A 255,800-nucleotide genomic window follows, 5' to 3' on the forward strand; every position below is an offset into this window, starting at 1 on the left:
TCCTGCTCACAAGCTGCAGTTGCAGAGACGCAGGACACAACAATCCCAACCACTTGTTTGTCCCAGCCAAGCGTCCAGTTCTCTGTGCCCCAGATCTATGAAAGGAAGCGTAAATACCAACCCACGCAACCACAAGCACAAATACTAAACGCGCACATTGCCAAGTTGCTAGCCGTGGTGATGATGCCATTTAGGCTTGTGTGGACACAGTCTTTCTGTGATCTCTTGGCTGTGGCTGCCCCACAATATTCTGTTCCCAGCCGGCACTATTTTTCCCGGTGTGCCATCCCTGCGTTACACCAGCACGTGTTAAACAATCTAAAGCATGCTCTCACCAATGCCGTAACCGGGAAGGTCCACCTAACAACAGACAGGTGGACAAGTAGTAGTGGACAGGGACGATACATTTCTGTCACGGCACACTGGCTGAACCTGGTGGGACAAAGTCGCAAACTGAAACATCACATATCCTACCCATGCAACGTATAGCGGGCCCAACCTCAGTCATGGTTTCGCCTCATCATATACGTCAAGTCTCTCTTCTTCCTCCTCCTCCTCTACCTCATCATCCTATGCTGAATTACCCTTCACATCACTCCCAAGTTGGAAGCTGTGCAGCAGCGCATCGGCAAAGCGGCAACATGCTCTGCTGAAGCTGATCTGTTTAGGTCAAACACCACACAGTGTGGCAGAGCTGTGGCAAGAAATAAAACAGACCGATCAGTGGCTCTCCCCACTGCAACTAGAACCCGGTCTGGTTGTCAGCGATAATGGGCGTAACCTGGTGGCAGCACTAAAGCTTGGGAAGCTGGTACACGTGCCATGCACGGCTCACGTGCTGAACCTAGTGTTTCAGAAATTTATCAAAACATACCCTGACTTGCCGTACCTACTTGAGAAGGTGCGCCGTATTTGAGCCCATTTCCGCCATTCCTCTACCGCTGTTGCAGATCGTACAGCGCTTCAAAAGCAATTTCATTTGCCAAATCACTGACTCATTTGCGTCCTGACCACATGGTGGAACTCAACATATCATATGTTGGCAAGGATTAGTGAGTAGCAGAGGGCACTTTCTGAATACCAGCTTAAACATGCCTGTCAGACTGCGACTCAGTCAAAACACATAACAACTGTCGAGTGGGTGTGGATCGCTGACATTTGTGAGGTGCTTGATAAGTTTGAGTACTGCACCAAACTTGTGAGCTTTGATCAGGCTATTATCAGTGTGATGCCCCAGGGTCCTGGTTGTCACAGTCGCGTTGCTTTACTCACGGGGAGAGTGATGTCAGGCTTGGAAGAGATGGAGGATTCCTTTTGACAGGTAATCAGCACATACACCACCGTTCTGACTCCAGGCCAGAAGGGGGAGCTCTACACCCGACTTAAGGGGAGCTGCTCTCTCTGGTCGGAAGGAGGAGTTAATTACCACCACGCTAAAAGGAAGGCTTTTAACTCCACCTGGTTAAAGCTGGACTCTGAACTCACTTCCAAGCCAGCCGGACCCTGCCTGTACCTGTGATCTGGTGCCCTGGATGGTGGCTCCCTGCTACCATCAGTAAACCAGCTTAAAAGACTGCACAACTGCGTCCTTCATTCTTTACTGCACCAGTTACCATCTTCCATCTATTCACCGGGAGCCCTAGGGACCTACTACACCTGTGGGAAATTATACCATCTGGCTGCCATAACATCACCCCAGAGGTTCCCTTTAAGCAGCGTTGGTCATCCCTGACCGAATATCACAGGTAGCATCACAAACTTTATTTCAAAAACCCCTTTTAAAGACCTTTCCTTTAACATGGGCGCCCAGGGCCACGGACCGGGTCGCTGCCACTGTGACATGTCCCTTTAAGTACCAGATCCGGTACCGAGTACCCCCACTGCCCTGACGGGTGACTCAACAGCATTATCATCCCAATGCTATGTGCATTGAAAGAGTTGCTGCATAATCTAAACATTGAATATTTGAGTGCCCATCGGCAGGGTATGGAGCAAGATTTCACACTGGGTGATCCTACCCAGCCCAGCCAATATCATGATGAGGCAAGATTGGGTGATGAAAATGAGGAGGAAGATGAGGAGGGAGAGGACTTATTTTTATGTTGTACCGAGGGAACCCAATCCCAGCTTCAGGTCTGTCCAGCATGGGTTGGCTGGGGAGGAGGAGGTGAAGGAGGAGGAGGAGAGTCAGTGTGAGGAGAGAATGGGTATTGTTCCTCCTTCTGGGGCCACAGTACATTTGCCTCATTGCAGCTTGGCACACATGGCACAGTTCATGTCTAATTGTCTGTCCCAAGACCCTCGCGTGATCCACATTTTCAACAGCAACAGGGCCGTTGTTGATTATTGTTGTTATTGTTGATCATTTAATAACAACATCAGACTCAGACACCGCTGGTAGCAGAGGTACCAGCTCTTTGCAATAACATGCATTAATGGGGAGAGACAGGCCCAGCAGGTCCAAAAGAGGTGGGGGGAAAATATCCACCAACTGGGCCATCTTCAATAAACTGGCTCATCAGCAAGGGCTATCAGGACCGGTAACAATGTCAAGGAGGCAGAAGTTGAACAACATGCTCAACGAGTATCTAAGTGACCATACACAGTTGGCCAGACCTCTCCTTATATGCCTTGGAGGTTCTGGCCTGCCCTGCTAAAAGTGTGGTGTCAGAGTGTGTTTTCAGTGCGGCTGGGGCAATCATCACAGATACACGCACACGGCTGACTACAGAGAATGCAGACAGGCCGACTCTGGTAAAATTTAACAAGGACTAGATTTCGCCACAGTTTTCAAGCCCACCAGATTACATCATCCCAACCTAAAGTCATCCAAAACGTTCTTTTATGCTACTGGTGATCACGTCCATCCCTTCCCATACAAACCCCTTTCCTCCTTCTTACATGTGTATCGTGCTCCTGCCACATGTACCTCATGGTCAACAAGCTAGAAACAATGTTCCATTCATGAATATTTCCCTTCGGAGGCAATTGTGATGAGACCTCCTTCCTGCATCAACCATGGTATCATGCCCCTTGGGCTAATTGTTGGAAACACAATGTCTATGCCTGCTCATTGGGCACTGGAACTACCATGCTAGTAGTCTAGTTTTATAATTGTCTGGCACTTGAGGCCTCCTTCCTGCGTCAACCATGATACAGCCCCTTTGGCTAATTTTTTTAAGACACCATGCCTTCACATTGTGCAGTGGCTGTGGAACAACAAGGACAGTAGTCCAACCTTTAGAATTGTGAACCCCTTGTAATGATGATTTGTGGCTTCTTCCTGCATTAACCAACACACAGCTTTTTACCGCCTGCTTTTAAACAATCATGTACCCATTTCAGCCTTTACCTCAGGCCCCCAGACCGCTTTGTAAGGTCCAGCATAAAATTACTCGCATTTCCCATTGACTTGCATTGTACTCGATACTCGTCACAAATACCCGAGTATTAAGACCTACTCGTTACGAGTATAGCAAGTCCGAATATTTCACTACTCGCTCATCTCTACATAAAACTGTAAAATCCTTAATTCAGATTTGAAGAATATGCACTTACTATTAGATTAGAAACCAAATAATTTGTAGGTCAAAAAGAACCAATGAATTAAGCCGGCCTGCCTGTCATATAGCAGTGTGCCAATGATCTGTGAATGCGACTGAGATAGCGACATGATGAAACTCAAACCTAGAACAAATGAAGCTAAATTATTGCAAGGTTTCTCAGCTACTTATATAGATTTATACTGTGTGAAATACTGATAAAAACAAATTTATAAACTGTAGATCTTAAAGGGAATCTGTCAGTAGGATCAACCCTCCAAAGCCGTCTATTTGGGCATGTAGGTCATAGGAAGCTGCATAAAATGATACCTTTTGATCCAATGTCTTATTCCAGAGAAATCCACATTTTTCTTATTGTAAATATTCTGTTCCATGCTATGGGGACTGATCTGCAGAGTTTATTTTAAATAAAAGGGGCATTACCAATGTGATGTGTAATGTTTACCAGTGTTAACAGTGTGATGTGTAATGGACGTTCTCTGCTCTCCTGATCTCACTGCAGAACCGTGTGTGAATATAACTCACACATCTGCAGGTTTCTCTCAGCTTCAGATTCCATCTCACAAACAGTAAGTGTTGCAATACAGCAGAGCTGCAGCCAGTGGCGTAACTACAAAGTGAGGGGCCCCGATGCGAACTTTCAAATGGGGACCCCCCGCGCCAAAATATTTCCCACCGAAATTCACATTTTCCCTATTCATTTCGCACACTATAGTCGTGTTGCAATGTTGTGTAGTCTGACCTAATACTGCCCTGTACTCGCTGAGAAAAATGATTTTATAACTAACATGTCCCTATAGTAATATGTCCTCCCTCGCTCTAATTCCAAGCGCACTCCCGGCGTTTGAACTCTGTGTGCTGTTTCTTCCTGGTATGACGCTGCAGTGCGTCATTTCCAGACCTGTGCAGTGTGGGGGTGTATTGGGTGTACTGGTTGGCTCTGGAGCATACGCACTGCACATTCTGACACTGGCAAGTACACGCAATACTCCCCCACAGTGCACATGCTGGGCTCTGCCCACAGCCGTGTACAGCCCGTACACACACGGCTTCGCTCCGAGAACCCGTACACACACGGCTCCGCTCCGTACACCTTGTACACACACGGCTCCGCTCCGTACACCTTGTACACACACGGCTCCGCTCCGTACACCTTGTACACACACGGCTCCGCTCCGTACACCTTGCACACACGCGGCTCCGATCCCTACACCTTGTACACATGCGGCTGCGCTCTTTACACCTTGTACACACGCGGCTCTGCACCGTACACCTTGTACACACGCGGCTCCACTCCTTACACCTTGTACACACGCGGCTCCGATCCCTACACCTTGAACACACGGCTTCGCTCCGAGAACTCCGTACACCTTGTACACACGCGGCTCCGCTCCCTACACCTTGTACACACGCGGCTTCGCTCCCTACACCTTGTACACATGTGGCTCCGCTCCCTACACCTTGTACACACGCGGCTTCGCTCCCTACACCTTGTACACATGTGGCTCCGCTCCCTACACCTTGTACACACGCGGCTTCGCTCCCTACACCTTGTACACATGCGGCTGCGCTCTTTACACCTTGTACACACGCGGCTCTGCACCGTACACCTTGTACACACGCGGCTCCACTCCTTACACCTTGTACACACGCGGCTCCGCTCCATACACCTCTTACACACGCGGCTCCGCTCCATACACCTCTTACACACGCGGCTCCGCTCCATACACCTCTTACACACGCAGCACCACTCCATACACCCCATACATACACGAATCCGCTCACCTCTTTCACCCATGGCTCAGCTTTGTACACACCTGACTCCGCTCCGTACACCTTGCTCCACTACATACATACACGGCTCCGCTCTGTACACCTTGTACACACACGGCTCTGTTACATAAACATCCCCTCATTCAGCACCATGACAATCAAGCACAGCAGAGTCCTGCATAGTGCATACACTGAGGCCACTGATCATGTGACCCCTGACTCCTCCCCTCCTGTGACCTCATCACAGGTCCTGTGCGCATAGAACAGGTAGGTGTGTGTGTGTGTGTGTGTGTGTCAGGTGTAAGCAGCACATCACTCACCAGCTAATGCCTGCCATCTCTCCAGCTTCAGTCAGTGACACGCACAGCCCTTCTGCTAGGTCACATGTCCTTCACGGACACGCCCACTCGCCGCACACTGCTGAAAGTCTGGGGAAGCTGTGGGCGTGGCCAGCAGGATGCGTGCGTGACTTGTCTCCTTCCCCTGCTACTTGTTTGCTGGACTGGGCGGGCCCTGAAAACACTGTGGGCCCCGTCGCAGTCGTGACCCCTGCGACCGCAGTTGTTACGCCCCTGGCTGCAGCAAATATGTTTGTAAGGAGACAAAGTTCGGTTCTTCTGTGCTTTGTTAGTTCCATGTCTCACACTGGTAACTCCCCCTTTTATTAAATATTAGCTCTAGAGGCAGATTCTCATGCAGATCAGTGTCCGGACCATAGCCCTGAACAGCTAATTTACATACAGTTAGGTCCATATATATTTGGACAGAGACAACATTTTTCTAATTTTATTTATAGACATTACCACAATGAATTTTAAACAAAACAATTCAGATGCAGTTGAAGTTCAGACTTTCAGCTTTCATTTAAGGGTATCCACATTAAAATTGGATGAAGGGTTTAGGCGTTTCAGCTCCTTATCATGTGCCACCCTGTTTTTAAAGGGACCAAAAGTAATTGGACAGATTCAATAATTTTAAATAAAATGTTCATTTTTAGTACTTGGTTGAAAACCCTTTGCTGGCAATGACTGCCTGAAGTCTTGAACTCATGGACATCACCAGACGCCGTGTTTCCTCCTTTTTGATGCTCTGCCAGGCCTTCACTGCAGTGGTTTCAGTTGCTGTTTGTTTTGGGGCCTTTCTGTCTGAAGTTTAGTCTTTAACAAGTGAAATGCATGCTCAATTGGGTTGAGTTCAGGTGACTGACTTGGCCATTCAAGAATATTCCACTTCTTTGCTTTAATAAACTCCTGGGTTGCTTTGGCTTTATGTTTTGGGTCATTGTCCATCTGTAGTATGAAACGACGACCAATCAGTTTGGCTGCATTTGGCTGGATCTGAGCACACAGTATGTCTCTGAATACCTCAGAATTCATTCGGCTGCTTCTGCTCTGTGTCACATCATCAATAAACACTAGTGACCCTGTGCCACTGGCAGCCATGCATGACCAAGCCATCACACTGCCTCCGCCGTGTTTTACAGATGATGTGGTATGCTTTGGATCATGAGCTATACCACGCCTTGGCCATATTTTTCTCTTTCCATCATTCTGATAGAGGTTGATCTTGGTTTCATCTGTCCAAATAATGTTCTTCCAGAACTGTGCTGGCTTTTTTAGATTTTTTTTAGCAATGTCCAGTCTAGCCTTTTTATTCTTAATGCTTATGAGTGGCTTGCACCGTGCAGTGAACCCTCTGTATTTACTTTCATGCAGTCTTCTCTATATGGTACATTTGGATATTGATACGCCGACCTCCTGCAGAGTGTTGTTCACTTGGTTGGCTGTTGTGAAGGGGTTTCTCTTGACCATGGAGATTATTCTGCGATCATCCACCACTGTTGTCTTCCGTGGGCGCCCAGGTCTTTTTGCATTGATGAGTTCACCAGTGCTTTCTTTCTTTCTCAGGATGTACCAAATTGTAGATTTTGCCACTCCTAATATTGTAGCAATTTCTCGGATGGGTTTTTTCTGTTTTCGCAGCTTAAGGATGGCTTGTTTCACCTGCATGGAGAGCTCCTTTGACCGCATGTTTACTTCACAGCAAAATCTTCCAAATGCAAGCACCACACCTCAAATCAACTCCAGGCCTTTTATCTGCTTAATTGAGAATGACATAACGAAGTGATTGCCCACACCATTCCATGAAATAGCTTTGGATTCAATTGTCCAATTACTTTCGGTCCCTTTAAAAACAGGGTTGCACATGTTAAGGAGCTGAAACTCCTAAACCCTTCATCCAATTTTAATGTGGATACCCTCAAATGAAAGCTGAAAGTCTGAACTTCAACTGCATCTGAATTGTTTTGTTTAAAATTAATTGTGGTAATGTCTATAACCAAAATTAGAAAAATGTTGTCTCTGTCCAAATATATATGGACCTAACTGTATAAGAAAATGAGGATTTCTCTGGAATAAGACATCGGATCTCAGATATCAAGGTATCATTTTGTTCAGCTTCCTATAACCTACATTCTCACATAGTCGGCTTAGGAGGTTTGATCCTACCAACAGATTCCCATTCAATATGTACTGTTGGTCTTGCATCAGCAATTATTTAGAAATGAAGTACATACAGTTTTGCCAGCTTTTTCCCTATACTCAGATTCCATTTCTGCATTTCTTATTCTCTTTTTCATTCGCTTCCAAATCTCTTTTGTGAATCAGTCTAGTGAACTGTATGAAGTGTCTTTCTGAGTTAACATCTACTGAAATCTAGGTACACAGTAACTGAAATAATTTACGTTAGGAGACCAGTAGTTACTGTATAACCAATAGGAACACATTTCAGCCAGAAAAGTTTTGCTAAGTTGATGAATCAGTAATATACATCTTGAGAAATGAACACCTACACTGTTCTTGTGTATCATTCATGATGCTCAGCTTGATTGTGTTTTGGGGTGATGGGTTCCTTGATAAAGACTGATACAGCTGTGGGGGTTTCCTTTGTCTCACATACTCCACTTACCCCACAGCCTGCCATTTAACCCTTTCTTTACCTGTAACGCCTTCCCTTCTGGAGAATTGCAGATATTGGACATACTGGTCATGCTTTATAAATGATCATATATAAGTGGTTTACTGAAACGTGGCATAAAAATAAGAGTGGTATGCTGGAAAACACTCTGGTTTCATATTAAAAGGAATCTGTCATCAAGTTTTTGCTACCTAGTCTGACAGCAGCATAAGGTAGAGACTTGAGCCTCAATTCATTTTTGCCTTTGGTCCTTTTTTTGTCTAGTTTTGCGCTTTTTTTATATGCTCCCAATTGTTCTATTTGCGCCTTTTTAGGTCTGTTTTATAAGTTCTCGCCTGTTTTTGTTTTTTTCCTTTTACGGGCGGAGTCTAACAACTCCAGATTAGAGAATACACCAAAATGTTTGTACAATTCTTTGTGACTTTTGTCTCCTAAAGTCACAAAACCAAACGTGCACCAAACAGCCCAGTAAGGGATACATAGCTGGAATCAGGATCTTTCCCCCTACAACATGTTCCTCCCATGATGTAGGGGCAAAGACCCTGATTCCAGCACTGTATCACCTACTGGAGTGCTTGGTGACAGATTTCCTTTAAAAAGATAGGTCACATGGTGTTGAACCTGTACAGCTAAAACAACGATGCCACTAAATTAATTATTTTTCATAAAAATTAGGTTAATGAAAACGTAGTCAAACTAATTTTTACACTTTTTAACTCCAGCGGTGAAGGTGTTAATTACATATGCATCAGAATAACAGGTAGAGTGCATGTAATTTCATGATCATAATAACTAATAGGCTGCTTGATCAGAAGTACTAATTATGTTTATTCTTTGCTAACATTAAGGGTTATGATACAGTTCTGCAATGCAGTGAAATGAGTCAGTGCACAATTACACTTGTATTGAAAACAAATTAAACATAGATCCAAATATAATCAAAGGACTGAAAAGTAAAATCAGCTGACTAGAGAATAAAAACTGATGGCACGTATCAATGGAGGTCTTTTGAGAATTTACAAAACAAACTGAATGTATTGTTAAATGGAGTCTGTCATCCTAAATTTACACTTCAAACTAACCACATAGCCTTGTTGAAGATGACTCCTCCTTTATGTTTTTTTAAATCTGTTCCTCCTTTGCACCTTCCCAAAAAACGTTATTGTAATATGTAAATATAGGTGCTCAGTGCATGGCTAAATGCCTCAGTTCACAGCTCCACACACTTATTTAGATTGCTGCCACTCCTTTTCTGTTCATTGACCGAAGATAAAGGCAGGGTTCACATTGCATTAATGGCAATGCGCTGACGGCATCTGTTACACAGCGGCACTAACGCTATGTAACGGATGCGTTAGCGCATCCATTGACTGCCATTATGTAGCACATTGCTAACGCATGTCATAATCGGCATGCGTTAGCAATGTGCCGTCATTCTGTGATGGACCCTCGGGCGTGGTCTGCAGCGTTTCCGGGTCCGTCACCGATAGCGTAGGTGGAGCATCTGCGCTATCGCGATTGCATAACGCGATCTTTAAAAATCACTAGCGTTGGTGCAGTCCGTTTAATGCATGCGTTGAACGGACTGCACCAACGCAATGTGAACCCAGCCAAGCCTCTCTCCTGTCCCAGTGCAGGAAAGAGCACAAAAATCACACTCTCCTCCCTGCTGACAATGTTCTTCACCTCTGCTATCACAGCAGTGTAGGAGAGCACGCATAAATCACTCTCTTCTCGCTACTGACAATGCTCTTCACCTGTGCTATCACTGCAGTACAGGCGAAAGCACAAAAATCACTCTCTCCTCCCTGCTGACAATGTTCTTCACCTCTGCTATCACTGCAGTGTACGAGAGCGCACATAAATCACTCTCTTCTCGCTACTGACAATGCTCTTCACCTATGCTATCACTGCAGAGCAGGAGAAAGCACACAAATCACTTTTTCCTCACTTCTCACATTGCTCTTCACCTCTGCTATCACTGCAGTGCAGGAGAGTACACGTAAATCACTCTCACCTCACTTCTGATATTGCTCTTCAACTTTGTTGTCACTGCAGAGCAGGAGAGCGCACATAAATCACTCTCTCCTCGCTGCTGACAATGCTGTTCACCTATGCTATCACTGCAGTGCAGGAGAAAGCACAAAAGTCACTCTTTCCTCGCTTCTCACATTGCTCTGAACCTCTGCTATCACTGCAGTGCAGGAGAGCACATATAAATCACTATGACCTGGCTTCTGATATTGTTCTTCACCTCTTTTGTCACTGCAGTGTATGATAGCGCACATAAATCACTCTCTCCTCGCTTCTGACATTGCTCTTCACCTCTGCTATCACTGCAGTACAGGGAAGAGCACACAAATCACTCTCTTCTCACTTCTAATATTGCTCTTCACCTCTCCTATCACTGCAGTGCAGGAGAGCGCACCCAAATCACTCTCACCTGGAAGCTGACATTGCTGCACAGCTTTACCCTAGCGATGTAATCAGGAAGGAGTGATTTGTGTTTTCTCTACTGAACACGTTAGTGATCACATAACTACGGTTTATCTTCAGACTACTGGCTCTAGGTAAGCCAGAGCGGTCAGTCAACAAAAGGACTGGCAGCAGTCTAAAAAAGTGTGTGAAACAGTGGTGCACAGAGGCATTTAGCCACCTCAAGAGTGCACTGAGCACCCTCATTTGCATACTAGAATAAAGGTGTTTTGGGGGCAAAGGAGGAACAGATTTAAAAACAAAAAGAAAAATTTGTATTATACTGCATCTCCTAGAAGGCTATGTGGTTGCTTTGAAGTGTAAATTTGAGATGACAGACTCCCTTTTACTAGATTTCTTAGACCTCATGAGGCTGGTGTACGTAATTTGAAAAAACATGTCAAATTGCTATATAATATTTTTTTTTAAGTTTTCTCATGCTATATTAAAATGAGCGTTTTATGAGTCCACTTCGACTCAATTTAATATCAGGATTATGCAGCCACATGAATTTGCAGAGTTAAGTGTACTAGTCTCAATCAGGTCTAAGAGATCTATTTGCTGTGCCAATATTGAACCTGTTCTATATATCGCACATTTTACAAATGGTAGTTAAAAAATTAGTGATAGCATTAATGTAATAGCCTTGGGGCTTGACAGTTAATCCCAATATCGGATACGGTAATTCTTTGATAAGGGGTCTTACATTCAGATTCAGCTGGACTAGGAAACAACAATGACAGTAGATGACACATGAAGATAGCCATGTAGACTTTCAACAAACTGCCTCACATTATACCATAAAATGATATTCCCACTTATTGCTGATTATTTCACATCCATGGGGCCTAATTCCTAATCTGGTTCATATAGAACTAGTAGGTTATTGAGTCAAGTGACTTGAAGACTCACCCAATTGTAGCACTTCAGAAGAAAGACCTGCTAAGGCCACACTTTGCATTTTTACATGTATTTTTTTAACCAAAAGGAGGCTTACTTGGAATTCAAATGGTTAAGAAGAATATAGGAAAATATGCTCTCTGTTAATTATCTCACAGAAAACGTGATTATTTAGCTTAGCATTACTATATGCTATGTAAGTGTGGATACTATTTGCTTGTAGTAGACATTTTTGACATGTTATGCTTTCTTCTGTTTCAAACCTATAATGATCCCGCATGATCCACTAATTCCCTCATCATCTCTGTCCTCACTATAATTGCAAGTTGCAACTACAAAATGTATTAATCATAAATAGTTTGTTCACATTAGTGATTTATTGTGCAGTTCCAGCTTGCACTTTTCTAAGACAAAGAGGGAGCAGAAGTCATAGATACAAGGAACAGATAAAGACAGCGAAGGGCCCCTGTACAAGAACATATTATGGGCCCTTGCTCTGCATTAGCTCACCTCATGTCTCTAACAATTCACAGTAATGGTGAGCTATGAAATTCTTTAGTCCTGAACCTTGAATGCAGCAAATGCATAGTAATTATCTGATAGAGGACCCCTTAACTACGGAGCCCAATGCAGCTGCACAAGTTTTACATATATTATTCCCTAACTTTGGCCATGATTCATTTAAGAGGTTGTCCACTACTCAGACAACCTCCTCTCAATAACTATTTATCCTCATGTAAAACAAAAATCGCATGTACTGACCTCCGGCGTCGTAACATTACAGCGATGTCGGAGCCAGGGCTCGGGACACATTGCTATGTCACGAGAGCCCTGCAGTCATTCAGCAGCCACTTCACTCTTGCTTCCTTTGGTCATAACTGACAGGTGGAGGAAGTCAGAGTGCAGCAGCCGCTCTCAGTGTTTCCGAATGTCAGTTTGGTTTGAAGAAAGTGAGAGTGAAGTGGCCCATTAGGACCTGCTGACTGGCTGCAGGGTTCACATGACATAATGTCATGCAAGCTTCTGGAGATTCGGTGCCGACATCCCTGGAACGGTATCAGCAACAGAGGTGAGTACAGTCATCATTATTTTACTCAGGGGGAATATAGTAATTGTGAACGAGTTGTCCAAGTAGTGGACAACCCCTTTCAGACTGGCATTTGCACACCAGTCTTAATGCTAGGTGAGATGGAGTAAAAAGCACCAAATTCATTGTAAGGCACACACCTTTAAATTAATTTCGCACATCTTAAAACTGTTGTAGGCCTCAACCAGAAATATTACAGGGGCTGGCGTGCATTTCTGGTGTAATTTATGCCATTTTTGTGGTGCAAGTTAAGGTTAATTTGACTGACGAGCTTCACCACATCATCGGTCTCAGCTCTGCTGGTCAGGACTGGGATAGAAACTGCAAATTTTTGCCACACTTCAAAGCGTTTTACACCAGAAAATGGCCCCTTTAGTATCATCAGTATTTGCATGTCAAAACGAGGAGTGTCTCCAAAACACAAAGTTAGGTGTTAATCTTTCAAGTATAGTTTTTCTCTTCATGTTTCATTCCTGGTTTTGGCTTACAAACACTGCTGAAAAATCTCTGATGTCTGACTTAGCCCTTATACTTCTCCCGTGTCGTCTCACTTTTTCTTAGAAAATCGCAAGTAGAAATAGCCCTGTAAAATGCTAAAGTGAAGACGTTGTAATGGTTGCATCTGGGTGGGAGGGGGTTAATCCCTCACAGCTGTGTCTGTCTCTTGCTTGTACAGGGGGAAAGGATGCTGCAGATCAGAGAAGCGTTGAAGATTTTAGCAGAGAGAGTTTTAATATTGGAGACAATGATTGGCATTCACGGTGAGTATGTGAATTTGTGGGGAGAAAATAAAACTACTAGTAGGAAATCACAGAGGGCATGACAATGGAGGGGGAGCCACATTTATATGAGGGAGAACTCATGCAGATGACATATTTTTTCCATATTTATTCAGTTCTGGTTTTTTTTTTCAAAATTTTAAAAATGCCCCATTGCATAGGTTATCATGGAACTATGAAAAAATGGGCTAAATGATAAACAGAAACTGGTATAAAAACACATATATACAATTCATGTCTAAGACGTGCCTTATTTTGTATCAGTAAATTGCATTATTTCATATTCAATCGTATTTCAATATGGTCGTCTGAACGAGCCTTAAGGTGTAGACGCTATTAGGCCAAGTGTAAGGAAATTACTATGACAATTTAAGGAAATGTTATTGAGAGTTTTAGGGATCTGAATCACACGGATCCCAAATACATTGTTAATGCGTCTCAGTGTGACCACAGTATGGAAACATGGGGTTGTGTGCTGCAACGGAAGTTGCATATCGGACAAACCTTTCCTTTAGGCCTTATTCAGACATGGCATGCAAAAAAACACTCCAAGTTTCAGGAGTGTTTTGTGCGATTTTCATCAGTGTTTCCTCAGGGTTTCAGTTTTTATCATCAGAGTTTCATCAGTGATTTCCTGATAAAATTACAAAATGTCTCCTATTCATTGCATTGTTAATCACGGACAGCAGTGATTTTTAACGTATAAGAAATATATGGGTATTATATGGGTAATTTTGACTCATGGCTCACGTTAAAAAAAAAAAAAAATACACAGCACATGGGATTCCCAGGTTTCTGAATGAGGCTTTAAAAGCATTGATTTCACAGCTTTTAATTGAAACATTGTTCTGTGATGAGTTCTGTATGAATTGAGATGCACATGTTCATGTGTGTGAGGTCCTCAACAGGTTTCTTCATGTTTCTAATTAATGTAGAGTAGTAATACTTTTGAGAATACCAAGAAAAATGGTATTCATATTATTTTAAAGCACCAATAATCCCGGTTACTGTACCTGTAAAATGGGTTTAAATATAATCCCAATTGCAAAAAAAATTTGAGGCACTGTGTAGAATCTAAAGAAAACAAAATGCAATGATTTGTAAGATTTTTATAGACATATTATATCCACAGATCAGAAGTTGAAAGTTAGACATTTTTCCATTTAATTTGAAAAAAAAAAAATCACTCATCTAAAAATTGATGGCAGATACACATCTCAAGACGTTGGGATGTTGGGAGACAAGGTTAATTAAAGGCTGGAAAAGTAAGTGGTACTAATGAAAAACAGCTGCGGGGTCAATTTTCATCTAAGTCATGACTTTGTATAAAAAAAGCATGTTAGAGAGGTAGAGTCTCACCAATCTGTGAACAACTGCGTCTATACATCTGTGAACACAGTTCAACATGCAAGTTATAGATCTATCATGCAGGGAAGGAGCCATATACCAACACAATACAGAAGCGCTGCCGTCTTCTCTAGACAAAGTCTTATTTATAATGAACTTAGGCTAGATGGAAAACTGTTCTGTGGTGAGAAGAATCAAAATTTGCAATCTTTATGGAAATCAAAGACACAGCGCCCTGTGGACTCAAGAGGAGTGAAGGACCATCCAGCTTGTTATCAGTTGACAGTTCAAAAGCTGCATCTCTAATGGTATGAGGGTTGAGTTAGTGCTTAAGGCATGGGTAGCTTACACATCTTGAAAGACACTATTATTTCTGAGCGTTATATAGAGGTTTTAGAACAACATATTCTCCCATTCATATACCTATTTCAGGGAAGCTATTTCAGAAAGACAAAGCTAAACCACATATTGCATCCACCACAACACCATTGCTTCACAGAAGAATTTAGGAGATGTACTGGATGCATAAAGTCCAGACCTTTCATCAATAGAAAACATTTGGTACATTATGAAACAAAAAATTCGGCAGAGACCCAGGACTGTTGAGCAGCTGGAATCCTACATCAGCCGGGAATGGGATACCATTACTCTCCCAAAACTCCAGCAATTGTCTCCTCACTTTCTAGACGATTACAGATTGTTGTAAAAAGAAGAGGGGAAGCTACACAAGTGTAGACATTGTCTTATCCCAACTATTTCGAGAAGTGGTGCTGCAATCAATTTCTAAATTAGATATTTTTTCCATTGCATGTGAAAAAAAATTAACTTTTTTCATCTTCTGATCTGTGTTCTGTGTTCTGTTATGAATAAAATATGGCTATACTAGATTTAAAAATCATTGCATTTCTTACATTTCACACAGCATCCCAACCTTTTTGGAATTGATATTGTGCATAAAACTCAAAGCAAATACAATAAACACAAACTAATAGTGACAGACTGGTACAGAGGAAGAGATTAAAGGGAACCTGTCACCCCGTTTTTTCAGATTGAGCTATAAATACTGTTAAATAGGGCCTGCGCTGTGCGTTACTATAGTGTATGTAGTGTACCCTGATTCCCCATGTATGCTGAGAAATACATTACCAAAGTCGCCGTTTTCGCCTGTCAATCAGGCTGGTCTGGTCAGGTGGGCGTGTTCACAGCGCTCTTTTCTTCCCCAGCTTTCCGTTGGTGGCGTAGTGGTGTGCGCATGTCCAAGGTCCGAATTCCCTGCGCCCACGTGAAGACACAGCGCGCGATCTGCGCTGTAATCCCTTGCATCGGTGGAGGCGGCCATCTTCCTGGGGCCGCGCGTGCGCAGATGGAATGCTCTGCTGCACGGGGCTTCAGGAAAATGGCCGCGGGATGCCGCGCGTGCGCATTAGAGATCGCGGCGGCCATTTTCCCAAAGCCGAGATGCAAACTCGCGGCATCCCGCGGCCATTTTCCTTAAGCCCCGTGCAGCAGAGCATTCCATCTGCACACACGCGGCCCCAGGAAGATGGCCGCCCCCACCGTAATTTAATTAGTAGTTGTAGTTGTGACAAGCTTGACATTTTGCAAACCTTTACTTTTAGGTGGTTCACAACTTATTACACATATTAAAGAAGGTTTTTTTTTTAAAGTAAAATTTCCTATACTGCTGCTTCCCTGCTGTCACTCCACTGTGCCCCTCTTTGCTGACACGGCTGCAGCGGTACCGTACCGCCTACACCTTGTGATCACTGCAGTGGTCATTGGTCTCACAGATCTTGCTTTATCTATTCTGGCATCAACGCTGAGTGTCACCAAGGACCAGTGGAGGAGGAGAGTCAGCAGTCAGTAGGTAAATATATTTTTCATTTATGTATTTTTAATTAAGGCCAGCCTATAGACAATTAAACTGTAAAGGTTGAAAACCCTTTTAAGAACAGAACTCATCCTTCATTATGGTTTAATGTGCAATCGGACAGGATCCGGTGTTCCCTGAACAAGGAATGTGGCAGAATATAACAATCCTAATGGACTTACTGGAACCAGTGAATGTAATAATTCACTGTAACACCACAAAAACCCCACATGCCTTTTGACCCGATATCCAATCATACAATGATGTCCATCCCTTTTGGGTATGGTTCTGATAATGTCTACCATGCGTCACTATTGTACAAGCTGTAACTAGTGCAGTAAGGTGCTGCTGAATTGCTCCAACTCTCAAGGTCATGGATCAGCAACCTTTAACGCTACAGCTGTTGTGGAACCGCAAATCCCAACTTTCCCTGTCGGCCACAGTTTGTCAGGCAGCTGTTGAGGTATGTTGGGAGTTGTAGTTTCACCAAGGGGCGAAAATGGCGTAGCAATGCTTTAAGTAATCACTCAACATTCAGGGACCAGATAAAAAAAAAGTCTAACAGCAAAAGAAAACAGCATAATTTATGTAGTGTATATTACAAAATGCCTTTACTGTAATGTAAATGTGATGTCATAGGTTGTCAATGTGATGTCATGTTCACAAATGCAGCGACAGATGTAATCCCCCCAATTTGCAATGCCTAAACCTCATATAAGGATAAAGCAGATAAACTCTCCATGGGCTGCTGGTATACAGAAAAGTATCTACTTAGTTACAGCATGGAAATCTTGAGGAATACAATCTGCAAAAGCAGCCACTAGTTGTTTGCTAATAAGTGCTTATTTCATTTCTACATTTTGGCCCCGATTCATTATTGCTGTTTCTCCACTTTCCTGGAATAATTTACACCTTTTTTACTCCGACTTTATTATTTGTGCCTTATTCTTTATATGTTTTATGCCACTTTCTAAATTTTCTTTCTTTTTTTAAGTCTTTTTTTTTTATTTCTCTTTGACAACTTTATCCAGATGTCTTAGACTGATTCATGAAATTAGATTTTTATAAAATGTTGCAATATTTTTGTGCATCTCACTAAACACTCTACCTGGAATAAAGTTTCTGGAGAAGTTTTCAATTTGGCGCATTTTTGCAACCTTTCAAAAGACTTGCAACTTTTGATGCTAGAAAGCTGCAAAAACAGGTTACACACTAAAATAAAGAGCATTTTTGATTTTTCTGCCAAATTCATGTGGTACGAGAGAAATTTTGTAAGCATTTAGTGCAAAAAAACTTAAGCAAATACCACAAGACAAAAAAAGTGACTTCAGTGAATCGTGAATGATGATACCTACAGTGGCATGCAAAAGTTTGGGCACTCCCAGTCAAAATTACTGTTATTGTGAAAAGTTAAACAAGTTGAAGATGAAATGATCTTTATAAGTTAAAGATTACATATTTTCTTTGTATCTTAGGCAAACATAGAATTATACACTGCTGAAAAAATAAATGGAACAGTTAAACAACATAATGTAACTCCAAGTTAATCACACTTCTGTTAAATCAACCAGTCCAGTTCTATAGCAACACTGATTGTAAATCAATTTCTCCTGCTGTTGTGCAAATGGCACAGAGAACAACCCCTTCAAAGGAGCGGTTCTGCAGGGGGTGACCACAGCCCATTTCTCTGTTTTCATCCTTTTTGGCTGTTGTTTTGGTCACTTTTGCATTTTGTAATTGCTCTCACCCCTGGAGATACTGTAGCATGAGGCAGTGTCTACAACCCACACAAGTTGCTCAGGTAGTGCAGCCCATCCAGGATGCCATATCAACGTGAGCTGTGGCAGGAAGGGTAGCTGTGTCTGTCTGCACAGTGTCCAGAGCATTGTGCAAATACCAGGAGACAGACCAGTACACCAGGAGACATGGAGAGGGACATAGGAGGGCAACAACCCAGCAGCAGGACAGCTAAATTTTCCTTTGTGCAAGCAAAAAGGAGGAGCAGTGCTAGAATCCTGCAAAATGACCTACATCAGGCCACTAACAACCATGTGTCTACTCAAACTGTCAGAAAAAGACTCAATGAGGGTGGTATGAGGGCCCGATGTCCACAAATGGGTGTTGTACTTACAGCCCAACACTGTGCAGGATGATTGGCATTTGCCAGAGAACACCAAGATTGGCAGTTTCGACATTGGTGCCCTGTACTCATCATGGATGAGAGCATATTTACACTGAGCACATGTGACAGACATAATAGAGTTTGGAGACACCGTGGAGAAAGCTCTACTGCCTGGAACATCCTCCAAAATGATCGGTTTGGCAATGGCTCAGTAGTGGTCTGGGGCAGCATTTCTTTGGAGGGCCAGACAGCCCTCCATATGGTAGCCAGAGGTACTCTGACTGCCATTAGGTACCGAGATGAGATGCTTAGTCCCATTGTGAGACAATATGCAGGTGCAGTGGGCTCTGGGTTCCTTCTAATGCATGACAATCATAGGTCTCATGTGGCTGAAGTGTGTCAGCAGTTCCTGCATGATGAAGACATTGATGCTATGGACAGGCCTGCATGTACCCCAGACATGAATCCAACCTCAGACATCTTGTCTCATTACATCCACCAACACCACATTGCACCACAGACTGTCCAGGAGTTGACTGATGCTTTAATCCAAGTGTGGGTGGAGATAATAATAATAATTTTTATTTTTATATAGCGCTAACATATTCTGCAGCGCTTTACAGTTTGCACACATTATCATCGCTGTCCCCAATGGGGCTCATAATCTAAATTCCCTATCAGTAGGTCTTTTTGGAATGTGGGAGGAAAACAGAGTACCCGGAGGAAACCCACGCAAACACAGGGAGAACATGCAAACTCCTGTCAGATGATGTCCTTGATCCCTCAGGAGAACATCTGCCGCCTCATCAGGAGCATGCTCAGGTGTTGTAGGGTGGTCATACAGGCACATGGAGGCCACACACACTACTGAGCATCATTAGTTTGTCTTGAGGCATTTCCACTGAAGTTGGATCAGCCTGTAATTTGATTTTCCACTTTGATTTTGTATATCACTCCAAATCCAGACCTCCATGGGATATTAATTTTGATTTCCATTGATCATTTTTATTCTTTATTGTTCTAAACTCATTACACTATGTAAAGAATAAAAATCTGCAACTGGATAATTTCATTCGGTGATATCTAGGTTGTGGCTTTTCAGTGTTCCTTTTATTTTTCGAACAGTGTATATTTTCATCTTTTACATTTTAAAAATTACAAAAAGGAAAATGGGCCAATGCAAAAGTTTGTGCACCCTGCATGGTTAGTATCTAGTAGCACCTCCTTTTGAAAATATCACAGCTTGTAAGCACTTTTTGTAGCCAGACAAGAATCTTTAAATTTTTGTTTGAGGGATTTTCATCTATTCTTCCTTGGAAAATTCTTCCAGTTCTGTGATATTTCTGGGCCATCTTCCATGCACTGCTATTTGGAGGTCTAGCCACAGATTTTCTATGATGACCAGATCAGGGGACTGTGTTTTCAACTTGAACTTTTTTTTTTTTTTACAGATGATGATATGTTTGCATCAAGAATTTGTTGAAATTTCATTTAATCCATTCTTCCCTATACCCGTTGTTCTGCCTTCCTCCACGTATGGTGCTGTGTGGATTTCAGCATACAGCTAACCCTCATCCAATTCCCTGTAAACAGACTGTATGGATTCTTAAGTCTATATTTATTGAGATGACGAACAGTGGACAATAATGGGTAAAAACTACAAAGGGAATAAACCGTGTATTAGTTCTGGCAGATAACAGAGACAAAAGCATGATACAGAGTGCAATTATATCAGTAACTCACATTACAGAGGCTGCACAGTAACATTACAACACAGGAATGCAGTTATAATATCTATCTAAGGCAAATACATGCTGCAAACTGTTCTGCTCTATACAGAAATGCAATCTATCTGTAAGCAGTGAAAAGGCATTATAATAAAGTGCAGGATACATTGCACAATATACCTAACTACACAGTACATTGAATAAACAAAGTCACGACTTCAATCAGCATAACTACCAACTACAAAATTATTACTAAGGTAGAAATGAGAATAAATATCCGCTGAAAACAATACTGGATAGAGCATACAGACCGGTCACTAATAAACAAGGAGCAAAAAAGGAATGGGTCAACAAGAACCCCAAAGAACGACCATGAAGTCCACAAATAATAGTAAAATATAATTCATCTTTATTAAATATAGTATAGGAAACAGGTGAGGACACAGTGCCACTCTAAGCACAAAACACCGCACAATTGCATGACTGCACCAGGGGCGCACAGAGCCAGGGGACCATAGCTGCTTATACTTCAAAAAACCATTCCCTCCCCAATAAGGGGTTGTGGTAAAAATAGATAACATATTGTAGTAAGAAGTTATATCTGCACATACTGTATGTGGCGTACAAAATCTTAAGAAAATGTCAAATTAAGCAAAAATATGTATTACTTATAAGAAACCTAATGCCACCAAAGGCAGAAATTCTTGCCACAGGGGAATCAAAGTTATTACCTCTAATCGAATGCAGATGTCCAGATTCCCAGAGTCTGTGCTCCCACCCCTACACAGTACATTGCACGGTGGCTGCATATACATATTCTTACATAACACACACATGTAAGTACATTTGTGCCTCACCGGAATCAGCTTATCAAGAGTAATGATCTGAAGGAAGAGAGAGCCAGGAACACGTGTGTAAAACTCAAGGTCCGGGGGAAAATAACTACTCTTGCCCGGGAAACCAGGGGCGGTTCTAGTGAGAACACAGGGCTTAAAGCGAAATGCTCCTGAATACAGGAACAAGATAAATGTGTACCTAATGACCTCTAATGGTGACAACTGGCACTACATTGTGAATTAACTTGCTGCACATTAATGGGCAGAACACCAGTTAAATGTTCCCCATGGCATTGGCTGCAACACAACCCCAAAGCATGATTGATCCACCCCCATGCTTAATTTCTTAATGTTTGTTGAGACATTCTTTTTCTGAAATCCTGTGCCCTTTTTTCACCACACATAACTTTGATCATTGTGGCCAAAGAGTTCTTTTTTAACATCATCGGTCCACTGGACTTTTATCCAAAATGCATCAGGCTTGTTTAGATTTTTTTCGCATGCTTTGGACACTAAATTTAATGTTGAGGATGCAGGAGAGGTTTTCTTCTAATGACTCATCCAAGAATGCTATATTTGTGCAGGTGTCTCTGAACAGTAGAACAATGTACCACAACTCCAGAGTCTGCTAAATCTTTTTGAAGGTCTTTTGCAGTCAAGTGGGGTTTCTGATTTGCCTCTCTAGCATCTTGCAAGCAGCTCTCACTGAAAATTTGCTTGGTCTTCCAGACCTTATCTTGACCTCCACTGTTCCTGTTAACATTTCTTAATTACATTTTCAACTGAGGAAAGGGCAACCTGAAAACGCTTTGCTATCTTCTTATAACATTCTCTTGCTTTGTCGGCCTCCACCATTGTCATTTTCAGAAAGCTAACTGCTTAAAAGAACCTATGGCTGCTGTTTTCTGGCACAAGGTTAGAGGAGGCTAGGGTTTTATAAAGCTGGGACATTTACATCATAACCATAACCCTAACAAGTTAATTAGGGTCTGAAACCTTGGTCAAAGTTATCTAAGCACACAAATCTCTAAAGGTACCGTCACACTAGACGATATCGCTAGCGATCCGTGACGTTGCAGCGTCCTGGCTAGCGATATCGTCCAGTGTGACAGGCAGCAGCGATCAGGCCCCTGCTGTGCTGTCGCTGGTCGGGGAAGAAAGTCCAGAACTTTGTTTCGTCGCTGGACTCCCCGCAGACATCGCTGAATCGGCGTGTGTGACACCGATTCAGCGATGTCTTCGCTGGTAACCAGGGTAAACATCGGGTTACTAAGCGCAGGGCCGCGCTTAGTAACCCGATGTTTACCCTGGTTACCATCGTTAAAGTAAAAAAAACAACCACTACATACTTACCTACCGCTGTCTGTCCTCGGCGCTCTGCTTCTCTGCTCTGGCTGTGAGCACAGCGGCCGGAAAGCAGAGCGGTGACGTCACCGCTCTGCTTTCCGGCTGCCCGGCGCTCACAGCCAGAGCAGAGAAGCACAGCGCCGGGGACAGACAGCGGTAGGTAAGTATGTAGTGGTTGTTTTTTTTACTTTAACGATGGTAACCAGGGTAAACATCGGGTTACTAAGCGCGGCCCTGCGCTTAGTAACCCGATGTTTACCCTGATTACCGGGGACCTCGGGATCGTTGGTCGCTGGAGAGCTGTCTGTGTGACAGCTCTCCAGCGACCAAACAGCGATGCTGCAGTGATCCGGATCGTTGTCGGTATCGCTGCAGCGTCGCTTAGTGTGACAGTACCTTAAGGGTGCACGATTGGCCCATTTTCCTTACTGTAATTTTTAAAATGTAAAAAAAATGACCATATATTTTTTGGCCTAAAATACTAAGGAAATGTGTCAGCTTTAACTTTAGTCCTTTTAGAGATAATTTCAACTTCAGCTTGCTTAACTGATCGCAATAACAGTAATATTGACGAGGGGTGCCCAAACTTGTACAAGCCACTGCACCTTGGATTTCACATACAACGCATGCTTGTTTTCACTTGGATGAGACAGGCCATAGCCTTGAAGATCACTGCAGGTATCATTTAGGTGAAGTGAGACAGTGAATGAAAAGTGAAGCATTTGTAGAAGCCTTTAGCCTTTACCAAACATTTGAAAAATTAAAGTGCCATCCGCAAATATTTGTGCCAAGCATGCAGCGGTCCCACTGGATTGTCCACAGCATTAAAAAAGCACAACTATCAAAGTTTTTATCCTCCTATTATACGGCAGTCATCATATTATATGGCTATGTGTACTTACAATTGCTCATTTTTCCCTTCTACCCAGTTAATTCTTCTGTTTTCCATTAGGTCTATGACATCACATGACTAAAAACTGACTAGCTGATTCCTTCTAAGCTCGATGAAGAAAAGGAAGATAATTTTCTCAGCACAAGTCATGAGTCACTGCAAAAGTCTATGGCACTGGGGAGGAATGGAGTAGTTGGGTCAGAAGTTGAAGAGGGGAATGAGTCATGCAGGGACAAGAGACTTCCCGTTTCTACATAGAGCAGAGAAAAGAGAATTAACTGAGTAGAAAGGCAAAATGAGCAACTGTATTTGCACAGTGCTATATAATATGATGACTGCAATATATTAAGAGGATACAAACTTTGATGGGAGTACTTCTTTAAGTTCAATAATGGAATAACGCATTGGCCCAGAAGAGACACGTTGCTGATATTTTATTACATTACTCGTGTAGATTGCCCATCAATTCGCAAATGTTGAAAACTGCAATTCTAACAGCTAATGGCCAAGAGAGTATTGTGATTACTTTTAATGTGGAGCGTCAGTATCTATCCATTTGTGGGCACCAAAATCCAAAGACTGTCCATGCAGATTCCCTCTTATGAATTAGAGACTTATCAACCTATTGGTTAAATTAAGGCTCCTTTCACATATCAGTTTTTTGCCGTCAGTCACAATCCGTTGGCTCGACGGATCTGTCGCGGATTGTGAAAAACTGATGTGACGGATTTGTTTTTTGACGGATCCGACTAGCGGATCTGGCTAAATAATTGGAGCATGCTCAGTTAAGAAAACGGAATCCGCCAACGGATTCCATCATTTGACAGATCCGGCGCCCATAGGCTTCCATTCGAGCAAATAATGGACGGCGATGGATCTGTCGCTGTCCGTTTTTTCAACAGACACAAAAAACATTACTTTGTCTGTTGTCTCCGACCACCAGACAAACAATTTTGGACGGATCTGGCGAACATCAAATGAAACGTGAGGCCATCCGTCGCAATCCATCGCTAATACAAGTCTATGAGAAAAAAACGGATCCGGCGGCATCAGTCGCTGGATTCATTCTTTTCAAAATTCAACGGATTGTGACTGATGGCAAAAAACTGATGTGTGAAAGGGACCTAAGTGTGTGTTCTAATTTTATCTGGTGTTCTAATTTTATCTGTTTTTGGCTCATGTGCCCAATATTCTTTGTGCTTTTTCTTTTTACTATTTGCTATAAGGTCAGGGCTATAAAGTGGCTTTGGTCCTCCAACTCAAAAATTTGTCAGATTTTTCTGTGACTTGCTGTCATTAAACAATGTTAGACTTGCCATTTGGCCGTAAAATAAAATTGCTGCCTGATCACAGACAAGTCACAATCTGCTTACACTATGGTCTGTGTTCACAAAGTAATTTGCAGTTTGTTACCGAAAACCAAGCTGGTTTGGATTTTTGGCAACAGTCTCATTTAGTTTGTGGTATGTCATGTGCTGCAATATGACCACACTGACAATCATTCACGATACTGTGATCTTCATGTTGTGTGACCAAAACCACTGCGCAGCCTCAGCTAAGAAGCATCGTTTGAGCCTGCGGCTAAATATGAACTCTTAGTACACTTTATGGTAAGCGTATTGGCAACAAAAACGTCTTATAAGTCAGGATTGTCCAAATTTGAGGACCCACGTTAATGACTTGTTTTTGTAAACATTTGCCCTGTGTAATAGTCTATTTTTCATTTTTAATATACATATAGGTCATTTTAGTTATCATTTTTAATTGGAAATTCAGTCAGTACGATAGAATAGATGTTCAACCTGCTAGTTCACAACAATGCACTAAAAGAGTTTTCCACTTTCAGGAAAGTGAAGCCCAAAACACTGTAAAATAACAAACAGAGGTATTCACCATACCTGGATCTACGTCCCGAATAGGACACGGTGTTGGGGCTGTAGTGATGACATCATTGCTGTAGCGGTTACTTTACCGCTGTAGCCCTCACTTCACAGCTGCAGCCAATCACTGAGCTCAGCGGCAGAGCCGAGATAGTTGCTGAGCTCAGTGATGTGTTTCAGCGGTGATGCATGCTGTCGATGTGACATCACAGATGTAGCAAAACGCAGAGACTCGAGCAGCTTCGCGGAGCCAGCTCTGGCAAGTACCTGCTGTATTTGTTATTTTAGAACATTTTGGGGTACACTTTCTTCAAAGTGGGAAACTCCCTTAAAAGAAATTTCACCCCCAAACTATTTACATGCGCATGTAGCTCTTTCAAAGACAAGTCCAGCAATTACATGGCCGGTCTATCCCTCCATTACTGAGAAATCAGCGTTTGAATCGATATGCAAGTGGTAATGGTAGCTCTAAAGGCTCTGTCACTTTCGCGCTATTCCCCACCCAGCACCACCCCCTATTACTTGACTGACAACTCCTTTGCCTTAAGTCACACAGCATAGAGGCTTTCACTCAATCAGGAGGAGTCGGAGCTGGACAGGGAATAGAGCTGGAGTGATAGAGGCCTCAGATCTACAAATAGTTATTAAGCCTCATTTGCATGTCATTTCAAAGCCTGATTTCTCAGTAACAGAGGAACACACTGGTCATGTAAAGGTATTTCTGGACTTGTCTTTGGAAGATCTATATGCACATATAAATAGTTTGGGGTGTGGAAGTCTTCTGACAGATGTTCCCTTTAAGCTCAGATAATGTATTATCTTCAAAGGTTAGTTCTAGATAACTATATATTTTTTTTATACTGCCCTCTGGTGGACTACCTGTATGTTATAGTATATATTATATTGATATTCTATGACCGGTCTACTTTTTATAGATCATATTAACCCTTATATCAAACGTGGTCGTAATCCACACAGATTTATAATAATGTCGCCAATAAACAGTGCGTTCTTTATATCATTTGACTGTTTGCTTTTATTGTTCCTTCATATTCCTTTATTTTTCCATGCATTTTTCTACATTCTATGAATTCATTTATTTCAAATGTCCTTCACCAACCTTCACTCCCTATGTCTATGTTCCTACACAGCATCTTGCCATTGTATTCACACCCTCTCAGAATTCTCCTAACCTCCATCACCTTGGTCCATTGTCCCATTCTGTTTTCGGTCTGGCAGGTGGTCAGCTTAGCCTCCTTTCTCCAGCTTCAAGAACAGCTGGAGCTGCTGGTTAAAAGGGTCACTCTGCTTGAGTACATAATGTGGCCAGGTAACAATAGCCATGTACTGCTCCTTGCTGATGGAGTGCTTGCAAACATTCCCTGCTCACCCTTTGTATCCATGGGCTGGAAATGCAGCTGGTCGAAATACATCTTGTAATAATTGGGGCAATAAATAATATAAATTGTTTCAATATTTCTATGCAATTCATGTACTTTCTAGATTGTGACTTTTGATCTACAATTAGAGAAGACTGTTAGTAGAGACGTGTTGTTCTACCAACTATTGATAAGCGAACGGATAAGGTGTTATCTGAGCGCGCTCGGGTGCTAACCAAGTGACTTCGGCGTGCTCGAGAAATATGTTTGAGTCCCCGCACCTGCATGTCTCTGTTCGACAGCCACAACACATGCCGAGATTGTCTAACAAATGGGAAATCCTTGCATGTGTTATGGCTGTAGAACAACTGCGAGACATGCAGCCGCGGGGACTCGAACATATTTCTCGAGCTCACGGAAGACACTTGGTTAGCACCCGAGCGCGCTCAGATAACACCTTTTCTGAGCATGTTCGCTCATCATTACTACTCACGTATTCAATTATTCTCCCTGGTTTGGCACAAAAGGTGTATAGCTGACATTACAGCCCTTGTGATATAATTAGGTAGATCAATAAGTGTGCATGTTGACTGTGTAGTCTTGGTGCATGTGCTGTAACTATGCACGAGGCATGTGTGTAACGACAACTGCACGCTTCTGACCCCGACTTGTTTTGGAACTGATTTTCAACTATTCTCACAGATGAACTAGTACAATTTGTAGCACTGTCTGCAATTATGGAGAAATAATTTGTATGTATTTCATTAGCCCATAATTACAAGTGGATCACGTTTCTATTTTGTAGAGGGTAACTGTCAGCAGGTCCTTTGCGGCGTTGGATTGCCTTTTTATTCAGCACATTCTTTTTCGAGAAGAGCAAATTTGTTGCACAGATGCCACAGGCCACTACAGATCTTTACAGGAATAGGTCCATATAGAAATGCCTACCCAAACTTAGGAAGACCATGGCGGGAATGTAACAGATTTTCAATCCTGAGCAGATGTTTCATTACATGTATCTGTAGTGAGTAGTGGTCACTTTCCCATAAAATGAGAGGATGGGGTTCCCCTGGGATGCCAGTTTTTGCTTTTTAATCAAGCATGATGCTCTGCACAAAAGGCTTAATGCCCAAGACTGTATTATGGCTCTGTCCATAGGGCTATAATATTTTTTTGTTAGATTCATGCAGAATGGTATGTTTTATTGAGTATTGTAATAATGGTAGGTTTAAACGAGCATAAAAAAATCGTTCCGAATTTCAACCATAAAAATCTTTTTTTTTCTCACTTGTTATCCGTGTGCAGTCCATATGCTGTCCTATATTGTGGCTTCGTATAGCATCCGATTTTTTTTTTTACGGGATCTTTTTCAGGCGCAGATTGAGTTAGTGAAAAGAATCGCTTACAAACACTATCCCATTAAATAAGATTGGTCATAGTGATGTCCACTGTTTTCATGGACAGCACTTAGACCGATAATACAGCCATGTGAACAATTCCTGAGACTTCTCTCTTATATGCATTGCTTCTTTCATTAGAAGGAACCATACAGTGGTACGAAAGGGTCCATTGTAAAGATGTTCACTCATCTCTGCCATATTCAGGAGACCTAAAGCTTATTAGATATAAAAAGAGGTATACTGGACATAGTATACTGTACATTACTGTAAAAAAGTTTTAGGCAGGTGTGGAAAAAATGCTGCAAAGTAACAATGCTTTCAAAAATATAATTGTCAATTTATTTTTATCAATTAACAAAATACATAGAGAAACTTAAAGCAGATCAATATTTGGTGTGATCACACTTAGCCTTCAAAACAGCATCAATTCTTCTAGGTACCCTAACCTGCATAAAATTAGAGATTTTAAAGAGTTATAGTCAGGCGCATGGCTAACCAGTTGTACCAAACAGGTGATTATGATCATTTTCATGTGAGTTGAAACAAGAAGACAGCTGTGTAACAGGCTTAAAATTGGACGAGGAACAGCCGACATCTACTAGAAGGGTGAGTTTGTGGAAGACCGTGTCAAAGGTCATACACTCAGGCACACTGAGAACTACAACAAACACAAGGTAGTTATAAGGCATCAGCAAGATCATTCCCAGGCAAAGATTTCAAAGCAAAGACTGGAGTTCCAAAATGTACTATTCAAGCATTTTTGAAGAAACACTAAAAAAAGGGGGCAACTTTGAGGACTGTAGACGCTGTGGTCAGCCAAGGAAACAGTGCAGAAGATGAAAGACACACCATGCTTCAAAATCGTAAGATGTTCAGCAGTGCCATCAATTCAGAACTAGCAGCAATCAGTAGGAGCCAGTTAAACCCATCTACTGTTCAGAGAAGTATGTCCAAAAGTGGTCATGGAAGAATTGTGGCCAAAACCCCATACCTTCGACATGGAAACAAGACCAAGTAACTCCGTTATGCAAGAAAACATAAGATCTGTGGGGCTAAAAAAGTGTCAGCAGGAGCTCTGGACTGATTAATCAAATTTGGAGTAATTGGCTGTAACAGCAGCAAGTTGTTCTCCGGATGACTGGGGAGAGGTACAATAACGAGTTTCTGGAGGCAACAGTGAAGCAAGGGGGAGGTTCCTTGCAAGTGACTTCATTTCAGCAAATAGAGTTTAATATTTGGTCGGGGTTCATGGTGTCCCCACTGCTGAGAAATACCGACAGATACTTATCCATCATGGTATACCGTCAGGGAGGCATCTAGTTAGCTCCAAATTTATTGTGCAGCAGGGCAACAATCCTGAACATGCAGCCGGTGTCATTAAGAACTGTTTTCAGCATAAATAATGAGAAGTCCTGGAAGTGATGACATTGCTGCAACAGAGCCCTAATCTCAACATCAAGTCTGTCTGGGATAACATGAAAGCGACAGAAGGACTTTCTCAAGCCTACAACCACAGAAGATCTGTGGTTAGCTCTCCAATATGTTTGAAACAACCTTCCTGCCGAGTTTCAAAAACTATGTGCAAGTGTACATAGAAGAATTGATGTTGTTTTGAAGTTAAAGAATGTTCACACCTAATATTGATTTCATTTACAATTCTCTTTTGTTCGTTCAGTTTGCATCTTGTTAATTGATTAAAAATACTATTAGCACTTTCATTTTTTAAAGTACCGTATTCTTACTTTGCAGCATTTTTCCACACCTGCCTAAGACTTTTGCACAGTGCTGTATGTACAACTTGTAAAGCTGAACGATGGTGGGTAAGGGACCCGGCGTTTAAGCAGCTTCCGATTATCTATTAGATGCCATGAAAGAGAGCTAAATAATTTAATTGGTTGCAAATGCTTGAATACGAGATGATTTCAATGTTGGAAAGCAGTTGGCCCATTTACTGCTATTGCACAGGGACCTTCTGCTGTCTGCGTGGGACCTGCTGACAGACTCCGTTTATGTGTACCCTGGAGAAAATAAAATAGGACTGCATTCATGTAGAAGGAGATTGCTTCTATATATTTAATCACTGGATTCTGCTTCCTTTGAAAAAACATTGCAGCCTGATATCTCTGGGCGCACAATACACAGTGTGTAACAATATTTCTTTTATTTTGTGCACAGTGTTCTAAAGATTTCAAACAGTTTCTATATTGTTCACAGCACAGACTGTATCTTTTAAAGAAACGTTTCGTTTTCCCGACATAATCATAGGGACAGGAGAATTTAAATAAATAAATAACTCCTGTAGTATGGCAATATGTAAGTTATCTGCAATGCATTAGTAGATTTTGCATGTCGCTACACTCCTGTTGTTTACTTTTATATATTTGCAGAACAAGCATATGCTAAATCTAAAAGTTCCCTTCTCCCAGCTTTCTAGCCATGTCTGTGTTTTTTGGGTTGTGAATAGTTGTTATGGACCAATTGATCGACCTCTGCAACTTGATTGATAGAGAGCGGGGTAAGAGACCACATAAGTCAAGATCTGATTTAACCCCTTAACCCCCAAAGGTGGTTTGCACGATAATGACCCGGCCAAATTTTACAATTCTGACCACTGTCCCTTTATGAGGCTATAACTCTGGAACGATTCAACGGATCCTGATGATTTTGACATTGTTTTCTCGTGACATATTGTACTTCATAATAGTGGTAACATTTCTTTGATATTACCTGCGTTTATTTGTGAAAAAAATGGAAATTAGGTGAAAATTTAACATTTTGCAATTTTCCAACTTTGAATTTTTATGTCCTTAACCCCTTTCTGCCAATGGACGTACTATTCCGTCCATGTGGGGTGGGCCCTACTTCCCAAGGACGGAATAGTACGTCCAGCGCGATCGGCCGCGCTCATGGGGGGAGCGCGGACGATCGCGGCCGGGTGTCAGCTGCCTATCGCCTGCAGCGCTATAAGTCAGATCGGTGATCTGACAGAGTGCTGTGCAAACTGTGAGATCACCGATCTGTGATGTCCCCCCCTGGGACAAAGTAAAAAAAAAAATTTCCACACGTGTTAAAAAAAACAAAAAAAAAACTAAATAATGAAAAAAAAAATATATATTATTCCCATAAATTCATTTCTTTATCTAAATAAAAAAAAACAATAAAAGTACACATATTTAGTATCGCCGCGTCCGTAACGACCCCACTTATAAAACTATATCACTAGTTAACCCCTTCAGTAAACACCGTAAGAAAAAAAAAAAAAAAAAACGAGGCAAAAAACAACGCTTTTTTATCATACCGCCGAACAAAAAGTGGAATAACACGCGATCAAAAAGACAGATATAAATAACCATGGTACCGCTGAAAGCATAATCTTGTCCCGCAAAAAACGAGCTGCCATACAGCATCATCAGCAAAAAAATAAAAAAGTTATAGTCCTCAGAATAAAGCGATGCAAAAATAATTATTTTTTCTATAAAATAGTTTTTATCGTATAAAAGCGCCAAAACATAAAAAATGATATAAATGAGGTATCGCTGTAATCGTACTGACCTGAAGAAAAAAACTGCTTTATTCATTTTACCAAACGCGGAACGGTATAAACACCTCCCCCAAAAGAAATTCATGAATAGCTGGTTTTTGGTCATTCTGCCTCACAAAAATCGGAATAAAAAGCGATCAAAAAATGTCACGTGCCCGAAAATGTTACCAATAAAAACGTCAACTCGTCCCGCAAAAAACAAGACCTCACATGACTCTGTGGACCAAAATATGGAAAAATTATAGCTCTCAAAATGTGGTAACGCAAAAAATATTTTTTGCAATAAAAAGCATCTTTCAGTGTGTGACGGCTGCCAATCATAAAAATCCGCTAAAAAACCCGCTATAAAAGTAACTCAAACCCCCCTTCATCACCCCCTTAGTTAGGGAAAATTTAAAAAATTTTAAAAATGTATTTATTTCCATTCTCCCATTAGGGTTAGGGCTAGGGTTAGGGCTAGGGTTAGGGCTAGGGTTGGGGCTAGGGTTAAGGCTACAGTTAGGGTTGGGGCTAAAGTTAGGGTTAGGGTTGGGGCTAAAGTTAGGGTTAGGGTTTGGATTACATTTACGGTTGGCAATAGGGTTGGGATTAGGATTAGGGGTGTGTCTGGGTTAGAGGTGTGGTTAGGGTTACCATTGGGATTAGGGTTAGGGGTGTGTTTGGATTAGGGTTTCAGTTATAATTGGCGGGTTTCCACGGTTTAGGCACATCAGGGGCTCTCCAAACGCGACATGGCGTCCGATCGCAATTCCAGCCAATTCTGCGTTGAAAAACTAAAACAGTGCTCCTTCCCTTCCGAGCTCTCCCGTGTGCCCAAACAGGGGTTTACCCCAACATATGGGGTATCAGCGTACTCAGGACAAATTGGACAACAACTTTTTGGTCAAATTTCTCCTGTTACCCTTGGGAAAATAAAACAAATTGGAGCGGAAGTAAATTTTTTGTGAAATAAAGTTAAATGTTAATTTTATGAAAACATTCCAAAAATTCCTGTGAAACACCTGAAGGGTTAATAAACTTATTGAATGTGGTTTTGAGCACCTTGAAGGGTGCAGTTTTTAGAATGGCTAAAAAATCATTTTTGTGGTAAAAAAAATTTTGTTTTATTTTTACGGCTCTGCAGTATAAACTTCTGTGAAGCCCTTGACAGAAAATACCCAAGTGTGACACCATTCTAAAAACTGCACCACTCAAGGTGCTCAAAACCACATTCAAGAAGTTTATTAACCCTCCAGGTATTTCACAGGAATTTTTGGAATGTTTAAAAAAAATGAACATTTATCTTTTTTTCACAAAAAAATTAATTCAGCTCCAATTTGTTTTAATTTACCATGCTAACAGGAGAAATTGGACCCCAAACGTTGTTGTACAATTTGTTCTGAGTATGCTGATACCCTATATGTGGGGGTAAACCACTGTTTGGGCGCATGGCAGAGTTCGGAAGGGAAGGAGCGCCGTTTGACTTTTCAATGCAAAATTGACTGGAATTGAGATAGGACGCCATGTCGCGTTTGGAGAGCCCCTGATGTGTCTAAACATTTAAACTCCCCACAAGTGACACCAATTTGGAAAGTAGACCCCCTAAGGAACTTATCTAGATGTGTGGTGAGCACTTTAACCCACCAAGTGCTTCACAGAAGTTTATAATGTAGAGCCGTAAAAATAAAAATCATATTTTTTCACAAACATGATCTTTTTGCCCCCAAATTTTTTATTTTTCCAAGGGTAACAGAAGAAATTGGACCCCAAAGGTTGTTGTGCAATTTGTCCTGAGCGCGCTGATACCCCATATGTGGGGGTAAACCACTGTTTGGGTGCATGGCAGAGCTCGGAAGGGAAGGAGCGCTATTTGACTTTTCAATGCAAAATTGACTGGAATTGAGATAGAACACCATGTTGCGTTTGGAGAGCCCCTGATGTGCCTAAACATTGAAACTCCCCACAAGTGACACCATTTTGGAAAGTAGACCCCCTAGGGAACTTATCTAGATGTATTGTGAGAACTTTGAACCCTCAAGTGTTGCACTACAGTTTATAACGCAGAGCCATGAAAATAGAAATAATTTTTTAGCCCCCAGTTTTGAATTTTCCCAAGGGTAACAGGAGAAATTGGACCCCAAAAGTTGTTGAGCAATTTGTCCTGAGTACGCCGATACCCGATATGTGGGGGGAACCACCGTTTGGGCGCATGGCAGAGCTCAGAAGGGAAGGAGCGCCGTTTGGAATGCAGACTTAGATGGAATGGTCTGCAGGCGTCACATTGCGTTTGCAGAGCCCCTAATGTACCTAAACAGTAGAAACCCCCCACAAGTGACCCCCCACAAGTGAACTTTGAACCCCCAAGTGTTTCACTACAGCTTATAACGCAGAGCTGTGAAAATAAAAAATAATATTTTTCCCACAAAAATGATTTTTTAGCCCCCCAAATTTTTATTTTCCCAAGGGTAAAACCAGAGAAATTGGACCCTAAAAGTTGTTGTCCAATTTGTCCTGAGTACGGTGATACCCCATTCTTTGGAGTAAACCCCTGTTTTGGCGCATGGGAGAGCTCGTAAGGGAAGGAGCACTGTTTAACTTTTTCAACGCAGAATTGGCTGGAATTGAGATCGGACGCCATGTCGCGTTTGGGGAGCCCCTGATGTGCGTAAACAATGGAAACCCTCCAATTCTAACTGAAACCCTAACCCAAATACACCCCTAACCCTAACCATAACCCTAACCACACCCCTAACCTGAACATACCCCTAATCCCAACCCTAACCACACCCCTAACTCCAACACACCCCTAACCCTAATCCCAACCATAACCCTAACCACACCCCTAACCCTGACACACCCCTAACCCTAATCCCAACCGTAAATGTAATCCCAACCCTAACCCAAACATTATAGCGCCGACCCTAACTCTAACCCCAACCCTAACTGTAGCTCCAACCCTAACTCTAACCCCAACCCTAACCCTAACTTTAGCCCCAACCCCATCCCTAACTGTAGCCCTAACCCTAACTTTAGCTCCAAACCTAACTTTAGCCCCAACCCTAACGGGAAAATGGAAATACATTTTTTAGATTTATTATTTTTCCCTAACTAAGGGGGTGATGAAGGGGAGTTTGAGTTACTTTTATAGCGTGTTTTTTTAGTGGATTTTTATGATTGGCAGCTGTCACACACTAAGGCTATGTGCACACGTTCAGGATTTCTTGCAGAAAAGTCCTGAGAATTCCGGACATTTTCTGCAAGAAATCCGCAAGAAAATGCATGCGTTTTTGCTGCGATTTTGCAGCGGTTTTGACGCGTTGCCGCGGTTTTTTCCGGACACTTCCCAATGCATTTTGGAGTGGGAAATCCGCAAAAAAAACGGAAAATTATAGAACATGCTGCGTTTTTTGCCGCGATGCGTTTTTTTCGCGGAAAAAAACGCATCATGTGCACAAAACATGCGGAATGCATTCTAAATGATGGGATGCTTATTGTATGCGTTTTTTTGCGGTTTTATAGCGTTTTTATCGGGAAAAACTGCAAAAAAACACAACGTGTGAACACAGCCTAAAAGACGCTTTTTATTGCAAAAAAATCGTTTTTGCGTCTCCACATTTTGAGAGCTATAATTTTTCCACATTTTGGTCCACAGAGTCATGTGAGGTCTTGTTTTTTGCGGGACGAGTTGACATTTTTATTGGTACCATTTTTGGGCACGTGACTTTTTTTAAACGCTTTTTATTGCGATTTTTGTGAGGCAGAATGACTCGGGTCATTTTTGTGAGGCAGTTTTATTCCTCGGGTCAGTACAATTACAGCAATAACTCATTTATATCTTTTTTTTATGTTTTGGCGCTTTTATACGATAAAAACTATTTTAGATAAAAAAATAATTATTTTTGCATCACTTTATTCTGAGGACTATAACTTTTTTAATTTTTCGCTGATGATGCTGTGTGGCGGCTCGTTTTTTGCAGGACAAGATGATGTTTTCAGCGGTACCATGGTTATTTATATCTGTCTTTTTGATTGCGTGTTATTCCACTTTTTGTTCAGTGATATGATAATAAAGCATTTTTTGCCTCTTTTTTTTTACGGCGTTCACTGAAGGGGTTAACTAATGGGACAGTTTTATAGATCGGGTCGTTACGGACACGGTGATACTAAATATGTGTACTTTTATTGTTTTAAAAAAAATTTAGATAAAGAAATGCATTTATTGGAACAATATTTTTTTTTTTTCATTATTTCGGATTTTTTTTTTACACATTGCAAAGCACTGTGTCAGATCAGCGATCTGACAGGCAGTGCTCCAGGCTTGCCGGCGCTTGCTCTGAGCGGGCGCTTGCAAGCCACCTCCCTGCAGGACCCGGAAGGAGCCCCGCGGGCATTTTGGATCCGGGGCCTGCAGGGAGGAGACGCTCGGAACAAAGCAATCACATCGCGTTGTTTCGAGGGTCTCAGGGAAGCACGCAGGGAGCCCCCTCCCTGCGCGATGCTTCCCTATGCCGCTGGAACGCTGCGATCATGTTCGATCGCAGTGTTCCGGGGGTTAGTGTGACGGGAGCAGTCCGTGACTGCTCCTGGCACATAGTGCCGGATGTCAGCTGTAATAATCAGCTGACACCCGGTGGCGATCGGCCACGCTCCCCCCTGTGAGCGCGGCTGATCACCCATGACGTACTATCCCGTCCCTGGGAATTAAGTCCCAGGTCACCTCGACGAGATAGTACGTCATATGGGATTAAGGGGTTAAGAGTGGCCCAATGTTTGTTCAATATACACACGTGGTGACAGAAAAACCCACAATGGTCACACAACCATCTTGAATCTGACAAACGTAATAATCTATGAAAATGAACAAATGGAAGTCAGACATTGCTTTTCAACCAAAAAATAAAACTCATAAAATAGGCCTAGACTGAAATGATGGTATCCCTGAAAATATTGTGACAAAAGGGACACATTAAATCAAGGTGTGTCCACTAACTAGCATCACAAGTGTCTACAATCTTGGAATCAGTGAGTGGGCCTCAGTGGCGTAGGAAGGGGGATGCGGGGGGGTGGGTGGCAGGCCGCCCCGAGCGGCACAATGCGGGGGGCGGGCATCTAGCCCTGCTGGCACAAGCATCTTTTCAGTCAGGGCAGAGCCAGGCAGTGCAGGCACATAGGGGTTAAGAACGCAGCCAGCGTGACATTGTTTGTGGGCGGAGAGAGCACGTTCTCCTGCTCTGCTCTCCCACCCGCCCCTCGCTGGCTGCTGAACTTATCAGGACAGGCAGATTCCGGAGGAGCTCCTTGCCGCCCTGAGTGAGTGCGATGTATCGCTGTATTCTGACAGTCTGGGTGACCTGGGGCGGCCACAGCTGATATACTGTATATTATATACTTCAGCAGCCGCCCAGGCCACCAGCACCTGTCCTGTATATGTATATACTGTATCTGTACAGCCTGTATGACAGTATATATAATATATATACAGGACAGGTGCTGGGGGCCTGGGCTGGGTGGCTGTTGAAATATATACACTGCACAGTACCACTGCCCTGTATATATACACTGCACAGTACCACTGCCCTGTATATATACACTGCACAGTACCACTGCCCTGTATATATACACTGCACAGTACCACTGCCCTGTATATATACACTGCACAGTACCACTGCCCTGTATATATACACTGCACAGTACCACTGCCCTGTGTATATACACTGCACAGTACCACTCCTCCTGTATATATACACTGCACTGTACCACTGCCCTGTATATACACACTGCACTGTACCACTGCCCTGTATATACACACTGCACTGTACCACTGCCCTGTATATACACACTGCACTGTACCACTGCCCTGTATATACACACTGCACTGTACCACTGCCCTGTATATATACACTGCACTGTACCACTGCCCTGTATATATACACTGCACTGTACCACTGCCCTGTATATATACACTGCACTGTACCACTGCCCTGTATATATACACTGCACTGTACCACTGCCCTGTATATATACACTGCACTGAACCACTGCCCTGTATATATACACTGCACTGAACCACTGCCCTGTATATATACACTGCACAGTACCACTGCCCTGTATATATACACTGCACAGTACCATCACTCCCCTGTATATATACACTGCACAGTACCACTCCTCCTATCCTGTATATATACACTGTAGAATTTGCAATAGCTATCACTCATGTTAGAAGTGAAATCTGGCATTGTACTATACCTAGATTTCTCTGCCATATCTGGGCATCATGAATCGTGGTATGTGTTAAAGGGGGGACCCACTGAGACTCTTTTGCCCGGGGCCCTTAAAAACTTGGAGCCAGCCCTGGGGGTGGGTCACCGGGCCGCGGCCAGCGCTGCAGCTGTTTAACGCTATTGACGTGCGGGCCCGCGCCCGCACGTCAATAGTTAACAGCCGCCAGCCAATCTGAGGCTGGCAGCTGACGTCAGTCCCAGTGTGCATGTCGCCGGCATCTGACATCATTGTCAGTCGCCGGCGAGTGCACGTTTCAGCTGCGTGGAGAGAGCAGGAGCGCGGTCAGGTAAGCAGAACTTGTTTTTTTTTTGCAGTCCCGATCATGTGATGGTAACATTCACCGGCGAAGCAATTGAAGTTCTACATCTGAGGGCTTATTCCTGCTGGGGGGGGGGCTGGGTGCCAAGCTCGGGAACAGCCCCGGGCGGCAAAAGCTCTAGCTACGCCTCTGGTGGGCCTGTATATAGGGCTACAGACCCTCACTGTGCTGTTTGATGACATGGTGTATATCACATTCGGCATGGACCAGAGGAGGTGAAATAAAGAGTTGTATCAGGAGCTTAGAAAGAAAATTATAGACAAGCATGTTAAAGGAAATCTGTCACTTACTTTTTCGTATATAAGCTGCATCTACCGCCATCAGAGGCTTATCTACAGCATTCTGTAATGCTGTAGATAAGCACCCGATGTAACCTGAAATATAAGAAAAACAAGTTAGATTATACTCACCTGGGGTGGTCTGGTCAGATGGGCATCACGGTCCGGTGCCTCCCATCTTCATGCGATGACGTTCTCTTCCTGCTTCCTGTTGCAGCTTCTGCACTGGCGTACTTTATCTGCCTTTGTTGTTGTTCTGTTGAAGGCAGAGCAAAGTACTGCAGTGCGCAGGCACTGGGCTTCTCGGACCTTTCTCGACACCTGCGCACTGCAGTACTTTGCTCTACCCTTAACAGAACAACAACAAATTCAGAGCAACGGATAAACAGAGGACCAGGCAAGTCCAGAATGCTGTAGATAAGCCCCTGATGGCAGTGGCCGCAGCTTATGTACGAAAAAGTAGGTGACAGATAACCTTTAAAAGTTATAAGACCATCTTCAAGCAGCTTGATGTTCCTGTGACTACACATATTTTTCAGAAATTTAAGAGCCATGGGACTGTAGCCAACCTTTCTAGACGTGTCCGCAGGAGTAAAATTGATGACAAATCAAAGAGATGGATAACGTGAATGGTAACAAAAGAGCCCAGAAAAACTTCTAAACAGATTAAAGGTGAGCTTCAAGCTCAAGAAACATCACTGTCAGATTGCATCATCTGTCATTGTATGAGCCAAAGTGGACTTCATTGGAGACGACCAAGGAGGACACCATTGTTGAAAAAAAATCATAAAAAAGCAAGGCTGGAATTTGCCAAACTACATGTTGACCAGCCACAAAGCTTCTGGGAGAATGTCCTATGGACAGATGAGACAAAAATGAAACGTGAGCTAGGTTCACATTGTGTTAGGGCGATCCGTTTAATGGATCGGTTACTTAGCGGCACTAACGCAATATAACGGATCCATTAACATGCCCATAGACTTACATTATCGTAACGCATCCTAACGCATGTCAAAATTGGCATGCGTTAGCCATGATGCATCACTTTGCGACGCACCCTCGAACGCGGTTTACCGTGTTTTCGGGTATGTTGGGTCTAACGCAGCGCAGCACGGACATGTTCGCTGTGCATAGACCTCTATTGCTAACGCATGCGTTAGCACAATTGTAGCAAAAAAGCGATTTTGGGCATCAGCGTTAGCGCATCTGTTTAACAGAACCGTTAAATGGATGGCACTAACACGATGTGAACCTAGCCTTATTGGCACATCAGCTCTATGTTCACAGATGAAAAATGAAGCATATCAAAAAAATAACACTGTCCCTACTGTGAAACATGGAGGAGGCTCTGTTATGTTCTGGGGCTGCTTTGCTGCATCTGGCACAGGGTGGCTAGAATCTTTGCAGGGTACAATGAAATCTCAAGACTTTCAAGGGATTCTAGAGAGAAATGTGCTGCCCAGTGTCAGAAAGCTTGGTCTCAGTCGCAGGTCATGGGTCTTGCAACAGGATAATGACCCAAAACACACAGCTAAAAACATCCAAGAATGGTTAAGAGGAAAACATTGGACTATTCTGAAATGGCCTTCTATGAGCCCTGACCTAAATCCTGTTGAGCATCTTTGGAAAGAGCTGAAACATGCCACTTGGAAAAGGAAACCTTCAAACACGAGGCAACTGGAGCAGTTTGCTCTTGAGGTGTGGGCCAAAATACCTGTCGAGAGGTGCAGACGTCTCATTGACAGTTACAGGAATCATTTGTTTGCACTGATTGTTTCAAAACGTTGTGCAACAAAATATTAAGCTAAGGGTACCATCATTTCTGTCCAGGCCTATTTCATGAGTTTTATTTTTTAAAAATTCTGTGGAAACATGGTTGAAAAGCAATGTCTGACTTTCATTTGTTCTTTTTCATAGATCTTTTATTTATTATTACTTTTGCCAGATTCAAGTTATTTCTGTTACCATTGTGGGTTTTTCTATCATTAAATGAGGGGTACCAACAATTTTTACCACGTGTGTATCTCTAATTTCCTTTGCTCTGTCAAAAGAGCCAATAATTCTTAGGATGGAGTCAGCCTCGTCTTTTTTTTTTTAGGTCTTAACCCCTTCATGACCCAGCCTATTTTGACCTTAAAGACCTTGCCGTTTTTTGCAATTCTGACCAGTGTCCCTTTATGAGGTAATAACTCAGGAACGCTTCAACGGATCCTAGCGGTTCTGAGACTGTTTTTTCGTGACATATTGGGCTTCATGTTAGTGGTAAATTTAGGTCAATAAATTCTGCGTTTATTTGTGATAAAAACGGAAATTTGGCGAAAATTTTGAAAATTTCGCAATTTTCACATTTTTAATTTTTATTCTGTTAAACCAGAGAGTTATGTGACACAAAATAGTTAATAAATAACATTTCCCACATGTATACTTTACATCAGCACAATTTTGGAAACAAAATTTTTTTTTGTTAGGAAGTTATAAGGGTTAAAATTTGACCAGCGATTTGTCATTTTTACAACGAAATTTACAAAACCATTTTTTTAGGGACCACCTCACATTTGAAGTCAGTTTGAGGGGTCTATATGGCTTAAAATACCCAAAAGTGACACCATTCTAAAAACTGCACCCCTCAAGGTACTCAAAACCACATTCAAGAAGTTTATTAACCCTTCAGGTGCTTCACAGCAGCAGAAGCAACATGGAAGGAAAAAATGAACATTTAACTTTTTAGTCACAAAAATTATATTTAGCAACAATTTTTTTATTTTCCCAATGGTAAAAGGAGAAACTGAACCACAAAAGTTGTTGTCCAATTTGTCCTGAGTACGCTGATACCTCATATGTGGGGGTAAACCACTGTTTGGGCGCACGGCAGGGCTTGGAAGGGAAGGAGCGCCATTTGACTTTTTGAATCAAAAATTGGCTCCACTCTTTAGCGGACACCATGTCACGTTTGGAGAGCACCCGTGTGCCTAAAAATTGGAGCTCCCCCACAAGTGACCCCATTTTGGAAACTAGACGCCCCAAGGAACTTATCTAGATGCATAGTGAGCACTTTGAACCCCCAGGTGCTTCACAAATTGATCCGTAAAAATGAAAAAGTACTTTTTTTCACAAAAAAATTCTTTCAGCCTCAATTTTTTCATTTTCACATGGGCAACAGGATAAAATGGATCCTAAAATGTGTTGGGCAATTTCTCCTGAGTACACCAATACCTCACATGTGGGGGTAAACCACTGTTTGGGCACATGGTAAGGCTCGGAAGGGAAGGAGCGCCATTTGACTTTTTGAATGAAAAATTATTTCCATCGTTAGCGGACACCATGTCGCGTTTGGATAGCTCCTGTGTGCCTAAACATTGGTGCTCTCCCACAAGTGACCCCATTTTGGAAACTAGACCCCCCAAGGAACTTATTTAGATGCCTAGTGAGCACTTTAAACCCTCAGGTGCTTCACAAATTGATCTGTAAAAATGAAAAAGTACTTTTTTTTTCACAAAAAAATTCTTTTCGCCTCAATTTTTTCATTTTCACATGGGCAGTAGGATAAAATGGATCATAAAATTTGTTGGGCAATTTCTCCCGAGTACGCCGATACCTCATATGTGGGGGTAAACCACTGTTTGGGCACTCGGCAGGGCTCGGAAGGGAAGGCACGCCATTTGACTTTTTGAATGGAAAATTAGCTCCAATTGTTAGCGGACACCATGTCGCGTTTGGAGAGCCCCTGTGTGCCTAAACATTGGAGCTCCCCCACAAGTGACCCCATTTTGGAAACTAGACCCCCCAAGGAACTTATCTAGATGCATATTGAGCACTTTAAACCCCCAGGTGCTTCACAGAAGTTTATAACGCAGAGCCATGAAAATAAAAAATAATTTTTCTTTCCTCAAAAATGATTTTTTAGCCTGGAATTTCCTATTTTGCCAAGGATAATAGGAGAAATTGGACCCCAAATATTGTTGTCCAGTTTGTCCTGAGTACGCTGATACCCCATATGTGGGGGTAAACCACTGTTTGGGCGCACGGCAGGGCTCGGAAGGGATGGCACGCCATTTGGCTTTTTAAATGGAAAATTAGCTCCAATCATTAGCGGACACCATGTCACGTTTGGAGAGCCCCTGTGTGCCTAAACATTGGAGATCCCCCAGAAATGACCCCATTTTGGAAACTAGACCCCCAAAGGAACTAATCTAGATGTGTGGTGAGGACTTTGAACCCCCAAGTGCTTCACAGAAGTTTATAACGCCGAGCCATGAAAAAAAAAAAAAAAATTATTTTCTCAAAAATGATCTTTTAGCCTGCAATTTTTTGTTTTCCCAAGGGTAACAGGAGAAATTTGACCCCAAAAGTTTTTGTCCAGTTTCTCCTGAGTATGCTGATACCCCATATGTGGGGGTAAATCACTGTTTGGGCACATGCCGGGGCTCGGAAGTGAAGTAGTGACGTTTTGAAATGCAGACTTTGATGGAATGCTCTGTGGGCGTCACGTTGCGTTTGCAGAGCCCCTGATGTGGCTTAACAGTAAAAACCCCCCACAAGTGACCCCATTTTGGAAACTAGACCCCCAAAGGAACTTATCTAGATGTGTGGTGAGCACTTTGAACCCCCAAGTGCTTCATAGAAGTTTATAATGCAGAGCCGTGAAAATAATAAATACGTTTTCTTTCCTCAAAAATGATTATTTAGCCCAGAATTTTTTATTTTCCCAAGGGATACAGGAGAAATTGGACCCCATAAGTTGTTGTCCTGTTTCTCCTGAGTACGCTGATACCCCATGTGTGGGGGTAAACCACTTTTTGGGCACACGTCGGGGCTCAGAAAGGAAGTAGTGACTTTTGAAATGCAGACTTTGATGGAATGGTCTGCGGGCATCACGTTGCGTTTGCAGAGCCCCTGGTGTGCCTAAACAGTAGAAACCCCCCACAAGTGACCCCATTTTAGAAACTAGACCCCCCAAGGAACTTATCTAGATATGTGGTGAGCACTTTGAACCCCCAAGTGCTTCACAGACGTTTACAACGCAGAGCCGTGAAAATAAAAAATCATTTTTCTTTCCTCAAAAATGATGTTTTAGCAAGCATTTTTTTAGATTCACAAGGGTAACAGGAGAAATTGGACCCCAGTAATTGTTGCGCAGTTTATCCTGAGTACACTGATACCCCATATGTGGGGGTAAACCACTGTTTGGGCACACGTCAGGGCTCGGAAGTGAGGGAGCACCATTTGACTTTTTGAATACGAGATTGGCTGGAATCAATGGTGGCGCCATGTTGCGTTTGGAGACCCCTGATGTGTCTAAACAGTGGTAACCCCTCAATTCTACCTCCAACACTAACCCCAACACACCCCTAACCCTAATCCCAACTGTAGCCATAACCCTAATCACAACCCTAACCACAACCCTAATTCCAACCCTAACCCTAAGGCTATGTGCCCACGTTGCGGATTCGTGTGAGATATTTCTGCACCATTTTTGAAAAATCCGCGGGTAAAAGGCACTGCGTTTTACCTGCGGATTTTCCGCGGATTTCCAGTGTTTTTTGTGCGGATTTCACCTGCGGATTCCTATTGAGGAACAGGTGTAAAACGCCGCGGAATCCGCACAAAGAATTGACATGCTGCGGAAAATACAACGCAGCGTTTCCGCGCGGTATTTTCTGCACCATGGGCACAGCGGATTTGGTTTTTCATATGTTTACATGGTACTGTAAACCTGATGGAATACTGCTGCGAATCCGCAGCGGCCAATCCGCAGCCAAATCCGCACCGTGTGCACATAGCCTAATTCTAAAGGTATGTGCACACTGCGGAAAACGCTGCAGATCCGCAGCAGTTTCCCATGAGTTTACAGTTCAATGTAGACCTATGGGAAACAAAAATTGCTGTACACATGCTGCGGAAAAACTGCACGGAAACGCAGCGGTTTACATTCCGCAGCATGTCACTTCTTTGTGCGGATTCCGCAGCGGTTTTACAACTGCTCAAATAGAAAATCGCAATTGTAAAACCGCAGTGAAATGCGCAGAAAAAAACACGGTAAATCCGCCATAAATCCGCAGCGGTTTAGCACTGCGGATTTATCAAATCCGCAGCGGAAAAATCCGCAGAGGACCAGAATACGTGTGCACATACCGAAACACTAACCCTACCCCTAACCCTAGCCCTAACCCTAGCCCTAACCCTAACCCTATTCTAACATTAGTGGAAAAAAAAAATTTCTTAATTTTTTTATTGTCCCTACCTATGGGGGTGACAAAGGGGGGGGGGTCATTTATTATTTTTTTTATTTTGATCACTGAGATAGATTATATCTCAGTGATCAAAATGCACTTTGGAACGAATCTGCCGGCCGGCAGATTCGGCGGGCGCACTGCGCATGCGCCCGCCATTTTGGAAGATGGCGGCGCCCAGGGAGAAGACGGACGGGACCCCGGCAGGATCGGTAAGTATGATGGGGTGGGGGGATCGGAGCACGGGGGGGGGAATCAGAGTGCGGCAGGCGTGGAACGGAGCACGGGGGGCGTGGAACGGAGCACGGGGGGGCTGGAACGGAGCACGGGGGGGGTGGAACGGAGCACGGGGGGTGGATCGGAATGCAGGGGGGGTGATTGGAGCACGGGGGGGTGATTGGAGCACGGGGGGAGCGGACAAGAGCACGGGGGGGAGCGGAGCACTGGATGGAAGGGAGCCGGAGGAGGGGGTGAAGCCACCCCCCCTGGGCTAAACTACCACTCCCCCTGTCCCTGCAGATCGGGTGAAATGGGAGTTAACCCTTTCACCGGATCTGCAGGGACGCGATCTTTCCATGACGCCACATAGGCGTCATGGGTCGGATTGGCACCAACTTTCATGACGCCTACGTGGCGTCATGGGTCGGGAAGGGGTTAATATCTCTGACATGCAATTGCCATCTTGAAGGCCTCATTCAGAGCATTTGTTGGATAACTTTTTTCTTGAAACCTAGGGCGCAGATAACGAGTCTGATAAAGAAACTTAGAAAATGATGAGCAGTTCATTCTGACACAAAAGTACTGCCCTTTTGGTATCCCGCTTTTTAGGGCAGCGGAGTGATGGCTGTCCCATCTTAATAGGTCATTCATACTGTTAGGTTTATGGAATATTTCTGTCAATAGATGCCCTGTCTCATCTGTTCTTTTTTAAATGTCTAGAAAATTAATCGCATCTTGATTAATTTCAAAAGTGAGTCTTAAGCCAAAGGTGTTGTCGTTAAGTTCTCTAACAAAGCTACTGAACGACTCTACATCACCTGACCATAGGTTGAGAATGTCGTCTATGTAGCACCCCCAGAAAAGTATCCACCAAGACGCGACTCCCTCACCAAAAAATGATGGTGTCCTCTTACCAGCCCAGGAGCAAATTTAGATATGTAGGGGCTAATGGGTTACTCATTGCAGTGCCCTTGAGCAGGTGGTAGAACTTGCCATCAAAGGTGAAATAGTTCTGTCTAAGGGACTATCTTTTGGTTGAAAAGTTCAAGGGGGCCGAATACTTTTGCAAGGCACTGTATGTGGTCTCTTACCCTCCTCTCCATCAATCATCTATCGTAGAGGCAGACGAATTCAAGATTATTTGGTCCATACCAACTATTCATTGTGCAAAAAAATACCAACATGGCTAGAAAATAGAGAAAAAACAACTTTTAGATGTGGCAGATGCAAGTTCTGCAAATATATCAAAGTAACTAACACATTTAGGAGTGAAGCGACAAAGAAAATCTACCAATGCAGACAATTTCCAAACTGGCATACTACAGGAGTTATTTATTTAAATGCTCCTGTCCCTATAACAATGTCGGAAAAACAAAATTAGAGTTCAGGAGGAGGGTGGGGGATTTCAACGGTGATCTTTTGAAGAAAGTAGAATCCATGTATTAAATACATATAATGCATTAGTCACCAGTAACTTTGAAAAGGTATACATTTTCATACAATTTTCAATAAAGTACAACATTTACACAATAATAAGTAACAGTGTTGACTACTAGTGCTGAAAATGAAATACTAACATTATCTGGCGATTACATTTTTATGCCGCTGTCTGTGGTTAAATGTAGATGCCCAATAATTGCACCCAGTAGTTGTAGATATATTGATATAGAAAGTACTTACCTGCTGAAGAGTTTGCATTAATCTGGAATGTTTACTTGTGTTCCTTATGTATTCAGCATTAATTCGCTCTTTTGGAGGCATAAGATTAGTTGGTAAACTATGAAGCGCAAGGAATAATAATAAGGTTTTGGCATATCCTATTTTGAGTTTGTCTCTCATACATTATCACATTTTATTTCCCTCCATTTAGAAACAGACCCAGGGTCTGGTACAGAACCATCGCCAACCAGCGCCAGTGGATTCTACAGGGGAAGGCGTAATGGTCCGCCGTTTCACAAAAATCTACTACAATCACAAAACGATGAGGAAGAAGATGAGAACTATTGAATATTTCGTTTTGCCACCGACAACCTTACTAGGCTTTTATATCCACTGTGGCTCATATTTGTACACTGTTTTCTTACTCTTAAAGAGAGTCCAAGGGTTTGTGGTTTTCTGGAGACATGTTCAAGGTCCGGATTTAAAGATATTACTGCACGAATTCACATGACATATTCATGTTTGTGGTTCTTTCATACAGTATATATGCTCCGGCACGACAGCTATAAAAGTCTCGGCTCGTGTCCGTTCCTTGCATATGGGTTTGAAACCTTTTCAAGTTGTGAGCTACAACAAACAAAAAAGGATTCCAGTTTTGTTGCTTTTGCATAATACATTTTGTGTGAATATAATGGGAAAGAATGGAAGAGCGTGGGAATGGTACTTAAATTATTACCTTCAATAAAATTGAAGGTTTTACTGATAATTTCTACATGGGCACCAGCTGGTCAGATCGTCATTCAGCTACTACAGAAAGATTCTATAATGGCTGAATCAAAAATAACTATTTGCTTCAACTGTCTATATGGTAATACAAATGATATGCAGAAATCACGATTCACGACCAATGAGTTGCCTAGTAGATATTAAGTAGAATGAGAAAAGAAAACACCTTCCAGATTATTTACTACAGATCATAAGTAAGAAGACATTATTAATAATAATAATAAAGAGATTATCATGACGGCTGCAACCAATTCTGAAGATAAGTTTGGTGTAGTGCCACACTTTACATGAAAGAAAAGCGATAATCATAAAAAAATCAAGAGGTTAAAAAATTAGATTGGTGTGATTCTATTGATAAGAGGTTGTGTAATATTATTTCTTGTGTACACATGTATTATTTGAAATCCACAATAGGAAAAACAAGTTGTATAAAAAAATAAAACATTTTTTATTGAATGTTATTTGGCAAAGTTAATCATACACAACAATTATGATAAGATTTTTTCACTGTATTATTCTATTACCCTATTCTATCACACGTTCAGCATTTGGTCAGTATTTTACATCAGTATTTATAAGACAAAAGTGGGTGATAAATGCAGAAGTGGTGCAGATGTTTCTATTATACTTTTCCTCTTATTGTTCGTCTCCTGATTTTGTCTTACAAATACTGATGTCAAATACTGACCAAATACTGAACGTGTGAACGTGGCCAAAAAGGGATCAGTTGATTATTACCAAGGTGGTGATGAGATGTTAAGATCAGTGTCAGAGCAATGTCACTGGATGTTCTGGATTACATAGACGAGTATGTATTAGGCCAGGGGTGGGAAATTAATTTCCCCAAGGGGCCACATGAGAAACTGTGACTGTTGTGGAAGGCCAAACCAATAGGCTGAAATTAATTCTCATAATTATTACCATATTAATTATAATTATTTTATATTAATTGTATCACTTAATATTGAGCAGAATTAAGTATGCTGACATCTCCTCATATACCGTTTGAGCCCGCACACAGCCCCTTCTATATATCACGAGCGCACACACATCCCCATATACCATATATAAATATATACCATGTATATACCATTAGAGACCCCCCATAATCAGCATGAGAGCCCCATAGCCTCCTCTTCTCCAACATGACACCCCGATAGCCTCCTCTTATTCAGCATGACCCACACAGCCTCCCCATGTCCAACATGAGACCCACACAGCCTCCTCATGTCCAACATGAGACCCACATAGCCTCCCCATGACTACCCAAACATCTCATACACATGAAAAAAAAAACACCACATACTCATCTCGCTCCCATTCTGCTTCTACTCTCTCCGATGCAGACCCTCCGCAGCTAACATGATAAAATGAGGTCATCGCGTCATCTGTCTCACATGCTGATTGATGGAAGAAGGGGCTGTCGACCCCTCCTCCACCAATGCATTCACCGCTGCCTGCATCCCAAGGATGCAGATAGCGGTGACAGTGGGTGGCGGCAAACAGGCTGGGGAGGGCATGGTGCGGCACGTGGGTCAGAGCCACCGTGTTCAGCCTCTGGGCTGCCTCGGTCCGCAGTTCGGACGGGAATAGACAGAGGGTTGGATGTGGCCCACGGGCCGCACCTTGCCCAAGTCTGTATTAGCCTCACATCGCACCCACAGGAGTGCCAAGCAGGGCCGTATTTGCCACTAGGCACTTGAGGGCACGTGCCTAGGGCGGCGGGATGCGGGGGGGCGCCCTTGAGCTAGGTTTTTTCCTTTTTTTTTTTTTTTATTTTATAAAACTCCGGGGTCAAGTTTCCGCCCCCCCTCCTCCCTCCCCCCTTCCCGCCCCCCCCTCCTCCCTCCTTCCCGCCCCCTTCCCTCCCTCCCTGAAGACGTAATACTCACCTTCCTCCAGCGGTGGCTGCAACTGCGTCTCAGCGCCGTCCTGTCTTCAGCGGTCACATGGTACCGATCATTAAGGGTGATGAATATGCGCATATTCATCACCCTTAATTAGCGCTACCATGTGACCGCTGAAGACAGGAAGGAAGACGCTGAGATGCCAGGAAGTTCTGTGCTGCGCGCCGGTGAGAGGTAAGTATGACAGGGAAAAAAGTGGGGTGCCGTGCACACAGGGGAGGAGGATGGGGAGCCATGCATACAGGGGAGAAGGATGGGGAGCCGTGCATACAGGGGAGAAGGATGGGGAGTCGTGCATACAGGGGAGAAGGATGGGGAGCCGTGCACACAGGGGAGAAGGATGGGGAGCCGTGCATACAGGGGAGAAGGATGGGGAGCCGTGCATACAGGGGAGAAGGATGGGGAGTCGTGCATACAGGGGAGAAGGATGGGGAGCCGTGCACACAGGGGAGAAGGATGGGGAGCCATGTACACAGGGGAGAAGGATGGGGAGCCGTGCACACAGGGGAGAAGGATGGGGAGCCGTGCACACAGGGGAGAAGGATGGGGAGCCGTGCACACAGGGGAGAAGGATGGGGAGCCATGTACACAGGGGAGAAGGATGGGGAGCCGTGCATACAGGGGAGAAGGATGGGGAGCCGTGCACACAGGGGAGAAGGATGGGGAGCCGTGCACACAGGGGAGAAGGATGGGGAGCCGTGCACACAGGGGAGAAGGATGGGGAGCCATGTACACAGGGGAGAAGGATGGGGAGCCGTGCACACAGGGGAGAAGGATGGGGAGCCGTGCACACAGGGGAGAAGGATGGGGAGCCGTGCATACAGGGGAGAAGGATGGGGAGCCGTGCATACAGGGGAGAAGGATGGGGAGCCATGAACGCAGGGGAGAAGGATGGGGAGCCATGAACGCAGAGTGGGAGGATGGGGGAGCCATGAACGCAGAGTGGGAGGATGGGGGAGCCATGAACGCAGAGTGGGAGGATGGGGGAGCCATGAACGCAGGGGAGAAGGATGGGGGAGCCATGAACGCAGGGGAGAAGGATGGGGAGCCATGAACGCAGAGTGGGAGGATGGGGGAGCCATGCTTGCAGGGGAGAAGGATGGGGGAGCCATGAACGCAGGGTGGGAGGATGGGGGAGGCATGAACGCAGTGTGGGAGGATGGAGTATAAATATGGAGTATAAATACTGGGCCCTATAAGGGGGACACAGTGTGAGAGGACAGTGTGAAGAGGGGACTGGTATAGAAAGGAGAGGACAGTGTGAAGAGCATGTACCATAAGAGGGACAGTGTGGGGGTCATACTTTGTGCAGACAATATAGTGAGGGGCAATTTTTTATTTGGGAGCATTATAATGACACTTGTATCTTTAAGGGCGTCATGTGGAGACTTTCTGCAAAAGAGCGGCGAAGATGGAAGTCTGCAGAGACGGCTGTGGATGAGAAAACTCATCATGGGATCTGGACAAGATGAAGAAAAGGAGAACGGCTCCAGAGGCGACGTCATCTATCAGGTACCTGGATGTAAATGTTATTTGTGATGCTAACTCTCATGTTTTTATATATGTTAGGAGATTTAAAGGGACACTGTCACCTGAATTTGGAGGGAACAATTTTCAGCCATAGGGGTGGGGTTTTCGGGTGTTTGATTCACCCTTTCCTTACCCGCTGGCTGCATGCTGGCTGCAATATTGGATTGAAGCTCATTCTCTGTCCTCCGTAGTACATACTGTACCTGCACAATCTGCAATCTTGCCTTGCGCAGGCGTGTACTATGGAGGACAGAGAATGAGCTTCAATCCAATATTGCAGCCAGCATGCAGCCAGCGGGTAAGGAAAGGGTGAATCAAACACCCGAAAACCCCACCCCTATGGCTGAAAATTGTTCCCTCCAAATTCAGGTGACAGAGTCCCTTTTAAAGGGGATGTCCAGGCTTGTGATGAGTCTGCAGTCATTCTTTGTGACTGCAGACTTCTGAATTCTCACAGTGCACACTGCACGCTGTCAGGATTCTCTCATGCTGGGGATTTACATTAATGCGATCACGTGCTGACTAGACATGCGTGACCTCCGTCAATGAAAATGAACTGAGCGAGGCCGGGCACATCTAGTCAGAATGTGGTCAGAAGTCTACAAATCACATACTTGTGCTGACATGACTGTCCACCGGCAAGGGAGAATCCTAAAAGTGCAGTGCATGCGTTGTGAGAATTCAGAAGCTGCGATGTCAGGATTCAGCTCTGCAAGTTCCAGTAGTCGTCACATGGACACGTCACTCATATGCGATTTTTCAGACTTAGGGTGTGTGTCCACGTTCAGGATTGCATCAGGATTTGGTCAGTATTTTACATCAGTATTTGTAGCCAAAACCAGGAGTGGGTGATAAATACAGAAGTGGAGCATATGGTTCTATTATAGTTTTCCTCTAATTGTTCCACTCCTGGTTTTGGCTACAAATACTGATGAAAAATCATGACCAAATCCTGATGCAATCCTGAACGTGGACACATACTCTTATGGTCCTGCGACATCGAGCTTCTCTTCTGCTTCTCTTAGTTTTTCACTGAACATTGAGAGCATTAGGGAGAGGAGCTCGTGGGCACATGACTGAGTGTGCAAATCACATATGTCCTTGGCGGAGGGGGGGCACCAAAATGAATTCTTTCCCCGGGTGCCAGAAACCCTAGATACACCTCTGCTGGTATGCTACTGCGAGCGGTGATTACCGGGTCCGGTGGAGGGTGGTCTGTGCACAGGCAGTGAGGCAGGGACTGAGGGTGTGCACAGAGAGGATGGAGACCCGGAGACTGCCCGTCCCAGTCTACGCCGTAGCCTAGAGCCCTCATTATCATAGGAATATGGCAGTTAATAAATTGCTTTTCTGAAGCTTTATAGTGTAGTTTTAGGTCAGGGAGGGTTGGATAGGGATGAGCTAGCAAGGTGCAGGGACAGGTAATGATGGCTACTTGCGAACATGTGCGGCAATTGCGGTTTTGCACTTACGATGATACATAAAACACTGCTAGTAGTGTTTTTTCTCATTGCTGCAAGTACCGCATTTGCCGGATGGCGGCAAAACCGCAAGAGCCGCACATGTCTGTAAGTCCCATAGGGAATGAATGAGGCCGAACGCAGTGTTGCCCTAAGTGATCCATTACGCGGCAGATGCGGAAAAACTGTCGGATCTGCTGCAAAAGGCGACTTTCACATCAGCGATTTTTGCCAAAGTCACTGCCGATAGTGTCATACTCACCAAAGGGGGAGGCAGCACTAAAAGTGCCTAGGGCAGCAGAAACTCTAAATACGGCCCTGGTGCCAAGCATTAGTTTATTTCCTAATATCAATGTATGTTATGCATGTCAGATGAGCGAGTACCTATTGGTGCCAATGATGCTGTTCTATAAAAGTACGCACCAAACTGATTTTTTAAAAGTTATATTTTACTCACTTATATAGCACCATAAATTCCACAGCGCTTTACATACATTATCGGCACTGTCCCCATCAGGCTCATAATCTAGATTCCCGATCAGTATGTCTTCGGAATGTGGGAAGAAACCGGAGAACCAGGAGGAAACCCACGCCAACAAACTCCTTGCAGATTTTGTCCTTGGTGAGATTTGAACCCAGGACCCCAGTGCTGCAAAGCAACAGTGCTAACCACTGAGCCACCGTGCTGCCACTGATCAAACTTCACTGGAATGTCTGATCCTTTGTTTGGCACCCGCGTGTCTCCCTTTCCTCACTTAAAAAAAGATAAAGGGTAAAATTGAACTTTGCAGTTTTCGGTGAAGCTACCCCCAGTCTCTTTACAGACAGCCCTGTTCACATTGAAGCTGCCTAGGAAGTCGCTGCCAGCTAAAATTGGAGCCACTGTGGGAAGCTGCTGCCAGTCGGACATCATCCCAGCAGCGCTCATTGTAGGGGATTGTGGTTTTACATTGGGGTCATTCAGATGAATAGTCATCCATGTAATACATGAATGTCTCAAGTCTTCCACAGCTTTGGTTCATTGGGTGGGGTTATAATAGATGGAAAAGATATCCAGCTACAGCCCAAAAATCATAGCCTGCTAAGATTAAGAGCTTTTAATGCTCGAAAACGTACTGGTCAAGTTTTTTATTTTATACATTCTCTATCATTTTTAGAGCATATCAATAAAATATGTTTTTATTGTAAAGTATTTTTAGGTGGTAGCTGTATATCTTTTCTGACTGCTTTACCTGGGAAACCGGCCCAAGGACTCTTCCGCGCAGTGCACCCTTCAAGGATTATTGTTTAATATCCAGTACTGATGAGCTGATATAATTTTTTTCTTTTTTGATCACTGGCTAATGCCATGATAACCATATCTCCTGACAAGCTATATGGACAGGAGATAAACCCTTTAATTATATGGCTCTTAAAGGGATGCATCACTTTTTATCACCAAAACAAGATAGTGGAACTTTTTTTTAGCTAATCTTTATTTTCTGATTGCAGATTTATTTTTTTTTATAATATTTTGGGTACATGATTATGGGGATGACCATCTTGCTTTACTGCATCCAGATGTTTAACCCCTGTCTGACATTGGGCGTAACAATACACCAATGTTGGACACACTCACTTTGATGTGGGCTCTGGCGGTGAGCTCAGGTTTTGAACAGCTGACATGGGCCGCTAACAGCCACGGGAGGAATCGTGATCCTATCGCGGCTGTTAACTCATTAAATGGAGTCTAGGAACTCGTAATGATCTGGAGAATCATAATGGCAGGTCAGTTTTAGCATTTAGTGAACATAGTAAAAAAGCAAAGCAAAAAAAACCAATTGTGGAATTGCACTTTTTTTTGCAATTTCACCACACTTTAATTTTTTTCCCCGTTTTCCAGTGCACGATATGATAAAACCAATGGAGTTGTTCAAAAGTGCAACTCGTCCCGCTAAAAACAAGTCCTCACAAGACAATAATGACCGAAAAATTAAAAAAAGGTATGGCTCTGGGATGAAGGGGAGCAAAAAATGAAAACGCAAAACGAAAATATCTCCGGTCATGATGGTTTTAAAGAACCCTGGGGTGACTCATTTGCTTGGATAGGAGCTTTCTAGTCATGCTCTGTGCAGAAGTCATTGTACAGGGAGATGGAGTTGTGACCAGAACTTATTATGAATGATGGATACTGTGCCATCTATTTATTGGAGATACTTTTCTGATGACACACTCCCCTGTATAACGCTTCCAAATGTTATTTATCTTCTACAAATCTGGTAAAGTATTTCCACGTTCAGGGTAAGTGTCTTGTATCCGCTGCATGTAGCTGTCCATCTGAAGGCTGTCTTTCATTAGTCACTGTAATGTCTCCACCAATTTCTCCTTCCACAAGTAGGGACACAGCTCTCTCTACTTTTCCTGTGGCCGCTAATGCCACAACCGCCTGTCCTGTGGGAAATCCCATGCGTTCTAGCTGCTGTAGCCTGAAAAAGGACGCCAGTGTGCAATTAGAAAGAAATACACAGAAAAGCATTTTTTAACAAACAAAATATAAACCAGATATTTTAATGATGTCTCCACTTCTGTTAGGGTTAAACTGTTCTATTCAACAAGTTCTTAGATATATCTGTTTCTTCTGTTAAAAGGACTGATGTCAAATGAAATATGACTTCTTAAAAGAATGATCTCAAGTTCTTACTAGGTTAAAAAAACAAGCAACTTTGCAATTTACATCTTGTTAAAAGTCCTGTCCATTCACAAAAACTTAGGGATTTTTAATTTTATAGCTCAGAGCTCATTGCCTGTCTTAAAGATCTTAAAGTGACAGTTTACCTAATTAGCAGGCTCTGTGCTTTAGAGCAGGGGTCCCCAACTCCAGTCCTCAAGGCCCACCAACAGGTCATGTTTTCAGGATTTCCTTTGCATATCACCTGTGCAATGCAAAGGAAATCCTGAAAACATGACCTGTTGGTGGGCCTTGAAGACTGGAGTTGGGGACCCCTGCCTTAGAGCAGAGGTGGACAATTTTCCCACATGGTCACATGAGAGACCATAACTGTTCTGGAGTTCAGGAGGGCCGAACCAACAAGCTGAACTTAATTCTGCTTATAATTATTAATTTATATCAATATTAATCACTTAAAATTGAGCAGAATTAAAGCAAACCTGTCACCAGGTTTTTGTTACCATATCTGAAAGCAGCATAAAATAGGGAGAGACCCTGATTCCCATTATGTATCACTTATTGGGCTATTTAGTGTAGCTTTGATAAAATCACTATTTTATCTGCTCATGATCTACCAGTTCTATGAATGCTGAGTTATGTATAACCCCGTCCACACCACTGATTGGCAGCTTTGTACCTATGGTCAATATGCACAAAAAGCTGCCAATCAGTGTAGGGGGCAGGGTTATACAGAGCTCATGAATATGGATAACTACATGGCAGCAGGTTTACTAGCCCTCTAGTGATAATCTGCTAGTGATTTTATTAAAACTATAGCATGCAGCCCGATAGACAATCGCTGGATATTATTCAGCTATCAGATTAAGTGGCAAAAACCTGGTGACAGATTCCCTTTAAGTATGTTTATTAGCTGCTACTGCTAATACATGTTACAATAAATATTAATTAATAAAAATTAAATTTTTGCAGCGCAAACAAATTTTGCAGCACTTTACAATTGAGTGGGGAGTAGTGATGAGCGAGTGTACTCATTGCTTGGATGGTCTCCGAGTATTTGTGACTGCTCGGATATTTAGTTTTTGTCAACGCAGCTGCATGATTTACGGCTGCTAGCCAGACTAAGTACATGTGGGGGATGCCTGGTTGCTAGGGAATCATGCAGCTGTCTCAACAAAAACTAAATCTCCAAAACTAAATCTCCGAGCAGTCACAAATACTCGGAGATCACCCGAGCGTGCTCGGGAAAAAACGAGTAACGAGTATACTCGCTCATCGCTAGTAGGGACATCTACAGACAAAGGCAAAACAAAGTAACACATACTTCAACAGTTCAAGGAGGAGTGAGAGTCCGTCTCGCAAGCTTACAATGTTGGGTTTATTGTAACATGTATTCTTACCAGTGTCAGCTAATCAAGAACCATATACAGTGGCGACCAAAAGTTTTACATTTGTTTTTAAAAAGTGTGATTACTTCTGCCTGGTTCCTGTGATGCCATTTTCCTGGTGCTGAATTGAAAGTGCATGAAGTTGTCATCATGCAAGACCTTAATTTTTACCAAAATGCTTTGGAATATAGGTATGGTAATTCAATTACAGAAAACTGACTGCTTAAAGTTTTGCTTATACTATTTATTGATCACAACATAGAGAGTAATCATAGTTTACAATGCCATGACTTAGTATTTTGTAGTACAACCTTTTGCTTTAATTACTGCACCACACTGACAGGGCATTGAAGCCACTAGGGTAGTCAAGACATCCTGAGGGATTTTGCACCATTCCATTTGCAAACAATTCATCTTTATCGTTCTGGGTATGGGCCCCAACTCATCCCAAAGGTGCTCTATAGGGTTTATTGCTCTGGGTACGGGCCCAAACTCATCTCCCTAACTCATCTCAAAGGTGCTCTATAGGGTTTATTGCTCTTGGTACGGGCCCCAACTCGTCGCCCTAACTCATCCCAAAGGTGCTCTATAGGGTTTACTGCTCTGGGTACAGGCCCCAACTCGTCGCCCTAACTCATCCCAAAGGTGCTCTGTAGGGTTTATTGCTCTGGGTACGGGCCCTGTTATGATCAGGTGACCTTGGAGCAGCATGAAAACTTTCACTGGAGTAGGTGGTAACTATACTGACCGCAAATCCTGATCTTAACACCACAACTAGAAGTAGCCGTGGGGTGTGCCTAACGAATCCTAGACACCTCGACACAGCCGGAGGACTAAATACCCCTATAGATGGAAATAGGAATTCTACCTTGCCTCAGAGCAGAACCCCAAAGGATAGGCAGCCCCCCACAAATATTGACTGTGAGTAGTAGAGGAAAAGACACACGCAGGCAGGAAACAGGATTTAGCAAAAGAGGCCACTTCTAGCTAAAACAGGAAAGGATAGGACAGGATACTAAGCGGTCAGTATTAAAATCCTTCCAAAAATATCCACAGCAGAAAATACAAAAACTCCACCATCTCACTAAAGATGTGGAGCATATATCTGCAACTCCAGAGAATCCAACAAGACTGAGAAAACACTGACACAGTCTAAGCTGGACAAGAGAAAACAAATGAATAGCACAGAATATAAGCACACAGCTTGTGTGCCACAGAAAAAGAAACAGACACTTATCTTTGCTGAATTGGCAGCTAAGCAGGAGAAGCCAGACAAAGATCCAACACTTCCCAAGAAACATTGACAACTGGCAAGGACCAATGAGTCCTGCAAACCTAAATACCCCAGTCAGAATTGCAATCAGTAGATACACCTGTCCAAGACTGCAGCCCAGGGAAAACTGCATTACCACCTACAACCACCGGAGGGAGCCCAAAAGCAGAATTCACAACAGGGCCCCAACTCATCTCCCTAACTCATCCCAAAGGTGCTCTATAGGGTTTATTGCTCTGGGTATGGGCCCCAACTCATCGCCCTAACTCATCCCTAAAGTGCTCTATAGGGTTTATTGCTATGGGTATAGGCCCCAACTCCTCTCCCCAACTCATCCAAAAGGTGCTCTATAGGGTTTATTGCTCTGGGTACGGGCCCCAACTCATCGCCCTAACTCATCCCTAAAGTGCTCTATAGCAGAGGTGTCAAACTGCATTCCTCGAGGGCCGCAAACAGGTCATGTTTTCAGGATTTCCTTGTATTGCACAGGTGGTAATTTAATCACCTGCACAGATAATGATTCCAGCACCTTGTGCAATGCTAAGGAAATCTTGAAGACACGCATGGTTTGAGGCCCTCAAGGAATGCAGTTTGACACCTCTGCTCTATAGGGTTTATTGCTATGGGTATAGGCCCCAACTCCTCTCCCCAACTCATCCCAAAGGTGCTCTATAGGGTTTATTGCTCTGGGTACGGGCCCTAACTTGTTGCCCTAACTCATTCCAAAGGTGCTCTATAAGGTTTATTGCTCTGGGTACGGACCTCAACTCATCTCCCTAACTCAACCCAAAGGTGCTCTATAGGGTTTATTGCTCTGGGTATGGACCCCAACTCGTCGCCCTAACTCATCCCAAAGGTGCTCTATAGGGTTTATTGCTCTGGGTATGGGCGCCAACTCATCTCCCTAACTCATCCCAAAGATGCTCTATAGGGTTTATTGCTCTGGGTATGGGCCCCAACTCATCGGCCTAACTCATCCCTAAGGTGCTCTATAGGGATTATTGCTATGGGTACAGGCCCCAACTCGCCTCCCCAACTCATCCCAAAGGTGCTCTATAGGGTTTATTGCTCTGGGTACTGGCCCCAACTCATCGCCTTAACTCATTCCAAAGGTGCTTTATAGGGTTTATTGCTCTGGGTACGGGCCCCAAATCATCTCCCTAACTCATCTCAAAGGTGCTCTATAGGGTTTATTGCTCTGGGTATGGGCCCCAACTCGTCGCCCTAACTCATCCCAAAGGTGCTCTATAGGGTTTATTGCTCTGGGTATGGGCCCCAACTCATCCCAAAGGTGCTCTATAGGGTTTATTGCTCTGGGTACTGGCCCCAACTCATATCTCTAACTCATCCCAAAGGTGCTCTATAGGGTTTATTGCTCTGGGTATGGGCCCCAACTCATCACCCTAACTCATCCCAAAGGTGCTCTATAGGGTTTATTGCTCTGGGTACAGGCCCCAACTTGTCGCCCTAACTCATCCCAAAGGTGCTCTATAGGGTTTATTGCTCTGGGTACGGGCCCCAACTCATCTCCCTAACTCATCCCAAAGGTGCTCTATAGGGTTTATTGCTCTGGGTATGGGCCCCAACTCATCGCCCTAACTCATCCCTAAAGTGCTCTATAGGGTTTATTGCTATGGGTATAGGCCCCAACTCCTCTCCCCAACTCATCCCAAAGGTGCTCTATAGTGTTTATTGCTCTGGGTACGGGCCCCAACTCATCGCCCTAACTCATCCCTAAAGTGCTCTATAGCAGAGGTGTCAAACTGCATTCCTCGAGGGCCGCAAACAGGTCATGTTTTCAGGATTTCCTTGTATTGCACAGGTGGTAATTTAATCACCTGCACAGATAATGATTCCAGCACCTTGTGCAATGCTAAGGAAATCTTGAAAATACACACAGTTTGAGGCCCTCGAGGAATGCAGTTTGACACCTCTGCTCTATAGGGTTTATTGCTATGGGTATAAGCCCCAACTCCTCTCCCCAACTCATCCCAAAGGTGCTCTATAGGGTTTAATGCTCTGGGTAGGGGCCCCAACTTGTTGCCCTAACTCATTCCAAAGGTGCTCTATAAGGTTTATTGCTCTGGGTACGGATCCCAACTCATCTCCCTAACTCATCCCAAAGGTGCTCTATAGGGTTTATTGCTCTGGGTATGGGCCCCAACTCGTCGCCCTAACTCATCCCAAAGGTGCTCTATAGGGTTTATTGCTCTGGGTACGGGCCCCAACTCGTCGCCCTAACTCATCCCAAAGGTGCTCTATAGGGTTTATTGCTCTGGGTACGGGCCCCAACTCATCCCAAAGGTGCTCTATAGGGTTTATTGCTCTGGGTACGGGCCCCAACTCATCTCTCTAACTCATCCCAAAGGTGCTCTATAGGGTTTATTGCTCTGGGTACGGGCCCCAACTTGTCGCCCTAACTCATCCCTAAGGAGCTCTATACGGTTTATTGCTATGGGTACAGGCCCCAACTCCCCTCCCCAACTCATCCCAAAGGTGCTCTATATGGTTTAAATCAGGTGATTGACTTGGCCATTGCAACAAGCGGACATTTTTCTTTGCTAAACAATGTTTTACTAAATTGGATGTGTGCTTAGGATCATTGTCATGCTGGAATTTCCAGCCCCTGCTTACTTTGGTTTTACCATGTAGCAGCATTACATTCTCCAGTATATCCTTGTACATGGTAGCATTTATATTTTCATCAATTCTATGCAGAGGGATGGTATTTTTAGGCTGGGAAGAGGCCAATAACTGTGGTCCTTCCCAACAAGATATCAGCCCGCAGCTGTCTGCTTTGCCTTAGCTGGTTGTTAAAAATAGGGGGTCCTCAAGCCATTTTTTTTTATTTATTCCTAGAAAGCTGTACAGAAATGGAGGTAAAAAATGTGGTAAAAATGGCCCGAGTGCGCACAGCTGTGTGACTTTAAGGTTACTGGAGTTCCCAGCTGCTGGGACACTTGGAGGCTGTGAACTAAGTTTACCAGAGTTCACAACATCCCGGTGTTCCAGCAGCTTGGAACTCTAGTAACCTTAAAGTCTTCCTTAAAGGGACACTTAAGGGCCTCACAGTCGCTGGGTCACACAGAGCGCAGTCCGCGTGACCCAGTGGCATCGCTACAGTACATCAGACTGCCGGAATGCACTCTGCATGACACGGCGTGTTTAATCACTTTAATACTGAGGATCTTTAACATTTTTTCAAAAATCCTATGTCTCAATTCCTGCTTACTGGGATTTTCTGGTTTCATGAAAACAATGCTTAATCACTATATCAATAAAAATCAACACAATTTACAATTTTTTTAACCATGTTCTAATGCAGCTGATGGAGTTAATTAGAAGTATACTATATATTTTGGTAGTTGACATGTCTGTTGTGAATTCTGTGGCAGAGCTCCCTCCTGTGGTCACAAGTGGTACTTCGGCTGATTCTCTCTGGGAGCTTCCGTTTGTGGAGGTAACTGGTACTGCTGCTTCTGAGTTTCCTCCCTCAGGTGATCTGGTGAGGTCGTTAGGTGCTTCTCTACTTAACCCCACCTAATGCTTTGATTCATGCTTCCTGTCAATGTTCCAGTGTTGGACTTGTGTTTCTTTGGATCATTCCTGTGGCCTGCTGCTCTGCATAGCTAAGTGCTTCTTTGCTATTTGTTGCTATTTTTTCTGTCCAGCTTGTCTATTTGTTTTGCTGGAAGCTCTGGGACGCAAAGGGTGTACCTCCGTGCCGTTAGTTCGGTACGGAGGGTCTTTTTGCCCCTTTGCGTGGTTTTCTTTAGGGTTTTGTGTAGACCGCAAAGTTATCTTTCCTATCCTCGTTCTGTCTAGAATATCGGGCCTCACTTTGCTGAATCTATTTCATCCCTACGTTTGTCTTTTCATCTTACTCACAGTCATTATATGTGGGGGGCTGCCTTTTCCTTTGGGGTATTTCTCTGAGGCAAGGTAGGCATATTTTTTCTAGCTTCAGGCTAGTTAGTTTCTCAGGCTGTGCTGAGTTGCATAGGTAGCGTTAGGCGCAATCCACGGCTGCCTCTAGTTGTGTTTGGAGAGGATCAGGGATTGCGGTCTGCAGAGTTCCCACGTCTCAGAGCTCGTTCTATTATTTTGGGTTATTGTCAGATCACTGTATGTGCTCTGACCTCCATGTCCATTGTGATACTGAATTGCCTTTCATAACAGTACAGGAAGCCAAAAGTACTAATGATTCTCAATAGAGGGAAAAAAGAAGTTCTGAGACCATTTTTTTTTTCTTGGCTTTGTGTTTTGTCTTTTTTTTCCCCTAGACATTTGGGTGGTTCAGTACACAGGTGTAGCGATGGACATTAGAAGTCTGTCTTCATTTGTGGGTCAGCTCTCGGCAAGAGTACAAAAGATTCAAGACACTATTGATCAGAAATCTATGTTAGAACCAAGAATTCCTATTCCTGATTTGTTTTTTGGAGATAGAACTAAGTTTCTGAGTTTCAAAAATAATTGTAAGTTATTTCTGGCCTTGAAACCTCGTTCCTCTGGTGATCCAGTTCAACAGGTTTTGATTATTATTTCTTTTTTGCGCGGCGACCCTCAGGACTGGGCATTTTCTCTTGCGCCAGGAGATCCTGCATTGAGTAATATCAATGCGTTTTTCCTGGCGCTCGGATTGCTGTACGATGAGCCTAATTCAGTGGATCAGGCAGAAAAGAATTTGCTGGCTCTTTGTCAGGGTCAGTGTTAGGGCTGGCAATCAGGCAACACAGCGTGCAGTAATCAGCGCACATACAGAGATCTGGCAATAACCAAAAACAATAGGACGAGCTCTGAGACGTGGAATCTCTGTAGACTGCAGTACCTGATCTATCCTCACACAACTATAAGCAGCAGTGGATTGCGCCTATCACTACCTATGCAACTCGGCACTGCCTGAGGAGCTGACTAGCCTGAAGATAGAAATACAAGCCTGACTTACCTCAGAGAAATACCCCAAAGGAATAGGCAGCCCCCCACATATAATGACTGTTAGCAAGATGAAAAGACAAACGTAGGAATGAAATAGATTCAGCAAAGTGAGGCCCGATATTCTAGACAGAGCGAGGATAGCAAAGAGAACTATGCAGTCTACAAAAAACCCTAAAACGAAAACCACGCAAAGGGGCAAAAAGACCCACCGTGCCGAACTAACAGCACGGCGGTGCACCCCTTTGCTTCTCAGAGCTTCCAGCAAAAGTTAATAGCAAGCTGGACAGAAAAAACAGAAAACAAACTAGAAGCACTTATCTAGCAGAGCAGCAGGCCCAAGGAAAGATGCAGTAGCTCAGATCCAACACTGGAACATTGACAAGGAGCAAGGAAGACAGACTCAGGTGGAGCTAAATAGCAAGGCAGCCAACGAGCTCACCAAAACACCTGAGGGAGGAAGCCCAGAGACTGCAATACCACTTGTGAGCACAGAAGTGAACTCAGCCACAGAATTCACAACAGTACCCCCCCTTGAGGAGGGGTCACCGAACCCTCACCAGAACCCCCAGGCCGACCAGGATGAGCCACATGAAAGGCACGAACAAGATCTGGGGCATGGACATCAGAGGCAAAAACCCAGGAATTATCTTCCTGAGCATAACCCTTCCATTTGACCAGATACTGGAGTTTCCGTCTAGAGACACGAGAATCCAAAATCTTCTCCACAATATACTCCAATTCCCCCTCCACCAAAACAGGGGCAGGAGGCTCCACAGATGGAACCATAGGTGCCACGTATCTCCTCAACAACGACCTATGGAATACATTATGTATGGAAAAGGAGTCTGGGAGGGTCAGACGAAAAGACACCGGATTGAGAATCTCAGAAATCCTATACGGACCAATAAAACGAGGTTTAAATTTAGGAGAGGAAACCTTCATAGGAATATGACGAGAAGATAACCAAACCAGATCCCCAACACGAAGTCGGGGTCCCACACGGCGTCTGCGATTAGCGAAAAGCTGAGCCTTCTCCTGGGACAAGGTCAAATTGTCCACTACCTGAGTCCAGATCTGCTGCAACCTGTCCACCACAGAATCCACACCAGGACAGTCCGAAGACTCAACCTGTCCTGAAGAGAAACGAGGATGGAACCCAGAATTGCAGAAAAATGGAGAGAACAAGGTAGCCGAGCTGGCCCGATTATTAAGGGCGAACTCAGCCAACGGCAAAAATGACACCCAATCATCCTGGTCAGCGGAAACAAAACATCTCAGATATGTTTCTAAGGTCTGATTGGTTCGTTCGGTCTGGCCATTAGTCTGAGGATGGAAGGCCGAGGAGAAAGATAGGTCAATGCCCATCCTACCACAAAAGGCTCGCCAGAACCTCGAGACAAACTGGGAACCTCTGTCAGAAACAATATTCTCAGGAATGCCATGTAAACGAACCACATGCTGGAAGAACAAAGGCACCAAATCAGAGGAGGAAGGCAATTTAACCAAGGGCACCAGATGGACCATTTTAGAAAAGCGATCACAGACCACCCAAATGACCGACATTTTTTGAGAAACGGGAAGGTCAGAAATGAAATCCATCGAAATATGTGTCCAAGGCCTCTTCGGGACCGGCAAGGGCAAAAGCAACCCACTGGCACGTGAACAGCAGGGCTTAGCCCTAGCACAAATTCCACAGGACTGCACAAAAGCACGCACATCCTGTGACAGAGATGGCCACCAGAAGGATCTAGCAACCAACTCCCTGGTACCAAAGATTCCTGGATGACCGGCCAGCACCGAACAATGAAGTTCAGAGATAACTTTACTAGTCCACCTATCAGGGACGAACAGTTTCTCGGCCGGACAACGATCAGGTTTATTAGCCTGAAATTTCTGCAACACTCTCCGCAAATCAGGGGAGATGGCAGACACAATGACTCCTTCCTTGAGGATACTCGCCGGCTCAGATAACCCCGGAGAGTCGGGCACAAAACTCCTAGACAGAGCATCCGCCTTCACATTTTTAGAGCCCGGAAGGTATGAAATCACAAAATCAAAACGAGCAAAAAATAACGACCAACGGGCCTGTCTAGGATTCAAGCGCTTGGCAGACTCAAGATAAGTAAGGTTCTTATGATCAGTCAATACCACCACGCGATGCTTAGCACCCTCAAGCCAATGACGCCACTCCTCGAATGCCCACTTCATGGCCAGCAACTCTCGGTTGCCCACATCATAATTACGCTCAGCAGCAGAAAATTTCCTGGAAAAGAAAGCACATGGTTTGAACACTGAGCAACCAGAACCTCTCTGTGACAAAACCGCCCCTGCACCAATCTCAGAAGCATCAACCTCGACCTGGAACGGAAGAGAAACATCAGGTTGACACAACACAGGGGCACAGCAAAAACGACGCTTCAACTCCTGAAAAGCTTCCACGGCAGCAGAAGACCAATTAACCAAATCAGCACCCTTCTTGGTCAAATCGGTCAATGGTCTGGCAATGCTAGAAAAATTACAGATGAAGCGACGATAAAAATTAGCAAAGCCCAGGAATTTCTGCAGACTTTTTAGAGATGTCGGCTGAGTCCAATCCTGGATGGCCTGAACCTTAACCGGATCCATCTCGATAGTAGAAGGGGAAAAGATGAACCCCAAAAATGAAACTTTCTGCACACCGAAGAGACACTTTGATCCCTTCACGAACAAGGAATTAGCACGCAGTACCTGGAAAACCATTCTGACTTGCTTCACATGAGACTCCCAATCATCTGAGAAGATCAAAATGTCATCCAAGTAAACAATCAAGAATTTATCCAGATACTCACGGAAAATTTCATGCATAAAAGACTGAAAAACAGATGGAGCATTGGCAAGTCCGAACGGCATCACCAGATACTCAAAATGACCCTCGGGCGTATTAAATGCCGTTTTCCATTCATCTCCCTGCCTGATTCTCACCAGATTATACGCACCACGAAGATCAATCTTAGTAAACCAACTAGCCCCCTTAATCCGAGCAAACAAGTCAGAAATCAATGGCAAGGGATACTGAAACTTAACAGTGATCTTATTAAGAAGGCGGTAATCAATACACGGTCTTAGCGAACCATCCTTCTTGGCTACAAAAAAGAACCCTGCTCCCAATGGTGACGACGATGGGCGAATATGTCCCTTCTCCAGGGACTCCTTCACATAACTGCGCATAGCGGTGTGTTCAGGTACGGACAAATTAAATAAACGACCCTTAGGCAATTTACTACCAGGAATCAAATCGATAGCACAATCACAATTCCTATGCGGAGGTAGGGCATCAGACTTGGACTCTTCAAATACATCCTGAAAGTCCGACAAGAACTCTGGGATGTCAGAAGGAATGGATGACGAAATAGACAAAAATGGAACATCACCATGTACTCCCTGACAACCCCAGCTGGTTACCGACATAGAGTTCCAATCCAATACTGGATTATGGGTTTGTAGCCATGGCAACCCCAACACGACCACATCATGCAAATTATGCAGTACCAGAAAGCGAATAACTTCCTGATGTGCAGGAGCCATGCACATGGTCAGCTGGGCCCAGTACTGAGGCTTATTCTTGGCCAAAGGTGTAGCATCAATTCCTCTCAACGGAATAGGACACCGCAAAGGCTCCAAGAAAAATCCACAACGTTTAGCATAATCCAAATCCATCAGATTCAGGGCAGCGCCTGAATCCACAAACGCCATGACAGAATACGATGACAAAGAGCACATTAAGGTAATGGACAAAAGGAATTTGGACTGTACAGTACCAATAACGGCAGAGCTATCGAACCGCCTAGTGCGTTTAGGACAATTAGAAATAGCATGAGTAGAATCACCACAATAGAAACACAGTCTGTTCAGACGTCTGTGTTCTTGCCGTTCTACTTTAGTCATAGTCCTGTCGCACTGCATAGGCTCAGGTTTACTCTCAGACAATACCGCCAGATGGTGCACAGATTTACGCTCGCGCAAGCGACGACCGATCTGAATGGCCAAGGACATAGACTCATTCAAACCAGCAGGCATAGGAAATCCCACCATTACATCCTTAAGAGCTTCAGAGAGACCCTTTCTGAACAAAGCCGCTAGTGCAGATTCATTCCACAGAGTGAGTACTGACCACTTCCTAAATTTCTGACAATATACTTCTACATCATCCTGACCCTGGCATAAAGCCAGCAGATTTTTCTCAGCCTGATCCACTGAATTAGGCTCATCGTAAAGCAATCCCAGCGCCTGGAAAAATGCATCAACATTACTCAATGCAGAATCTCCTGGTGCAAGAGAAAACGCCCAGTCCTGTGGGTCGCCGCGCAAAAAAGAAATAATAATCAAAACCTGTTGAATAGGATTACCAGAAGAATGAGGTTTCAAGGCCAAAAATAGCTTACAATTATTTCTGAAGCTCAGGAACTTAGTTCTGTCACCAAAAAACAAATCAGGAATCGGAATTCTTGGTTCTAGCATCGATTTCTGATCAATAGTATCTTGAATCTTTTGTACATTTACAACGAGATTATCCATTGAGGAGCACAGAGCCTGAATATCCATGTCCACAGCTGTGTCCTGAAGCACTCTAATGTCTAGGGGAAAAAAAAGACTGAAGACAGAGCTAAGAAAAAAAAATGATGTCAGGATTTCTTTTTTCCCTCTATTGGGAATCATTGGTTGGCTCCTTGTACTGTTAGGGCTGGCAATCAGGCAACACAGCGTGCAGTAATCAGCGCACATACAGAGATCTGGCAATAACCAAAAACAATAGGACGAGCTCTGAGACGTGGAATCTCTGTAGACTGCAGTACCTGATCTATCCTCACACAACTATAAGCAGCAGTGGATTGCGCCTATCACTACCTATGCAACTCGGCACTGCCTGAGGAGCTGACTAGCCTGAAGATAGAAATACAAGCCTGACTTACCTCAGAGAAATACCCCAAAGGAATAGGCAGCCCCCCACATATAATGACTGTTAGCAAGATGAAAAGACAAACGTAGGAATGAAATAGATTCAGCAAAGTGAGGCCCGATATTCTAGACAGAGCGAGGATAGCAAAGAGAACTATGCAGTCTACAAAAAACCCTAAAACGAAAACCACGCAAAGGGGCAAAAAGACCCACCGTGCCGAACTAACAGCACGGCGGTGCACCCCTTTGCTTCTCAGAGCTTCCAGCAAAAGTTAATAGCAAGCTGGACAGAAAAAACAGAAAACAAACTAGAAGCACTTATCTAGCAGAGCAGCAGGCCCAAGGAAAGATGCAGTAGCTCAGATCCAACACTGGAACATTGACAAGGAGCAAGGAAGACAGACTCAGGTGGAGCTAAATAGCAAGGCAGCCAACGAGCTCACCAAAACACCTGAGGGAGGAAGCCCAGAGACTGCAATACCACTTGTGACCACAGAAGTGAACTCAGCCACAGAATTCACAACAGGTCAGGATGAGATAGAGGTATATTGCCAGAAATTTAGAAAATGGTCAGTGCTCACTCAATGGAATGAATCTGCGCTGGCAGCTATGTTCAGAAAGGGTCTCTCTGAAGCCCTTAAGGATGTCATGGTGGGATTTCCTATGCCTGCTGGTTTGAATGAGTCTATGTCTTTGGCTATTCAGATCGGTCGACGCTTGCGTGAGCGTAAATCTGTGCACCATTTGGCGGTATTACCTGAGCTTAAACCTGAGCCTATGCAGTGCGATAGGACTTTGACCAGAGTTGAACGGCAAGAACACAGACGTCTGAATGGGCTGTGTTTCTACTGTGGTGATTCCACTCATGCTATCTCTGATTGTCCTAAGCGCACTAAGCGGTTCGCTAGGTCTGCCACCATTGGTACGGTACAGTCAAAATTTCTTCTGTCCGTTACCTTGATCTGCTCTTTGTCATCATATTCTGTCATGGCGTTTGTGGATTCAGGCGCTGCTCTGAATTTGATGGACTTGGAATATGCTAAGCGTTGTGGGTTTTTCTTGGAGCCCTTGCAGTGTCCTATTCCATTGAGAGGTATTGATGCTACGCCTTTGGCCAAGAATAAGCCTCAATACTGGACCCAGCTGACCATGTGCATGGCTCCTGCACATCAGGAGGATATTCGCTTTCTGGTGTTGCATAATCTGCATGATGTGGTCGTGTTGGGGTTGCCGTGGCTACAAGCCCATAATCCAGTATTGGATTGGAAATCCATGTCGGTGTCCAGCTGGGGTTGTCAGGGGGTACATGGTGATGTTCCATTTTTGTCAATTTCGTCATCCACCCCTTCTGAGGTTCCAGAGTTCTTGTCTGATTACCGGGATGTATTTGATGAGCCCAAGTCCGATGCCCTACCTCCGCATAGGGATTGTGATGGTGCTATCAATTTGATTCCTGGTGGTAAATTCCCAAAAGGTCGACTGTTTAATTTATCCGTGCCTGAGCACACCGCTATGCGCAATTATGTGAAGGAATCCCTGGAGAAGGGGCATATTCGCCCGTCATCTTCGCCATTAGGAGCAGGGTTCTTTTTTGTAGCCAAAAAGGATGGTTCGCTGAGACCTTGTATAGATTATCGCCTTCTTAATAAGATCACTGTTAAATTTCAGTACCCCTTGACTTTGTTATCTGATTTGTTTGCTCGGATTAAGGGGGCTAGTTGGTTCACCAAGATTGATCTTCGTGGTGCGTACAATCTGGTGCGAATCAGGCGAGGCGATGAATGGAAAACTGCATTTAATACGCCCGAGGGTCATTTTGAGTATCTAGTGATGCCATTCGGACTTGCCAATGCTCCATCAGTGTTTCAGTCCTTTATGCATGACATCTTCCGAGAGTACCTGGATAAATTCCTGATTGTGTACTTGGATGACACTTTGATCTTCTCGGATGATTGGGAGTCTCATGTGAAACAGGTCAGAACGGTTTTTCAGGTCCTGCGTGCTAACTCTTTGTTTGTGAAGGGATCAAATTGTCTCTTTGGTGTGCAGAAGGTTTCATTTTTGGGGTTCATCTTTTCCCCTTCTACTATCGAGATGGATCCTGTTAAGGTCCAAGCCATCCATGATTGGACTCAGCCGACATCTCTGAAAAGTCTGCAAAAGTTCCTGGGCTTTGCTAATTTTTATCGTCGCTTCATCTGCAATTTTTCTAGTATTGCCAAACCATTGACCGATTTGACCAAGAAGGGTGCTGATTTGGTCAATTGGTCTTCTGCTGCTGTGGAAGCTTTTCAAGAGTTGAAGCGTCGTTTTTCTTCTGCCCCTGTGTTGTGTCAACCTGATGTTTCTCTTCCGTTCCAGGTCGAGGTTGATGCTTCTGAGATTGGAGCAGGGGCTGTTTTGTCGCAGAGAGGTTCTGATTGTGAAATTATGATGTGGGCAACCGAGAGTTGCTGGCCATGAAGTGGGCATTCGAGGAGTGGCGTCATTGGCTTGAGGGAGCTAAGCATCGCGTGGTGGTATTGACTGATCATAAGAACCTGACTTATCTCGAGTCTGCTAAGCGTTTGAATCCTAGACAGGCTCGTTGGTCGCTGTTTTTCGCCCGTTTTGACTTTGTGATTTCGTACCTTCCGGGCTCTAAAAATGTGAAGGCGGATGCTCTGTCTAGGAGTTTTGTGCCCGACTCTCCGGGTTTATCTGAGCCGGCGGGTATCCTCAAGGAAGGAGTAATTGTGTCTGCCATCTCCCCTGATTTGCGGCGGGTGCTGCAAAAATTTCAGGCTAATAAACCTGATCGTTGTCCAGCGGAGAAACTGTTTGTCCCGGATATGTGGACAAATAAAGTGATCTCTGAGGTTCATTGTTCGGTGTTGGCTGGTCATCCTGGAATCTTTGGTACCAGAGAATTAGTGGCTAGATCCTTTTGGTGGCCGTCTCTGTCGCGGGATGTGCGTTCTTTTGTGCAGTCCTGTGGGATTTGTGCTCGGGCTAAGCCCTGCTGTTCTCGTGCCAGTGGGTTGCTTTTGCCCTTGCCGGTCCCGAAGAGACCTTGGACACATATCTCTATGGATTTTATTTCAGATCTTCCCGTCTCTCAAAAGATGTCAGTCATTTGGGTGGTCTGTGATCGCTTTTCTAAGATGGTCCATCTGGTACCCTTGTCCAAGTTGCCTTCCTCCTCTGATTTGGTGCCATTGTTCTTCCAGCATGTGGTTCGTTTGCATGGCATTCCAGAGAATATCGTTTCTGACAGAGGTTCCCAGTTTGTTTCGAGGTTTTGGCGAGCCTTTTGTGGTAGGATGGGCATTGACTTGTCTTTTTCCTCGGCTTTTCATCCTCAGACTAATGGCCAGACCGAACGAACCAATCAGACCTTGGAAACCTATCTGAGATGCTTTGTTTCTGCCGATCAGGATGACTGGGTGTCCTTTTTGCCTTTGGCTGAGTTCGCCCTTAATAATCGGGCCAGCTCGGCTACCTTGGTTTCGCCATTTTTCTGCAATTCTGGGTTCCATCCTCGTTTCTCTTCAGGACAGGTTGAGTCTTCGGACTGTCCTGGTGTGGATACTGTGGTGGACAGGTTGCAGCAGATTTGGACTCATGTAGTGGACAATTTGACCTTGTCCCAGGAGAAGGCTCAACGTTTCGCTAATCGCAGACGCCGTGTGGGTCCCCGACTTCGTGTTGGGGATCTGGTTTGGTTATCTTCTCGTCATATTCCTATGAAGGTTTCCTCTCCGAAGTTTAAACCTCGTTTCATTGGTCCTTATAGGATTTCTGAGGTTATTAATCCTGTGTCTTTTCGTCTGACCCTCCCAGATTCTTTTTTCATACATAACGTCTTCCATAGGTCATTGTTGCGGAGATACGTGGCACCTATGGTTCCATCTGTTGACCCTCCTGCCCCGGTTTTGGTGGAGGGGGAATTGGAGTATATTGTGGAGAAGATTTTGGATTCTCGTGTTTCAAGACGGAAACTCCAGTATCTGGTTAAATGGAACGGTTATGCTCAGGAGGATAATTCCTGGGTTTTTGCCTCTGATGTCCATGCTCCCGATCTTGTTCGTGCCTTTCATGTGGCTCATCCTGGTCGGCCTGGAGGCTCTGGTGAGGGTTCGGTGACCCCTCCTCAAGGGGGGGGTACTGTTGTGAATTCTGTGGCAGAGCTCCCTCCTGTGGTCACAAGTGGTACTTCGGCTGATTCTCTCTGGGAGCTTCCGTTTGTGGAGGAAACTGGTACTGCTGCTTCTGAGTTTCCTCCCTCAGGTGATCTGGTGAGGTCGTTAGGTGCTTCTCTACTTAACCCCACCTAATGCTTTGATTCATGCTTCCTGTCAATGTTCCAGTGTTGGACTTGTGTTTCTCTGGATCATTCCTGTGGCCTGCTGCTCTGCATAGCTAAGTGCTTCTTTGCTATTTGTTGCTATTTTTTCTGTCCAGCTTGTCTATTTGTTTTGCTGGAAGCTCTGGGACGCAAAGGGTGTACCTCCGTGCCGTTAGTTCGGTACGGAGGGTCTTTTTGCCCCTTTGCGTGGTTTTCTTTAGGGTTTTGTGTAGACCGCAAAGTTATCTTTCCTATCCTCGTTCTGTCTAGAATATCGGGCCTCACTTTGCTGAATCTATTTCATCCCTACGTTTGTCTTTTCATCTTACTCACAGTCATTATATGTGGGGGGCTGCCTTTTCCTTTGGGGTATTTCTCTGAGGCAACGTAGGCTTATTTTTTCTATCTTCAGGCTAGTTAGTCTCTCAGGCTGTGCCGAGTTGCATAGGTAGCGTTAGGCGCAATCCACGGCTGCCTCTAGTTGTGTTTGGAGAGGATCAGGGATTGCGGTCTGCAGAGTTCCCACGTCTCAGAGCGCGTTCTATTATTTTGGGTTATTGTCAGATCACTGTATGTGCTCTGACCTCCATGTCCATTGTGATACTGAATTGCACATGTCTTTCTATTCTTGACACAATAAATGGATTATTTCTGTGCCACCGAGCACAATCAGTAAGATGGTGGTGGATCCATAAGCACATGAGTAATGTGGGACTCGTAGTTCTACAAGGCCGAATAGAGCCAGCCTGCGTTATTTTATTGTTTGTGGTCTCTGAATGAGAACATTCTTGTTTACAGTCAGAGTCAACAAACCTACAAAGCTGAAAAGTGCAATTGTATCCAGTCAAAGTGAGATAAAAAGTCTGAACTCCAGTCTGATGCATTGTAACAAACTGGCAGAGAACTCTGTGAGGCTTCTGCTGAAGCATTTAGTTCAGACAGCCCTGTAAATATTGGTTATAATTATATCTACTTCTTAGCCTGGAGAACTATGCAAGGTCTGGTTTGCAGCCTTGGACTGTGGGGTATGATGGTAAGGTGTGCTTTTACACTGCGTTTTGGCACCATTCGTTGGTGTCTTTCCTGGCTGCATTCACAACACCTATGGCAATGATTGGAGAGAGCCAGTGAATGTGCTGCACCTCTCCATTCACTGTTGGTCGAACACCACTCAGAAAAGGGACCCCCCCATTCTAAAGATAGGTGCCTGACCTGCATCTGTTATATATGTATATATGTATATATATATATATATATATATATATGTGTGTGTATATATATATATGTGTATATACATATAAAGTTAGGTCCATATATATTTGGACAGAGACAACATTTTTCTGATTTGGGTTATAGACATTACCACAATAAATTTTAAACAAAACAATTCAGATGCAGTTGAAGTTCAGACTTTCAGCTTTCATTTGAGGGTATCCACATTAAAATTGGATGAATGGTTTAGGAGTTTCAGCTCCTTAACATGTGCCACCCTGTTTTTAAAGGGACCAAAAGTAATTGGACAATTGACTCCAAGGCTATTTCATGGACAGGTGTTGGCAATCCCTTCATTATGTCAGTCTCAATTAAGCAGATAAAAGGCCTGGAGTTGATTTGAGGTGTGGTGCTTGCATTTGGAAGATTTTGATGTGAAGTAAACATGCGGTCAAAGGAGCTCTCCATGCAGGTGAAACAAGCCATCCTTAAGCTGCGAAAACAGAAAAAACCCATCCTAGAAATTGCTACAATATTAGGAGGGGCAAAATCTACAGTTTGGTACATCCTGAGAAAGATAGAAAGAAAGCACTGGTGAACTCATCAATGTAAAAAGACCTGGGCGCCCACGGAAGACAACAGTGGTGGATGATGGCAGAATAATCTCTATGGTGAAGAGAAACCCCTTCACAACAGCCAACCAAGTGAACAACACTCTCCAGGAGGTAGGCGTATCAATATCCAAATCTACCATAAAGAGAAGACTGCATGAAAGTAAATACAGAGGGTTCACTGCACGGTGCAAGCCACTCATAAGCATTAAGAATAAAAAGGCTAGACTGGACATTGCTAAAAAAAATCTAAAAAAGCCAGCACAGTTCTGGAAGAACATTCTTTGGACAGATGAAACCAAGATCAACCTCTATCAGAATGATGGAAAGAGAAAAATATGGCCAAGGCATGGTATAGCTCATGATCCAAAGCATACCACATCATCTGTAAAACACAGCAGAGACAGTGTGATGGCTTGGGCATGCATGGCTGCCAGTGGCACTGGGTCACTAGTGGTTATTGATGATGTGACACAGGACAGAAGCAGCCGAATGAAGTCTGAGGTATTCAGAGCCATACTGTGTGCTCAGATCCAGCCAAATGCAGCAAAACTGATTGGTCGTCGTTTCATACTACAGATGGACAATGACCCAAAACATAAAGCCAAAGCAGCCCAGGAGTTTATTAAAGCAAAGAAGTAGAATATTCTTGAATGGCCAAGGCAGTCACCTGATCTCAACCCAATTGAGCATGCATTTCACTTGTTAAAGACTAAACTTCAGACAGAAAGGCCCACAAAAAAACAGTAACTGACAATCACCACAGTGAAGGCCTGGCAGAGCATCTGAAAGGAGGAAACACAGCGTCTGGTGATGTCCATGAGTTCAAGACTTCAGGCAGTCATTGCCAACAAAGGATTTTCAACCAAGTACTAAAAATGAACATTTTATTTAAAATTATTGAATCTGTCCAATTACAATTGGTCCCTTTAAAAAGAGGGTGGCACATGTTAAGGAGCTGAAACTCCTAAACCCTTCATCCAATTTTAATGTGGATACCCTCAAATGAAAGCTGAAAGTCTGAACTTCAACTGCATCTGAATTGTTGTGTTTAAAATTCATTGTGGTAATGTCTATAACCAAAATTAGAAAAATGTTGTCTCTGTCCAAATATATATGGACCTAACTGTATATATATATATATATATATATATATATATATATATATATACACACACACACACATATTGGTTTTAAGATAAATGTAAGTCATAACTGTCTTTAATTCTCAGGATAACCTCCCTAATTATGTGAAAGCATGCAATTGACAAGAAAAGTATTGCATTTGTGCAGTGGATTTCAGCCATAGGGCTTAAGGAATATCTGAATTTACTTGGCAGCCTGAGATTGTAGAATATGTGGTCATCATGTCTGTCATTTGATTGTAGATTAACTGTCTCACCTAAGTGCCGACACACTGGATTTGTTCAAGGTTGGCTCTTGTTTCAGCTTTTCCTGTTCTTCATATTCCCTCAGAGAAGCCAGAATACCTGCTTCCAACATCTCCTCTTCTAAGGATACTCGATCTCCTAACCACACAGGAGTTTCTCTAAAATTAGAGACATTGGAAGCTTCTATAGTTTCCCCAGGTATAGCCAAATCGTTGAAAAGAACCGTCTCATAGGCATCTGTATAGGAGAATGGAAGTCTGAGAGAGAGGAAGAATATTAGAAGATTAAAGTAGGAAATCACTTTGTATAGCTAACTTGTATAAAGAAGTAATGAAATGTTAATGAATGCAGGCTTGGACTGGCCCACAGGAGAACAGGAGAATCCTCCAGTGGGCTCCTGTGCAGGAGTAAGCCACCACCCTCTTATATGAGCAGTATTGGCACAATATACTTGAATCACTATGTACAGACACAGGCGGCATCTTATTCATTTAATAACCTACCCAGCTCATTGTTATATAAATTTGTGATTGAGGCTAAAGTCATATTTAGATGTAGCTGAGAAGTGAGGCCCTGGAGTTGGTTACTTGTGGGCCCTTGGCACCCAAGTCAGACATTGAATGTATATAATACTTACTGCTCTTGTGCTGTGGAATTCCCACCATATAATAAAGAACTTTCTTCTTGAGTTGGTATAAACCGTGCCAGGTTAAAAGTGGCCAGGCAGTTGCAGACGTGCATGCTGTCCAGTGCCCGTCTTTTTGAAACTGGCAGCTCCAGGCTGTGAAGTAATCCAGCATGAACTGCAGGCTAGCTGTAAGGAATATCTCCAACAATCTGAGCTGCTTAGATACTATAAGGGATGCTGCTGCTAAAATGTGTACAGCAGGGGAAATAAGTATTGAATACGTCGCCAATTTTCTAAGTAAAATATATTTCTTTCACTAAGGGGCAGGATTGCTAATTACTGATAGATATCAGCTGTTCTCATGACTTTCCATGGTTTTTTGCACCTCTTTTCCTTCATGTATTCAATACTTTTTCCTTGTGTCATTTCTCATGATTGCACAAAACTTAATTTATTTATTTTTCATAGATCTTTTATTTATTATTACTTTTGTCAGATTCAAGTTATTTCTGTGACCATTGTGGGTTTTTTGTCATTAAAACGTGGGATACCAAAAATTTTGACCAAGTGTGTATATTATATATACTGTATATCTCAAGAAAGGACACTACAGTGGGGAAAAAAGTATTTAGTCAGCCACCAATTCTGCAAGTTTTCCCAATTAAAAAGATGAGAGAGGCCTGTAATTGACATCATAGGTAGACCACAACTATGAGAGTCAAAATGAGAAAAAAAAAAATCCAGAAAATCACCTTGTCTGATTTGGCAAGATTTATTTTGCAAATTATGGTGGAAAATAAGTATTTGGTCATTAACAAAAGTTCATCTCAATGTTCACTGTAAGCCTCTAGTCTCTCTTTGGGAGTGAATAGGATGATGCATTGTGGATTTTCATGTGCCCCTTCTAAAGGTACCTTCACACTGAACGATATCGCTAGCGATCCGTGACGTTGCAGCGTCCTGGCTAGCGATATCGTTCAGTTTGACAGGCAGCAATGATCAGGCCCCTGCTGTGATGTCGTTGGTCGCTGCAGAAAGTCCAGAACTTTGTTTCGTCGCTGGACTCCCTGCAGACATCGCTGAATCGGCGTGTGTGACGCCGATTCAGCGATGTGTTCACTGGTAACCAGGGTAAACATCGGGTTACTAAGCGCAGGGCCGCGCTTAGTAACCCGATGTTTACCCTGGTTACCAGCGTAAAAGTTAAAAAAAATAAACACTACATACGTACCTTCCGCTGTCTGTCCCCGGCGCTGTGCTTTCCTGCACTGGCTGTGAGCGCCGGCCAGCCGGAAAGCACAGCGGTGACGTCACCGCTCTGCTTTCCGGCCGCTGTGCTTACACAGCGCAGAGAAGCAGAACGCCGGGGGACAGACAGCGGAAGGTAAGTATGTAGTGTTTGTTTTTTTTAACTTTTACGCTGGTAACCAGGGTAAACATCGGGTTACTAAGCGCGGCCCTGCGCTTAGTAACCCGATGTTTACCCTGGTTACCGGCATCGTTGGTCGCTGGAGAGCTGTCTGTGTGACAGCTCTCCAGCGACCAAACAGTGACGCTGCAGCGATCGGCATCGTTGTCGGTATCGCTGCTGCGTCGCTCAGTGTGAAGGTACCTTAATTGTTCTTTCTAATCCCCCAATTGAACTTAAAAGGGTTGTCCTCTATTTGGACAACCGTTTGGCCCCGATAACATAATAAAGCTGATACTCACCTCTCATGCTAATGCTGTTCCCATGTGACACTCGCGCCCAATGCTGAGCTACATATGAGGACCGAGATTAAGGTAAAGGGGTTCTTCAGCAGACCCTGTGGCTGTCATGGTAACTTGTCAGTCCCCTGGAATCGTGTTGCAGGCATCGCTGTCAGAGATTGACAGTAGCGTTTAATTTGTCAAAAGGTATGGTGAGAACTCAGCTCCAGCTGTGGCTGTTAAAAACAGATTCCAGCTATAAAACATAGTTCCTGAGTCTCCCCCACATCTGAAGAATCCTTCCCAGGACTTAAATACAAAATCCTTTTTTCAGGAAGGTGTTAACGATTTTTTTAGGAATGTTCTGCCAAGCTGAATGCACTTTGGCATGCAAATCCGATGCTGGCTTTTCAATTGTTGACCAATGTCGTCCCAGATGTGCTTGATGGGAGAGAAGACCAGAGACACTTCAGGCCATGGTTGCACTTTTAGGCACTATAGGCCTGAGCATGCTACCATTGCCTGCATTGCCTAGAGACGTTCAAGAGGGAACATCACAACGATCCAACTCTTGAGAATATCGTGTGGGGTGGCAAGATATATGGTTTGTAGAGCCCTCTACTCTTTATTCCAGCTACACCAACAGCTCGGTGTAACATTGATTAGATAGTTGAACCAGTGGTATAGCCATTTCTCCAAAGTGTCTCAGAAGACATTTTTCAACAAGATAACACTAGGTCGCATGTTGCTCATGATATTGTGATCAGCCTACATGGCCTAAACGTTTTACCAAGGCTTGTAGCGTCTCTTGATTTGCATTCATGCAGCACAACTGTGACATAACTACTTAGCAAATGTAAAGGGAGCTGCCAGAAGCAGATCTTGATGATTTGTGTGCCCAAGTGCATTCAGCATGGCAGAACACTCCTCAGAAAGCAATTAATAAACTAGTTGATAGCACACCAAGGCGTTAAATTGTGTATATTACTACACATGGCGCTTTTACTTCATACTGAATATAGATGTTTTCAAAATTTTGTTTCCATTTTTCATCATTCACATGGTAAAATGTTTATCGATCCTGTGATTTACATAACTTCATGACCTTTTCTTCTTAGTATTGCAAGTTCAATTTCAGGGAATATGTATGTATTATAAATTATGCACCAACTAAGAATTCAGTTATTAAAACTGATGTGTTAGAAGCAGAAAAAAATAAGAAAGCATAAGAATCTGAGTGACTTTGACAAATACAAAATTAATATGGTTGGACAACTAGTTTTTATAAAAAGGAATGGCGACAACCAACAGTGCCTGCTATTGCTACATGTGCATCAAGTGTCAAGGTGTCGCTTTGGTCTCCAAATTCCCCAGATCTCAATTCGATCAGACACTTGTGTAGTATGCTGGAAATAAGTTATCTACAAGGCCCAGCTCAAAACTTATAAGTCTGCAAATATTCCTTGCTAATATCTTGATCTTGTGGAGCAAATGCCTGGACAGGTCCTAGCTGTTTTGGTGGAACAAATGAAAGCTACCCAGAATTGAAGGTTGTTTAAATGTTTTGGAAGATCTATGTAATGCCAGACAAGCTAAGTATCAGAAAGTAGTATGACGTAACGGTTTTGTCAGGGCATGTGCACACAGTATCTTTTTTTAGGCTGATTACCATTGAAATCCATCTGAAAAAGGACTTTAACTGCTAAAATTAATTTACATATGCTCTGCAATGTCAATACGATTTGCTCTGCATAAAGTTAGGTCCAGAAATATTTGGATAGTGTCAGAATCTTTGTGATTTGGATTCTGCAGGCCAGTATTTTTTTAAATTTAAAATGAAACAACTGAGATGCAATTGAAGTGTAGACTTTCAGGTTAAATTAAAGGGGTTGAACAACAATAACATGTAAAATGTTAAGGAATTGCAACCATTTTTCTACAAAGCCGCCTCATTTCATGGGCTCAAAAGTAATTGGACAAATTAACTTTACCATAAATAAAATGTTCATTTTTAATATTACAGTATATAGAGAATCTTTTGCAGGGAATGACTGCCTGATGTTTGGAAGCCATGGACGTCACAAAATGCATGGTTTCTTCCTTTTTTCGGTTTTGCTTTATGCTTGTTTGGGGGACTTTATGCCTTACGTTTTATCTTAAGTATGTGAAATGCATGTTCAATGGGATTGGGATCCGGTGATTGACTCGGCCATTAACCTTGCTGCATTTGGTTTAATCTGAGCAAAAATAATAGCCCTATACACTTCAGAATTCATCCGGCTGCTTCTGTCTTCAGTCACATCATCAATAAACACTAGTGACCCAGTGCCATTGGAAGACATGCATGCCTATGTCATCACACTGCCTTCGTCATCTTTTACAGAGGATGTGGTGTGCTTTGGCTCATGAGCTGTTTCAGTCTTTCTCCATATTTTCTTCTTACCATCATTCTGGTACAGGTTGATCTTGGTTTCACCTGTCCAAAGAATGCTTTTTCAGAACTGGGCTAGCTTCTTTAAAAAAATTTGGCAAAGTATAACCTGGCCTCTCTATTTTTAAGGTTGATTAATGGTTTGCACATTCTGGTGAACTGTATTTCCTCTCATGAAGTCTTCTTTTCATGGTAGACTTACATACTGAAATACTTCCAGGAAAGTGTTCTTCACTCCACACAGATGTAGGTAAAGGAGTTTTTCTACACCATGGAAATGATTCTGCAATCATCCACGACTGTTGTCTTCAGTAGATATCCAGGCCTTTTTCAGTTCCCATGCTCAACTGTGGCCTCTTTTTTTCCAGAATGTACCAAACCGTTGATTTGGCCACTCCTAATAATTCTGCTCTCTCTCTCTGATTTATTGTTTTTCAGCTTAATAATGGTCACTTCTACTGAAAGCTCTTTTCACAGCATGTTGTGGCTTCAACAGCAAATGCCACACCTGGAATAAGCTCCAGACCTTTTACATTCTTAATTGATGATGGATTAATAAAGGAAAACCCCATGCAGCCCATTAAAGAGCTTTCGAAATAATTGTCCAATTACTTTTGGCCTCTTACTTTAAATTAGAGCCTGTACTTTAAGCCCTTATTGATTATATAGCTGTATCTTGAATATGTTTTGGTAAACAGCTAAAATGACAAAAACTTGTTTCACTGTCCAAATATTTTTGGACCTAAAAATTGTATATTCAGTATTTTTGAGCTTCTTTTAGCCTGCTTCAGATTTTGAAAACTGTGTTCTAGCAGTTTATGTTTGGAAACCGCTCACTAGTTTATAAATGCATTTAAAAAAAAAAAAACCTAATGGCCAAACTGCTGCAAAATCAATCAAAAAGATGCAAAAGAAGATGCTTTAGGAAAAACAATCCTGGGATTTTCCTAAAGCACCTTCTAAAATCCCAACATCTAAAAGATGCCTTGTGCACAAATAGCCTTAGGTTGTTTCCTATAATGCAGTGCTAGCAATTCTGCCATTTATCTGGCATGGCTTTCCAAAACAAGCAATACTATATAAAAGTTATTTTTTCAGTGATTTGACTTAGACATAATACTTTTTATTTAGCTATATTTTTCACTAACCATTTTAAAAATCCAACTTTGAGATGAAAGCTGGCGCCAGAACTATAAAGGTACCTTCACACTCGGCGACGTTGCAGCGATACCGACAACGATGTCGATCGCTGCAGCGTCGCTGTTTGGTCGCTGGAGAGCCGTCACACTGACAGCTCTCCAGCGACCAACGATGCCGGTAACCAGGGTAAATATCGGGTTACTAAGCACAGGGCCGCGCTTAGAAACCCGATGTTTACCCTGGTTACCAGCGTAAAAGTAAAAAAAACAAACACTACATACTTACCTTCCGCTGTCTGTCCCCGGCGCTGTGCTTTCCTGCACTGACTGTGAGCACAGCGGCCGGAAAGCACAGCGGTGACGTCACCGCTGTGCTTTCCGGCTGGCCGGCGCTCACAGCCAGTGCAGAGAAGCAGAGCGCCGGGGACAAACAGCGGAAGGTACGTATGTAGTGTTTGTTTTTTTAACTTTTACGCTGGTAACCAGGGTAAACATCGGGTTACTAAGCGCGGCCCTGTGCTTAGTAACCCGATGTTTACCCTGGTTACCAGTGAAGACATGGCTGAATCGGCGTCACACACGCCGATTCAGCGATGTCTGCAGGGAATCCAGCGACGAAATAAAGTGCTGGACTTTCTGCAGCGACCAACGACATCACAGCAGGATCCTGATCGCTGCTGCGTGTCAAACTGAACGATATCGCTAGCCAGGACGCTGCAACGTCACGGATCGCTAGCGATATCGTTCAGTGTGAAGGTACCTTTAGGCTTTGCTGTGCACATAAAGATATCTAGAGATTTCAGATTGCACAAAAGAACTTATAGCTGTGCAGTTCCTAGGACTGAAACTGCCTCACAGCTACTAAGACTGTAAATACACATCTGGTCAAAATTGTTGGTACCCCTCGTTTAATGACAGAAAAACCCACAATAGTTACAGAAATAACTTGAAAAACTGACAAAAGTAATAATAGATAAAAAAAATCTATGAAAATGAACAAATTAAAGTCAGATATTGCTTTTCAACCATGCTTCCACAGAATTAAAAAAAATAAATAAATAAAAAACTCATGAAATAGGCCTGGACGGAAATGATGGTACCCTTAACTTAATATATTGTTGCACAACCTTTTGAGGCAATCATTGCAATCAAATGATTTCTGTAACTGTCAATGAGACTTCTGCACCTCTCGACAGGTATTTTGGCCCACTCCTCAAGAGTAAACTGCTCCAGTTGTCTTGTGTTTGAAGGTTGACTTTTTCTGACGTCATGTTTCAGCTCTTTTCAAAGATGCTTATTAGGATTTAGGTCAGGGCTCATAGAAGGCCACTTCAGAATTATCCAGTGTTTTCCTCTTAGCCATTCTTGGGTGTTTTAAGCTGTGTGTTTTGGGTCATAATCCTGTTGCAAGACTCATGACCTGCGTCTGAGACCAAGCTTTCTGACACTGGGCAGCACATTTCTCTCTAGAGTCTCTTGATAGTCTTGAGATTTCATTGTACCCTGCATAGATTCTAGCCACCCTGTGCAAGATGCAGCAAAGCAGAACATAACAGTGCCTCCTCCATGTTTCACAGTAGGGACAGTGTTATTTTCTTGATATGCTTAATTTTTCCGTCTGTGAACATTGAGCTGATTTGCCTTGCCAAAAAAGTTTCATTGTTGTCTCATCGGTCCATAGGACATTCTCCCAGAAGCTTTGTGGCTTGTCAACATGTAATTTGGCAAATTCCAGTCTGGCTTTTTTATGATTTTTTTTCAACAATTGTGTCCTCCTTGGTTGTTTCCCATGGAGTCCACTTTGTCTCATACAACGACGGATGGTTCTATCTGACACTGATGTTCCTTGAGCTTGAAGATCACCTTTAAATCGGTTTAGAAGTTTTTCTGGGCTCTTTTGTTACCATTCGAATTATTCGTCTCTTTGATTTGTCATTAATTTTCCTCCTGTGGCCATGTCCAGGGAGGTTGGCTACAGTCCCATGGATCTTAAATTTATGAAAAATATGTGCAACTGTAGTCACAGGAACATCAAGCTGCTTGGATATAGTCTTATAACTTTTACCTTTGACATGTTTGTCTATAATTTTCTTTCTAATCTCCTGAGACAATTCTTTCCTTTGCTTCCTCTGGTCCATGTTGAGTGTGATACACACCATGTCACCAAACAGCACAGTGAGTGTCTATAGCTCTATATACAGGCTCACTCACCGATTCCAAGATTGTAGACACCTGTGATGCTAGTTTTTTTTTTTTTTTATTCTGTGGAAGCATGGTTGAAAAGCTTGAAAAGCAATGTCTGACTTTAATTTGTTCATTTTCATAGATCTTTTATTTATTATTACTTTTGTCAGATTCAAGTTATTTCTGTGACCATTGTGGGTTTTTCTGTCATTAAACGAGGGGTACCAACAATCTTGACCATGTGTGTATATATTGCTAATCCCCTGGCTTTAAAAAAAAAAAAGAGAGCTGGCCTCTATTCCACAAGATGATAGATATACCGGTACTTAGCACTTAAAGCGATCCTGTCAGCAGTTTTGGCTGATATAAGATACAGCCACTGCCTTTCAAGGCTTATCTACAGCATTCTATAATGCTGTAGATAAGCCCCCGGTCCGATCAGAACAATAAGTTTTATTATATTCTCCAGGGGGGCAGTCCGGTGGGTCCCATGGGTGTCACAGATGCTCCCATCTTCTTGCTATGCCCCCACCACTGCAGTGTTCAGGCGCTGGGCCTCTCTGACCTTTCCCAGCACCTGCGCACTTCAGTACTTTCCTCTGTCCTCAACAGGGCGGATAAGTACGTCTGTGCAGGAGCGCATTGCTGGGGAGCGATGAAGCAACAGAAGGGCAGCATCGCAAGAAGATGGGAGGCGCTGGACCCAGAGCCGGCGACACCCATCGGACCGGACCGCACCACCCCCGGGTGAGTATAATAAAACTCATTTTTCTTATCTTTCAGGTCGGACCAGGGGCTTATCTAGATTATCGAATGCTGTAGATAAGCCCTGAAAGGCAGTAGCCGTATCTTATATAGGCCAAAACTGCTGACAGGTTCCCTTTAAATGTTGCATGAGAATATATATACACGAGTCCATTACTTTTCCTAATGAATATCACATGAAAGGATACGAGCCAGTCCACAGATTATTCCACTCATATGAAATAGAAGTGAAGATTCTGGAAAGAGTAGCTGAGTGATAAATACAATTCCATAAGGTAACATAAAAGACACCTTTTTGCCAAGTCTCCATGTGACAGCATTGTGCTTAGCTACCAATAATGTTAACTGGGTGGCAAGGAATCCTGAAGCAGGCACTGGTGACTTTGGCAGGGGGAAGGATATCAGAAGGTAAAGAATGGCAGAACACAGTGTGCCCAGACAGGACAACTGCAGAAAATAAAAGGTGCCGAGACGTTCCTCCATCCTCCAGAACAGAAGTGGGAAGAGAACCAATGAGAATATAATTTGCTGATTGTCAGTGGCACAGAGTATGTGGGTAAATAGTCGATGCCCTAAAAAAAAAGAAAGAAAATACAGTTACATTTAAAGAAGCGGTTAAGCATTTATTTTTCCATCCCTGCACCCCACCTGATTTCTATCACACCCACCTAGTACGACAATTATTAGTGGTGTACTTACATGAAGTTCAGCTTCCTGTTTGCTTCTCTTCAGCCTCCAGTTTGATTTTTAGATTTCAACCTGAACCTGTTTTATGCTCTTCTATAAATCCCATGAGCACAGTGTCACATGGGCACATAGAGCTAGTATGTGCTGTGTTTGGAACTTTGTTTCACCACTTAGATAAAAAATAAATTAGACATGTTTGGTGTCTATGAACTCGCGATGACCTGGAGACTCATAATGGCAGGTCAGTTTTTGAGTACAGGATATGGTCAAATCAATGATGTCGTTCAAAGTCAACCTGCAAAAACATTGGCCCTCACCTTGCCATATTGAACGAAAAATAAAAAAGTTATGGCTCTGGGAAGGAGAGCAAAAAACAGAAACGCAAAAACAAAAATGGACTTCGGCGCGAAGGGGTTAAAGATCCTGACACCACTCCTGCTCCAGTCAGCGCTGAAGATATTTTTGAGATAAAGAACATTCTGGCCACCAAGAGGGTAAGAGGAAAAACCTTTTTTTCTTTTAGATTGGAAGGGGTTTGGTTCTGAGATTTCTTGAGAGCCTAGGGAGAACAACCATGTGGGATTGAAAAAGAGGGCCGAAAAGGGGGTGGTACTGTAGAGCTGGCATCTCTGCACTCCCATCTCCTGCACAAACATTGACTCTCTAACCGCCGGGGTCCCACACTTCTCCTGCTGCTGTCGCACAAGTGTCTCTGCACTCTGCCTTCCTCCCCCAGCAAAGATGCCACACACTCACCACCGTGACCCCGCACATCTCCCTCATCCTCTTGCTGCTGCTCGGGGTCTGCGCATGGCTCACAGAGCCCCGGGCACTGTGCTTAGAGGGTGCGCGCGGTCCTTGCCTCTTGCCAATGGTTGGGAGACACTTTGTATACTAGCACCTGGTGCCTTAAATAGTGTGTCCAACATACTTGTTAGTTCTCAAGTTCCAGTGCACGTAATCCTGTATACCTGCCTACCTATAAGCTTCGCCCATCAGCTGTTCCTGCCTATCAGCCGGAACCGCCTGCTTGTCTATTATTCTAGGCCATCCACCCGAGGTCAGTCTTAGTGTGGCACCTGGTTCCGCCTCCCTCATCTCTCCTCGGATTGCGGTACCGTCAGCTGCCATATAACCGAGGTTGGACATGGTAACAGGACTGTAAGCCAAATAACTGATTCCTACTCCTCAATTTCCCTGACTTAAGACTCTGACTTCACTACTGAGCATGTACATAAAGTGCAGCACAGATTCATAGCAACTAAAAGAGGAGATCCTTAGATGAGCAATAAAACAGACATTTATAGGACATTTTATAAATTTTACCAAATTATTTTGAAAACATTTCCAGCATATCCTGCAGTGAACTACTGAACCCAAATCATTACAATTTTTTTGAGTTGGTCCATTTTATAATGACTCCAACTCCACTAAAATGGACATTGACTCCAACTTCACAGCCCTGCTTGGTAAGGTACCTAGTCACGGCCCTCCAGGCTCTCCTCGGATCACAGCACAGTGGTTCCACTAGCCAGTCCGCTACACGGCGTAGTGTGTTACTAATGGTAATGCTTGAGACTGTGGTCCCAGCTCTCTTCAGGTAATTGACCAGGTTATTCGGTGTAGTTCTGGACTGATTCCTGACTTTTCTCAGAATCATCCTTACCTCATGAGGTGAGATCTTGCATGCAGCCTCAGACTGAGGATGATTGACAGTCATCTTAGGTTTCCTCCATTTTCTAATAATTGTGCCAACAGTTGTTGCCTTCTCACCAAGCTACTTGCCTATTGTCCTGCAGCCCGTCCCAGGCTTGTGCAGGTCTATAATTTTGTCCCTGGTGTTCTTAGACAGCTCTTTAGTCTTGGCCATAGTTGAGAAGTTGGAGTGGGATTGTGTGTGGACTGGTGTCTTTTATACAGGTAACGAGTTCATACAGTTGCAATTAATACAGGTAATGAGTGCAGAATAGGAGGATTTCTTAAAGAAAAACAGGTCTGTGACACCAGAATTCTTGCTGGTTGGTAGGTGATCAAATACTTACAGTATTTCATTAAATAAAATACAATTTCATTATTTAAAAATCATACAAGGCGCTCTTCAGATTTTTATTTTTAGATTCTGTCTCCCTCAGTTGAAGTGTACCTACTGTAAAAATTACAGACCTCTCCATTCTTTGTAGGTGGGAAAACCAGCAAAATCGTCAGTGTACTTACTGTATATATATATATATATATATATATATATATATATATATATATATATAAACAGACACAGTACAGAGCAAAAGTTTGGACACACCTTCTCATTTAAAGATCTTTCTGTATTTTCATGAATATGAAAACTGTAAATTCACACTGAAGGCATCAAAACTATGAATTAACACATGTGGAATTATATACTTAACAAAAAAGTGTGAAACAACTGAAATTATGTCTTATATTCTAGGTTCTTCAAAGTAGCCACATTTTGCTTGGATGACTTCTTTGGACACTCTTGGCATTCTCTTGATGAGAGGTAGTCACCGGGAATGGTTTTCACTTCACAGGTGTGCCCTGTCAGGTTTAAAGGGACACTGTCACCTGAATTTGGAGGGAACAATCTTCAGCCATGGAGGTGGAGTTTTTGGGTGTTTGATTCACCCTTTCCTTACCCGCTGGCTGCATGCTGGCTGCAATATTGGATTGAAGTTCATTCTCTGTCCTCCATAGTACACGCCTGCGCAAGGCAATCTTGCATTGTGCAGGCATGTACTACGGAGGACAGAGAATGAACTTCAATCCAATATTGCAGCCAGCAGGTAAGGAAAGGGTGAATCAAAAACCCCAAAACCCCGCCTCCATGGCTGAAGATTGTTCCCTCCAAATTCAGGTGACAGTGTCCCTTTAATAAGTGGGATTTCTTGCCTTATAAATGCCTTATAAATGGGGTTGAGACCATCAGTTGTGTTGTGCAGAAGTCTGGTGGATACACAGCTGATAGTCCTACTGAATAGACTGTTAGAATTTGTATAATGGCAAGAAAAAAGCAGCTAAGTAAAGATAGCGCCTCCGCCCCAATGCTTCTCCGAAAGGCGCGTTGGACATCTTGACCGCAGCACTAGAAGGTGATTATATTGACTATTTGTATTTATTTAAATAGATCTCGGAATAGAAACACACTCCGAGAAGTGATCATGGTGGATAGTGGAGTATTTACTTATGTACATATAGGCTGTCTCTGTGTACTTTGATGTTATGGGATTATATGAGACGCTAGTCATTATTATATGCCCACTACTATATGCCCAGGGAGATACGCCTCCCTTTTGTACAGCATGTTTTTGGGATTATGGTTTTGTGTTCCATTCCCTTTCACTTGTGTCTGTAATTTTATAAAACAAAGTTTGGTATATTTTGAATAATTTGGACCAAAATATCATCTTTTTTTGTGTGTGTCGGTTTGCAAACGATAGTGATGATAGGTCACACAGTCCCTTACATTTATAGGTATCTGTTTATAATATCATGAGACTGTACAGTATGCAGATACACTTTATAAGCTGTTATTTTATTGGTGAAGTTACTGCCTTTGTGCTGTTACTCTGTAGTTGTGAGTACACCGTAGGTGGTTCTTTGGAGAACAGGGCATTTATCTTCTTGGCCTCAGCTTCTCTAGTGTATCTCCCCAGTCTAGCAGCGAGTGCTGTGAGCCTTTGTTTAGCAGTCTCTAGGGCTTCATTTGGGGTAAGGCCTTTGTACTTGTCCAGCTTGGTTTTATTCTTAACCTTTACACTAGTGATGAGCGAGTGTGCTCGTTACTCAAGTTTTCAGAGCATGCTCGGGTGTTCTCCGACCATCTTGGGCTTACTCGTAGATTATGTTTGAGTACCCGCAGCTGCATGATATGCGGCTGCTAGACAACCTGAACACATGCTGGGATTGCCTGTTTGTTAAGGAATCCCCACATGTGTTCAGGCTGTCTAGCAGCCGCAAATCATGCAGCCGCGGGGACTCAAACATAATCTACGAGCACGCCCAAGATACTCGGAGAACACTCGAGCATGCTCAGAAAATTCGAGTAATGAGCACACTCGCTCATCACTACTTTACACCCTTCTGTATTTCAGTTAGTTGGCTGACTTCCCTTAGGGTCACCTTGATCTTTGTCTCCACTCTCTTTTTTCAAGGGGGGCACTTACTTCTGTTTGTCTTGCTGGTTGCATAACCAAGCATTTCCATGATTGCTGAGGCAGTAGCATAGATTAGTTATTAGTTTGAGTTATAGTGGTGGTAGGTATTGATGCAAGCAGGGCTGCCACTAGAAATTTCGGGGCCCCATACTGGCAAAATTTTCGGGGCCCCCTTGAGACTCCGCCCAGGCTCCACCCCAGCCCCGCCTCCACGCTCCACCCCTCAAACTGTTCACAGACCCACCGCTCTCTCTTGGAAAAACTCCACTTCTCACCTATCACACATCAACAGTTCCCATCACCAGATCATAAATATAGCCAGCAGCTTTTGTTTTGGCCAAAAGATTTTTTAAGCCGCCACCATAACATGGTAGACACTTTTGGCCGGGCCCTACTCTACTGTAACCTATTAAGTATTTGTTAAAATATGCAATACAATTTAGGTATATTTTTATTTATTTTTCAATTTTTAAAATGACCAATAATATCACATACAAGGAACAAATACCGCTACACCATGACCAGATGACATATTACCACCACAGTGATCGAATAATATCACATACAAGGAACAAATACCGCAACACCATGTCCAGACCACATATTACCACCACATAGTGACTGAATACTACAATTCTGATCAGTAATTAAAAAAAGCACCATACTATCACCATAAGTGCCATTATACACAGGAGATCTGTACTTAGTATGCAGTGTCTGTGTACAGATAATACAGTGATCACTAGTGAAATTATACACAGGAGCTCTGTATACAGTATACAGTGTATAGTGTCAGTGTATAGGTAACACACTGACTCACCAGTGACGTCTCTAGGTGAAGTCCTTCATCTTTCATCCAGCACAGACCGCCATCATTTAATCCAGCCAGGACTTCTCTCTGCAGGAAATAACACAGTTATCTCGAGCTCCGCTTGTAGAATACATTACTTAATTTTTCCCACCTTCTACATTACACCACATGAAGAAAAAGAGGCGACATAGTGTCACTCTACACAGTAACAGGACCGCCCCCCCCATTTAAAACCGTGTCCTCAAAAAATAAAATAAATACATCACTGCAGTAATAATATCCCTAAATTAGCCCCTATGGTAATAATATTCCCCATCCTGGCCACCGTGTGTCTCATTCCTGGCGTCAGCCACATGTTCTCCCATCCTGCCCTCATGAGTATCCATTCTGCCCCATATGATCTCCCCATCCTGCCCCATATGATCGCCCCATGTGATCTCTCCATCCTGCCCCATCTTTCTCCATCATATCCATCCTGCCCCATGATCCTGCACGATCTGTCTCCAATCATGCCCCATGTCTCCATTCTGCCCCCTATGTCTCCAACCATGCCCCCATGTCTGAAATCCAGCCACTTGTCTCCAACCATGCCCCCTGTGTCTCCATTCTGCCCCATCTGTCTCCAATCCTCCCCCATCTGTCTCCAGTCATGCCCCCATGTCTTTCATCCTGCCCCGTGTCTCCAATCATGCCCTGTATCTCCATTCTGCCCCGTGTCTCGCATTCTGCCCCAATTTCCAGCATTCTGCCCCAATGTCCAGCATTCTGCCCCCGGGTCTCACAGTCTGCCCCTGTGTCCAGCATTCTGCCCCTGTCACTGTGTCCAGCATTCTGCCCCTGTCACTGTGTCCAGCATTCTGCCCCAGTGTGTCCAGCATTCTGCTCCACTGTGTCCATAGCATTTCTGCCCCACTGTGTCCAGCATTTATGCCCCACTGTGTCCAGCATTTATGCCCCACTGTGTCCAGCATTTATGCCCCACTGTGTCCAGCATTTATGCCCCACTGTGTCCATAGCATTTTTGCCCCACTGTGTCCATAGCATTTCTGCCCCACTGTGTCCAGCATTTCTGCCCCACTGTGTCCAGCATTTCTGCCCCACTGTGTCCAGCATTTCTGCCCCACTGTGTCCAGCATTTCTGCTCCACTGTGTCCAGCATTTCTGCCCCACTGTGTCCAGCATTTCTGTCCCACTGTGTCCAGCATTTCTGCCCCACTGTGTCCAGCATTCTGCCCCACTGTGTCCATAGCATTCTGCCCCACTGAGTCCAGCATTTCTGCCCCACTGTGTCCAGCATTTCTGCCCCACTGAGTCCAGCATTTCTGCCCCCCCCCCCCCCCCCGGGCCCCCCTGGATCGCAGCTCGCAAAGAAAAAAAAAACATGAGTTCTTACCTGGCCAAGCTCCTGCGCCGGGTGAAGCTCCCTCCAGGCTCCACACAGACGCACTCGCCGGGCCCGGCAGCTGACAATGACGTCAGACGCCGGCGACGCCGGCGAGTGCGCACTGCGCGGCCCTATTCAGCCGCCAGCCTCAGACTGGCTGGCGGCTGTTAACTATTGACGTGCGGGCGTGGGCCCGCACGTCAATAGTGTGCCGCAGCGCCTGCAGGGGGGGCCCGGTGAGCAGATGAGACGGGGCCCGATGCGGGCCCCCTCTGCTCACCGGGCCCCATACGCCAGTCACGGCTGTAATGCCCTGATGGCGGCCCTGGATGCAAGTACTCTATTGGCATCTTCTAGCATATTGTCTGGTGGCGTTTCTTTGCTGTGCCTTGGCAGTCGATCTCTGGTATTGATGGTATTTAGTTTATCGAAGATCTTCTTGTTTCAGATCAGCTGCAGTTCTCTCTATCTGCAGAATTGGATCAGGATTTTCAAGGGGTTGCACATGTTGTTCTTCCAGGTCTTCATGTGGGGTGGATCTGCAGTGCAGTTAATCCATCTCAAGTTGTGTCTTTAGGACATTGAAACGTTGGGTGACTAGTTGTTTCTCCTTCAGTAGACATGCAGGTCTTGTATCCATCCAGAGTTTCCTCATATGCTTCATATATCCTCTCTCATTTGGTTTGCTGATATAGTAGCATTTCATCAGATCCAGGTTCTCTTACCTTGTCCATGTTTAGTTTGTTCCAGTAGCCCATTTATTATCGGATTGTCCTGTTCCTCGACATCTGTCACGGACCTGGTTAATCTGGGCAACGTACGAGCCGGCATGACTCTCTGTTCGTGACACTCATGTTTATTGAGGTAGGCACTATAGCGTTAGTAGTCTTGCCCAAGGACCACTACTGGTATATTATTTCCAACAGGGCAGAGTCAGGATTTGAACCTCAGTCTCCCACATTGGTGGCTGTGCACTTTAACCACTACGCTATAACAGCCACCTAAGGTAGGTATTATAGTGTTAGGAGCCTTGGTATATAATTTATTCAATCTATTTTTCCACAGGACAGACCCGGAATTGAACTCCAGTCTCCCATTTCATACCCTGTGAACGTTTCCACATTTTTTACATTACAACCACGAACTTAAATATATTTTATTGGGATTTTGTGTGATATACCAACACAAAGTAGCAAGCATTTGTAACAAGTAAAAGAAAATTATACGTAGTTTTCTAATTATTTTAAAATTTGTAATATGCACTTGTACTTGGCTCCCTGGGTTAATACTTTGTAGGACCACCTTTTTGGTGCAATTACTATTGCAAGTTTTTGGGGTATGTCTCTACCAGCTTTGCACATCAAGGCTGAAAATTTTGCCCACTCTTCTTCACAAACTATCTGTAGTTCAGTGAGATTGGATGATGAGCATCTGAACAGCAATTGTCAAGTGTTGCCACAGATTATCAATGGGATTTAGGTCTGGACTTTGACTAGGCCATTCAAACACATGGATATGCTTTGATCTAAGCCATTCCATTGTAGCCTGGCAGTTTAGGGTATGTTTAGGGTCATTGCCCTGCTGGAAGGTGAGCCTACGCCCCAGTCTCAAGTCTTTTGCAGCCTCTAACACAGTGTTTCTTAACTCCAGTCCTCAAGACCCCACAATAGGTCATGTGTTCCTTAGTATTGCTCAAGCATTAATTCCATCGCCTATGCAATACTAAGGAAATCCTGAAAACATGACCTGTTATGGGGTCTTGAGGACTGGAGTTGAGAAACACTGCTCTAACAGGTTTTCTATCAGGATTGCCCTGTATTTAGCATTGTCTATCTTTCCATCAACTCCAACCAGCTTCTTGGTCAATGTATACCATAGAAATAAAGCTTAGAAAACAATTTGCTGTTTTTTCAAACTTGGATTCCTCCCCCCCCCCCCCATTTTCTAGTACAGTGAATGGTGTCATTCAAAACTACAACAAAAAACAAAGCTCATTCAGCTATATTGATGTAAAAATAAAAAAAGATATGGCTCTTGGCAAGTGGAAGAAAAAACTAAAGAGCAAAAGCAGAAAAATGCCATGCCAGGAAGAGGTTAAGTATGCGATTGATTCATTTCAATAAAATTAATCAATGGAAAAATGCAGTTTATGATGCAAAATAAAAAAATATATATATATTTTCTTGAAATTATGACATTTTAATGCTTTTGCTTCACCTCATTTTTATGACGACAAACCATCAAAGCTTTCATTTAGAGGTATACTGGTCATTTTGTGAGCATAAGCAATTGGCAGTAGTTTATATACAATAGGGTGGTATAGAAAAAAAAAATGTGTTTTTTTTTTCTCAGAAAGGTGCCAAAACTGCTATGTAGGGGGGGTTCAATTTGGGGAAAAAGTGGTATGTCGTTGTCATGGAACCGTGGTAGATTTTCAGATACTATTTCATGTTTCCAGAGCTTTCAGGTTGCAAAAAATTAGAACCCTCTATGAAGTAACCCCATTTTCCAAATAACAACCCTCAATGCATTCATTTAGGGCAGACCTGCATAACAAACTGAAAACCAGGCCACATGCGGCCTGCCAAAGTATTTCTGGCATCCCATGGAGAAAAGGCTGGTTCCCTCCTTTCTGTAGTAAATTGTATTTGCGTCTTTCAGATGTGAATACAGTTCAACCTACGAGTGCTGGGATGGAGACGGAGGAGCGTTTATAAGCTGTCCGCTCCAATGTGTAAAGGTGTGAGGAGTTAATTACACTACTGCTGTGCTGAAAAGACTCCAACGACAGTGGAGAAAGTATGGGGAGGGGGCAGTGTGGAGGAGTAGTATGAAGATGGGCAGTTTGGGGGAAAAATAGGGAGAAGAAGACTGTGTGGCGGACAGTTTAAAGACGAGGGAGTATGGGGCACAGTATGGAGAGGGGCAGTGTTCTCCACATCACATCCACAATGGTAACGTCCCCACATCACCACTGACTTAGGAATACTGTGAAGTGAAAAGTCTATAGAGATGTGTGCAAGAGTGTAAATGTGTGTGTATATCTACACACCTCAGCTGCTGCAGAACCTCATATATTCACACCTCAGATGCTGCAGAGCCTTATAATATACTACAGCTGCTGCAGAACCTCATAATTCACACCTCAGCTGCTGCAGAACCTCATAATACACTACAGCTGCTGCAGAACCTCATATATTCACATCTCAGCTGCTGCAGAACTTCGCAATTCTCACCTCAGCTGCTGCAGAACCTCGCAATACACACAGCAACTACTGCAGAACCTCATAATACACACCTCAACTGCAGCAAAACCTCATAATACACAACTCAGCTACTGAAGAACCTCATAATTCTCACCTCAGCTGTTGCAGAACTTTGTACGACACACCTCAACTGCTGCAGAACCTTGTAATACACACATGAACTGCTGCAGATCCTCATAATACATACCTCAGTTGCAGCAGAATTTCATAATACACACATTAGCTGCTAATAGCAACCCCAAATACATGTTGTGAGATACAGGGTGTGGCAAAATCTACCTAACACCCAAGCACTCACTAAATCAGCTCCAAAATATCATATTTTAAACAGAAGAACAATACAGAGCATTGATGAAAAAATATCACAAATGTTTATTTAATAAATAGAATCCCCGACACGGCAGCGTGTTGCCGCGAAACGCGCGTCGGGGTCCACCTTCCGGCTGTCTCCTCACTCTACCCCCACTGCTGGTAAGCCCGGTCCCTTTTATTAACCCTTCATCTTAACAGCGGTCATTTTTCCCTACTGAGGGACGCTGTCTCTGGGATATGGGCATCGGCTATTGAGCTTGGCTCACTGTGGCACGTCTATTACAGGGCGCTTGCTCATATGTTACTTTTCCCTTTAACTCCATTATGGGACGTTGATTTTGGGATATGAGTAGTTGTTACTGAGCTGCGACGCTTGTGGCGTGCCCATTACAGGGTGCCTGCTCTTATGTGACCCTTCCCCTCTCTTTTTTCCACATGGGGAAAGGGGGGGGGGGTTGTGTTACTTTCCACTGTGGGGGTATCATCTGTGGGTACTTTGGGGAAGAGGGTCTCAGCATTTCCAGGCATTCCATCTTTGTATGTTACTGCATGATATGAATGATGTTAAACTTCACGTTTTATTGGATACTATTTATTAAATAAACATTTGTGATATTTTTTCATCAATGCTCCGTATTGTTCTCCTGTTTAAAATACACATTAGCTGCTGCAGAACCTCATAATTCTCACCTCAGCTGCTGCAGAACCTCATATATTCACACTTCAGATGCTGCAGAACCTCATAATATATACCTCAGCTGCTGCAGAACCTCATAATACACACCTCAGCAGTTGCAGAACCTCATAATACACATCTCTTGTCAGCTGCTACAGACCCTTGTAATACACACCTCAACTGCTGCGGAACCTGATAATACACGTCAGCTCGGTGCGCAAAAAATAAGCCCTCACCCAAAATCCTGAAAAATGGAGACGCTACGGGTCTCCACTTTTTTTTTTCCAACTTTGGAAAACTTTTTTGCCTCTTAAATAAAAAAAAACCTAGACATGTTTGGTATCTGCAAACTCATAATGACCTGGAGAATCATAATGACAGGTCAGTTTTAGCATTTAGTGAACATGGTAAACAAACCCAAAAAAACAATTGTGGGATTGCACTTTTTTGCAATTTCACCATACTTTTTTTCCAGTTTTCCAGAACACTATATGGTAAAACCATTGGTATCTTTCAAAAATACAACTCATCCTGCAAAAAAACCCAAACCATCACATGGCCATATTGACAGAAAAATAAAGTTATGGCTCTGGGAAGAAGGGAAGCGAAAAACAGAAACGCAAAATCCCAAGGTCGTAAAGGGGTTAAGGAACATTTTTGAACAGATTCACTGCAAAAAAAAAAAAGTGACTGAATATTGCTCACAAGCCACTTTTTCAGCTTCCTCACAAGCCGCCAGGGACCTGCCTATACGACTAGCCACCCAGACGGCTGTGTCCTCGGCGAATATTAAAAGTATGTCTTTCTCTGAAACGTTTAAGACTAAAGCATACCAGGCTGATACCTAATGCCCATGGATTGGGCAGTATGTATCAGATGTAAACCTCCCTTTAACCCCTTAGCGACCGCCGATACGCCTTTTAAAGGCGGCCGCTAAGGGTACTTAAACCACAGCGCCGTTAATTAACGGCACTGTGGAAAAAGTGAATAGCGCCCCCCAGAGTCGGATTTTCTCTGGGGTCTCGGCTGCCGGGGGTAGCCGAGACCCCAGAGAACATGATTCGGGGGGTTTTGTACCGACCCCGCATTTGCGATCGCCGGTAATTAACCGTTTACCGGCGATCGCAAAAAAACCCAAAAAAAACGCGATCTCTTTTTAATTTCTCTGTCCTCCGATGTGATCGCACATCAGAGGACTGAGAAAGGGGGTCCCAGATAGCCCCCCGATACTCACCTATCTCCCCCGGTGCTCCTCGTGGCTCTCGGTGGGCGCCGCCATCTACAAAATGGCAGGCGCATGCGCAGTGCGCCCGCCGGCCGGCCCCGGGAGAATCTTTGGGGTCTCGGCTGCCGGGGGTAGCCGAGACCCCAAAGAGCATGATCGGGGTCGGTTTTACCGACCCCTGTTTTGCGATCGCCGGTAATTAACTGTTTACCGGCGACCGCAAAAAAAAAAAAAAAGTCAAAGTGTAATTCTCTGTCCTCTGATGTGATCGCACATCAGAGGACAGAGAAATAGGGGGATTCGGGGACCCTGCCATACTCACCTGTGTCCCTGGGTCCTCCTGCTGCTCCGCCATCGGTCTCCATCTGCCGGCCGGCAGGAGAACAGCAGTTGGGGCTAAAATTAGGGTTAGGGTTAGGGCTAGGGTTAGGGCTAGGCCTAGGGTTAGGGTTAGGGTTAGGGCTAAGGCTAGGGTTAGGGTTGGGGCTAAATTCAGGGTTAGGGTTCTTTCACACTTACGTCGGTACGGGGCCGTCGCAATGCGTCGGCCCGACATACCAACACACGTTGTGAAAATTGTGCACAACGTGGGCAGCGGATGTAGTTTTTCAACGCATCCGCTGCCCAATCTATGTCCTGGGGAGGAGGGGGCGGAGTTACGGCCACGCATGTGCGGTCAGAAATGGCGGACGCGACATACAAAAAAACGTTACATTGAACGTTTTTTGTGCCGACGGTCCGCCAAAACACAACTGATCCAGTGCACGACGGACGCGACGTGTGGCCATCCGTCACGATCCGTCGGCAATACAAGTCTATGGGCAAAAAACGCATCCTGCGGGCACATTGGGAGGATCCGTTTTTTGTCCAAAACGACAGATTGCGAAGGATGCCAAACGACGCAAGTGTGAAAGTAGCTTTAGGGTTAGGGTTGGGGCTAAAGTTAGGGCTAGGGTTGGGGCTAAAGTTAGGGTTAGATTTGGGATTAGGGTTAGGGTTTGGATTAGAGTTGGTATTAGGGTTAGGGTTGGCATTAGGGTTACGCTTGGGATTAGGGTTAGGTTTGGGATTAGGGTGAAGGTTAGGGTTGTGATTAGGGGTGTATTGGGATTAGGGTTAGGTTTGAAGTTAGGGTTGAGATTAGGATTAGGGTTGTGTTGGATTTAGGGTTTTGATTAGGGTTATGGTTAGGGTTGACATTAAGGTTGTTTTGGGGTAAGGGTTGTGATTATCGTTAGGGTTAGTGATTAGGATTATGGATTGGGTTGGGATTAGGGTTAGGGGTGTGTTGGGGTTAGGGTTGGAGCTAGAATTAGGGGGTTTCCACTGTTTAGGTACATCAGGGGGTCTCCAAACACGACAGCCAATTTTGCGCTCAAAAAGTCAAATGGTGCTCCCTCCCTTCTGAGCTCTGCCGTGCGCCCAAACAGTGGGTTACCCCCACATATGGGGCATCAGCGTACTCGGGATAAATTGGACAACAACTTTTGGGGTCCAATTTCTCCTGTTACCCTTGTGAAAATAAAAACTTGGGGGCTAAAAAATCTTTTTTGTGGAAAAAAAAATATTTTTTTATTTTCACGACTCTGCATTCTAAACTTCTGTGAAGCACTTGGGCATTCAAAGTTCTCACCACACATCTAGATAAGTTCCTTGGGGGGTCTAGTTTCCAAAATGTGGTCACTTGTGGGGGGTTACTACTGTTTAGGTATATCAGGGGCTCTGCAAACGCAACATAACGCCCACAGACCATTCTATCCAAGTCTGCATTCCAAAACGGCGCTCCTTCCCTTCCGAGCTCTGCCGTGCGCCCAAACAGTGGTTTACCCCCACATATGGGGCATCAGCATACTCGGGATAAATTGGACAACAACTTTTGGGGTCCAATTTCTCCTGCTACCCTTGTGAAAATAAAAACTTGGGGGCTACAAAATCTTTTTTGTGGAAAAAAAAATATTTTTTTATTTTCACGACTCTGCATTCTAAACTTCTGTGAAGCACTTAGGCATTCAAAGTTCTCACCACACATCTAGATAAGTTCCATGGGGGGTCTAGTTTCCAAAATGGGGTCACTTGTGGGGGGTTTCCACTGTTTAGGCACATCAGGGGCTCTCCAAACGCGACATGGCGTCCAATCTCAATTCCAGACAATTCTACATTGAAAAAGTAAAACGGCACTCCTTCTCTTCCAAGCTCTGCAGTGCGCCCAAACAGTGGTTTACCCCCACATATTGGGTATCGACATACTCAGGAGAAATTGCACTACAACGTTTGTGGTCTAATTTCTCCTGTTATCCTTGTGAAAATAAAAATTTGGGGGCAAAAAGATCATTTTTGTAGAAAAAATGCGATTTTTTTATTTTCACGGTTCAACGTTATAAACTTCTGTGAAGCACTTGGGCATTCAAAGTTCTCACCACACATCTAGATAAGTTCCATGGGGGGTCTAGTTTCCAAAATGGGGTCACTTGTGGGGGGTTTCCACTGTTTAGGCACATCAGGGGCTCTCCAAACGCGACATGGCGTCCAATCTCAATTCCAGACAATTCTACATTGAAAAAGTAAAACGGCACTCCTTCTCTTCCAAGCTCTGCAGTGCGCCCAAACAGTGGTTTACCCCCACATATTGGGTATCGACATACTCAGGAGAAATTGCACTACAACGTTTGTGGTCTAATTTCTCCTGTTATCCTTGTGAAAATAAAAATTTGGGGGCAAAAAGATCATTTTTGTAGAAAAAATGCGATTTTTTTTATTTTCACGGTTCAACGTTATAAACTTCTGTAAAGCACATGGGGGTTCAAAGTGCTCACCACACATCTAGATAAGTTCCTTAAGGGGTCTAGTTTCCAAAATGGTGTCACTTGTGGGGGGTTTCCACTGTTTAGGCACATCAGGGGCTCTCCAAACGCGACATGGCGTCCAATCTCAATTCCTGTCAATTCTACATTGAAAAAGTAAAACGGCGCTCCTTCACTTCCAAGCTCTGCGGTGCGCCCAAACAGTGGTTTACCCTCACATATGGGGTATCGATGTATTCAGGAGAAATCGCACAACAACTTTTGTGGTCTAATTTCTCCTGTTACCCTTGTGAAAATAAGAATTTGTGGGCGAAAAGATCATTTTTGTGTAAACAAATGCGATTTTTTATTTTCACGGTTCAACGTTATAAACTTCTGTAAAGCACATGGGGGTTCAAAGTGCTCACCACACATCTAGATAAGTTCCTTAAGGGGTCTAGTTTACAAAATGGTGTTACTTGTGGGGGGTTTCCACTGTTTAGGCACATCAGGGGCTCTCTAAACGTGACATGGCGTCCGATCTCAATTCCAGCCAATTCTGCATTGAAAAAGTCAAACGGCGCTCCTTCACTTCCAAGTTCTGCGGTGCGCCCAAACAGTGGTTTACCCCCACATATGGGGTATTGGCGTATTCAGGAGAAATTGCATAACAAAATTTATGGTTACATTTCTGTTTTTACACTTGTGAAAATAAAAAAAATGGTTCTGAATTAAAATGTTTGCAAAAAGAAGTTAAATGTTCATTTTTTCCTTCCACATTGTTTCAGTTCCTGTGAAGCACGTAAAGGGTTAATAAACTTCTTGAATGTGGTTTTGAGAACCTTGAGGGGTGTAGTTTTTAGAATGGTTCACACTTGGTTATTTTCTATCATATAGACCCCTCAAAATGACTTCAAATGTGATGTGGTCCCTAAAAAAAAAGGTGTTGTAAAAATGAGAAATTGCTGGTCAACTTTTAACCCTTATAACTCCCTAACAAAAAAAAAATTTGTTTCCAAAATTGTGCTGATGTAAAGTAGACATGTGGGAAATGTTATTTATTAACTATTTTTTGTGTCATATCTCTCTGATTTAAGGGCATAAAAATACAAAGTTTGAAAATTGCAAAATTTTAAAAATTTTCGCCATATTTCCGTTTTTTTCATAAATAATCGCAAGTAATATTGAAGAAATGTTACCACTAACATGAAGTACAATATGTCACGAAAAAACAGTCTCAGAATCAGCGGGATCCGTTGAAGCGTTTTAGAGTTATAACCTCATAAAGTGACAGTGGTCAGAATTGCAAAAATTGGCTCGGTCATTAAGTACCAAATTGGCTCTGTCACTAAGGGGTTAAAGGGAATCTGTCACCCCAAAATTTGAGAATGAGCTGCGGCCACCGGCATCAGGGGCTTATCTATAGCATTCTGTAATGCTGTAGATAAGCCCCCGATGTATCCTGAAAGATGAGAAAAAGAGGTTACATTATACTCACCCAGGGGCGATCCCGATTCGGGTCCGATGGGCGTCACGGTCCAGTGCCTCCCATCTTCATACGATGACGTCCTCTTCTTGTCTTCCTGTCGCGGCTCCTGCGCAGGCGTATTCTGTCCTGTTGAGGGCAGAGCAAAGTACTGCAGTGCGCAGGTGCTGGGCCTCTCTGACCTTTCCCGGCGCCTGCGCACTGCAGTACTTTCCTCTGCCCTCAACAGGGCAGGTAAAGTATGCCTGCACAGGAAGAAAAGAAGAGGACGTCATCGCATAAAGACGGGAGGCGCTAGACCCGGACCGCAACACCCATCGGACCAGAACCGAACCGGGACCGCCCCTGGGTGAGTATAATCTAGCATGTTTTTCTTATCTTTCAGGTTACATCAGGGGCTTATCTACAGCATTAGGGTATGTGTCCACTTTCAGGATGGCCGGCGGTATCATCGGAGCGGCTTAGCGGCTCTGCGGTATGCCCCTCCCCCTTTCTGGGACACGATGATGCCGGATGTGTTCATAGCACACATCCGGGATCATCGCTCCCCACCATAGGGCCCTGTGCTATATCTTGCGGCGACGAAGCGTCGCCGCAAGATATACGGACATGCTGCGATCTGAAAAGACGCGCAGCATGTCCGGAGTCGCAGGGCCGCCGCGTGCGTGTTACCACGCATAGTGGAGACGGGATTTCATTCAATCCCCTCCACTATGCTGTAACATCTGGACGCTGCGTGTCTGACGCTGCGGCTCTATGCAGCATCAGACACGCAGCGTTTCCTGCACGTGGAAACATACCCTTAAGGTACCGTCACATTAAGCAACGCTGCAGCGATATAGACAACGATGCCGATCGCTGCAGCGTCGCTGTTTAGTCGTTGTGTGGTCGCTGGAGAGCTGTCAGACAGCTCTCCAGCGACCAAAGATGCCGAAGTCCCCGGGTAACCAGGGTAAACATCAGGTTACTAAGCGCAGGGCCGCACTTAGTAACCCGATGTTTACCCTGGTTACCATTGTAAATGTAAAAAAAAAAAAAAAAAAACACTACATACTTACATTCCGGTGTCTGTCGCGTCCCCCGGCGTCAGCTTCCCTGCACTGTGCAAGCGCCGGCCGTAAAGCAGAGCGGTGACGTCACCGCTGTGCTTTACGGCCGGCAGGCGCTGACACAGTGCAGGGAAGCTGATGCCGGGGGACGCGACAGACACCGGAATGTAAGTATGTAGTGTTTTTGTTTTTTTTTTTTACACATTTACAATGGTAACCAGGGTAAATATCGGGTTACTAAGCGCGGCCCTGCGCTTAGTAACCCGATGTTTACCCTGGTTACAAGTGAAGACATCGCTGGATCGGCGTCACACACGCCTATTCAGCGATGTCAGCGGGAGATCCAGCGACGAAATAAAGTTCTGGCCTTCTAGCTCCGACCAGAGATGTCACAGCAGGATCCTGATCGCTGCTGCGTGTCAAACACAACGATATCGCTATCCAGGACGCTGCAATGTCACGGATCGCTATCGTTATCGTTCTAAAGTTGCCCAGTGTGAAGGTACCTTTACAGAATGCGGTAGATAAGCCCCTGATGCCGGAGGCCACAGCTCATACTCGAATTTGGGGGTGACAGACTCCCTTTAACATAATATTATTACAATTTTTTTGCACAATTTGTGTACCGTAATTAATTTTCTCACCATCCGAAAATTCTTGTAATGTTTCCAGATGCAAAAGTAAGTCACTGCATGATAGAAGGACATTCCCCAGTACCAACAAAAGCATCAGCAAGAGGCATCCTACTGGTGGTCCTTTTCTAATCATCAGTCTCGGCATCTCTGTGGAGAGCGTAAATGTCCTTAATACCTGCGAAACAGAATGGTTATTCTAGCAGATTACAATAAACATGTAGGAAATTAGGGCAAAAGGTTATTTTTAATGTTTGCATCACTGCATTCTGAGTGCATCAGGTTTGTCTCCCCTTAGAAGGTTGTGAGATTGAAGGGCATCCCTCACTCACCCCAATGGCCACCCCGCAAAACGATCCTGCATTTTCCCATAGACTTTTCTTCTCTCTCTCCTAAGTATTGCAGGGCATTAGACTAAAGGTGTTATACTTGCTCACTACCTGCCTGTTCTACCCAGTGCTAGCTCAGAGTGATCACAGACCACCCCAGCTTCATGTCAACATTGCAGCTCTTACGGACTGATCTGTCGATGGGGCACAACAGCCGATAGCATGACATTGATCTTTACACCTCGTAAACAGAGCATCCGGAAAAGAAGCAGCTGCTCTGTCAATGTGACGTCAGCAGAAGCCGCAGAATCTCTGGTAGGAGCGGTTTGTGACTACTCTGAGCCAGCAGAGAGCACAGGCAGGTAGTTAGCCCATAGTGAAAAAATAAAAGCCCCGGATATACCCTTTAAGTATTGCAGGGTATTAAATTACACCAGCAATTCAACTACAAAATGTTCAAGTTCCATAGAAGGACTAAATAAAATTAAAAAAACAGTTTAAAAAAATTGTTGAAATATAAAAAACCCAATACAGGATGTAAAAATCAGAAAAAAAGTTTCTGCAATAAAACACTTGTTTTAATGTAGATAAAAAGTACTCATAGTGTATTTGGTATTACCACATCCGAAAAGTCTTGAGCTATAAAATATCACACTATTTAATTCCTACAGTGAAGACAGTAAAAAAAAAAAAAAAATAAAAAACTTGGCATGCTGTCATCCATGTGCAGTCCGATTACTGCGGACGCCGGCAATGGAGGAAACGGAGAAATTACTTTCTCCGTCTCCTCCGCACCTGTGCTGCCATTCTTTCATGTGAGAGGATCGGAGCACAGAGCACTGACACTCACAAAGTTTGTGCTGGGTGGGTAAAATTGGCCCGATTCTTTCGCATGACAGAATTGACGGCCATGCGAGCGAGCCTTAAGGGCATAAAAATTCGAATTTAGAAAATTGCACATTTTTCTCAACTCTCAGCAAATTTCACATTTTCATAAATGCAAATCCTATCGACCTATTACTATCATAAAGTACAACATTCACAAAAAAACACAGTGTCAGGATATGTAGAAGCAATCCAGTTATTACCACATAAAGTGACAAGTCAGATTTGAACAATTTGGTCTGGTCAGTAAGGTAAAACTGACTTTGGTGAGAAGAGATAAATGATGCCATTTTGGGATACATTTCATATATTAATTTTTTTTTTTTAAATCAATTCTGTCATTTTCTGAGTTTTTTGGGGGTCTTTATTTACTGCATTCAACAAGCAGTATAACTAACGTGTTAAAGGGGTCCTAATAATACTGGATTTTCAAATTAGGCACTTTGGCCCCTGGAGGGTTAAATTTGACGATAGATAATGTTGTTAGTTAGTATAATTTTGCATGCAGATAATTTTTATTCAGTGTCTTTTCATATATATTTTGCCCTTTTTTTTAATTATTTTTTATTTACCGTATTTTAGTATTTGTTTTTATTGTGCTTTTTTTATTTATTTTGCTCCCTGGCATTTTAAGGGTTCTGTGTGTGTTAACTAACACACACAGAACCCTTAAAATGCCAGGGAGCAAAATCAATTGATTGTCCTTTTTCCATTGGTGTTTCCCCTATACATGTCACTTCCTTTTGTTTTATGGTCATGCCACCTGATGAAGACAGCACTCCGCTGTTTAAATGTGTTGTGGATTAATAAAGGTCTGCGCCTTTTTAATAATATATTTTGCCTCCAACCTCTCCTGCCTTAGCACTCTATAAAGACCGCGTCATCTTTTCTTTCTAATATAAAAAAAAAAAAAATCAGACATAGTCTCAGCTACTGGATTCCCCAACTCCTGCCGTACTGCATTCGGAGTCTCTCAACATTCTCCTGGCTTCCTCTTTTCGCATGGGACATTAGGTGACCACTGCAGCCAGTCAGTGACCATTGATTGGCTGTAGTGATCACATTAAGCCCCCTAACTGAGGAGAAACCCAGGAGATCGGCAGGGGTTCAGTAGGTAAGGGTCTTTTGTTATGTTAGCACCTCCAGGGGTAGATTTTTACTTCCTGGCGGGCACTGACATCTCTGCAGGGTGTGGCGGGTACGGACATCTCTGCAGGGTGTGGTGGGTCAGTGCCCACCATACCCTGCAGATGTCAGTGCCCACCATACCCTGCAGATGTCAGTGCCCACCATACCCTGCAGAGATATCCGTGCCCACCATCCTATGCAAATGTCAGTGCCCACCATACGCTGCTGATGTCCATGCTCACCACACCCTGCAGAGATGTCAATGCCCACCATACCCTGCAGAGATGTCAGTGCCCACCATACCTTGCAGATATGTCAACGCCCACCATGCTCTGCAGATATCTCAGTGCCCACCATATTCTGCAAACATGTCAGTGCCCTCCATACTCTGCACATACAGTGCCTTGTGAAAGTATTCGGCTCCCTGGAACTTTTCAACCTTTTCCCACATATCATGCTTCAAACATAAAGATACCAAATGTAATTTTTGGTGAAGAATCAACAACAAGTAGGACACAATTGTGAAGTTGAACGAAATTTATTGGTTATTTTAAATTTTTGTGGAAATTCAAAAACTGAAAAGTGGGGCGTGCAATATTATTTGTCCCCTTTAACTTAATACTTTGTTGTGCCACCTTCTGCTGCGATTACAGCTGCAAGTCGCTTGGGGTATGTCTCTATCAGTTTTGTGCATCGAGAGACTGAAATTCTTGCCCATTCTTCCTTGGCAAACAGCTCAAGCTCAGTGAGGTTTGATGGAGATCGTTTGTGAACAGCAGTTTTCAGCTCTTTCCACAGATTCTCAATTGGATTGAGGTCTGGACTTCTAACACCTGGATACGTTTATTTGAGAACCATTCCATTGTAGATTTTGCTTTATGTTTGGGATCATTGTCTTGTTGGAAGACAAATTTCCGTCCCAGTCTTAGGTCTTTTGCAGACTCCAACAGGTTTTCTTCAAGAATGGTCCTGTATTTGGCTCCATCCATCTTCCCATCAATTTTAACCATCTTCCCTGTCCCTGCTGAAGAAAAGCAGGCCCAAACCATGATGCTGCCACCACCATGTTTGACAGTGGGGATGGTGTGTTCAGGATGATGAGCTGTGTTGTCTTTACGCCAAACATATCGTTTGGCATTGTTGCCAAAAAAAAAAAAAATCAAATACACAACAAAATTCACCCTAGTGAATTAATGTCCACCATCAAATATAGAACCAATATCAAAGTGAACATAAAGCAAAGATAACAAAATTAATAAAAAAGTATAATTTTATTGAAAAAAATAATAAAAATAAAAAATACACAAAGGAAAAACAAACTACAATACTACACAAAATTATAAAGAATATATTGAATGAGGAGACCAGATCCACATAGTATAAGAGATACTAGAAAAGGACATAACCTTCCAAAGTGCAAAAATAGATGGCATAACATAGGCCATCTACCTCAATAAAGTGCATATGCATACATAGTAAGTGGTCTAGCCTAGGCCAAACAAGTGCATAAAACTCTGGAAAAATACTAGTACCAGTGTAAAGATGATCTGTGACCCTCAAGGACTCCGACTCCAACGTACGTTTCGCCTAAGTGGCTTTTTCAAGGAGTGAAGAGAAAGTGAAAATGGAGTGTGTTTTAAACATAGCTCCAGCCAATCACATGGAGTAAAAATGATCATGTGAGCAATAAAGAAGAAAAATATAATAGCCCTACAAAAATATATATAAAAATATATGGGATAAGAAGTTTCACTCATTCATATATATCCTCAAACAATATGCACATAATAATAAATAGAATAACATCTGAACAGAGCACAGTATACAGCGAAACCGGAAGTGACATAGAAATTAACATAAAAGGACATAAGGTTAAAAGCTTTACAAATGAGAACAATACATGTTCTAAAACAGGTCGATCCTATTGAATGGTACAGCGCTGTGAATAAACTTAAGAAAACATAGAGATAGAGCGCATTATGCGGCGAAAACCGGAAGTGACATACTGGGTGCAAATTAGCATATGTAAACAGTAATAGAATGCCCCGCAAACCAGCATGGGGTATAGTCTGCCAGTGACAGGTCCACTAAAGGAGCAAAACGCCACAGATCCACATGTAAATTTCTGACACCGGACAATTACCGTCAGACCGGAAATGACGTTCCGCGGTCCATACTCACAGAGCGGAAACGCATAGCCGCGGCCATCACATGTGGCATAGTATGGTAACCTGGCAACCCGTAAACGAACGCCCACCTCCAGTAAACCCCGCCCACAAAAGGTAACAGAACGGCAGAGCACAATATCCTAATAGCCCGGGAGGGCACGCCTCCAGAATACCCCGCCCACCAAAAAGTGACAGTGTGGCGTAACCAAATACCTAGCAACCCGGGAGGGGACACCTCCAATATACCCCACCCACCGAAAGTGACAAAGCGCTAGTAAACGCCCCGTCCATATCACAATACCCTGATAGAAAAATACTAAAAGCCAAAACCGTAAGTAACGCCAAAGGGGCATATAACTATATCAATAAGTCCCTAGTAAATAGATACACATTTAATATGGATTTCCATTTGGCCATGTGCACAAGCGGAACCGCATGGCCGCTAATGAACAGACAAATAGAATCGAATATATAACAAATATTATAATAAGAAAAAATAATAAATACCCACTAAACAAATTAAATAAATAAATAGTGCAGTGCAACACACGTGCGAACGAGTGAAAAAAGATAATAATAGTAAAACATATTATATTTTATTTAGATACAGAAATAAAATAGCAACAACAGGACGATTCCATCCAATATCCCAATCAGATCTAGATATCAAAGAGGACCTGAAATTAAAAACAAGAAAGAAAAAGAAAAATATTAATAAAAACTTACAAATAAGCACTAAAAGACATTTGTTCATTGAGGCCATGGGGTGCCAGGGTATTCAATCTGTAAATCCACTTGGCTTCGATTTGGGCCAACCTCCTCTTGATATCACCACCTCTAGTATTCAATATAATATGGTCAATCCCTATAACCCTCAATAAAGAGCTATCGCACTGATGGAACAGCTCAAAATGTTTAGGCACAGTTTTGAGGGATTGGATGTCAATGGCTGTTTGTGCTGCTTTAATATCTAAAACATGCTCCCTAACTCTTCTTCTTAGTTCCCTGGAGGTCAAACCAACATATTTCAATTCACAGGGACAACTAGCGCAGTAAATCACCGCAGTAGTGGTACATGTAATAGAGTGGAGGATGTTATAGGTCTTATTCCCATCAGCACTGGAGAACACAGTACACCTTTCAATGTTGGGGCATGCTACACAGGAGCTACACGGACGGCAGCCCCATTTAGGGCCCCGTGATCCAAACAGATTAACATTCTTTTTGTTCACATAATGACTATGTACTAACGAGTCCTTAATGTTTGGTGACCTCCTATAGGTAACCGATGGTTTGGATGGAAGGTATTGCGCAAGAATAGGGTCCAATTGTAGGACCCTCCAATGTTTGGATAAAATGTCCCTCACCTCATACCATCTGCAATTGAAAGTTTGGATATACCGTACCTTGTCATCGTTCCCATTTTCCAATCTCTGTTTATTCAATGCTTGGGAACGATCAGTGCATCTTGCTCGCCAGTAAGCCCGTTTAATGCATCCTGAGGAATATCCTCTTTCAGTAAATCTTGTGCTCAAATCTCTACTTTGCCTCTCAAAAGAAGATTCATCAGAGCAAATGCGTCGCATCCGTAGAAACTGTCCCACGGGTATGCCTTTAATAAGGCTTTGTTGATGTGACGAAGGAAAATGAAGAAGACTGTTTGTAGAGGTCGGTTTCCGGAACACGTCTGTATGTATAAATCCAAGTTCATCAACTTCCAACAGAATATCCAAAAATTCCATGTTTGATCTTCCTGCCTTATACGTCAAACGCAAGTTCAAATTGTTGCCATTCAGATGTCCAGTGAGGACGGTGAGTTTTCTTCATTTATCGTGGATCTTCTCCAGTTTGCACTCACTCATAATTTTTTTATTTTTAATGAGAAATTTTTCCTACAGCTCCAGGGAACAGCAATGGGGGCGGCCTTTGCGCCCTCATATGCAAATTTGTTCCTGGGGCTGTGGGAGAGGAAGATTTTTATTACTGAACCTCTCCCTTTGGTTGATAGAGTGCAATACTGGGGAAGATACATTGACGATATTTTGTTTATTTGGCAGGGCTCTTTTGAAGAATTACAGATCTTTATGGGCCATGTGAATGACAACAATTTGAACTTGCGTTTGACGTATAAGGCAGGAAGATCAAACATGGAATTTTTGGATATTCTGTTGGAAGTTGATGAACTTGGATTTATACATACAGACGTGTTCCGGAAACCGACCTCTACAAACAGTCTTCTTCATTTTTCTTCGTCACATCAACAAAGCCTTATTAAAGGCATACCCGTGGGACAGTTTCTACGGATGCGACGCATTTGCTCTGATGAATCTTCTTTTGAGAGGCAAAGTAGAGATTTGAGCACAAGATTTACTGAAAGAGGATATTCCTCAGGATGCATTAAACGGGCTTACTGGCGAGCAAGATGCACTGATCGTTCCCAAGCATTGAATAAACAGAGATTGGAAAATGGGAACGATGACAAGGTACGGTATATCCAAACTTTCAATTGCAGATGGTATGAGGTGAGGGACATTTTATCCAAACATTGGAGGGTCCTACAATTGGACCCTATTCTTGCGCAATACCTTCCATCCAAACCATCGGTTACCTATAGGAGGTCACCAAACATTAAGGACTCGTTAGTACATAGTCATTATGTGAACCAAAAGAATGTTAATCCGTTTGGATCACGGGGCCCTAAATGGGGCTGCCGTCCGTGTGGCTCCTGTGTAGCATGCCCCAACATTGAAAGGTGTACTGTGTTCTCCAGTGCTGATGGGAATAAGACCTATAACATCCTCCACTCTATTACATGTACCACTACTGCGGTGATTTACTGCGCTAGTTGTCCCTGTGAATTGAAATATGTTGGTTTGACCTCCAGGGAACTAAGAAGAAGAGTTAGGGAGCATGTTTTAGATATTAAAGCAGCGCAAACAGCCATTGACATCCAATCCCTCAAAACTGTGCCTAAACATTTTAAGCTGTTCCATCAGTGCGATAGCTCTTTATTGAGGGTTATAGGGATTGACCATATTATATTGAATACTAGAGGTGGTGATATCAAGAGGAGGTTGGCCCAAATCGAAGCCAAGTGGATTTACAGATTGAATACCCTGGCACCCCATGGCCTCAATGAACAAATGTCTTTTAGTGCTTATTTGTAAGTTTTTATTAATATTTTTCTTTTTCTTTCTTGTTTTTAATTTCAGGTCCTCTTTGATATCTAGATCTGATTGGGATATTGGATGGAATCGTCCTGTTGTTGCTATTTTATTTCTGTATCTAAATAAAATATAATGTTTTACTATTATTATCTTTTTTCACTCGTTCGCACGTGTGTTGCACTGCACTATTTATTTATTTAATTTGTTTAGTGGGTATTTATTATTTTTTCTTATTATAATATTTGTTATATATTCGATTCTATTTGTCTGTTCATTAGCGGCCATGCGGTTCCGCTTGTGCACATGGTCAAATGGAAATCCATATTAAATGTGTATCTATTTACTAGGGACTTATTGATATAGTTATATGCCCCTTTGGCGTTACTTACGGTTTTGACTTTTAGTATTTTTCTATCAGGGTATTGTGATATGGACGGGGCGTTTACTAGGGCTTTGTCACTTTCGGTGGGTGGGGTATATTGGAGGTGTCCCCTCCCGGGTTGCTAGGTATTTGGTTACGCCACACTGTCACTTTTTGGTGGGCGGGGTATTCTGGAGGCGTGCCCTCCCGGGCTATTAGGATATTGTGCTCTGCCGTTCTGTTACCTTTTGTGGGCGGGGTTTACTGGAGGTGGGCGTTCGTTTACGGGTTGCCAGGTTACCATACTATGCCACATGTGATGGCCGCGGCTATGCGTTTCCGCTCTGTGAGTATGGACCGCGGAACGTCATTTCCGGTCTGACGGTAATTGTCCGGTGTCAGAAATTTACATGTGGATCTGTGGCGTTTTGCTCCTTTAGGGGACCTGTCACTGGCAGACTATACCCCATGCTGGTTTGCGGGGCATTCTATTACTGTTTACATATGCTAATTTGCACCCAGTATGTCACTTCCGGTTTTCGCCGCATAATGCGCTCTCTCTCTATGTTTTCTTAAGTTTATTCACAGCGCTGTACCATTCAATAGGATCGACCTGTTTTAGAACATGTATTGTTCTCATTTGTAAAGCTTTTAACCTTATGTCCTTTTATGTTAATTTCTATGTCACTTCCGGTTTCGCCGTATACTGTGCTCTGTTCAGATGTTATTCTATTTATTATTATGTGCATATTGTTTGAGGATATATATGAATGAGTGAAACTTCTTATCCCATATATTTTTATATATATTTTTGTAGGGCTATTATATTTTTCTTCTTTATTGCTCACATGATCATTTTTACTCCATGTGATTGGCTGGAGCTATGTTTAAAACACACTCCATTTTCACTTTCTCTTCACTCCTTGAAAAAGCCACTTTGGCGAAACGTACGTTGGAGTCTTTGAGGGTCACAGATCATCTTTACACTGGTACTAGTATTTTTCCAGAGTTTTATGCACTTGTTTGGCATAGGCTAGACCACTTACTATGTATGCATATGCACTTTATTGAGGTAGATGGCCTATGTTATGCCATCTATTTTTGCACTTTGGAAGGTTATGTCCTTTTCTAGTATCTCTTATACTATGTGGATCTGGTCTCCTCATTCAATATATTCTTTATAATTTTGTGTAGTATTGTAGTTTGTTTTTCCTTTGTGTATTTTTTATTTTTATTATTTTTTTCAATAAAATTATACTTTTTTATTAACCCCTCTGTGACCTTAGACGTACTATCCCGTCGAGGTGCCCTGGGCTTATCTGACCCTGGACGGGATAGTACGTCATAGCCGATCGGCCGCGCTCACGGGGGGAGCGCGGCCGGGTGTCAGCTGCTTATCGCAGCTGACATCCGGCACTATGTGCCAGGAGCGGTCACGGACCGCCCCCGGCACATTAACCCCTGGCACACCGCGATCAAAGATGATCGCGATGTGCCGGCGGTGCAGGGAAGCACCGCGCAGGGAGGGGGCTCCCTGCGGGCTTCCCTGAGCCCCCCGCAGCAACGCGATGTGATCGCGTTGCTACGAGGGTCTCCTCACCTCCCTCCCTGCTCGAGCCCCGGATCCAAGATGGCCGCGGATCCGGGTCCTGCAGGGAGGGAGGTGGCTTCACAGAGCCTGCTCAGAGCAGGCACTGTGAAGGCTGCAGCGCTGCATGTCAGATCAGTGATCTGACAGAGTGCTGTGCAAACTGTCAGATCACTGATCTGTGATGTCCCCCCCTGGGACAAAGTAAAAAAGTAAAAAAAAAAATTTCCAAATGTGTGAAAAAAATAAAAAAAAAATATTCCAAAATAATGAAAAAAAAAAAAAAATATTATTCCCATAAATACATTTCTTCATCTAAATAAAAAAAAAAAACAATAGAAGTACACATATTTAGTATCGCCGCGTCCGTAACGACCCGACCTATAAAACTGTCCCACTAGTTAACCCCTTCAGTAAACACCGTAAGAAAAAAAAAAAAAGAGGCAAAAAACAACGCTTTATTATCATACCGCCAAACAAAAAGTGGAATAACACGCGATCAAAAGGACAGATATAAATAACCATGGTACCGCTGAAAGCGTCATATTGTCCCGCAAAAAACGAGCTGCCATACAGCATCATCAGCAAAAAAATAAAAAAGTTATAGTCCTGAGAATAAAGCGATGCAAAAATAATTATTTTTTCTGTAAAATAGTTTTTATCGTATAAAAGCACCAAACCATAAAAAAATGATATAAATGAGGTATCGCTGTAATCGTACTGACCCGAAGAATAAAACTGATTTATCAATTTTACCAAACGCGGAACGGTATAAACGCCTCCCCCAATAGAAATTCATGAATAGCTGGCTTTTGGTCATTCTTCCTCACAAAAATCGGAATAATAAGCGATAAAAAAATGTCACGTGCCCAAAAATGTTTTCAATAAAAACGTCAACTCGTCCCGCAAAAAACAAGACCTCACATGACTCTGTGGACCAAAATATGGAAAAATTATAGCTCTCAAAATGTGGTATTGCAAAAAATATTTTTTGCAATAAAAAGGGTCTTTCAGTGTGTGACGGCTGCCAATCATAAAAATCCGCTAAAAAACTCGCTATAAAAGTAAATCAAACCCCCCTTCATCACCCCCTTAGTTAGGGAAAAATAAAAAAAAATGTATTTATTTCCATTTTCCCATTAGGGCTAGGGTTAGGGCTAGGGTTAGGGTTAGGGTTAGGGCTAGGGTTAGGGCTAGGGTTAGGGTTGGGGCTACAGTTAGGGTTGGGGCTAAAGTTAGGGTTAGGGTTTAGATTACATTTACAGTTGGGAATAGGGTTGGGATTAGGGTTAGGGGTGTGTCAGGGTTAGAGGTGTGGTTAGGGTTACCGTTGGAATTAGGGTTAGGGGTGTGTTTACATTAGGGTTTCAGTTATAATTGGGGGGTTTCCACTGTTTCGGCACATCAGGGGCTCTCCAAACACGACATGGCGTCCGATCTCAATTCCAGCCAATTCTGCGTTGAAAAAGTAAAACAGTGCTCCTTCCCTTCCGAGCTCTCCTGTGTGCCCAAACAGGGGTTTACCCCAACATATGGGGTATCAGCGTACTCAGGACAAATTGGACAACAACTTTTGTGGACCAATTTCTCCTGTTACCCTTGGGAAAATACAAAACTGGGGGCTAAAAAATAATTTTTGTGGGAAAACAAAAAGATTTTTTATTTTCACGGCTCTGCGTTATAAACTGTAGTGAAACACTTGGGGGTTCAAAGTTCTCACAACACATCTAGATAAGTTCATTGAGGGGTCTAGTTTCCAATATGGGGTCACTTGTGGGGGGTTTCTACTGTTTAGGTACATTAGGGGCTCTGCAAACGCAATGTGACGCCTGCAGACCAATCCATCTAAGTCTACATTCCAAATGATGCTCCTTCCCTTCCGAGCCCTCCCATGCGCCCAAACGGTGGTTCCCCCCCACATATCGGGTATCAGCGTACTCAGGACAAATTGGACAACAACATTTAGGGTCCAATTTCTCCTGCTAACCTTGGAAAATACAAAACTGGGGGCTAAAATATAATTTTTGTGGAAAAAAAAATATTTTTTATTTGCATGGCTCTGCGTTATAAACTGTAGTGAAATACTTGGGGGTTCAAAGCTCTCACAACACATCAAGATGAGTTCCTTAGGGGGTCTACTTTCCAAAATGGTGTCACTTGTGGGGGGTTTCTACTGTTTAGGTACATTAGGGGTTCTGCAAACGCAATGTGACGCCTGCAGACCATTCCATCTAAGTCTGCATTCCAAATGGCGCTCCTTCCCTTCCGAACCCTCCCATGCGCCCAAACGGTGGTTCCCCCCCACATATGGGGTATCAGTGTACTCAGGACAAATTGGACAACAACTTTTGGGGTCCAATTTCTCCTGTTACCCTAGGGAAAATACAAAACTGGGGGCTAAAAAATAATTTTTGTGGGAAAAAAATTTTGTTTTATTTTTATGGCTCTGCATTATAAACTTCTGTGAAGCCCTTGGTGGGTCAAAATGCTCACCACACATCCAGATAAGTTCCTTAGGGGGTCTACTTTCCAAAATGGTGTCACTTGTGGGGGGTTTCAATGTTTAGGCACATCAGTGGCTCTCCAAACGCAACATGGCGTCCCATCTCAATTCCTGTCAATTTTGCATTGAAAAGTCAAACGGCGCTCCTTCCCTTCCGAGCTCTCCCATGCGCCCAAACAGTGGTTTACTGCCACATATGGGGTATCAGCGTACTCGGGACAAATTGGACAACAACTTTTGAGGTCCAATTTCTTCTCTTACCCTTGGAAAAATAAAAAATTGGGGGCAAAAATATAATTTTTGTGAAAAAATATGATTTTTTATTTTTACGGTTCTGCATTATAAACTTCTGTGAAGCACTTGGTGGGTCAAAGTGCTCACCACACCTCTAGATAAGTTCCTTAGGGGGTCTACTTTCCAAAATGGTGTCACTTGTGGGGGGTTTCAATGTTTAGGCACATCAGTGGCTCTCCAAACGCAACATGGCGTCCCATCTCAATTTCTGTCAATTTTGCATTGAAAAGTCAAACTGCGCTCCTTCCCTTCCGAGCTCTCCCATGCGCCCAAACAGTGGTTTACTGCCACATATGGGGTATCAGCGTACTCAGGACAAATTGGACAACAACTTTTTGGGTCCAATTTCTCCTGTTACCCTTGGTAAAATAAAACAAATTGGAGCTGAAGTAAATTTTTTGTGTAAAAAAGTTAAATGTTCATTTTTATTTAAACATTCCAAAAATTCCTATTAAACACCTGAAGGGGTTAATAAACTTCTTGAATGTGGTTTTGAGCACCTTGAGGGGTGCAGTTTTTAGAATGGTGTCACACTTGGGCATTTTCTATCATATAGACCCCTCAAAATGACTTCAAATGAGACGTGGTCCCTAAAAAAAAATGGTGTTGTAAAAATGAGAAATTGCTGGTCAACTTTTAACCCTTATAACTCCCTAACAAAAAAAAAAATTGGTTCCAAAATTATGCTGATGTAAAGGAGACATGTGGGAAATGTTACTTATTAAGTATTTTGTGTGACATATCTCTGTGATTTAATTGCATAAAAATTCAAAGTTTGAAAATTGCGAAATTTTCAAAATTTTCGCCAAATTTCCGTTTTTTTCACAAATAAACGCAGGTACTATCAAAGAAATTTTACCACTATCATGAAGTACAATATGTCACGAGAAAACAATGTCAGAATCACCAGGATCCGTTGAAGCGTTTCGGAGTTATAACCTCATAAAGGGACAGTGGTCAGAATTGTAAAAATTGGCCTGGTCATTAACGTGCAAACCACCCTTGGGGGTAAAGGGGTTAATTTTGTTATCTTTGCTTTATGTTCACTTTGATATTGGTTCTATTGTTGCCAAAAAGTTCGATTTTAGATTCATCTGACCAGAGCACCTTCTTCCACATGTTTGGTGTGTCTCCCAGGTGTTGCAAACTTTAAACGACACTTTTTATGGATATCTTTGAGAAATGGCTTTCTTCTTGCCACTCTTCCATAAAGGCCAGATTTGTGCAGTGTACGACTGATTGTTGTCCTATGGACAGACTGTCCCACCTCAGCTGTAGATCTCTGCAGTTCATCCAGAGTGATCATGGGCCTCTTGGCTGCATCTCTGATCAGTCTTCTCCTTGTTTGAGATGAAAGTTTAGAGGGACGCCGGGTCTTGGTAGATTTGTTGTGGTATGATACTCCTACGATTTCAATATGATCGCTTGCACAGTGCTCCTTGGGATGTTTAAAGTTTTGGAAATCATTTTGTATCCAAATCCGGCTTTAGGGTATGTGCACACGTTGCGGTTTTTGCTGCGGATCCGCAGCGGTTTAGACACTGTGGATCCGCAGCAGTTTTCCATGCGGTGTACAGTACAATGTTAACCTATGGAAAACAAAAACCGCTGTGCACATGCTGCAGAAAAAAACACACGGAAACGCTGCGGTTTATTTTCCGCAGCATGTCAATTCTTTGTGCGGAATCCGCAGCGGTTTGGCACCTGCTCCATGTTAAAAAATCTGCAGGTGTCTAAAACCGCAGTGGAAACCGCACAAAAAACCGCGATAAATCCGCAGTATTTTTTGCACTGTGGATTTAATCAAATCTGCAGCGGAAAATTCCGCAACGGGATCCGCAGCGTGTGCACATGGCCTTAAACTTCTCCACAACAGTATCACGGACCTGCCTTTTGTGTTCCTTGGTCTTCATGATGCTCTCTGTGCTTCAAACAGGACCCTGAGACTATCACAGAGCAGGCGCATTTATATGGAGACTTGATTACACACAGGTGGATTATATTTATCATCATTAGGCATTTAGGACAACATTGGATCATTCGGAGATCCACAATGAACTTCTGGAGTGAGTTTGCTGCACTGAAAGTAAAGGGGCCGAATAATATTGCACGCCCCACTTTTCAGTTTTTGAATTTCCACAAAAATGTAAAGTAACCAATAAATTTTGTTCAACTTCACAATTGTGTTCCACTTGTTGATTCTTCACCAAAAATTTACATTTGGTATCTTTATGTTTGAAGCATGATATGTGGGAAAAGGTTGAAAAGTTCCAGGGAGCCGAATACTTTCACAAGGCTCTGTATATCAATGCCCACCATACTATACAGATATATCAGTGCCCACCATACTATACAGATATATCAGTGCCCACCATACTATACAGATATATCAGTGCCCACCATACTATACAGATATATCAGTGCCCACCATACTATACAGATATATCAGTGCCCACCATACTATACAGATATATCAGTGCCCACCATACTATACAGATATATCAGTGCCCACCATACTATACAGATATATCAGTGCCCACCATACTATACAGATATATCAGTGCCCACCATACTATACAGATATATCAGTGCCCACCATACTATACAGATATATCAGTGCCCACCATACTATACAGATATATCAGTGCCCACCATACTATACAGATATATCAGTGCCCACCAAACTATACAGATATATCAGTGCCCACCAAACTATACAGATATATCAGTGCCCACCATACTATACAGATATATCAGTGCCCACCATACTATACAGATATATCAGTGCCCACCAAACTATACAGATATATCAGTGCCCACCATACTATACAGATATATCAGTGCCCACCATACTATACAGATATATCAGTGCCCACCATACTATACAGATATATCAGTGCCCACCATACTATACAGATATATCAGTGCCCACCATACTATACAGATATATCAGTGCCCACCATACTATACAGATATATCAGTGCCCACCATACTATACAGATATATCAGTGCCCACCATACTATACAGATATATCAGTGCCCACCATACTATACAGATATATCAGTGCCCACCATACTATACAGATATATCAGTGCCCACCATACTATACAGATATATCAGTGCCCACCATACTATACAGATATATCAGTGCCCACCATACTATACAGATATATCAGTGCCCACCATACTATACAGATATATCAGTGCTCACCATACTATACAGATATATCAGTGCCCACCATACTATACAGATATATCAGTGCCCACCATACTATACAGATATATCAGTGCCCACCATACTATACAGATATATCAGTGCCCACCATACTATACAGATACAGTTAGGTCCATATATATTTGGACAGAGACAACATTTTTCTAATTTTGGTTATAGACATTACCACAATGAATTTTAAACAAAACAATTCTAATGCAGTTGAAGTTCAGACTTTCAGCTTTCATTCTAGGGTATACACATTAAAATTGGATGAAGGGCTTAGGAGTTTCAGCTCCTTAACATGTGCCACCCTGTTTTTAAAGGGACCAAAATTAATTGGACAATTGAATCCAAAGCTGTTTCATTGAAAGGTGTGGGCAATCCCTTCGTTATGTAATTCTCGATTAAACAGATAAAAGGCCTGGAGTTGATTTGAGGTGTGGTGCTTGCATTTGGAAGATTTTTCTGTGAAGTAAACATGCGGTCAAAAGAGCTCTCCATGCAGGTGAAACAAGCCATCCTTAAGCTGTGAAAACAAAAAAAAACATCCCGAGAAATTGCTACAATATTAGGAGTGGCAAAATCTACAATTTGGTACATCCTGAGAAAGAAAGAAAGCACTGGTGAACTCATCAATGCAAAAAGTCCTGGGCGCCCACGGAAGACAACAGTCGTGGATGATCGCAGAATAATCTCCATGGTGAAGAGAAACCCCTTCACAAGAGCCAACCAAGTGACCAACACTCTCCAGGAGGTCGGCGTATCAATATCCAAATCTACCATAAAGAGAAGACTGCATGAAAGTAAATACAGAGGGTTCACTGCACGGTGCAAGCAACTCACAAGATTCAAGAATAAAAAGGCTAGACTAGACTTTGCTAAAAAACATCTAAAAAAGCCAGCAAAGTTCCGGAAGAACTTTCTTTGGACAGATGAAACCAAGATCAACCTCTACCAGAATGATGGAAAGAGAAAAGTATGGCGATGGCGAGGTACAGCTCATGATCCAAAGCATACCACATCATCTGTAAAACAATGTGGAGGCAGTGTGATGGCTTGGGCATGCATGGCTGCCAGTGGCACTGGGTCACTGGTGTTTATTGATGATGTGACACAGGACAGAAGCAGCCGAATGAATTCTGAGGTATTCAGAGACATAGTGTGTGCTCAGATTCAGGCAAATGCAGCCAAATGGATTGGTCGTCGTTTCATACTACAGATGGACAATGACCCAAAACATAAAGCCAAAGCAACCCAGGAGTTTATTAAAGCAAATAAGTGGAATATTCTTGAATGGCCAAGTAAGTCACCTGATCTCAACCCAATTGAGCATGCATTTCACTTGTTAAAGACTAAACTTCAGACAGAAAGGCCCACAAACAAACAGCAACTGAAAACCACTGCAGTGAAGGCCTGGCAGAGCATCAAGAAGGAGGAAGCACAGCATATGGTGATGTCCATGAGTTCAAGACTTCAGGCAGTCATTGCCAACAAAGGGTTTTCAACCCAAGTACTAAAAATGAACATTTTATTTAAAATTATTGAATCTGTCCAATTACTTTTGGTCCCTTTAAAAACAGGGTGGCACATGTTAAGGAGCTGAAACTCCTAAACCCTTCATCCAATTTTAATGTGGATACCCTCAAATGAAAGCTGAAAGTCTGAACTTCAACTGCATCTGAATTGTTTTGTTTAAAATTCATTGTGGTAATGTCTATAACCAAAATTAGAAAAATGTTGTCTCTGTCCAAATATATATGGACCTAACTGTATATCAGTGCCCACCATACTATACAGATATCAGTGCCCACCATACTATACAGATATATCAGTGCCCACCATACCCTGCAGATATATCAGTGCCCACCATACCATACAGATATATCAGTGCCCACCATACCCTGCAGAGATGTCAGTGCCCACCATACCCTACAAATATCTCATTGCCCACCATACCCTGCAGAGCCCCCGCCATGCTGACTGTGTGGTGACCGCCTCCCGCACGCACTGACATTTTGCGCCATTTCATTTCTCATAAGCACAGAGTGACCACAATGGACGGAAGAGGAGCCGGCTCCCGCCCTCACACAACTTTCTGGCTCCATCTCTCTATTCCTCTCTCCCTTCAGTAGCCGGGACTAAAGGATCACACCACTACCTAAATCTAGGGGGGCTTTGTAATAAGGGAAGCTTACCTTCTGGGTGCTACATGGAACGTTCCACTTCATCTACCTGTTATCCCTTCATTTCCGACTATTAGAAGACTCAACTGGCACACTGTTTACCAAAACATGACGCACAGCCAGGTTCCCGGATCTTCTTTTACCCCGGCAATGAATGGTACAGTCCAGGTCGTACAGTACAGCGCATGCGCGACTCGCTCTCCCCACACGGACGCCGAGGAGGTGGTCAGAGTACACAAAATGGCTTCCACCGGTGAGTAACGGACTGCGAGCCTCCAGTGTGGCCGCTGTGTGGGCGAGGCTGCCCGGCCTGAGGGTAGCAGCAGCCACCTTGTCTCCTGGCTCCTGCTCCTGGTAACGCTGGAGTGGCTGCGGCCTGAGGCGGACACACGCGGCCGCTGCTTTCCTCGTAGGCCTCAGTCGCTGCTCGCCTCGCTGATCCACGCGGTGGGACGCGACCTGCGGCCGTTGTGTAGTATCGTCCCTATTACTCGCTGTTATCAGCCGCCCCGCTGATGTCTGTATACTGTAAGTTATGTGTATACTGTAGGTCTGCCCCCCTGTATACAGCAGTGTCACTAGCAACAGGAGGTTATGGACTACAACTCCCAGCTGGGGCTCAGCCTGTTGGCGGCAATTAAAGGGACATTATATGTTATGTACTTTGTTTATTCACTGAATCTGGGCAGGGGATAGGTGTGTGCAGATCCAGGCCTGAGACCCCGGCTGTACAGCAGATATTGGTGGGGGTCTGCACTCTGCAGGCGAGAAGTGCAGCTCTGCTGTGGTGGTCCTGTGTCCACATCCTGCCTGGGGATTACAGTGGTGAATCTGCCCTCTCCTTGTTCTCTGGTGTTCTGTAGCTTTAGCATATGCTTCTAGGGCAGTGAGAATCTGGAATTGCTTGCCCAAGGAGGTGATGATGGCGAACTCAGTAGTCAAGGGGTTCAAGAGAGGCCTGGATGTCTTCCTGGAGAGTAACAATATTGTATCTTCCAGTTATTGGGTTCTTTAGAAGGAAATACATCTGGGGATTCATTCTGATGGAATATAGGCTTGCCTGGATGGACAAATGTCGTCTTTCGGCCTTCCTAACTACGTTACTATGTTAAGATCATGGGGATCAGTCCATTGAGCTCCTGCTCCCCCTTTCCACAACCCCCCCAGCAATTTATTTGTGGCTAGCAGATGACCATAGACCAGCATGACTTTGCTTCAACCACTAGAAACCTCTTTTGTAGGCATTTCCTATCTTCTAGCATGGTGGCATAACCTTCATGTGATGCTCTGATTAGGTATTCATAATGCAGACTGCTGACAGGTCACTGATCCCTCACTGACCTGCCTCCCTAGTCTACATAATGAATATATGTACACACTGAGGGAAAAAAACCCTTGTGTAGGCAGGCGCCAGCTGTGGCACCTGTGCTGCAGCATAATTGCATGTGTAATGTGCATATAATTATGGTTGAGGTTATCCTGACATTTAACAACAAAAAAAATCCATTTGAAAATGTCACCCGCCGCGCCTGCGTAGTAGCAGCTTAGGAAAAAGAGGCGTAGTGGCAGCTATCGGTTCACCTCTAAATACACCGGCCTAATGGCGATCATGTGACTGGGGAGTGGAAAATCCAGCCCTGATCATGTTCTCTGGGGGCGCTACGGCCTTATTCCCGATTTGATGTTTTAAAATTGCAATGAGGGAATAAGGCCTCTTAATGACTGCCGTTTTAACGCATATTTGCAGTCATTAAAGGGAATCTGTCACCCCATTTTTGGCCTATAAACTGCGGCCACCGCCATCAGGGGCGTATCTATAGCATTCTGTAATGCTGTAGATAAGCCCCGATGTATCCTGAAAGAGGAGAAAAAGACGTTAGATTATACTCACCCAGGGGCGGTCCTGCTGCTGGTCCGGTCCAATGGGCGTTGCGGTCCTGCACCTCCCATCTTCATGCGATGACATCCTCTTCTTTGTTTCCTGTCGCGGCTCCGGCGCAGGCGTACCGATTTACCCTGTTGAGGGCAGAGCAAAGTACTGCAGTGCGCAGGTGCTGGAAAAGGTCAGAGAGGCCTGACGCCTGCGCACCGCAGTACTTTGCTCTGCCCCCAACAGGGTGAATCGGTACGCCTGCGCCGGAGCCGCGACAGGAAACAGGACGTCATCGCATGAAGATGGGAGGCACCAGGACCGCCCCTGAGTGAGTATAATCTAACTTGCTGTTCTTATCTTTGAGGATACATCAGGGCTTATCATTACCCCCCAAAAAATATATACGGTACTTTTTTTTTTTTTTCTTGTAATATTCACAATATTGGGCAAGGCTGGTGTCTGTTTCTAATAGTTGTTGTTTTTTCTGTTGTAGATTATAGCACCTATAGCCAAGCTGGTGCTCAGCAGAGGTAAGCCTTTTTTTACATTTCTATATGGGTTTGGCATAATCAAATTGCCATTTATGTATTGTATACACTGATTTTCTTATTTTGTCCCCATATAGCTATGCTGCTTATACTGCCCAGCCAACTCAAGGATACACACAGACTGCTCAGGTATCAGGTTTACTAGACTAACTATTTTGAAAAAAGAACCTTCATTGAAGAAAAAAAAAATTAATGTGTATATATGTCTCTATCTATATGTATATATATATATGTATGCGTGTGTATGTATATATATGTGTGTGTATATATATATATATATATATATATATATATATATATATATATATATATATATATATATATATATATATATATATATTTTTTTTTTTTTTGTTTTTTTTTCTTCCAAGAGCATTAAAACCAGGGTTGCCAACCATCCATCCAGAGATTTTAGAGAATGCTGCCAACGTGTTCATAGAAGTATTATGGGCTATCTAACTAGATCACTTTAAGTCTTAATGTTTTATGGTCTTCCAATTTTTTTTTTAATTTTTTTTTTTTTTTTAATTGGTTGATTTTTGGAGAAGTTGTCCAGAAACATAAATTAAGGTGGCAACTCTAATTAGTTATTGTAAATATTGTGTGTTTTAACTAAATTTCCATCATGTTTGTGGCAGCAAAATAACAGACTTGGGTGCTAGTAACCTAATGTATAATCCTGGACGGCACATTTGGTTGTCACCGAATTTCACAAAATAAATCAAGTGCTTTTATTAAATATAGTGTAAAACTAACGATACTGTTGTACTTGCTTAGAATATCCATGTCTGAATCTGTATAACCCTGATATTAAAATGCTTTTTAATATAAATATATAAAATTTCCCACAAATGTATACAGTAATTTAGCCATGGATTTCCAAAGTAAATACAGCAGCCGTATCAGGTCTAAAATCTATTTCATTTATGCAGTTTCTATTGTGAAATATGGTTTGATACATTTATCTTAAATGTCTAAACGTTTTCTTGAGCATTTTCTTCTCCATAGCACAAAGGCATACCTGTACTTTAGTACATGTAATTTTCTATAGAAAATGAGTTGTGTGGATATTGATGAGGCCACAACCACTGTAATTAGCGCTCACTAATGCTGCAGAAAGGAAATGGGAGCATCTATGTGAGGTTCAGACCTAGTTGTTCTATACATCCGTCTGCCTGTGCTTCTGTGACTGCTGACTTGGAACTGTGCATGCCCTACTCGGTGTTATTCTATATAGCTGTCTGTCTACACTGCAACCCAGCAGAAGAAGCGCTCCTTATCGGTTCTCAGTGATGGTGCAGGCAGACAACTACATAGAACATTGCAGCGTCTCTCCTTCACGTGGACGATCTCTGCACATATAACCCATTCTCTACTGGAAAAACATCTGCACACGCTCAACCAGAGCAGCAGACCATGCTATTGGATGAGCTAGATCATTAGTAGCCTGTAAGGAAAATAAGGCCATGTTGAAAAGGATTTGTTTTTCATTTGATGGTAAAACGCCTTTAATCTCAGTAGCCTTAAAAAAAGCATAATTTGTTCATATGGACCAATAAAAAAAAAAAAAATAGAAAACCTGAAATTAGAAGGCAAAATGAAAATATTATGGTAATCTGTAAAAGCAGTAAGGTCTTGTGAAGAGGCTTTATGCTCTCTTCAGCTGTAGTAAAATTTCTTTGTATTTTCCACAGGCAACCTATGGCCAGCAGAGTTATGGCACCTATGGACAACCAACTGATTCCAGTTACACGCAGGCGCAAACCACTGCTACATATGCTCAGGCAGCTTATGCTACTGCTTATGGGCAACCTCCTGCTGGTAAGGACTCTCATATCATCCAAGTTTTGTAGTGAAACAAGATGCTCGGAGCTCTCAGTGGCAATAAAGATGCATATGATTTTATTACAGCAATGCACCGTGATATTTCAGTCTTTTCTAAGACCTTCCTCAGACAATATAAAGATAAGTGAAAAGAATAGTCAACAAATCATAGATATCTTTGTTCTTTAAGGTACCGTCACACTTAGCGACGCTGCAGCGATACCGACAACGATCCGGATCGCTGCAGCGTCGCTGTTTGGTCGCTGGAGAGCTGTGACTCACCGCTGTGGCTGTGCTCTGCTTTCACTTTACGGCCAGCAGTCAGTGCAGGAACCAGACGGCAAGGGACAGACAGCTGAATGTAAGTATGTACTGTTTGTTTTTTTACGCTGGTAACCAGGGTAAACATCGGGTTACTAAGCGCAGCCCTGCGCTTAGTTACCCGATGTTTACCCTGGTTACCAGTGAAGACATCGCTGAATCGGTGTCACACACGCCGATTCAGCGATGTCTACGGGGAGTCCAGCGACGAAATAAAGTTCTGGACTTTCTTCCCCGACCAGAGACATCACAGCAGGGGCCTGATCGTTGCTGCCTGTCACACTGGACGATATCGCTAGCGAGGACGCTGCAACGTCACGGATCGCTAGCGATTTCGTCTAGTGTGACAGTACCTTTAGGTATAGTGTGTGTATATATACAGCTTACAATTTTATACCAGCAAAGCACATTGTATTCAAAATACACTGTCCACAAAGCCAAGGGAATCTGTAGGCTGGTTTTTCTGATGTAATCTGAAGACTACATGAGGCAGGGGTTAAAATGCAGAATTCAAGGATGTCACAGTAAAGCTGTTTAATTAGGCTGAAGGTTTTATCAATTGGTGATTAGCATTGCTGTGATTAGCTGCCACATGCTTGCAAGCTTCACTCCACCCCCTCTGATAAGCAGTTCACTGATTATAGACCATGTACATTCAGAGCCTGGTTGGGCAGGCTTGGCTTTCTCAGTTCTGCTTCTTGCTAAAGTTAAAAACCTGTGTCAGAACGGCTGCACCCAGCCAGTAATTGAAGTGATACATTGTTGGATTCAGTGTCTTTTCCTACATCACGCTGCTCTCAGATGAAGTAGCAAAAATCTGCTGACAAATTTCCATAAAGTGATGTAAATATAGCATGCAAATCAACTTTTTTTATTCATAAAATGCGTCTTATAGTTGGGAAAATACGGTATTTTTCTTTTTGAAAATTACCAGCAGCTGCTGCATTTCCCACCCTAGGCTCATACTCGAGTAAATAAGTTTTCCCAGGTTTTTTTGTGGCAAAATCAGGGGTCTCTGCTTACACTCGGGTATATACGGTAATTTGAACAGTCAATCTGTGCTGATAGTCCCTTTAATGGTGACGTGTTCTAAGATCTGGAACCTCAACTGTGCAATAGCATGTCCTGTCTAGTTTATATGATCTGGTAATGTAAGAAACTGCCTACAATCATATATTTGTTTTGTGCTGTGAAATGCATTTGTGTAGGTGTCATTTCATCCATTTAGACAAAACTGCAAGGACCCAAAGGGATTTCCCCTGAGCAGAGCTCATTTTTAATAACCCCTTTACTCTTCGGCAATTTTTCTTTTCTTTTTCCTTTTTCACTTTTTTATCCTCCTGTTCAAAAAGGCAATTTTAAAAAAAAAAAATGTACTGTATTTATTTTTCTTTCTTTCCTGTTCACATAATCATGAGGGCTTGTTTTTTTGCGGGACAACTAGTACTTTTGACGCCATAATTGCAAAAAAAAAGTGGAAGCCACACTTTATGGTGATCACCGCTATAGACACTGAGAGCTGCTACTGTGCAGGTGTGGCAGCACCATCTTGGAGGAGGGATTTTTTTTTTCTTCTCCAGTAAATAGCTGCTACTGCACCTGTGCAGTAGCTGCTATCGGATTACAGCTAGACACCTATAGCTGCTACTATGCAGATGCAGGCGGCGCCATTTTCAATTTTTTTTTCTTCCCCTAACTGGATAACAAGAAAATAAACGTTAAAGAACAACCACAAGTCGGATTTGATCACCCAAGTTATCATTTTAATCAGTATAACGGTGCCGACCTGACTCTGTAGTTTACTATGCACAATCCTACTAACCGGCTCGGGTCCCTTTTTAAATAAGCATCTGAGGTCTAGTTACAGTGGGGCAAAAAAGTATTTAGTCAGTCAGCAATAGTGCAAGTTCCACCACTTAAAAAGATGAGAGGCGTCTGTAATTTACATCATAGGTAGACCTCAACTATGGGAGACAAACTGAGAAAAAAAAATCCAGAAAATCACATTGTCTGTTTTTTTATCATTTTTTTTGCATATTATGGTGGAAAATAAGTATTTGGTCAGAAACAAACAATCAAGATTTCTGGCTCTCACAGACGTGTAACTTCGTCTTTAAGAGTCTTCTCTTTCCTCCACTCATTACCTGTAGTAATGGCACCTGTTTAAACTTGTTATCAGTATAAAAAGACACCTGTGCACACCCTCAAACAGTCTGACTCCAAACTCCACTATGGTGAAGACCAAAGAGCTGTCAAAGGACACCATAAACAAAATTGTAGCCCTGCACCAGGCTGGGAAGACTGAATCTGCAATAGCCAACCAGCTTGGAGTGAAGAAATCAACAGTGGGAGCAATAATTAGAAAATGGAAGACATACAAGACCACTGATAATCTCCCTCGATCTGGGGCTCCACGCAAAATCCCACCCCGTGGGGTCAGAATGATCACAAGAACAGTGAGCAAAAATCCCAGAACCACACGGGGGGACCTAGTGAATGAACTGCAGAGAGCTGGGACCAATGTTACAAGGCCTACCATAAGTAACACACTACGCCACCATGGACTCAGATCCTGCAGTGCCAGACGTGTCCCACTGCTTAAGCCAGTACATGTCCGGGCCCGTCTGAAGTTTGCTAGAGAGCATTTGGATGATCCAGAGGAGTTTTGGGAGAATGTCCTATGGTCTGATGAAACCAAACTGGAACTGTTTGGTAGAAACACAACTTGTCGTGTTTGGAGGAAAAAGAATACTGAGTTGCATCCATCAAACACCATACCTACTGTAAAGCATGGTGGTGGAAACATCATGCTTTGGGGCTGTTTCTCTGCAAAGGGGCCAGGACGACTGATCCGGGTACATGAAAGAATGAATGGGGCCATGTATCGTGAGATTTTGAGTGCAAACCTCCTTCCATCAGCAAGGGCAATGAAGATGAAACGTGGCTGGGTCTTTCAACATGACAATGATCCAAAGCACACCGCCAGGGCAACGAAGGAGTGGCTTCGTAAGAAGCATTTCAAGGTCCTGGAGTGGCCTAGCCAGTCTCCAGATCTCAACCCTATAGAAAACCTTTGGAGGGAGTTGAAAGTCCGTGTTGCCAAGCGAAAAGCCAAAAACATCACTGCTCTAGAGGAGATCTGCATGGAGGAATGGGCCAACATACCAACAACAGTGTGTGGCAACCTTGTGAAGACTTACAGAAAACGTTTGACCTCTGTCATTGCCAACAAAAGATATATTACAAAGTATTGAGATGAAATTTTGTTTCTGACCAAATATTTATTTTCCACCATAATATGCAAATAAAATGTAAAAAAAAAAGACAATGTGATTTTCTGGATTTTTTTTTCTCAGTTTGTCTCCCATAGTTGAGGTCTACCTATGATGTAAATTACAGACGCCTCTCATCTTTTTAAGTGGTGGAACTTGCACTATTGCTGACTGACTAAATACTTTTTTGCCCCACTGTATGTGCTTTACTATGAACATGTCTGTGTTGCTCTCCTCCCTTAGCTTATTGTTGCCTGTGTACACAGTGAGCATGTACCCTTCTTGGTCACTCTTTTGAATGAACCCATTAAGGTCCAGGGGTATTTCCATTTTTGCGGTTCCATTCTGATTATCCAGGTCATTACAAGTTTGTAGATGCCAAACATGTATAGTGGTGAAATAAATCCAGTTTAAAAAAAAAAAACAAAAAAAACATTTTCTGAGACCCGGAGCAGTAGCCCTATTTTTATGGGGCTGGGCGAGGGCTTATTTATTGCACGCCGAGCTGATTTTTTTTTTTTTTTACACCGTTTTGGGATAGATAGTGTGGCAGCAACCAAATAAAGCATTATTCTGGCATTTTTATTTTCTTGTTAAGCAGTTTACCGATCTGATTCTTTTTATATATTGATACATCGGGCAGTTCTGAACACTGTAGTACCAATTGTGTATTTTATTTTTTTAATTTCATTTTGAATGAGGCAAAGAGGTGATTTGAACGTGTGTAATATAAATATAAATATATATATATATATATATATATATATATATATATATATATATATATATATATATATATATACACACACATATATATACATATATATATATTCAGTAGTCTTTATGGGAGACTAGAAGATGCGATCATCTGAGGGCTTCAGCCCTTATATGTGTAGCTAAAATGCTCATCTGCTATGAGCATCGGGTAGCGCTCAGCAGTTCGGCAATGACCACCACAGGGGTCTCCTGTAGACACCAGGTTGTCATGCCAACCCATCGACAGCGCTAAGATTCGCATCCAGTTTGCACGAGTTAAATGCCACTCTCATTGACAGCGGCATTTAACTAGTTAGCAGCTGTGGGTGGATTGCGATTCCACCCACGGCTGTTGGGTGCACATATCAGCTGATTAGATCAGCTGTCATGTGTCGGGAAAGGTGCAGGGGCTCATCGCCGGAGCACGCACCAAAGAGGGGGAAGTGACCTATGATGAACACTGCACGCCATAGGTCATTAAAGGGTTGGGCAATGTCTGCAGTATTCAATTACCCTATTTTGACTTACATATTTTGTTTACTTTCCTATGTACCACTATTAAAATTGGCATCTGACGACAACTTACCGTATATAAATTCATTATGTACGTGTCTTATGTCAATATGGGCTGTTTTAATTGTCTGTTTTTATCATATGGAGGGTTGTTTTTTTCTGTACATTTAATAAACAATGATTATCTGATCCTTTTCTAATGGGCATACTACTTCGTCATGTTAAAAATAATTAAAAAAAAAAACCAAACCTGCTATACTCACCCGCCGCCGCCTTTCTCGCTCCTCTCCACGCTCCCGGCAGCGCTCCATTGCAAGCGGCAGGTTCCGCTCCCATCCCAGGGCTGGTGTGGGACAAGGACCTGCCGTGACGTCACGGTTGGTCATGTGACCGCGATGTCATCATAGGTCCTGCTCACACCAGCCCTGGGACGGGACCGCAAGCTGCCGCTTGCAATGGAGCGATCCAGGGAGCGTGGAGAGAAGCGAGAAAGGCGGCGGATGGTAAGTATAGCAGGACTGCAACGGGCTATAGGTGACTATGTTTTGGTTTTTTTTTTTGTTTTTTTTGTTTTTTAAAGTCTCTATACTATGTGCCTCTGTGCTGGGCAATATACTACGTGGCTCTGCTATATACTATGTGGCTGGGCAATACGTGACTGGGTAATATACTATGTGACTGGGCAATATACTACGTGGCTCTGCTATGCAATACGTGGTTGGGCAATATACTACGTGGACATGGATATTCTAGAATACCCGATGCGTTAGAATCGGGCCACCATCTAGTATATAAATATAAATCAAATCTGGGTGTCCCCAGAAAACCATATAATAAAGTGCCCCTATATAAATAAGGAACATATTGGCATAGGCAGCATTAATAGTAAAAAGTTGGGGACACACAGGGTTAATAGCGGCGGTAAGGCTAGGGTCACATTGCGTTAGCGCAATCCGCTAGCGCTAAACGGATTGCACTAACGCAATGTTTTTAAAGGGCCGCGTTTCGGGGTCGCGTTAACGTCCCCGATCTGCGAGAGCGGGGAACGGACCACGGGCGCACCGCGGACGCTGCAAGCAGCGTCCGAGGCACACTACAAAAGACCGGCGCGTCGCTAGCACGTTCCGAAAATGACACGCGCTAGCAATGCGCTGGTACATTGCGGGCAATGGGAGCGCTAACTGACGCGTTGCATGGCGTTAATTTCGCCGTGCAACGCTGTCTGTTAGCGCTCTGACCAAAACGCAATGTGACCCCAGCCTAACTGAGTGAGTTACCCGCGGCATAACTCGGTCCGTTACCGCTGGTATTAACCCTGTGTGAGCGGTGACTGTGGGGAGTATGGAGCGGGCACCAGGCACTGACTGCAGGGGAGTAGGGAAGGACTAATTGGACTGTGGCTGTCGCTGATTGGTCGCGGCAGCCATGACAGGCAGCTGGCGAGACAAATCAGTGACTTGCATTTCCATGACAGAGGCCGCGACCAATGAATATCCATCTCAGACAGAAAGACGGAAGTGACCCTTAGACAATTATATAGTAGATAACATTCAGTTTAGTGTCAGCACTGCATCATACAAGTACTTTTTATACTCCTTGATTCCCTACCAATAATACATAAATACCGTTTTTATTCCTCTCAGTGTATGTTAATATGCTCTGTCTGGACCAATGGGCAGGGCTTATTATCCATCTCTCCCCCACCCTCCTCTCCTGGCTGGCTATACACATTCCTTTTGGGTAATTCCTGCGTTCGCGTAGTTGCGTGTGCGCATTCAAATGGCCTCTTGCGTGTGCGCAGTATGCTTTGCTGAACTGTGGGCAAAGCTGGAAAAAAAAAAAAACAGTATTGCGCATGCGCCGGGATTGAGTTCTATGGCCCGCAGGTATACTTGTATACTTCCGGGCCGTAGAAAGCCATGGCGTATGCAGGCACATGCGCAATACTGATTTTATGCTTTGCCCACAGTTAAGCAAAGCATACTGCGCACACGCAAGAGGCCGTTTGAATCTGCGTGAGAGGCCATTTGAATTTGCACGCACGGTAACTACACTATCTGTGATATTCACAGAAACAAGTACGTACAGCAAGACGAGGGGGGTGGAGACAAACACTAAGCCACGCCCATTGGATGAGCATATTTACATACACCGCGGGAGGAATAAAAACTGTATTTATGTATCATTGGTGGGGAGTCAAGGGGTGTAATGCAGAGCTCAAGCTGAATGTTTTTACATGATATACCAGAAAAGTGGTGACAGATTCCCTTTAACAACTCTAGTTACTGAGTTGTTCAGTAGTTTCCTTTCCTGTATGTCTTTTCTGCCTTTGTGCTTGGACTGGAGGGGCCAGCACAGGTTTGCATGTATGAATATAAGATTCTAAAACTCCTACTAATGTTTAACCCCTTCATGACCCAGCCTATTTTGACCTTAAAGACCTTGCCGTTTTTTGCAATTCTGACCAGTGTCCCTTTATGAGGTAATAACTCAGGAACGCTTCAACGGATCCTAGCGGTTCTGAGATTGTTTTTTCGTGACATATTGGGCTTCATGTTAGTGGTAAATTTAGGTCAATAAATTCTGTGTTTATTTGTGATAAAAACGGAAATTTGGCGAAAATTTTGAAATTTCGCAATTTTCACATTTTGAATTTTTATTCTGTTAAACCAGAGAGTTATGTGACACAAAATGGTTAATAAATAACATTTCCCATATGTATACTTTACATCAGCACAATTTTGGAAACAAAATTTTTTTTTTGCTAGGAAGTTATAAGGGTTAAAATTTGACCAGCGATTTCTCATTTTTACAACGAAATTTACAAAACCATTTTTTTTAGGGACCACCTCACATTTAAAGTCAGTTTGAGGGGTCTATATGGCTGAAAATACCCAAAAGTGACACCATTCTAAAAAATGCACCCCTCAAGGTACTCAAAACCACATTCAAGAAGTTTATTAACCCTTCAGGTACTTCACAGCAGCAGAAGCAACATGGAAGGAAAAAATTAACATTTAACTTTTTAGTCACAAAAATTATCTTTTAGCAACAATTTGTTTTATTTTCCCAATGGTAAAAGGAGAAACTGAACCACGAAAGTTGTTGTCCAATTTGTCCTGAGTACACTGATACCTCATATGTTGGGGTAAACCACTGTTTGGGCGCACGGCAGGGCTTGGAAGGGAAGGAGCGCCATTTGACTTTTTGAATGAAAAATTGGCTGCACTCTTTAGCGGACACCATGTCACGTTTTGGAGAGCCCCCGTGTGCCTAAAAATTGGAGCTCCTCCACAAGTGACCCCATTTTGGAAAATAGACGCCCCAAGGAACTTATCTAGATGCATAGTGAGCACTTTGAACCCCCAGTTGCTTCACAAATTGATCCGTAAAAATGAAAAAGTACTTTTTTTTCACAAAAAAATTCTTTTAGCCTCAGTTTTTTTCATTTTCACATGGGCAACAGGATAAAATGGATCCTAAAATTTGTTGGGCAATTTCTCCTGAGTACACCAATACCTCACATGTGGGGGTAAACCACTGTTTGGGCACATGGTAAGGCTCGGAAGGGAAGGAGCGCCATTTGACTTTTTGAATGAAAAATTATCTCCATCGTTAGCGGACACCATGTCGCGTTTGGAAAGCTCCTGTGTGCCTAAACATTGGAGCTCCCCCACAAGTGACCCCATTTTGGAAACTAGACCCCCCCAAGGAACTTATCTAGATGCATAGTGAGCACTTTAAACCCCCAAGTGCTTCACAGAAGTTTATAACGCAGAGCCATGAAAATAAAAAATAATTTTTCTTTCCTCAAAAATGATTTTTTAGCCTGGAATTTCCTATTTTGCCAAGGGTAATAGGAGAAATTGGACCCCAAATGTTCTTGTCCAGTTTGTCCTGAGTACGCTGATACCCCATATGTGGGGGTAAACCACTGTTTGGGCGCACGGCAGGGCTCGGAAGGGAAGGCACGCCATTTGGCTTTTTAAATGGAAAATTAGCTCCATTCATTAGCGGACACCATGTCACGTTTGGAGAGCCCCTGTATGCCTAAACATTGGAGATCCCCCACAAGTGACCCCATTTTGGAAACTAGACCCCCCAAGGAACTTATTTAGATGCATATTGAGCACTTTAAACCCCCAAGTGCTTCACAGAAGTTTATAACGCAGAGCCATGAAAATTAAAAATTATTTTCTCAAAAATGATCTTTTAGCCTGCAATTTTTTTATTTTCCCAAGGGTAACAGGAGAAATTTGACCCCAAAAGTTGTTGTCCAGTTTCTCCTGAGTACGCTGATACCCCATATGTGGGGATAAACCACTGTTTGGGCACATGCCGGGGCTCGGAAGTGAAGTAGTGACGTTTTGAAATGCAGACTTTGATGGAATGCTCTGTGGGCGTCACGTTGCGTTTGCAGAGCCCCTGATGTGGCTAAACAGTAGAAACCCCCCACAAGTGACCCCATTTTGGAAACTAGACCCCCAAAGGAACTTATCTAGATATGTGGTGAGCACTTTCACCCCCCAAGTGCTTCACAGAAGTTTATAATACAGAGCCGTGAAAATAATAAATCATTTTTCTTTCCTCAAAAATGTTTTAGCAAGCATTTTTTTATTTTCACAAGGGTAACAGGAGAAATTGGACCCCAGTAATTGTTGCGCAGTTTGTCCTGAGTATGCTGGTACCCCATATGTGGGGGTAAACCACTGTTTGGGCACACGTCGGGGCTCGGAAGTGAGGGAGCACCATTTGACTTTTTGAATGCAAGATTGGCTGGAATCAATGGTGGCGCCATGTTGCGTTTGGAGACCCCTGATGTGCCTAAACAGTGGAAACCCCTCAATTCTACCTCCAACACTAACCCCCCTACACCCCTAACCCTAATCCCAACTGTAGCCATAACCCTAATCACAATCCTAACCCCAACACACCCCTAACCACAACCCTAACCCCAACACACCCCTAACCCTAACCACAACCCTAATTCCAACCCTAAGGCTATGTGCCCACGTTGTGGATTCATGTGAGATTTTTCAGCATAATTTTTGAAAAATACGTGGGTAAAAGGCACTACGTTTTACCTGCGGATTTACCATGGATGTCCAGTGTTTTTTGTGCGGATTTCACCTGCGGATTCCTATTGAGGAACAGGTGTAAAACGCTGCGGAATCCGCACAAAGAATTGACATGCTGCGGAAAGTACAACGCAACGTTTCCGCGCGGTATTTTCCGCACAATGGGCACAGCGGATTTGGTTTTCCATGGTACTGTAAACCTGATGGAACACTGCTGCGAATCCACAGCGGCCAATCCGCTGCGGATCCACAGCCAAATCCGCACCGTGTGCACATAGCCTAATTCTAAAGGTATGTGCACACGCTGCGGAAAACGCTGCGGATCCGCAGCAGTTTCCCATGAGTTTACAGTTCAATGTAAACCTATGGGAAACAAAAATCGCTGTACACATGCTGCAGAAAAACTGCACGGAAACGCAGCGGTTTACATTCCGCAGCATGTCACTTCTTTGTGTGGATTCCGCAGCGGTTTTACAACTGCTCCAGTAGAAAATCGCAGTTGTAAAACCGCAGTGAAATGCGCAGAAAAAACACGGTAAATCCGCCATAAATCCGCCGCGGTTTAGCACTGCGGATTTATGAAATCCGCAGCGGAAAAATCCGCAGAGGACCAGAATACTTGTGCACATGCCCTACCCCTAGCCCTAACCCTAACCCTATTCTAACATTAGTGGAAAAAAAAAATTATTTTTTTATTGTCCCTACCTATGGGGGTGACAAAGGGGGGAGGGGCATTTATTATTTTTTTTATTTTGATCACTGAGATTATATCTCAGTGATCAAAATGCACTTTGAACGAATCTGCCGGCCGGCAGATTCGGCGGGCGCACTGCGTATGCGCCCGCCATTTTGGAAGATGGCGGCGCCCAGGGAGAAGACGGACGGACCCCGGCAGCATTGGTAAGTATGATGGGGTACGGGGGGGGGGGGGGATCGGAGCATGGGGGGGTTGATCGGAACGCGGGGGGGGGGTGGAACGGAGCACGGAGGGTGGAACGGAGCACGGGGGGGGCACGGGGGGGAGCGGAGCACAGGACGGAGGGGAGCGGGGCAGTGTACCGGGCAGATCGGAGGGCTGGGGGGGCGATCGGTGGGGTGGGTTCACATTAGTATTTCCAGTCATGGCCGATGATATTGCAGCATCGGCCATGGCTGAATTGTAATATTTCACCCGTTATAATAGGTGAAATATTACAAATCGCTCTGATTGGCAGTTTCACTTTCAACAGCCAATCAGAGCGATCGTAGCCACGGGGGGGGGGGGGTTACCATGAGGTAGATGCGAATTGCCTCATATATTTAGGGAAAAAAATTCCCTGATTTAATGTTCCACCACAGAATACAGCACCCCAAAACCTGTGATTATATTTTGAAGAAAAGCATACAGGACCTCCTTGAATTTTCTTAGTGAATTACAATATGTGGCAGAACCACAGTCTCGCTGCTCTTGCGGTAAAGAATCATCAGTCTTGTCGTTATGATTAAATCTTTCCTGTAGACTTAGAGGATGCCCCCTTGTCTTTGTTGGAGGTATAGAAAAGTCATTAGCAAGATCTTTCCTGTCCCTTCATGTATTTGTACATTGTAATAAAATCTCTGCTAAACCTTCTGAAAATGGATAAACCAAAGTTTGATGACCTGTCTTGATACTGCATGTCACCCATTTCCTTATTAACCTCATTAACCCAAACTTTACACAGAATTCTAAAACTGTGATCGTATCCTGAGCCACTATGCCTTTTATTGCATACCATGATTTTATTTACTTTTACAGCTGTTGCCTGGGACTGGTCACTAAAGCTATGTGCACAGGTCTGTAATTGCCGTGGAAATTTCCGCTGCAATTCCGCAACTCCCTGCCGCTGGTAACTCATGTTGAATTTGCATACGTTTCCCACTAAACACTAGCATTTTACAAGTGATCTGTAGCATCGCTTGGAAAACAAACCGGGTAGTCACACTTGTCACACTTGCCTATGCAGCATCCATAGTAAAAAGATATCATGTTAAAAATAATCGTGATATTCTCACCTTCTGGCATCCCCCGCAGCCTTCCCGATCCTCGTGATGCTTCCTTTCCCAGTGATGCCTCGTGACAATGACCCCAGATGACGTAGCATGCGAGACCGCTACGTCATCCAGGTGATTCGCGCAATGGATCCCTGGGAACGGGAGCATCGCTAAAGCCTGGGCTGGATCCGGGGGCCGCCAGAAGTTGAGTATTAAAACAATTTTTTAAAAAATTTTTTTTATTTTAATTCTTTTTTCTTTTTTTTCTATTTTTTACACAGGATATGGTGCCCAGTCCCTGGAGGAGTCTCCCCTCCTCCGCCCTGTGTACCATCCGCAAATGATCCCCTTACTTGACGCATGATGGGCATAGCCCCATGCGGGAAGTAAGCGGATCAATGCATTCCTATGTGTGTGGAATTGCCGCGATTCCGCACAAAGAATGAACTTGCTGCGTTTTTTTCTGGAATGGGTTTCTGATGCGGAAAAAAACGCAGCATGTGCACAAAATGCGGAATGCATTAAATATGATGGGATGCTTATGTAAGCGTTTTTTCCGTGGAAAACGGACGAAAAAAAAAGCTAAAAATCCTGAACGTGTGCACATAGCCTAAAGCTTAATTTGCGGTCCACCCATACTCCAAGTCTGTCACACTTTTACCCAGTATTTTACCATTTAGTACATAAAACGTATAACTTCCTCTGCCCAAGTATGAGATTATTTGTCTACATTAAATTTAATTTGCCATTTCTCAGCCAAGCCTCCACCTTTTAAATAAATTCCTCCAATATTACCATAAATTAGTCTCCTGTGTCGGTTGCCTTGCAGAGTTTAGTATCCTCTGCAAATATTGAAATGAATCTTTGTATGCTGTCTACCAGCTTATTCGTGTTAAGAGGGCCCAATGCTAACCCCTGCGATACCGCACTGTGACCCAATCGGAGTGTTTCATTGATAACTACCCTCTTTTACCTGACAATGAGCCAGTTGTTAACCCAATGACACATTTTCCCTTGGTCCCATTGTTTTTATTTGTTTTGTTTTTTTTAGCCAATCTTTTATGATATGGCACTACATCACACACACACCTTTTGAAGAGTCCAGCTAAAGGACATCCACGGCCATACCCTGTTCCAATCTTCCCTCTGCATAGAAGCTGATCAGATTAGTTTGACAGGACCGATCCTTTATGAAACCAACCCATAAGTCTGTTGGGTCAGGTGTTTTGTTATAAATATTTTAATCTGCTTTTCCACTTTTTATGTTTAAATGTTTTATGGATTAAAATTGCATATTTAAACTTCAGCTTTGCAGTAGCATAGCCACAATCAAGTTCACTGAGCAGGAAAAAGGTTTACTGGGTAAAACTAAAAAAAGTACTTTAAGGGTTTCACCCTCTCAGAAAGTCAGTCCATTGCTGTGTCCCCCGCCACTTCGTCCTGGTGTACTATATTGGCTTCCATGCTGACATGTTGAGAGTATGGAAGCAAGTTACTGAGCTCTGGAGTGGGGGAGTACAGTCTCCTTGGGCAGAGCCGCTGAGCTCAGTGGCTGACTACTGTATTGTTGATGTGACTGCACTGCAGCCAAAATTACGGTAATCACTGGGAACACAGGTTCATGACTGGACCTGGGAGGGTGAGAAGGCATGGGTGTTAACAAACTGGGATTTTCTGAAAGTTGACAACCCCGTTAGAAACTGTAGATCTTGCCAATCTAAAATACAATGACTAGTCCAACTATCGCCACTAAAAAAAACTTTCATTTTATACAGTGAGAAGAATTTTCCACAGGAGGCATGTTTATAATGTACTTTCTACCATCTGTCCCTAGGTTATACTGCTCCAGCTGCACCTCAGGCTTATACTCAGCCAATACAGGGTTATGGAACAACAGCTTATGACAGCAGCACTGCAACCACTTCAACTACCCAAGCTGCATATGCAGCTCCATCTGCTTACACTTCCCAGCCTGCATACCCTTCCTATGGGCAACAATCTGCTACCACAGCTCCAGCCAGGTAAGATTTGGGATAAAGCTTGTTTATTTTCACATTAACGGTGCTTCTCACAAAATTGGAATATCATCAAAAAGTTAATTTCTGTTCTTCAATTCAAAAAGTGAAACTCGTCTATTACATAGTCATAACAAATGGTGATCTATTTCAAGTGTTTATTTCTGTTAATGTTGATGATTATGGCTTACAGCCAATGAAAACCCAAAAGTCATTAGCTCAGTAAATTAGAATTAATAGAAACACCTGCAAGGGCTTCCTAAGCGTTTAAAAGGGTCCCTTAGTCTGTTTCAGTAGGCTCCACAATCATGGGAAAGACTACTGACTTGACAGATGTCCAGAAGGCAGTCATTGACACACGCCACTAGGGTAAGCCACAAAAGGTCATTGCTACAGAAGCTGGCTGTTTACAGAGTGCTGTATCCAAGCATATTAATAGAATGTTGTGGAAGGAAAAAGTGTGGTTAAAAAAAAGGTACACCAGCAACTGGGATAACCGCAGCCTTTAACCCCTTTCTGACCTCGGATGGGATAGTACGTCCGAGGTCAAAACCCCCGCTTTGATGCGGGCTCCGGCGGTGAGCCCGCGTATGTCAGCTGTTTTGAACAGCTGACGTGTGCCCGCAATAGCGGCGGGTGAAATCGCGATTCACCCGCCGCTATTATCTAGTTAAATGCTGCTCTCAAACGCTGCCAGCGGCATTTAACCGGCGCTTCCGGACGGAAATGAGCACATCGCTGACCCCGTCACATGATCGGGGGTCAGTGATGCTTCTGTATAGTAACCATAGAGGTCCTCGAGACCTCTATGGTTACTTATCCCCGGTAGCTGTGAGCGCCACCCTGTGGTCGGCGCTCATAGCACACCTGCATTTCTGCTGCATAGCAGCGATCTGATGATCGCTGCTATGTAGCAGTGGTGATCGAGTTGTGCCAGCTTCAAACCTCCTATGGAGGCTATTAAAGCATGGCAAAAGTAAAAAAAAAAAATATATAAAAAAATATAAAAGTTTAAATCACTCCCCTTTCGCCCCATTCAAAATAAAAAAAAAAAAAAATCAAACCTACACATATTTGGAATCGCCCGATCTATCAATAAAAAAAGCATTAACCTGATCGCTAAACAGCGTAGCAAGAAGAAAAAAAAAATTGAAACGCCAGAATTACATTTTTTTTTGGTCGCCATGACATTGCGATCAAAAGAACGTATCTGCACCAAAATGGTATAATTGAAAACATCAGCTCGGCACACAAAAAATAAGCCATCAACCGACCCCAGATCATAAAAAATGGAGACGTTACGGGTATTGGAAAATTGCGCAAATTTTTATTTTTTTTTTTTTGCAAAGTTTGGAATTTTTTTTCACCACTTAGATAAAAAATAATCATTTTAGGTGTCTATGAACTAATGACCTGGAGAATCATAATGGCAGGTCAGTTTTAGCATTTAGTGAACCTAGCAAAAAAGCCAAACAAAAAAAACAAGTGTGGGACTGCACTTTTTTTGCAATTTCACCGCACTTTGAATTTTTTTTCCCATTTTCTAGTACATGACATGCTAAAACCAATGGTGTCGTTCAAAAGTACAACTTGTTTAGCAAAAAATAAGCCCTCACATGGCCAAATTGACGGAAAAATAGAAAAGGTATGGCTCTGGGAAGGAGGGGAGCGAAAAAAGAACACGGAAAAATGGAAAATCCCAAGGTCATGAAGGGGTTAAAGGATTAAGAAAAGGCCATTCAAAAATTTGGGGGAGATTCACAAGGAGTGGACTGCTGCTGGAGTCATTGCTTCAAGAGCCACCACACACAGACATATCCAGGACATGGGCTACAAGTGTCGCATTCCTTGGTCATGAGTGGCTTGGCACAATGAGTTGGTTTTTTTTTTTATTTGGTGGAAAAATATTTTTGTCTGAAAGTGACTATTTTGAACAAACAAGTTCACAAAACTACACAATTACAAATGGGGAGGCAAATTGATTGGGAATAGTTTACCAGCAAAAGCTATGAGAATTCAGAAATGCTTAATTTGCATGAAAAAAAATGCAATGTGGGACTATAGCCTAACCATTCCAAAGTAGAATGAAATAAATTAAAGATTATCTAGCCTATCTAAAGACCTAGAAATACACACATCGCTTTTCACCGTGCAATATGTGATAAAAACAGCTTTGTTTGGGTTGGTACGACTGTGATCACAAATTAAAATAGAAGGGGAAGAGGGCTGGAGCACCTCCCTCTCAACCTTCTATAGACTGCGAATGTTGACCCTGGCATTTATAGGGTTAAGGTACCATTACACTAAGCGACGCTGCAGCGATATAGACAACGAGCTGATCGCTGCAGCGTCGCTGTTTAGGTCGCTAGGAGACGTCAAACACCGACAACAGCAGAACGATGCAGGAGCGATCCAGTGACGTACTTATCGTTCTCGCTGGTTGTTAGCTCCATGAAAAAACACAACGAGATCGCTATCCAGGACGCTGCAACGTCACGGATCGCTGTCGTTCTCGTTCTAAAGTTGCTCAGTGTGAAGGTACCTTTAAACAGTCATGGTCCTGTAGTCACCAGCCTGATACTGCAGGAGCTCAACTGTCAAGCTTGACTGCTGTGGTGATCATGCTGGGCATAGCTTTTGTGGCCCCCAGATTACTGATGGTATCAGTACATCCATCTGCCTGAGCCAGTTGCAAAGTAGTCCTTCCTCGGGAAGGGGGTCAATTAATATTTCTGACATTTACTGGGTCCTATGTGACACTATCATGTGGAAGCCATTGCATCAAATACAAACTCGTATACATATAATGTGCATACTGTACTGGGAACAAATCTTAGTACATGTGTCAAAATGTCAGCGATTGTTCCATGCTTTTGCTATATACTATAGTGGACCTAGAACTAATTTATTTATTTTCCCCACTAGGCCTCAAGATGCAAGCAAACCAGCAGACACTAGTCAGCCTCCCCAAAGTACAGTCTCCTATGCTCAGACCGGCATGGGCTACAGTCAAAGTAGCTATAGTTATCCCCAAGTACCATCAAGCTACCCTATGCAGCAAGTAACTGCTCCTCCATCTTACCCACCTACAAGGTATTGTTTGCTTGTTTGTTTGTTTTTTTTTTGTTTTTTTTCAATTATTAATATCATGAAAGACTCGGGTCCCCTGATGACGCCATCTAGACAAAACATATTGGGTAGTCTGTGAGCTTCCACTTTTAAATAGCCAGTATAAAGGTTGTGATTTTGTATAGAATGTCAAACTGCAGCACAATTAATGGAAGTTCTTTAAAGATGCTGGTATTGAAATATAGTAAGTCTTGTTAAGACAATCAATAGAGAATAAAGTATTAATATCAATGTAGTTTAGGATCAACAGCCACACCTGTTTAAGTTAGGAGTAATTTTGTAAATGCAACGATTAAGTTACATTTTTCAGTTACATTTAAAATATATGTATAGGTATTTTGGGCAATATATTTTTGGTAAAAAAAACTATACATTTCTTGACTCACACATCTTGTGTATTAGACACTTTTTAAGCTCAATTCATTAACCCCTTCCTGACCTGTGACACAGCGTATGCGTCATGAAAGTCAGTGCCAATCTGACCTGTGACGCATATGCTGTGTCACAGAATGATCGTGTCCCTGCAGGATGGGTGAAAGGGTTAACTGTAATTTCACCCGACCTGCAGGGACAAGGGGGAGTGGTACTTCAGCCCAGGGAGGTGGCTTGGCCCCATGACCCCAAAAACACACCCCATGGCTACGATCGCTCTGATTGGCTGTTGAAAGTGACGTTTCACTTTCAATCAGAGCAATCGTAGTATTTCCCCAATGAAAATTTTTGAAATATTACAATCCAGCCATGGCCGATGCTGCAATATCATCAGCCATGGCTGGAGACCGCGATCTGACACCGATCCCCGTCCTCCTGGCCGTTAGAGCTAGGGTTAGGGTTAGAGCTAGGGTTAGAGCTAGGGTTAGGGTTAGAGCTAGGGTTAGGGTTAGAGCTAGGGTTAGAGCTAGGGTTAGGGTTAGAGCTAGGGTTAGGGTTAGAGCTAGGGTTAGGGTTAGAGCTAGGGTTAGGGTTAGAGCTAGGGTTAGGGTTAGAGCTAGGGTTAGGGTTAGAGCTAGGGTTAGGGTTAGAGCTAGGGTTAGGGTTAGAGCTAGGGTTAGGGTTAGAGCTAGGGTTAGGGTTAGAGTTAGGGTTAGAGCTAGGGTTAGGGTTAGAGCTAGGGTTAGGGTTAGAGCTAGGGTTAGGGTTAGAGCTAGGTTTAGGCTATATGCACACAGTGCGGATTTGGCTGCGGATCCGCAGCGGATTGGCCGCTGCGGATTCGTAGCAGTTTTCCATCATGTTTACAGTACCATGTAAATGTATGGAACACCAATCCGCTGTGCCCATGGTGTGGAAAATACCGTGCGGAAATGCTGCATTGTATTTTCCACAGCGTGTCAATTCTTTGTGTGGATTCCGCAGCATTTTACACCTGTTCCTCAATAGGAATCTGCAGGTGAAATCCGCACAAAAAACACTGGAGATCCGCAAGTAAAACGCAGTGCGTTTTACCTGTGGATTTTTAAAACACTGTGTGGAACAATCCTCACACGAATCCGCATCGTGGGCACATAGCCTTAGGGTTGGAAATAGGGTTAAGATTAGGGTTAGGGGTGTGTTGGGGTTAGGGTTAGGCTTGTGGTTAGGGTTATGGTTAGGATTAGGGGTGGTTTGGGGTTAGGGATGTAATTAGGGTTATGGCTAGAGTTGGGACTAGGGTAGGGGTGTGTTGGGGTTAGTGTTTGAGTTAGAATTGAGGGGTTTCCACTGTTAGGCACATCAGGGGTCTCCAAACGCAACATGGCGCCACCATTGATTCCAGCCAATCTTGCGTTCAAAAAGTCAAATGGTGCTCCCTCCCTTCCGATCCCCAACGTGCACCCAAACAGTGGTTTACCCAAACATGTGGGGCATAAGCATACTCAGGGAAAATTGCACAACAACTTTGGGCGTCTAATTTCTCCTGTTACCCTTGGGAAAATAACAAAATGGGTGCTAAAAACTTATTTTGTGTGAAAAAAAATGATTTTTTATTTTCACGGCTCTGCGTTATAATTTTCTCACCACACATCTAGATAAGTTCCTTGGGGGGTCTAGTTTACAATATGGGGTAACTTGTGGGGGCGTTTCTACTGTTTAGGCACATCAGGGGCTCTGCAAACGCAACATGATGCCCACAGACTATTCCATCAAAGTCTGCATTTCAAAATGTCACTACTTCCCTTCCAAGCCCCGACGTGTGCCCAAACAGTGGTTTATCCCCACGTATTGGGTATCGGCATACTAAGGACAAACTGGGCAACAACTTTTGGGGTCAAATTTTTCCTGTTACCCTTGTGAAAATAAAAAATTGCAGGCTAAAAAATTAATTTTTGAGGAAAGAAAAATGATTTTTTATTTGCATGGCTCTGCGTTATAAACTTCTGTGAAGAACTTGGGGGTTCAAAGTGCTCACTACACATCTAGATAAGTACTCAGCGTACTCAGGACAAATTGCCCAACAAATTTTAGGATCCATTTTATCCTGTTGCCCATGTGAAAATGAAAAAATTGAGGCTAAATGAATTTTTTTTTGTGAAAAAAGAGTACTTTTTTATTTTTACGGATCAATTTGTGAAGCACCTGGGGGTTCAAAGTGCTCACTACGCATCTAGATAAGTTCCTTGGGGCGTCTAGTTTCCAAAATGGGGTCACTTGTGGGGGAGCTCCAATATTTAGGCACACGGGGGCTCTCCAAAACGTGACATGGTGTCCGCTAAAGATTGGAGCCAATTTTTCATTCAAAAAGTCAAATGGCGCTCCTTCCCTTCTGAGCCCTGTCGTGCGCCCAAGTAGTGGTTCCCCCCCACATATGGGGTATCGGCGTACTCAGAACAAATTGTGCAATAACTTATATCTGGGTCTAGTTTTTCCTTTTACCCTTGGAAAAATAAAAAAAATTGTTGCTAAAAGATCATTTTTGTGACTAAAAAGTGAAGTGTTCATTTTTTCCTTCCATGTTGCTTTTGCTGCTGTGAAGCACCAGAAGGGTTAATAAACTTCTTGAATGTGGTTTTGAACACCTTGAGGGGTGCAGTTTTTAGAATGGTGTCACTGTTGGGTATTTTCAGCCAGACCCCTCAACCTAACTTCAAATGAGATGGTCCCTAAAAAAAAAAAAAAAAAATGGTTTTGGAAATTGTTGTAAAAATGAGAAATCGCTGGTCAAATTTTAACCCTTATAACTTCCTAGCAAAAAAATTTGTTTCCAAAATTGTGCTGATGTAAAGTGGATATGTGGGTAATGTTTAACCATTTTGTGTCACATAACTCTGGTTTAACAGAATAAAAATTCAAAATTTGAAAATTGCGAAACTTTTCGCCAAATTTCCGATATATTTATTTTATTTTTTTCACAAATAAACGCAAATATTATCGACCTAATTTTACTACTAACATGAAGCCCAATATGTTTTTACGAAAAAACAATCTCCGAATCGCTAGGATCCGTTGAAGCGTTCCCGAGTTACCGCATAAAGGGACACTTGTCAGAATTGCAAAAAACGGCCAGGTCATTAAGGTCAAAATAGGCTGGGTCATGAAGGGGTTAAAGAGCCAGTCATAAGAAAGCTAATGGCATGTATGTAAAGGCGTTTTAATGCTGACTAAATACTAACCGTATTTTTCTTGTAGAAAACGCCTGTGCTGTTTTTAGAGAAATCCATAGTTACTAATCTTTAGGATACACCATTTTATCTGCAGTGGTGTGGGCCCTGGAGCTACAGCTCTCCTGCCTGTCTCCCTCTTCCCCGCCCCCAAGAATGTTTACTTAAAGGGGGTTTCCCACGAATAAAGTTAATTTTAATTAATAGATCTTTGAATAAAATGTCCATAATTTGGATGTTTAAAAAATATCCCTGAGCTGAGATAAATATATCTGATTATAAATGTGGCCCTGCTGTGTACTGTGTAATGGCCGTGTCTGACAGTGCAGGAACATGGTCTGATCATAGCACAGCTCCTGGGCAGGTAGGAAGCAAAGGAGTATACAGACAGGACAGCAAGGGGCACAGCGGATTCTTTCTGTCAGGTAAAACGGGCATCAACATGTTTTGCTTCACAAGAAGAATCGGCTGTGATCCCATGCTGTAATGTCTTCTCTCTTTTCCATCCTGCCCTGCCCAGGAGCTGTGGTATGAGCTAATGTCCCTGCACGGTCAGACACAGCCATTACACAGTACACAGCAGGGACACATAATGTGTGTTCAAATTGTTCTGCCAGTCCAATGACTGGAATGTGTTTTGGATGTAGGTAAACGGCAGCTGAAACATGCACCCAACTCATTAATAGGTGCCCAAGTCTTTATGAATTTGGAGCATCTTAGGCTGGTTTCACGTTTTGTTGCGCTGCGTATGGCAGCGTACTTCCTCTTCGCTTCCTCAGTGAAGCTCCGCCTACTGCCACCTGCGTACCTATGTTTAAGATTAGGTATGCAGGGACATGCGTTGTATGCGGATGTGTCCGCATAAGGCGACTTGAGGTGTGCAGCGACCGCACGGGAACGCAGCAGACTCCCGGTTCAGCCTGGTGCCAGTTGATTAAACCTGGTGTTTTGTATTTGTTCATATTTTACTCTTTTAAACTTGACATTTATCATCTAGTGAGAGCCACTGATATATTTAGACAGTGTAAACTTAATGCTAACCTTAACCAATTATTAGCCAGGATTGGTAAATCTGCCCCATTGAGCATTTCTGCATGAGCACTGCTTTATTCAAAGTACTAGGGCATTGTGTTTGGAACCACCTATTGTAGTGATTGCTGGGGGTGGGGGGGGGATATCCTTTTGGGTACACTCCTTAAAGGGAACCTGTCAGCAGGATTGTGTTCAGTAACCTACAGACAATCAGGTTGGTGCTTTTCTACTGATTAAAATATATTGGTTGATGAAATCCATATTGTTGTTCTTTAAGCTTTTATATTCAGTTTTGAGTTACAGTAATGATATATGCTCGTGCTTTGGGGGGGGGGGGGGTCTTCATGTGCTTCTCTGCTTAGCTATTCATTTACATGGCTTCTGACAGGTCACTGATCCCTTAAAGACCTGCCCCCTATTTTACATACTGAATATCAGCATGTATAATCTACATTTAATTTTATTTGCTAGTATTTTCTAGTATTTGTCTCCACCAAGATGATGCCACCTGTACAGTAGCATCTGTCGGGTTGCTGCTGGATGCCATTGCGCAAGGCATGGCTGGTGCCATTTTGAGACAGATTTTTTTTTTTTTTTTTCTTTCTGAATTTATACCAGCAAATAAAATAATTAAATGCACATTATACATGCGATCATGCTGCAGCACAGGCACCTGGCTGCTGAAGGTGTGTGTTTTTTTTTTTTTTTTTTCAATGTATACAATATTCATCGTGTAAAATAAAATGGCAGGTCACTGAGGGATCAGTGACCTGTCATAAGCCACACAGGTGGATATCTAAGCAGAGCTCCACTAAAGACCCCTCCACAGTCCTGCCCCAGAGAACGAGCATATCATTAACTCAGAACTGAAAATAAAGACTAAACAACCACAAGACAGCTTTCATCAGCCATTTTAACCCCTTTCTGACATCAGGGGTAATAATCCGTCCATGTTCCCTGGGCCTACTTGACCAAGCCAGATTATTATTACACATTTTTATAGCGCCATTTATTCCATGGCGCTTTACATGTTAAAAAGGGGGCAAATATAGACAGATAAAATTAAACATGAGCAAAAAAAACAAGACCTACAGGTACATGAGGGAGGACCCTGCCCGCGAGGGCTCAGTCTGCAGGGGATGGTTGAGGATACACTAGGAGAGGGTAGAGCTGGTTGTGCGGCTGTTCAGTAGGTTGATGACCACTGTAGAATTGCTTTTTGTCATTGTGAGGGTTTTGAACTGGAGTCTCTGGATGCTAGGAAGCCAGTGAAGGGCTTGGCATAGGGGAGAGGCTGGGAAATAACGGGGAGACCGGTAGATTAGTCGGGCAGCAAAGTGTAGGATGGATTGGAGTGGTGCTAGAGGGGAGGCCAGAGAGTAGTAGGTTGCTATAGTCGAGGCGGGAGATAAGGGCATGCACTAGTGTTTTTGTGTCGCGGTCAAGGAATGCACTGATCTGGGAGGTGTTTTTGAGTTTGAGATGGCAGGAGGAGGCAAGGGCTTGGATATGTGGCTGCAGAGGGCAGAGTCTAGGATCACCCTGAGGCAGCAGACGTGTGGGACTGGGGAAGGTGAGCAGCCATTGATAGGTAGGTTTGGTGGAGGGGTAGAGCGAGATGGGGAAAGATGATGAATTCTGTTTTGTCCATGTTCAGTTTTAGAAAGCGAGCAGAAAAGAAGGCCAAGATAGCACACAGTTTGGGATTGTGGTAAGTAAGGAGGTCAGGTCCGGATAAGTAGATCTTTGTGTGATCGGCGTAGAGATGATACTGCATACCGTGGGATTCTATGAGCTGTCCCAGGCCGAAAGTGTAGATTGAGAAGAGTAGGAACAGGTAAGCATCTTTGCCTGTGCACTGGGTTTTTTGTCAAGAATTGGTGGAGGTTTTTTCCTTTTATGGTGTTTTTTGGAAGAGTAGGGGTCCCAGAACTGAGCCTTGAGGAACACCGACAGACAAGGGGCGGAGTGAGGAGGTGGTGTGGGGGAGCAAGACACTGCATGTTCGGTCTGTCAGATATGACGAGATCCTGGATAGGGCCAAGTCTGTGATGCCGAGAGATGAGGATCTGCAGCAGAAGGGAATGGTCTACAGTGTCATAGGCAGAAGACAGGTCCAGGAGAAGGACAGAGTAGTGTATCGCTTTCTCTTGGCAATTAGGTCGTTGGTCAATTTAGTTAGGACAGTTTCCGTTGAGTGATGGGGTCGGAAGCCAGATTGTAACCGTCAAAGGAGGAGTGGGAGGACAGTTCAAGATGGACAGGTAGTTCCAGTAATTTTGAGGCATAGGGGAGAAGAGATATCTGGCGATAGCTAGACACAGAGGATGGGTCGAGGGAGGGCTTTTTTGAGGATGGGTGTGATCTTGGCATGTTTTAAGGATGAGGGGGAAGACACCTGTTGTGAGTGAGAGGTTGAAGTGATGTGTTAGGGTTGGGATGAAGACTGTGGTGAGGTTAGGGATGAGGTGGGACGGGAGCCGGTCAAGCGTGCAAGTGTTGAGGTGTGATCTTGACGGGAGGGTGGAGATCTGATCTTCTGCCATGGTGGAGAAGCTGATTTTGGAGGAACAGGGTTGAGGATCTAAGATGGGCATTGGGTGCTGTGGGCCAAAGCTTTCTCTGATCGTATTGATCTTCTATTTGAAGGAGGCAGTCTTCAGCTGAAATGAGAGGGGAGGGAGGGGGTGCAGGGGGACGGATTAGAGAATTGAAAGTGTTGAAAAGCTGTTTAGGGTTGTAAGACAGGGAGGAGATGAGAAGTTTAATTTGTGGCAGTGAGTGTGGACTTGAAGCTGGCGAGGTACTGCTTGTATGCAGTGAAGTGGTCTGCAGAGCGGGATCTCTTCCATCTCCGCTCAGCGATCCTGGAAGCCTGTCTGCATTTTTTTGTGGACTCGGAGAGTGATTAAGTTGAGGTGTTTAAGATTTCTGCGAGGGTGAGGGAGTTTGTGGAATGGGGGTTGCACACTGGGAGAGGAGAGGAAAGAGAATCTCAGTAGGTTGTGGTCAGGCAGGGTGAGGGGTGAGATTAGTAAGGTAGCTGAGGCGGGTGAAGATGAGGTCCAGCGTGTGGCCATCTTTGTGAGTGGCCTCAGAGGACGATTGAATGAGGCCAAAGGTGGCAGTCAGTGATAAAAGTTTAGAGGCAGCTGAGGTGGAGGTGTCAATGGGGATATTAAAGTCACCCATGATGATAGTGGGGATGTCCGCAGAGAGGAAATGAAGTAGCCAGGTGGTGAGGTTGTCGAGAAAGGTGGGTATGGCTAGTTCTGGGGGGTGGTAGGTAGATGACAGCAAGCTGGAGGTTGGAGGGGGAATAGGTGCGGACGGAGTGCACCTCAAACGAGGGAAGAGTAGTGGAGGGTTGTAGCGGGATTGGAGTAAAGGAGCAGGTGTCTGACAGGAGCAAGCCGACCCCTCCACTGTGTTTGTTGGGGCGAGGGGTGTGAGAGAGGTGGAATCCACCATAGGAAAGCGCAGCTGGAGAGGCTTGAGTCAAAGGGGGTGAGCCAGGTTTCAGTGATGCCAAGGAAGGAGAGTTTGTTGCTGATATAGAGGTCATGGATAAATTAGAGCTTGTTGCAGACGGAGCGTGCATTCCATAGTGCTCCAAGTAGGGGGGGAGGGGGCTGGATGGATGTGTATGAGGTTATCATAGTTGGGGAAAACGTGCAGAGGATCGTGGCCGGGGGTTAGAAATGTGTGGGGATGTGTTGAGGAGGGCTGGGATTTGGTGATACGTCACCAGAGATGAGGAGCAGCAGATAGAGCATTAGAAGGTGGGAGCAGGATAGAACATGATGCAGCTGTGAGTGTCTGGCGAAAAAGGATTGTATGTGGAGGAGCAGTTCTGATGAGAAGGTGAGATGGCTGGGGAGGATGGAGGGAGAAATGACTAGTTCTTCACTAGGTGGAGGGATTGCAGGAGATTGTAAGAAGGTAAGTATAATGGGGGTGAAAGAAAAGAAACTGAAACATTGTTGAGGTTTGGTATTCTGTTACCTTCTAGTCCAATTCATAGTAATTAAAAATATGTAATTTAAAAGATGTATGGATCAGACTGTCTGGAGCAGACCCATGCCTCAGCATATATCTGGGATTAACACTTCTCAGCTGTGAGAGAATGTGGGTGTGTGGGGCCAGAACACATGTTCACGTTTAAAACAAAGGCCATAAAAATAGGGGGTGGGTTACTCTGACCACTCAGATGTGCCTGCAGACACCAGAGCAGTGAAATACATAGTGGATACACAGTGATGGGTAAGCACAGCGTACCATAGAAAATCAATGCAATATACAGAGACATTCAGGAGCCAGGGAGAGCTGGGGAAAGTGTGCATACCTGTGGGAAGAGGAGTGCATGATTAGCAAATTTGTCCATCAGTGCAGAGCTGACAGTTTCTACAGCATGGGGATGTTGCTGCATCTCCATGCTGCAGAAGCAATCAGCCTGCAAAAAATGATAGTCCCATAGTGGTACATTTATAGGATTCTGTAGATAAGCCCTGAAAGGCGGTGGCCGCATCTTATAGGGGCCAAAACAGGTGACAGGTTCGCTTTAACTCTTAAAAATATCTGTATTCCCTAGTCTGTATTTCCCTTGTCTGCAGCCTACAAACTTGTCAGCTGTTTAGACATGGTTAAAAAAATGCAATTGTTATGATTTTTTTTATTCTTTAATTTATTGGTCCGATAAAATATCTTTTGTAGCAAAGACAAATATAACTGTTGCAGGTTCTGTAGTAATTCTGAATTTTGTTTTTAGCTATTCGACATCCCAGCCTTCAACCTATGACCAGAGCTCCTACAGTCAACCCAGCTCCTATACTCAACAAAGTAGCTATGGCCAGCCGAGCTCCTACACTCCACAGAGTAGTTATGGCCAGGCAGGAAGCTATGGTCAACAGAGTGGCTATGGTCAGCAAAGCAGCTACCAACAGCAACAGCAGCAGCAGCAGCCACCACCCACAAGCTATCCACCTCCGACGTCATCCTATGGAAGCCAGCCCCCAAGTCAGTATGGCCAGCAGAGTAGTGGCTATGGACAGCAGAGTGAGTAAATGACTTCAAGAGACTTCATATGGTTAGAAGAAACCAAATTGCTTTACAAACAAAATGTATTAAAAGGTTATTCTGATGGCAATAATGCCTTTCCAATATCCACTGTACATGTATGGCGCAGCAGGTAGTGCATGCCAGCAAAGCCGTACGCGTGGGGCGCTGTTATTTTGATGTCTTTCAGAGCTGGCAAAAGCTTCAACAGCTGTGAATCAAAGCTGACACCCTGCTGTAACTGCTGACAGTGGCTGTTTAGCCTTTCAAATAATGTTGTTAAGCATTTTGATGTCAATGCCAATGAGGGGAGCCTACCTCTTTATCTCTATTAACCCCTGATGGTAGCCATGACAACCCTGTAGTCACCCAGCGACGGTGGCCTGTTGGGCCCAGCCATAAGGAGGATCTCGCATCCCTTCTTTTAGTGTAGGGCCCGAGTCACTAAGCGCAAAGCATCCGATGCGATATGTTAATGCCACTCGGCTCAAACTCTGCTGTGAGTGTGAGCAGAGTGTCAGTGCTCTGTGCTCCGATCCTCTCGCATGAAAGGATCGCAGCACGGGTGTGGAGGATACAGGAAGATTAACTTCTCGATTGCCGGCATCCTCGAATCTTGTACTCTGGTAACATCCGAGTGCAGTACAATGTTTCACACCCATAGATTTGTATGGGTGCGTGCGATTCGATTCTCGCGTCCATTCGCAGCATTTTGCGACTGTTCTAGCATGCTGAATCGGCATGAAAAAATAATTGCGGATGTGAGCTGCCCCACATCATGCAGGCTTGCTTCGCTCTGGTAATGGAAACAGTGCAGGGGAGAGCGCATTTGATGCTGGGCTGTGACGTGCGGTGAAGCTCTGCCCCCAGGTCAGTCACTCGGGGAGACCGGGTCCGCCTCGGTGATGCCGGGTCAGCTTCCAATTCCGGAAGGTGACGTGATCTCACCGGACATCAGAGGCAGCTGGGGGTCACATGATGGGGATGAGCAGACAGCGATAGCAGCCCTCACAGGCATTTTTGGAAATGCAAGGTATTTGAACAAAGCATTATTTCTAAGGTTTAGATCAATCTGTTCACAACACATTGTAGTGGATAACCTCTCTAAACGGCATGAAAATAAGAACATTTTTAATGCGATGCGCACTGCTTGTTGCCAAGAAGATCACCAGAGCCTGAGAGTATACAGTAGCTACATTGCAGGCTGAGGAGTTAACTCGTGAGTAGGGATGAGTGAATGGCTCCAGATAACGCCTTATCCGAACAGCTATAGCGCTTATCGAATAGCAGCATCAGGAACCCGGATACCTGGAGCGCTCCCGATACTCAGCTGTTCGGCTCCGCATGTCACGGCTTTGTGACTCACAACACACAAGATCTCCATACACGTTGTGACTGTCACACAGCCGTGACACATGCGGAGCCGAACAGCTGATTATCGGGAGCGCTCCAGGTATCCGGATTCCTGATGCTGCTATTCGGTAAGCGCTATAGCTATTCACTCATCCCTACTCGTGATCAGACTGCCTATTGATTTTTTTTTTTTTTTTTTTTTTTTTTTTTTTTTTTTGTGGTTATAAAGCAGTTATGCAAATAGCATTTTCAAAGAGGGAAAGGACTGGAACTTTGTATTCTTACTTTCAGCAGGTGGCACTAAAGTCACAGCTGCTCATCTCGCCCCTCCCTGTCAGTCTGACCTGGAGCTAATATCTGTACTGCAAAATCACAAGCCACCAGCCCCGCATTATCAGCAGTTTTCCTATTCATTACTTACATATTCCTTGTTTGGTTGCACTGTATTTGCAGATATACATCCAATGAATGGTGCTAGAATTAACCTCTTCACCACCTTGTTTTCCATTTTTGCACTTCTGTTTTTTGCTCCCCTTATTTTTCCGACAATAAAATCGTGGGGGGGCTTGTTTTTTTGCTGGATGAGTTGTACTTTTGAATGACACCATTGATTTTAAAATAAGTGTACTAGAAGACAAAGAAAATTCAAAGAGCTGTGACATTGCAAAAGGGTACAATTCCAGTGTTTAAGGGCTTTTTTTTTTTTTTTTATCGATGTTCAATAAATGCTAAAACTGACCTGACAATGATTCCCAGGTCAGTTTTTTTCCTACACTTATGTCGCTATTTTCTGACACCTGTAGCATCTCCATTTTTCATGATCTTGGGCTGAGTGAGGGCTTTTTTTATTGATAACATTTTGGGGTAGCTACGATGTTTTGATAGCCTGTTATTGCATTTTATTGCAATGTTACGCCTTTAATCTGTCTGATAAATTTACTTTATATTTTGGTAGATCAGACATTTATGAACGCAGTGATACCAAATGTATGTTTTTTTTTAATTTTATTTTCACTGGAATAAAATGGGGGGTGATTTGAACTTTTGTTACATCATCAATGCTACAGTAGATGTAGCAAAAAATCATGATCTCCTATGAACACCGACTTTGTAGGGCTGTCTGCCCTATATTTATGCATTTGATAAGTCATTTACGTGTGTTTACTAATGGCAAAAAAACAAACATGAATTTAAAGTATTGCATTTTTAAGTCTACTTCCCCTGTTTTGTTTTTTTTTGATTTTTTTTTTGTGTAGGTAGTTACCGTCAAGATCACTCAAGCAGCAAAGGACCATATGGTCAGGAGTCTCGCCAAGGTTACTCTGGTTCTGAAGGGCGCAATTCTGGGGGTTCTGATTCTCGTGGCAGAGGTCGGGGCATGTTTGACAGAGGTGGCATGAGCCGTGGTGGTAGGGGAGGCCGTGGAGGCATGGGGTAAGAGGATATCTACAATCTATTAATTAACATTTAATTCTTTCCTCTGCAGAGGATATTTGCTTAAGGTATCAACTATAGATGAGTGGATCGATTCACATGACTACGGTCCAGGTCAGTGATATCTAGTCGCTAGAGTGGCCCAAAAACCTCTTACTTTCCAGTGTTCTCAACATGACTTTAGATTAGCCAGGGCTCCGCACAATGTCATCTGTGCATCATATTGCAGAGATGCTGTTGCGCTAGGCCTGGCTAATCAAATCTTAAACCAGAAGGTAAAAGATCTGCACGCCTCCCGTCGATTGGCCAAATACTGACCTGGACCTCAGTCCCACAAATTGATTCTCTTATCTTTAGTATAAGCTCAAAACACAAGGCACTAATGGGTAATGGTATATATGGCTTTACTAGCCATCTCTAACTAATGGTGATTCGGCTGCTGAGTTTTCGCCCAGATTTCACTTGCATTGGAGTTGACTGACCTCGGTTTTGGTTGCACACAAAGATGGGGAAAGGATGCTAAAACTTGTAAGGCTAAATTCACACTGCGTTATTGCAGTCCGTTCAACACATCCGTTAAACGGACTGCACTAACGCAAGTGCCGACGTTTGCACAGCGCTAGCGCAGATGGAGCATCTGCTAGCTCCATCTGCGCTAGCAGTGACTGACCCGGAAACGCTGCAGCCCGCGTCTCGGGTCAGTCACTCAATGACGGCACATCGCTAGCGTGCGCTAGCGATGCGTCCGCCATTGAAAGTAATGGCGGCGTTAACCGACTACGTTACACTGCATTATGCCGCAGTGTAATGTAGTCCGTTAAACAGGTCACACTAACGCAGTGTGAACCCAGCCTAACCTGCAGTCAGCGGAGGTTTTTTTTTATTTTACATATTAACAAAAAATGCTTTTTAAGGACCAGGCATGGCGTTCTTTGGTTGTACATGGTCAGTCCTTGATTTGCATCTGTTAACGTTCTGGAATTTCTGATGAAGTGAATGTTGACAATGATGACCCCAGTGTGCTGTTCTGAAGAGTCCTGGTGAAAGTGCATAATGGATGTTTAATGGTTACTGCAATATTAATGGTTCTGTTTTTTACCTTTCAGAGCAGCACTATTAGGGGTAACTGGGTTTTCAGACCCATGACACTCATTGGGTTATAATTGATTTGTTTGGGCGCCACTTCAGTGTTATCACACCCCTTACACTCCAGTAATAGTAGGAGGGTTTCAGTAAGTATGCCTGTTCATTTCATGTAAAGCTGCACAGAGCTCTATAGTTTTGTATTAATAGCATTTTTTTTTCTGTATTTTTTTGGAATACCCTCTTTGCGCTGACATTCGTACATCAGCAGGGGAGTACACTATATTGTTTTGTGCAGCTTTAATCAGCAGAAAACTATTGTGGAGCTGTTGAGCTTCATTGTGCTGCCCTCTATTTTTCCTTTGAGTCTGTGTTTATATTGGCAGTTTTGATGTACCTGTTTTGTTACTAAGCTCTGAAAAACCTGCCGTTTGCCTAGTTTCTACTCCATATCTAAATGCAAATCCCAAACAGGAAAATCACAATGTTTTTCTGTATTCCCTTGTCCTGGTATGGAGCAGTACAAATGGAATTCTATATTCAGTAAACTTGTATGATTTGGGTGGAGGGGGAGTTTTGGGGAAAATTATATAGCATAAGTGAACTATGCAGGTTTTTCAAAGCTATCACAAGGTAGGTAACATGTTTCACTCCCAAATTAATATATATGTATTGATTGTCTTTGGATTTGTATTGCTTTACTTGGATGCACATGAAAATCCCTTATTTTAACATGCTTTGTCAAATTTATATGCCACAGGTTACAAAGTGAGAGCGTTGTATACACTTCAGTTCTTAAAAGTACCCACTCAGCCGGCAGCATAATGAAAAGTGGGACTCGATGTCTAAATGGAGAGAATATCTAATTTATCAGACCACTAGTTTAATCAGAATACTATGTAAATATACTAGAATGTAAATCTTGTAGAGTAGTTATATGGTCCAAGGTTTACTGCAATTATGTAAAATTCCATTGTAGATATGTAAACACTTAATTGTAAAGGTTTGAAGGCCAGAAATTCTTATCAACGTTATTCTTTTATAATAAAAGCTGGAGCTACTGGTATTAAAGGTGCAATGCTTATCGTTGGTGGTTGTACCTTTAAAGTTGTTGTTCGGGTACTGCCGATCTGACTTCTCAAGCTCCGAATAAAAGGTTTCATATGTAGGGAGTCTTATGTAGTGTTCACCGTGCCCCTGCTGCATGCTATGGTTGGGACAACTGGCATGAGTTCTCTTCAAATTAACTTCAATGACCGTGATCTGCGATAAAGATTTAATATTTCTTGACTATTATGGTGGTCTTTGTGTCCAAGCATTGCACGCTTAATACAGGCATTAAGGTTTTAAAAGTTGCAGTGTTTAGAAGTGTATAAATGTATAGGAAGGACTTTTAAATCAATACAACATACTTAGAAGATTAGTCCTGCGCGGAGATGATTTGTACGGACATGTTAAGCCACTGCCGGCTCTGTACCCTTGAACCCCCCGCGAGGCCCAGAATGCTTTATGGCTCTTTAAAGGGAAAAGGCCTTCATTTCTTCACCTTTATTCTCCCAGCAGCGGTGGAGAGCGAGCTGGCTTCAGTAAGCCTGGTGGTAAGTTTTTGAGTATTACAAATGGGTAGTGTAACACAAAACAATGTCCCTTCCCTTTTTTATAATTTTTGATTAAATTTTTATTTATTTTTTAGCTACATTTTTTTTTCTTTGGTCACATTAAAACCATGGTGTAAAGTGTCTCATGTGCAAAAGGTTCTGGCCGGCATTACTGAGGGGTATACATGGTTTGTGGTTAGACCACAAGAAGCTAACACAAATGGATACAAAATTGTGTGTAATATGGGGAAAGTGAAAATGACTGCACAACATTGGGTGTGAAATCTGCACACACACTTGGGCACACAAACTTTTTCCAACTCTTGGTTTTAAGTGTTAAGGATCCATGTTGACACGTAAATGCTTGCCCTTTTACTGCTAATCATACTCCTTTAGCAGTAGGTTGTGGTAATTGCGCAGTATTCATTTGGTTTCAGGGGTTTAATCCCTATAAATTCTGAGGTATTCAAGAACCAGTCCTCCAGAGATGGTTCTTATATTGGCCCCTACTTGTGTGCCCTTGAAGCCCCTTTCTTACATTGGTATGATTTAGCTTTAATGTTCATGTTTGTGTCGCATAGGTTGCATTTTCTAGTTAACTGATTTTTCTCTTTGTGCTTTAATCTGCCAGGCCTTCTGGATGACGGCCCTGAACTGGATTTTAGTAAGTATATTTTGAAGAAAAAATATACTGTGCAATATGCAGCTGAGAAAAGCATGTTAAAGGGAACCTGTCACCCCGTGTTTTGAGATTGAGCTATAAATACTGTTAAATGGGGCCTGCGCTGTGTGTTACTATAGTGTATGTAGTGTACCCCGATTCCCCACCTATGCTGAGAAATAACTTACCAAAGTCGCCGTTTTCGCCTGTCAATCAGGCTGGTCAGGTCGGGAGGGCGTGTTCACAGCGCTGGTTCTTCCTCAGCTTTACGTTGGTGGCGTAGTGGTGAACAAGCAGCGTGCGATCTGCGCTGTCATCCCTTTCGTCGGTGGGGGCGGCCATCTTCCTGGGGCCGCGCGTGCGCAGATCGAGTGCTCTGCTGCACGGGGCTTCAGGAAAATGGCCGCGGGATGCCGCGCGTGCGCATTAGAGACCGCGGCGGCCATTTTCCCAAAGCCGAGATGCAAACTCGGCTTTGGGAAAATGGCCGCCGCGATCTCTAATGCGCACGCGCGGCATCCCGCGGCCATTTTCCTGAAGCCCCGTGCAGCAGAGCTCTCGATCTGCGCACGCGCGGCCCCAGGAAGATGGCCGCCCCCACCGACGAAAGGGATGACAGCGCAGATCGCGCGCTGCTTGTTCACCACTACGCCACCAACGTAAAGCTGAGGAAGAACCAGCGCTGTGAACACGCCCTCCCGACCTGACCAGCCTGATTGACAGGCGAAAACGGCGACTTTGGTAAGTTATTTCTCAGCATAGGTGGGGAATCGGGGTACACTACATACACTATAGTAACACACAGCGCAGGCCCTATTTAACAGTATTTATAGCTCAATCTGAAAAAAACGGGGTGACAGGTTCCCTTTAATTTCAAGTGCAATGTTTTATTTATTTTATTTTTTAAACTTTAGTGCCCCCTATGGAACCTGAAGAGGAACCAGAGAACAACACAATCTTTTTGCAGGGCTTAAGTGATGAAGTGACGGTTGAAGATATAGTAGACTTTTTCAAAGACTGTGGTGATGTGAAGGTGAGTAGTGCTTTTTTTAATGTTTATTTTCTGTTCTACACAGCCAAGTGCATGCCACCATATGATTACTCTGCTGTGCTAAACAAGGCACCACATCTGTATACTGTAGGTTTCTATCTTTTTTAGATACATTAGATCTAGAAACACAGGTAGACCTGATCTTTAAATTGGGATTTTCTTGATGGTATTGCCAATCAGTCTTGTCACTAGATGGTGTTTGTTTCATTTGGTGGGCGTTACACTCTCCTCAGACATCAGATAGCTCATTTTCTGATGACACATTTGCTTTAATAGTTAAAACTAAAAATCTCTCTACAATATCTGCCTAGCCTAGGCTCTATATATACATACAGACCAAGTAAGTGGTCTGCAAAAAAAAAGTTTGCTTTTGATCGGTTGTGAGTCAAAATTGCCTATAGATTGTGTCTAGGGAATCCATGAAAATAATAAATGGTACATAGATGCTACTTGACTTCTTGCCTTTGTTAAAACAAAACAAAATAAAAAGGAATTAACTGATGGTAAAAATTTCACTGAAAGTTTGCTTTGTGTTTTCTCCTTCGCCTCATTGGGGGACACAGGACCATGGGTGTTATGCTGCTGCCACTAGGAGGCGACACTAAGTTAATACAAAGAAAGTTAGCTCCACCCCTGCAGTATACATCTTCATGCTTTGTGTCCGTAGGAGGCACACGGGTCTGGTCTCGGACCAAAAATCCTTTTATTTTCGCTTTTCAATTTTTTTTTTATTTTTACTTTTTTCTTCGGATGAAGGGGCGACTGATCCTTTCAAGGTTCCGATCTCTCCAAAACAACAACAGGCGGGAACGAGGAGTATCGCCTCCACGTACCCCCTCCTGTGGCGTGGGACACCATGCCTGGGCTGATTTTTAGGGGTGACGGGTCTCTTAAAGGGCACCGATCTCGGGGGCGTGACCGGATGTGGAGCTGAGCGGACGTGCGAGGCTCGAGCTCCCTAACCACCAGCTATCATAAGCGGCCCAAAGCACAGTGAGGTGACCGGAGGAGGTCAGATCTGAAGATAAGATAAGCCAGGCGGTGGTGCACTCCAGGAATGAAGCGAGGGAGAAGGAGGGGGCAGGCGCCCAGCAGGGTCCAGGTCTTTGAAGCGATGGGTAGTTGGATCCAAGATGGTGACCGCAACTCTCACCACGCGGCCGCCGGCAGCAGCAGGAGTGATGGCAGTGTGAAGCAAAGGTCAGAGCTGCACAGTGAATCACTCCACCAGCCCCAAACTCCCAGCAAAACTGAAAGATCCCTGAGCACACAGAGCTATTCACCAACGCTGCAGTCGCTGCTTTTCCCCCCTGCTAGGAATGCTGAAGGTTCAGAGCCTGAAGATTTACAGCCACTAAACACAGCCCTGACCGTCTCCTCAGACTCTCCTATTACAGACTCCAATTCTGCCCCTGTCACTGTAGCCACACTCAAATCCCTGCTGGGAGACCTGAAGCAAGCCATTCATACTGATATCACAACGGCTTTCACTGAGCTACATAAAGAAATAACGCAGATTGGCGACAGAACCTCACACATAGAGGGGAAACTGGAGGAATATACTACGGCGCACAACCAACTAGTAGACGCGCATAATGAAGCGGACGAAGAAATCATGGCCCTAAAACTGAAGCTTGCAGACCTAGAAGACCGATCCAGGCGCAATAACCTACGTTTCAGAGGAATCCCTGAGAGTGTGTCAGCGGATACACTAAAGGAGTTTCTAATGGACTTCTTCACAATTCTGGTGCCGTCAGCAGAACAGAGGGACCTGCTGATTGACAGGGCACATCGGATCCCCAAACCAAAGTCTGCTCCCAGCTCCGCACCGCGAGACGTGATAGCCAGGCTGCACTTCTACCATTTCAAGGAGGCAGTGACCAAGTCAGCGTCAGCAAAGCAAGAACTTCCAGAAAGATTCCGGAACATTCTGGTGTTCACCGACTTGTCTGCGACAACCCTGAACAGGAGGCGAGAATTCTCATCCGCAACCAAGATTCTACGGGACAACAGTATTGTCTACAAGTGGGGATATCCAGTAAAGCTCATCGTGACGAAAAACGGAACTTCACACGTCCTTGCGTCTCCCAGAGAGGCCATGACCCTGCTCCAGGAATGGTCCCTGACATCAGTGGATGAAGATACCAGCTCCCCACTAAAGAAAAGACCCCCGACACTGAACAAAGAATGGACCTGATTCTCACGCAAGTACTCTGTTACCATATGTATCCCCTGTGTGCCTATGCCAGGACACCACACTGTTATTTTTTTGCCTGGCTGGCAGGTTGAAGGGGCATGAGAATATTGCTTTCGTTTTTTCTATTCTCTCCCCCCCTTTAATACTGGATAGGAACGACTATCCAGTTGGTTCACATAGAACCGGACTCTGAGTTGTACAAGTTGTACTTGTTCTGGTTGTTGTTAATTACTTTAACCCCTTTGTTTCCCTTATTATTATCCTGTATCTGGTGACTGATTGAATTTTTTTTTCTTTTTTGTAACTGATGGTATTTCAAATATCTAGCATTAATGTGAAAGGCCTAAACAGCCCTTTCAAGAGATCGTTATTATGGAAGGAAGCCCAGGCACTCAAAGCGGACATACTATGTGTCCAAGAAACTCATTTAAATCGTGATGATACCCATAGACTACAACATAAAAATTACCCCCATATCTATGTGTCATATGCGGCGAAAAAGAAGAGAGGGGTAGCGATTGCAATAAAAGACACTGTAGCGTTCCAGCTTGTTGATAGCGTTCTGGATGATGAAGGCAGATATGTAATATTGATATGTAGCATCAATAACAAGGTGTATACAATTGCATCTATATATGCACCCAATACAGGTCAAATCACTTTTATTAAAGACCTCATAACTAAATTATCCAAAATAAAACAAGGATCCCTGCTAATCTGTGGAGATTTTAACCTCGTCCCGATCCCCAACATAGACAAATCTTGGTGCTCAAAGAAAAAGTCCCAATCCCATGCGCTGTCCCAGTGTCTTATATCAGAAGAATTGTATGACACGTGGAGGGTCCTTCATGCTTCTGAAAGGGATTATACATATTACTCCCACCCACATAAAGTATATTCAAGAATAGATCTAATAGTAGTGGATAAATGGCTCCTACAAAATATACAATCAGCAAAAATTGGGAACATAACCTGGTCGGACCACGCTCCTGTAACATGCCAAATTAAAGAGACGTACAATAATTTAACTTATTCTCCGTGGAGAATTAATAACTTCTTAATAGCCTCAGATAATATTAAATCCCAACTTAACGACCTTCTCCAGGAATTTTTTGATATAAATAGTACCCCTGACATATCCCCGACCACAGTGTGGTGCGCCCACAAGGCCTATATAAGAGGGCGGCTAATACAGATAGCAGCGCAACACAAAAAATTGAGAATGCGACAAATAGAAGAGCTCAATAAAAATATAGCAACAATGGAAAACATCCATAAACATAGCCCATCACCCACGGTATATAGGAAACTACAAAAGGCAAGATACGAACTATATCAGCTATTCCAATATAAATATGAGCATAATTTGAGGAGGAATAAAGCTAAATATTATTGGCAGGGGAATAAGGCGAGTAAAATACTTGCCAATAAGATTAAAGCGAGATTAACAAAGCAAAAAATAGCTCACATACAAGATGATCAAAAGAACAAAATATACAACCCTAAAGAAATTGCGAATACTTTCGCAAGATATTACTCCTCACTCTATAATCTCAAGACCGACAACCTTATCCCACAACCCAACGCTGAGCTAATTAATAATTTCCTGAATAGCATATCTTTACCCCAAATCCCAGAGGATAAATTGATGGCAATAAATCAACCTATAAGCCAAAAAGAAATCCAACAAACCATTCAGGCAACAAAAAATAATAAATCCCCAGGACCGGATGGTATAACTAATGAATACTTGAAGTTATTCAACCAAATATTGTCCCCACATCTATTATTAGTCTTCCAAAATATATTTGAAACAGGCAAAATACGAGAAGAAATGTTACAAGCGACTATAGTCCCTCTTCCCAAGCCAGGAAAAACTCCCGATCATCCAAGTAATTTCAGGCCAATATCCCTACTAAATACTGACCTCAAGCTGTACTCCAAAATCTTAGCAAATAGACTCTCCGATGTAATCCCTTCCCTGGTGCACAGAGACCAGGTTGGATTTATCAAATCTAGACAGACATTGGACGGCACCAGACGAATGATTGACCTCATCCATGTGGCGGGGAGCGACCGGACGCCTTCTCTGCTCCTATCCCTGGACGCGGAGAAGGCGTTCGATCGGGTGCATTGGGGATACCTGTTTGAGGTTCTGGCCAGATTCGGATTTACGGGTAATATTGCTAAAGCAATCACTCTGCTATATTCTCACCCATCAGCATCGGTTTCTGTCTCTGGAATGATGTCGGACAGGTTTACTATTACTAACGGGACGAGACAGGGGTGTCCGCTATCACCCCTTATATTCGCTTTGGTGATTGAGCCTCTAGCGCAGAAAATTAGATCACACTCGATGATATCAGGAATTCAGGTGAATAAAACGGAACACAAAATAGGCTTATTTGCTGACGACATCATTCTAGCGTTAACAAACCCGACAGAATCATTACCGGCAGCAATGCAAGTAATCGATTCATATACTAAAATATCATATTATAAGCTGAACGTGTCTAAATGCCAGGTATTAAACCTGACCCCTCTCACAAAACACCCCAAAAGCTTTGAGAATAAGTACCCTTTTAAGTGGGAAAATGACCACATTGAGTATTTGGGTATTCGGCTGACACTCTCGGCAGATAAAATGCTATCACTGAATTATGAGTCTCTAAGGAAGAAAATCCAAACTGACATGTTACGTATGAAGAAACACGAACTATCATGGCTGGGCAGGATTGCATCGGTAAAAATGTTCATTCTCCCACAAATACTGTATTTGTTCCGCAATCTCCCCATCATATTCCCAATGAAAATATTAAAAGAGATTCAAGCAATGATTTTAAAATACATTTGGCAAGAGAGAAAACCCAGAGTCCAAGCGGACACGCTTTACATCCCTATGAGTAAGGGTGGCCTGGGGTGCCCCTCAGTGGTCCGGTACTACAGGGCCGCATTATTCGAACAGTTACGATTCATGTGGAATAATGATGATGATCGGCACTGGATAGCAATTGAAAAACATTTGATGAGAACCTCCAATGTCTCAGCTTTTTACCATGCACATCAAACTAAAGTCCCTAATAGAAACCTAAAAATGTCCCCAACAATAGACGCGGCTCTGGAGCTATGGAGTGTGTTGACTAATAAATTAGGCCTTATACAAACCGCATTCCTCAAAGCTCCTATAGAGACACTGGAGCATTGTATCCCGGACCTCAGACTTAAAAATTGGAATTTACCCAAAACCACCTCAATTGGGAACTTGTATGAGGGGGAGGAATTAATTACTTTTACATCATTGAGAGATAAATACAATGTTCCTCAAAGGGATTTTTACAAATATTTGCAGATCCGGCATTTCCTAACTGAAAGGAAAAAACAGATGCCTGCACCGCCATCTAAACTTTACTCTATGCTGATGAACCCGACATCACAGATTAGAGCGCTGTCCACAAGCTACGACTGTATGTTGGAGAATACTCTGCCCTCTCTAACTACATACCTGCAAAAGTGGGAAAAAGACCTAAACTGCACATTCACACCGGATCAGTGGAGGGCATCCTTCTTAATTATTGGAAGCCAATCTAAATGTACTAACCACATAGAAAACGCCAGGAAATTGTTATATCGGTGGTATTTCACTCCCAGTAGATTGTCCAGGATGTTCTGCAGTTCCCCAGACACGTGCTGGAGGTGTGGAGACCCCTGTGCAGACATGCTACATATATGGTGGAGTTGTGACAGAATTAGACGTCTGTGGGCAGCCATAGATCATCTGATGTTCCAGATTTGTGGTATACCGGTGACTCTTAATGCACAGCAGGCGTTACTCGCTATTGATTTGGACTCGTTTCCCTATGAGTTCCGTACAGTGATTGTACATATTATTGTAGCAACAAGACTCAAAATTGCTAGTTACTGGAAAAACTCCAGGTGCCCCTCACTGCCCGAGGTCGTATCACTGATCAACGAAAATTGCCTATCAGAAAAAATAATCGCTACATCTAATAATAATATAGCTCAATTTCAGAAAAAATGGAACAATTGGTTATCTTTCCGTTTAAATACCGTTCTTAAATGACTTTGCAGATTTGCATATAGAGAATGTGATTGGATAGTTATTGTAATGTCACCATTTCCCCTATCCTCTTCCCTTCCCTAATCCCCATAACGTTGTGTTAATTATTAAGAATTTAATGTCAATAAGATGTAATGCTTGACACAATTTGTAAATAAAAATTTATGTTTAAAAAAAAAAAAAAAAAAGGCACCGATCTCCCCACACCATCAACAGATGAGCACATGGAGTGTCGCCTCCATGTACCCTCTTCTGCAGCGAGTCTAATGCCGGACAACCAGCCCTGTCCATTATGGGGGATTGAACTCTTTGGATGTACAGAGGCACTTTTTTGGCATCCGTGCAGCCCCCACTGCATCACCACTGTTAAAAGCGTATGATGCAAGGATGTGGCACTGTCCCTCTCCACCTCCCGATGAAAGGAATGGTGGATTGAGGTTTTCCTCTTTATCCCGCCACTGTCCAAAACCAGCAGCGATGGCAGGAGGACCTTCTGTATCCCGACCTGCTGCGTTACCTGCCACCCAGCAGCTTCTCCGGGTAAGTACCCAGGCTATAGGGTTCTGAGCAGGCGGTCTGGGGCTGCGCTGGCATTGGGGTCCCATCCTGGGGGGGGGGGGGGGTACATCCGGCTCTTCTCCTGTTCGGCGCCGGCCGGCACCGAAAAATGTCCCCCTGCTTAGGCCTTGTGCAGGCTGCGGCCGGAGACTCCACCTGCGCTATGATGCGCTCCGGCATCCCCGCCCACTATCCCGGGGCTTCTCATCCAGGACTAAAAGCGCCTATGCAGATCTGTCACGATGACATCTGGAAGTGGCTTCCTGGCACAAGGATCCGGAGGCATTAGCACTAACCACATCAGAAGTGCCACACTGCAGAGAAGACAGTGGACATGGGATCTGGGTAAGGGAGCGCTGCACTATCACTCCTGCACTTCTGTTGTACCCCATACTCTGTAGGAATCCCTATTAAAGGGGCAGATAAAGGGGTACATCATGTCCCAGCCTGGAACACCTAAAAAGTCTCATAAGACTAATAGTCTCTCACTTGTTGTAACTCCTGCCAGTCTGCATTTCCAAAAGCTCAGTTTCACTCTGCAAAGCCTGTGACCTCATATATGCTCAGGAGCCCCCCGCTGCCACCGAGCCCAGTGTACTTAGTACCTCTGAGTGTGTTTCGTTACTATCGCAATCCATGGGTTCTCTGGCCAAAGCGATTGAATCCTTCCGTGTTACTTCTGTGAATCACAAGGTTCACATGACTGACGTAGATGGATCCTCCCCTACACGGGAGCCATCAGCTACCAGGGCCGCAAGCTCTCTTGAAACGTACAGACATCTAGAAAACGGATCCGTAGTATGTCACCCGAGCAATCACGTGCCTTGGCGTCCATGAGCTCAGTTTCTCTTTCTCTCCAGAGGTTTGTAGCGAACATGATTCAGAGCATGAATCTGATGTCTATTTGGATTCGAATTGGCCAGATTTTCAGAAAACTGGATTCACTGATTGAGGCTATCAACCAGACTCAGAAGGATGACAGACTCCGGTTCTGTGCCGGATCACGCGGTGTCCGTCAAGTGGACTAAACGCCCTCACAGAGCATTTTCCATTCACCCGGAGTTCCGGGCTATAGTAAATCGGCACAGGGAGCTACCGGATAAACGCTTCACAGGACAAAGTCCTCTTGAGGCGAAGTATCCTTTTTCAGCTGATCTAAGGAAAGATTGGGCTGAATCTCCTGTAATAGACCTGCCAGTGTCTCGCCTGGGATCCAAAACCCTTCTATCCCTGCCGGATGGATCATCCATTAAAAATCCCACAGACCGTCATGCAGCGTGGGTAGCTAAAGCAATGGTCTCCTGGTCGAAGGCCTTGGCTAATAACATTCAGAGCAGATATCTTTCTCTGGTGGTAGTGCATCTGGCCAGCTAGATTTCTTGGGCAGGATATTGCCTAACACATGCATCTTTGGATGCGGCTAGCTGTGCTGCTCTGTCAGCGGCAGATTCCATCACAATCAGCAGGGCCAATGTAAAGCGGATTCTGTGTCAAGTCTGATATCCCTTCATTACCAGAGTGGCCATTTATTTGGAGGAAAGCTGGATCAGCTTTTATCCGATGCTACGTGAGGAAAGAGCAAATTTATTCCCTAGCAGAGGCTTAGGCGTCCTTTTCGGCATCTACAACAAATCCATTTCCTATCCTTTCTCGCCAATCCGGCTGGTCCACTACTTCTTCCGGATCAGGGCACTCACCATGCAGGAACAGAGGACCCAGGCCTCCTATAGGCCCAACCAGCAATGGAAAATTGAGCCAAACAGTCTGAATCTAAGGGGATCTAGGTCTCAGAAATTTTCTGCCCAATGACTCCTGGCATTATCCGGTTGACACCAGCAAGGCAGACGGCCGCCTACTTCTGTTTCGTCAGGTCTGGCTTTCCGTCGTCCACGACGAATGGGTCAGAGACCTGGTGTCTTCCGGATACCAAATGTGTTGAGAGACGTGAAGAAAAAAAAACAAAAAAAGTTTCTTCCCTTTCTGTCCTCCCAACGTCAGAGGCGAAAGCAAAAGCTTTTTCCCGAGCCATAGATTCATTGCATCACGATGGATGACGTCATTGTCCCAGTCCCAGAAAATGCAAGGTTCAAGGGATTCTTCTCAAACCTATTTGTTGTCCCAAAAAAGGACGGAAAGGTGAGACCCATTCTAGACCTCAAACTTCTCAACAGGTTTGTCAAGGTCCGTCATTTCCACATGGAGTCTCTGCGTTCGGTCATTACTTCAATGGAAACAGGGAGTTTCTGGCATTCATCGACATTCGAGATGCGTACCTGCATATCCCATGTGGGTTTTTTTTTTTTCACACCAGAAATTCCTGTTTTGTTGTTAGATATCCTTTTTAGGCGTAACTCTGGGCAAAAATGCTGGGAAAAAATGGTGAAGCGGTTCCTTTCGTGCAGCTGCTCCTTTCGTGCAGCTGCTCCTTTCGCGCAGCTGCTCCTTCGTCCCCTGCAGCATGCTCTTCTAGCGACTTGGGACAGGAACCCGTTCTCCCTCGGCCGGTGCCCGGTTCTATGGCTAGTGGTGACTACCGATGCCAGTATTCTGGGCTGAGGAGCAATCCATTCGTTAATCGAGACTCCCGATCAATGTCCTAGAGACCCGAGCGATATGGCTAGCCCTGCAGCAGTTCTGTTATCTCCTTGCAGTTCCAATATCTCCTGGTGGGTCACCCCATCCGAATTCAATCGAATGCCACGTCTGTAGCATACATCAATCATCAAGGGGGTAACCACAGCAGGGCAGCCATGTGTGAAGCAACTCGCATTCTCCGATGGACAGAACCACTCTGTAACCTCAGCAGTGCACATACCAGGTGTAGAAAAATGGGCGGCAGACTTCCTCAGCCATCAGTCTCTCCTCAAAGTGTGAACTTCATCTGGAAGTTTTCCAACAGATCTGTCTTCGCTGGGGGACCCCATATGAGGATCTGATGTCGTCCAGACTGAATGCCAAAGTTCCCGAGTTCATAGCTTTGTCTCGACAGCGAAGAGCCATCGTAGTGGATGCTCTAGTTCTTCCGTGGCGCTAGTTCCGTCTTCCACACATTTTTCTGCCGCTACTTCCAAGAGTCATCAGGAAGATCAAGGCCGAGGGGGTTCTGGTGATCCTGGTTGCTCTGGATTGGCCATGCCGGGCGTGGTTCGTGGAGTTGATGCGCCTAGTCAACTACGTGCTCTGGCGATTGCCGGATCGTCCAGATATGCTCTCCTACGGTGAGATTGAATCCTGGGTTCTGACCCAGGCTGGTCTTTCACACAGGTCGTTTCCACAATGATTAGTGCTTGTAAACCTTCGGTGGTACGCATTTATCACCGTACGTGGAAGACCTTTTTGCATGATGCAAGGATCGTGGAAGTCCTCCTTTTGTCTTCTCTATTCCCACCATGTTAGAGTTCCTACAGACTGGTCTGGACTCTGCTCTCTCAAGGGCTAGATCTCCACCTTATGGGTCTTATTCCAGTGTAGGATCGCTACAAAATCTCAGGTTGAAGACTTTCATGCAAGGGGTTTCACATATGGTACCCCCCCTATTACATGCTTTTTAGATCCTTGGGACCTCAACTTGGTCTTGTGAGTCCTACAGGAAACTCGTTTGAATTGCTTCAGAACATTTCGCTGACCCTTCTGTCCTCGAAGGTCACCTTCCTCGTTGCGATCAAATCAATCAGGCGAGTTTCGGAGCTAGCTGCTCTGTCCTGCCCTGCGCCTTTTATTTTCCTCAGGACAAGGTTGTTCTCAGGCCGTCTCCGTCTTCTTTTGCCCACGGTCATAGCGTCTTTCCACCTTAGCGAGCACATTGTTCTTCCTTCATTTTGTCCGGCTCCTGTCCACAGGGTGTAAAGGGCTCCGAATGTAGTCAGAACTCTGAGTAGGAATGTCTCGAGGATGGCGTCCTTCTGAAGGTCTGATGCTTTTGTTCGTGCTTCCTGAGGGTCACAGGAAGGGTTTAGCCACTTCAAAGGCCATGATAGCCAGGTAGATTCGTTCACCATCCAGGAGTCCTACCACATCAGAGGTAAGCCTATCCTAGCGGGGATCAGGGCACACTCCACTCGGCCAGTAGATGCTTCCTGGGCCATTCAGCATCAGGCGTTGGCGGAGCAGGTCTGTAAAGCTGCGACTTGGTCCAGTATACATACTTTCTCGAAGCACTATAATAGTCACACTCAAGCTTCTGCTGATGCGGGTCTGAGCAGAAGAATTCTGCAGGCCGCGGTGGCACACATCTAAGCAGTTGTTATATGAAGCCTGATCTTTTATGTTGTTTTCCCACCCAGGGGCTGCTTTGGGACATCCCATGGTCCTGTGTTCCCCAATGAGGCGAAGGAGAAACAGGGATCGATTGTTTTTGTTTTTTTTAAATTATTTCCTTTATTTAATGATTTTGTATGTTAACATGTCTGTCCATCCTGTGATTTTCAGAATTCCACTACTTTTACTTTTATGTTGCAATTTCATTCTTGTGTAGTTAAAACGCAGGCTACATGGCAACAAGTGCTGTTCTACATGAAGATCTCCAGTTTGGATTTCATGGTCTCATGACTCAGTAGTGCAGCATTGTGACATGCAATGTGAACACTGCAAAATTTGAACCGATTGGATTTTTGTTTGCCAGATTCATGCAACTTTGCCCAATTGGCTTCAAATTAGCTCGCTTAAAAATTGTAGGGGACGTCTTCCAAATTACTGCTGTGCTGAGGATTTCCACAGAATAAACTGACACTTGCAAATCTGCAACGTGCAGTAGATTTTAACCTTTGTAATATGAAGGGTAAAATGTGTACCTTAACTTTCAGCGTTATTTAAGCTAGTCTTTCGCTGGGGGTGGTGAACAGTGGAAAATGCTCTTTGGGAATGTACTCTTATAGTTACATTTGTGTGGTTGTGTTTCTAATCATCGCATTTCCTTTTATAGATTAACAAAAGAACAGGACAGCCTATAGTGAACATATTTACAGACAAGGAGACTGGTAAACCAAAGGGTGATGGAACGGTTTCATTTGAGGATCCACCTTCTGCAAAGACTGCCGTGGAGATGTTTGATGGTTTGTATCTACAGTCTTGACCTACAAAGGTTGATGCATAATTTTTTTTTTATTCATGAAAGTTTAGATGATGGAATTCTTTCCAAAGTATTCAATGTTTATAGCATACTGTGGCAAGGGTAATGGCCATACCTCTATTTGCAGTTTCATGGTGGCGACTCTGAGGTGTTTTAGCACTCATGCCAGACTGCATCAAAGGGGGTGGGGGTTGGGGATTCCCATGCTTTGACTAGGCTAAGCCTCCCAGAAACTGTTCTGTAATTTATCAAGCATATGACACACCCCTTTTTTAACCTGTTCGCCCCAAGCCTGTTTTCATCAATAATAATAATCTTTTTATATAGCGCTAACATATTCCGCAGCGCTTTACAGCTTGCACACATTATCGTCGCTGTCCCCGTTGGGGCTCACAATCTAAATTCCCTATCAGTATGTCTTTGGTATGTGGGAGGAAACCGGAGTGCCCGGAGGAAACCCACGCAAACACGGAGAGAATATACAAACTCTTAGCAGATGTTGTTCATGGTGGGGTTTGAACCCAGGACTCAAAGGCCAAATTTTCCAGTTCTGACCAGTGTCACTTCATGTGGTAATAACTCTGGAGTGCTTAAACGGATCCCAGTGATTGAGTTTTTTTTTTCTTTCCCCGTGACTCATTGTACTTTATGGTAGTAAATTTAGGTAGATTTTTTGTTTTTGTGAAAATATCGGGAATTTGGTGAAAAATGTGTAATTTTCAAACTTTTAGGGCATGTGCACATGTTCAGTTTTTTTTTTTGCGTTTTTCGCTATAAAAATGCATTAAAAATGCATACATAATGCATCCTATCATTTAGAATGCATTCTGCAATTTTTGTGCACATGATGTGTTTTTTTCCGTGAAAAAAAAGCATTGCGGTAAAAAAAAAAAGCAGCATGTTCATTAATTTTGTGGATTTTTCGCGTTTTTCCCGCTATTCTATGCATTGGGCGGGGGGGAGGGCAAAAAAACGCATGCGGATTTCTGGCACAAATGTCCGTTTTTTGTCAGGAAATTTCTGCAAGAAATCCTGACGTGTGCACATACCTTTAATTTTTATGCCCTTAAATCAAGCTTACAGAGTGAGGCTGCACCCCCTGGCTGGGAGTATGTATAATGTATACATACCCTCCGGTCCCAACTCAGAAACCTGCCATTCCTCGCTGCATGTGCTGGGGGGATGCACAATTCTGCAGTCTCACAGTGATTGCAGACTTATTGATTTGGACTAGACAACCTTTTTAAATGTATGATATTTGGACCTTCTTTGGCAAAAGCTGAGATGCTTTTGGCTTGTCCAATGGAAATCCATGCATGTTTGTTTTTATTTTATTCCCTCATTTCCAAGATTGCCTGCTGTCCTCTAGACTGCAGTTAAGGTGAAAACCACTAGTAGTAGACCTTATCTACTTGGTAGCCAGCATAGGTAAAACTACATCAGTCAAGCCCTTCAACTGTAATGTTTCCTGTGCCCACCACTAAGTTGCCCTTGTTGGAGCTGCTTGTGCTTTAATGGTCAACAATGGCTCCAGGATGAATATGACCAGGAATATTTGATCAGTAAAATGTTTTCATGTCCCAAAGTAAAATTTCTAGCTTTGCTTGTTTTTTTTTTTTTTTTTTTTTTTTTTTTTTAATTCTACCCTTCTACTGTACTGGCTGCAAATTTGAAGTCAAAGTGGTGTGTGTGGTTGAATACATTGAGATGGAAGCTGCCTGATGTCTTGATTGGATGGGGTGAAATATATACATAAATGGCCTAAATGAATTCTTGATATGTTTTTAGTTAACCTACATGCAGTCTGCTCATTGAAACGTGTGTTTTTATATGGACTTTATTTTATTTTTTATTAAAGGAAAAGAATTTCAGGGGAACAAATTGAAAGTGGCCTTGGCCCGCAAGAAGTCTCTTCTTGGTGGCATGCGAGGCGGGTTGCTGCCTCGTGATGGTCGCGGTCATCCCCCACTCCTTAGAGGTGGTAAGTGTTACTTATGTTTATTTGCAAGTGTTTTTTCTGTTTTGATTGAACACTCAAGTGGACCATTAGATTTTTTTTTAATTGCTTTGACATTAATCGACACTTTAACTTGCAGGTCCCATGGGGCGTATGGGTGGCAGAGGTGGCGAACGCGGTGGATTCATGCCCAGAGGGCCAAGGGCACCGAGGGGTAGTCCAGTTAGTGGCGGCCCCAATGTACAGCACAGAGCTGGAGACTGGCAGTGTCCTAACCCGTAAGTCTTTATAGTGAAGAAAATAAACCTTGTCTGTGAAATGGTGATGCCGGGTCTTTTCTCCATTTATTTAAACGCTATTTTTTTTTTTTTTTTTTTTTTTTTTAAGGGATTGTGGAAATCAGAATTTTGCTTGGCGGACAGAGTGTAACCAGTGCAAGGCACCCAAACCTGAAGGCTTCATTCCTCCTCCATTCCCACCACCAGGTAATCTGAATCGTTACCTGTTGTTTAAACTGCTCTTAGACCCAGCATGGGACAGAAACATTTTCCTACCACTTTTGATCCACTGATGAACATTTTCCTGTCTTGTTTCCTCTTGACGTGCGTACTTCTTAAAATTGCCTAAAGAGAAAATGCAAATCAAAAAAATATATTTTCTCTTATAAAGTGTTTTTCAAACATTAATACCGGGAGCTTTTCTTTGACAAAAACATGTTAGTGATGCACATTGCATCACTAACACCACACTGGGGCCAGTTTAATAGCTAGAAATGCTGATGGGTTCCTTTTTAATCTTATTTTTTTTTGATCCAGGAGATAAGCTGTCACCAGAGGTTTGAAAGTGGCTTTCTTTCCCATTGAAAACACATGAATGCTCAGCCAAATGTTTGCATGATGGTGGAGGGGTTTGGAGAGATGTGCCTGGATAAATTCTCAGTCTAAAGCTGGCCATACATGTGAGAACTGTTGGCAGACAGCGATCTCTTCTGACTTCCGCTATACACATGTGCTCTTGGCATTTTTGGCTCACTTTCGCATCAGAAAAGGGCCAGTGAAGTAACATCTATAGATATGCCGGCTTGCATGTATGAACAGCCGCTTAAGCACGTGCTAGATGTGATGTCACCAACCAGATTTAGTGGACATTATTAATGTTAAATCTCACCATCTATGGTGTGCTATGTTTAGGCATATATTCAGCAGTGCTCTTCAAATACTGACTGAACAAAGTTACCTGTAACAACTAGTGATGAGCGATTGTACTCGTTGCTTGGGTGGCCTCCGAGTATTTGACTGCTCGGAGATTGTTTTCATCGCCTCAGCAGCATGATTTACAGCTGTTAGCTAGCTTGATTACACGTGGGAATTCCCTAGCAACCAGACAACCCTCACATGTACTCAGCCTTGCTAGTAGCTGTAAATCATTCAGCTGCCGTGATGAAAACTAAATCTCTGAACAGTAACAAATACTCGGAGATCACCTGCGTGTGCTCCTGAAAACCCGAGCAACGAGTATACTTGCTCTTCACTAGTAACAACCTGTGACTTTAGTGGTGAAGCTCATATGGGAATACCTGTCAACATATGGCAGCCAGAATTGCAGAAGCAAACTATCGTGCTGTGCTGCATTCTCTTTAACTCCTGTAACTCTGGCCTTTAAGGTCTGAGATACAAAATACCTCTCCAGCATTATGCCCCGGGTAGCTTTTTTTTTTTTTTTTTGTTAAATTTCTTTATCCATTTCCATCTTTCTCCCATTCTTCAGGTGGTGAACGAGGTAGAGGAGGACCAGGAATGAGGGGAGGCAGAGGACTAATGGATCGTGGTGGCCCTGGGATGTTTAGAGGTGGTCGTGGAGGAGATAGAGGCTTTAGAGGCCGTGGAATGGATAGAGGTTTTGGTGGAGGAAGGAGAGGTGGACCTCCAGGGCCTCTGTTGGAATCAATGGGAGGAAGAGGCGGTGGTAGACGTGGTGGTCCAGGCAAGTTGGACAAGTAAGTTGAGAAGAAGAAAAATTGTAGTGGATTTATTTGTGTATTAAACAAATAAACTTTTTTTTTTCCCCTTCTTTCCACTAGGGGTGATCACCGCCAGGAGCGCAGGGAAAGACCTTACTAGCAGTTTAAAGCCTCCTTTACTACCAGATTTATTTTTTAAGCCAGAAATGTTTTAAATTTATAATTCCATATTTATAATGCTAGCATGGAGTCCTTCCATTGTTACATTATGACTATACTTTGTCTGTAGTATTCACAATTTGTGGAGATATTAAAATGGAAGTTTAATGGTAGTACCAATGTTTCTTTTATTTTATAATTTTCCTTGCACCTCATAATTCCAGGCTTTGTCTGTAAAATATACTAAGTTTTACAGAAGTGGATTTGTCAGCATGTATAACTATGATGAAAATAAGGTTGAAGAGTGTGTGGTTATGACCATTTCTTGTGACAATATTATCTTATTTGTCCGCTTGTTCCAGCATACATGGCCCATTTTTGTGGGCCAAGGTCGGGCTTGTTTCCCCTTTCAAGCATTTGAAGAGATCAGGGTTTCAGTATGATTGATACATGTTTTGCTTATTTTTGTTGCAAGAATTATTGGGGGAATGTCATGAATTTTATACTTTTGGCTTGTACCGGTTGTTGACTCCACATTACAGTAATAAAACTCTGTAAACCAGTGTCTAATCTATGGTTTCTGGTCTTAGTTGAATAAACCTTCAGGTATTTAAAAAAAACAAACAATAAATGATCAATGGAAAAGATCACACATCATATTAGAACAAAATGTTTCCCTATATAAAACAAAACTACCAATATATTTTGTAGTATAGTTTTATATAGTGTCATTTCTCTTATAGTCTTAAAAGAATGGCTGAAAATAACCCCAGGCGTTTTGTTCTGATCAGCCATGATTAACTAAATAAGCTTAATCCTTTTAATCCTTGAGGATTTCTGGAATGCTCAATTAACACAGGGTGGAATTAAGTGATAATTTAAAGAAATGTCAATACATCAAACTTATCAGCTTTTGAAGATTTTGACTGTTCACTTCATAAAACCAAAACTGATTCCAGTGGATAAAAATGTACGTGGTTTCTATACTTTCCTAACTCCTAACTGACGTTTAATAGGGTAATGGTCCCCTGTACATCTGCTACTATTCTGAGTGCAGAGCCTGTTCCCATAAGAACTTGGATCAATATTGGAAGTTGGAATTCTCTTTGAAACAGTAATGCCAAATTCCAAAATGCTATCAATGATCTCTTTATTATTCATGCTAAGTATTTTGGCATCAGAAAGAAATCAATGTACCGTATGTAACATCGTTGGCTCCCTCTTTATTCGGCAAGCTATAGCGCTGACTGAAGAAGCTGCATCAAGAACCTGGATACCGGGAGTGCACCGATAATCAGCTGTTCGGCGCCGCAACTGCATGTGTTGCAGCTGTGAGAGTCACAACAAATGCATGGAGAGCCTGAGTGTTGCGACTGTCCCACAGCAACGACACATGCAGCTGTAGCGCTGAACAGTTATTACTTTTTAGGTGGATTGCTGTTAAGGGAACTAGAGAAAAAAAAATCTCTAAATCTTCAGCATAGCGAGTGTGAGCGAGCTGAGTGTGACGTGAGCGTAAGTGTGAATGGCGGTAAGTGTGACTTGTGACTTTGGATTCAGGGAGTTTCCAAGGGAGGAATTACTGAATTGCTGTCTGTTTTTTATTAATACTTTGTATTTATTTTTTATTTTTTTTAATTAACTTTTCTGTCTGGTGCAATCCCCATTAGGAAATGTGCTCCACTCTTGTTAATGCCATCCAGTGCACATCTTGCCACATGTATGCAATCCTTGAGCAGCCAATAGAGGGTGCATACTGCTGTGCGAGATGTGAGCACGTTGTGCATTTGGAAACACAGATTCTGAATCTAAATGTGCAGCTGGCAACGCTGAGATCCATAGACAATACGGAGAGGAGTCTTCTGCTCACAGAGTAGACGCTCAATGGGACAGATGAGGGGGGGGGGGGTGGTAGGATGGAGCTGCAGGACGATGAAGTAGCAAGCTGGGTGACAGTTAAAAAGCGTGGAAGAGTGCCAGGGAGGCTAGTCCTGATCTGGAACACCCCAATAAGTTTGCTAAGTTGGCAGATGAGGGGGGTGCCAGTACAGGGGTAGCACTGCTGCAGCCAGGCATGTCCTCTGAAAGCCGGAGGAGTGACTGCTCCAGTAAGGAGGGAAATAGCAGAGCAGGCCAGACAGGTGCTGGTAGTGGGGGACTCGATTATTAGGGGAACAGATAGGGCAATCTGTCAAAAAGACAAAGATCGTCGAACGGTGTGCTGCCTACCTGGCGCTCGAGTCCGACACACCGCTGATTGGGTTGACCGATTACTGTGAGGGGCTGGTGAGGACCCAGCGGTTATGGTGCACATTGGCACAAATGACAAAGTTAGAGGTAGGTGGAAGGTCCTTAAAGATGATTTCAGGGAATTAGCCGCAAGCTGAAAGCAAGGACCTCCAACGTGGTATATTCCGATATACTGCCTGTGCCACGCCAGAGAGGCAACGGGAGATTAGGGAGGTTAATAAGTGGCTCAAGAATTGGTGTAGGAAGGAGGGGTTTGGGTTCCTGCAGAACTGGGCCAACTTCTCAGTTGGCTACAGGCTCTACGCTAGGGACGGGCTGCATCTCAATGGGGAAGGTGCAGCTGTGCTGGGGGAGAAAATGGCTAGAAGGTTAGAGGAGTGTTTAAACTAGGAATTGGGGGGGAGGGTATTCATTTTATAGGAGGGGAAGATAGTGCAGATAGAGACCTGGGCACAAATAAGGAAGATGGGGGTGGCGGTGGCATGGGGGGTGGGGTAAGAACAGTTAATAATTTAAGAAATAGAGGTACAGAGAGGAACATCAAGTGCATGTATACTAATGCCAGATGCCTCACCAACAAAATGGACGAATTAGAACTAATGTTGTTGGAGCATAATTATGACATGGTGGGGATATCTGAAACCTGGCTAGACGAGAGCCATGACTGGGCTGTTAACTTGCAGGCCTATAGCCCAGTGGTTCTCAACCTTTCTAATGCCGTGACCCCGCAATACAGTTCCTCATGTTGCGGTGACCCCCAACCCAAAAAATAATTTTGGTGGCTACTTTAAAACTGTAATTTTATTAGTTATGATTCGGAATGTAAATATCTGATATGCATTATGTATTGTATTCTCATTGCTACAAATCAAACATAATAAATAATCACAAAAACAATTACCGTATATACTCGAGGAGGCTGCGGCATCGAAGATCAGCTGTCCGGGGGAAGGAGCGGGACGCCGGGAGCAGGTAAGTATGTCATATTTACCTTCCCTCGTTCCACACGCCGGGCGCCGCTCCATCTTCCCGGCGTCTCTCCGCACTGACTGTGCAGGTCAGAGGGCGCGATGACGCATATAGTGTGCGCGCCGCCCTCTGCCTGATCAGTCAGTGCAGAGAGACGCCGGGAAGATGGCGCCGAGGAGCTGCAAGCAAGAGAGGTGAGTATGTGTTTTTTTTATTTTTTTTATTGCAGCAGCAGCAGCACAGATTTATGTGGAGCATCTATGGGGCAATGGTGCAGAGCGCTATATGGCAGAGCTATGGGGCAACGGTGCAGAGCACTGTATGGCACAGCTATGGGGCAACAGTGCAGAGCACTATATGGCACAGCTATGGGGCAACGGTGCAGAGCACTGTATATATGGCACAGCTTTATGTGGAGTATCTATCTGGGGCTACGGTGCAGAGCATTGTATATGGCACAGCTTATACTCGGGTCGGCTTATACTCGAGTATATACGGTATATGTTGAGAAATATTTATTACGAATTCCAATAAATAACATTTCACCATGGCATACCATGGGTTTAAATATAACAGTAAACAGTGCAATATTTTGCAACAGTATGCTGCCAAATTCAGTGAGATCGTTGTGGTTGCTTCTTGCTTACCAATTCAGAAATTCTTGGGACAGTCTTTGCAAGGGCACAGCGAAGATCATTTTCCACAACAAGTCTACTTCGGTATTTAGACTTGATTACCAGCAATCTGGAAAACCCTGTTTCGCAAAGATATGTTGTTGGAAAAGGAAGAAGGCGCAGCACAGTCTCAGACAGAATAGGCTATAGCTATAAACTCTTAATCCAGAATTTTGTCAGTGGCATTGTAGAGAAATCTGTCGCTGCATCATAGTTAATTAGGTCGATGAACTCTTCTTGCGCTGTCTCCGGAACATCTTCAACTTTCACTGTGAATAGACTTCTGGCAAGTGCAAATGGGGTGTCAGGTAGATTAGGAAAGTATGATGAAATTTCCTCTGAAAACATGTGCAAATGTTCTTTCACAGAAGATATCATCATAATTTTGTTGTCTGGCTCAATGTAATGTTCCTCAAAGAAGGCAGATAATGTAGGAAACATGTAAAAAAAAATTTTATCCAATTTATCTTTCCAAAGCTGAAGTTTCATTTAGAATGATCTCATTTTTTCAGACAAATCGAGGCACGTTGCATTTGGTCCTTGCAGTGATAAATTTAAGTCATTCAAGATGACAAAGATGTCCACCAAGTAAGCTATTTTCTGCAGCTCAGTTTTATCGCTAAACAATGCTTCGAATTGCGGTCTTGCTTTCTGATTAAAAAACGTTTTCAGTTCCTCACGAAGCTCAAAGACACGTTTTAAAACTTTTCCTCTTGACAACCATCTGACTTCAGTGTGAAATAACAGAGCATTGTTTGGCGCATCTAGATCGTTGCACAGTTGGCAAAACAGCCGACTGTTTAAGGCGCTCGACTTAACAAAATTGACACATGTTATGACGCTTTTCATTACTTCTTGTAAATCTTGCGGCAGTGTCTTAGTCGCTAATATTTGGCGATGTATCATACAGTGTGTTCCGATTGCTTTTGGCGATTCATTTTGTAGCAAACGCTGAAATCCTGAGCGACATCCTAGCATAGTAGGAGCACCATCTGTGCATACACCGCAAACCTTTTCCCAGGAGATGTTATGCGCTTTTAGAAAAGAACCAACTGCATCAAAAATATCATGTGCAGTTGTTGTTGTTTCAAGCGGTTTGCAAAAAAGAAACTCATCTTTAAAGTCGCCATCATGAATATACCTTGCGTAAACCAACAACTGTGCACAGTTTGCCATGTCTGTAGATTCGTCAAGCTGGATACTGAATATTGGTAGTGGTGCAGATTTAATTTCCTAGATCACCTGATCAAGAATATCAGCAGACATGTCCTCTATTCTTCTGCGGACAGTGTCATTAGATAAGGAAATCGCATTCAATTTCTGAACATATTCATTTCCAATTATCACTCGAACTATGTCTTTTGCAGCTGGCAACAGTAAATCCTCACCAATGGTGTGAGGTTTCATAGCTCTGGCAATTCTGAGTGCCACCAAATATGACGCTTCAACAGCTGCTACATTGTGTTTATGGTACTGGCCACCAGTGTCAAATCTAGATTTCTTGAGTCCATCAGCTTTGCTTCTAAAATAGCTGATATCCTTGCTAGCAAAGAGTGGATGCTTGCTATCAAAATGCCGTTTTAGTTTGTTCGGCTTCATAGATTCAGCTGAGAGAACTTCAGTACAAATAACACATTGTGGTTTCTCAATTCCTGCTGAAATTATGGAGGTAAAACCATACTGCAAGAAAACCTCAGTGTATTTTCTTTTCTTAATATTCTTTTCTACACGATTCATTGTCATGAGACGGTTTCCTAAAAAAAATAAATAAAAGATGGTCGCGTCTAAAGAGCTTGTTAAAGTTTCCTATTATTTACTATTCCCTGTGTTGTTTTCTATTACACACCTGTTACTATGACCAGGGGGCCGTATTCACATGCTTAAAGCGCACCTGTCACCCCCTTTGACCCTATGAAGCTGCTGCCATTACCTTGTGGGTGCAGTGAATAGCATCCTTATACATCTTTTCTTATCTTCTTCATCCTCAGGAATGCTCAGAAATTCATCTTTATAATCTTCTTGGCAGCTCCACAATCCATAACATCGCATTACGTGTGTCCGGCGCCGGACACACGTAATGCGATGTTATGGATCGTGGAGCGTCCCCCCCCCCCCCCTTAATTAGACATCCTTCCTTATTACAGGGATAATTCTCCATTTGTCACTTCTTTTAGGTTTCCTATAGCTGGGTCAGCAAGCTCCATCCCTCAGCTCCTGGGCACATTTTTCATAGAAAGCCTCCCTCCAGAGTCCACTCCAGATTCATCCAGTTCCCCCCTAGCCCACAGTCAGTGCATAAAAGTATAAAATAGGACATTCTGCTTTAAATGACCAGTTATTGAGCCACAAAAATAACTGGTAGGTTCCCAATGTCTGGGACTCGGAGTCTTACTTGTTACTCCGGAGGGGATGGGGGAGGTGTCTGTCCGGGGGCACACTGTAACACAGTGATGGCGGCGGATCACTGCTGGGTACCGAACGGCTCCTTTATGGCGTGCTCTTCCGCAGCCCTTCAAGCCGATTACCGATGCCGGCAGCCGCGTTCTTCCTGCATCCCTGGATTACGTTGCCAGATACGTGCCACAGATTCCGGATCTGTCCTGGCTGCACCAAACAAGAAGGGGGGACGTCGGAAGTTGGTATCTCCCTAGATCCGATGCGCGATCGATTCATTTTCCTGCGGGGATCCCAAAGCTATGCCGGGAGTAAAGCTAGCAGTCCAGGCATACGGGGGGGAGGTGAGAGAGGTGGCGACCCCTGTGTTTTGGTTGTTCGACCCCCAGGTTGAGAACCGCTGCTATAGCCTGTTCAGAAATGACCGTAAAGATAAGCGAGGGGGTGGGGTGTGTCTATATGTAAAATCGTCCTTAAAACCCATCCTGCGTGATAATATAGGTGAATTTAATGAAAATGTAGAATCCCTGTGGGTGGAGATAAGGGGAGGGGGAAAAATAATAGATTACTGATAGGGGTTTGTTATAAATCTTCAAAAATAATGGAAGCAATGGAGAATATCCTTGTAAAGCAAATAGATGAAGCTGCGACTCAAGGAGAAGTCATTATTATGGGCGACTTCAACTACCCTGAAATCGATTGGGGAACAGAAAAGTGCAGTTCCAGCAAAGGTAATCGGTTTTTGACAACTATGAGAGACAATTACCTTTCACAACTGGTTCAGGACCCAACAAGAAGGGGTGCACTGCTAGACCTAATATTAACCAACAGGCCAGACCGCATAGCAAATATAAGGGTTGGGGGTCACTTGGGAAATAGCGATCACAAAATAATTTTTCATGTATCCTTTAATAAGATGTATAGTAGAGGGGTTACAAGGACACTAAACTTCAGGAGGGCAAATTTCCAACGGATGAGAGAGGATCTTGGTGCAATTAACTGGGATGATATCCTGAGACATAAAAAATACACAAAATGGGAGACATTTATTAGCATCCTGGATAGGACCTGTGCACAGTATATACCGTATGGGAATAAACATACTAGAAATGGGAGGAAACCAATATGGCTAAATAGAGCTGTAAGGGGCGCAATAAGTGACAAAAAGAAAGCATTTAGAGAATTAAAGGAAGTGAGTAGTGAGGAGGCATTAAATAAAAACAAAAAATTAAATTCTGTAAAAAGCAAATAAAGGCAGCAAAGATTGAGACAGAGAGACTCATTGCCAGAGAGAGTAAAAATCCTAAAATATCATTTTTTAGTTTCTTACTATTTATGTAGTTAAAAGAATAGTGTTGGCTCCCTTAAAAAAATAGTCTGGGTGAAATGGAGGATGAGGAAAAAGCCAATATGCTAAATGACTTTTTTTCATCAGTATTTACACAAGAAATTCCAATGGCAGACAAAATGACTAGTGATAAAAATTCCCAATTAAATGTCACCTGCTTAACCCAGCAGGAAGTGCGTCGGCATCTAAAAATCACTAAAATTGACAAATCTCCGGGCCCGGATGGGATACACCCCCGGGTACTGCAGGAATTAAGTACAGTCATTGATAGACCATTATTTTAAATCTTTAAAAACTCCATAATAACAAGGTCTGTACCACAGGACTGGCGTATAGCAAATGTGGTGCCAATATTCAAAAAGGGAACAAAAACTGAACTCGGAAATTATAGGCCAGTAAGCTTAACCTCTACTGTGGGTAAAATCCTGGCGGGCATTCTAAGGGATGCTATACTGGAGTATCTGAAGAGGAATAACCTCATGACCCAGTATCAGCACGGGTTTACTAGGGACCGTTCATGTCAGACTAATTTGATCAGTTTCTATGAAGAGGTAAGTTCCGGATTGGACCAAGGGAACCCAGTGGATGTAGTGTATATGGACTTTTCAAAAGCTTTTGATACGGTGCCACACAAAAGGTTAATACATAAAATGAGAATAATGGGGATATGGGAAAATATGTGTAAGTGGGTTAAGAGTTGGCTCAGTGATAGGAAACAAAGGGTGGTTATTAGTGGAGCACACTCGGACTGGGTTGCGGTTAGCAGTGGGGTACCACAGGGGTCAGTATTGGGCCCTCTTCTTTTTAACATATTAATGACCTTGTACGGGGCATTCAGAGTAGAATTTCAATATTTGCAGATGACACTAAACTCTGCAGGGTAATCAATACAGAGGAGGACAATTTTATATTACAGGATGATTTATGTAAACTAGAAGCTTGGGCTGATAAATGGTAAATGAGCTTTAATGGGGATAAATGTAAGGTCATGCACTTGGGTAGAAGTAATAAGATGTATCACTATGTGCTTAATTCTAAAACTCTGGGCAAAACCGTCAATGAAAAAGACCTGGGTGTATTGGTGGATGACAAACTCATATTCAGTGGCCAGTGTCAGGCCGCTGCTACTAAGGCAAATAAAATAATGGTATGCATTAAAAGAGGCATAAATGCTCATGAGGAGAATATAATTTTACCTCTATACAAGTCACTTGTTCGACCACACTTAGAATACTGTGCACAGTTCTGGTCTCCGGTGTATAAGAAAGACATAGCTGAACTGGAGCGGGTGCAGAGAAGAGCGACCAAGGTTATTAGAGGACTGGGGGGTCTGCAATACAAAGATAGGTTATTACACTTGGGGCTATTTAGTTTGGAAAAACGAAGACTAAGGGGTGATCGTATTTTAATGTATAAATATGAGGGGACAGTACAAAGACCTTTCTGATGATCTTTTTAATCATAGACCTGAAACAGACAAGGGGGCATCCTCTGCATTTGGAGGAAAAAAGGTTTAAGCATAATAACAGACGCAGATTCTTTACTGTAAAAGCAGTGAGATTATGTAACTCTCTGCCGTATGATGTTGTAATGAGTGATTCATTACTTAAATTTAAGAGGGGACTGGATACCTTTCTGGAAAAGTATAATGTTACAGCAGAGGTCCCCAACTCCAGTCCTCAAGGCCCACCAACAGGTCATGTTTTCAGGATTTCCTTTGCATTGCACAGGTGATGCAATTATTACCTGGGCAAGACTAAGGAAATCCTGAAAACATGACCTGTTGGTGGGCCTTGAGGACTGGAGTTGGGGACCTCTGTGTTACAGGATAGATATATATATATATATATATATATATATATATATATATATATATATATATATATATATATATATATATATATATATATATATATATATATATATATATACAGGTCCTTCTCAAAAAATTAGCATAGTGTTAAATTTCATTATTTACCATAATGTAATGATTACAATTAAACTTTCATATATTATAGATTCATTATCCACCAACTGAAATTTGTCAGGTCTTTTATTGTTTTAATACTGATGATTTTGGCATACAACTCCTGATAACCCAAAAAACCTGTCTCAATAAATTAGCATATCAAGAAAAGGTTCTCTAAACGACCTATTACCCTAATCTTCTGAATCAACTAATTAACTCTAAACACATGAAAAAGATACCTGAGGCTTTTATAAACTCCCTGCCTGGTTCATTACTCAAAACCCCCATCATGGGTAAGACTAGCGACCTGACAGATGTCAAGAAGGCCATCATTGACACCCTCAAGCAAGAGGGTAAGACCCAGAAAGAAATTTCTCAACAAATAGGCTGTTCCCAGAGTGCTGTATCAAGGCACCTCAATGGTAAGTCTGTTGGAAGGAAACAATGTGGCAGAAAACGCTGTACAACGAGAAGAGGAGACCGGACCCTGAGGAAGATTGTGGAGAAGGACCGATTCCAGACCTTGGGGAACCTGAGGAAGCAGTGGACTGAGTCTGGTGTGGAAACATCCAGAGCCACCGTGCACAGGCGTGTGCAGGAAATGGGCTACAGGTGCCGCATTCCCCAGGTAAAGCCACTTTTGAACCATAAACAGCGGCAGAGGCACCTGACCTGGGCTACAGAGAAGCAGCACTGGACTGTTGCTAAGTGGTCCCAAGTACTTTTTTCTGATGAAAGCAAATTTTGCATGTCATTCGGAAATCAAGGTGCCAGAGTCTGGAGGAAGACTGGGGAGAAGGAAATGCCAAAATGCCTGAAGTCCAGTGTCAAGTACCCACAGTCAGTGATGGTGTGGGGTGCCATGTCAGCTGCTGGTGTTGGTCCACTGTATTTCATCAAGGGCAGGGTCAATGCAGCTAGCTATCAGGAGATTTTGGAGCACTTCATGCTTCCATCGACTGAAATGCTTTATGGAGATGAAGATTTCATTTTTCAGCACGACCTGGCACCTGCTCACAGTGCCAAAACCACTGGTAAATGGTTTACTGACCATGGTATTACTGTGCTCAATTGGCCTGCCAACTCTCCTGACCTGAACCCCATAGAGAATCTGTGGGATATTGTGAAGAGAAAGTTGAGAGACGCAAGACCCAACACTCTGGATGAGCTTAAGGCCGCTATTGAAGCATCCTGGGCCTCCATAACATCTCAGCAGTGTCACAGGCTGATTGCCTCCATGCCACGCCGCATTGAAGCAGTCATTTCTGCCAAAGGATTCCCGACCAAGTATTGAGTGCATAACTGAACATTATTATTTGTTGGTTTTTTTGTTTGTTATTAAAAAACACTTTTATTTGATTGGATGGGTGAAATATGCTAATTTATTGAGACAGGTTTTTTGGGTTATCAGGAGTTGTATGCCAAAATCATCAGTATTAAAACAATAAAAGACCTGACAAATTTCAGTTGGTGGATAATGAATCTATAATATATGAAAGTTTAATTGTAATCATTACATTATGGTAAATAATGAAATTTAACACTATATGCTAATTTTTTGAGAAGGACCTGTATATATATGTATATATATATATATATATATATATATATATACTAGATTCCTTGATAGGGCGTTGATCCAGGGAACTAGTCTGATTGCCGTATGTGAAGTCGGGAAGGAATTTTTTTTCCCCAATGTGGAGCTTACTGTTTGCCACATGTTTTTTTTTTGCCTTCTTCTGGATCAACATGTTAGGGCATGTTAGGTTAGGCTATGGGTTGAACTAGATGGACTTATAGTCTTCCTTCAACCTTAATAACTATGTAAGTATTTTGGCATCCGAAAGAAATCAATGTACCGTATGTAACATCGTTGGCTCCCTCTTTATTCGGCAAGCTATAGCGCTGACTGAAGAAGCTGCATCAAGAACCTGGATACCGGGAGTGCACTGATAATCAGCTGTTCGGTGCCGCAGCTGCATGTGTCGCAGCTGTGACAGTCACAACAAATGCATGGAGAGCCTGAGTGTTGCGACTGTCCCACAGCAATGACACATGCAGCTGTAGCGCTGAACAGTTATCGGGAGCGCTACGGGTATTCGGGTTCCTGATGAAGCTTCAGTAAGCGCTATAGCTTGCTGAATAAGGAGGGAGCTGACTGTGTTTGCTCATCTCTAGAAAAGAGGCACTGCTAAGTATTATCCAAAAATATACATGTAAAGTAAGGCAATTGGCATGAGGAAAGGGTCTAGGCAGGTATGTGCCAGACAATATATGTCAATGATAAATTCTGCACATCCTCTGCCTGGTCTAGTATTATGCTGTCTAAGGTTAAAGGGGTTGTCCATTACTTTTTATATTGATGATCAAATCACTGAGTCACTCCCACCAATAAGCTGTTATTGGCTCCAGCAGCTAGATGTGAACAAAGTATACAGATGAAAACCACAGATCCGCACACTAAGTGGTAGCTGCCATGTACTACCAGTCAGCAACTATTTTCTCCAATCCTTTGAAAAGGCCATACACACTAAAGTAGGGAACAACCAATTCCCCCCCATTAGCTGTAGGCTTCAGTAGCATTCCAGAGAAGTTAAGGGGCTAACAAAATTACTACCAACTAGACCATCCATGTAAATGTTTAGTCTTTCATGGTGTTTTTATAAAGCTTGTAAGCAGTTATGCGGGAGATTTCAAAATGTACAAACTCTGGACATATAAAATCCTTATGATTTTCAAAGAGGCAGTCCTATCAAAATTGTTGGCACCCTTGAAATTGTTCCAGAAAATTATTGCACTTGTCTTATACACATGTTTTATTTTCTCTAGTCGCCTTCAACGACAACATAGGACGTTGTCTCCACTCCCTAATGGGGGACAGGAAGCACAGAGGTTAAAAGCCCCTCCAACCTCCTATTCGCCAGTGTCTTTCCTGTCCCCCATGGGGCATGGAGAGGTTTTTGTTTTATTCTGTGTGCTGCGTGGCTGGCGCTGCAGTGTAAATGTTTCTAGCCGGGCAGTCATGGGCTCCGCTCTCCTCTGCTGTGCTACTCCCGTCTCCCTGTGGTCAGTAGATTTGGGACCTTCCTTGCCCACCTGCGCTCCCGCTGGGGGTAAAGTGGGTTAGTGATCCCCATAGCCGGAGAGCTCTGGGAGGCCTTCCTCTCCATCAGTACATGCTGTTCGGCTACCCGGACATGTCATACTATGTACGAGTCACTTGCAGTCCACTGTGGAAACACATTCACTTCCGGTTTCCACCTGTGTTGCTGGATCAATTGGAGAATTGCATCTCTCAGGGGACCTCAAGAGGGGAGTTATTGGATTCCCTTCTGTTACTCAAAAGGGTGACTGGATTCTTGGCTGATGCCTCTACTGAATCTGTTCGCATCGCTGCTGGGTCCCTGGTCCAGTCCAACTCTGCTCTGTTGCTTAAAATGTGGAGTGGGGATGTCACTTCCAAGATCAAACTGTGTTCCATCCCCTTTAAGGGTGAATGTCTTTGGACCAGCTCTTGCCGACATACTGGAGAAGGCCATAGACAAAAAGACACCTCCTGAGCAGAGGATCGCCAAGAAGCTTTTTTTTTTTTTTTTTAAACCTCTGCCTAAGACCCCTCAAACCAAGGGTAAAGGGAAAACTGGGAAGTGGAGCTATGCTAAGGGAAAGGAAAGAACATCCTTGTCCCAAAGTACCAGTACAAGCAATGACTCTGACACTGTAGGAGGGAGGCTTTCAAATTTCTTCCACCAATGGCTGGCCATTTCCAATTGCCAGTGGGTCCTTAATGTTATCAGGGAGTGCCTCCTTATAGAGTTCGTATCCTCCCCTCCTTGGGGACTAAGAGTCACCTCCCTGCCATTTTACTTCTACTGACCCGCAGAAGCGCTATACCAGCATGAAACGGCCGTCGTCAGAGCCTGCACACTCCTATCTTTACACACCCCCAAGCCATGAAGGTTTTTATTATGTGACGGAATAAAGGACAAACCATTTAAGGATCGGTGAGTGCTACCTTCTTTTCTTTGTCACATGGACTAAATGCAGTCCATGTGATACATGCAGTCCATATGGATACACCTAAATAAAATGGTAATGGTTGGTGATATCAACTTCTTGTTTGTGGCACATTAATATATGGGAGAGGAAAAACTTTTCAAGATGGGTGGTGACCATGGCGGCCATTTTGGATCCAACTTTATTTTTTCCAATGACAAGAGGGTCATGTGACACATCAAACCTATTGAGAATTTCACAAGAAAAACAATGGTGTGCTTGGTTTTAACGTAACTTTATTCTTTCATGAGTTATTTACAAGTTTATGACCACTTAAAATGTGTTCAAAGTGCTGTCCATTGTGTTGGATTGTCAATGCAACCCTCTTCTCCCACTCTTGACACACTGATAGCAACACTGCAGAAGACATGCTACCACAGGCTTCCAGTATCCGTTGTTTCAGATGCTGGGGTCTCGTATCTTCACAGCATAGACAATTGCCTTCAGATGACCCCAGCATCTGAAACAATGGATACTGGAAGCCTGTGGTAGCATTTCTTCTGCGGTGTTGCTATCAGTGTGTCAAGAGTGGGAGAATAGGGTTGCATTGTGTTGGATTGTCAATGGGCAGCACTTTGAACACATTTTATAAGTGGTCATAAACTACAACTCATGAAAGAATAAAATTACGTTAAAACCAAGCACACCATTTGTTTTTCTTGTGAAATTGTCAGTAAGTTTGTCACATGACCCTCTTCCCATTGGAAAAAATAAAGTTGGATCCTAAATGGCAGCCATTGTCACCACCATTCTTGACAAGTTCTCCCCCTCTCATGTACTAATGTGCCACAAACAGGAAGTTGATATCACCAACCATTCCCATTTTATTTAGGTGTATCTAGTTAAATGGCCCACCCTGTACAATATCTAGGGTGGCTCCCAAACCTGGAGAAATCAGAGCTCCACCCCTCCACAACACGAAGGTTCTTAGGAGTGCTACTGGATTCAAGGAAGCAGATATCCTTCCTACCAGAGGATCATCACATGACTCTAATAGCCAAAATCTCCTATTTCAGGAAACAGAGGTCCCACTACCCTTCGGACAGCAATGTCTGTCCTAGGCTCAATGACCTCTTGCATTCAGTCAGTACCTTGGGTCCAGGGCTCTACAGGCTCACATTCTCAAGAGCTGGAACAGAGGCCTTAACTCACTGAATGGGAGAGTTCATACCCCAGACTGAGTAAAGGCTTCCCTGGCTTGGTGGTTGAGTCCCAAAATCTGAACAAGGCCATAGCCTGGTCCCAATCACCTCTGGTTATGGTTACAACCGACGCCAGCAAGAGAGGCTGGGGTGGCGTAGTATCCCACACCCCTTTCCAGGGACTGTGGAGACAAGTGCCAGGTCATCCAACTTCAGAGAGTTGAAGGCAGTGGAGGAGACCCTTCTTGCAGCAGGTAACCTGGTCACCGGTTGTCATGTTGTTAGGTTGAACAATTAATAAATGTTCATTTAGTTGCCTACTCCTGGCCTAATGGATATTGATCAGGTGCGCACTAAAGAAATAACATATGACACACACAATCAGATGTAAATTCTCCTTGATCAATCTATGGCTCAGCTCCAAAGGGCTTTATTTAGTCAGGACACAGATTTATATAACCCCTGTAAGGGGGGCTCGTTTAGCTTTAAATTGGGAGTGATCGGATACATTCCATTGGTTAGTGGGTTGGGCAATGAGCAAGTCCATGGGTGGATCCATGAGGTCATCAGGGTGGGTTGGTCCATGAGGTCATCAAGGTGGGCATCACTGTGGGTGGATCCATGAGGTCATCAGGGTGGGCATCATCTTGGATACCAGCACATGTTATGCCGAGACAGGAAATGGCAGCCATCTTTAGGGTCTCACTTTTGATCTGAGAAAGCTTATGTAAGGTTAAACAATACATGTTATGGGTCGCTTCTCTCAATCTCTTACGTCTTGAGGTTAATTAAGTATTTGATCTTATGGCTCTCAACAATGTCAGGGTATATTCGGTCAGCATCACTGCTTTAGCCCACCTCAGACATTAAACACCTTGACAGCTTGAAAAGCATATCAAGCCGAATATTTTGTTGGGCCGAAAACATCTCTCTAAAGGCTCTCCACCTAAAGGGGTCCTACAACCTTCAAGCAGACTTCCTGAGTCGTCAAGACATACAACCAGGAGAATGGAGCCTGAACCAGAAAATCTTCTGGATGCTTGTAACAAGATAGGGTTTACCAGAGATCGACTTATTCGCCTCAGGCCAAAATGCACAGGTCAAGCTATTTCTCCCTGAACCCCAGGGAAAGGTCCAGAGGAGTAGACTCCTTTGCTCAACAGTGGAACTTCCAGTTAGTCTGTGTTTCCTCTGATTCCAATGCTGGCAAGGACTCTTCAGAAGATCGGGTTCCAACCATCCTGGAGGCTCCAATGTGGCCAAAAGGGAACTGGTTCAACCTTGTCATCGATCTTCAGGTGTACGGTGACAATTCAGTTGTCACCGTACACCGATCTTCTCTCACAGGGACCTCTGCATCATCCAGACCCTCAGAGACTGAAGTTAGCTGCTTGGTTACTGAGGCCCAGGTGTTACATGCACAGGGGCTTTCGGACAAAGTAATTGCCACCTTACAGATGTCCAGAAAGCCAGTTACTAATGCTATTTACAGTGGAAAAATTTACTTCATTGTGCATGCCTAATGCGCCAGATCCATTCCACCCCAACATTTCTCAAATATTGGACTTCTTACAGAGAGGGTTAGAATTGGGCCTCAAGCCTTGTACCTTGAAGGTTCAGGTCTCTGACCTGAGCTCTGTATTTGCTCAGGACTTGGCTAGCCATCGCTGGATTAGGAGGTTCATGGTATCAGCCCTTACAGTGCGTCCCAGGTAACAGCTTGTTATCCCCTCATGGGATCTAAATATAGTCCTCAAGGGCCTTACACAACCCCCATTTTAACCTCTATCCTCCTGTACCCTTCAGCTTCCTTCTTGCAAAGCAGTCTTCCTAGTGGCAACAACTACGGCAAGACGAAAAGGGGAACTGCAGGCATTGTCTATTAGAGAACCATTGAGCAGATTTGCAGGGCCGCTACGTGGTCTTCTCTTCATACATTTACCAGACACTATAGATTGGACTTGTTGTCCAATAGGAACTTGGCCTTCGGCCGAAAGGTTCTTCAGGCCGTTGTCCCCTCCCCTAGTGGAGAATTGGTTGGTATTCCTCCTATGCGGTTGTGGAAGGTAACTAGAGAAAATAGAATTAGTCTTACCGGTAATTCAGTTTCTAGGAATCTAGAGCGACTTTTCCTTTTTTGAGGTCGAGTCGGGTTTCGCGAAACCCGACTTTCTCAAAAGTCGAGTTGAGTGAAATCGGCCGATTATCTTGAAAAGTCGGCCGAAACATGAAACCCAATGCAAGTCAATGGGAAATCTCTATATATTTATATTTACTTCAGCACGATAATGCAGAAAAGCCGGTAATTCAATTGCCGGCTTCTCATTTCTCCTTCCTAAACCCGACATGGTATGAGACATGGTTTACATACAGTAAACAATGTCATATCCCCATTTTTTTTGCATATTCCACACTACTGTTAGTAGTGTGTACAGGTCCTTCTCAAAAAATTAGCATATAGTGTTAAATTTCATTATTTACCATAATGTAATGATTACAATTAAACTTTCATATATTATAGATTCATTATCCACCAACTGAAATTTGTCAGGTCTTTTATTGTTTTAATACTGATGATTTTGGCATACAACTCCTGATAACCCAAAAAACCTGTCTCAATAAATTAGCATATCAAGAAAAGGTTCTCTAAACGACCTATTACCCTAATCTTCTGAATCAACTAATTAACTCTAAACACATGCAAAAGATACCTGAGGCTTTTATAAACTCCCTGCCTGGTTCATTACTCAAAACCCCCATCATGGGTAAGACTAGCGACCTGACAGATGTCAAGGAGGCCATCATTGACACCCTCAAGCAAGAGGGTAAGACCCAGAAAGAAATTTCTCAACAAATAGGCTGTTCCCAGAGTGCTGTATCAAGGCACCTCAATGGTAAGTCTGTTGGAAGGAAACAATGTGGCAGAAAACGCTGTACAACGAGAAGAGGAGACCGGACCCTGAGGAAGATTGTGGAGAAGGACCGATTCCAGACCTTGGGGAACCTGAGGAAGCAGTGGACTGAGTCTGGTGTGGAAACATCCAGAGCCACCGTGCACAGGCGTGTGCAGGAAATGGGCTACAGGTGCCGCATTCCCCAGGTAAAGCCACTTTTGAACCATAAACAGCGGCAGAGGCGCCTGACCTGGGCTACAGAGAAGCAGCACTGGACTGTTGCTAAGTGGTCCCAAGGACTTTTTTCTGATGAAAGCAAATTTTGCATGTCATTCGGAAATCAAGGTGCCAGAGTCTGGAGGAAGACTGGGGAGAAGGAAATGCCAAAATGCCTGAAGTCCAGTGTCAAGTACCCACAGTCAGTGATGGTGTGGGGTGCCATGTCAGCTGCTGGTGTTGGTCCACTGTGTTTCATCAAGGGCAGGGTCAATGCAGCTAGCTATCAGGAGATTTTGGAGCACTTCATGCTTCCATCGGCTGAAATGCTTTATGGAGATGAAGATTTCATTTTTCAGCACGACCTGGCACCTGCTCACAGTGCCAAAACCACTGGTAAATGGTTTACTGACCATGGTATTACTGTGCTCAATTGGCCTGCCAACTCTCCTGACCTGAACCCCATAGAGAATCTGTGGGATATTGTGATGAGAAAGTTGAGAGACGCAAGACCCAACACTCTGGATGAGCTTAAGGCCGCTATTGAAGCATCCTGGGCCTCCATAACATCTCAGCAGTGTCACAGGCTGATTGCCTCCATGCCACGCCGCATTGAAGCAGTCATTTCTGCCAAAGGATTCCCGACCAAGTATTGAGTGCATAACTGAACATTATTATTTGTTGGTTTTTTTGTTTGTTATTAAAAAACACTTTTATTTGATTGGATGGGTGAAATATGCTAATTTATTGAGACAGGTTTTTTGGGTTATCAGGAGTTGTATGCCAAAATCATCAGTATTAAAACAATAAAAGACCTGACAAATTTCAGTTGGTGGATAATGAATCTATAATATATGAAAGTTTAATTGTAATCATTACATTATGGTAAATAATGAAATTTAACACTATATGCTAATTTTTTTAGAAGGACCTGTATGTGCAAAATTTGGGCACTGTAGCTATTAAATTTAAGGGCTAAATCGCGGAAAAAATTGGCGTGGGCTCCCGCGCAATTTTCTCCGCCAGAGTGGTACAGCCAGTGACTGAGGGCAGATATTAATAGCCTGGAGAGGGTCCATGGTTATTGCCCCCCCCCCCCCCCGGCTAAAAATATCTGCCCCCAGCCACCCCAGAAAAGGCACATCTGGAAGATGCACCTATTCTGGCACTTGGCCACTCTCTTCCCATTCCCGTGTAGCGGTGGGATATGGGGTAATGAAGGGTTAATGTCACCTTGCTATTGTAAGGTGACATTAAGCCAGATTAATGGAGAGGCGTCAATTATGACACCTATCCATTATTAATCCAATTGTATGAAATGGTTAAAAAACACACACATTATTACAAAGTCTTTTAATGAAAAAAAGTAAACCATGTCTCATATCATGTCGGGTTTAGGAAGGATAAATGAAAAGCCGGCAATTGAATTACCGGCTTTTCTGCATCATCGCGCTGAAGTAAATATAAATATATATATATACATATATATATATATATATGTGTCTCAAAGATATATATATATATATATATATATATATATATATATATATACATAACTAAACCCGACTTTGGAGCGAAGATCGCCGACCGCCGACCTGATCCCACAGTGGGATCGGGTCGGGTTTCACAAAACCCGACTTTGCCAAAAGTCGGCGACTTTTGAAATTGGCCGATCCGTTTCGCTCAACCCTAGTATGGAGACATCCTCCTATTCTGTCGTGGAAGGTTCCTAGAAATCGAATTACCGGTAAGACTAATTCTATTTTCTTTGTGTGTATTGGAACACAAAAAAAGCAGAAAATTTCAAGCCCACAAATGGTCCGAACAAAATTGCTGGCTATTACTATTTAGTACTCATTCAGGGGAAAAAGACCTCCTGTTTCTACATAGAGCTTAGAAGAATTCAGCTAATCACTTTTTAATCTTGTGATGTCATCGACATAATAGAAAATAGAAGAATTATCTGTGTAGAAAGTCAAAATCAGCAATTGTATATACAGGTCCTTCTCAAAAAATTAGCATATAGTGTTAAATTTCATTATTTACCATAATGTAATGATTACAATTAAACTTTCATATATTATAGATTCATTATCCACCAACTGAAATTTGTCAGGTCTTTTATTGTTTTAATACTGATGATTTTGGCATACAACTCCTGATAACCCAAAAAACCTGTCTCAATAAATTAGCATATTTCACCCATTCAATCAAATAAAAGTGTTTTTTAATAACAAACAAAAAAACCAACAAATAATAATGTTCAGTTATGCACTCAATACTTGGTCGGGAATCCTTTGGCAGAAATGACTGCTTCAATGCGGCGTGGCATGGAGGCAATCAGCCTGTGACGCTGCTGAGATGTTATGGAGGCCCAGGATGCTTCAATAGCGGCCTTAAGCTCATCCAGAGTGTTGGGTCTTGCGTCTCTCAACTCTCTCTTCACAATATCCCACAGATTCTCTATGGGGTTCAGGTCAGGAGAGTTGGCAGGCCAATTGAGCACAGTAATACCATGGTCAGTAAACCATTTACCAGTGGTTTTGGCACTGTGAGCAGGTGCCAGGTCGTGCTGAAAAATGAAATCTTCATCTCCATAAAGCATTTCAGCCGATGGAAGCATGAAGTGCTCCAAAATCTCCTGATAGCTAGCTGCATTGACCCTGCCCTTGATGAAACACAGTGGACCAACACCAGCAGCTGACATGGCACCCCACACCATCACTGACTGTGGGTACTTGACACTGGACTTCAGGCATTTTGGCATTTCCTTCTCCCCAGTCTTCCTCCAGACTCTGGCACCTTGATTTCCGAATGACATGCAAAATTTGCTTTCATCAGAAAAAAGTACTTGGGACCACTTAGCAACAGTCCAGTGCTGCTTCTCTGTAGCCCAGGTCAGGCGCCTCTGCCGCTGTTTATGGTTCAAAAGTGTCTTTACCTGGGGAATGCAGCACCTGTAGCCCATTTCCTGCACACGCCTGTGCACGGTGGCTCTGGATGTTTCCACACCAGACTCAGTCCACTGCTTCCTCAGGTTCCCCAAGGTTTGGAATCGGTCCTTCTCCACAATCTTCCTCAGGGTCCGGTCTCCTCTTCTCGTTGTACAGCGTTTTCTGCCACATTGTTTCCTTCCAACAGACTTACCATTGAGGTGCCTTGATACAGCACTCTGGGAACAGCCTATTTGTTGAGAAATTTCTTTCTGGGTCTTACCCTCTTGCTTGAGGGTGTCAATGATGGCCTTCTTGACATCTGTCAGGTCGCTAGTCTTAAGCCCCCGTCACACACAGCGAGATCGCTAGCGAGATCGCTGCTGAGTCACAAGTTTTGTGACGCAACAGCGACCTCAGTAGCGATCTCGCTATGTGTGACACGTAACAGCGATCAGGCACCTGCTGTGAGATCGCTGGTCGTGTCGGAATGGCCTGGGCCATTTTTTGATCGTTGAGGTCCCGCTGGGTAGCACACATCGCTGTGTTTGACACCTTACCAACGACCTCGCTGACAGGACGTCCCATTGAATCATCATGAAATAGCATCGTTCTACAGGTCGCTACAGTTCGCCGCATCGCTGCTGCGTCGTTGGGGAGATCGCACTGTGTGACATCTCACCAGCGACCACATAGCGACGCTTGAGCGATCCCTGACAGGTCGTATCGTTGTTGGAATCGCTCAAGCGTCGCTATGTGTGACGGGGCCTTTACCCATGATGGGGGTTTTGAGTAATGAACCAGGCAGGGAGTTTATAAAAGCCTCAGGTATCTTTTGCATGTGTTTAGAGTTAATTAGTTGATTCAGAAGATTAGGGTAATAGGTCGTTTAGAGAACCTTTTCTTGATATGCTAATTTATTGAGACAGGTTTTTTGGGTTATCAGGAGTTGTATGCCAAAATCATCAGTATTAAAACAATAAAAGACCTGACAAATTTCAGTTGGTGGATAATGAATCTATAATATATGAAAGTTTAATTGTAATCATTACATTATGGTAAATAATGAAATTTAACACTATATGCTAATTTTTTGAGAAGGACCTGTATACAGTGCTATATAGTATGATAACTGCTAAATATTAAGAGGATACAAATTTTCATGGGGGTGCTTTAATATTGGAAATGTTAGTTCTTCAGACTTTGTCAAGTATTTAGTCTCTGGACAGGCTACATGAATGGGAAAGGTCCTGTGTATCACAGCAGATGCTGACACTTAGCAAACTTCCAGTAACGCCCAACATAAAGATTGCTGACTTCACATGTCTGCCACCCGTGCCTTGCTAAACAGAACCCAAGGCTGGGGTCACACTGCGTTATGGCAGTCCGTTAGACGGACTGCGTTATTACACCGCTGCATATCGCGGTGTAATGCAGTCCGTTAATGCTGCCATTAACCCCTATTATCGGGCGCATCGCCAACGCATGCCCTAATTGGCATGCGCTAGCGATGTGTCGAAAAAAAATTATTTCCATTTTTTTCACAAATAAACGCAAGTCATATCAAAGAAATTTTACCACTATCATGAAGAACAATATGTCACGAGAAAACAATGTCAGAATTACCGGGATCCATGGAAGCCTTCCAGATTTATTACCTCATAAAGGGACAGTGGTCAGAATTGTAAAAATTGGCCTGGTCATTAACATGCAAACCACCCTTGGGGGTAAAGGGGTTAAACATCTTGCTTTTTTTTTACGCTGCTCAAAAAAATAAAGTGAACACTAAATGTCCTGCATTAGGAGGAACCCAGGGCCAACCGCACCAGCATATGGTCTTACAAGGGGTCTGAGGATCTCATCTCCATACCTAATGGCAGTCAGGCTACCTCTGGTGAGCACATGGAGGGCTGTGTAGCCCTCCAAAGAAATGCCACCCCACACCATTACTGACCCACTGCCAAACCGGTCATGCTGAAGGATGTGGCATGCAGCAAATCGCTCTCCATGGTGTCTCCAGACTGTCACATCTGTCACGTGTTCAGTGTGAACCTGCTTTCATCTGTGAAGAGCACAGAGTGCCAGTGGCGGATTTGCCAATCCTCGTGTTCTGTGGCAAATGCCAATCGTCCTGCAAGGTGTTGGGCTGTGAGCAAAACTTCCATCTGTGGACGTTGGGCACTCAGACCTTCCTCATGGAGTCGGTTTCTAACCATTTGTGCAGACACATGCAGATTTGTGGCCTGCTGGAGGTTATTTTTGCAGGGCTCTGGCAGTGCTCCTCCTGTTCCTCCTTGCACAAAGGCTGAGGTAGCGATCCTGCTGCTGGGTTGTTGCCCTCCTACGGCCCCCTCCATATCTCCTGGTGTACTGGCCTGTCTCCTGGTAGTGCCTCTAGCCTCTGGACACTACCCTGATAGACACAGCAAACCTTCTTGCCGCAGCTCACATTGATGTGCCATCCTGGATGAGCTGCACTACCTTAGCCACTTGTGTGGGTTGTATAGTCCGTCTCATGCTACCACGAATGTGAAAGCACAACCAACATTCAAAAGTGACCAAAACATCAGCCAGAAAGCATTGGTACTGAGAAGTTGTCTGTGGTCCCCACCTGCAGAACCACTCCTTTATTGAGTGTGTCTTGATAATTGCCAATAATTTCCATCTGTGGTCTATTCCATTTGCACAACAGCATGTGAAATTGATTGTCAAACACTTGCTTCCTAAGTAGACAGTTTGATTTCACAGAAGTTTGATTTACTCTGAGTTCGTTTCTGTTCTTTAAGTGTTTCCTTTTTTTGCGCAGTGTATATAGCTGCATTGAAAGACTTGTATTGCATCTTCAGTTAAATAGAAATCCCTGGCTTCCCTGGCTATTAGTTCTTTAGTCAGGGAGGAAGTTCATTCTTCTTTCACCCTTTTTTTTTTTTAACCAGTCACTGGCTATCAGCCAATAATACTTCAGTTTTGGCAGTCTGATTCTGACTAACCATATTCCCTCTAATATTGTGAAAAGGATTGGGAGTTCTTCTGATAATGACTAAGAAACTTATGATCAATCCTGATTATATTGAAAAGTTAATCAAAGCTAATAGGGGCAACTATTCAGAATTACATTTTTGGGAGTGACAGAAGCCTAAGATGGGTTTCTTCATCCATAGAGGCCTAAAGAAATTCTGTGATAGTGACAGTACAGATGCTCCTGTTGCTAAAGTGGTGAAGTGTATACCGCCCTTCCCTTTTGAATATGCTGTTTGGTTAGGGGATTCAATGCACCAGAAAGCCGCTGCAAAGCTGCCTCTGATTTACTTAAACCCAAAATCACAGCCACGTAGGTGACCTGTACTTTCAATGTTTGGTTAAATCAATTGGAATTTTTCTCCAAAATAAAACTGACGGTGGATCAGTGGTTAACTCTGCAGATATGGTCACCCAGCCCTTCAAAGCTACAAAGATTTTGTATGTTCTGTCGGTGTTTCGATTGTGAGCCCCAATGGTGACAGAGATGTCTATAAAATGATCTCCTCAAAGTGGCCAACCACTTTCTTGGCTGATTCTACAATGGAGTTTATCAAGCTGGATGCTCATACTGCATGCTTTTTATTTCTTTGTTTTAGAATACTATTCGCCTGGTCCTCTGGTTGACATCCTGGTATTGGGGCTATGGTATCAAAAATTAAATTGTGTCCTCTGCCCTACCATATTCAGTTTATTTTTTTTGGTCCAGACCTGGCTAAAATATTAGGGGAAAAAAAAGTAATATGCATGGCACCAGTAGACTGTGGCCATTAACCCCTTTCTGCCATCGGACGGAATATGCTTCGGCAGTGAGCCTGCATCAAAGTCGGGACATGTCAGCTGTTTTGAACAGCTGACATGTGCCTGCAATAGGCGTGGGTGGAATTGCGAACCGCCCACCCCTATTAACTGTGTGTGTCGGCATGACAACCAGAGGTCTCCTTGAGACCTGTATGGTTGATGATGCCAGATTGCTATGAGCGCCACCCTGTGGACGGCGCTCATAGCAATGCTCTAATTCAACTACATAGGGGTGATCTGAGCATCGCCTCTATGTAGCGGAGCTGATCAAGTTGTGGCAGCTTCTAGCCTCCCATGGAGGCTACTGAAGCATGCCAAAAGGTTAAAAAAAAAGTGTTTAAAAATATGAAAAAAAAAACATGAAAGTTCAAATCACCCCCCTTTCACCTCTATTCAAAATAAAACAAAAATAAAATCAAACATACATATATTTGGTATCGCCGCTTTCAGAATCACCTGATCAATTAAAAAAAAAGGATTAACCTGATTGCTAAACGGCATAGCGAGAAAAAAGTCAAAATGCCAGAATTACGTTTTTTTGGTCTCTGCGACATTGCATTAAAATGCAATAACGGGCGATCAAAAGAACGTATCTGCACCAAAATGGTATAATTAAAAACGTCAGCTCGGTACTCCAAAAAATAAGCCCTCACCTGACCGGAGATCACGAAAAATGGAGACGCTACGTATAACAGAAAATTTGCTAAATTTTTGTTATTTTTTTTAATCATTTTTTTATTATCAAAGTTTGGTATTTTTTTCACCACTTAGGTAAAAAAAGAACCTAGTCATGTTTGGTGTCTATGAACTCGTAATGACTTGGGATTGCAGTTTTTTTGCAATGTCACCGCACTTGGAAATTTTGTTCCCGTTTTCTAGTACACGACATGGTAAAACCAATGGTGTCGTTCAACAGTACAATTTGTCCCGCAAATAATAAGCCCTCACATGGCCATATCGACTGAAAAATAAAAACGTCATGGCTCTGGGAAGGAGGGAAGCGAAAAACCAAAACGCAAAACCGAAAAATGCTTCGGTCATTAACAAACAAATCTAACCTAGAATAAAAACGTAATGTGTAGGCACACTGCAGTAAGTGAATAGTAACACGTAATAATACACAGTCACACACTAAAAGACACTTGTCCTTGCAAAAAAATTGAGAGCTATAATTTTTCCATATTTTAGCCCACAGAGTCAGGCTAAGTTCGCACAGCGTTAGCAGCAGCCCGTTCAACACATGCGTTAACGGGCTGCTGTAACGCAAGTGCCGGCGTTTGCATCGCGCTATCGCAGATAGAGCATCTGCTAGCTCTATCTGCGCTAGCAGTGACGGACACGGAAACGCTGCAGCCCGCGTCTCCGGGTCCGTCACTCAATGACGGCACATCCCTAGCGATGCGTCCGACATTGCAGTCAATGGCGACCGTAACAGACTACGTTACACCGCGTTTATGCCGCGGTATAACGTAGTCCGTCTAACGGACACCATTGATGCTGTGTGAACCCAGCCTCATGTGAGGCCTTGTTTTTTGCAGTACAAGTTGATGTTTTTATTGGTACCATTTTCGGGCACATGACATTTTTTGATCGTTTTCTATTCTGATTTTTGTGAAGCAGAGCGAATAAAAACCAGCAACTCAGGAATTTCTTTTTGGTGGGGGGGTTATGACATTCTGTGTGTTGTAAAATTGATAAAGCAGTTTTATTTTTTGGGTTAGTACAATTACAGCGATACCTCAATTATATAGTTTTTTTATGTTTGACACACACAATATGTTAATTATGCAAATTGTCTCTTCAGAGAGGAAGACAGCTAGAACTCTAGTGCCACCTATTGGAAGGTAGCAATCCTACACGTCAATGTTGACCCTTTAACTGGCCTTGTCACATGACTTAGGATAATAGTCAAACCAGAATCTCGATTTGCAGACACGGTGTTTTGGGGTACTGCCCCTTGTCAGTGCAAAGCGGAGATCTGGTTTGGCTGTGTGAGAGGCATCAGACCGTTAAACAAGAAGTATAGTTTCTCCTTGCTGAGATCGATATGCTAAGCATGCCGAGATGAGGAGACTTAAAGCCGCAATGCTTCTCTGGGAAATATGCTCAGAGTTTAGACTTTTTTCCTTTTGGATTATCGGGGGTTAATGTCAGTTTTTCCCGCCACTGGCAATCTGGTGTTACTGCAGTGCTGCTGGGTCAGCTGATGCAGATGGTGACCACTCCCACCATCCTTTAAAAAGTCATCTGATGCATCAGCTGACTGTTAGTGATACAGTTTCTTTCTGGAGACCATCCCAGCAGGAGCAGCTCTCTGGTGTTAGCCACGTCCGGTTATTGGAGTCCAGTTGCTGTTGTTATCTGTGGTGTGGAGCTTAGCAACTGTGTTCATAAGCTAACTGTGGTATTTTTGTTACCTTGTCCCTTTGGTGTTTGTCACTTCACCCTGTGTGTATTATCTGCAGAGGTGAGGCTAGTGCTCCTTGCTGGCCAGTACACTAGCCAGGGCAGTAATAGGTGACTACTAGGGATGACGTATCCTGACGGCGCCAGGGGGAAGGACCCGCATAGGGTGTTAGGGGAGTGCAGGGACAGGATCAGGTTTGAACTCAGGTGGTGACTATTCCCTGTGGGTAGGGCCTTCCTCTCACCTTTTCCATCCCCTTGTTTGTAAGTTGTTACCGTCCGTTGACCGACCACCCGTTGGGTCTGGTCACACCGTGACAGTGGGGCAGTTTTGACATCAGAATGAGGGTAAACACATATTAAATAGAGATCCATTTGGCATTGAAAAGAGCCATCTTTCTGGTGAGCAAAATAAGCTGGATCGCCAAAAAAACAGAATGCCCATCACTAGCGGTAAAAGAGGCGTTAAATGGTGATGGTTTTAGTTTATATTGGGAAAACCTAATGATATGTTCCCTTCAATGAATCAGAGCTTTAGTTTCATTTTTCCCTCTGCTGTTTCATTATACAGTTGTGTGAAAAAGTGTTTGCCTCCTTCCTGACCTCCTATTCTTTTGCATGTTTGTCACACTTAAATATTTCAGATCACCAAACAAAATTAAATGTTAGCCAAAGATAGCAAAGTAAGTAAACACAAAATGCAGTTTTTAAACGAAGGACTTCATTAATAAAGGAAAAAGAAATCCAAACCTGCAGGGTCCTGTGTGTAAAAGTGACCTCCCCCCTTAAAACATAAATTAACTGTGGTTTATCACATCTTTGAGAAAGTGAGTTCAAATTCCCTAGACACACCCAGGTCTGTTTACTGCCACTCCTGTTCTCACTTAGGAAATCAATTAAATAGGCCTGCCTGGCACAGTTAAGTAGACCAAAAGATCCTCAAAAGCTAGATATCATGCCACGATCCAAAGAAATTCTAGAATAAATGAGAAATAAAGTGAGATCTATCAATCTGGATAAGGTTATAAATTAATTTCTAAAGCTTTGGGACTCCAGTGAGAGCCATTATCCACTAATGGTGTAAACATGGAACAGTCATGAACCTTCCCAGGAGTGGCCGGCCGATCAAAATTACCCCAAGAGCGCAGCGGTTACTCATCCAAGAGGTCACAAAAGACCCCACAACAACATATAAACAATTGCAGGCCTCACTTGCCTCAGTTAAGGTCTGTGTTCATGACTCCACCATAAGGAGGAGACTGGGCAAAAATGACCGGCATGGAAGAGTTCCGAGGCTAAAACCACTGCTGAATTATAAGAACATAAAGGCTCTTCTCAGTTTTGCCACAAAACATCTTCATGATCCCCAAGTTTTTGGGGAGAATACTCTGTGGACTGATGAGACAAAATTTGAACTGTTTGGAAGGTGTATATCCCATTACATCTGGTGTAGAAGTAACAGCATTTCAGAAAAGGAACATCATACCAACAGTAAAATGTGGTGGTAGTATAATGGGTCTGGGGCTGTTTTGCTGATTCAGAACCTGGAAGACTTGCTGTGGTAAAGGGAACCATGAATTCTACTGTCTACCAAAAATGTGCACACGTCAGGATTCTTTGCAGAAATTTCCTGAACAATAACGGACTTTTTCTGCAGGAAATCCACATGCGTTTTTCTCGCGTTTTTGGTGAAAATTATCTGCAATTTTTTTTCTTGAGCTTCCTAATGCATTAACCCCTCTCTGATCTTAGACGTACTATCCCGTCGAGGTGACCTGGGCCTAGTACGTCTTAGCGATCGGCCATGCTCACGGTGGGATCGCGGCCGGGTGTAAGCTGACTATCGCAGCTGACATCTGGCACTATGTGCCAGGAGCGGTCACGGACCGCCCCCGGCACATTAACCCCGGCACACTGCGATCAACCATGATCGCAGCGTTCCGGGGGGTATAGGGAAGCATCGTACAGGGAGGGGGCTCCCTGCCTGCTTCCCTGAGACCCCCGGAGCAGCGTGATCGCATTGCTCCGAGGGTCTCCTACCTTCTCCTCCCTGCAGGCCCCGGATCCAAAATGGCCGCGGGGCTACTTCCGGGTCCTACAGGGAGGTGGTTTGCAAGCGCCTGCTCAGAGCAGGCGTCTGTAAGCCTCCAGCAGTGCACGTCAGATTGCTAATCTGACACAGTGCACAGCAAAGTGTCAGATCAGCGATCTGACCCTAAAACATCATACTCCTCCCTTAACCCCCCCCCCGGGCAATGTTATAAAATAAAAAAAAAGTTAAAAAAAAATATTCACACATGTAAAAAAAAAAAAAAAATCCTAAATAAAGAAAAAGAAAATATTGTTCCCATAAATACATATCTAAAAAAAAACAATAATAGTACACATATTTAGTATGGCCGCGTCCGTAACGACCCGATCTATAAAACTGTCCCACTAGTTAACCCCTTCAGTGATCACCAAAAAAAAGAGGCAAAAAACGCTTTATTATCATACCGCCAAACAAAAAGTAGAATAACACGCGATCAAAAATACGGATATAAATAACCATGGTACCACTGAAAACGTCATCTTTTCCCGCAAAAAACGAGCCACCATACAGCATCATCAGTGAAAAAATACAAAAGTTATAGTCCTCAGAATAAAGCGATGCAAAAATAATGATTTTTTCTATTAAATAGTTTTTATCATATAAAAGCGCCAAAACATAAAAAAATGATATAAATGAGGTCTGGCTGTAATCGTACTGACCCGAAGAATAAAACTGCGTTATCAATTTTACCAAACGTGTAACGGTATAAACGCCCCCCCCCAAAAAAAAAAAAAAAAAAAAAAGAAATTCATGAACAGCTGGTTTTTGGTCATTCTGCCTCACAAAAATCGGAATAAAAAGTGATAAAAAAAGTCACATGCCCGAAAATGGTACCAATAAAAACATGAACTCATCCTGCAAAAAACAAGACCTCACATGACTCTGTGGACCAAAAGATGGAAAAATTATAGCTCTCAAAATGTGGTAACGCAAAAATATTTTTTGCAATAAAAAGCGTCTTTTAGTGTGTGACGGCTGCCAGTCATAAAAATCCGCTAAAAGACCCGCTATAAAAGTAAATCAAACCCCACTTCATCAACCCCTTAGTTAGGGAAAAATAAAAAAAGTATTTCCATTTTCCCATTAGGACTAGGGTTAAGGATAGGGTTGGGGCTAGGGTTAGAACTAGGGTTGGGGTTAATGCTACAATTAGGGTTAGGGCTAAAGTTAGGGTTGGGGCTAAAGTTAGGGATAGGGTTGGGGCTAAAGTTAAGGTTTCGACTACATTTACGGTTGTGATTAGGGTTAGGGGTGTGGTTAGAGTTATGGTTGGGATTAGGGGCGTGTTGGAGTTAGGGGTGTGGTTAGGGTTGGGATTAGGGTTAGAGGTGTGGTTAGGGTTGGGATTAGGGGTGTATTGGGGTTAGGGGTGTGGTTTGGATTAGTGTTAGGGGCATGTTCGCGTTAGGGGTGTGGTTAGGGTTATGGTGAGGGTTGGGATTAGGGATAGGGGTGTGTTTGGGTTAGAGTTCCAGTTAGAATTGGGACTTCCACTGTTTAGGCACATCAAGGGCTCTCCAAATGCGACATTGTGTCCGATCTCAATTCCAGCCAATTCTGCGATGAAAAAGTAAAACAGTGCTCCTTCCCTTCCGAGCTCTCTCGTGCGCCCAAACAGTAGTTCACCCCCACATATGGGGTATCAGCGTACTCAGGAGAAATTGGTCAACAACTTTTGGGGTCCAATTTCTCTTGTTACTGTTGGGAAAATAAAAATTTGGGGGGCTTAAAACATTTTTGTGGGAAAAAATGTATTTTTTATTTTCACGGCTCTGTGTTAAACTGTAGTGAAACACTTGGGGGTTCAAAGTTCTCACAACACATCTAGATAAGTTCCTTGGGGGGTCTAGTTTCCAATATGGGGTCACTTGTGGGGGGTTTCTACTGTTTAGGCACATCAAGGGCTCTCCAAATGCGACATTGCGTCCGATCTCAATTCCAGCCAATTCTGCGTTGAAAAAGTAAAACAGTGCTCCTTCCCTTCCGAGCTCTCTCGTGCGCCCAAACAGTAGTCCACCCCCACATAAGGGGTATCAGCATACTCAGGACAAATTGGACAACAACTTTTGGGGTCCAATTTCTCTTGTTACCCTTGGAAAAATCCAAAACTGAGGGCTAAAAAATAATTTTTTGGAAAAAAAAATATTTATTTTCACAGCTCTGCTTTATAAACTGCAGTGAAACACTTGGGGGTTGAAAGTTCTCACAACACATCTAGATAAGTTCCTTGGGGGTCTAGTTTCCAATATGGGGTCATTTGTGGGGGGTTTATACTGTTTGGGTATATCAGGGCTCTGCAAATGCAACGTGACACCTGCAGACCAATCCATCTAAGTCTGCATTCCAAATGGCGCTCCTTCCCTTCCGAGCTCAGCCATGCAATCAAACAGTGATTTACCCCCACATATGGGGTATCGGCGTACTCAGGATGAATTAAATTGTACAACCACTTTTGGGGTCCATTTTCTCCTGTTAGCCTTGGTAAAATAAAACAAATTGGAGCTGAAGTAAATTTTTTGTGAAAAAAAGTAAACATTTTTTTTTTTTTTAAACATTCCAAAAATTCCTGTGAAACACCTGAAAGGTTAATAAACTTCTTGAATGTGGTTTTGAGCACCTTGAGGGGTGCAGTTTTTAGAATGGTGTCACACTTGGTTATTTTCTATAATATAGACCCCTCAAAGTGACTTCAAATGTTATGTGGTCCCTAAAAAAAAATGATATTGTAAAAATGAGAAATTGCTGGTCAACTTTTAACCCTTATAACTCCCTAACAAAAAAAAATGTTGGTTCCAAAATTGTGCTGATGTAAAGTAGACATGTGGGCAATGTTACCAATTAAGTATTTTGTGTGACATATCTCTGTGATTTAAGGGCATAAATATTCAAAGTTGGAAAATTGCAAAATTTTCTAAATTTTTGCCAAATTTCTGTTTTCTTCACAAATAAACGCAGGTAATATCAAAGAAATGTTACCACTATCATGAAGTACAATATGTCACGAGAAAAGAATGTCAGAATCATCAAGATCCGTTGAAGCGTTCCAGAGTTATAACCTCATAAAGGGACAGTGGTCAGAATTGTAAAAATTGGCCCGATCATTAACATGCAAACCACCCTTGGGGGTAAAGGAGTTAAATAGCGGGAAATCCGCAAAATTAATGAACATGCTACGTTTTTTACGGCGATGTGTTTTTTTGCGGAAAAAAATGCAACATGTACATGAAAATTGCGGGTTGCATTTTATTAATAGGATGCTTAATGGATGCATTTTTATCGCGAAAAAACTTGAAAAATCCGGAACATGTGCACACAGCCTTAAGCTGAAGGGCACTTGCGTTATGCGCAGCAGGACAATGATCCAAAACACACTAGCAAGCCCACCTCTGAATGTCTTAAGAAAAACAAACTTAGGACTTTGTAGTGGCCTAGTCAAAGTCCTGACCTTAATCCGATTGAGATGCTGTGGCTTAACCTTAAGGGTATGTGCACACGATGCAGATTTAGTGCAAAATTAGTGAAGGTCTGCAGCAGATTTTTCTGCTGCAGAAACGCTGCAGATCTGCACTGTGATTTACAGTACAATGTAAATCAATGTGAAAAAAAAGCAGGAAAATCCACGCAGAAACGCTGCAGATTTCAAAAAAGTGCATGTCACTTCATTTGTGCGTTTCTGCAGCGTTTCTGCACCAATCCATTAATAGAAATCTGCAGTGGTAAAAACTGCACAAAAACCGCATCAATTCCGCACAAAAAAACGCACTAAAACCGCATCAAAAATGCATCAAAAACGCTCCTGCGGATTCTGCCAGGAGATGCAGATTTAGTGCAGAAAATTCTGCACCACATTTCCTACGTGTGCACATAGCCTAAAAAGGCGGTCCATGCACGGAAACTCTCCAATGTGGCTGAATTACAACAATTCTTCAAAGATGAGTGGGCCAAAATACCCCCAGAGCAATGTAAAAGACTCATTGCCAGTTATCGCAAATGCTTAATTGCAATTGTTGCTGCTAACGGTGGCACAAGGCCTTCATTTAAAAACTGCATTTTGTGTTTACTTGTGTTATCTTTGTCTAATATTTACATTTGTTTGGTGATCTGAAACATTTAAGTGTGACAAACATGCAAAAGAATAGGAGGTCAGGAAGGGGGAAATCACTTTTTCACAGAACTGTCAGCCACTGAAGCCCAGGTGGAATGGTGAGGCTATCTTAAACCTCTCCTTTTTCTTGATTGGACAGGGAAAAATAAAATTTCAGGTTTGCAGTCATATAGACTTTCAGGCAACAGGGTTACTGATTTAGTCTGGTGCCTCTTTTTCTGTTTATCATAGGAACATAAAAATTGAATTATATAGAGTGAAATGTCGTCTGACATAATATCAAATAATTTAGAGGAAGCAGGCACCACGAAAATAGTAGGGACTGCTTACTGCATAGTAAAAAAGCATATAGTTTGGAAGGAAAGAAACTATGCGTAAAGAGGCACACCCCAAAATGTAATATTTTTATTCAGTAATACAAAAAATAACAAATATATACAGATTACAACTAGTGATGAGCGAGTATACTCGTTGCTCGGGTTTTCACGAGCACACTCGGGTGATCTCCGAGTATTTGTTAGTGTTCGGAGATTAAAGGGAACCTGTCACCCCCAGGCATTTTTAACTAAAAGAGCCATCTTATGCAGCACTAATGCTACATTCTGTCAAGGTGGCTCTTTTAGTTTGGGTCCCTGCAAACAGCTAAATGATTTACAGCTATTAGCCAGGCTGAGTACATGTCGGGGTTGCCTGGTTGCTAGGGAATTCCCAAGTGTAATCTAGCTAGCTAATAGCTGTAAATCATTCAGCTGCCACGATGAAAACTTAAAGGGAACCTGTCACCCCCCCCCCCAGGCATTTTTAACTAAACGAGCCACCTTGTGCAGCACTAATGCTGCATTCTGTCAAGGTGGCTCTTTTATTTCGGGTCTCTGCAAACGCTGAAATAATCGTTTTTATAATGTGCCCCTCATACCTGAATTTGTCAGGGGGTCATGTCTTTTCCCCCCTGACACAGACACACCACAGCCGTCACTCAGGGCCTCTGCACGCCGGGCGCCACCTCCATTTCCTTCATGAACGTCCCCGACGCCTGCGCTGTAATTTCGAAGGGCAGCGCAAACTGCGCATGCCCGAAAAAAAACTTACAGCACATGCGCCGGGGACGTTCATGAAGGAAATGGCGGCGGCGCCCGGCGCGCAGAGGCCCTGAGTGATGGCTGTGGTGCGTCTGTGTCAGGGGGAAAAAGACATGACCCATGGCAAATTCAGGTATATGGGGCACATTATAAAAGCGATTATTTCAGCGTTTGCAGAGACCCGAAATAAAAGAGCCACCTTGACAGAATGCAGCATTAGTGCTGCACAAGGTGGCTCGTTTAGTTAAAAATGCCTGGGGGGGGGGTGACAGGTTCCCTTTAAGTTTTCATCGTGGCAGCTGAATGATTTACAGCTATTAGCTAGCTAGATTACACTTGGGAATTCCCTAGCAACCAGGCAACCCCGACATGTACTCAGCCTGGCTAATAGCTGTAAATCATTTAGCTGTGGCAATGAAAACTTAATCTCCGAACAGTAACAAATACTCGGAGATCACCTGAGCGTGCTCAGGAAAACCCCAGCAACGAGTACACTCGCTTATCACTAATTACAACCAATTAAAAACCTGCATAAAACCAAAGTGCCACAATGAAAATAACAGTTTAGGCTCAAATAATGGCATAATAGACTCCCATACAGGAGATCTATCTATATAATTGTCTAAGGGTCACTTCCGTCTGTCTGTCTGTAACGGAAATCCCGCATAGCTGATTGGTCGTGGCCAGCAGGCCGCGACCAATCAGCGACGGGCACAGTCCGGCCGCGAATTCGCTCCTTCCTACTCTCCGTCAGTGCCCCCTCCATACTCCCCTCCAGTCAGCGCTCACACAGGGTTAATGGCTGCTTTACACCACGTTATGCCACGGTGTAACGCAGTCCGTTAAAGCGGCTATTAACCCTGTGTAACCAATTTTTTACTATGCAGCATCAACAGTAAAAAGATCTAATGTTAAAAATAATAAAAAAAATAAAAAATCATTATATACTCACCTTCCGGCGCCTTTCCCGCTCCTTGCGATGGTCCGGGCCATGCATTGCGGTTTCGCAAGATGATTACGTAGCGGTCTCGGGAGACCGCTACGTCATCATCCCGCGAGACTGCAATGCATTCTTGGGACCGGAGCGTCGCGAAGAGCATCGCGAGGAGCATCGCTAAATGCCTCACCTGGATCCGGGGGCCACTGGAACATGAGTATATAACTATTTTTTATTTTAATTCTTTTTTTTCACGGATATGGTGCCCACATTGCTATATACTACGTGGGCTGTGCTATATATTACGTGGGCTGTGTTATATACTGCATGGGCCGTGTTATATACTGCGTGGGCTGTGTTATATACTACGTCTCTGTGCTATATATTACGTCGCTGTATTATATAATGCGTGAGCTGTGTTATATACTGCGTGGGCTGTGCTATATACTACGTGGGCTGTGTTATATACTACGTGGCTGTGTTATATACTACGTGGCTGTGTTATATACTACATGGCTGTTATTTGCTACGTGGCTGTTATATGCTACATGGGCTGTGCTATATGCTACGTGGGCTGTTACATACTACGTGGCCTGTGCTATATACTACATGGTCTGTGCTATATGCTACGTGGGCTGTGCTATATGCTACGTGGGCTGTGCTATATGCTACGTGGGCTGTTACATACTATGTGGCCTGTGCTATATACTACGTGGTCTGTGCTATATGCTATGTGGCTGTGCTATATACTATGTGGGCTGTGTTACATGCTATTTGGCTGTGGTATATTTCTCTGCTGTATCTTTGCATCATGAATCGTGGTATGTTTTAAAGAGGGGGGCCCACTGAGACTCTTTCTCCCGGGGCCCTCAAAAACCTGGAGCAGGCCCTGGCTTCACTGATTGGTCACACCCAGCCGGCCACTAACAATCAGCAACAGGCGCAGTCCGGCCGCAAATTGGCGCCGGATTTGAACCACGCATCGCTAATTGGTCGCGCCCGGCCGTCCGAATCCTCTGTATAAATTGCATTATTCTGAAAACTTCATAAATAAACTACATATACATTCTAGAATACCCGATGCGTTAGAATCGGGCCACTATCTAGTATATATATATATATATCCAAGAAAGGACAATATAGAAAAATAGCACAGCATCATATATCACATGAGCAATACCAGTAATAAAAGTGTGAATTGACACACATAAAAACCAGTCCAGGAAGAAGGATAAAGGAATTCAATGATAGGAAACATCCCTATGGGGGAAAAAAGAATCCCTACACGTATCGCCGAAATTTGGCTGCCTCATGGGGGTGGAGTTGTTATAAGTGCATCAGTGTTTTACAACTAAGTGCAATCAAAAATATGGAAAAAAAAACAAATACCAAGGAAAAGAAATGGTACCTTCTTCACTATTGTTGCAGTCTGTTAGGTTTTTGTAATTTCATGCAGCTTTTATAATCCTAACCCTTGTGTCTTCAGCAAAATTGCTTTAGCTTGTACACACATAAAGGCCATGGCAACGAAGAGGTTTGTATACGTAATCTTTGCTGCAGTTATGGAACTTTTTTGGATGTCATTTCTACATGGCAATACATATCATGTGTGCAATGTGTAAATGGATATTTTAAGTATCACCGTGGTAAAATGCTGAAATGCAGCCCCAGGCTCAGTAGATGCCACACCAGCAGGTCTAGTGAGCTGCCGTTAAAATGTGGACCTATTCATTACCACTGACAGGTGTATTGGTTCTTTAAGATAGTTGTAAGCTATCTGCTTGGACATCATGTTTATTCCTTAGTTTTAGATCATCACAATAGAATAGTCCACTAGAGACATTTTATGAGATGTGAAATTTGTACTTTCCAAATATAAAACAAAGCCTCTACATTGTATGCTGGCAGACTTACTAGTTTCTTCAGTACTTCTTTCAATGCAGGTAAGGAGAAAACACAATTGCCCTCGGGTATTTCAGTGTTCTGTTTCCAAGGACAAATAGGTTAGTATGGTGGTGATAGTTTGTAGAAAAACAAAATTCTTCATCTTGTACAAGAAATTTGTTGAACAGATTGTTTTACAATTTAAAGGGGATCTGTCACCTTCAAGACATTATTTCCTTCAATGTATGGGGTTAATCTGCAGGTAAATAACATTACACTACTGCTTGGATGCCTTACTATAAGTGTGGCTACCAGAAGAAAATAAACTAATTTCCTGCCATGAGCTTCAGTCATGGGGCATGCACAAAGTGGCTACAATCACTGCTTTCTATACTGCCGGGAGGAAGAGGACTGGAACTCTACAGTCACCTATTGGTAGTAGCAATTCTAAAAGGCAATATTTACCCTTTAACAAGCCTTGCCATATTAGGATAAATATGGCAAGGCCGTTAAAGGGTCAATATTGACTTTTAGGATTGCTATTTCCAATAGGTGGCGCCAGAGATCTAGCCCTCTTCCAAAAAGGGAGTCAATTTGCATATTTACATTCCCAGAGGAACATGCATGGCGTGTAAGTCTCCTCTCTCAGACATGGAGGCCTGGCATATCAGTCTCCAAAAGGTGAAACGTTACATTTTAGATCCTAGAGAAAACTATAGAGTCCTTACTAGTCTCACGCGGTCACAGGCTGGCTTGTGTGTACGTAGGGAGCTACCTGTCAATCAACACTGGAGAGGGGTGTGGAGAAGCCTGTTAGGGACCTCATTGGACTAATCCAACTAGTCCTATATTTCTCTGTTGGCTTTTCAAACTGTTTTCTTTGAAACACCTCAGCGCTTGAGTAAAAAAAAGCTGGTTACAGTCGTGCAGACCGGTTCTGATTCATGCTGCCTGTGGTTTGGGCAGTATGAATCAAATTACAGGTTCTATTTAAAGACAAAGGAGATGGTGACTGCACAAGCCTTTAGCTATCAGCTAGCTAAGGTGTATGGCGATTTACCTCCTAAACTCAGCAATTCATGTGAATAAGCTGAGCACGCTGATGCTATCAGAATTGCATCCATGCAATGTTTTGGGGTTTTTTCCTTCCCCTCATATGAGGCAAACAGATAAAACAAAGATAGTAAAAATAGACACAAGGGTAAAAAAGCTGATGACAAGTAAATGTTTTCCCCAGAGGCCTCGTCCTTCTGAGGTTTTAAGATTTATGAACTGTCTTTTAAACTAGACAGGACTTAAGGTGAGATTCACAGATGGTGGTGTGCGTTGGGGTAAAACACAGGAACAAATTTATTAAGACTGGCAATTCATTTAAGAAAACGTAGTGTGGAAAGGTGCATCAGTAATCTATACTGCAAATATCGCACAGCTGCAGGCTAAAAAGTATCCCTTTTTGACTCTGAATATAACAATCAGAATAAATACATGGATTAACAACCAATCTATAATAACCATAAATTAAAATCTGTACTTTTATTTTTATTATCATCATAAATCAATAGTACATGTTGAAACGAACACTGCCCACTCGGATGTGACTGTGGGAACTCTCCTCCTCCTCACACTCACTCCTCCACTCATCTATTGCTATAGGCTTATATAGCTAACTAGATTGTGGCCCGATTCTAATGCATCGGGTATTCTAGAATATGCATGTCCCCGTAGTATATGGACAATGATGATTCCAGAATTCGTGGCAGATTGTGCCCGTCGCTGATTGGTCGAGGCAACCTTCATGACATCATCGTCGCCATGGCAACCATTATGACATCATCGTCGCTGTGCCCGTTGCTGATTGGTCGAGGCCTGGTGGCCTCAACCAATCAGACGCGGGATGTCTACGTCCTTTATGACATCATCGTCGCTGTGCCTGTCGCTGATTGGTCGAGGCCTGGCGGCCTCGACCAATCAGAGACGCGGGATTTCCAGGACAGACAGACAGACAGAAAGACAGACAGACAGACAGACGGAAAAACCCTTAGACAATTATATATATAGATATGTTACACTGTGAAGGTCTTCGGTAATGAAGGGGGGCATCAAACTGTTCCTGGAGCCGGAACCCTAACTATTCCTGTCCCGAGGGTACTCTTGAAGGTAGAGAGGCCAGAGTCTCTGACCTTGCTATGCTCCTGTTGAACCCTTATCTGTCACCTCCCTACGAGGCATGGGACAGAAATGTAAGGTACACAAGACACAAAGACAAAACAGGGATAACAGAAAACCTCTATCATACAAAAGCACTAACTGACAATAGGTAGGAGGATAGGGACAGGGAGAAATAAACTAAATGGGAACAGGGACCAAGAGATAAATACACACATACTACAGCAAACTACAGAACATTTCTACTCCAACTCTACTCCAATCACTAAGCTTTAGCAGACAGCACATAAAGACAAATATTTCACTGTCAGGGACAATAAGGTCTGGCCAGATCAGAAGCAACTGAAAGGAGCTGCATATTTCTGACCAGCATAGAAAGGGTTCTTAACCTCTTCAGTATCAGAAGAAACTAAATCCATTTAATATAGGACACAACTCACACCATCTCTAAAGAAGACCTGCGAGATTCATTACCTGCCATGACTGTTTAACTCCAGGTCTTCCATGCGGAGGTGACACCCTTGTGACATAGAGCACCCTCAAGCAGTTTCACACATACACACCACACATCTTACTGCTACTGCCACCACTCAGATTTTGATAGGCAAACAAGGTACCTGCCCTGGGTAACACACTAGACCACTTAGCTTCCCCAAGCACCTGACAGGAAGGGTATGTGCACACGTCCGGATTTTTAGGTTTTTTTTTGCGGAATTTCGCCATAAAAACGCTATAAATCCGCTAAAAAACGCTAACATTATGCATCCTATCATTTAGAATGCATTCCGCATTTTTTGTGCATATGTTAGCGTTTTTTTCCGCAAAAAAAACGCATACCGCAAAAAATCCGGACATGCTCTATCTTTTTGCGGATTTTTTTTTTTTCAAAATGGACATTCCGGAAAAATCCGCAAAAATTCCGCAAAAAATCCGCGCAAAAAACGCGTCAAAAACGCGCAAATTCCGCGAGAAATCCGCGCGAAAAAAGCACGCGGATTTCTGGCAGAATTCTACGGATTATGTCAGGAAAAAATCCTGACGTGTGCACATACCCGAACACTTCTTGCACTCTGGCATACACAAGGTAGGTAACACAACCAGGCTATGCTTTCCCTCTTTGGGATTGTGGGTACTAGGGTTGAGCAACCTTGACCTTTTTAGAGTCGAGCCGTGTTTTGCGAAACCCGACTATCTCAAAAGTCGAGTCGAGTGGAATCGGCCCATTATCGCAAAAAGTCGGGGATCGACCGAAACACGAAACCCAATGCAAGTCAATGGGGGAGCATAGTCGGCAGTGAGTGGAGGCCAGGAAAACACCTACACTGCCCATTTTAGTGGCAAAAACATCCATTCTTGTTACAGAAGCTTGTCAATCGTAATTTAGCTTATAATAATTGGAAGGCATTTGAAATTGGGGGTCATTTGGCTAAAGTTGTGGGGGGTAGGGCTGGTTCAAGTAATTAGTGGGCCCAGTAAATCTGGACCACGTCACGGCAGTGGAGCAGGGAGAGGTAAGTATTTCAACTTTGCAAGTGCTGTGATCCTGAGCAAGCAGGGGGGCCCACTCGTTGGCATTGGCACTGGCACAGGGCCCCTCAAAGTACAGCGGTGTGTTTGCACGGCGGGGGCGCCTCCCACCGGCAGCAACACTTTTGCGTACTATGAGAGGCCCTGTGCCAGTGACGTCGCCAACGAGTATTCCTCCCCCCACCTGATGAAGGAACCTGCACCTTCATCTGCACCTTCCTCTTTGTCCCCGTGTAAGGTGGTATGGTATGCGGGAAGGGGGACCTGACTTTCAGCAGGGTCACAATCTTGCAGTGTAGCGTGCACGGGGAATGTTGCATTATGGGTCAATGTACCAGCAGACTCATCTATCACTGGCTGGGCAATGGGCGGGATGAGGGGGAAACAGATATGGGCCCAAAGAATAAAGTGGGCTAAATGCAGTTCAAAATTGGTAACAGGACTAACCAGGGGGCATTGTTTTGTTCAGTGGAGGACAACTGGAATGAGAGGCTGACACAGAGAGTAGGCCCAAATCTGTAAGTATTCTAAATGCAGTTCAAAATTGGCAACAGTAGTAAACCGGCGGCACAGCTTTGTTCACTGGAGGAGAACAGCAAGGAGCGGCAGACACAGATAGAAGGCCCCAACCCAACTAGTAGGCCTAATGCAGTGTTGTTTTCAACAACGACCAAACGAGAGACAGAAGATCGAAGCAATGGAGAGGAAACCTGGGGAACACCTTGGAGTGGAAGACACCGTCTCTACACCCCAGACCCAACTTGTAGGCCGAATGCAGTGTTGTTTTCAACAACTACTAAACGAGAGTCGGAAGATCGAAGCAATGGAGAGGAAACCTGGGGAACACCTTGGAGCGGAAGACACCGTCTCTACACCCCATACCCAATTTGTAGGCCTAATGCAGTGTAGTTTTCAACAACTACTAAACGAGAGTCGGAAGACCGAAGCAATGGAGAGGAAACCTGGGGAACACCTTGGAGTGTAACACACCGTCTCTCTACACCCCATACCCAATTTGTAGGCCTAATGCAGTGTAGTTTTCAACAACTACTAAACGAGAGTCAGAAGATCAAAGCAATGGAGAGGAAACCTGGGGAACACCTTGGAGTGTAACACACCGTCTCTCTACACCCCATACCCAATTTGTAGGCCTAATGCAGTGTAGTTTTCAACAACTACTAAATGAGAGTCGGAAGACCCAAGCAATGGAGAGGAAACCTGGGGAACACCTTGGAGTGTAACACACCGTCTCTCTACACCCCATACCCAATTTGTAGGCCTAATGCAGTGTAGTTTTCAACAACTACTAAACGAGAGTCAGAAGATCGAAGCAATGTGGACGAAACCTGGGGAACACCTTGGAGTGTAACACACCGTCTTTCTACACCCCATACCCAATTTGTAGGCCTAATGCAGTGTAGTTTTCAACAACTACTAAACGAGAGTCGGAAGATCAAAGCAATGGAGAGGAAACCTGGGGAACACCTTGGAGTGGAACACACCGTCTCTACACCCCATACCCAATTTGTAGGCCTAATGCAGTGTAGTTTTCAACAACTACTAAACGAGAGTCAGAAGACCCAAGCAATGGAGAGGAAACCTGGGGAACACCTTGGAGTGTAACACACCGTCTCTCTACACCCCATACCCAATTTGTAGGCCTAATGCAGTGTAGTTTTCAACAACTACTAAACGAGAGTCGGAAGATCGAAGCAATGGAGAGGAAACCTGGGGCACACCTTGGAGCGGCAGACACCGTTAGTAGGCCCTACCAAAGTAGTAGCCCCAATGCAGTTTTCAAATTCCTAGAGGCTGAAAACAAGACTATTGACGCTCTGCTTTTTTCAAAGGAGGACAGCTGTATTGAGTGGCGCAGACAGACACAGGTAGTAGGCCTTAAACCAAAAATGTGGCTCACTGCAGTTTAAAAAAGGTTACAGGGGTACACAGGCAGCATTGCTCTGGTCAGTGGAGGACAATTTCAATAGTGGACCGCAGACAGACTTTGTACGCCTACTATTAAAAAAAGGATGCTCTATGCAATTAAAAATAGGTTCCAGGGGTCCACGGGCAGCAGTGGTGTGGTCAGTGGACGAGTATTGGAAGGAGGGACCGCAGACAGGCGTAGTAGGCCTAACATAACAAAATTAGGTTGTAGGCACTTTAAAATTGGTTCCAGGGGTACACGTGCAGCAGTGGTGTGGTCAGCGGAGGACAATTTGAATTAGGGACTGCAGACAGACTTTGTAGGCTGTCCCCTGTGGACCATGCATCCAACACATTAACCCAGTGCGCCGTAATGGACACATAACTTTTTGTGGACATGCCTACTGGTCCATGCGTCTCTTGTCAGGTGCACCTTTCTACTGTTTGATTGCCTGAGTGCTATGACAATGCAGACCTTTTCATGCCGGTGGAGGGCTGGGATGGCTTTTCTCGCAAAAGAAATGTCGACTGGGTAGCTTGAACCGTGGTACAGCGTAGTTCATCTGGGTTTTCTAAATATAAAACAAAGAAAAAAAGGAGGCTCCATGCACTTTCAGCTGGGTTCCAGGGGTACACGGCCAGCATTGGTCTGGTCAGTGGAGAACTATTGGAAGGAGGGACCGCAGACAGGCTTCGAAGGCCTAACATAATAAAATATGGCTGTAGGCACTTTAGAATTGGTTCCAGGGGTACACGGGCAGCAGTAGACAGGTCACTGGAGGCCTAGTGGAAGGAGGGACCGCAGACAGGCTTCGAAGGCCTAACATAATAAATTAGGGCTGTAGGCACTTTATCATTGGTTCCAGGGGTACACGGGCAGCAGTAGACAGGTCAGTGGAGGCCTAGTGGAAGGAGGGACCGCAGACAGGCTTCGAAGGCCTAACATAATAAAATTAGGCTGTAGGCACTTTAAAATTGGTTCCAGGGGAACACGGGCAGCAGTAGACAGGTCAGTGGAGGCCTAGTGGAAGGAGGGACCGCAGACAGGCTTCGAAGGCCTAACATAATAAATTAGGGCTGTAGGCACTTTAACATTGGTTCCAGGGGTACTGTTGTGAATTCTGTGGCAGAGCTCCCTCCTGTGGTCACAAGTGGTACTTCGGCTGATTCTCTCTGGGAGCTTCCGTTTGTGGAGGAAAGTGGTACTGCGGCTTCTGAGTTTCCTCCCTCAGGTGATCTGGTGAGGTCATTAGGTGCTTCTCTACTTAACTCCACCTAATGCTTTGATCCATGCTTCCTGTCAATGTTCCAGTGTTGGACTTGTTTTTCCCTGGATCATTCCTGTGGCCTGCTGCTCTGCATAGCTAAGTTCTTCTTTGCTATTTGTTTGCTATTTTTTCTGTCCAGCTTGTCTATTTGTTTTGCTGGAAGCTCTGGGACGCAAAGGGTGTACCTCCGTGCCGTTAGTTCGGTACGGAGGGTCTTTTTGCCCCCTTTGCGTGGTTTTCTTTAGGGTTTTGTGTAGACCGCAAAGTTATCTTTCCTATCCTCGCTCTGTTAAGAAAGTCGGGCCTCACTTTGCTGAATCTATTTCATCCCTACGTTTGTCTTTTCATCTTAACTCACAGTCATTATATGTGGGGGGCTGCCTTTTCCTTTGGGGTATTTCTCTGAGGCAAGGTAGGCTTATTTTCTATCTTCAGGCTAGTTAGTTTCTCAGGCTGTGCCGAGTTGCGTAGGCAGAGTTAGGCGCAATCCACGGCTCCCTCTAGTGTTGTTTGGAGAGGATTAGGGATTGCGGTCTGCAGAGTTCCCACGTCTCAGAGCTCGTTCTATGATTTTGGGTTATTGTCAGATCACTGTATGTGCGCTGACCTCTATGTCCATTGTGATTCTGAATTGCCTATCACAACAGTACAGGAAGCCAAAAGTACTAATGATTCTCAATAGAGGGAAAAAAGAAGTTCTGAGACCATTGTTTTTTTCTTTGCACTGTGTTTTGCCTTTTTTTTCCCCTAGACATTTGGGTGGTTCAGGACACAGGTGTAGCAATGGACATTAAAGGTCTGTCTTCATGTGTGGATCAGCTCACGGCAAGAGTTCAAAATATTCAAGATTTTGTGGTTCAGAATTCTTTGTTAGAACCGAGAATTCCTATTCCAGATTTGTTTTTTGGAGATAGAACTACATTTCTGAGTTTCAAAAATAATTGTAAACTATTTCTGGCTTTGAAACCTCGCTCCTCTGGTGACCCAGTTCAACAGGTTAGGATCGTCATTTCTTTTTTGCGTGGCGACCCTCAGGACTGGGCATTTTCTCTTGCGTCAGGAGATCCTGCATTAAGTAATATCGATGTGTTTTTCCTGGCGCTTGAATTGCTGTACGATGAGCCTAATTCAGTGGATCAGGCAGAAAAAAATTTGCTGGCTCTTTGTCAGGCTCAGGATGAGATAGAGGTATATTGCCAGAAATTTAGAAAGTGGTCCGTGCTCACTCAATGGAATTAATCTGCGCTGGCAGCTATATTCAGAAAGGGTCTCTCTGAAGCCCTTAAGGATGTCATGGTGGGATTTCCTATGCCTGCTGGTTTGAATGAGTCTATGTCTTTGGTCATTCAGGTCGGTCGACGCTTGCGTGAGCGTAAATCTGTGCACCATTTGGCGGTATTACTTGAGATTAAACCTGAGCCTATGCAGTGCGATAGGACTATGACCAGAGTTGAACGGCAAGAACACAGACGTCTGAATGGGCTGTGTTTCTACTGTGGTGATTCCACTCATGCTATCTCTGATTGTCCTAAGCGCACTAAGCGGTTCGCTAGGTCTGCCACCATTGGTACAGTACAGTCAAAATTTCTTCTGTCCGTTACCTTGATCTGCTCTTTGTCCTCGTATTCTGTCATGGCGTTTGTGGATTCAGGCGCTGCCCTGAATTTGATGGACCTGGAATATGCTAAGCGTTGTGGGTTTTTCTTTGACCCCTTGCAGTGTCCTATTCCATTGAGAGGAATTGATGCTACGCCTTTGGCCAAGAATAAGCCTCAATACTGGACCCAGCTGACCATGTGCATGGCTCCTGCACATCAGGAGGTTATTCGCTTTCTGGTGTTGCATAATCTGCATGATGTGGTCGTGTTGGGGTTGCCATGGCTACAAGCCCATAATCCAGTATTGGATTGGAAATCCATGTCGGTGTCCAGCTGGGGTTGTCAGGGGGTACATGGTGATGTTCCATTTCTGTCAATTTCGTCATCCACCCCTTCTGAGGTTCCAGAGTTCTTGTCTGATTACCGGGATGTATTTGATGAGCCCAAGTCCGATGCCCTACCTCCGCATAGGGATTGTGATTGTGCTATCAATTTGATTCCTGGTAGTAAATTCCCAAAAGGTCGACTGTTTAATTTATCCGTGCCTGAGCACACCGCTATGCGCAGTTATGTGAAGGAATTCCTGGAGAAGGGGCATATTCGCCCGTCATCGTCGCCATTAGGAGCAGGGTTCTTTTTTGTAGCCAAGAAGGATGGTTCGCTGAGACCTTGTATAGATTACCGCCTTCTTAATAAGATCACTGTTAAATTTCAGTACCCCTTGCCATTGTTATCTGATTTGTTTGCTCGGATTAAGGGGGCTAGTTGGTTCACCAAGATAGATCTTCGTGGTGCGTATAATCTGGTGCGAATCAGGCGAGGCGATGAATGGAAAACTGCATTTAATACGCCCGAGGGTCATTTTGAGTATCTGGTGATGCCGTTCGGACTTGCCAATGCTCCATCAGTGTTTCAGTCCTTTATGCATGACATCTTCCGAGAGTACCTGGATAAATTCCTGATTGTGTACTTGGATGACATTTTGATCTTCTCGGATGATTGGGAGTCTCATGTGAAGCAGGTCAGAACGGTTTTTCAGGTCCTGCGTGCTAATTCTTTGTTTGTGAAGGGATCAAAGTGTCTCTTTGGTGTGCAGAAGGTTTCATTTTTGGGGTTCATCTTTTCCCCTTCTACTATCGAGATGGATCCTGTTAAGGTCCAAGCCATCCATGATTGGACTCAGCCGACATCTCTGAAAAGTCTGCAAAAGTTCCTGGGCTTTGCTAATTTTTATCGTCGCTTCATCTGCAATTTTTCTAGTATTGCCAAACCATTGACCGATTTGACCAAGAAGGGTGCTGATTTGGTCAATTGGTCTTCTGCTGCTGTGGAAGCTTTTCAAGAGTTGAAGCGTCGTTTTTCTTCTGCCCCTGTGTTGTGTCAACCAGATGTTTCTCTTCCGTTTCAGGTCGAGGTTGATGCTTCTGAGATTGGAGCAGGGGCTGTTTTGTCGCAGAGAGGTTCTGATTGCTCAGTGATGAAACCATGCGCTTTTTTTTCCAGGAAGTTTTCGCCTGCTGAGCGAAATTATGATGTGGGCAACCGAGAGTTGCTGGCCATGAAGTGGGCATTCGAGGAGTGGCGTCATTGGCTTGAAGGAGCTAAGCATCGCGTGGTGGTATTGACTGATCATAAGAACTTGACTTATCTCGAGTCTGCTAAGTGTTTGAATCCTAGACAGGCTCGTTGGTCGCTGTTTTTTGCCCGTTTTGACTTTGTGATTTCGTACCTTCCGGGCTCTAAAAATGTGAAGGCAGATGCTCTGTCTAGGAGTTTTGTGCCCGACTCTCCGGGTTTATCTGAGCCGGCGGGTATCCTCAAGGAAGGAGTAATTGTGTCTGCCATCTCCCCTGATTTGCGGCGGGTGCTGCAAAAATTTCAGGCTAATAAACCTGATCGTTGTCCAGCGGAGAAACTGTTTGTCCCTGATAGGTGGACGAATAAAGTTATCTCTGAGGTTCATTGTTCGGTGTTGGCTGGTCATCCTGGAATCTTTGGTACCAGAGAGTTGGTGGCTAGGTCCTTTTGGTGGCCATCTCTGTCGCGGGATGTGCGTACTTTTGTGCAGTCCTGTGGGATTTGTGCTCGGGCTAAGCCCTGCTGTTCTCGTGCCAGTGGGTTGCTTTTGCCCTTGCCGGTCCCGAAGAGGCCTTGGACACATATCTCTATGGATTTTATTTCAGATCTTCCCGTTTCTCAAAAGATGTCAGTCATTTGGGTGGTCTGTGATCGCTTTTCTAAGATGGTCCATTTGGTGCCCTTGTCTAAATTGCCTTCCTCCTCTGATTTGGTGCCATTGTTCTTCCAGCATGTGGTTCGTTTGCATGGCATTCCAGAGAATATCGTTTCTGACAGAGGTTCCCAGTTTGTTTTGAGGTTTTGGCAAGCCTTTTGTGGTAGGATGGGCATTGACTTGTCTTTTTCCTCGGCTTTCCATCCTCAGACTAATGGCCAGACCGAACGAACCAATCAGACCTTGGAAACCTATCTGAGATGCTTTGTTTCTGCCGATCAGGATGACTGGGTGTCCTTTTTGCCTTTGGCTGAGTTCGCCCTTAATAATCGGGCCAGCTCGGCTACCTTGGTTTCGCCATTTTTTTGCAATTCTGGGTTCCATCGTCGTTTCTCTTCAGGACAGGTTGAGTCTTCGGACTGTCCTGGTGTGGATACTGTGGTGGACAGGTTGCAGCAGATTTGGACTCATGTAGTGGACAATTTGACCTTGTCCCAGGAGAAGGCTCAACGTTTCGCTAATCGCAGACGCCGTGTGGGTCCCCGACTTCGTGTTGGGGATCTGGTTTGGTTATCTTCTCGTCATATTCCTATGAAGGTTTCCTCTCCTAAGTTTAAACCTCGTTTCATTGGTCCGTATAGGATTTCTGAGGTTCTTAATCCTGTGTCTTTTCGTCTGACCCTCCAAGATTCTTTTTCCATACATAACGTATTCCATAGGTCATTGTTGCGGAGATACGTGGCACCTATGGTTCCATCTGTTGACCCTCCTGCCCCGGTTTTGGTGGAGGGGGAATTGGAGTATATTGTGGAGAAGATTTTGGATTCTCGTGTTTCAAGATGGAAACTCCAGTATCTGGTTAAATGGAAGGGTTATGCTCAGGAAGATAATTCCTGGGTTTTTGCCTCTGATGTCCATGCTCCCGATCTTGTTCGTGCCTTTCATGTGGCTCATCCTGGTCGGCCTGGGGGCTCTGGTGAGGGTTCGGTGACCCCTCCTCAAGGGGGGGGGTACTGTTGTGAATTCTGTGGCAGAGCTCCCTCCTGTGGTCACAAGTGGTACTTCGGCTGATTCTCTCTGGGAGTTTCCGTTTGTGGAGGAAAGTGGTACTGCGGCTTCTGAGTTTCCTCCCTCAGGTGATCTGGTGAGGTCGTTAGGTGCTTCTCTACTTAACTCCACCTAATGCTTTGATCCATGCTTCCTGTCAATGTTCCAGTGTTGGACTTGTTTTTCCCTGGATCATTCCTGTGGCCTGCTGCTCTGCATAGCTAAGTTCTTCTTTGCTATTTGTTTGCTATTTTTTCTGTCCAGCTTGTCTAATTGTTTTGCTGGAAGCTCTGGGACGCAAAGGGTGTACCTCCGTGCCGTTAGTTCGGTACGGAGGGTCTTTTTGCCCCCTTTGCGTGGTTTTCTTTAGGGTTTTGTGTAGACCGCAAAGTTATCTTTCCTATCCTCGCTCTGTTAAGAAAGTCGGGCCTCACTTTGCTGAATCTATTTCATCCCTACGTTTGTCTTTTCATCTTAACTCACAGTCATTATATGTGGGGGGCTGCCTTTTCCTTTGGGGTATTTCTCTGAGGCAAGGTAGGCTTATTTTCTATCTTCAGGCTAGTTAGTTTCTCAGGCTGTGCCAAGTTGCATAGGCAGAGTTAGGCGCAATCCACGGCTGCCTCTAGTGTTGTTTGGAGAGGATTAGGGATTGCGGTCTGCAGAGTTCCCACGTCTCAGAGCTCGTTCTATGATTTTGGGTTATTGTCAGATCACTGTATGTGCGCTGACCTCTATGTCCATTGTGATCCTGAATTGCCTATCACAACAGGGTACACGGGCAGCAGTAGACAGGTCAGTGGAGGCCTAGTGGAAGGAGGGACCGTAGACAGGCTTCGAAGGCCTAACATAAAAAAATTGGGCTGTAGGCACTTTAAAATTGGTTCCAGGGGAACACGGGCAGCAGTAGACAGGTCAGTGGAGGCCTAGTGGAAGGAGGGACCGCAGACAGGCTTCGAAGGCCTAACATAATAAATTAGGGCTGTAGGCACTTTAACATTGGTTCCAGGGGTACACGGGCAGCAGTAGACAGGTCAGTGGAGGCCTAGTGGAAGGAGGGATCGCAGACAGGCTTCGAAGGCCTAACATAATAAATTAGGGCTGTAGGCACTTTAACATTGGTTCCAGGGGTACACGGGCAGCAGTAGACAGGTCAGTGGAGGCCTAGTGGAAGGAGGGACCGCAGACAGGCTTCGAAGGCCTAACATAATAAATTAGGGCTGTAGGCACTTTAACATTGGTTCCAGGGGTACACGGGCAGCAGTAGACAGGTCAGTGGAGGCCTAGTGGAAGGAGGGACCGCAGACAGGCTTCGAAGGCCTAACATAGTAAATTAGGGCTGTAGGCACTTTAACATTGGTTCCAGGGGTACACGGGCAGCAGTAGACAGGTCAGTGGAGGCCTAGTGGAAGGAGGGACTGCAGACAGGCTTCGAAGGCCTAACATAATAAATTAGGGCTGTAGGCACTTTAACATTGGTTCCCGGGGTACACGGGCAGCAGTAGACAGGTCAGTGGAGGCCTAGTGGAAGGAGGGACCGCAGACAGGCTTCGAAGGCCTAACATAATAAATTAGGGCTGTAGGCATTTTAACCTTGGTTCCAGGGGTACACGGGCAGCAGTAGACAGGTCAGTGGAGGCCTAGTGGAAGGAGGGACCGCAGACAGGCTTCGAAGGCCTAACTTAATAAATTAGGGCTGTAGGCACTTTAACATTGGTTCCAGGGGTACACGGGCAGCAGTAGACAGGTCAGTGGAGGCCTAGTGGAAGGAGGGACTGCAGACAGGCTTCGAAGGCCTAACATAATAAATTAGGGCTGTAGGCACTTTAACATTGGTTCCAGGGGTACACGGGCAGCAGTAGACAGGTCAGTGGAGGCCTAGTGGAAGGAGGGACCGCAGACAGGCTTCGAAGGCCTAACATAATAAAATTGGGCTGTAGGCACTTTGAATTCTCTTGCAGGGGTACACAGGCAGTCGGCACCATTGGTGTTGTCAGCGGCGGCCGATTGTAATGAGTGTCTGCCAGTTAGTAGTCCCAAAAAATAAATACATGTTAATGTCTCGCATTACAACAAAAAGAAAAACCAAAAGGGTGCAATCATTAGGTACAGGGGTGGGCTCCTCTGCGTAGTTTCAGACCTAGTAATTTGGCACAAAGTATTTACTTGGGTAAATATAGGACACTGCCCCTAACTATGTTAAGTACCATCATACATGTCAACACAATGGTATTGTCAGTGGCAGGAATTTACGGATGTCAGCGCATAGACTAAACATAGGTGGAACTGTGAGAGATAATTGTGCAAGTGGTAGAGCAATGTTTGAGCTGGGGGTGGGGGAACTCTCTTGTGGCCGGCGGTACATGCCCAGGGCCCCTCATGTAACAACAGTGTGTCTGACGTTGGGTGCGCACCACCACCGCCAGAGACACTTTATTGTACTATGAGGGACCCAGTGGCAGTGCCGTAGACCAAAAGCGGGCACACCCACCTCTTCAGACAAACAGCACTCTCACGGGTGCTTGCGCCAAGTGGCGATACCACGGCCCCGTGTGGGGAGTTTGGCCATTTAGGGAGGTGTAAACATGTCGTATGCTGGACAATCAGCTGCTGCAAATTACGAGATTGGTAAAGTCATTCAGAGTAGTCCACAGGCAATACCTTTTCATAGGAAAGCTAGGTGTCGGCCGGGCAAGGTGGGGCAAAAGAATTCGAAATCCAGTTGTGGTTCATTTTAATGAAGGTTAGATCATCAACATTTTGGGTAGCCAGACGAGTCCTTTTTTCGGTTAATATTGAACCTGCAGCACTGAATACTCTTTCTGATAGGACACTAGCTACCGGGCAAGCAAGCTCCTGCAATGCATATTCTGCCAATTCTGGCCAGGTGTCTAATTTGGATGCCCAGTAATCAAATGGGAATGACGGTTGAGGTAGAACATCGATAAGGGATGAAAAATAGTTAGTAACCATACTGGACAAATGTTGTCTCCTGTCACTTTGAATTGATGCAGCAGTACCTGTCCTGTCTGCGGTCATAGCAAAATCACTCCACAACCTGGTCAGAAAACCCCTCTGTCCAACGCCACTTTGGATTTCTGCACCTCTAAAGGTACCGTCACACTAGACGATATCGCTAGCGATCCGTGACGTTGCAGCGTCCTCGCTAGCGATATCGTCCAGTGTGACAGGCAGCAGCGATCAGGCCCCTGCTGTGCTGTCGCTGGTCGGGGAAGAAAGTCCAGAACTTTATTTGGTCGCTGGACTCCCCGCAGACATCGCTGAATCGGCGTGTGTGACACCGATTCAGCGATGTCTTCACTGGTAACCAGGGTAAACATTGGGTAACTAAGCGCAGGGCCGCGCTTAGTAACCCGATGTTTACCCTGGTTACCATCCTAAAAGTAAAAAAAACAAACAGTACATACTTACCTACCGCTGTCTGTCCTCCAGCGCTGTGCTCTGCACTCCTCCTGCACTGGCTGTGAGCGTCGGTCAGCCGGAAAGCAGAGCGGTGACGTCACCGCTCTGCTTTCCGGCCGCTGTGCTCACAGCCAGTACAGGAGGAGTGCAGAGCACAGCGCTGGAGGACAGACAGCGGTAGGTAAGTATGAAGTGTTTGTTTTTTTTTACTTTTAGGATGGTAACCAGGGTAAACATCGGGTTACTAAGCGCGGCCCTGCGCTTAGTTACCCGATGTTTACCCTGGTTACCGGCATCGTTGGTCGCTGGAGAGCTGTCTGTGTGACAGCTCTCCAGCGACCAAACAGCGACGCTGCAGCGATCCGGATCGTTGTCGGTATCGCTGCAGCGTCGCTAAGTGTGACGGTACCTTAACACTTCTGGTCTGCTGCCCCCTGCTGCTCGTGTGAGAACGATCACGGGCGCTGTGTGCTGGGAATGCCTGAAGCAAACGGTCAACAAGAGTTGATTGTTTGGTTGCTAATATTAGTTCCAAGTTGTCATGTGGCATAATATTTTGCAATTTGCCTTTATAGCGAGGATCAAGGAGGCAGGCCAACCAGTAATCGTCATCGTTCATCATTTTCGTAATGCGTGTGTCCCTTTTGAGGATACGTAAGGCATAATCCGCCATGTGTGCCAAAGTTCCAGTTGTCAAATCTGCGGTTGTGCTTGGTTGAGGGGCAGTTTCAGGCAAATCTACATCACTTGTGTCCCTCAGAAACCCAGAACCCGGCCTTACCACGCCACCAATTTCCAGTGGCCCCGGAGAAGCGTCCTCATTAAAAAAATACTCATCCCCATCATCCTCCTCGTCCTCCTCCTCCTGTTCGCCCGCTACCTCGTCCTGTACACTGCCCTGACCAGACAATGGCTGACTGTCGTCAAGGCTTTCCTCTTCCTCGGCTGCAGATGCCTGCTCCTTTATGTGCGTCAAACTTTGCATCAGCAGACGCATTAGGGGGATGCTCATGCTTATTATGGCGTTGTCTGCACTAACCAGCCGTGTGCATTCCTCAAAACACTGAAGGACTTGACACATGTCTTGTATCTTCGACCACTGCACACCTGACAACTCCATGTCTGCCATCCTACTGCCTGCCCGTGTATGTGTATCCTCCCACAAAAACATAACAGCCCGCCTCTGTTCGCACAGTCTCTGAAGCATGTGCAGTGTTGAGTTCCACCTTGTTGCAGCGTCTATGATTAGGCGATGCTGGGGAAGGTTCAAAGACCGCTGATAGGTCTGCATACGGCTGGAGTGTACGGGCAAACGGCGGATATGTGAGCAAAGTCCGCGCACTATGAGGAGCATGCCGGATAACCCCGGATAACTTTTCAGGAAGCACTGCACCACCAGGTTTAAGGTGTGAGCCAGGCAAGGAATGTGTTTCAGTTGGGAAAGGGAGATGGCAGCCATGAAATTCCTTCCATTATCACTCACTACCTTGCCTGCCTCAAGATCTACTGTGCCCAGCCACGACTGCATTTCTGTCTGCAAGAACTCGGACAGAACTTCCGCGGTGTGTCTGTTGTCGCCCAAACACTTCATAGCCAATACAGCCTGCTGACGCTTGCCAGTAGTTGCCCCATAATGGGACAACTGGTGTGCAACAGTGCCAGCTGCGGATGGAGTGGTTTGGCGACTGTGGTCTGTGGACGAGCTCTCGCTTCTGCAGAAGGACGAAGAGGAGGAGGAGGAGGAGGAGGGGGTGCGAACACCTACAGCCAACTGTTTCCTAGACCGTGGGCTAGGCAGAACTGTCCCGAAATTGCTGTCCCCTGTGGACCCTGCATCCACCACATTCACCCAGTGTGCCGTGATGGACACGTAACGTCCCTGGCCATGCCTACTGGTCCATGCATCTGTTGTCAGGTGCACCTTTGTACTCACAGATTGCCTGAGTGCATGGACGATGCGCTCTTTAACATGCTGGTGGAGGGCTGGGATGGCTTTTCTCGAAAAGAAGTGTCGACTGGGTAGCTCGTAGCGTGGTACAGCGTAGTCCATCAGGGCTTTGAAAGCTTCATTTTCAACTAACCGGTAGGGCATCATCTCTAACGAGATTAGTCTAGCTATGTGGGCGTTCAAACCCTGTGTACGCGGATGCGAGGATAAGTACTTCCTTTTTCTAACCAGAGTCTCATGTAGGGTGAGCTGGACTGGAGAGCTGGAGATCGTGGAACTAGCGGGTGTGCCGGTGGACATGGCAGACTGAGAGACGGTTGGAGACGGTATTGTTTCCGCCTGTGCCCTAGATGCAGTGTTTCCTACTACGAAACTGGTGATTCCCTGACCCTGACTGCTTTGGCTGTCATGATCCCAATGGCAGGGGATCACAAAAGGACAAGCACAAAAACAAAACAAGCTCTAGGGTGATGGAACCTGAGCTGACCGCGATCCTGAACCTAAACACACAACTAGCAGTAGCCGGGGAACGTGCCTACGATGATTCCTAGACGTCTCGCGCCAGCCGAAGGATTAACTTCCCCTATAAGAAGAAACACAGACCTCACTTGCCTCCAGAGAAACACCCCACAGAAATAGCAGCCCCCCACATGTAATAACGGTGAAATGAGAGGAAAGCACATACGTAGTTATGAAAATAGAATCAGCAAAAATGAGGCCCGCTAAAGCTAGATAGCAGAGGATACAAAAGTGAACTGCGCGGTCAGCGAAAAACCCTTCAAAAAACCATCCTGAAATTACTTGAACTCATGTGCCAACTCATGGAACATGAGGAGTAATTTCAGCCCAGTACAGCAACCAGCAGCAAGGAATCACATATCTGCAAGCTGGACTAAGACAAAAATTAAGCAAAACGTGGAACAGGAAAATCAAAACTTAGCTTGTCCTGAAGATAACAGACGCAGGGAACAGAGGTAAAAAGACACGCTGATTACATTGATAGCCGGCGAGGAAATGACAAAAAAGCCAGGTTAAATAGGAAACTCCCATAACCTGATGGAACAGGTGGACACCAGAGACCGCAGAGAACAAAAGTCACCCAGTACCATCAGTAACCACCAGAGGGAGCCCAAAAACAGAACTCACAACAGTACCCCCCCCTTGAGGAGGGTCACCGAACCCTCACGAGAACCACCAGGGCGACCAGGATGAGCCCTATGAAAAGCACGGACCAAATCGGCAGCATGAACATCAGAGGCAATCACCCAAGAATTATCCTCCTGACCATAACCCTTCCACTTGACCAAATACTGGAGTTTCCGTCTGGAAACACGAGAATCCAAGATCTTCTCCACAACATACTCCAATTCACCCTCCACCAGAACCGGAGCAGGAGGCTCAAGCGAAGGAACGACAGGTACCTCATACTTCCGCAACAACGACCGATGGAACACATTATGAATAGCAAACGATGCCGGGAGATCCAAACGAAACGACACAGGGTTAAGAATTTCCAAGATCCTATAGGGACCGATGAACCGAGGCTTGAACTTAGGAGAAGAGACCTTCATAGGAACAAAACGAGAAGACAACCACACCAAGTCCCCAACAAGAAGTCGAGGACCCACGCGGCGACGGCGATTAGCAAACTGCTGAGCCCTCTCCTGGGACAACTTCAAATTGTCCACCACATGACTCCAAATCCGATGCAACCTATCCACCACCATGTCCACTCCAGGACAATCAGAGGGCTCCACCTGACCAGAGGAAAAACGAGGATGAAACCCCAAATTACAAAAGCAAGGAGAAACCAAGGTAGCAGAACTAGCCCGATTATTAAGGGCAAACTCGGCAAGCGGCAAAAAGGAAACCCAGTCATCTTGATCAGCAGAAACAAAACACCTTAAATAAGTTTCTAAAGTCTGATTAGTTCGTTCCGTCTGGCCATTCGTCTGGGGATGGAATGCAGACGAAAAGGACAAATCAATGCCCATCTTAGCACAGAACGTCCGCCAAAATCTAGACACAAACTGGGATCCCCTGTCAGAAACGATGTTCTCCGGAATGCCATGCAAACGGACCACGTTTTGAAAAAACAGAGGGACCAACTCAGAGAAGGAAGGTAACTTAGGCAAGGGTACCAGATGAACCATCTTAGAAAAGCGGTCACACACAACCCATATGACGGACATTTTTTGAGAGACAGGGAGATCCGAAATAAAGTCCATGGAAATGTGCGTCCAAGGCCTCTTCGGGATAGGCAAAGGTAACAACAATCCACTGGCCCGAGAACAGCAAGGCTTAGCCCGAGCGCAAACTCCACAAGACTGCACGAAAGAACGCACATCCCTCGACAAGGAAGGCCACCAAAAAGACCTGGCCACCAAGTCTCTAGTACCAAATATTCCAGGATGACCTGCCAACACAGAAGAATGGACCTCGGAGATGACTCTACTGGTCCAATTATCCGGAACAAACAGTCTTTCCGGCGGACAACGATCAGGTTTATCCGCCTGAAACTCCTGCAAAGCACGTCGCAAGTCTGGGGAGACAGCCGACAAAATCACCCCATCCCTAAGGATACCAGGGGGCTTAGAATTTCCAGGGGAGTCAGGCACAAAACTCCTAGAAAGAGCATCCGCCTTCACATTCTTTGAACCTGGCAGGTATGAAACCACAAAATTGAAACGGGAGAAAAACAGTGATCAACGAGCCTGTCTAGGATTCAGACGCTTGGCAGACTCAAGGTACATCAGATTTTTGTGATCAGTCAAGACCACCACACAATGTCTAGCACCCTCAAGCCAATGACGCCACTCCTCGAATGCCCACTTCATGGCCAAAAGCTCCCGATTACCAACATCATAATTCCGTTCAGCGGGCGAAAATTTTCTAGAAAAGAACGCACATGGCTTCATCACTGAGCCATCGGAGCTTCTCTGTGACAAAACCGCCCCCGCTCCGATCTCGGAAGCATCAACCTCAACCTGAAAAGGAAGCGACGTATCAGGCTGACGCAACACAGGAGCAGAAGAAAACCGGCGCTTAAGTTCCTGAAAGGCCTCCACAGCCGCAGGAGACCAATCAGTAACATCAGCACCCTTTTTAGTCAAATCCGTCAAAGGCTTAACAACACTAGAAAAATTAGTTATGAAGCGACGATAAAAATTAGCAAAGCCCAAGAACTTCTGTAGACTCTTAAGAGATGTAGGCTGCGTCCAGTCACAAATAGCCTGAACCTTGACGGGATCCATCTCAATAGTAGAAGGGGAAAAAATATACCCCAAAAAATAAATCTTCTGGACTCCAAAGAGACATTTAGAACCCTTTACAAACAAAGAATTGGCCCGCAGGACCTGAAACACCTTCCTGACCTGCTGAACATGAGACTCCCAGTCATCAGAAAAAACCAAAACATCATCCAAATACACGATAATAAATTTATCCAGATATTCACGGAAAATATCGTGCATAAAAGACTGGAAGACAGAAGGAGCATTAGAAAGTCCAAAAGGCATCACCAAATACTCGAAATGGCCCTCAGGCGTATTAAATGCGGTTTTCCACTCATCACCCTGCCTTATCCGCACAAGATTATACGCACCCCGAAGATCAATCTTAGTGAACCATTTAGCCCCCTTAATGCGAGCGAACAAATCAGTCAACAATGGCAAAGGATACTGATATTTGACTGTAATCTTATTCAAAAGACGATAATCTATGCAAGGCCTCAAGGAACCATCATTTTTGGCCACAAAAAAAAACCTGCTCCCAAAGGGGACGAAGATGGACGGATATGTCCCTTTTCCAAGGACTCCTTAACATAATTCCGCATAGCAGTATGCTCTGGCACTGACAGATTGAACAAACGACCTTTAGGGAATTTACTGCCAGGAATCAAATCTATAGCACAATCGCAATCCCTGTGAGGAGGAAGCGAACTGAGCTTAGGCTCCTCAAAAACCTCCCGATAATCAGACAAAAATACCGGAACCTCAGAAGGAGTAGATGAAGCGATAGAAATCGGAGATGCATCATCATGAACCCCCTGACATCCCCAGCTTAACACAGACATTGTTTTCCAGTCCAGGACTGGGTTATGAGTTTATAACCATGGCAGACCAAGCACTAAGACATCATGTAAATTATACAGTACCAGGAAGCGAATCACCTCCTGATGAACGGGAGTCATACGCATGGTCACTTGTGTCCAGTACTGAGGTTTATTCATAGCCAAAGGTGTAGAGTCAATTCCTTTCAAAGGAATAGGAACTTCCAGAGGTTCCAGACTAAACCCACAGCGATTGGCAAATGACCAATCCATAAGACTCAGGGCAGCGCCTGAATCCACATAGGCATCGACGGAAATGGATGATAATGAACAAATCAGCGTCACAGACAGAATGAACTTAGACTGTAAAGTACCAATGGCAACAGACTTATCAACCTTTTTTGTGCGTTTAGAGCATGCTGATATAACATGAGCTGAATCACCACAATAAAAACACAATCCATTTTTCCGCCTATAATTTTGCCGTTCACTTCTGGACTGACTTCTATCACATTGCATTATCTCAGGTGCCTGTTCAGAAGACACCGCCAAATGGTGCACAGGTTTGCGCTCCCGTAAACGCCGATCAATCTGAATAGCCATAGTCATGGACTCATTCAGACCTGTAGGCGCCGGGAACCCCACCATAACATCTTTAATGGCCTCAGAAAGGCCATCTCTGAATTTTGCAGCCAGAGCGCACTCATTCCACTGAGTAAGCACCGACCATTTCCGAAATTTCTGACAATATATTTCTGCTTCATCTTGCCCCTGAGAGAGAGCCAATAAAGCTTTTTCAGCCTGAATCTCTAGGTTAGGTTCCTCATAGAGCAAACCCAATGCCAGAAAAAACGCATCCACATTGAGCAACGCAGGATCCCCTGGTGCCAATGCAAATGCCCAATTCTGAGGGTCACCCCGCAGGAAAGATATAACAATCTTGACCTGCTGAGCAGGGTCTCCAGAGGAGCGAGATTTCAAGGAAAGAAACAACTTGCAATTGTTCCTAAAATTCAGAAAACTAGATCTATCTCCAGAAAAAAACTCTGGGACAGGAATTCTAGGTTCAGACATAGGCGTATGTACAACAAAATCTTGTATATTTTGAACCTTAGCAGCAAGATTATTCAGGCTGGAAGCCAAACTCTGGACGTCCATGATAAACAGCTGAGGTCAGAGCCATACAAGGATTAAGAGGAGGAAAGAAGCAGTCAAGCTGCAATTAAGGCTAGGCAGCAAACACTGAGGAGGGGAAAGAAAAAAAAAAAAAACTTCCTCAGACTACTTTTCCTCCTACTTCAGCCAAAACGATGACCAATATTTTCAGGCCGGCTATACTGTCATGATCCCAATGGCAGGGGATCACAAAAGGACAAGCACAAAAACAAAACAAGCTCTAGGGTGATGGAACCTGAGCTGACCGCGATCCTGAGCCTAAACACACAACTAGCAGTAGCCGGGGAACGTGCCTACGATGATTCCTAGACGTCTCGCGCCAGCCGAAGGATTAACTTCCCCTATAAGAAGAAACACAGACCTCACTTGCCTCCAGAGAAACACCCCACAGAAATAGCAGCCCCCCACATGTAATAACGGTGAAATGAGAGGAAAGCACATACGTAGTTATGAAAATAGAATCAGCAAAAATGAGGCCCGCTAAAGCTAGATAGCAGAGGATACAAAAGTGAACTGCGCGGTCAGCGAAAAACCCTTCAAAAAACCATCCTGAAATTACTTGAACTCATGTGCCAACTCATGGAACATGAGGAGTAATTTCAGCCCACTAGAGCAACCAGCAGCAAGGAATCACATATCTGCAAGCTGGACTAAGACAAAAATTAAGCAAAACGTGGAACAGGAAAATCAAAACTTAGCTTGTCCTGAAGATAACAGACGCAGGGAACAGAGGTAAAAAGACACGCTGATTACATTGATAGCCGGCGAGGAAATGACAAAAAAGCCAGGTTAAATAGGAAACTCCCATAACCTGATGGAACAGGTGGACACCAGAGACCGCAGAGAACACAAGTCACCCAGTACCATCAGTAACCACCAGAGGGAGCCCAAAAACAGAACTCACAGCATTTGGCCTGGCAAAGAAACCTGCACAGATACTGCAGGTGGTGCGGAAAATGGTGGCCTTACAGTGACGGCAGGGATGTAGCGTTGGTGACTAGCTTCATTGGCTGAGGGTGCTACAACCTTAAGGGACGTTTGGTAGTTAGTCAAGGCTTGCAAATGCATGGTGGTTAAATGTCTATGCATGCAACTTGTATTGAGACTTTTCAGATTCTGACCTCTGCTTAAGGTAGTTGAACATTTTTGACAGATGACTTTGTGCGGATCAATTGGATGTTGTTTAAAAAAATGCCAGACTGCACTCTTTCGAGCCTCGGATCCCTTTTCAGGCATTGCAGACTGAGCTTTAACCGGATGGCCACGCTGTCCTCCAACAGTTTTTGGCTTTGCCACGCGTTTTGTCCCATCTACGGGCCCGGCAGATGGAACCTGTTGCGATGTTGATGCCTGCTGCGGCCCCTCCTCCTCCGCTTCAGAACTACTGCCGCCTGCACCCTGTTCCCCCAATAGCTGCCAATCGGGGTCAACAACTGGGTCATCTATAACCTCCTCTTCTAGCTCATGCGCAACTTCGTCTGTGTCACCGTGTAAGTTGGTGGTAGAGCGTTCGTGACGGGGCAACATAGTCTCATCAGAGTCTGATTCTGGATCAGTACCCTGCGAGGGCAATGTTGTGGTCTGAGTCAAAGGACCAGCATAGTAGTCTGGCTGTGCATCAGTGCACTCCATGTCAGATTCAACTTGTAATGGGCATGGCCTGTTAACTGCTTCACTTTCTAAGCCAGGGACGGTATGTGTAAAGAGCTCCATGGAGTAACCCGTTGTGTCGCCTGCTGCATCCTTCTCTGTTGTTGTTTTTGCTGAAGAGGACAAGGAAGCGACTTGTCCCTGACCGTGAACATCCACTAACGACACGCTGCTTTTACATTTACCAGTTTCAAAAGAGGAGGCAAAAGAGCTAGAGGCTGAGTCTGCAAGGTAAGCCAAAACTTGCTCTTGCTGCTCCGGCTTTAAAAGCGGTTTTCCTACTCCCAGAAAAGGGAGCGTTCGAGGCCTTCTGTAGCCAGACGACGAACCTGTCTCCACAGCTCCAGACTTAGGTGCAATATTTTTTTTCCCACGACCACCTGATGCTCCACTACCACTACCATCATTACCAGCTGACAATGAACGCCCACGGCCACGACCTCTTCCACCAGACTTCCTCATTGTTTTAAAAATGTAACCAAAGTAACGGTATTTGTTGCTGTCAAACAACTTACACGGTGAGCTATAACTTCAGTATGATTTAGATATCCCTTTACAGGTGGGTGAGACCGCAAGGAAAATCAGGCACAATGTTACACACTCTGTTTTCGGTGGCAAGATGAGAGAGATGCCACACACGCAGGACTGTCACTCAAGCAGAAATGTCAATATTGATCTCCCACATTTTTTTTTTATTTTTTCAGGGAGAATTTAGAAACCAAATTAAAAAAAAAAATAGGCTTTCTATGGCCCACTATTTGAGAGAGAGAGATGGCACACCCAGGAGTCAAGACTGGCACACAAGCAGAAAGGGCAATATTAATCTCCCACTGATTTTTTTTTATTTTTTCAGGGAGACTTTAGAAACAAAATTAAAAAAAATGATTTTTTTCAGGAAGAATTTAGAAACCAAATAAAAAAAAAAAGATTTTTTCAGGGAGAATTTAGAAACCAAATAAAAAAAAAATAGGCTTTCTATGGCCCACTATTTGAGAGAGAGAGAGATGGCACACCCTGGAGTCAAGACTGGCACACAAGCAGAAAGGGCAATATTAATCTCCCACTGTTTTCTTTTTATTTTTTCAGGGAGAATTTAGAAACCCAATAAAAAAAAATAGGCTTTCTATGGCCCACTATTTGAGAGACAGAGATGGCACACCCAGGAGTCAAGACTGGCACACAAGCAGAAAGGGCAATATTAATCTTCCACTGATTTTTTTTTATTTTTTCAGGGAGACTTTAGAAACAAAATTAAAAAAAATGATTTTTTTCAGGAAGAATTTAGAAACCAAATAAAAAAAAAAAGATTTTTTCAGGAAGAATTTAGAAACCAAATTAAAAAAAAAAGTTTTTTTCAGGGAGAATTTAGAAACCAAATAAAAAAAAATAGGCTTTCCATGGCCCACTATTTGAGAGAGAGAGATGGCACACCCTGGAGTCAAGACTGGCACACAAGCAGAAAGGGCAATATTAATCTCCCACTGATTTTTTTTTTATTTTTTCAGGAAGAATTTAGAAACCAAATAAAAAAAAAAAAGATTTTTTCAGGGAGAATTTAGAAACCAAATAAAAAAAAAATAGGCTTTCTATGGCCCACTATTTGAGAGAGAGATGGCACACCCTGGAGTCAAGACTGGCACACAAGCAGAAAGGGCAATATTAATCTCCCACTGATTTTTTTTTTTTTTTTTCAGGGAGAATTTAGAAACCCAATAAAAAAAAAATAGGCTTTCTATGGCCCACTATTTGAGAGAGAGAGATGGCACACCCAGGAGTCAAGACTGGCACACAAGCAGAAAGGGCAATATTAATCTCCCACTGATTTTTTTTTATTTTTTCAGGGAGACTTTAGAAACAAAATAAAAAAAATGATTTTTTCAGGGAGAATTTAGAAACCAAATAAAAAAAAAATAGGCTTTCTATGGCCCACTATTTGAGAGAGAGAGATGGCACACCCTGGAGTCAAGACTGGCACACAAGCAGAAAGTGCAATATTAATCTCCCACTGATTTTTTTTTATTTTTTCAGGGAGAATTTAGAAACCCAATAAAAAAAAAAATAGGCTTTCTATGGCCCACTATTTGAGAGACAGAGATGGCACACCCAGGAGTCAAGACTGTCACACAAGCAGAAAGGGCAATATTAATCTCCCACTGATTTTTTTTTATTTTTTCAGGGAGACTTTAGAAACAAAATTTAAAAAATGATTTTTTCAGGAAGAATTTAGAAACCAAATAAAAAAAATGATTTTTTCAGGGAGAATTTAGAAACCCAATAAAAAAAAAAAAAGGCTTTCTATGGCCCACTATTTGAGAGAGAGAGATGGCACACCCAGGAGTCAGGAGCGGCACACAAGCAGAAAGGGCAATATTAATCTCCCACTGATTTTTTTTTTTTTTTTCAGGGAGAATTTAGAAACCCAATAAAAAAAAAAATAGGCTTTCTATGGCCCACTATTTGAGAGAGAGAGATGGCACACTCAGGACTGGCACACAAGCCCAAAGGCCAATATTAATCTCCCACTGTTTTTTTTTTTTCAGGGAGAATTTATAAACCCCACAAAAAAAAACCAGAAAAATAAAAAGGCTTTCTATGGCCCACTATGTGAGAGAGATGGCACACACAGGGATGGCACTCTAGCAGAAATGCCAATCTTAATCTCCCACAACTTATTTTTTTAGGGAGAAAAAAAAAAAAAACACAGGGACTGTCCTACAATTACTATCTCCCTGCAGTAATCTCAGCCAGGTATGGCAGGCAGCAATAAGGAGTGGACTGATGCACAAATTAAATAAAAAGTGTGGACAAACAAACAAGATAGCTGTGCAGAAAGGAAGGAACAACAGGATTTGTGCTTTGAAAAAAGTAGTTGGTTTGCACAGCGGCGTACACACAGCAATGCAGCTATCAGGGAGCCTTCTAGGGCAGCCCAATGAGCTACAGCGCTGAGGAAAAAAAAATCTAGCTTCCACTGTCCCTGCAAACAAAAGGTGGTGTTGGACAGTGGAAATCGCTACAGCACAAGCGGTTTGGTGGTTAATGGACCCTGCCTAACGCTATCCCTGCTTCTGACGAAGCAGCAGCAACCTCTCCCTAGGCTCAGATCAGCAGCAGTAAGATGGCGGTCGGCGGAAACGCCTCTTTATAGCCCCTGTGACGCCGCAGACAGCAAGCCAATCACTGCAATGCCCTTCTCTAAGATGGTGGGGACCAGGACCTATGTCATCACGCTGCCCACACTCTGCGTCCACCTTCATTGGCTGAGAAATGGCGCTTTTCGCGTCATTGAAACGCGACTTTGGCGCGAAAGTCGCGTACCGCATGGCCGACCCCACACAGGGGTCGGGTCGGGTTTCATGAAACCCGACTTTGCCAAAAGTCGGCGACTTTTAAAAATGAACGACCCGTTTCGCTCAACCCTAGTGGGTACATTTAGAGCTGCAGAAAAATTTTTTTTTAGATTTCATATACAAAAAGAGTACAGTGCTTAGAATGTTATGAAAAGATGAAATAGCAAAAAGATACATAAAAACAAAACCATATAAGATAAAGGGAATAAATGAAGAGAACACTTACGGTTAGACTGGAGAGCTAACTGTATGCATGGGAAGATGAGCAAAGACATGATTCTACTGCAGGTCATAGTTTTCCAGGGGAACCTCCTAGTGGAATAATAGAACTGCCATATTTCTGAGCATAGTTTTACCACTCTAGACACACCAAACACAACTAAAATATATCCAGAATTTGGATTGATAGCACATTTCTGACGAAAATTCTGGCACTTGAACCCACAGAAGCAAATATGTTCCCCGATCACAGATGTATCTGTGGATGTTGGTGATATCAAATTATTATCGATATGGTGTAGTAATGTGGCATTGTGTGGTCTCTGATATGGGCGAAAGACGACCCTTAGAGATACCGTAATTATCTTCAGTTTTGACGTTGCATCTCTTTGCTAACAAGGGAGTACGCAGTGAATGTTTGCTCTTCTAGAATCAGTCAGCTACTTGTTAGGCTACGTTCACATGTCCAGTAACCATCCATGTGAAATAGACCCAGCAGCAAAAAATGAAAAACTGATTTCAACAGGATCAGTTGTTTTTTTTTAACATTGAAGTCAATGGAATCCAGATCCGTTAATTACTAATTAGCCATCCATTTTCCTTCCATTTCAAAAGGATGCCTATTTTGCTTATTAGATCTATTTCACAGTTCACATGTCCTGTAGTATATGTTACATTTTTATTTTTCCACTCCCAGAATGCAAAAAAATGGATCCTTTCAAATGGAAGAAAACTGATGGCTATTGAATGGATCAATTTTCCATAGACTTCAATTGAAAACAATCAGTTTTTTTCAGTCGGACAAAAAAAATGGTGTCTGCAGCTGGATCCACTTCACATGGATGATTACTGGACGTGTGAACATAGCCTTATTATGACAGGGGATGCTGCCACGTGTCCACTGATATTGGATTTATCTAATCTATAACAATCCAAAACACGCATGAAAGTAAGAAACTTTGAATTAGATCGTATTAGACAAATCTGCCTTCTCCTGCTGTATTACCTTTTTCACTCTAAATTCATGGGTAAAATATGGAGTAGGAGATGACAGCGGCTGTTCATAACGCTCTATGGAGAGTGATGGAGGAGCTGGAGACGTACAGACCTTCTGATGCAAGTTTGTCTGAAATTATACTTATAATTAAGAGTTCTCCACCTTTCGGGACCATTTATTTAAAAATGGCCACTAGTGATGAGCGAACGAGCTCAGATAAGGTGTTACCTGAGCATGCTCAGATGCTAACTGAGTGTCTTTGGCATGCTCGAATAATATGTTTGAATCCCCATGCCAGCATGTCTCGCGGCTGTTCGACAGCCAAAACACATGCAGGGATTGCCTAACAAACAGGCAATATTTGCATGTGTGCGAACAACAGGCTGAAGACACTTGGTTAGCACACGAGCATGCTCAGATAACACCTTATGCGAGCGTGTATGCTCATCACTACTTTTTTTTTATTGATGTCCCATCCTTAGGATAGGCTATCAATATCTGATCATGAAGGGGTAGTGCAAAGTGGCTGGAAGTCTGCAGATGCTGCCAGAACACAGTAGCTCTGTTATTTATGTGTCAGTGGCGTAGGAAGGGGGGTGCGGGGGGGGCGGTCCGCCCCGGGCGGCACAATGCTGGGGGCGGCCGGCGCTGCAGGAGAAGAAGATGAAAAAAAAAAAAAAAAAGACGCCCCTTTAAATCTTCGGGCGGCGCCGTCCGCCGCCACGACCAGGGCCAGCTCCCCCCACCCCCGGGTCCCGCCCCCACCCCCGCCCCCCGCTCTATACTCACCTCTCCTGGTTCCTGCGGCGCCGGCAGCTGCAGCGTCCTCTGACTCTGCGACGTCTCAGAGCAGAGGGCGCGATGACGTCACTACTGTGCGCGCCGCTCTGCCTCTCTGTCCTGAGCGTCGCAGAGCCGGAGAGACGCTGACTGCACCGGACCTGCGCTGGGAACGGGAGAGGTGAGGATTTTACTTTTTTTTTTTTTTTCTTTATGTCTGACTGTCTGGGGCTGGGGCAATGCTCGACACACTGGGGCAATACTGGAGACCATGGGGCAGATTGCTGGACACACTGGGGCAGTACTGGAGACCATGGAGCAGAATGCTGGACACACTGGGGCAATACAGGAGACCATGGGGCAGATTGCTGGACACACTGGGGCAATACAGGAGACTATGGGGCAGATTGCTGGACACACTGGGGCAATACAGGAGACCATGGGGCAGATTGCTGGACACACTGGGGCAATACAGGAGACCATGGGGCAGATTGCTGGACACACTGGGGCAATACAGGAGACTATGGGGCAGATTGCTGGTCACACTGGGGCAATACTGGAGACCATGGGGCAGAATCCTGGACACACTGGGGCAATACTGGAGACCATGGGGCAGAATGCTGGACACACTGGGGCAATACTGGAGACCATGGGGCAGAATGCTGGACACACTGGGGCAATACTGGAGACCATGGGGCAGAATGCTGGACATACTGGGGCAATACTGGAGACCATGGGGCAGATTGCTGGACACACCGGGGCAATACTGGAGACCATGGGGCAGAATGCTGGACACACTGGGGCAATACAGGAGACCATGGGGCAGATTGCTGGACACACTGGGGCAATACTGGAGACCATGGGGCAGAATGCTGGACACACTGGGGCAGTACAGGAGACTATGGGGCAGAATGCTGGACACACTGAATACTGGAGACCATGGGGCAGATTTCAGGACACATTGAGGCAATGCTGGAGACCCTGGGGCAGACTTCTGGACATACTGGGGCAATACTGGAGACCATGGGGCAGATTGCTGGACACACCGGGGCAATACTGGAGACCATGGGGCAGAATGCTGGACACACTGGGGCAATACAGGAGACCATGGGGCAGATTGCTGGACACACTGGGGCAATACTGGAGACCCTGGGGCAGATTGCTGGACACACTGGGGCAATACTGGAGACCCTGGGGCAGATTTCTGGACATACTGGGGCAATACTGGAGACCATGGGGCAGATTGCTGGACACACCGGGGCAATACTGGAGACCATGGGGCAGAATGCTGGACACACGGGCAATACAGGAGACCATGGGACAGATTGCTGGACACACTGGGGCAATACTGGAGACCCTGGGGCAGATTGCTGGACACACTGGGGCAATACTGGAGACGCTGGGGCAGATTTCTGGACACATTGAGGCAATGCTGGAGACCCTGGGGCAGACTTCTGGACACACTGGGGCAATGCTGGACACTGGGGCAGATTGCTGGACACACTGGGGGTAATATACTGGACACACTGGGGCAATGCTGGACACTGGGGGTAATATGCTGGACACACTGGGGCAGACTGCTGGACACACTGGGGAAAGGCTGGACACTGGGGCAGATTGCTGGACACACTGAGGGCAGATTGCTGGACACACTGGGGGTAATATGCTGGACATACTGGGGCAGATTGCTGGACACACTGGGGGTAATATGCTGGACACACTGGGGCAGATTGCTGGACAACATGGGGGTAATATGCTGGACACACTGGGGCAGATTGCTGGACAACATGGGGGTAATATGCTGGACACACTGGGGGCAGGACTTGAGGCATGGGCAGAATGTAGATACGGGGCATGATTGGAGACACGGGGCAGGATTGGATCATGGGGCAGGACGGATACGATGGAGGCTGGTGGGGCAGGATGGGGAGATCATATGGGGTAGAATGGATACTCATGAGGGCAGGATATGACAACATATGGCTGGAGCCAGGAATGAGATAAACGGGGCCAGGGTGGGGAATATTATTACCATAGGGGATAATTAAGGGATATTATTACTGCAGTGATGTATTTATTTTATTTTTTGAGTATACTGTTTTAAATGGGGGGGGCGGTCCTGTTACTGTGCAGAGTGACACTATATCACCTTTTTTTCTTCATGTGGTGTAATGTAGAAGTTGTGAAAAATTAAGTAATGTGTTCTGCAAGCGGAGCTCGAGATAACTGTGTTATTTCCTGCAGAAACGAGTCCTGGCTGGAAGGAATGATGGCGGTCTGTGCTGGATGAAAGATGAAGGACTTCACCTAGAGACGTCACTGGTGAGTCAGTGTTACCTATACACTGACACTATACACTGTATACTATATAGAGGTCCTGTGTATAATGTCACCAGTGATCTCTGTATTACCTCTACACAGACACTGCATACTAAGTACAGATCTCCTGTGAATACTGGCACTTATGGTGATAGTATTGTGGTTTTTTTTTTATTACTGATCAGTATTGTAGTATTCAGTCACTATGTGGTGGTAATATGTGGTCTGGAAATGGTGCGGTGGTATTTGTCCCTTGTATGTAGTATTATTCGGTCACTATGTGGCCTGGTCATGGTGTGGTGGTATTAAGTCACAGGTGTGGCATGTGGGGGTGACACCATTAGGCCCAGTTTAAGTTCTACAAAACAGGAAAACCATTTTTGGTAACCTTTGTGTGTATTGAGCTGGGGGGGGGGGGGGGGGCGCCAAACTCGGGATCAGCCCCGGGCGGCAAAAGCTCTAGCTACGCCTCTGTTATGTGTACTCATGGTATACCATAAGTAAGACCTGCTAAAAGTCTGAAACCGTAGGTTTTTCCATTCTGGCTTCTATCTCTCTCTGTGGATAGTAATCGTTATGGAGTAAAGAAGTTACCATTTTAAAGAAGCATGATGTCCTGCCTGCAGGTTCCTTGCACTCTGTTTTAGGATGAATGGCTGAGAGCTTTAAATTATTGCCGGGCAAGAACATTTCTCACCTGAGTTGTGTTTAATGCCACCCATAATCCGTACAAATAAGAAACACATTGAAATAATTTTGAGGAGGTAAATAAAATAAGACTAAAATAATATTGTTGTATACATGGTAGCACCCTCTTATAATTGATGATGTGATTGTGTGCAAAAAAAAAAAAATCACATTTAAAGGGAACTTGTCACCCTGAAAATGTAAGTCCAATCTGCGGGCAACATGTTATAGAGCAGGGATGAGATGAGTAGATTGTACTGAATATTTTATCATTAAACTGTATATCAAGCTGTGTTTTAATCATTTAAACATCTGCTTTTTCTGGGATTTTGCATACATTGATAGCTGTCAATCATTGATAGGACCGCCCACTGGACTGCAAATCCCAGAAAGAGCAGAGGATTAAATGGTTAAAACACAAAGTTACACTAAATATTTTCGTACAAAACTATATATCAATCTGCTCTGCTTTATAACATGGTGCTTGCAGATTGGACTGCATTGTCCTGGTGATAGGTTCCCTTTAAACTCATGCTAATTAGTAGTCAGTACACAGCTGCCATCATGTACAGAGATTCTGATTAACTCTATGTAAATTTAGCTGTACTAGTAGGATTTTCCTGACATTTTCATAGCTGCCCTTTACAGAAAAAAACATTGTCCGTAAACAGCTTAAAACACAGCAAAGGAAACTCATTGTTGAAAGTTATAAGGGTACAAAAAACATTTCTAAGTCATTACATACACCATGGAACACTTTGAAGACGGTCACCAAGAATTACCGTATATACTATATAAGCTGACCTGTGTATAACCCGAGGCACCTACTTTTGCCAGGCAAAACTAGGTAAGCTTATTGACTTGAGTATAAGCCGGGTATGCATTGTCCCCTCATCCCTGTCCTGCTATGTGTGGCTCCTCCTGTCCTGTGGCTCCCCCCATCCTGTCCTGGTATGTGGCTCCCCTGTCCTGGTATGTGTGGCTCCCCCTGTTGTATGCATGGCTCCCCCGGTCCCGCATGGCTCGGCTCCCCCTGTCCCATCATTGTATGCATGGCTCACATCCCCCCGTCCTACTTACCCTCTTCGCACCATAGCTGCATCTCCGTCCCTGCATCTTCGTTGTCCCGGCGCCGGCAGCTCTTCCTGTGCTGAGCAGTCACATGGTACCGCTCATTAAGGTAATGAATATGTACTCCATGCCTATGGGAGTGGAGACGTGTGCATATTCATTACCTTAATGAGCGGTACCACGTGACCGCTAAACACAGGAAGAGCTGCCGCGACAATGGAGATGCAGGGACAGAGATGCAGCAACAGTACGAGGAGGGAGAGTATGATGTCTTCTGGAAGCCGGTGGCTGCAGCTGTCACTGTGCCATAGCCACCGACTCCTGCCGCTGCTCCGCCGCTCCCCCGACGGTTTTCTGGACAATGACTCTTGTATAAGCCGAGGGGGGGGGGCGTCTTCAGCACTAAAAAATGTGCTGAAAATCTCAGCTTATACACAAGAATATATGGCTTAAATTTGGTAGAACAAAGACATTACCTAAAACTGGACATCCCTCAAAAACATGAAAAGACAAGAACATTGGTCCAGAGGATGCCAAGAGGCTTACAGCAACATTAAAGGAGCTTCAGGAATTTCTGACAAGTCCTTGTTTGTGTACTGCAAGTGACAACAATCTCCCCCGTATATTTCATATGTCTAAGCTGTGGGGTAAGATAGAAGCCTTTTCCTACAAGTAAAACCATTTTTAAAGTTGTTAAAGAGTCTAGTCTCCTTTGGTATGTTATGTGGTAAATTCTGAGACAATTTACTAAGCCAAATCCTCAACGGTCTGGCTACAGGCACAGTCATGGCAATTAATTGTGACCATACATACATATTTATGTATATACTAGATGGTGGCCCGACACATCGGGTGTTCTAGAATATGTATGTAGTTTATGAAGATTTAAGAATAATGCAATAAATACACAGGATTTTCGGGTAAAATATATACACTATCATTAAATTTTATCGCTCATAGAACTTAATACAACTGAATGAAATTATTAAACAGATCATCAAAATATATAAACCATTCCATGAATATCTAACTGTATTTAAATAAATCATCGGACGAAAGAAGTACATCGACACTATAATATATTTGTGCGTGGCACTGTGACTGACAGAACTTGTTGAGTAAACGTGACTGAACTACGCCACACTGTGACTGACAAAACTTATTCATAAAACGTGACTGAACTACGTGGCACTGTGACTAACAGAACTTGTTCAGTAAACGTGAGTGAACTACGTGGCACTGTGACTGACAAAATTTATTCAGTAGACGTGAGTGAAGAATGTGGCACTGTGACTGACAGAACTTGTTCAGTAAACGTGACTGAACTACGTGGCACTGTGACTGACAGAACATGTCCAGTAAACGTGACTGAACTACATCACACTGTGACAGACAGAACTTGTTCACTAAACGTGACTGGACTACGTGGCACTGTGACTGACAGAACTTATTCAGTAAACGTGACTGAACTACATGGCACTGTGACTGACAGAACTTGTTCAGTAAACATGAGTGAACTACGTGGCACTGTGACTGACAGAATTTATTCAGTAAACGTGAGTGAACTATGTCGTACTGTGACTGAAAGAATTTGTTCCGTAAACGTGACTGAACTACGTGGCACTGTGACTGACAGAACTTGTTCAGTAAACGTGACTGAACTACATCACACTGTGACTGACAGAACTTGCTCAGTAAACGTGAGTGAACTATGTGGCACTGTGACTGATAGAACTTGTTCAGTAAACGTGACCGAACTGCGTGGCACTGTGACTGACAGAACTTGTTCAGTAAACATGACTGAACTATGTGGCACTGTGACTGACAGCACTTGTTCAGTAAACTTGAGTGAACTATGTGGCACTGTGACTGACAGAATTTGTTCAGTAAACGCGGGATTTCCGTTACAGACAGACAGAATTAGATGATTAGATGATTATATCTAACACTGGGAGCGTCACTCTGTCCGAAGCCTTTATAGACTGCGCAGGCGCGACGCTCCTAGCGTTACATTATAGAGTGTCAGGAGAGAAAAAATGGCGCCGGAAGGCGTGGACTGCCGGGAGCAGGGGGTCGGGAGCAGGGGGACACCGTGCACATATTTGCGCCCTGATTATGCTGTGGCACTTCATGCCACAGCAATTTGTTACTTACGCCATTCCTTTCCACGCAGTCTGCGCTTTCCGGTGCCATTTTCTTGAAGACTGCAGTGTGTCTTCAAGAAAATGGCGCCGGAAAGCGCGGACTGCGCAGGCGCCGATTCCGGCAGCAAGAGGACGAAGAAAATGGGCGGAAAGGAATGGCGTAGGTAACAAATTGCTGTGGCATGAAGCTGTGGCACTTCATGCCACAGCAATTTGTTATTTAGGCCACCTGATTCCTTTCCGCCGCCATTTTCTTGGTCCTGCTGCCGGAATTGCGTAAGTAACAAATTGCTGTGGCATGAAGCTGTGGCACTTCATGCCACAGCAACTTGTTACTTACGCCACATGATTCCTTTCCGCCGCCATTTTCTTGGTCCTGTGTTGTGAATTCTGCTTTTGGGCTCCCTCCGGTGGTTGTAGGTGGTAATGCAGTTGTCCCTGGGCTGCAGTCTTGGACAGGTGTTTCTGCTGATTGCAATTCTGACTGGGGTATTTAGGTTTGCAGGACTCATTAGTCCTTTCCAGTTGTCAATGTTTCTTGGGAAGTGTTGGATCCCTTTCTGGCTTCTCCTGCTTAGCTGCCAATTCAGCAAAGATAAGTGTCTGTTTCATTTTCTATAACACACAAGCTGTGTGCTTGTTTTTTGATTGTATTCCTACTCTGTGTGTAGGAGTCTCTGGAGTTGCAGATATACGTTCCACGTCTTTAGTTAGATGGAGGAATATTTTGTATAATCTGCTGTGGATATTTTTGGAAGGGTTTTAATTCTGACCGCACAGAACTCTGTCCTATCCTTTCCTATTTTAGCTAGAGTGGCCTCTTGTGCTAAATCCTGTTTTCTGCCTGTGTTTGTCTTTCCTCTCCTACTCACAGCCAATATTTGTGGGGGGCTGCCTATCCTTTGGGGTTCTGCTCTGAGGCAAGGTAGTATTCGTATTTTCATCTATAGGGGTATTTAGTCCTCCGGCTGTGACGAGGTGTCTAGGAATTGTTAGGTACACCCCACGGCTACTTCTAGTTGCGGTGTTAAGATCAGGATTTGCGGTCAGTATAGTTACCACCTACTCCAGTGAAAGTTTTCATGCTGCTCCAAGGTCACCGGATCATAACAGTCCTGCTGCCGGAATCGGCGCCTGCGCAGTCCGCGCTTTCCGGCGCCATTTTCTTGAAGACTGCAGCGTATGGGGCATATGGATGGGAGCAGCAAATTAAAGAACGGTGGCGCAGGATGGGAGCAGCACATGACAGAACGGGGGCGCAGGATGGGAGCAGCACATGACAGAAAGGGGGCGCAGGATGGGAGCAGCACATGACAGGATGGGGGCGCAGGATGGGAGCAGCACATGACAGGATGGGGGCGCAGGATGGGAGCAGCAAATGACAGAATGGAGGCGCAGGATGGGAGCAGCACATGACAGAATGGGGGCGCAGGATGGGAGCAGCAAATGACAGAATGGAGGCGCAGGATGGGAGCAGCACATGACAGAATGGGGGCGCAGGATGGGAGCAGCACATGACAGGATGGGGACGCAGGATGGAGCAGCACATGTCAGAATGGGGGCGCAGGATGGGTGCAGCACATGACAGGATGGGGGCGCAGGATGGAGCAGCACATACCAGGATGGAGACCATATACCAATATAAATGCTTGTCACCCGGGCGTAGAACGGGTTCAATAGCTAGTATATATATATATATATATATATATATTTGATACTATCTTAATTAAAAAATGTGCCTCTTTCTCCTCCTAGGTTCATCTTGCACTAACAATTAGAGGGTAAAATCTAGGGGATAGGAGATAACAGATGGTGCTCATAAAGTTCTATGGAGAGGAGAAAAGGATCTAGAGGCAGACACATTCTGCTGCAAGTTCTCCTGAAATGACAATTACATATTAAAAATGAATCTGTTTAGCAATTCATTGCATCTTTAAGAACTTAGGAATATTCAGATGGAAAAACAACGGCTACTGTAAAATTGACCTTAGGATGATGATACTAGGATGATAATAGTGGCCAAACACTTATGTTCACCTTCCTACCTGCTTGGTTTCCCTCTATCTCCTGTTGTGAATTCCGCTCTTGGGCTCCCTCCGGTGGTTGTAAGTGGCACTTTTGTGAGTTCTGCTCTTGGGCTCCCTCTTGTGGTTTCTAGTGGTATGGCTGCTCCTTGGAGTTAGCTGTCATCAGCTGCCTCCACTTATCGTCTCTTCTGCTCGGCTATTTAGGTCTGGCTCTTTCTTCAGCCAGTGCCACTTGTAAATGGTTTCTGGTTGGATTCACATCTCTTTGGAGTTCCCTGTTATCCTGACCAGTTCAGCTAAGCTAAGTTTTTGCTTGCTCTTTTCTGTCCATAGTTTGTGGACTTATCCATTCTGTGCTTTCTATGTTTGTCCAGCTTATCAGTGTGAATTAATTCTGTCTTGCTGGAAGCTCTGGGAGGCAGATTTGCCCTCCACACCTTTAGTCAGGTGTGGAGATTTTTTGTAAACTCTGCGTGGATTTTTGTAGTGTTTTATACTGACTGCACAGTATTCCATCCTGTCCTATCTATTTAGCTAGACTGGCCTCCTGTGCTCATCCTGGTTTCATTCTGTGTATGTCTTTTCCCTCTCCACTCACAGTCATTATTTGTGGGGGGCTAATCTATCCTTTGGGGATTTTCTCTGAGGCAAGATAGTTTTCCTGCTTCTTTCTTTAGGGGTAGTTAGCTCTTAGGCTGTGACGAGATGCCTAGGGAGAGTTAGGAGCATTCCACGGCTACTTCTAGTGTTGTGTTGAGCTTAGGGACTGCGGTCAGTACAGTTACCACTTCCTTCAGAGCCCGTTCCATGTTGCTCCTAGACCACCGTATCATAACAGTACAAGTGGCCCAAAAATGAATTAAATGCATCTCAAAAGAAGGAAAAGAAAGTTCTGAACCATTTTTTTTTCTGTGCTCTGGTTTGTCATTTTTTTCCTCTTGATATCTGGGTGGTTCAGGATATATGCTTTGGCATGGATGTTCACGGTTTGTTTTCTCGTGTGGATCAACTTGCTGCAAGAGTACAGAGTATCCAGGACTATGTTATCCAGACTCCGGCTTTAGAGCCCAGAATTCCTACTCCTGATTTGTTTTTTGGGGACAGATCCAAGTTTTTGAACTTTAAAAATAACTGCAAATTGTTTTTTGCTTTGAAACCCCGTTCTTCTGGTGATCCCATTCAGCAAGTAAAAATCATCATATCCTTGCTGTGTGGTGACCCTCAAGACTGGGCTTTTTCTCTTGAAACAGGGGATCCGGCATTATTGAATGTAGATGCATTTTTTCAAGCGCTCGGATTATTGTATGACGAACCTAATTCTGTGGATCATGCAGAAAAAACCCTGTTGGCCTTGTGTCAAGGTCAGGAAGCGACAGAGTTATACTTCCAGGAATTTAGAAAATGGTCTGTGCTCACTACATGGAATGAAGAGGCTCTGGCTGCTATTTTCAGAAAAGGTCTTTCTGAAACCCTTAAAGATGTTATGGTGGGCTTTCCTACGCCTGCCCGTTTGAGCGAATCTATGTCTCTAGCCATTCAGATTGATCGGCGTCTGCGCTTGCGCAAAGCTGTGCACCATATGGCACTATCCTCTGAGCAAAGTCCTGAACCTATGCAATGTGATAGGATTTTGACTAGAATAGAACGGCAGGAATTCAGACGTCAGAATAGGCTGTGTTTTTACTGTGGTGATTCGGCTCATGTTATCTCTGATTGCCCTAAGCGTACTAGGAGAGTCGCTAGGTCTGTTACCATTAGTACCATACAGCCTAAATTTCTCTTATCTGTGACCCTGATTTGCTCATTGTCGTCCTTTTCTGTCATGGCATTTGTGGATTCAGGTGCTGCCCTGAACTTAATGGACTTAGAATTCGCCAGGCGCTGTGGTTTTTCCTTGCAGCCTTTGCAGAGCCCTATTCCTTTGAGGGGCATTGATGCTACACCCTTGGCCAAGGATAAACCTCAGTACTGGACACAGATGACTATGTACATGGCTCCTGCACATCAGGAAGATTGCCGTTTTCTGGTGTTGCATAACCTGCATGATGTTGTTGTACTGGGATTTCCATGGTTACAGGAACATAATCCGGTGCTGGATTGGAAAACTATGTCGGTGACTAGTTGGGGTTGTCGAGGAATACATAGTGACGTTCCTTTGATGTCAATTTCCTCTTCCCCCTCTTCTGAGGTCCCTGAGTTTTTGTCGGATTTCCAGGATGTATTTGATGAGCCCAAGTCCAGTTCCCTTCCTCCACATAGGGACTGTGATTGTGCTATTAACTTGATTCCTGGTTGTAAGTTCCCTAAGGGCCGACTTTTCAATCTGTCTGTGCCAGAGCATGCCGCCATGCGGAGCTATGTTAAGGAATCTTTGGAGAAAGGGCATATTCGGACCTCTTCGTCACCATTGGGAGCGGGTTTCTTTTTTGTTGCTAAGAAGGATGGCTCCTTGAGACCCTGTATTGATTATCGTCTTCTTAATAAGATCACGGTCAAATTCCAATACCCCTTGCCTTTGCTTACTGATTTGTTTGCTCAGATTAAGGGGGCTAGTTGGTTTACTAAGATTGACCTCCGAGGGGCATATAATCTTGTTCGTATTAAACAGGGTGACGAATGGAAAACTGCATTTAATACGCCCGAAGGCCATTTTGAATACCTTGTGATGCCATTTGGGCTCTCTAATGCTCCATCTGTGTTCCAGTCTTTCATGCATGATATTTTCCGCAATTATCTTGATAAATTCATGGTCGTATATTTGGAGGATATTTTGATTTTTTCCAATGATTGGGAGTCTCATGTGAAGCAGGTCAGGATGGTGTTCCAGATCCTTCGTGATAATGCTTTATTTGTGAAGTGGGTTGCTTTTGCCTTTGCCGGTCCCTGAGAGGCCCTGGACGCATATTTCCATGGATTTTATTTAGGATCTTCCTGTTTCCCAGAAGATGTCTGTTATCTGGGTTGTTTGTGACCGGTTCTCTGAAATGGTCCATCTGGTACCTTTGCCTAAGTTGCCTTCCTCCTCAGATCTGGTTCCATTATTTTTTCAGCATGTGGTTCGTTTGCATGGCATTCCGGAGAATATTGTGTCTGACAGAGGTTCTCGGTTTGTCTCTAGATTTTGGTGGGCCTTTTGTGCTAGGATTGGCATTGATTTGTCTTTTTCTTCGGCGTTTCATCCTCAGACTAAAGGCCAAACTGAGCAAATTAATCAGTCCTTGGAGACCTATTTGAGATGCTTTGTGTCTGCTGATCAGGATGATTGGGTGTCTTTCTTGCCGTTGGCCGAGTTTGCCCTTAATAATCGGGCTAGTTCGGCTACTTTGGTTTCACCTTTCTTTTGTAATTTTGGTTTTCATCCTCGTTTTTCTTCTGGGCAGGTTGAGCCTTCTGATTGTCCTGGTGTTGATTCTGTGGTGGACAGGCTGCAGCAGATGTGGACTCATGTGGTGGACAATTTGACGTAGTCTCAGGAAAGGGCTCAACGTTTTGCTAACCGCCGTCGGTGTGTTGGTCCCCGGCTTCGTGTGGGGGATTTGGTTTGGTTGTCTTCTCGTCATGATCCTATGAAGGTTTCTTCTCCTAAGTTTAAGCCTCGGTTTATTGGTCCTTATAAAATTTCTGAAATTATTAATCCGGTGTCTTTTCGTTTGGCTCTTCCTGCCTCTTTTGCCATTCATAATGTTTTCCATAGATCTTTGTTGCGGAGAAATGTGGTGCCCGTTGTTCCCTCGGTTGACCCTCCTGCCCCGGTGTTGGTTGAGGGAGAGTTGGAATATGAGGTTGAGAAGATTTTGGATTCTCGTTTTTCGAGGCGGAGGCTTCAGTATCTTGTCAAGTGGAAGGGTTATGGCCAGGAGGATAATTCTTGGGTTGTTGCCTCCGATGTCCATGCCACCGATTTGGTTCGTGCTTTTGACTTGGCTCGTCCTGATCGGCCTGGGGGCTCTGGTGAGGGTTCGGTGACCCCTCCTCAAGGGGGGGGTACTGTTGTGAATTCCGCTCTTGGGCTCGCTCCGGTGGTTGTAAGTGGCACTTTTTTGAGTTCTGCTCTTGGGCTCCCTCTTGTGGTTTCTAGTGGTATGGCTGCTCCTTGGAGTTAGCTGTCATCTGCTGCCTCCACTTATCGTCTCTTCTGCTCGGCTATTTAGGTCTGGCTCTTTCTTCAGCCAGTGCCACTTGTAAATGGTTCCTGGTTGGATTCACATCTCTTTGGAGTTCCCTGTTATCCTGACCAGTTCAGCTAAGCTAAGTTTTTGCTTGCTCTTTTCTGTCCATAGTTTGTGGACTTATCCATTCTGTGCTTTCTATGTTTGTCCAGCTTATCAGTGTGAATTAATTCTGTCTTGCTGGAAGCTCTGGGAGGCAGATTTGCCCTCCACACCTTTAGTCAGGTGTGGAGATTTTTTGTAAACTCTGTGTGGATTTTTGTAGTGTTTTATACTGACCGCACAGTATTCCATCCTGTCCTATCTATTTAGCTAGACTGGCCTCCTGTGCTCATCCTGGTTTCATTCTGTGTATGTCTTTTCCCTCTCCACTCACAGTCATTATTTGTGGGGGGCTAATCTATCCTTTGGGGATTTTCTCTGAGGCAAGATAGTTTTCCTGCTTCTTTCTTTAGGGGTAGTTAGCTCTTAGGCTGTGACGAGATGCCTAGGGAGAGTTAGGAGCATTCCACGGCTACTTCTAGTGTTGTGTTGAGCTTAGGGACTGCGGTCAGTACAGTTACCACTTCCTTCAGAGCTCGTTCCATGTTGCTCCTAGACCACCGTATCATAACAATCTCCATCCCCCTCTTCTTTGATAGACAGCTTTGATTTCATAGAGCCAGAAATGGTCAGAGAAAGATGGAAAACATATAGGTGGAAAAATGCACATAAATGATTGGCCCCGCCATGATGCACCGAGCGAGCGCCTGTACTTGGTTTCAACAATCATTCTGTGCTGACATAGTCCCTTTAAAGGGAACCATCCAGGTAATATAATGCCCAAACTGGCCAGGGTGAATCTGGGCATGGTCCTTCAAGGCTAATGCGGTTTCACACTGGTGTTAGTGAGGGGGCGTGCTGGAGTCAAATGCTTCTTATTCATGAAGAGGCGCATCTATAAAGGCGTGTGCCTCACCCCGAGTCTTACGCCAATTGGGAACTGGAATAGGATTTGTGGTGTCAGGAAAGCTAAATCTGATGAATTTAACAAGCGGATGTCGCCACACTCCTGTCCCAGTTCTGCCCACTTTGTTGGAGCTGGGTGACAATGGTGTGATGATGCCAAGAGTCACCAAATTTTAGCAAAGTCTCGCATTGCTCCAAAATTTTCCAAAACATTTTACTCCAGAATTCTGTCATCGGACCAGGTTCTCCTTGGCTTCCCCTCACCTGGTCCTACCCAACTCACTGGTCTCTGCATATTCGGTTTCCATTTGACCAAGTTCACGAGCTGCCTACAGCAGTCCAAACAGAATAACATGAGAGGAGGAGAAATCTCCAGCAACCACTTCTCCTTTATAAAGTTCAGTACGGCTGTAAGAAGGAATCAGGCATTAGACTTGAATGCGCGGCTCCTTCCTGCGCTGTCTCAGGCCGCTGGGCTAGAAACCTACAGAGGAATTGCTGTACCTCTGAGGATCAACCCCAGACACTAAGATTACACTTATCTGTGGGCAGGAAACTCTAGATCTGTGCTGAGACTTCATTTTGCTTTTACTTCTCATAGAAGCCATTTAAGAAATCTTGAAGAAAGAATAGGGATTAGGATCAGACAAAAGAAACGGGAAAAAACAGAACAGCTGGGGTGTTACCAGTGTGAGACATGTAATGACTGACAGTCTGATCTACATGTCTCACACTGGTAACTCTCCCGTCATTTAAAATAAGCTCTGGAGGCAGATTCTCAGGGAGATCTATGTCCCGCCCATAGATCTTAACTCATTTACATATAAGAAAAATGTGGATTTCTCTGGAATAAGACATCGGATCGCAGATATCAAGGTATCATTTTATTCATCTTCCTATGACATACATAGCCATATTGATGGCTTAGGGGGTCGGTCCTACTGACAGATAATAAACATAGCTATACAGCAAGTACCCCCCAAATCTCCAATGGGTGGCAGTGGGAACAGCGTTTGAAAAGTGGGCATCATATCGATTTCCTGACCGATGAGACCCTTTTTTTCTCGATTCTCTAATCTACATACAGAATAAGATGCCTATTTTTTCTATATAAAAGCAATTTTCTGTTATTGAACATATTGTACCCTTTATGTACTATTGCCCCATGTTTGCATTGTGTATATCTGGCTGCAGAATGAGATTACTGAGGGTCCGTCAGTGAGCTCTTTCTGGGGGTCCAGTGGGCTAGTTTGTGACTTTTGGCTTTGTCTGAGCCCCTCTCGGCTGGTTTATGGCCATATTAAAGTTAGAGGTGCAGAGAGAGTCTG

The 255,800-nt window shown here is 43.9% G+C and overlaps 3 protein-coding genes and 1 pseudogene across 7 annotated transcripts in view; 2 read left to right on the forward strand and 2 right to left on the reverse strand.

The window, feature by feature from the left end:
- The window catches only part of EMID1 (EMI domain containing 1), a 247,384-nt gene extending 200,031 nt beyond the window's left edge, over nucleotides 1–47,353 (forward strand). The window contains exons 14-15 of the mRNA XM_069759923.1: nucleotides 13,451–13,535; nucleotides 47,075–47,353. Coding sequence (XP_069616024.1) covers nucleotides 13,451–13,535; nucleotides 47,075–47,211 — 222 coding nt within the window. The 3' untranslated portion in view covers nucleotides 47,212–47,353. The remainder of the gene's footprint in view (nucleotides 1–13,450; nucleotides 13,536–47,074) is intronic.
- A 5,630-nt stretch (nucleotides 47,354–52,983) lies between these two features.
- Nucleotides 52,984–120,555, reverse strand: RHBDD3 (rhomboid domain containing 3). The gene is made up of 6 exons (XM_069759972.1): nucleotides 120,433–120,555; nucleotides 102,609–102,774; nucleotides 84,308–84,691; nucleotides 75,921–76,086; nucleotides 75,295–75,540; nucleotides 52,984–55,011 (listed from the first exon to the last, which is right to left on the reverse strand). The coding sequence occupies exons 1-6, from the start codon at nucleotides 120,463–120,465 to the stop codon at nucleotides 54,822–54,824; spliced, it is 1,185 nt and encodes a 394-aa protein (XP_069616073.1). The 5' UTR covers nucleotides 120,466–120,555; the 3' UTR covers nucleotides 52,984–54,821.
- On the forward strand, nucleotides 120,529–175,151 carry EWSR1 (EWS RNA binding protein 1). Of its 5 annotated transcripts, none has more exons than XM_069759953.1 (17): nucleotides 120,529–120,673; nucleotides 122,787–122,823; nucleotides 122,919–122,970; nucleotides 124,536–124,662; nucleotides 138,450–138,636; nucleotides 141,556–141,723; nucleotides 151,138–151,424; nucleotides 154,034–154,211; nucleotides 156,858–156,892; nucleotides 157,524–157,556; nucleotides 158,468–158,586; nucleotides 170,359–170,488; nucleotides 172,364–172,486; nucleotides 172,602–172,740; nucleotides 172,850–172,947; nucleotides 174,230–174,458; nucleotides 174,543–175,151. In XM_069759953.1, exons 1-17 carry the CDS (start codon nucleotides 120,529–120,531, stop codon nucleotides 174,580–174,582), a joined length of 2,127 nt encoding a protein of 708 aa, XP_069616054.1. In that variant the 3' UTR covers nucleotides 174,583–175,151. The 5 variants fall into 5 exon arrangements, 4 of the variants coding, with proteins under 4 accessions (XP_069616054.1, XP_069616048.1, XP_069616042.1 ...); XM_069759947.1 differs by having other exon boundaries at nucleotides 120,535–120,673; nucleotides 156,855–156,892; XM_069759941.1 differs by having other exon boundaries at nucleotides 120,535–120,673; nucleotides 174,230–174,445.
- A 3,263-nt stretch (nucleotides 175,152–178,414) lies between these two features.
- On the reverse strand, nucleotides 178,415–180,211 carry LOC138671827 (zinc finger BED domain-containing protein 5-like; annotated as a pseudogene).
- Between the last annotated feature and the right edge of the window lie 75,589 nt (nucleotides 180,212–255,800).

The sequence above is a fragment of the Ranitomeya imitator genome, chromosome 1 (genome assembly GCF_032444005.1).
Source record: "Ranitomeya imitator isolate aRanImi1 chromosome 1, aRanImi1.pri, whole genome shotgun sequence".
Classification (NCBI taxonomy): domain Eukaryota; kingdom Metazoa; phylum Chordata; class Amphibia; order Anura; family Dendrobatidae; genus Ranitomeya; species Ranitomeya imitator.

Coding starts and splice junctions, on each gene's coding strand:
- RHBDD3 (XM_069759972.1), bottom strand. CDS start 120,465: ATGAAGTGGAACGTTCCATGTAGCACCCAGAAG. Junction 102,775..120,432: donor TTCCATGTAGCACCCAGAAG/GTAAGCTTCCCT, acceptor TCTGTTTCGCAG/GTATTAAGGACATTTACGCT. Junction 55,012..75,294: donor TCCAGTGTGTCGGCACTTAG/GTGAGACAGTTA, acceptor GTCCTTTTTCAG/GCTACAGCAGCTAGAACGCA.
- EWSR1 (XM_069759934.1), top strand. CDS start 120,571: ATGAATGGTACAGTCCAGGTCGTACAGTACAGCGCATGCGCGACTCGC. Junction 138,637..141,555: donor GCTACCACAGCTCCAGCCAG/GTAAGATTTGGG, acceptor TTTCCCCACTAG/GCCTCAAGATGCAAGCAAAC. Junction 158,587..170,358: donor AAGACTGTGGTGATGTGAAG/GTGAGTAGTGCT, acceptor TTCCTTTTATAG/ATTAACAAAAGAACAGGACA.